Genomic DNA, 235,090 nt, shown 5'->3' with positions numbered 1-235,090 from the left:
ATATTTTATTTCTCTGGTTTGACTAATGTTATGAACTTTCCATTTGGCCTCAGAATAGACACCAATTTAGAAACTTTCTGCCTTCCAGTGGTAGTAACTCAGTCATTAAGGTAACTGATCAAATGTGGGTCACCTCTTCAAGGGATTTTTTTTAACCAGAGTCTGTTTTGCATGTTCCTTTAATCCATATGTTGGCAGTCTTATGTAAGCAGAAATAAGAAGAGACACTGAATGGAATGCTTCACTGAGCCTAAATAACCTTATAGACAGTCTTTACTTCTCAGGGTTCCTAAAAATCTCAGTGGCCAGAATTGTCACATGGTTACCTCTAATAACTAGAAAGTTAGAATTAGATCCTAATTGCCTACTTCCAGAGTCAGAGCTCACATCCCCAATAGCATAGAGCCCATGCCAGGAGTTGGAGAGATGCCTAGATTTGAACAGGGCACCACAGAATGTAGGTTTCCACTGTATACCTACAGTAGATTTTGCTTTTTAGAAGGCAGCCTAAGCAGGGAGAGGAATAGATTGTCTACCTGATTGTAACTTCAAACCTCTAACCCATTTGTAACTAGTATTTTTCATTTTATCTTCAGTCACCCTGTGTGTTTGGAACTGAGTTCTCTCTTTTTATCTGCTGTTGACCACTTCTACCCTTAAATGGAGTAATGAAATAGGCTCTTTTTTTTTTTTTAATTAAGTTTCAGAGATCCAAAACCCATGCTCTTACACGGGTTAGGCAAGCACTGTATCACCAAGCTATTCGCCCAGTCCAAAACAGACATTTTTTAGACCACTTGAATCAGAAGGGTACATTTAAATACAAGTGGCAGTTTATGACATAGTGCACTCTCAAACTTTTCTTTTAAAAATAGTGTATATAAAGAGGCTTTGTACATTTTAAAGTATTTGTATATTCATTCAAATACATATTTCTGCTGATGATATATAGTTATATATAATTTCAGGTTGTAAACTTTTTTAAAAACAAATTATTTTTTAGTTGTAGTTGGACACAATACCTTTATTTCACTTATTTATTTTTATGTGGTGCTGAGGATCAAAACCAGGGTCTTGCACGTGCGAGGAGAGCACTCTTACATCTGAGCCACAACCCCAGCCCAGGTTGTAAGCTTTTTGATGTTGAAAAGCTCTGATTTAAACTTCGGGGAAATGCAGAACCTCTATCTTAGCACTTAACACCTTTCCTGCCTTTTATTAACAGGTACTTAGATTAAATCATTTGAAATCTAAGGTTGCCAAAGGAGATACATTGAAGGTGTTCATCGCGGGTATCCAAATGTATGTAGAAGACATAATATGTTACCTTGAGAGAAAAGCTAAATGAAACACAAACACATCCTAAAAACCTTTCATGCAGTGAAATATTTTTCCACAGTCCATCTGAAAAGTCTGCTGCTACTACACCCAGTATATTAGTAACTCAAAGTAAACTGCTTCTGAGGTGTGTATTTTAAGATGAAGGCAGGGTATTCTCAGATGCTCTAAAATAATAACTTTGAAAGATGACAAAATTGAAGATTGTCTTTAAGTCACAATTTTGTTCCAAAAAAAGAAGTGTTACTTAAATCAAATAGCACAAACTCATTTATTTACCAACATTAATGAAACACTCTAAGGGTCTTACTCCATTGTCTCTGCACATTAACATAATAAGCATGAATTTAATTTTGAAAACTTTCATTCAAAAATAAACATTTGATTGCATCTCAAATTCTACCATTAATTTGTCTATTTTCAACATATGTAGCAGTTTCAGAGACATCTCAGAGTCTTTCTCTTGAACTTGATGATGTTAGAATGGTTGGGTAGTGAATTTGCACCCCACAGTCAAGCAAAGAATTCATGAATTATTTGTCTGCTTTCACACCAGCAGAGGCCAGAAGAGAGCTACTTTTGGAGAAATAATCAGTGGGAAACTAGAGGATGAGCAATCATAAAAGAAAATTTATAGGGTAAATAGAATATGAGTTGGATATCTTCAGTTCAATAAAGAAAGCTCATTGGGCTAAAAAGATTTTCAACATAGCTTTTATTGGAATAAAGCAAATGGCAAAAGCAAGAGTTCATGGTCTTGAGCAGAAAATAAAAATCAATAAACATTGTATATCCACGTTATGCTGGGCATTTAGGAATACAGGGAGACTGGTGAGATCCTATTACCCAGTGGGAGAGCAGATGTCACATATAAAAATGCCTAAGAGGTCAACGAAGCTTAAGCTGAGTGCCAATGAAAAAGATGATTAGAACCCAAACAGCATTTGGATAAGTTAACCTAGAGAAGTGGGGGGTGGGGGGGGCAATATAAATCAGGAAATTAAACCAAGTTCGGAAATGCTACAATGCTGTCAGAAGGAGCCTTAGTGATAATTTAACTTAGCCTCTCAATTTATAATAAATAAATAGGACAAAAATTTGGTGACTGCCGTGGTCTCAAAGGGCTGGAGTTAGAATCTATATTCAATATAGTAAAAATTACCTGGATAGGTAAAGATTCTCAGTCTTTGGGAATTTTGATCCAGGTGTAATCCAAGTTTTTGTATTTTTAACAAGTTCCCAAGTTATTAGTGTGAAGCAAATTAAATATTTCTATAACTACAGGGAAAACTAGCAATCATTAAAAGCTTCAAGCATCCTCTGACAGAAAAATTTTTAAGCTAGGTAATAATGAATTAGTTTAGATAGAATCATCAGAGAGATATATAAAATGTATTTGGCAGGTGGAGCAAGGAGGATGGGTATGCAAGAGAAAAATTTAGTAATCTATTGTATTCCAAGTACAGAAAGCACCAGAGCCAAGATGGTGGCAATGGAATGGAAAAGAAGAAATAAAATTAGGATGCATGAAATGAAACTATAGCCACTTCATGATTATGTGTTTCATACCAGAACTAGCAGCTAATAACACAAAGATGAGTATAACACAATTTCTAAATGAGACTACAATCAACTCAGTGGTTACAAGATACATTACAAAGTAAGAATCAATGGACTATATTCCCCAGTGGAAATGAGGAGAGATCCTTGTTCAGCATGTCACTTATAATTGCATAACTTGAAAAAATAGGAATGAATTCATCTATAACTCTAAAGTGAAGTTAAAGGGGGGGAAAAGCAATAGTAAAGGATTTAATGGCAATTACTTAGTGAATATGTATTTACGCAACATGTTATTCTCTTCATTCAAGTGTTTCTATTATACACTTAAAGATTTGCTTTTTCTTAAAACTGTTTATTTTCCTTCTAACCATTTGTTCACTCATATATCTGGACCTTTTTCACTGTCAACATTTCTCCAAATATTGACAGAACAAATAAAAGATGAAATTTAGGCCATCCATGTATCTTGATAAGATATTTGACAGAAAAAAAGTGGAAAATGGACTTAGAATTTGAGGGAGATGTATTTCCACTGATCCAGGCAAGTGTTTTCACAACCTAAATCAATAATTCTTGAAATAAAAAGGTAGGTAAGCTAGGGAAAGCCTCTGAATTTAAGTCAGAGGATATTTAGGTGTCCCAAAGGATAGATTCGGTTGTTGCGAATGAATATTCCATCAAGAACAACTAGCAAATACAGATAAATTACAAAAATCATCTCTTTAAATGCACTAGAGAGCTGCCAGGCAACAATGGCTTGCAGTCCTAAGTTTAGGGAGAGAGAAGAAACTTCCAAGAGGTGAGCTGAATTTTGTTTTTCCTTGGGGACCAGACGCTGAGAACTGAGGTTGGCCACTAGGAGACTGAGGACCCAAAAGAACTGGTCAATTCATGCTTGAGTGACAAAACTAGAGACCTAGGAAGCTTTATTCACAATTTTCCCCTCAAAATGTTTGTCGGATTTTGAAGTTATACAGGAAAGGAGGCTAAGAAACCTTGATAAAAAAATACTTTTTAAAAAGTAAATGGGGGCTGGGGTTGTAGCTCAGTGCTAGAGGCTTGCCTAGCACTTGTGAGACACTGGATTTGATCCTCAGCACCACATAAAAAATAAGTAAATAAAGGTATTGTGAAAAAAATGAGTAAATGGTAAGTTTTATGTTCATTTTTATCACAATAAAGAAAGTTCTACAAAAATTGCTTTCACTGTGCTGAGGAGACCAATAATAAAGTTCAGGACTTACCATGAGGAGATGCGCTGGGAAACACACCAGACTTGTTGAAAGATATAGAGGGCTATGACTCAGCAACGGGGTAAACAGACTACATATATACCTTACCAACACTGCAACCCAGCCTCTGCCCATAACTGGATTAAAACAATCAGCCCCCTCTGCTTAGCAGAGGAAAGTGAGTCCTCTCTGGAGGAATGTAAACCTGTCTGAGACCTCACGATGTCCAGCGTTTGATTAAAAAAGTGTTAGACGCACCAGAAGATAATCATGTAACCAGCAATTGGGGGGCAGATCAGATAGCAGGTTGTACATGTGATCTAGACATTGGAGTTAGCAGAGAAGAACTTTAACTGATTAATATACTCAAGAAAATAAAAATATGAGGATAGACTTTAAAATGGAGAATTGCACTAGAGAATTGAAATCTTTTTAAAATTAAAAGGAAATGCTATCCTGCAACCTGGACATGTGGAAAAATGAGAATTCATACCCCATTTAAATCAAATGTATGATATGTCAAGATCATTGTATTGTCATGAGCAACTAATAAAAAAATAAATCAATAAAAAGGAAATGCTAAAAGTGAAACAGAATCCAAACTTAGGTTCTCAATTGATAACTTTAACAGTTGATTACATACAATAGAAGATAGGTAAGCTGGGATGCAGGTCAAAAGAAAACATGCAAACTGAAGAGATTGAAAAAGAGAAATGAGCATAGGAAATACATGGAACACCCTGGAAACTTCTAATATGAATAATGGGAGGGAGAGGATGGGCAGAAGCAATAGTGAAAACAATATTGAGACTTGAAACAACAAAAGACATCAACCCACAAATTCAAGAATTTCTTCAAAACCCCAGCAGCAGAAATGCAAACAGAGCATTCCTAGACACATAGGAGTAAGATGCTAAAAATCATAAAGAGCAAATCTTAAAAACAGCCAGAAGAGGGGGAAAAATGCATTACCTTCAAATAATTAACCAGATGGCCGATTTCTTAAACTGAAACCCAGGTGATGATGGAATGACATCTTTAAATTGCTGAAAGAAAATAACTGACATCCTACAATTTTATACTCTAGGTAGCTTTCAAAATTTTAATAAAGACATATTCAAAGAAAAGCTGAGACAATTCATCACCAGCAGTCATGCCCTAAAATACTATCCTAAATTCTTAAGATTAAAGGAAAATGGTTCCAAACAAAAACATGGAATTTTAAGGAAAAAAAAAATGAAGAACAATGGAAATGTATTTTAAATGTACATATTATCAGATATTTTACTAATAAATTTTATAAGAAGTTAGCATTAAGCTCAAGAAAAATCACAGATAACAAGCTTTATAAAAATGTCCAGCCAATCATGCATTTGCTTGACAGATTTATAGTATCAAAGATTCAAAATTTGCCAGGTGCTATGGCACACACCTATAATCCCAGTGGCTGGGGAAGCTAAGGCAGAAAGATACTAAGTTCAAAGCTAGCCTCAGCAACTTAGCTAGGCTCTGAGCAATTTAGATCTTGTCTCAAAAAAACAAAGGGCTGGGGTGTGGCTCAGTGGTTAAGCACCCCTGGGCTCAATCCCCACTACCAAAAAAAAAAAAAAATCAAAATTTTTACCAGAAATAATCTAGTTCTGTTTCTCATTTTTTTTAAGTTTGAGCCTGGAGGTTTAGATTAACAGGTAAATTTAAAATTTGGAATCACAAATGACAGCCACAGTGTTATACCAAATTTAGTAATAAAATTATTTTCAATAATCTGGTAATTCAACATCAAGATTAAGTTGAGTCACAAAAATAAACTGTTGCCAGTGGGAAATATTCTTAACATCTATCTTGCATCTTGCATTGTAAAACAATCTATTAAACTACTCCAAAAGAGAAACAAGTTGAGTCATTTGCAATGTCTGACATCATGTAAGTAGCCAAAATTTTTCAAGAACTATGCATTAATATCCATTGGAATTACACTGAAGGTAGCAAATGCAATGAAACCTTGCTTGCTGTTTCAGTGTATAGTACATAGTGTGTCAGTTGTGTCCTATTCTGTGACTAGAAGTAACTAAACCAAATATTTGAAAATACTGTTCAGAAGCACAGCCTTTCTGATTCCATATCTTTATGAATTTCTAACGTAAGTATACAAAAATAATCAGGAATACTTTAATCTGAGTTGCCATGAAATTTGAGTTAATCTGCCTCAAGTTAACTCCATGCTACTGTGTATTTGCATGATGTACTTTAATCTTACAAAAGGAGTATACCCAATGAAGATACAGCGACCCAATAAAGTGCCTTAAATATAGTAGGACCTAATGCATGTTTGTTGAGTAAATAATAAATGAGTCAGATCCAGGAAAATTGGTATGTGTCTAACACTGCCAACACTTCACCATTTTACCCAGGTCAAGTATTTTTCCTTTTGGGGCTTTAAGTTTCTCAGCTGTAAAATGAGAGATGGGATGATATGATCTTGAGGTCCCATCTAGCTTCATCGGCTTCCTACGCTTAGATAATTAGCACCTTTCAGGAGGGCAGACTCAAAAGCAGTGAGCAGCCTGCTCTTTAGAGCCAGATAAACCAGGCTAGAGTTCCAGTTCTGTCACTTCAGGGTATGATATGAGTAGTACATTCATATTCTCTGAGCTTTTCATACCCACAAGTAACAAGGTTATTATGGAGATTAAATGAGATGATATAGGGGCTTACTACAGTGTCTGGTACACAGAGGCTATTCAGCAACAGGTAGTCCTCGTCAGCATTATCTGTATTGCAGAGATGTTGATGAATCAGAAAGAACACTTCTCAGATAAGTCAGACTCAAGAGCTGGGCCTTGAAAAACAGTAAGATTTAGGTATTCTAGGGGAGCAAGACACAAGAGGGTGATTTCAGACAGGAAAGAGAGTCACATGACCAAAAGTCTGGCGGCAGAAGAACAGGAGGGGTGTTGCAGGTTGTGGGGATGGTACAATAATTGGCCTTTGCAGGACAGTCCAGTAGGACAGACACAACCCATCAGGGCCCACATCCACTGGTAAGTCAGGAGCTCTGAAGTTGTACCACGTGAGCTCCAAAACCCATCATTCTAAGCCCCTGGCTCCTCCCTGCTTTCTAAAGGTTAAAACCCTGGAGGAGGGATACAGAACACGGTCCCTCCTTTTAATGACAGAGTCGTTTAAAATGCTGTCATTTTTGAAGATTGGATTTTATTTCCTAAATGTCAATTGGCCATTCTTATTTGCTCAGAATGAAGTCAGCAAGGACGAGAGGCAGATGTTGAAAAGTCTTCCTGGGACCAGATGACAAGTGAAAGACCAAGTGAGCACATCTAGAAAAACACAGAGGGATTTTCCAAAACGTGCTCAACACTGTTTCATAATTCAGGGCTTGAAAGAAAAGCCAGTTTGGCCTTCTGCAGATGCAGTGCCCAGAGCACTGATACCTCTACTGGAAGGGAGGTATGCATTTCAGGTACAAGATGTCCACTCAGCAGCACTAGCTGTCCCCCAGTGTACCTTCCCCTGCACCTCATTTGTTCCACGTGGTGTGGAGGAGGAGCCAGGTTAACTGACAGAGCTGTTGAATTTAGGTATCCAGAGATGTTCCCTGTTGAACCCCGCTGTCTGACTCTGCATCAAAACCAGGGGAAAGCCTCCTTAATCAGGAAAGCAGGAGAGTGGGGAGGGCACTTGCACCCTAAATATTAAAAAACATGACCTACTTGTCCAAACACCTACAAACAAGGGGGAACAACGGAAATGATCAACACAAAATCATCTATGTAAACTGAGACAGGTCGTTGTTCTGTTTGTCCTTGGACAATGTAAAATTTGTGTATTGTGGCAGTCTCTCTCCAGAAGATAGCCCACATGCTCCCTTGCTTTACCCCAAAGCTGTCTGTCTTGAGAATGCCTCCATTATGCCTTGAATATGTATCTACTTTCCCAAATGAACCTCTGTTCTTTGCCTTTGAAAAAATATTGTATATTTTTCATTCATTAGAAACTAATATAAAAAAAACTACAATCTTCATCTCAAGAGGAGATAAACCTTTTATCAAAGAAAGACATTCAGCATTTGGTTATTTGGGATTGGCTAACTTCACTTGGCATTATCTTCCCTAACTTCATCCATTTACCTGCAAATGCCATGATTTTATTCTCTTTTATTGCAGAGTAATAATATTCCATTGTGTATCTATGACACATTTTTTCTCTCCATTTCTCTACTGAAGGGCATCTAAGTTGGTCCCACAGTTTAGCTATTGTGAATTGTGCTGCTATAAACATTGATGTGGCTGTGTCCCTGTAGTATGCTGTTTTTAAGTCCTTTGGGTATAGACCAAGGAGAGGGATAGCTGGGTCAAATGGTGGTTCCATTCCCAATTTTCCAAGGAATCTCCATACTGCTTTCCATATTTACTGCACCAATTTGCAGTCCCACCAGCAGTGTATGAGTGTACCTTTTTCCCCACATCCTCACCAACACTTATTGTTGTTTGTATGCATAATAGCTGCCATTCTGACTGGAGTGAGATGAAATCTTAGAGTGGTTTTTATTTGCATTTCTCTAATTGTTAGCAATGATGAATATTTTTTCATATATTTGTTGACTGATTGTACATCATCTTCTGAGAAGTGTCTCTTCAGGTCCTTGGCCCATTTATTGATTGGGTTATTTGATTTTTTTGGTGTTTTAACTTTTTGAGTTCTTTATATACCCTAGAGATTAGTGCTCTATGATTCATAGTGGGATAGGGAGAGGGAGCATGGGAGGAATAGATGAACTCTAGATAGGGCAGGGGGTGGGAGGGGAAGGGAGGGAGCATGGGGTTAGAAATGATGGTGGAATGTGATGGACATTATTATCCAAAGTACATGTATGAAGACACGAATTGGTGTGAATATGCTTTGTATACAACCAGAGATATGAAAAATTGTGCTCTATATGTGTAATAAGAATTGTAATGCATTCCACTGTCATATATAAATTTTAAAAAATTTAAAAAGATGAGATAAACCACTTAATGTGTTTTCTCTCTCCTCCAGTCATTTAATTATTCAGTTCCTCTGACTGCCTGGGCCAAGGAGACCCTTGATGTAATTTCAGGGGCTCCAGAATCACCCCTATTTGCTTCTGACCCTCACCTGAATGCTTGTTGGTACAGAATTATTTCCTTCTATTAAAGTATTCTACCTCCAAGAGCTCCTGTTTGAAGCATGAACACTCCCATCTAACTTGCTGAGCATTTTAGCAGTGATCCTTATGTTGGCAGTGATTCATTTCTCAGGTAATCTACTGTAAAAGGTCTCAGAAAAGGGTTTTCTGGAGAGTGAAATACTGCAGAAAAGACAGCAGTATTTGAGGCAAAAATCACTCCTTGTAGAACAGACACCAGGTATTGCCAAGGACAGGCATGGAGAGCACTTACGGAGCACACCAAAGTTTGTTCTTTGGGTTCCTGTAGTTGTACCTGTGAGTGAGCCCGGCCATGATGGTGACAGGATGGCTCTTCTGAGTTTTGTGAAGCTGTTATGTACAACAGGGGACCCTCTTGTGGGGCCCTGGCATCATGAAGTCCTGGCCAGGCATGCGGATAAGAAGGCACTGAAGAGAAGTTTCTTGGAAGGTGCCATGGCTCTTCTTGTCAGCTCCTAGTTTGGTTATTCCATCTGGATGAAAGCTACTCATCTATGGGGAGTTTTTTGATTGTTAGTTTTGTTTGGTTTGGGGGATACCAGAGATTGAACTCAGGGGCACTAGACTACTGAGCCACATCCCAGCCCTATTTTGTATTTTATTTAGAGACAGGGTCTCACTGAGTTGCTTAGTGCCTTGCTCTTGCTGAGGCTGGCTTTGAACTTGCAATCCTGCTGCCTCAGCCTCCCAACCTGCTGGGATTACAAGTGTCCGCCACCACGCCTGGCTCTTTGGGAAGATTCGAATAAAGGTAGTCAGATTCTGGTGTTGCTATAGCAGGTCTGATGCTGAAAAACAAAATCTGAGTAGCTCTACCTCACAAGGAGTTGGTATGATATGCTCCTAGCTCCATGAGTGTCCCTGAGCTCATTCTGAAGTCCCTGAAGTCATTTTATACTAAGACATTATTACTTTTTACATTGTGTTGGCATTTTCACTGGTAGTTACAGCAGTAATGATAGGTAAAATGTGTGCCTTAAAAAGATAGTAGTCAGGCTGGGATTGTGGCTCAGCGGTAGAGTGCTCGCTTAGCACGGGCAGGACCCAGCTTCGATTCTCAGCACCACATAAAAATAAAGGCATTGTGTTGTGTCCATCTACAAAAAAAAAAAAAAAAAGATTTTCTCTCTCTCTCTCTCTCTCAAGGGAAAAAAAAAGATAGTAGTCATTGTATTCTTCATTACCATGTGTTGGTAAGGGGGTAAAGCCATTTTTATTGAAAAACATCCTTGCTGAAATTGTCATGGATTAAAGGGTGCTAAGGAGATGTAGCAGTTCCATGCAACATGGGATCCTAGGTGGATCCTGGATTAGGGAAAAAAAAAACATAAATAGAAATTTGGAGAGAATTTACTATTTATAGTTTTGCCAATAGTGTTTTACAATGCTAAGATCTTGGTTTTGCTAAAGGTCCTACAGTACATAAGATCTTAACATTAGAAGAAACTAGGTGTCAGGCATATGAGGATTCTTTGTATTATATCTGCAACTTTCCTGTAAAATAAAATAATAAATTTAAAAGAAAAAAAAAGTCCTTGCTGAACCTGCAAAAAGTTATTGAAACTTTCAGCATCTTTTTAGTAGTTTAGGAATGGTTATCTTGATCAAAAGCCCTTGAGTTAAATTGTAAGCTAAACTAGTCACTCTGCATAGAATGCCATTTGAAAGGATTTACATATTATTACTTATACCTGGTTATTTGGCAGACATTTTTCTCAAAAATGAATGAGATAAGCCTGTTACTTGAAAGAAAATAACTCATAATATTAGTTGCCAATGATAAAATTCAAGCTTTAAAGTAAAAATTGGAACTTTCACAAACTTGTATCTGATACTATGAACTTGACAGCTCCCCAATACTTTAAGACTTTTCTGATGAGCTTATTGATGGTTTTAATGAAGGTGATGTTTTATTATATAATAAATATGTCAATATTTAAGAGATCTGAATACCTCAGTAAACCAATATTTTCCAGATGACCAAAGCAAGATGTCAAATAATCATGCATGGGTAAAAGATTCAAACTGCAAGAGAGATATATGATTTTTAATAAAATGGGGTACCCAAAAAATCATTGCTGTGGTTTCAGATTCCACATTTTAACTGACCTTTAAAACTTTCCTCGTCTTTGTGTATTGGTTTATATTTAAGTGGAAGTTCATTCACTTTTGCCAATAGGAAGTCCATCTGTATTCTAGCAAATTTTATTTTAAGTGGAAGTCAGCCTTTATCCCACAGCACTTTCAGAGGTACTAAGGGTTGTTTATAGACACCTGGTGAGTGCTGGTTTTTAAAACAGGGTCAGAAAAAAATAAAGTTAATTCCATAAATCCTTAGAATTTCTACCTGTGATATTGTGGTACTAGAAGGTATATCTTCATCTTCAGTTCCTCACACAAAGCTCTTAAAATCCTTGTTATTTCCTTGGTGTTAGGAGGAAAAGAAGGGTTGTTTATTTGGTCATAATATTTGCCCTTAGTCTCTAGTTCCCGACACTAGAGCTTCTAAGACCATAGGATTTCCAGAGTGATAATATTTTTTGTATACTAATGAGATAGCTGGTATTTAGGTAGTTTCAGGATGGGGGCTGCTAACTAGAAAGAACAAAGCATAATTGAAAGTTGGACCTTCAGTCCTATTTCCTACCTCAACCCCAATTCTTAGAAGAGAAGCTAGAGATTGGATTGATCATCAATATCCAGTGATTTCAGCAAAGTAGCAGGATATAAAATAAATACCCATAAACCAAATGCATTTCTATACATAAGTGATGAATCCATACAAAAGAAATTAGGAAAACCACCCCATTCACAATAGCCTCAAAAAAAAATAAAATAAAATAATTGGGAATCAATCTAACAAAAGAGGTGAAAGAACTCTATAATGAAAACTACAGAGCACAAGAAAAAGAAATTGAAGAAGATCTTAGAAGATGGAAAGATCTCTCATGCTCTTGGATAGGCAAAATTAATATCGTCAAAATGGCCATACTACCAAAACTGTTATACAGGTTTAATGCAATTCCTATTAAAACCCTAATGACATTCTTCATAGAACAAGAAAAATCAATCATGAAATTTATTTGGAAAAATAAAAGACTCGTAATAGCCAAAACAATCTTCAGCAAGAAGAGTGAACCTGGAGGCATCCCAATACCAAACCTTGAACTATACTACAGAACAATAGAAACAAAAACAGCATGGTATTGGTTCCAAAAGACACGTAGACCAATGGTACAAAATAGATGACAGAGTGGCTGGGGTTGTGGCTCAGTGGTAGAGCGCTTGCCTCCCATGTGCAAAACCCTGGGTTCGATCCTCAGCATCACATAAGAATAAATAAGTGAAATAAAGGTACTGTTTCCAACTACAACTAAAAAATAAATATTTTTTAAAAAGTAGATGACAGAGACAAACCCACATAAATACAGTTATCTCATACTAGATAAAGGTGCCAAAAACATACATTGGAGAAAAGATAGCCTATTCACCAAAGTAGTGCTAAGAAAACTGGAAATCCATATGTAGCAAAATTAAACTAAACCTCTATCTCTCACCCTGCACAAAAGTCAACTCAAAGTGGATCAAAGACCTAAGTCTAGAACAGAGACCCTGTGCCTAACAGAAGAAAAAAATAGGCCCAAATCTTCATCATGTTGTCTTAGGACCTGACTTCCTGAACAAGACTCCTAAAGCACAAGAAGTAAACTCAAGAATCAATAAGTGGTATAAATTCAAACTACAAAGCTTCTTCTCAGCAAAGGAAACAATCAATAATGTGATGAGAGAGCCTACAAAATAGGAGAAAATCTTTACCAAATACACCTCAGATGGAGCACTAATCTCCAGAATATATAAAGAAGTCAAAAAACTTAACATCAAAAAACCAAATAACCCAATCAATAAATGGGCTAAGGAACTGACCAGACACTTCACAGAAGAAGAAATACAATCAATCAACAAACATATGAAAAATGTTCAACATCTCTAGCAATTAGAGAAATGAAAAATCAAAACTAAGATTTCATCTCACTCCAGTCCAAATGGCAATTATCAAGAACACGAGCAATAATAAGTGTTGGCAAGGATGTAGGGGGAAAGGCACACTCATAAACTGCTGGTGGGACTGCAAATTGAGGCAACCACTTGGAAAGCATTATGGAGATACCTCAGAAAACTTGGAATGGATCCACTATTTGACCCAGCTATCCCACTCTTTGGTTTATACCCAAAGGACTTAAAATCAGCATACTACAGTGACACAGCCACATCAGTGTTTATAGCAGCTCATTCTTCTTTAAGGCTAAGTGATATTCCATTGTGTATATGTACCACATTTTCTTTATCCATTCATCTGTTGAAGGGCATCAAGGTTGGTTCCATAGTTTAGCTATGAATTGAGCTGGGGTCCTGGAGGTGTTAGCCAGGGTGTTAGCAAGGGCGTTGGCTGGGGTAGGAGCTACTCCAGGTGAAGACATAGATTGAAGCAACTAGTTTCAGTCCAGAGCACTATCCCTTTCCACAGTGACAGTCCTGGGACTCACCTGGGCACGACTGAGAGAGTAGTTCTGGGATTACTATTGACTTCCCCTGTAGTAACTGTGCCCAGCATGTACTCAGATTTGGGATCTTCCAGACAAGTCCCATAACCAGGGCAAGATTTAAGGAGAAGTGCAAATACCTCTAACTGGGGGTCTTGGTAGATGGGAATTCAGAGGGCAGAGGGTATAGAGGTGGCTGCTGTGTGAGTACTCAACCCTGGTCAGCAATCCTAACCTTCCAGTCCTCTACCCGCACCTTATCAAGGTTCTTAGCATATCAACAAGGGCCAGCACGCTACAACTTAGGAAGCTTTTCTAAGCCTTACAAAAGATTTTAAAAATATATCTGGAAGTGCTCTTCATCTCAGTGTTTTTGATTCCATTCCAAGCTTTGATGTCACCTAAAACCATTTGTCATAGTGACCTTGCCCTGCCGAACATGGCTCTACCATTTGCTTAGAGGAGTCAAAAATGTCTATTTTTCCTCCCTCAGGAAAAAAAAAAAAAAAAAAAAAGGAAACTTTTTTCCATGTTCCATTTTATTTTCAGCTCTTTTGAGAAGAAGATAAGCTGACAATGAAACATGATGATTGGCATGTTATTTTTAAGTGAATTTTTAGTGGCAAATAATTCATTCCATCTGGGAAAGGCTGATCAACATTTTCGGCAATGAGGAGCACATCAGGATAAATTATTTCCAGCATTTTTTTTAAAAAAGTTTATTTGGATCCAGATCCACATAACTAGTTGCTCAGGGTCAGTGGCATTTCCTGACCCTGAGAGGGGCTAATCCCTTGGCTGTTTCCCTCATCCCTTAAGGTCAACATCTCACAATATCAAAGACCATTTGCTCACCAGACACCTCCCTGGGGCATCTGTCACCCAGTTCCTGGGGACTGTTGTGGTTGCACTGTGGTAGTAGTTCACATTGTACTTCACCCTCGCCATTGGCAAAAGCATCAGCAGTATCATATATCTGCAGCTGAACTTGGCATCTTTGTGTACTGTTCCCATAGCACACATCCTCTCATTTGACAATAGGGAGCTAACACAGACAGGGAACACGAGAGAGAACAAAGGTTAGACTTGTCCCAGGGCTCCATTTTGGTCTATCCAGCTCTCACAGGTCCTATAGGAGATCCACAGTTAAAAGCATTGGTAAGAAGGAAGGAAAGAACAAATATTTGCACTCATTCATTCATAAGAGCATTATTCACCAAAGCCAGAGGCGGAAGCAACCCAAATGTCCATCAATGGATGAATGAATAAATAAAATATGGGTATATTCATTCAATGGAATATTATTCAGTCTTAAAAAGGGTGGGAATTCTTGCATGCAACAACATGGATTAACCTCAAAGGCATCATGCTAAGAGAAATAGGCCAGACACACACACACACACACACACACACACACGATTCCCATGATTCCACTTATATGAGGTACCTAGAATAGGCAAATTCACGAGAAAAAAAAATAGAACAGAGGTTACTAGGGGCAAAGGGAAAGGCAGCAAAATAGGGAATAGGGGATTATCAGTTAATGGATACAGAACCTCAGCTTGGAACGATGAAAAAAAGTTTTGGAGATGGATGGTGATAAGGGCTGCACAAAAATGTGAATATCTAATGTCATTGTGCAATGTACAACATCTGATGTCTACTTAAAATGGCAAATTTTATGTTAAGTGTATTTTACAACAATGTTTTAAAAGGCAGGAAAATACGCTGTGCTTTTCACTGACCCTTAGGCCTTTGCTAAAGAAGACTTGTGGGTGTCCTCAATGGTAAGTATGGACGGTGATCAGGCTGCCCAGGCTATGCGGGTCCCCGTTCAACAACTGACTCCACAACAAGAACAAAACATACATGAATTAAAATATTTGTTTACAAGTCTGTTATAAATTTTGCTAATAAAAAGGAAGTGAGCTACATAGTTGACACGTCATAAAAAATATACAGCATTCTTTATTTTAAATTCCACACAACCAATAGATTTTCAAGGAATGATTTTATGGATTCTTGTGAAATTCTTTTGCATCTGCAGCCAATAATGTTTGCAATTGATATACAGGGGTAGCCCTCACATGAAAATTGGCTTGGTATTTTCACTTAATAAGGAAGACAGAAATGACAAAGACATGCTGGAATGTCACTCTCCGTCAATGATGTAAGCGATTTTTTTGGTGCATTAGATAGTAATTTTTACACACTGGAAGAATATTTCCAAAATTTCTTATGTTTTTCATAATATAAGAGCTATAGGCTCAATCTGCATTTTTTTTCTTTTTCCGTGTGTGTGTGTGTGTGTGTGTGTGTGTGTGTGTGTGTTTGGTACTGGGGATTGAACCCAGGGTTGCTGTACCACTGAGATACATTCCAAACTTTTTTACTTTTGCTTTGAAATAGGGTCTCACTAAGTGGCTGAGGCTGGCCTCCAACTTGGAATCCTCCTGACTCAACCTCCCAAATCACTGGGATGACAGGTATGTGCCACCAAATCTGGCAGCACACAATTTTTCCCTTACCATTTTCCATTGGTTTTCTCCAATGTCCATCAATGGATGAATGAATAAATAAAATATGGGTGTATCCAATTTTTCTTCTCTTCCTTTTTCTGGCTCAGAAGAGCATAATTTTAAAATGGGACCAGAGGACTCAAAGGAAATCTGTTGCAGGCTCAGCCTTTCGGGGGCATTCTTTTGGTTTCTTTGATATTAAGTGCCACCTCTTAAGGATCTCAACAACCAGAGGAGAGGGGAAAGTTTCACAGGATTATTTTTTCCAGGGCTGCGGACCAAACACAGGGCATGCTGCAAGTGCTCTACCCTGAGCCACCCAGGGTGCATCTTAAGTTACATCCTTGTGACGCTCACCCAATACACAGCTTTTCATTAACGAGAAAAGCAGAGCAAGGAAGTCGTGAGGGAAAGCCATCAAGCCCCGTAATAAAACGAGACAATGAAAACAGTGCGAATTTCTAGAGGGCTGATTAAGAAAATGTCTTTTTTACAAACCTCAATAGCTAGTCATCAAACATTAACTAATTCATGTACCTTTTTAAAGAAAATAGATGGCTATTAAACCCTTCTTAAAGAAAAATTCATTTTCATGAACCTCGAGTGTTGCTTTAAATTATTTTTATTAGGTAGTTAAAGAGTCCAAACACAAAGTAGACATAAAGCCTGAATGTTTATAACCCTCACATAAACATAAAAACAAATGCATTGGAATATAAAAACCACAGAAATCAATCATGCTTTAAGGAGGAGCATTAATTTCATATGAGGAATATTGTTCTTGAAAGCAAGTTGTCACTGTTGGGTGAGATAGCTGGCTTGTTGAAAACAATATTTGATTCATCAGTGAGTGGATAAATCTCATCATTGAGACAATAGATGGCAAATTATAGCACCGCTGTGGTCCCCAACCCTCACGGGCTCTTCTCTGCCACACGATTGTCAAGGAGTGAAATTAGGAAGTATTTCTTCTCTGCTCTGTTCTCCCATGTTTGCCACTGTGAATAAATAAACAACAACAACAACAAAAGAAAAACCAACAAAATCACACTCACAGGATAGTTCATAAGTGGCTTTACTATTTAATTTTGCAGTGTTACATTTCCTGGAGTAGAGCTCAGTGGTAGTGCACTTGCATAGCATGTGTGAGGAGCTGGGTTCAATTCCTAATACTGCCCCCGCCACAAAAAAAAAAAAAAAAGTTTCCTGGGGAAAAAAATGTATCTTCCTTTAACTGACCTTCTCTCTTGAGCTGCCCTTTCTACCCAGCAATGGGAAATGTCAATCTTCTCCCAGAAGTTGGCTAAGTTGCAGGGGGCCCAGGTCTTACGAGAATCCTGTTCTACACTCATTGGTTTCCTGTCTGTTGTCTTAATCTGTAATATTCTGGTCCCAGGGGTCTTGACAGGTAGCACTTGCCCTGCATTCCTGACAAGAGGTCAGCAGTCCCACTGGCCTGTGCACTCCGTGTGCCTGAGTCAATCTCGGCCAGTCTTGGTGGTACCCAGGAAGTCTGTAAACTCCTTGGCTTCGTTGGGTGGAGAGAGACAGGCCTTGAGCAAGGGGTGGTGGGGAGCCATCTCTCCCAGGCATCTCTAAGCCCCTACCCGTCCTGCTGTTCTATCTGCTCATTTCACACGGAGCGCTCTGGTAGAGCTAGCTGCATCTTCTCACAGGGCTGCAGGTGGAAAGGGGCACACAAGCCCCTCTGTCCTCATGTCTTCAGCCTAATCTGGGGGTTTTACTGTCCCCGTCCCCCCAGTCCCCATGAGTTCAGCCCAGAAAGCATCTGGTCCAGCAACTCTCCTGTGCTCTTCTAATAGAGGCTATTTCTCTACACAAGGGTAGAAATGGCTCTTACATCATTATTTATTGTTTTGAATCAATTTATAGACAAAAGCTGTGATGTATTAGTGAATGTTTAAAAAGTGCTTCTCCTTGGCCAGTGTTCATGGTGTAAACGATTCCAGTGGTTTTGATGGCAAACCCCCGTGTGATGTCACTGATCAGGGAGTTTGGAAGAAGTTCACCATCTGCCAGCTCAGACACACCCCTGGCTATCGCCAAGGCCAGATTTTTAGAATATAAAATCCTTCTCATCTCTTTGAAAACCCAGGACTTACAGTGGACAGCCTTCCCTTTTGGGACTTTTCTCCTTGCTGTGCATTGAAAGACCCTTTTTTAGAACTCAGAGCCAATAATTTGTCTCTTTTGTCAATCCTCTCCTGAGGACAGTGTATTTGGAGACCTATCTCTATGTCCCTAGTGGTGGGAGATTAATGGGGACAAGAAAGCCTGGGGGGACCTCAATATCTCAAAATATTATCCACCACTCACATACAGCTTATTTTTAATGGCTTGAAATAGCAACCATATCGCCAATAGAGGCTCCACAAAGAAACTCCTATCAAACTGACATGAACTTAAAACAAAGGTTGCCTCATAAGGTTAGTGATGGGGAATTGGGAAAAGGAGAAAGAGAAGCAGGGAAGGAGGAGAATCCCTAAGACAGGGTTATTACCAATACATTTTGTTCACATTTAATAATGTCATGGCTTCAGCACATGCACTCATTAAATGCAACTAGGTGCCTGTGCTAGTCAGTTTTCCATCACTGTAACAAAATACCTGAGATAATCAACTTACAAGGAGAAAAAATTTATTTTGGCTCAGAGCTGCAGAGGCTTCAGTACATGGTTGTTTGGCCCCATGGCCTCTGGGCCCATGGCAGAAACATATGGCCGGGGAAACTGCTCAGAGTCATCAGGAAGCAAAAAGAGAATAAAAGGAGCCAGGGTTACAACATCCCCTTTGAGGGAACGTCCCGCAGTGGCCTAATTTACTCCAACTAGACGCCCATTCTTAAAGGTTCCATCACCTTCCACTAGTGCCAGGCTGGCAACCAAGACTTTAACACATGGACCTTTGCAGAACACCTTTGCAGATCCAACTACAGCACTATCTAACCTCATTTTAAGATGTCGTAAGATTACGTTCCAGGTCTGGAAGAAGGGGAGGCCCTCCTAGCCCTCTACTCAGACTCTGCAACTATGGGCTACAGCAGGGAGAGGAGGAGATGTGTCCGTAATGCACACTCCTTGGGCCCAGCCCCACCTCTTCTTGCTGCCTCTTCTGAGGCTATGGGGACAGATTTCTGTACCGTCCCACATCCTCCAACTTCCAAGCTACTGGGAGACCCCAGCAGTGAGAGAGTGGGCTGCAGATGCACTGGTCCTCTGACTCCTGGACCCGAGGTGCTTAAGAACCCAAACGGAAACTGAAAAATAAGAGAATCTTATATGTAAGTGTTATGGTTTGGATGTGAGGTGTCCCCAGAAGCTCATGTGTGAGACGATGCAAGAAGGTTCAGAGGAGAAATGATTGGCTTATGAGAGTCTTAACACAATCAGTGAATTAATCTCTTGATGGGATTAACTGAGTGGTGACCAAAGGCAGGTAGGGTATGACTGGAGAAAGTGGGTCCCTGGGGGTGTGCCTTTGGGATATATATTTTGTTTCTAGAGAGTGGAGTCTCTCTGCTTTCTAATCATCATGTGAGCTGCTTCCCTCTGCCACACTCTTCCACCACGATGTTCTGTCTCACCTCGAGCCCCAAGGAATGGAGCCTGCTGTCTATGGACTGAGACCTCTGAAACTGTGAGCCCCCAAGTAAACTTTCCCCCCTCTACAACTGTTCTTGTCAGGTCTTCTAGTAACAGATGGGGAAAAAGCTGACTAAAACAATGAACTATCTGTTGATGACTTGCAAATTGTCTCCTGTCCCCATCTCTCTTAGCTGACAGAACAGTCAGTGAACTGTCTGAGGTACCTCAAAGTGTCTTTCACTTTAAATGGTGAAGAATAATTCAAAGTGAAACATGATAGAGACATCAGATTCCAATTAACCTAACCACTGATTATTTTTGCTAACTGGGAAAGGTGTGGGGTCAAGTCTAGGGAATTCTCTATTTACTAGTTAGTTCTGTGATTTTGCAAAAGTTAGTTAGCAGGAATTAGCTGTATTCCTTCATATGTAAGTGGAAATAATATATTATAAGGTTGATGTAAGGATTAAGTGAAATTTTATGTAAAAGAATGATTTGTGAGGCTGGCATGCACGGGACACTGGGTTTGATCCTCAGCACCACATAAAAATAAAGATGTTGTGTTCACCGAAAACCAAAAAATAAATATTAAAAAAATTCTCTCTCTCTCTCTCTCTCTCTCTCTCTCTCTCTCTCTCTCTCTCTCTTTAAATAATAAAAAAAAAGAATGATTTGTGGGGCTGGGGTTGTACTCAGTGGTAGAGCATTTGCCAAGCACATGTGAGGCACTGGATTTGCTCCTCAGCACTACATAAAAATAAATAAATAAAATAAAGCTATTGTGTGTGTGTCTACAACTAAAAATTTTTTTTAAAAAAAGAATGATTTGCAAGCTAGAGTTCTATACAATGTTTGCTAATTATTCCATGTGAATTTCCTCAAAGAGAAAGAACACATGTTGTTTAGGAACCACAGCATCCAGCCCAGAACCTAGACCAGATTTTAATTCTTCAAAGAGCCACTTCTATTAGTTATATTAACAGAAATCATTTATAATTGGATTTTGGAACACTGAAAATGTGAGGGGAAAGCATGAAGTAATTCAAAAAGAACAGTAACTGAGGAGCAGCTACCACCCTGGGGCTGGGGGAGCATGAGGAGGCTGCAGCCACTGGGATTTGGAGCTGGAGGGGCGCCGCGCTGAGACGGGCATCTCTGAGGTCAGCCCTTGTGCAGAAACTGGAAACAGGAACTTCCAGCTACTGAAGTCAACTGTTGTTGCCAAGGTGAAGAATCACTGCTGTGAGGACAATGACAGCCGAGCCAACCATGTGGGAAAGGGCCCGTCCCACTTCCCCTCCAGTCTCCCTGGAGCTCCCACTATAGACACAGCCAGCAGGGAACCCGCTGGTAAAGGGGAAAATACAGTAGGTCCCCTCCAGGGGGTGACGTTACAAGACCCCCTGTGAACACCTGCGTTGGAGACATTCATACCTATATGATAAAGTTTAGTTTATAAATTAGGGGCACAGAAAGAGATTATAATAAACTGAAACAGTTACAATATGCTGTAATAAAAGTTATGTGACTGTGCTTGCACTCCTCTCCCTCAAAATTTCTTATTGCACTAGACTGAATTTTTGAATCCCAGTTGACCTCAGGTAACTAAAGCCATGGAAAGGGAAGAAGCTTTGGATAAGGGGGACTGCAGCACAGAGCAGACTTCCGGTCTCAGCACCCTGGCAGTGTGTGTCAGGTGGGGAGGGTTTGAGCTGAGAAACAACTGCTCAGAAACCACATTACAGTTAATTGATGAAAGGGACTTTGCCTGTGGGTGAAGATCAAGGGCTATACTTCCATGGGCTTCTTTTTGAGTGATCAGAGGACAACACTTGAGTCCCAAGGGTCTTAGGTAACCAGAGCCCCACCCAGGCTGATACCACCTTCATCCAGAGTATAGCCTGACCCTTCCACATCATCCTCGCCCACAGGGTCATCCTTGTAACTGCCTGTTATGGTTTGGATTGAGGTGTCCCCCAAAAGCTCATGTGTGAGATAGTGCAAGAGGAGAAATGATTGGGTTATAGGAGTCTTAACCCAATCAGTGAGTTAATCCCCTGATAGGGATTAACTGAGTGGTAATTGAGTGGTAGGGTGTGGCTGGAGGAGGTGGGCATTGGAGGTGTGGCTTTGGGGTATATATTTTTATATATGAAGACCCCTTTCTCTCCCCCCTCCCCCCCCCCTTTCTCTGTGTGCTTTCTGACCATCATGTGAGCTGCTTCCCTCTCCCACACTCTTCTGCCATGATGTTCTGCCTCACCTGGAGCCCCAAGGAATGGAGCCAGCTGTCTATGGATTGAGACTGGGAATTGAACCCAGGACCCTGCACATTGCTAGGGAAGCCCTTTACCATTGATTTACATCTCCAGCCCCTCCATCACATTCTGACTGGGGATTTGACCTGGCTCCCTGGGACAGACACCCAAATGGCCTCTGTGGGTTTAATGACAGAGAAATAGGGCACCTTTGGCAACACTATATCCCTTTCCACACCCCCTTCTCCAAAGATAACATCAATTCCACCCAGACTATGAAAGGACTTCCCTGGTAACATGGCAAATGGATTTCCTGGCTCAAACTTAAGAAAATTTGTGTCTTTCTTTTCAAGTCAGAATCTAAGTGAAGTTGTTATTTCTTGAGTGTCTCTCGAGACGATGTGGAAGAGTTATAACCCTTCCATCTATCCAGTTACTGCAGACAGCTAGATGAAAAATTGCCATGTGGCTCAGAAGAGAAGGATAAATTCCTCCCACCCACAGAGGCTAACCATTTGCAGACACTCAGCTCTGATTTCCCCAAAAGAAAGCAAGGAGGGGTGGAGTGAAGCCGTGCTAGTCTTGGTTGGCGTTTTCTTCCAAATGCATTGCAGCTGTCTTATTCCAGGACAGGGAGCATGATTAAACCTCTTCCATAGACAGAATCTACCTTGGGGCCCTGGTAAAGAACAGTGTCCACTTCAGCTTCCTCCCTAATTTCTACCTCTTTCCAACGGGCCCATTTCCCTTCAGTCTACTGAGGGGTATGATGTACTTTCCTGCTGGCCCCCAGCTACCCTGGCATCCTGATCCCCACCCCAGCCTTGTAGGCAGGTGTTGTCTTCCCGGACAGAGCTTTGTGCTCCCAACCTGCCCTTTACTGCATATCCCCCTGAAGGATAATCAGTCTCATGTCTCAGTTTATCAGGGCTCAGTTTCCCAAGGGCTTGTTTGGTTATCTCAGCAGACAGGAGGCAAAGGAAGGTGCTGAAGTTCGATGCGCTACAGAAATTGGGAATGGAGAATTTCTCCAGACTCATGAGTACGAGAGCGAATACCACCAAACTCTCTGGTCCCACATGTGAACCCAGCACCATGACGATTTCTAAAATCCAGGTAGTGAGCATTTACTAGTAAGTACTGGGCTTCTGCCACCACAGCTGATTGATGTCACACAAGCGGGAATCTCACCTACTCAGTCAATATCACAGGGGAAAGGTGACAAGAATCAACATAAAATGCCTACGATTGGCCATCTGCTGCAGCCAAGCACTTCAAGCATCCTCATAAACATGGTCCAAACATAGTCAGCAGACAAGAGCACATCTTGAGCTGACAAAGTGACCAGAGTGCCTGCCTCCACAATGTGGGCCAACTGCATCCTTAGGATTGCATCCTTAGATTTCATTCTTCAACAGTTTGTTAAGTGACCTATTTTATCACATGGTGACTGCCTGGTAGACCATGCTCTGTATGGATGCCAGAATGTAGAGGAAGGTGCCATTAAGAGTAAAGAGTTATTGGTATTTATTCTGTGCTGCAAATGCTGTTTGACAACTCACTGTGTCAAATGAAAGTCAGCATTTACAGGGCACTTACCTTATGTGCCAGACAGAAGTAAATAAGCTGTATATCCACTCTCTCGTTGAATCCTCACTAACATTAGGAGGTAGGTTTATACATCAGTCTTTTGTGAGTTTAACTACTAAGAATCAACACCTGATTCTCTGGGGGATCCATTGAAACTGAGTATCTGACCTTGCAAAGCTAAGGGCTTGGACATGGTGATCCTGCCAACATAGAGCCACCCCAAGGGTGCCAGGCTGAAACACATGGTTGGATTCTCCGAAACTGTCTTGATTACAACAGAGCTCATCTGTTCCAGCCCTTGGATGACCCCAGCAGCTTATCAAAGTCGTGATTTCCTTGCAGGATACAAGACTCCAAATAGGCAAAACCCAGATCTGAACAGAGGCATGAGATGGAATTCAAATGGACCCAGTCTCTGAGGAAACTCCAGTGGTCCCCATCATATACACTTTACTTTCAAGGACTTGGAAATGGATACAAGAGTGCATTCCATTAAAGACGGGTGACGTGTCTCAGTCCATAGGGGCCCAGGAGGTGTGGGGTTAGGAATGCATTGGTGAGGATTCTTGCTGCTCTGGACAGGACTGGAACCCCCACTCCTGAACAAGTCCTTCCTGGTGGAAGATTTGAAACTGGAACCACTGAGACAATAATAACATTATCACAAAGTGTAAATATCCAAAAGGAGAGATCAGGATTATTCTGATATTGTGTCGCTTTTAGCCTCCTTTCAGCCTGAGCTGGTGACACCAACAACCGATTGCCCCAGGGCCTGGGGGGCACCCACCCCCTGCCCTCCTATAATCTATAACAGCACCGTGTGCTGTCATTGTCCTAAGATGTAAGCAAGGGCTAAGTGGGAGGTCTCATTTGGTAATTAGACCCTTATTGTAGCTCTCAAAAGTAAAGCCAGCCCAGCAACTTGCAGTGATAGTAAAATATTCCTATCCTCTTCCAGACATGGATACTGACCCCAAATGCCTATGTTCATGGTAACAATATGAAGTGTAGGTTTTGAAAGTCAGAGAAAGTGTGCAAAACGGTACATGCCTATGATCTTAAAGATAGATAATCTTCAAATATTTACCTACAGTTGAGTGAAGAGGGACCCCATGTGGCATCTCTGCATGGTCTCCCATGAGACATGAATTGGAGTAAAGATGGTATTTAAAATATATTTTTAAATACATGTATCTATTTAGTACATTTAAAAACACTCCTCTCCTTTCCTATCCAGGTCTCAGGGAAGTCCCTCTCACAGATGCCATGTCCTGGGGTCCCTATTCATTTGCTCCTTCTCCACTAGCATTGAAACAGGAAGACAAAATCCCTCCTTCTCCTCTTCCTCCACAATCAAATAAAGGAGATAAGATTGTAAACAATGAGCATAGTATTTGTGGTGTTTTACTGTAAGAATGAGGGGAATCATACAAAAGGACTGTCTCCAAACAGGGACAGAACAGTTCCAAGAACAATTCCAACTGTCTCTTTCAATCAAACCAAGCATGGCAACCTGTCCACACCCGAGAGCGATTGGAACATCTAATCCTTGGAGCTCTCCGCAGCTGTGTGGACAGAGAACATTGATCAGTCTGACCAAAACCTGCAGCCAAAGTAATTCTTGGAATTTTTCTTTTGCCATTATTTTAAGAAGCAGTTTCAAAAGAGTGGTGATGACAAATTGAATGGGAATTTGGATGCATCAATGAGAATAATTTATAGGCAGAAAAAAGTGGTGATTTTGCATGTTTTAGATTTTTTAATGATTATTAAAGTAATACAACTTGAAAATATGGCAAAGCGTAATGAAAAAAAAATCACAAATAACTCTCCTCCTGACCTGGGAGTGAACAACTTTTTCAACCTAATAGGTGGAGCTAAATGAATCTTCCATAATCAACAGCTATCCTCAAATGTCCTGACGTCTACCCTCCTTTCAGTTTCTCTTTCACAACTCCAAAGACACCGTTTGTATGCCCTTGTGACGCCAGCCTTTGGGTTCACCCCTCTAAAGTGAATGTTCAAGAAGGAAACTTCTGCCCAGAAATATTCTTTTCTGATCTGTTCCCCAGAAACACAATTGTTATGTTACTGCTAAATTTGGCTAAATCTAAATGTCCATTGATTTCAACTATTTTATAATAAAAGGTAAACATGGGTTGAGTATCCTTTATTCCAAATGCTTGGGACCAGAAATATTTCAGTCTTTGGATTTTTTTGTTTGTTTGTTTTTTGATTTTGGAATATTTGCATAAACATAATAAGATATCTCAGGAGTGAGATGAAATCTTAGAGTGGTTTGGATTTGCATTTCTCTAATTGCTAGTGATGATGAACATTTTTTTACAACAATAAGTGTTGGCGAGGGTGTGGGGGAAAAGGTACACTCATACACTGCTGGTGGGACTGCAAATTGGTGCAGCCAATATGGAAAGCAGTATGGAGATTCCTTGGAAAATTGGGAATGGAACCACCATTTGACCCAGCTCTCCCTCTCCTGGGTCTATACCCAAAGGACTTAAAAACAGCATACTACAGGGACACAGCCACATCAATTCACAATAGCTAAACTGTGGAACCTAGATGCCCGTCAATAGATGAATGGATTAAAAAAAAATGTGGCATATCTACACAATGGAATATTACTCAGCAATAAAAGAGAATAAAATCATGGCATTTGCAGGTAAATGGATGGAGTTATAGAAGATAACGCTAAGTGAAGTTACCCAATCCCAAAAAAACAAATGCTGAATGTTTTCTTTGATATAAGGAGGCTGACTCATAGTGGGGTAGGGGAGGGGGAGCATGGGAGGAATAGGTGAACACTAGATAGGGCAGAGGGGTGGGAGGGGAAGGGAGGGGGCATGGGGTTATTAATGATGGTGGAATGTGATGATCATTACTATCCAAAGTAATGAAGACACAAATTGAATATACTATGTATAAAACTCTATGAAAAATTGTGCTCTATATATGTAATAAGAATTGTTATACATTCTGCTGTCATATATTTTAAAAACATTTTTAAAAAGATATCTCAGGGATTGGACCTAAGTTTAAACACAAAATTCACTTGTTCCATATACACCATATACACAGAACTTGAATGTAATTGAATGCAGTATTTTTAATAATCCTGTGCATGAGAAACAGTTTGTGTAACAAAGTTGGAAGATCTAGGATAGTCTATTTTTTTGATATTTATTTTTTAGTTGTAGTTGGACACAATATTTATTTATTTTTAAGTGGTGTTGAGGATCGAACCCAGGGCCTTGCAATTGCTAGGCAAGTGCTCTACCACTGAGCCACAACCCCAGCCCTCTTTCCCCACCCCCCTTAGGAATACTGAATAAATTGTTTTCTGTGTGCCTGCATTGACTGTAAGTTGTCACAGTAGGTTGGGTGTAGAAATTTCCACTCGGGGCTCACATCAGTGCTCAAAAAGTATGCATTTTGAAACATTTCAGATTTTGGAGCATTTTGGATTGGGATGCTAACTGGCAATGACCGTTGGGTATTTCCCTAGAGAACTGGCTCCTACAAGAAAAAGGGGGCACCCCCACACCCCCATACTCTAGGCCTCTGAGTTAGGAGCAACATGTCACTCAAGACAGTTCTTACTCAGGACTGGGCCCTTCCAATGTTAGGCAGCCCCTCTTGCTAGTGATTCTTTTAAAGCCTAAAGGGGCCTTACTCTAAGTTTAAATATGGCTATTCATTGAACAAAATTTATCTCAGGGTGCTAGCTCTCCAGTGGCAAATCTGTCACCTAAGAAAGCTGGTCTGGGACCCAAAAAACAAATCACAGAGATACCTCCTTCTCCTTTGAAAATAACCACTTTTCCTCATGCTTTCTAGCTGTTGAAATTAATTTAAAATAGCAGTGAGACCAAGCTGTGCAGTTTCACGTGAGAATTTCCCATCTTTCCGTAAGCATCCAGTCTTCTCACAGTGTGTTTACATATCCAACTTAGACACAGCTCTGGGGTCATTAAACCCCCAATTGATTAAATCCCTGGAATTGTCTTTGAGAAAGTCATTCTGTGTGTTTATTAAATGGAATTATCTAGTGTCCTTCAGATTCCTTTACAATGAACTAATTCCCTTGTTCCTTCTGAATTCTTTGATGTCCCAAAAGCTTCTGGAACATTTTACATGAGACTTTTTATAGGTTCTTCTTCTTTAGAAGCAGGAAGTTGATGAAAACACCCAAACATTTATTTTCATTCCCAAAATTGGGATGGAAGATGTCTGGTGGATTCTAAAAATAGCAAAAGCCATTCAACACTGAATTTGGTCTTTACCAGAAGATTCAATGGGTTTAGATTGAGTCTGAAATTTTTCCAAAGCCTGGACAAATCCTAATAGCCCTCCCAATAAGGTTTGGAGGCATCTCCACACTTGTTAATATTTTCTTGGCTCTGTTACACCTGGAAAATTTGCTTTATTCTTTTCCTTGATGGGATAAATGATTATGATAACAATAAACATATCTGACAATAAAAATTTACCTTCATGGCACCGTTCCATTCTCTTTTATAATATGAAGTGGTATGTGATAGTCTATGGGTCATATTCATCTTGTTGCCTTTTTAAGAAAGTAACTGACTGAATATGTATTCACATAGCATAATTGTAAAGTGAACAATTCAGAGGTCTTTAGTACTTCACTATGTTGTACAATCACCATGTTTAATCAATACTAAAATCTACCCTGTAAGCAGTGTCTTGCCATCCCTTCTTCCCCCAACCATGACAACAACCTATTTGTTTTCTGTCTCTTTGGAGTTATCTATCCTGGCCTCTTTCACCTGGCACAATGGTTTGGATGTCCACCAACATTATGTCATGTCAGTACTTAGTTCCTTTTGCTAGCTAAATAATATTCCATGGTGAGTGTGCCTTCAGTATCCTTACCCATTTATTCATTAATGGGCATTTGCCCTGTTTGGGTCGTTTAGCTATTGTGAATAGTGCTGTTGTAAACCCACATGCATGTATACTTGCTTGAATCTGTTTTTCTGTTCTTTTTAGCTTATACCTAGGAGTAGAATGGCTGGATATGTTGTAATATTATACTTAACTTTTTGAGGATGTGCTGAACTGTTTTTCACAATGGCTACACCATTTTACATTCCCACCAGCAATGTGTGAGGGTTCCATTTTCTCTACATTTTTGCAAATTTTCCCTTTCCAAAAAAAAAATCTTATAGCCATTCTAATGTAATCACCTTTTTTGTAAATAAAATTTTTATTGGAACATATCCATGTCCATTTGTCTACATGTCTACAATGGCAGAGACTACATAGCTCCTAGGGGAAAAGAATACTTACTGTCTGACCCTTTAAGAAAAACGTTGCTGGGCTGGGGCAGAGCGCTTACCTAGCACAAGTGAGGCACTGGGGTCAATCCTTAGCACCACATAAAAATAAAATAAAGGTTATTAAAACAAAAGAGAGAGATAAGAAAAAGGCTGCTGAACTGTCTTAGAATATTATCTTTTCTTTTTTGTCACTTTCACAATTCCCCCAAATAAGACCCAACCATATTGTTGACCTTGGGTGAGTCAGCCTATTTTTAGTGTTAAATTTCCATATCCAAAAAAAGATAGTGGAAGGCTAGTTGATTCCTAAGACCTCTTCCAGCTATAAAACAAGGCTCTTTCCCAGACAGGAAATTTGCTCTTTATACTCTTTTTGTGCAGTCTGTCATCTGTCACCGTTTTCCTAGCTTGAATTAATAACCCCTTCCAGAATTCTCTTTGATTCATTGATCATACAAACAGGGGACAGTAGCCAATTCCTAGATCTGTGTTCTTTCTTAGTACTGGTTTGCAGGGATTTGGTGGGATTGTCCTAAGAAGTTATGAATGAACTATCATATGGAAATTTCCGGCTCTTGTAGAGAAGAAAAAAAAGGAATCCTGTTAAAACTGAATGGTGTCATCGATGGTTTTTTAAACACACAGATGTGTTCAACTTAAGACCTGGTCCTCTTTTTCCAGTCCTCCACCTGGGGAGGAAGGACCAGGAAAAAAATGAAAGAGAGAGAGAGATTATATATTAGTATCTCACAAAAGGAATTCCTGAAGTTGGGCAACGTTTATTAATAACTTATTCATTCCATTAAGAAGTTGTAAGAATGAACACAATCATTTCTAAGTGCTGTAGTTGGATGTAGCTTGAATGTTCCTCAGGAGTCCATGTGCTGGAGGCTTGGTCCCTAGCCCATGGCGCTATTGGGAGGAGGCAGAAACTTTAGGAGATGGGGCTTAGTAGAAGAAACATTGATTGGGGTCATGCCTTGAAGAGAATATTGGGACCCTAGCTCCTTTCCCTCTGTTCACTTCCTGGCTTCCTCGAGAGGGGCAGCTTTACTCCACCAGGCACTCCCTCCTTTGATCTTCTGCCTCACCACAGGAGCCAACAAATCCTGGACTGAAACATCTGAATCTGTGAGCCAAAATAAACCTTTCTTCTATATAAGTGGATTCTCTCAGGTATTTTGTCATAGTAGCAGGAAGCCAACACAATAAAGGACCTTGATCTGATATCCCTGCCAAATGTTGGGTGTGGATAAGACCCAAAGGAATGTTATAGCTCTTCATTTTTAAAATGAAGAAACAGACATGACTTGTTCATATTTACAGGGTAAATTAGTTGCAGAACACAGATGAGACCCAGGTGTCCTGACTCCAATTCAATGAAAAAAAAGTACCAGGGCAGTGACAGTTTAGAAGAGCCAAAGCAAGTTTTTAGACCAATGTGAGCAGTGATTAGGGTGAAGTATACAGGCCAGCCAGAAAGTAAGGGCATGTTCTTCTGGACTGACTTTTCTGACACCAGGGAACATGTTTCTGTTATGGTCACAAAGGACTCATCTACTGTGTGCCCAGGGCCTGACAGAAGGAAGCATCCTTATATGCACCGCACAGCTGTGCAGAGGAACATGCTTTCTTTTGGCCTGTAGAGAAACCCTTTTAGGAATGAATTCTATGAGTGCTTCTGATTAGACGTCCACCAGAATTAATGACAAAATATTTTAGAAGAGGATTACAAACGGGGAAGACGGTGGCGAATAGAGTGCATCACCCCCGTGTACCGCGTCACTGCGCAGGTGAATAACGAGTTAGAACGGCCAAAAGCTATCTTATTAGGAATTTCCAGCAAAATTGGGGTGCACCGAAACCTAGAGGAAGGATTTCCATCGCCCGAGGATCGGTTACTGGGGCTCAACCACGAGTGAACCGTATGCCAGGAGATTCAGGCTGTTTGATCGGCAGCCCGCCCCGCTGCTAGAGACTGCGGCGCGCCGGGAAACAGCCTCCCTAGAAACGGCGAGCCAGCAACGCAGAGGAACGGTGCTGCAGATTCTGTGGGCTCCTGCCGGCTGTGCCCTCACTGTGCTCCAGGCTGAGTTCTGGGTTTGAGACGGGAAGGAAGCTGTCCAGTTCTGTCCTCCACACTGGACAGCCCACCGAGGAAGCCAGCGGCCACCATCTTGGAGAGCTGACGTCATCATCGCCAGTTTTCACAGATTGCAGCAGCGATAGAACAGGAGAGATATTGGAACTATAAAAACCAAAACAAATTTAAAGAAGAAAACACAAACAAAGCAGTCAAACAGAGTTGGAAAGTAACGTGAGCACCAAGAAAAAACAAGGGAAAAAAGGATTACAAACAATGGAGTACAACTTAAATTCACAGGAGAACCTAGAGGCATCAGAAAAATGGACAGAGAAAGAACTCAAGGCATACCTAACTCAGATGGAACGGAATCTTAGAGAAGACATTAGACAGCAAGTCCAAACAATGAAAGTATACATTGAAAATGAATTACATAAGCAAATTCAAATGGCAAAGAATGAGTTCTACCAGGAGATAGAGATTTAAAAATAAAATCAAACACTAATCCTAGAAATACAGGAAACCATAAACCAAATTAAAAACTCAAACGAGAATATTACAAATAGACTAGATCAAATAGAAGTCAGAACATCAGATAATGAAGACAAAGTTTATCAACTTGAAAAGAATATAGTCAACACAGAAAGGATCCTAAGAAATCATGAGCAATCCATCCAAGAGATATGGGATGTCATAAAAAAAACAAACTTGAGAGTCATTGGGATAGAAGAAGGTGTAGAGGTTCAAATCAAAGGAATGAACAATCTATTGAATGAAATAATCTTAGAAAACTTCCCAGATATGAAAGATGGAATGGATTGCCAAATCCTGGAAGCCTATAGGACCCCAAACATACAAAACCATAATAGATCAACTCCAAGACACATAATTATGAAGATATCCAACATACAGAACAAGGAGAGAATATTAAAAGCTATGAGAGAAAGGAGGCAGATTACATTCAGCGGTAAACCAATTAGGTTAATGGCTGATTTTTCATCACAGACGTTGAAAGCGAGAAGATCCTGGAACAACATATTTCAAACGCTGAAAAATAATGGATTCCAACCAAGAATACTGAATCCAGCAAAATTAAGCTTCAGATTTGACAATGAAATTAAAATATTTCATGATAAACAAAAGTTAAAAGGATTCACAGCCAGAAAACCAGCACTGCAAGCCATTTTGAGCAAAACACTACAAGAAGAGGAATTGAAAAACAGCACCCAAAACCAACAGTGGGAGATAACTCAGTAAAGGGAAGAAAAAAAATAACCAAAAAGGAAAAACTAGCCATATTAAAATAAATAAATAAATAAGCATGACAGGTAGTACTAACCATATATCAATAGTAACCTTAAACATTAATGGCTTAAATTCACCAATCAAGAGACATAGGCTAGTAACCTGGATTAAGAAAACAAATCCAATAATATGCTGCCTTCAGGAGACTCATATGATAGGAAAAGACATACACAGGCTGAAGGTGAAAGGTTGGGAAAAATCATACCACTCACATGGCCCTCAGAAGCAAGCAGGAGTGGCCATACTCATATCGAATAAAACCAACTTCAAACCTAAGTTAATCAAAAGGGATAAAGAAGGACACTATATACTGTTAAAAGGAACCATCCACCAACAAGACATAACAATTATCAATACGTATGCACCAAACAATGGTGCTGCAAAGTTCACAAAACAAACTCTCCTCAAGTTCAAGAGTCAAATAGACCACAACACAATAATTATGGGTGACTTCCACACCGCTCTCTCCATTGGACAAATCCTCCAGACAAAAGCTGAATAAAGAAACTATAGAACTCAATAACACAATCAATAACCTAGACTTAACCGACATTTATAGAATATATCAACCATCATCAAGTGGATACACGTTCTTCTCAGCAGCACATGGATCCTTCTCAAAGATAGACCATATATTATGTCACAGGGCAACTCTTAGTAAATATAAAGGTGTGGAGATAATATCATGCATCTTATCTGATCATAACAGAATGAAACTGGAAATCAATGATAAAAGAAGGAAGGAAAAATCCGGCATCACCTGGAAAAGGAACAATATGTTACTAAATGATCAATGGGTTACAGAAGACATAAAGGAGGAAATCAAAAAATTCTTAGAGATAAATGAAAATACAGACACAACATATCGGAATCTATGGGACACAATGAAAGCAGTTTTAAGAGGGAAATTCATTGCCTGGAGTTCATTCCTCAAAAAAAGAAAAAAACCAACAAATAAATGAACTCACACTTCATCTCAAAACCCTAGAAGAGGAAGAGCAAAACAACAGCAAATATAGCAGAAGACAAGAAATAATTAAAATCAGAGCAGAAATCAACGAAATCAAAACAAAAAAGACCATTGAAAAAATTGATAAAACTAAAAGTTGGTTCTTTGAAAAAATAAATAAGATCGACAGACCCTTAGCCATGCTAACGAAGAGAAGAAGAGAGAGAACTCAAATTACTAACATACGGGATGAAAAAGGCAATATCACAACGGACACTACAGAAATACAGAAGATAATTAGGAATTATTTTGAAACCCTATATTCCAATAAAATAGAAGATAGTGAAGATATTGATAAATTTCTTATGTCATATGATTTGCCCAGACTGAGTCAGGAAGATACACACAATTTAAACAGACCAATAACAAAGGAGGAAATAGAAGCAGCCATCAAAAGACTACCAACCAAGAAAAGCCCTGGACCGGATGGATATACAGCGGAGTTTTACAAAACCTTCAAAGAAGAATTAATACCAATACTTTTCAAGTTATTTCAAGAAATACAAAAAGAAGGAGCTCTTCCAAATTCATTCTATGAGGCCAACATCACCCTGATCCCGAAACCAGACAAAGACACTTCAAAGAAAGAAAACTACAGACCAATATCTCTAATGAACTTAGATGCAAAAATCCTCAATAAAATCCTGGCGAATCAAATACAAAAGCATATCAAAAAATTGTGCACCATGATCAAGTAGGATTCATCCCTGGGATGCAAGGCTGGTTCAATATACGGAAATCAATAAATGTTATTCACCACATCAATAGACTTAAAGATAAGAACCACATGATCATCTCAATAGATGCAGAAAAAGCATTCAACAAAGTACAGCATCCCTTTATGTTCAAAACACTAGAAAAACTAGGGATAACAGGAACTTACCTCAACATTGTAAAAGCTATATATGCTAAGCCTCAGGCTAGCATCATCCTGAATGGAGAAAAACTGAAGGCATTCCCTCTAAAAACTGGAACAAGATGCCCTCTCTCACCACTTCTATTCAATTTAGTTCTCGAAATACTAGCCAGAGCAATTAGACAGACAAAAGAAATTAAAGGCATAAAAATAGGAAAAGAAGAACTTAAATTATCACTATTTGCGGATGATATGATACTATATCTAACAGACCCAAAAGGGTCTACAAAGAAACTATTAGAGCTAATAAATGAATTCAGCAAAGTGGCAGGATATAAAATCCAGATGCCCAGATGCATAAATCAAAGGCATTCCTGTATATCAGCGACAAATCTTCTGAAATGGAAATGAGGACAACCACTCCATTCACAATATCCTCAAAGAAAATAAAATACTTGGGAATCAACCTAACAAAAGAGGTGAAAGATTTATATAATGAAAACTACAGAACCCTAAAGAGAGAAATAGAAGAAGACCTTAGAAGATGGAAAAATATACCCTGTTCATGGATAGGAAGAACTAACATCATCAAAATGGCGATATTACCCAAAGTTCTCTATAGGTTTAATGCAATGCCAATCAAAATCCCAATGGCATTTCTTGTAGAAATAGAGAAAGCAATCATGAAATTCATATGGAAGAACAAAAGACCCAGAATAGCAAAAACAACTCTAAGCAGGAAGTGTGAATCAGGCGGATAGCGATACCAGACTTCAAACTATACTACAGAGCAATAGTAACAAAAACAGCATGGTACTGGTACCAAAACAGGTGGGTGGACCAATGGTACAGAATAGAGGACACAGAGACCAATCCACAAAACTACAACTTTCTTATATTTGATAAAGGGGCTAAAAGCATGCAATGGAGGAAGGATAGCATCTTCAACAAATGGTGCTGGGAAAACTGGAAATCCATATGCAACAAAATGAAACTGAATCCCTTTCTCTCGCCATGCACAAAAGTTAACTCAAAATGGATCAAAGAGCTTGATTTCAAATCAGAGACTCTGTGCCTGATGGAAGAAAAAGTTGGCTCCGATCTACATATTGTGGGGTCCGGCTCCAAATTCCTTAATAGGACGCCCATAGCACAAGAGTTAATAAGTAGAATCAACAAATGGGACTTACTCAAACTAAAAAGTTTTTTCTCAGAAAGAGAAACAATAAGAGGTAAATAGGGAGCCTACATCCTGGGAACAAATTTTTACTCCTCACACTTCAGATAGAGCCCTAGTATCCAGAGTATACAAAGAACTCAAAAAATTAAACAATGAGATAACAAATAACCCAATCAACAAATGGGCCAAGGACCTGAACAGACACTTCTCAGAGGAGGACATACAATCAATCAACAAGTACATGAAAAAATGCTCACCATCTCTAGCTGTCAGAGAAATGCAAATCAAAACCACCCTAAGATACCATCTCACTCCAGTTAGATTGGCAGCCATTATGAAGTCAAACAACAACAAGTACTGGCGAGGATGTGGGGAAAGGGGTACTCTTGTACATTGCTGGTGGGACTGCAAATTGGTGCGGCCAATTTGGAAAGCAGTATGGAGATTCCTGGGAAAGCTGGGAATGGAACCACCATTTGACCCAGCTATTGCCCTTCTCGAACTATTCCCTGAAGACCTTAAAAGAGCGTACTACAGGGATACTGCCACATCGATGTTCATAGCGGCACAATTCACAATAGCTAGACTGTGGAACCAACCCAGATGGCCTTCAATAGATGAATGGATAAAAAAAAAATGTGGCATTTATACACAATGGAGTATTACGCAGCACTAAAAAATGACAAAATCATGGAATTTGCAGGGAAATGGATGGCATTAGAGCAGATTATGCTAAGTGAAGCTAGCCAATCCCTAATTACCTTAAGGAAAGAAAATAAATTGTATGCTGAGGTTGCTAAGATCTACCGTGAAAACAGGTCTTCCATCCATGAAATTGGGAAGAAGGAAAAAGAAATCTATGCTAGTTTTGCTGTCCACATCTCAAATTGCAAAAGTTATGACCACTGTGCATGCTAAATGCTTAGTTAATATGGAGAAGGCATCAAATTTGTGCATGTACTTAATGGAAAAACATTGTGTGTATGAGGAAGGAAGGGTGGAGACCCAGTACTAACTGCAGTTTCTAGAATCTACAGCAGATCTTGGAATATATCCTCAGCAAATAAAGGGGGGACTAATGTACAAAGTGCAATGGAGTTGAACCTTGACCTCCTATCAGTGACTCTGGAACCCTGTACCCACAAATTACCTATTATTTGATCTGCAGAGCCAATTAACTGAGTATCAGTATAAGGAGAGGAAAAAGGTATTTGAAAGCAATGACAATGAATCCCATTCGATAAATCCTCTCACCTGAGAAGAGAATTCCTTGCCTCCAGGATACAGAAAGGTATGCTTTGAGTGAGTTTGTCATCCACCTTCCCATAATGTATGCAGGGGACAGTGCAGGGGCCATCCACAGGCAGGCTGCACGGCAGCAGAGCTCCTTCCCATCCTGGACCATGTGTAACTTGTGGGGTGGGCAGAGGGCACTGAAGGCCACGGGGGAAATATGGCCCAGCTTCCTGAAGCACTGAGTTTATGAAGCAGAATGCAGACGTTTGCATGAATTTTTTTTTCAGACAAAATATGATACCTCCAAGAACTTTCTGACACACCATATTCCATTTCCAGCTGTGCCTCCAGTTCCACGGGGACTGTGTGCCTTGCTCTGCCAAGGAGGGCTCTTGGGGAAGAGTTGGTGGTGCTCTGGGGTAGGGCAAAGAGCACTGGACCAAGAGGCAGCAGGAGCAACCTGCAGAATCCAAGTTCAACTCCACCTGTCTCCCTCTCCCCAGCCACTGTCACTAAGGACACCATATTACTGCAGCACCCACCATCACTTCTCTGGATTACCTTCTTTCACAGAGGAGTGATCTTTTGAAATCCAGTTAGCTGAGCCCATTTTCTCTCTGGTTTAAAGACCTCGCACACATCACTCTGGCCTACGGGGTGAAGTCTGCATTTCTATAACTGGCACAAGGCCCCTCATAACCGGACCTAAAATGCCTTTGAAGACTTTGATATTCCAATACCTTGCACACACCCTACTTCCCTCCACTCCTCGGCTCCCCGTTCCTTGTTCCCCTTTGGGCTCCACCCAGGGAATCCTTGGTTCACCTCTAGGAGACCTCATCCACAGAGCAAGGGTGACCATGCCAGATGGCTGTTAGCACATACTGACCTCTATTTGTTCTCGTGTGCTTTTGTAGGTGGCAGAGAAAGCTTCTTCTAGAAGTTCTTTGGAAACTCAATCTCAGCAGATTTTCTTATTTCCAAATAGAATTAAAACAGGAAGTGAGAGTCAAAAGTATGCTCCACTGTGACAAAAGTCACATTATGAAACCAAAGTGTCCTCATTTCTTAGGAAGCTCCAGTCTCCTTGGGGGCAGAGGGATACTCCAGGGCTTCCATCTGAGACTGCAGAAACTCTCTTGCTTTGATTTCACTCTGAAATGGGGGCAAAATGTTCTCTGGTTTTGAATGCCAAAGGAAGTCCCCCGAGGAGCCCAAGTCAGATGGGGGAAGAAAGGGGCTGCAGAGAGCCAGGTAGAGGGCAGGCGGGTGCTTGAAGAGACAGAAGTGTTTCCTCTATTGAAAAAAAAAAAAAAAAACTTTTGTAGAAGAAGTCCTGGGTCCCCAAGCAAGTCCAATTTCACTAAAAAATCTGAGCTAAGCTCTGCCAACCAATTCAGGCTCCTTCCAGAAAGAGGGAGGAATAGTGGCTGTCTTCTCTCATCTCAGGACAGAGGGGGTTAATTAATTCTGTTCACCTTACACATCCCAAACCAAACTGGACTCGCTTTTACCCCCAATTTATCACTTGAAACCAAGTCCGTGTTGCTACAATTCTCCAGAACTCCTGCTGCTTCTTGTGCTGTTTTTAATGTTGTGTGTTGTATTGTTTTGTCCGTCTCATAACCGTCAGTGAGCAATCACCAATAAACTAGTAAACACATAAAAGAATCCAACAAACCATCTGCGAGCACAGGAAGCATGTTCTTACATATATGCTGAGTTTTCATCCTGTAACAAACTGTACCAACAGCTCCAATTTGCATTTTTCTCACACATTTATTCATCTAATACATCTAATACTGAGCTATTAGTTGTAAGGTGTCGTATGGAAAGTCCTCCCCTAACATAGGGATTCTCACACTTGAGTGCACCTGAGTCACTTGGATGACTTGCTAAAACACAGATTGCTACACCAGGCCACCAGATTTCCCATTCTGTAGCTGCTCTAGTTTGGATTTTGAATGTCCCCCAAAAGCCCATGTGCTAAAGGATTGGTCCTCAAGGTGGCATTATGAAAGGTGGTTGAATTTCTAAGAGTTAAGCCTAATGGGAGGTATTTAGGTCATTGGGGGAAGGCCCCCAAAGGACATCCTGGGATTCTGGCCCCTTCCTGCCCCGCCCTTGCTTCCTAGCCATGCAGTGAGTTTTTTGTTTTTGTTTTTGTTTCTGCCATGTGCTCCTATCACAATGTGCTGCCTCGCTACAGGGCCCCAAACAATGGGGCCAATGGATCACGAACTAGAACTGGCTGGGCACAATTCACGAGCCACTTATCAAGCAGAAACGAACTTTATTTTTAGAACACACAGGCTGCACCACATGAGCTCTTCAGGAATTCCCTCAGAGCCCAACTGCCACCACCGGCTTCCCAGGAGCCTCTCAACCCCCCCACCCCCCACTCCTCCTGCTCTTGAGACCAATTGGCTGGGTCGTGTGGGCGGAGCCAAAAGAGTCCCCCAATGAGCAGCTCTGTGGTCTGAAAGGGCAGGGAAACAGCCCAATGAGCATCACCACAGAGGAGCCAATCAACTGGCAGCTGGAAGTTTGCTGGGGCCACGGTGAGCCAATCAGCTGGAAGTTTGCTGGGGCCCCTTGGGCTGTGGCTCTCAACATCTCCCCCTCTCTGTTTAAACAACAAGCATGTGGCTTATGGACCGTGCCTGCCTTAGGTTGTCCAATACTACATATGGTCCTTACCCATCATCAGATGAGCTGACCTGAAGGCGTCAGCCTCCTGTCTTAGGTTGGTACCATTGCAATTGGATCTTACCCGTCATTGACTACCGGTCCAGCATACAGCCACACCTGTGGATAGCATCACTGCAGAGGAGCCAATCAGCTGGCAGCTGGAAGTTTGCTGGGGCCCCTTCAGCTGTGGCTCTCAACAAACCTCCAAAACTGAAGCAGATTAAACCTTTTTTCTCTTTATAATTTACTTATCTCAGGTATTTCATTGTAGTAATGAAAAGTCAATTCACCTAATAGTCATAGGGTGGGGCCTTGGAATTTGCATTTCTTAAAAATTCCCAGGTAATATAGATGTTACTAACCCTAAGAGCATATTCTGAGAATCACTGCATTCATATATCCAGGGTCAAATTCCTAGAATGTCCAGAATTGAGAAGATTGCTCAATAAATATTCATCAAACCAAATTAAAACAGACTTGAAAAAAATTCTGGTCTCTGAGATAACAGATCAGCTTGTGCAAATATTTGCAGTTTTCCCTAGCTGAGATAGAAACACAGGCGAGTAAGGACAACTTTATAGAGCAGGAGCTCTCGTTTATACATTAAATATTAGAACAGAGTATTTTGCACCTGACTTTTTTTTGGTGAGCTGACATAGGTGGAGACATCTTGGGGATTAAGGAAAATAAAGGGGTTGGGGAATTATCTTAGTGCTGGGGCATGTGCTAAGCTTGTATGAGGCCATGGGTTCAATCCTAAGCACCAGAAAGGGAGGGACGGGGAGGGAGATGGGGAAGGGGAGGGGGGAATGTTATCATCCTTACCACCTTTTAATTGCTTCCTTCATCTCCTCCATCCCTCTTCCTCCTCTTCCCCTCCTCCTCCTCCTCCTCCTCCTCTACCACAATGCATCAGTTAATATTTGTACAAATACTTTAAATTCTTTGGAAGAGAAAAACTGCTTTGTTGTCAAATTGAAAAAAAAAATCTATCTGTTCTGTAGAAGACAGAAAGGGCATATAATCAGTCCTTTCAAAAACAAAACAAAACACAAAAACCTTTGTCTTCTTTATATCATTTCTGTTGATCAAACATTAGGATAGATAAGAAGCCTCATTTTTTTCATGATCTCAGAGCTCCTATTCTAAGGCTATGCATAAAGAAAGGTCATCAGCTGACTATTTTAAATAATACTTTTAAACTTATGACTTAAGTGGCTTGTTTTCTTCAAATGGTGTTGTATTCAATGTATTTTCTTTAAATAGGAATGTCCTTGTGTGTTCATCGGATTCTCTCACGATTGCCAAGTTGTTGTTTTTTTAATTGCTCTTCCCCAAGTAGCAAACCTGGAGAAACACAAATTATAGGGGTTTATGTTTTATTTTTTTGCCTGGACTTCTTTATCTTGCAAAGAGAGAAGAGTAATTATGTAAATCTAACAACTGCCAAAAATATGCCTAAGCCATTAATTGACCAATGCAATGAATCTCTCCCAGATCTCTGGTTGTCTTCTTTTTAAAAAGTGATTTAGTGACTTTTTTAAATTAAGAAATTTTACATTTTAAAAGAGTTTTAGTTTCTCAGCAAAATGGAGTGGAAAGTGAAGTGTTACCATGTACCCCATCTCCAGGGCACACAACCTCCGCCACCATCAACATCCTTCACCCAAGCAGAGGCTCAATCCATGAGTTTACACTGACACCTTTTTATCAACTTAAGTCTCTAGTTTATACCAAGGTTCACTTTATTTGTTTGTTTGATTGTTTATTGAGACAGGGTCTCACTCCATTGCCTAGGCTTGTCTCAAACTCATGAGCTCCTGATCCGCCTGCCTCAGCTGGGATCCCAAGCATGCACCACCATGTCTATAATGCATTAGGGTCCACTCTCCACGTCGTGTATTCTGTGGGGTTTGAGCAACGTGAAATGTAGCCACATGGTAGTGTCATAGGGAATAGCTTCATCCTAAAAATCTAAGCTCTGCCTATTCATCCCTCTCTGCCTCCTAACCACCTGAAACCACTGATCTTTTTCACTGTCTCATAGTTTTGTCTTCTCCAGAATGTCACATATAGCCAGCCTCCCCTGCCCATCCTTGGGGAATATGTCCCAAGACCCACTGCATCCGGTATATACTGTGTTTTCTCCATCACATTCATACTTACAGTTAATGCCTTTTCCATTTTAACAAAGCACGTTCACACACTCTATTAATAGTAACAACTTTGGTAGTTTGAGGGGTTACAACAAGTCAAATTTCTCTTCACAATTTCATGGATGGAAGATTTGTTCTCACCATGCATCTTAGCATCTCAGCACACATTTTTTTTTCTTTCCTTATTAAATGGAGAACTCTAATCTTTTCCATTAAGGAAGCACTGTAAGATTTTTCTTTGTTATATCTGATTTGCCAACATCACTGTTCTTGCCCTTGGGGGCTGCCATTCGGTACAGTAAGGGTTACTTGAACAGAAGCGCTGTGATACCAGGACAGTCAATCTGATAACAGATGGCTATTAAGTGACTAATGGACAGGAAGCATACACATGGACAAAGAAATCACTTCTGTCCCGGATGAAATAGGGCCAGACAGAGCAAGATTTCATCACACTAGCCAAAATGGTACGTAACCTAAAACTTATGAATTCTTTATCTCTGGAATTTTCCATTTAATATTTTCAGACTGTAGTTGACCACCAGTAACTAAAATAATAAAAAGCAAAACTGCAGAGACTATTATAGCTGGAATCATACACGATAGAGGTTTTTCAGATTGGCTTCTTTTACTTCATAATATACATTTAGGCTTTACATGACTTGATAGCTTATTTCTTTTTAGTGCTAAATAATATCTCATTGTCTGGAGGTACCACACTTTATCCACTGACTGAAAGATGTCTTACTGCTTGAGACTTTTGGCAACTATGAATAAATCTGCTATACACATCTGTGTGCACCCTTACTGGTTTTGCAGTGCTGCAGATAGAGTTCAGATTCAATTTATTTAATGATATCAACCTATTCAGATTGTTTCTTCTTTCTTGTGTGAGCTTTGGCAGATGGTGTCTTTCAAAGAATTGATTCATTTCTTCTAGATTATCAAATGTATGTGGGCATAAAGTTGTCCATAATATTTCTTTATTATCCTCTTAATACCCAAGGGATTGGTAATGAAGTCTCTGCTCTTTCATTTCTCATATAAGTAATTTGTGTCTTCTCTTTTTCTTAGCCTGGTTAGAGGCTTGCCAGTTTTATTGATCTTTCCAAAGAACCAGATTAGGGTTTTGTTAATTTCACTATTGACTTCCTGCTTTCCATTGCATTGATTTCTGCTTTAATTATCTTGTCCTTCTTCCTTTGGATTTGACTTACTCTTCTTTTTCTAGTTTTCTAAGGTCGAAGTTTTAAGGATTTTATGTCCTCCTTCTTTTCTAATATATGCATTTACTACTATGAATTTCCCTCTAAAGACTGCCTTCACTGCCTGCCACAAATTTTAAGTTGTATTTTCCTTTTAATTTAGCTAAAATACTTTTAAATTCCTTTTGAAATGTCTTCTTTGACTCATCTGTTACTTAGAAATGTGCTTAATGTTCAAACATTGGGATTTTCCACATATCTTTCTGGTATCAATTTGTAGTTTAATTCGGTTTGTGTCTGAGAGCAAACATTTTATATGATTTCCATGTGTTAAATCATGTCTTATGGCCCAGAATGGTTTCTCTTGGTGAATATTACATATGAACTTAAGAATAATGTCATTCTGCTATTGTTGGATGAAGTATTCTACAGATGTCAATTTGATTCAATTTGTTGGAGGGGCAGTGTGCCTGTGCAGTCTGTTGATAATACTGCTGAGTTCGACTGTGTCCTGATTTTCTTCCTACTGGATCTCTGATAGAAGGTTGTTAACATCTCTAACCACAGTAGTAGATTCATCTGTTTCTCTTTGCAGTTCTACCAGTTTTGATCTTATGTATTTTGACCTTCTGGTTTTAAATATATACACATTAAGTCTTGGTATGGCTTTGTTGTGTATTGACCCCCATGTAATACCCACTGATAATTTTCCATGCTCTGAAGTCTGCTCCACATGAAATTAATATAGCTACTTTGGAGATATATATATATATATATATATATATATATAGATATAGATAGATATAGATATATATATATATAGATATAGATATAGATAGATATATATATCTATCTATATATATATATCTCCATAGATAGATAGATAGTCTGGATGTCTTTCTCTACTCATTTATTTTTTGGGGGGTGGAGGTATACTGGAGATTGAACTCAGGGGCACTCAACCACTAAGCCACATCAGCAGACCTATTCTGTATTTTATTTAGAGACAAGCTCTCACTGAGTTGCTTAGTGCCTCACTTTTGCTGAGGCTAGCTTTGAATTTCTGATCCTCCTGCCTCAGCCTCCCAAGGTACTGGGATTATAGGCATGCACCCCCATGCCCAGCCTAAAGTAGGTTTCTTATAGTCAGCATATATTTGGGTCTTGATTTGTATTACATCCAGATCATCTATCTTTCAATTACTGTATTTAGACCGTGACATTTAAGCTGATTATTGCTATAGTTGTATTAATAACTACCCTAGTTGTTAACAGTTGAAACTGTTCTTATTTTTGTCTTTCATATTTGCGTGCTATTGTTGTTTTATTTATACATTTTTTATTATTCTATTTTCTATCCTTTATTAGCATATTAATTATACTTAATTTAAAAATTTTAGGGGCTGCTTTGTCATTTAGAATATACCTTTAGGGGTTGGAGATATAGCTCAGTTGGTAGAATGCTTTTCTTGCATCGCAAGGCCCTGGGTTTGAACCCAGCACCACACACACACACACACACGCAAGCACGCACACACACAAAGAATATATATTTACAGCTAATCCAAGTCTATTTTCAAATAACACTATACTGCTTCATGAACAGTGCAAGTATATAATTTTTAGTTATAATTTTCCTCTTGTTATTTGTATTATTTGGGTCAGTTTTTATTTATACATATATGATGAATATTTAAATATAGTATTGCTATTATTATTTTGAACAAACGGTTACCTATTGTCACTTCAAAATAAGAAAGATAGGGCTTGGGATGCAGGTCAGTGGTAGAACACTTGTCTAAAATGCATGAGGTCCTGAGTTCAATCCCTAGCATCTCAAAATAAATAAATAAATAAATAAATAAGAAATATAAACATTTATTTTACCAGTTTACCTTCACTTATTTGCTCTCCAATGCTCTTCCTTTTTTTTTTTATTAGATTTAACTGTCTGACTCTGTCAATGTCCTTCTCTCTAATAACATCTTCTAATATTTCTTGAGAGGTAAGTCTACTGGCAACAAATCCCTTTTCTTATTGTTTGAGAAAGTCTGTATTTGTCCCTCACTTTGAAGAATAATTTTGCAGTGGACAAAATTCTAGGTTGCAAGTTTTATTTTCTTTCAGTACTTTAAACATTTCTCTCTTTTAAATATTTCACTCTACTCTCTTCTTGCTTTCATAGTTTCTGAGGCGAAGTCAGATGTGATCCTTATCTTGGCTTCTCTATGTGTCAGGGGATTTTTGGCTACCGTCTTCTTTCAAGATTTTTTTTCTTGATCTTTGCTTTTCTGAAGTTTAAATATAATATACTTTGGTGTATTTTTTTCATTTATGCTGCTTGAGCTTCCTTCAAAATATTACGTCATTTGTTGACTTTTTATTCTTTTTGTGAATGAGCTCAATGTAATGAACTTTCCTCTTAGCACTACCTTCATAATGTCCCGGAGATTTTGATATGCTGTATTGGTGTTCTCATTTACCTCTAAGAGTTTTTTATTTCTTCCCTGATTTCTCCTGCTATCCATTTGTCATTCAATAGCATATGAGTTAGTCTCCAGGTATTGGAGTAGCTTCTATTTTTTATTTTGCCATTGACTTCTAATTTCATTCCATTATGATCTGACAGAATGCAGGATAGTATCTCTATTTTTTTTTTGTATTTTCTAAGAGTTGCTTTGTGGAATAACATATGATCTATTTTAAAGAAAGATCCGTGTGCTGCTGAGAAGAGTGTATTCACTCGTTGATGGATGAAATATTCTATACATGGCTGTTAAGTCTAAATTATTGATTATATTATTTAGTTCTATAGTTTCTTTGTTCAGTTTTTGTTTGGAAGATCTATCTAATGGCTAGAGAGGTGTGTTAAAGTCACCCAGTATTTTTGTGTTGTGGTCTATGATTCATGAAATTGAGAAGGGTTTGTTTGATGTACGTAGATGATTCATTGCTTGGAGCATAAATATTTCTGATTGCTCTGTCTTGTTGATGTATGACTCCCTTAAGCAGTATAAAATGTCCTTCTTTATTCCTTGTAACTAACTTTGGCTTGAAGTCCACTTCATCTGATATGAGGATGGAAACCCCTTCTTGTTTACACAGTACATATGAGTTTTTTCCCATCCTTTCACCTTCAGTCTGTGGATATCTTTTCCTGTGACATGATTCTCTTGAAGGCAGTATATTGTTGGGTCTTATTTTTTTAATCCAATCTACCAGCCCATGTCTTTCTATTGATGAGTTTAGGGCATTAACATTTAGGGTTATTATTAAGATATGATTTGTATTCCCAGTCATTTTGATTTGTTTGTGTTTTTAACTTGACTTGATTTCTCCTTTGATGGCTTTTTCTTTAGTGTAGTTCCTCCCTTTGCTGATTTTCATTGTTGTTTTTCCTTTCCTCCTCATGGAATATTTTGCTGAGAATGTTCTATAGTGAGATTTTCTAGTTGTAAATTCTTTTAACTTTTGTTTATAATGGAAGGTTTTTATCTTGTCATCAAATCTGAAGCTTAATTTTTCTAGATATAAGATTCTTGATTGGCACCCATTTTCTTTCAGTGCTTGGTATATGTTGTTCCAGGACCTCCTACCTTTGAGGATCTGTGCTGAGAAATCTGCCGAGATCTGAATTGGTTTCCCCCTATATGTAACCTGATACTTTTCTCTTGCAACCTTTAAAATCCAATCATTTTGTATGCTAACATTTTCTTTGTAATGTGCCTTGGTGTGAGTCTACTGTAATTTTGTACATTTGGGGTCCTGTAAGCCTCTTGTGTTTGATTTTTCATTTCATTCTTTAGGTTTGGGAAATTTTCTGATATTATTTCATTGAAAAGGTTGTGCATTCCTTTGGTTTGTATTTATGTACCTTCCTCTATTCCAATAAATCTTAAATTTGGTCTTTTCATGTTATTCCATAATTCTTGGAAGTTCTGTTCATGGTTTCTTACCATTTTCACTGTGTGGTCAACTTTATTTTCAAGATTATATATTTTGTCTTCATTGCCTGAGGTTCTGTCTTCCAAATGATCTAGTCTGTTTGTGATGCTTTCTATTCAATTTTCAATTTGGTTATTATTTCTTTCATTTTAAGAATTTCTGTTCTGTTGTTGTTATTGTTTTCAGAATTTTTGTTTGTTTTTTTAACTGTTTATTGAAGTGATCTTTTATTATCAGTGTTTGTTCTCTTACATCATCTTTTACTTCACAGATCAATTTATTTATGTACATTCTGAACTCCTTCTCTGACATTTCTTCTTCTGTGTTGCCAATGGATTTTATAATTGTAGCATCTTGGTTTGTTTGGGGGCACTTTCTTCCTTTGTTTTTTCATGTTGTTCATGTGTCTTCCCCTCTAGCAGTTCAGATTCAAGGTATTACAGTTTCTACCCTATAGACTTATAGTATCTCTGCAGGTTTCCAATACTTTGCCTTTAAGGGGGAGATCAGTATTAACAGCACCCACTGCAAACAATATGCAGCCTTAAACTAAATAGCTCCTATTAAGACATTCACAGTTTTGTTGCAATAAACAGAAATGATGTGTTCAATTATTGTCTACAATATAAACAATAGGTTTGCCAATTTCTAATGGTAGACAAAGAGAGAACAAGGGTTGTGTAGGATGTGATATTTATGGGTAGTGGGGAAGAAGATAGAAGTATTAGATCATAGGAACAGTGAAAGAGGAATCAATAGAATTTGGTTGTGTGCAGGAGAAAGGAGAGAAATAGAATCCAGGGAAACAGATAAATGAGAGAAAAATATAGAGAAGAGTAAAAACATAAATAAATAAATAAGAAAAAAAATTAAAAAGAAAAAATGGGAAATTTCCATCATTAAATCCTCAAGCTTAGCAGTTCTTTCGTCGGCCATGTTTAAACTACTAATGAGCATATTAAAGGCATTCTTCATATCTGTTAATAGTGTATTTTTTAACCCTAGTGTTTCTTTTTTATTCTTTCTTAATATTTCTGCCTCTCTGCTTACATTATTCATCAGTGTTTGCATGCTATCTGCTTTCTCCAATAAAGCCCTTAGCATATTATTCATAGTCCTTAAAGTTTCTTGTCTGATAATTCCAACATTTATTCCATATCTGACTTGTTCTGATGCTTTTATAGTCTCTTTTCTTGGGGGATTGAACTCTGGGGCACTTGAAAACTGAGTCACATCCCCAGCCCTATTTTGTATTTTATTTAGAGACAGGGTCTCACTGAGTTGCTTAGAACCTCACTTTTGCTGAGGCTGGCTTTGAACTCGTAATTCTCCTGTCTCAGTCTCCCAAGCTGCTGGGATTACAGACATGTGCCACCACCTCCAGCTTTTCTGGTCTCTTAAAGCTATATGTTTTGCATTTAGTATGCCTTGTAACTTTCTGTTCAAAGTCAAACATGATGTATTAAGAGAAACAATGATAAATGGACTGATGGTAATGTAGCAGTAAGGTTGTGGGTGAATCCCAAATAAATTTTTCCTCCTCTAAGATTTTCTTGTCAGGTCTCTTGGTCACAGTGAAGCAAAGCTGACACAATCAGAAATTGGGACCCTGAGAAGTAGGGTCATTACTGTGACTAGCCTGACCAGGTGGTTTGGAAGCATTGGGAAATGGTTTGACAGAGGAATTTGGAAAAGTTGGAGACACTGACTGGAAAAGCTTTGGAATATTGTAAGCAGGACTTAATGGGAAATTCTTGTGAAAGTTCAGAAACCCACAATGCAAGTAGGACTGCAGACAGTAAAGACTAGGCTCATGAGATTTCAGAGCAGAAGAAGGATTCTCTAGGAAATTGGTCTGGAGGCCATTCATGTTTCAAAGAAGTTGTCTGCATTTTTCCCATGTCCTGAGACTTTCTGTGAGGCCAAATTTAAAGATGATGGGCTAGTTAATCTGGCAGAGGAAATTTTAAAGCAGAACAGCATTCAGGTGGCTGTATGGATATCACTTGTGGGTTTTAGACAAGTTTACTATGGTAATCAGGAATAAGATGCAAAGCAGAAAAATTTTAAAAACTTACAGTTTGGCTAGGAAATTGTGAGTAAAACTGGGGCTAAGGAAAAATTGAATAATTGTTCTCTTTACTAATTGAATAATTGTTAAAGAGATTATAGTGACTGAAGAGATGCTAAGTACTTTGAACAGAGCCAAGAGGAAAGATGGCTTGAATACATCTCAGGAATTGACAAAGCCATTTCCATCTCGGGCTCTAAGGCATAAAAGTAAAAATTCCTTTGAGAAGAGACCAGCTTTTATGAGGGGGTGGTTCTAGGAAATTGTTTCACTGGGCACAGCTGCCCAGGCACTCAGGGGCTCTTTCATCCATGGATCAAGGGTGCTTGACTATTGCTCAAGATAACAGCAGATCTTGGCATTAACCACATGGTGCTGGTCTTTAGGAATGCAGGATGCTGCCATCCTGCAGGGGGTCCATGGAGGTCTCCACTGAGATTTGAAAGGAAGGCCTGGGAGGCCAAGCAAAGTTTAGCAGATTTGGAATCTCTGCACGCAGCCTCTGAAGGATAATGACGCATGAAGATGTAAGAAGGAAGCTAATGCTGCATGGAGACCACCAAGATCAATAAATGCCAGTAACATGGAATGTATGCTGAGGAAAGCTGCAGGAATTGAGCCAAGACAAGTCAAGAAAGATACATGCAGGTTTCAACCAGCCAGGCCATAAGGCTGAGCTACACAAGCCCTTTGGAGAGAATAACATGATGTCATGTGCCCCAGATGCTAAATGTGGAGTTATAGAACTTGTTTGCCCAGCTGGGTTTTGGTTTAGCTTTGGTCCCCTCCCTTCTTTCAGTGTCCCTATTTCTCCCTTGTGAAAGGGAAATGTTTACTGTGTGCCATTATATATGGGATATATGTAACTCTTACAGCTAAGAGTTTGCCTTTAGTCTCAGATGAGATTTTGGACTTGGACTTTGGGGCAATGCTGGAACTATTAGGACTATGGGGACCCATGAAAAGGGATTAATTGTATTTTGCATTGTGAAATGGGCATGAGCTTTTGGGGGCCAGGGATGAAATGTTATGGTTTAGGTATGAGCTGTCCCTCAAAAACTCATGTGTGATGGACATCATTACCCTAGGTACATGTATGACTGCACATATGGTGCAATGGTACATTGTGTACAATCAGAGAAATGAAAAGTTGTGCTGCAATTGTGTACAATGAATCAAAATGCATTCTGCTGTCATATATACCTAATTAAAAATAAATAAATAAAAATTAAAAAAAAAACTCATGCCTGAGATAATGCAAGAATTTTCAGAGGTGAAATGATTAGATTTTGAGGTGAGAAACTTAGTCAGTGGATTAAGCCACTGTTGTAAATTCACTGAGTGGTAACTATACACAGGCAGGGTGTGGTTGGAGGAAGTAGGTCATTTGGGGTATGCCTTTGGGGGTTATATTTTGTCTCTGGTAAGCAGAGCTCTTTCTGTTTGTCAGTTGTCAGGTCTTGATCTGCTTCCTCTGTTGCAGGCTTCCATCATGATGTTCTGCCTCACCTTTGGTCCACAGCTACGATGTCAGTGACCAGAGCTGAAACTGTGAAACCATGAGCCAAAATAAACTTGTACCCCTCTAACCTGTTCTCATCAGGTCTTTTGGTCACAGCAAAGAAAAAAACTGACTAAAACACAGCACAAATAATCTAGGGATGTGATACCTTTCCTTCTCATTGCAAGGATCATGGCCAATATTCCTATAACAGAGACAGGTTAACAAGAGAAAAGCAGGACAAATTTATTTTACATGCATGGCAGACTTCAGAAACAAAAATTCAAAGACATAGAACATTTTTTTTTTGATACAAGGGATCAAACTCAGGGTGCTTAACAATTGAGCCACATCCCCAGGCCCTTTTTTAGTATTTGAGAGACGGTCTCACTAAATTGTTTAGGGCCTTGCTAAATGACTGAGGTTAGCTTTAAACTTTCAATCCTCCTGCCTCAGTCTCCTAAACCACTGGGATTACAGACATGTGCCACAATATCCAACTAAAAAATCTACCTATTTTTATACATTTATTTAATGAAACATGGATTACTGTGTAAAAAATGTGATTGGATAGAAAGAATGTGGCCTAAAAAAACAATAGATCCAGTGGGGAAATGTAGCAAGGCCTGTCTGGATTCTTGACTGTTTGTGTGTGGCATTCCTTTCTCCTGGGTATAGGACAGGACCCTCTGGAATAAGAATCTTGTGGCCTACTATCAGATGAAGTAGGTCAGAGAATGTCTTTATGGCCAGCTCCTAAATAGAAAGGTAGGGGAAAGTTAGAGTAATTTTCTAGGCTTTATGGCTGGCTTTGGAGGAGAAGCCCTATTTTTTAAAATTTATGTATGACAGCAGAGTGCATTACAATTCTTATTACAAAAATACAGAGCACAATTTTTAATATCTCTGGTTGTATATATAGTATATTCACACCAATTTGTGTCCTTATACATGTACTTTTGATAATAATGATCATCACATTCAACCCCCTGCCCCCTCCCTTTACCTCCCACCCCTCTTCTCTATCTAGAATTCATCAATTCCTCCCATGCTTCCCCTCCCTACTCCACTATGAATCAATCTCTTTAGAGAAAACATTCGGCATTTGTTTTGGGGGGATTGGCTAACTTCATTTAGCATTATCCTCTCCAACTCCATCCATTTACCTGCAAATGCCATAATTTTATTCTCTTTTATTGCTGAGTAATATTCCATTGTGTATATATGCCACATTTTTTTTTCTCCATTCCTCTACTGAAGAGCATCTAGGTTGGTTCCACAGTTTGTCTATTATGAATTGTGCTGCTATAAACATCGATGTGGCTGTGTCCCTGTAGTATGCTGTTTTTAAGTCCTTTGGGTATAGACCAAGAAGAGAGACAGCTGAGTCAAATGGTGGTTCCATTCCCAATTTTCTAAGAAATCTCCATACTGCTTTTCCATATTGGCTGCACCACTTTGCAGCCCCACCAGCAGTGAATGAATGTACCTTTTTCTCTACATCCTCGCCAATACTTATTGTTGTTTGTTATACATAATAGCTGCCATTCTGACTGGAGTGAGATAAAATCTTAGTGTGGTTTTGATTTGCATTCTTCTAATTGCTAGTGATGATGAACATTTTTCCATGTATTTGTTGATTGATTGTACATCATCTTCTGAAAAGTGTCTCTTCAGGTCCTTAGCGCATTTATTGATTGGTTATTTGTTTTTGATCAAAATTCCAATGACATTCCTCATAGAAATAGAAAAAACAATAATGAAATTCATCTGGAAAAATAAGAGACCCAGAATAGCTAAAGCAATCCTTAGTAAGAAGAGTGAAGCAGCTGGCATTACTATACCAGACCTTAAACTCTACTACAGAGCAACAGTAACAAAAACAGCATGGTATTAGTATCAAAACAGACTGGTAGACCAATGGTACAGAATAGAGGACACAGAGATGAACCCACAAAATTACAATTATTTTATATTAGACAAAGGTGCCAAAAACATGCATTGAAGAAAAGATAGCCTCTTCAACAAATGGTGCTGGGAAAACTGGAAATCCATATGCAGAAAAAAAATTAAATCTCTATCTCTCACCATGCACAAAACTCAACTCAAAATGGATCAAGGACTTAGGAATACAACCAGAGACCCTGTGTTTAATAGAAGAAAAAGTAGGCCCTAATCTCCATCATGTGAGATTAGGCCCCAACTTCCTTAATAAGACTCCTGTGGCACAAGAATTAAAATTAAGAATCAATAAATGGGATGAACTCAAACTAAAAATATCTTCTCAGCAAAAGAAACAATCTGTGAGGTGAACAATCTGAGAGCCTACATCTTGGGAGCAAATCTTTACCCCTCACACATCAGATAGAGCACTAATCACTACGGTGTATAAAGAACTCAAAAAGCTAAACACCAAAAAAACCAAAACCCAAATAATCCAATCAATAAATGTGCCGAGCTATTTTCTATGACCCATCTTGAGAAAGAGAAATTCTAGCATATGTGGCTGGTTTGGGGAAGACAAAAGGAAACAGGACACGGGCGGGGGGGGGAGGGGACAGGAGAAGATCAGAGAGAGATTTTTGCTTTTTGAGGCATGTAGGGCCTTACTTTGGGGCATCATTTTCTGAGACTCAACACAATCAACCCCCAAGAGTTTTCATCAAAAGGAATAGGATTAGGCCTTTAATTCCCAACACACAAAGTCGAATCCAGAATCAGAATGGTGCATATGGAAGACGGAACATTAGCATTAGAATCCCTCCAGATTTTGTTGGTAGGTGGTGGATGGAAAAAGATTGTAAGAAAATTATACAATCTCCAAGTGTTTTCTTTTTTAAGGACAGATGATTGATAGAGCTAGAGAGCATTTTTTAAAAAACAACAACCACTTACAGAACACTTATTACAGCCAGGCGTTGAGCTAATTGCTGAATCTATTCTTTTTTGTTTCTGAGATGTGATTCACATACCAGAAAACTGACCCTTTTAAAGTGGTTTTAGCCCGCTCACAAAGTTGTGCAACCAACCCCACTAATTCTAGAATATTTTTATCACGCCTGAAAGAAATGCCATACCCATTAGCAGTCACCAGATAAAAGTTATCTTAAAAATAATTCCCTGCAAAAACAATATGAAGACAATTTTAAGCTCTTAGCTGTGGTGTAAGAATTCCGTCCAGGAAGACGCTTTCTTCGGGTGGGGAGGTGGTTTGATAAGCCCACTCTGCAGAGGATGGGGAAAGCTGCTGAACAGGAGAGGAGAGCTTCTCTGCAGCCTCGTGGGAGGAGATGTGATCCAGACTGAGAGCAGCAGGTAGATGCAAGGGGCAGGGGAAAGGAGCAATGGAATTTTTGTTCTGTTCACTATGTATCCCAAACATCTGGAACAGTGCCAAGCACATAGCATGTGATCATTAAATATTTGTCAAATGATTTAGTTCTATATTTAGTGCTATATTTTAAAATATTTTTATTAGTTATATATGGGAACAATGGCTTTATTTTATTTGCTTATTTTTTATGTGTTGCTGAGAATCGAACCCAGTGCCTCACACATGCTAGGCAAGAGCTCTACCACTGAGCCACAACCCCCAGCCCCAGAGTTCTATTTATATCTACAACTATTAAGACTTTTTAATCTCCTTGTCCATATCTTTTTTGATATTTTATTATCCAGATCTAGCAGTTTCCAAAAAGTTGAATTTTATTTTTATTTTCTATTTTAAAAATTGTTTTATTTTTAATTGATACATTGTAGTTATACATAAAAGTGGAATCCACTGTGATGGATGTGTTCATACTTGCACATGACATAGTTTGGTTAATTTCTTTCCGCTGTTCCTCTCCCTTCCTGTCTCTCCCTCTCTTTCTCCTCCAGTGCTCTCCCAAAAAGGGGATTTTTCTTTTTTGGGGGGCAGGGGGCAGATATAGGGGATTAAATTCAGGGGCACTTTGGTATCGCCCCAAAGCCACATCCCCAGCTCTTTTTTGTATTTTATTTAGAGATGGAGTCTCACTGAGTTGCTTAGCACCTCACAGTTGCTGAGGCTGGCTTTGAACTCGCAATCCGCCTACCTCGGCCTCCCAAAGTGCTGGGATTCCAGGAGTGCACCACTGCAACCGGTTGGAAAAAAGGGGGGTTTTCAGTCTCCCATTCTAACCATGGCATCTGTCAGTTTCTCTGTGTGATTCTGCCCCTTTTTCCATCTTGATTGCAAGGCTGTGTTGTCAGGCTGTATCACTCAGGATTTCAAACTGCAAGCAACAGAAACTGACTTTGGCTCATTTAAGCAAAAAAAAAAAAAAAAAAAAAAAGAACCTTCCACAATTATTTGGAGGCCTGAAATTGTAGGCTCAGGCTACCCAACAAAGAATTGTACCCAGCACCAACCCACAGACCAGGTCAAGTGGGGAAGCTGTTGTTACTGCAGAGCTGTGGGGGTTGCACCCCCAAAGCCTTAAGCAACACTCAGCAAAGTTTACCAAGATCAGCAGAGCCAGATGCTGCCCTGGGAGCCTGGAGATGCCAACCAGCCTGAAAAGTTTTAGGTCTCTGCTTCTCTGTGTCACTGGCTCCCCAAACCAAGTGAGGCAAAGGTGTGTCACCTGGCAGAATCAAGGTCATGTGATTTGTCTTGGGGACAAGAGTGGCTAAAAATATGACAGTGAAGAATTTTGAGCTTCTACATTGCAAATGGTGAGTCCTTTAAATTAGGAAAGGGTTCAGGATGGTGGACAGGATAAATGTCCCCTACAAGTACCCACAAACTCATAATATTTTCTTGAGATATTTTATCCTAGACTTTGACATTTTTGCCATAAGAATTTAAATTCCTGAGCTGTGTGTGTGTGTGTGTGTGTGTGTGTGTGTGTGTGACTGACCAAGATTTGCATTGGCCAGGGAAAGGGTGTTAGAGTTGGTCTTCCCAGTAGTGGGCAGGAGCCCCCGTTCTGGAATCTCTCCCTGGCTCCATCTTGCTATGCTTGAAGCACAGCAGGGGGGTAGGGGGAGGAAGGGCTTCCCTTCACGTTGAAGTACTTTTTCTCTTTTTTCCTAGACTTCTCACATCTGGTTCCTAGGAGACCAGTGTAGTCCATTTGAAAGAGGACAGATGTTCTGGACAAAGAGTTTTCTCTTGTCCTTCTCTGCAAGGACCCTTAAAAGGGACAAGAATCTAGAGTTTACTTCCTGAGTTCCCTAAGAAGCAAAGTTTGGCCTGGGGGTTAAGGGGAACATTGTTCCTGAGGGAAATTAACAGAACAGGGGAAAAGGAGGCTTTGATTTGTCCTTGGAGCTACAATCTATTTACACCAAATATAATCTAGCTGCAAATACTTAAGAAATTATTCCTGGCATGGTGATGCACACCTGTAATCCCAGTGACTGAGGAGGCTGAGGCAGGAGGATCACAGTTCAAAGCCAGACTCAGCAAATTAGTGAGGCCCTAAGCAACTTAGCAAGACCTGTCTCAAAATAAAAAAAAGGGGGGTGGGGGGGCGGCTAGGGATGTGGCTCAGTGGTTAAGTGCTCCTGAGTTCAATACCCAGTACCAAAAAAAAAGAAATTATTATTTACTTCAAATATACACAAATTTAGAGAACACTACAATAAACATGTATCTCCAGGCTCATAGCTTAACAAATAAAACATCTGTTAAAAACTGCCTGATCCCATACTCCTTCCCTTCCTCCATTCCCAAAAGTTGCCACTATCCTAAAAATATTTCTTATTTCCAGGCATGTTTTAAGACTTGATATAAAGAATAACATTAATTTGTTTTTTCATTTGACATTGTGTTTGGGTGTTGATAAATACAGTTCTGTTTCACTCATTGTTAACTGCTGTGTAGTACTCCTTTGTATGACTGGATCACAATTTATTTGTTCCCCTGTTGATGGATATTTAGGTGGTGTTATGGTTTAGATGTGGTGTCCCCCCAAAACACGTGTGAGACAATGCAAGAAGATTTGGAAAAGAAATGATTATGTTCTAGCCTTAACCTAATTAGTGAATTAATCCCTGATGGAATTAACTGCATGGTAACTAGAGGCAGGTGGGTTGTGGCTGGAGGAAATCTTTTCACTGGGGGCACGGCCATGGGGTATATATTTGTATCTGGAGAGTGAACTCTCTCTCTTTGTCTTGCTCATCATGTGAGCTGTTTCCCTCCGCCACTTCCTTCCACCATGATGTTCTGCCGCACCTTCAGCCCCAAGGAATGGAGCCAGCTGTCTATGGATTGAGACCTCTGAAACTGTGAGCCCTTAAATAACTTGTCCTCCATATACTTGTTCTGCTCAGATCCTTTAGTCACAGCTGTGAAAAAGCTGACTAAAACAGATGGTTTCCAATATTTTTTTCTAATTGTTCTTTTTTTATTGGTTTATTGGTTTTTATACCTGGGTTCCCAATATTGTGCTATTATAGACAACACTGTAAAAATACTCTTGCTGGTTTCTCTGTTTGTAGAAGAATTCCCAGGAAATTAATGACTTGGATCGAGGGCGTGAATGTTTTCAATTTTGCTAGAAATAACCAACTTGCTTCCCAAAATGGGTTGTACCAATTTATAGTAGTTTGTTTGATGTTGTTCTCAATATTTGTAATTGCCAGACTCATTTTTTTATGAAAATGAAATGCTATGTCACTGTAGGTTTAATTTGCATTTCTCTTCTTATGATGGGATCGATCATCTTTGCATATATTTAATGACATTCATAAGCTTCTCTTTTATTGATTGATTGACTGACTGATTACAATACTGTGGGTTGAACTCAGAGCTTTACAGTGCTAGCAAGCACTGAGTTTCTCTTTTCTGAATTGCCTCTGCATATCGCTTGCATATCTACTCTGCATATCTACTGAGTGTTGTATGTCTCTTTATTGACTTTTAGAGATTCATTATCTATTTTAAATACTAGTATTTTATTGTTATAGACTCTGCAAAAAGCTTTCCCTAGTCTATAGTTTATTATTTCACTTTGTTGATAATGTCTTTTGGTGGACAAAGTTTAAAAAAAAAATTGTAGTTGTAGATGGACAACATGCCTTTATTTTATTTGTTTATTTATATGTGGTGCTGAGGATCAAAACCAGTGCCTCATGCATGCTAGGCAAGTGCTCTACCACTGAGCCACAACCCCAGCCCCCGCCCCATAAAGCTTTTAAAATGCAATCAAATATGTAAGAAAAGTTGGAATAAACAAAAGCAGAGTACTGGGGTCTCTAATAGAAAGCCATGAATTGTTTAGCACATACTGTTCAGATTCCTCAAGTTGAGTGTTTATCGTCTTTGAGCTATTTTAAACCTGTTCAGTGGCAGATACTGATAACAAGGCAAAATAATTCTTGTCTCTAGACCTGAAAATAAATTCTGTCTGCTGGTGGCTGAATTGATTCCCTCTGCTCACACCTCTTAATCTGCCCCACCAACATACACACAGAACCTGCCCACAGAAAGAGCCAGTTTTATATCCATTTGTAAATTCTCTTCAACATTCCTTTATTTCATGTTGTTCTCTGCTTTCTCCTTTGAACGATGGTAACATCTGCCTGATTTTCTTCTGCTATGGTGAATGTGTTTCCTCCTCAACTCAGGTGTTGCCAGTGTGACCCTATTAAAATTTGGGGCCTTTAATAGATGATTAGGCCACAAGGGCTCTTCCTTTATGAATGGGGTGAGGTGCCCTTCTAAAAGGGCTTGACAGAGGGAGCTTTTCCCTTTTCCCCTTCAGCCTTCTCTGCCTTGTGTGGATACAGTTAGTGTTCAGGGTGCCATCTTGGAAGCAGGTTTTAGACCCTCAGCAGAGAAGCAAACTGCCCATGCCTTGATTTTTGGACTTCCCTGCTTCCTGAAAAGTAAAAATATGAATTTTTATTCTTTAAAAATTACCCAGTCTGGGTATTTTGTTATAGCAACACAAATGGATAAAACATCCCTTCAAGATGAGGTAAATAAAAATTTTAGCACACGTTAATTTTATGTTATAAGCATCTCTCTTTTTTGAAAATTTTCCTTTAACAAATGTATTGATCTTTTCCATTACTGTTTGTGTTTTTGAGTCTTAAGAAATTATTTCCTGGGGCTGGGATTGTGGCTCAGCAGTAGAGCGCTCACCTAGCACAGGGGGGACCCGGGTTCGATCCTCAGCACCACATAAAAAAAAATAATAAAGGCATTGTGTTGTGTCCATCTATACCTAAAAAATTTTTTAAAAAGAAATTATTTCCTCCCCCAAGCATATAAAGATATTCTCCTATAAACCAGATGTGGGTGGCATATGCCTATAATTCTAGCTACTTGGGAGGCCAAGGCAGGAGGATTAACAAGTTCCAAACCAGTCTCAGCAACTTAGTGAGACTCTGTGTCAAAATAAAATAAAAAGCGGGCTGGGGATGTAGCTCAGTGGGAAAACATTTGCTTAGCATGTATGAGACCCTAGGTTCAATTCCCAGACACACACACACACACAAAATCTCGTGCATATTCTTCAGAGGTCTTTTAAAGTCTTTAATTATTTAAGCTACCTGGAATCCAGTTTTTTTTAAATTTTTTTTTAAAGAGAGAGAGAGAGAGAATATTTTAATATTCATTTTTTAGTTTTTCGGCGGACACAACATCTTTGTTTGTATGTGGTGCTGAGGATCGAACCCGGGCCGCACGCATGCCAGGCGAGCACGCTACCACTTGAGCCACATCCCCAGCGCCTGGAATCCAGTTTTGTTTGTGGTATGACAAGAGGATGAGATTTATCTTTTTTTTCCCATGAAGAGCCAGTTTCTCAGCATTGTTTACTAAACCTTTTCTCTGCTGATGGTAATTCTACCTCTGTTATGAATCAAGATTCCTGTGTGCATATGTCTGTTCTAGTGGTCTACTTTTCCATTCTTGCACCAACATCACATTGCCAAATCCCTGTAGCTTCATAAAAAATCCTAATATCTGGACAGGCCTCCTGCCATGTACTTTGTATTTAAAATTATCATGGCTAGCTGAGCACAATGGTGCGCTCCTGTAATCCCAGTGGCTCAGGAGGCTGAGGGTGGAGGATCACGAGTTCAAAGTCAGTCTCAGCAACTTAGCAAGGCACTGAGCAAGTCAGCGAGACCCTGTCTCTAATAAAATATAAAAAAAGGGCAGAGGATGTGGCCCAATGGTTAACACCCATGGGTTCAATCCCCAGTACCCCTCCCTCCCAAAATTTCCATGGCTATTATTTGTTATTTACTTTTCTTTATAATTTTTAGAATCAGTTTATGACGATCTTCAAAATATCCATTGGGATGTTTTACCTAAATCCTATTGGATTCGAAGATGATTTTAGGGAGAATTATCTTCTTTAAAAATTTTTTGTTGTTGTTGTTGTTTTTGGATCCTGTAGATTGAACCCAGAGCCTTGGGTATGCTAAGCAAGTACTCTACCACAGAGCTGTCCCACCAGCCCAACTTCTTTAAGATTTTGAATCTTCCCTTCCATAAATATGGTAGATGCCTCCATTTCTTTAGATTTCTTAAAATATTTTTTATAGAGAGCTCATTAAACACTATTAGTTTAGTTCCTTCATAGTTCCTGGCTTTGCTATTGTAAATGGTATTTTTCAGATGTGTACTGCTGATATAGAGTAATATGATTGATTTTTGATCTATTGATATTATGTGCACCAGCCCATATATAATAGTCTTAAAATTAGAACTTTGATGTGTGATCCCTCAGCCAACTCTTAGATCTTCTTGGATTCAAGGGACTCACTTCTCTTTTTAAACCTACCTGTAGAAGATTTTCTAATACAATACTTTGTTGAGTATCAGGCATTTTGTTGACAATCAATGAGTATCTGTTAAATAAATAATGGCCAGACAAAGACATCTTGATTTGAAGGATTGTGCATTTCTCTATGATATGCAAATTTCATGTTCAATGATGTGTTCATTCCCCATTTCCAGTTTTATGTGGATAAAATCTAGTTAAAATTAACACTTAGAACAGCCCTAAGAGAAGAGAGGGAGGAACAAAATATCACAAATTGTTATCTAGGGGGAGGAGAGGAAAAGGACATTGTTGCTAGGCAACCAACTTCATTCCTAACAGTTCCTGACCCCAGTTCTAGAAGGATTTCCTTTCCCTCCCTCCCTGCTATCTTTATCTGATAAGTCAAGAAAAATTTCACTCAGGATAGTGGGAGGTAGGTATGTGGAGTGAAGGGTTTACTGACCAAATCTCATGTCAAGAGCAAAGCTGCATTCAGTTTATGAAACACAGATTATCTTTCCCTATAGAGAGGATGTGCTGGTGTTAAGTCCAGGTGGTGGATGATGCTTGTTCTGAAGTCATAGGGTTGGGTTGTTGAGATCTGAAAGGAAACAAAATACAGTAGCCATGTTTTGAAAACAAAGTGTCCCTTCCTGAAGAAGTCCCTACAGGTTTTTGAAGTAGTTGGGTACTTCAGGATAGAAATGGTGGGTTCTACTTTGGTATTTGAAATGATTGAAGGACAGCCAGATACCAACCTGAGAACTATGGGGCTGGAGGCAGCTGGAGACCTAATTGAATGAGTTGTCAGCTTGTGAACAGGGTTGGGGCAGTTGCACCAGGGTCCCATCATTTGCAAAGTGTTTGTAGTGTGAGAACAGTAGGAGCCAGGGCCGTCTAACTACTGTCCCTTAGGATTACCTGGGAAGCTGGGTGTGGTCACTCATGCATATAATCCCAGCCACTGGAGAGGCCAAGCAGGAGGATCTCAGTGCAAAGCCAGCCTCAGCAATTTAGAGAAGCCTAAGCAACTCAGTGAGACCCTGTCTCTAAAAAATACAAAAAAATGGCTGGGGATGTGGCTCAGTGGTTAAGCACCCCTGGGTTCAATCCCAGGTACTAAAAAAAAGAATTGCTTGGAAAGATGATGATGATGATGATGATGATGATGATGATGATTATGATGATGATTTTGCATTTCAATGTTTATGCTGAATCCCAGACCCATCAAAGTTGGACACTGGAGACGGACGAAGCATTTTTCAGTTTAAAAACTGCCCAGGTAATTGCGCTGTTAGCCACATTGAAGAACTCACTCCACAACCCTGATTTCCAAAATTAAATATGTATCCAAATCACGTGGAAGACCGTCTTCAGTAAAGATTTCTGGACTTAAGAGTTTGCATTTCTAACAACTTCTCAGGCTGCCCTGACATTGCCAATAGAGGAACTATATAGAGAACTTCTGGTCTTGGACAGTGTTTCTCAAATGTTTATGTGCCTGCAGATTGTCTGTGAGGTCTGATTAAATGCAGATTCTGATGCAGAAGGTCTTGGTAGCACTTGGGATTCCACACTTGTAATGAACCCTCTGGTGATGCTTAGGCTTCTGGTCCAAAGATTCTACTTTACACATTCTTGCTTACAAATTTGAGCACTATGGAACTGGAGGTAGATAAACTATTTGAAGTGGAAACTTCATGAGTTGTCATCCTGTGAGCAGTGTTTGAGGCCTGGGCAGCAGAGGAGTTGCTGCAGAGGGTTTGTAGGAGGAGAAGAAGAGGCTGAGGGCTGATTCTTGGGAACTGCATCTCAAAGGTCTTAAGAGATTACCAGAGGAAGGTAATCCTGCCCAGGATGCTCACAAGGAGAGGCAGAAGGTGCATGGAGGGATGGGGGGCAGGGGAATGGGGACAGGAAGCTTGCAGTGCTTTGAGGAGGAAATAGGAAATTGCCAAGAGCCAAAGAGAGGTCCAGGAACAGCATGCAGGGCTTGGCACTGGCTGGCCACAGGCCACCATGGTGAGCTGGGAAGTTCTCTTCTGTGCTTATGTCCAGTGTCTCTGGAGTGACGAGGCCTTGGTCAGGCTAGTTTGGTCAAGTCGTTTAGCTTCTGTGAGTCTTTGTTTACACAACTATAAATGGAGGACAACAACGACTTCCTTAAAGACGATTCTGCACTAGAGGAAGAGAAAAAATTTTCCCTCTACCCATTTCAGATTTATGGGCTGGGACCTCTATGAACTAAACTGACAAAAGACGGATTAACAAGAGAAAAAACCCTTATTAACATATACATCCTGCCTACACAGGGGAGCAGCCAAAGAGAAGTAACTAGAAGGATAGCTAGAACTTGAGTTTATATTGCATCTTGGCAACAGAGTAATTCTTTTTTTTTAAAGAGGAGTGACAAGAAAAAGGAAAAGGACTCTGGGCTTTCAGGAGCCCCTAAATTGTGGAGAAATAAATATATGGGGGGAACTAATGGCAATGAGGGCTAGTTTTCACAAAGTTTGTTATCCCATTCCTCTGGTACTATGTCTAGGATGTTGATCATCTAGGTTGTCTCTGGAGGTAAGTGATCCTGCTCTTCCTGGTAGAAAGGGGACCAGAGAGTTTTTCTTGTACCTACTTCTTTTTAGTTGCCTTCAAATGAAGATAATCCATATGCCAAAGTGGCAAATTTGGGGGTGGCATATTCTCCTACCCTTCACAGTGATGACTGAAATGATGCTCAGCCTCTTGATGATGGTTTGTTTTTGTTTTAGGGATATTGGAGATCAAACCCAGAGCCGCCTTCATTGGAGGCAAGCCCTCTAGCCCTGTGCTACACCCTTGCTGATGCCTTTGGATAAGCCCTTAGTTCCTTGCATCTTGGTCCTCGGGATCTTGCCTGATGATTTTCTGCCCCACGTATCATCTGAACCACTCTCTACTAATTCCTTTGTCTAAGCTTTCTGTAATGACCTTCGGATGTAAATGGGCAGGAAGGAGGGTGCTTCACTGTGTCTCCCATCCTGTATTCCCTGACCCTCTCTGCTGGAGCACAAACCTACCCCACCCAAATCCTCGATCATCCCTTCTGAGCCCGGCTCCTGTGTTCTGGAAGTTAAGGGAACAACTTCAATAAATGTGTCTCAGAGTAATTCCATGGAATAATTCTGAAGTGGAGACGTTCAAGTGACCCTTCAGATTTCTCCAGGAAAGAATGCATGGTTGCTAGGAAACCAGTAATAGGTGTTAACCACACCTAGCATGAAAATGTTCCCAACCTAAAGCACTGTAATTATATTCAGAAGATTTTTAGCTGCTCTTCCATTATCTTTTTAAAAAGTCAATTTGACAAATATTTATGGAACTTGCACATTAAAGGAACTTGCAAGCCACAGATCTGACTGTCATTCAACTTAAAAGCCTCCAAACCCCCTCCAACACACATAAACACAAGATACCAACAAAGCTGCCTAAGGTGACCTCCAAAGCCAGCCTTGCTTTATACTTCCTCTGGCCTCACCTGGCCATTGATCTGTCCCTGCACTGTACCCTCTTGGGTCTTCCTGAAATCCCACCCTGGTCCGGTCAGCACAATGTCCTGCCATTCTTCGAAGCCCGGTTTAAAAAGTCCTATTTACTTTAGGCAGAATGCTTTACTCATTTCTGCTCATTGAAGATTTGAGGTGGGCATCCATTCATTTAAGAAACACGTTGTGTCCACCATGGACCAAGCCCATCATGTTTCCCTTCTTTTTTTTAATGGACACAACAGGTACCAGTTCTCTGCCTGCCTCTATCCTTTAGATTTTCCCATTGGTGACAGAACTATAGCAGCTGGTAATTATTTTATTTCACAAATTATGGTCCTGACTTAATAAGTACAGTTGAAAATTTTACCATTGAAAATGCAGCTAGTAATTATTCTAGAGTTGGGGTTTTTCCCATTTTGTATGCCTTGTATAGAGCTGTTATGTGTACATATGCTTAGCACAGGAATGGGAGATGCCCTACTATAATCAGACTTTGTTCAAGTTTTATTAAATTAAGACATTCCCCCAACGGCTTCTTCTCACAGGAACAAGCATTGTTTGAAGCTCTGTGGTATCAAAAAGCTCATTCCTAAGGAAATAAATGGCTTCTCTGATAACATAAACAAACCACCAATTAACTGCCATCAAACCTGGATTATTATGATAACCAGCTTCTGTTTTTCTTTTGACACACGATTACGAACTCACTGTAAATCTCTGGGCATAGACAGGGGCTGGTTTCTGCAGCTTGTACACGTCCCTGCTGCCATGGAGACAGATGTCTATGATGGTGCCTCCGATTGGGGGATGTCTTCCCTTCCTTCACAAACGTTCCCTGAGCTGGAGTGATTTCACAGCCTGATCCTAAGTTATGATCAGTTATATTGACAGGGTCCCATCAGAAAAGCAGAAACCAATTTAGATGTTTTGGAGGGAAATTAATACAGAGGTTCATTGTTAGGGATTTAAAAAGTGAAGATAAATAGGTACACAACAGTGAGAAGCTATAAAGGCTCAAAGATCACAGGGAAAAGAGGGTGTTAACAGAGCCCAGATTCTGCATCTCCAGACAGTCCTGGATCTACTAACTGAGACACAACTCAAAGTACAGAGAAGAGATGGAAAGTACTGTTTTTTCTGCCTCTAGGAGTCATCCTGTAAGCATGGTTGCCCTGACTTGTGGGGTCTTTGCTAGGCTGCTAAATCCTGTATTCAATGCTCCCATATTGATAATTTCTCCATTGCTGGACGTTACGCTCCAACGTCATCCATCCAGCACCCTCAGAGTCCAATCCCTACCGACTTTCCCAGCTCCTCCTGAAACATACTGGCTAAATCCTGCAGTTCTTTCAGCAAAATAGTCCCTTAGCAAGCTTTGCACTTCCTCTTCTGGATTATATGGAGACCTGACCCTAGTTATTGGTGATGAAAAGAGGGGTTATATCTGGGGATGGGGTCCTCCCCTTTACCCCCTCCAATCATGCAAAGAATTTGAGGAGTGCTGTTTCCTAAGATAGCAGATGAGAGCAGGGGAGGGGCCAGGAATTGGTCTGACAGAAAACAGAGCTAGCTCCAAGGAACATGATCTATGCCTTTGAACCCTGGAGGTGAAGCTCTGGCTCCCCAGCACACACCTCCTCATAAACCTGTCTCCAGAAAGCCAGGGCCAGAGGGGTTCTGTGATCAGTGCTCTCTCCTCTCCATGAAGGCTGGCCAACTTTGGGGGAAAGATAAATCCAAGTTTTGTTTTTCTAATTAAGTTTTAAAATAATTTCCAAGATAGAAATGAATAGCCCTGCGTGACGATCAGTTTCCATACTCAGATTTCAAGTGGTTTTCCAGAGTTTATCTCCAATTAATAAGTGTCTTTGTTTTTAACATTTAAAATTAAAATATCTGTTCATAAACATGCATCTCAGTCCTATTTTTTGCCACTTTTATTCCATAAGGGGTTTTCTTGGTTTGGCAGAACTTTCAGCTTAGCAAATATAAATGCTCTTGTTTAAACTGGAAGAAAACTCTTAGTGAACTACAGGATTATTTTGCATGGCTGAGTCTCAGTTGTCTAAAAGTCATTTGCCCAAAACATTTAACAGGTATTCCTGAAAAAAATCTGTTGATGGTGGGAAGATCTGAACAATTTAGTGCAATAAGAATATATAAAGAAACACTGAGAATCAGGCAGAATAACATAGAAAATTCGTATTTCTATTCACAATGAAAAAGGACTATAAAAATCACATTTTTACTTTTGGAAACTATAGTCTTGAGAAAATTTTTTCAGTGCTGGTGATTGAACCCAGAGCCTTGCATGTGCTAAGTAAGTGCTTTATCACTGACCTATACTCCTGACTCCAAAGTGTTATCTACATTGAAGCCACAATATTCAACTTTTGCACTATTTTGCAGCCATTTTTTTATTTAAAAAAAAATACATGCTCATAAATGTTTGGAAAATGAGGAAGAATATATATTTTTAAAACTTGGACTGAGGGTGTAGCTCCATGGAAGAGCACTTGTATGAAGAAGGCCCTGAGTTTGATCCCCAGCACAGCAAACAAACAAACAAACAAACATAAAACCCCCAAATCTTGTAGCAAAACATTTAGTAACAACCTCTGTTTATATTTCTTTCTTTCTTAAAATTTCTTACATACATGGCAATATGGAAGGCATTACATTCATAATTATCCATTCACAGAACAATTTTTTCGTAACTCTCCATATAAAGTATGTTCACGCCAAATTATACCATTATTCATGAGCTCTGTTATTTTTTTGCATACAATTCTTAATACACCTATATACCACCATTTATCGTATCTCTGTTTGTATATAAGGTATGTTGACAACAAATTCACATCTTGATACATGTATTTTGTATAATGATCATGCATATCTTTTCTTTGTGTGTGTGTGTGTGCTTACCTTCCAAGTGATCAGGCTTCTATCCTGATTTTTATCACTTGTCATTTTATTTTGAGGATTTCTCCATACTAAAATTTTATCCAATTAAGAAAAATCCACTTAATTGGCTCAAAATATTGCATTGTATGAAAGTACTTATAATTTGTTAAATTATTTCCCTTTCGTTAGACATTTAGGAGCCACATTTATGCCTTGACAAGACAATCTGAAAAGATTTTTTTTTTTTTTGTCTTTAAAAAGGAAGTCACATTATCCTGTAAGAAGTTGGCATTTCCTCTTCTCAGCCTCTGGTTCTCCTCTTTGCTGTCTTTGGTTTTATATTAACTTCATTTGAAGCTTCTTCTTTTGTTATATTGAAGAATAGGAGTGAGAAAAGAAGCTTCCACCTAAGGAACTTTGACCAAAGAAATGGCAATGAATGATTATTAAAATGATGATTTTAAAGAAGATAAGCTTTGTTCTTATTTACAAATTGTAGGTCACTGCTGTTATGAATTTTTTTTTTTTTTTTTGGTAATGGAGATTATACCCAGAGGTGTTCTCCCACTGAACTACACCCCCAGACCTTTTTATTTTTTATTTTGAGACAGGATCTCATAAGTTGCGGCAGCTGACCTCAAACTTGCAAACCTCCTACTTCAGCCTCCCGAGTCACTGAGATTAGTGCACCACTGTGCTCTACTTATATTATTAAAAAATTACGGGCTAGGGATATAGCTCAGTTGGTAGAGTGCTTGCCTCACATGCACAAGGCCCTGGGTTCAGTCCCCAGCACCATAAATAAATAAATAAATAAATATTAGCCAGGCACTGCGGTTCGAGCCTGTAATCCCAGCAACTCAGGAGACTGAAGCAGGAAGTTTGCAAGTTTGAGGCCAGCTGCAGCAACTTCGTGAGACTCTCAGCAACTTAGCAAGACTCTATCTCAAAATAAAAATGGAAAAAGACTGGGCAGGTAGCTCAGTGGTAGAATACCCCTGGGTTCAATCTCTAGTACCACCCTCAACAGAAAAAGAAAAAAGAAACAATATATAGTTTTAGATACCATGGTGTGAATCAGGATTCTCCAGGGAGATGGTGCCAGTAGGATATACGGAGCGAGATAGATAAGGGGGAAGCTGGTTAGGGGCTTGGCTCGCTCCATTCTGGAGGCTGACAAGTCCCCATACAGGTATCTCATGTGCACACCGGAGACCCTGAGATGCCAAAACTGAAAACCTGCAGAATCAGGAAAGTCAATGGCCAAAGCCCTGAGAACAGGGACCAGTGGTGTATAGGTGCTGGAGTTCAAAGGCCAGAGAGCCTGACGTTCTGATGTTCAGGGTCAGGAAGAGAAGGATGTCCCAGCTCCAGGAGAGAGACCTTGCTCTTCCTTTGCCTTTTTGTTCTCTTCAGGTCCCCACCTCACCTTGAGGGCCCATCTTCCCCATTCAGTCCACCAACTCAGTCTCCTGTGGAAACACCCTCACAGACTCCCCTAAAAATAATGCTTTCCCAGTTCTCTAGGTATGCTTAATCCAGTCAAATTGACACCTAAAATTAACCATCAGATTTATTTTTATTTTTACTGCTTGTTAATGGGGATTGAACCCAGCAGCACTTTACACTGAATACACCCCTAGACCTTTTTATTTTCGTTTTATTTTGAAACAAGATCTTGCTAAGTTGCTTAGGACCTCACTAAATTGCTGAGGCTGGCCTTGAACTTGTGATCCTCCTGCCTCATCCTCCTGAGTTGCTGCGATTACAGGTATATAATCCCAGTGACTATCAGATTTAGAAATCCCTGTTATGTGAGGGATGAATTAGGAATGCCAGAGAATACTGTGGTAGGTGTGTGTGTGTCTTGATTTACAGTGCTCATTCAGTTTTCCTCTTCCTTTTGTATTTTTCTAGAAGACATTAATGATTTGCAGTAGGATTGGCTCAGAGTTGTCTTCATAGCACTAAAAGCTGCCTTATTAAACACATGTAATGTTTTGGCTCTTTTTATACTGTAACATATGTGAAAATAATCAACAAAACCTAAGATCACTCTGAGGATTAACTGAGATGATACATAAAGAATTTAGCTTGAGGGCTGGGGATGTAGCTCAATTGGTAGAGTGCTTGCCTTGCATGCACATAGGCCCTGGGTTCAATTCCCAGCACCACAAAAAAAAAAAAAAAGAATTCCGCATTATCTTCACTTGAATAGGACCCTATAGCTCACAGAGAACTTTCACATACACTAGGATTTGTGGCTGCCACAACAACTCTGAGAGTTTGGCAATGATAAGGATCCTTTTTGTCTCCGTGAGCATGCATACCACAACTGAACTAGTGATCTATACTGGTCACGGATGGCCATTTAAACGGTCATGCTGGTCAGGGAAAACCATGATAGTGGTGAGAGCAGATGGAATGAAAGGACAGGGCCTAACAAATCGAAGTTTCCATCCTGACAGAGACAGAGGTTCCAGACTCCTCTGCTAATGAACTGTTTGCTTTGAGGCAATTTGCTTCAGTCACTGTCCGTGTTTGGCCAGCATCAGTAACACTGGGAATTCTAATGCACCTTACCATCTAGGGTTAATGTGAGAAAGGCAAAGGAAGATAGTCAAAATTGTATCTCTCTTTAGGAGGAAAAACTTCAGGAGAGGAAAGTATTCTGATAAGACTTTTCTAAACAACAGATTAACTTACTGATAAAATAGAAGGATCTAAGCATTCCTTTAGAGGACTTGCTAGGAGCATTTAAATCCCTTCCCTAGAGTGGAGTTAGGCTCCTCCTAACACAGATTAATACTCTTCTAACACACCCATCTAGCCGGGTGTGATAGGGCACACCTGTAATCCTAGCAACTCAGGAGGCTGAGGAAGGAGGATCACAAGTTGAAGGTCAGTCTTGGCAACTTAGTGAGGCCTTTTCTCCAAAAAGAAAACAAAACAACAACAACAACAAAAAAAGTAAGTTTTTTAAAAAAGGACTGGGGAAGTAGCTCACTGGCAAATCGCCCCTGGGTTCAATCCCCAGTACTGCAAAAACAAACAAACAAACAAACAAAAAAGAGCCACAAACACCCATCTAGAAAGGAGTTGGAGGGGAGTTGCATTTGGGAACAAATTTTAAAAAGGAAGGCTATAATTCAGTGCAAGAACTGACTCAAAATTGTATTCTGGGGTCATGATTCCCAGTACAAACTGAAGAGCTCGGAGATCTCAAAGTCAAGTTTAGCGTTTATGTGGCTCATCAATTCATTTTCAGAGAGCTCCCCCAAAGTCAGCAGTGTTAATCAAATCTAACCAGCAGGCAATCAAATAGCCAGCAGAGACATCCCCAAAGGAGGAAGCAGGAGGAAAGTAGGCCCTATCACTTGATTATCCTAATCATTTAAGAATCAGTCATGACAGAACCTATTGTTCTCATCTTCTGTAGCAGGTTAGCACTCCACCATTAACTGACTTAACGTGCGTCCCTCATTTTCAAAATGTTTCTGTGGACAAAACTGAAAAGCAGGCTCCTTGGGTTTGGTTGCATTAGGAACTGGGCTGGGAATGGTCTGTCCCTCAGTACATTAGCAGATTTACCTACCTTTCCACATCAGTAGGACAGGCAAGGAGCTAAACAGGAAGAAGGGTGGTTAAATCATGGACTCAGTTCCCAGCTTGGCAGAGGGCTTTTCAGGGGACACCGGGAGAGATAGATACAAAAATGGTGTTTGGGTGGTGTTGAACTCCAATTCTCTCCACCTGGGAGAAGATGTGGAAGCCAGTCACCTAATGCAGGTCACCAAACCAGCACAGGCAAATGGGAGTAGAAACATTATATGTGCAATCCAAACGCTCTGCCAAAAGTCTCCTTCTGCTGAAAACAGAGCATCTGATAAACTCTCGGCTTATCTTGGCATTTTTGTCCCAGAAGATAGAAGCAAGGAAAGCAGCTGCAAAACTGGATTTAAGTTTGGCAAACCATGGGCTGGGGTCGTGGCTCAGTGGTAGAGCGCTCGCCTAGCATGCATGAAGCACTGGGTTACGATCCTCAGCACCACATAAAAATAAATCAGTCAAATAAAGATATTGTGCCCATCTACTACTAGAAAACAAATATTTTTAAAAAAACAGTTTGGCAAACCAAGAGGAATGTGGGTGGTGTGGATGGGGGTCCCATTGTTTTGCCTTAATACTTGTTGGCTTAAAAAAGACAAGAGGGCTGGGGACAGGCTGGGCTCTGTGGTAGAGGGTCTAGCATGCATGAGACCCTGGGTTTAATCCCCAGGAACACACACACACACACACACATACACACACATACACACACACAGATATCAGAAAGTTTATCCCAAAGATAATGAAATAATGTCTGTGATTTTCTTAAATTATCTAGTGGTATAGGGAGAACAGAATTATGTATGAGTCGATGATTATTGAAATTAGGTGTTAGATCCATGGGGGTTCATTATAGTACTCTATTTGTACAGAGGTGTGACATTTCTCATGATAACAAAACAAAATAAAATAGCTTATGACTTATTCCAAGGCCAAAAAAAAAAAAAACCTCTCTAAAAGGAAGAATAGCTTAAAGATACGACCAACTTTCTAACCCACCAGTCAAAGCTCGAACAGTGTCCTTCAGTGAAAAAGTGTATGTGTTTCGGGATACGGGGTGGGGAAGCAGCATCTAAAACAGGTGACTTGACTGGGTGTGGAAATTCATGGGAACATTTTTTCTCATTCTGTTTACTGATGGTGATACCAGCTTTCAGTGGGAGGGGAGCCAGGGACACCAAAAGTCCTTCAAGGACATAGAATTGCTCCATCAAAGCCAGGAATGTCCCCAAATGAACAGCTCTAATGTGAAGAAACCAAAGTGCCAAAGTAGCCACTGGGGGAGTATTTCTATTGAGCTGTGGTCTGTGCATGGGAAGACAGCACAGTGAAGAGGGAAGGTACAGACCACAGGGAATAGCAATAAGTGGGTCATGAAAGCCCCAAACCAAAGACTAGAGGCTTGTCAAGGCTCAAGAATAAACACAATATGGAAAAGCCATAAGAACAGAATACTTGCAAATTTGAGAAAGAGGAGAGAATTTTCTATAATCCAGAAAAGCTTGTACAAACATGTTTTTTTTTAAAAAAAAAAAATAGAATTGGAGAGAAAAATGGGATGAGGATATATAGTCAGAAAACACTACCAGGAATTTATGTCCATATCCCCAGAAAGGCTGCGCTAGGACCACTTGACGGTAGAAGTCTCAACCCTTGCCTCAGACTCAGTGAACAATCTTGTCTCCACTCAGGAACATTTATGTTTAATCCTTTTAAAATTGGCATTATTTTGGAGCCACTACCAAAAAATGTTTTTATTTTTGTATTTGATTTCAAAATTCTGAAAGGTATTCATACTCGAAACTTGTTTTCCTAGAGATATATATATCATTATGTGTATTTATATATAATATATATTATATGTGTTTTTATATATTATACATATATAATAATAATACATATAAATATATATTATATATAAATACATATAAATATATATTATATATATAAGTACATATAAAATTTTGAAAGGTATTCATACTTAAAATTTGTTTTCTTGGAGATATATACATGTGTATTATATATATAATTATGTGTATTTATATATATAATATATATTTATATGCATAATATATATAATATACATAAATACATATATATTATATATAATATACACATAATAAGCACATGGGAAAATGTAATAAACCAAAGGCCAGACACTCCATCATGGGTAAGCAAGTCTGACATTTGGAAATAAGGCTCCTGTCTGGCCTCTTGCTATTGATCAGGTCCACTAGACCCTCTTCCACTGAGCCCAGCCTGTCCCCAGCCCTCTTGTCTTTTTTAAGCCAATAAGTATTAAGATGAAACAATCAGACCCCCATCCACACCACCATATTCCTCCTGGTTTGCCAATTTTTTTTAATATTTCTTTTTTAGTTGTAGATGGGCACAATACCTCTATTTGATTTATTTATTTGTTTTTATTAAAAACCTCAAGGAACTCATGGTCTGATTTGGAGAAACCAGACACACTAAAATAATCATTCCAAAGATGTCAAAAGACACCATAAGATTAAGTCCTAAATGAGTTGCACAGGTGGTAAATAGCATAAGTCAAAGCCAAGGAGAATAGCTGTGTCCTGGAATTGGCAGGGAAAAATAAAGAGGGTGCAAAAACAACACTCAAAGTGGAGCAGTTTCTGAAGAACTATAGAAAAAGAAAGGGTGCACTTGCAGAAGGTACAGAATTGGGGGAAGGAATGCAAATGAATGCAAGCCTCAGCCTTTGACCATGTCTTGATTTGGCACTTGACCTCTGACCAGCTTTCCTAGCTGATGGGTGCAGGCCCCTTGGCCCTCTGGACTTGCTTGGCCCTTGGGTTTTTCTGGGCTTTCAGCTTCCATAGTTCACCTGCTTCTGACTCATTGCTGCTCAGGTCCCTGGGTGTCAAATACTGTTCCCTGCCAGGCTCTGATCTGCCATCAGTGCATTGGCTTGCAATAATCAAATGTCAGTGGCTACACCTGGGCAAACAAGCCAGTTGTGCTCACAAGAAAGGGAATGAACACAGCCATTTTACATGGAGAGGAAACCAAATGTATGGGCTTTGGGTGTTTCTTGGGATCAGATCCAAGGAAAAATTTTGTTCCCATTTTTTTTCTTTTCTTCCTATGCTTTAATAAATTCCTTCTTAATTATTCATATTTTTTCTTTTTTAAAAATTGGTACCATACATAATAGAAAAATTTACCTAAATGCATTATGATGATAGACTGGAATAATTTTGAATAATACGCAGATGTTTGGTAATTGAAACCATAGCAATATATCTGGATTTTTTTAACTTAAAAAGCTTTAACCCATCAGCTCCACAAAAAGCCAGTAACTATGAATGGTGATACAAACTGTGATCAAAATAAGCTGATGTGTAATTCATGTCTATGTGGGGGTCATAATGAAAATCTAAACTAAATCATTACATGAACTCTAAATGCAATTTTTTAAAAGTGCATTTCATAGATCTTTTATATCTTAGTTAAGTTATTGCCAATTCACAGTCCAATAAATAAAGGCAATTATTTTTTTTGAAAATTAGAAACTGTGTTTCCTGCTAAAATGCCTAAGTAGACACAAATTGGGATGATAGTTGACTATATAATAAAAATGCATTAAAATACAATGCATGAGGTTGGAGGAAGAAAGGGCAAACAAAACATGATGCTGTTTCTTTACTGACCACCTCCGTCAACACCGTATTTGGCTTCTTGTGTTTGTGCTTATCTGAGATCATGTTGACACAGGCAGGAATGTTCTGAATTTTTGAAGGACGTGTGTGTGTGTGTGTGTGTGTGCGCATGCACATGTATCTAAGACTGTTTTTGTTGTGCTTATTGGCCCACATTTCTCTTAATGAAGAGCTTTTGATAAACTGTAAAAATTTCACAATATACAGACCCTTGATGACAACATGTTTTCCTTGGGAAAAGCAACTGGAGATACAAAACAGTTGGGGCTATTTAAGTTCTGCTTGCTCTGTAGAAAACAATGGAAGGGGTGTGTGTGGAAGACTGGAGAAGCTCTATGAAGACAGAGTCTTATAGACAATTTCTAGGAAAGCCACAGTTTGGATATATGGTGTTAGTGTATTATTAGTTTTTTTAATTATTTATTTTTTTAGTTGTAGATGGACAGCATGCCTTCACTTTGCCTTTGTGTATGTGTGTGTGTGTGTATGTGTGTGTGTTGCTGGGAATTGAACCCAGGGCCTTATGCACGTGAGGCAAGTACTCTACCAACTGAGCTATGTCCCCAGCCCTTATTTTGCTTATTTTTATGTGGTGCTAAGAATAGAACCCAGTACCTTAGCCTCACATGGGCTAAGCAAGTGCTCTGCCACTGAGCTACAGCCCCAGGCCTAGTGTTAGGTTTTTATCAAGATTGTATGTAGCTCTTTAGTCTGAGATTTCAATCTTATTCTGGTCCACAGTTTAATGACTCCAAATTACTAATACCAACATAATTGATTAAGAGATTTCCTCCGGACACCAGGCTGGAAGGAATGTTTTCCTCCCTCAGCATTCTGGTAGGACTTGAGATAGTGAATCTTGGTGTCTTCCACATCAATGGTTCTTCAAGTAGTCACTCCCATGTCTGATCTGTCGTTATGCTAAAAGCAGATCAAAGACAAATATTAAAAATGAATGATAGAGTTTAAGGCTTATTCAAACCTCAAGCACATAGAGTTTCACTCACTTAAAGCAAATACATTTCTTTCTTTCTAAAGTCTTATTTTGGTTTCTTAAAATTCTTCAGCTATGTTTAGAAAATATGTTGTCAACTCTTCTTTGCATGGTATTTGGATTCTAAAAAAACAAATTATAAATATACTGTTAATTTATATAGCATAAAATCACCCAAATAGGGCTGGGGTTGTGACTCAGTGGTAGAGAGCTTGCCTAGCATGTGTGAGGCACTGAATTTGATTCTAAGCACCGCATAAAAATAAATAAATAAATACAATTAAGGTCCATTGACAACCAAAAAAAAATATTTTAAAAACTCAAATAACTTTGAATATATATATAATGTATATATGTACATATAACTGATTTGTGACATCAGTCCCTGCTGGATGTGTCTCCTACAGTGACCGTCGCAAACAGGTCAACAAGCCCTGGCCAGGCTGGGAAAATACTCCCCACATGTGTTGTCTGAGTCCCAGCGGTTAGTACCATGGCCCCAACCCAGCCCACGGTGGCTTCTGGATCCCAGCCTACCAGATCTTTCCCATGGACAAGACTCCAAGGATGCCCCACAACACTGTATCAGCACTGGTTTAACTCCAAAACAATAACAACAACAAAAACCCTCAAGTAAACAAATCGTTTGATCAAATAAGCAGTCAAAAACCATTTTCCTTCATCTTCTCAACCACAATAAGAGCAGAAAGAACAGAAGCTCATTCAAGGTCTTCCCTTATCTCCATTCTCATGCCTCACGACTAATGTGTTTTTTTATTTTTTAAATATTTTTCTTAGTTGTAAGTTGGATACAATACCTTTATTTATTTATTTTTATATGGTGCTGAGGATTAAATCTAGTGCCTTGCATGTGCTAGGTGAGCACTCTACTGCTGATCCACAACCCCAGCCTTAATTTTTTTCAGTGCTCTAGAATTCTCAGTCCTCAAAAGACAATTTTTTTTTTTTTTTTTGGTACTGGGGATTGACCTCAGGGACACTCAATCACTGAGCCACATCCCCAGCCCTATTTTGTATTTTATTTAGAGAGAGGGTCTCACTGAGTTGCTTAGCACCTCACTTTTGCTGAGGCTGGCTTTGAATTGTGATCCTTCTGCCTCAGCCTCCCAAGCCGCAGGGATTACAGGCACGTGCCACCACACCAAGCAAAAGACAACCCTTAAAGCAAGGTTTGTTCCTTTCACTAATTCAGAACACTGGGGAACAGACCCCATACTTGCACCTTTTTCTCCAATACTCCTAATCCCATCTGAGAACTTTGCTGACACATAAGAACTTTTGTAGTCACAACATTTTTTTTTTTTCCTGTGTGCTAGGGATGGGACCCAGGGCCTTGCATATGCTAGTGCTGTCCCACTCAGCCCCAGCCCCAGCCTAACAGGTGGCTTTATTTTAATAAACATTATGTACATGAAAAGTAGAGTTCCTACTTCTGGCTGGGATCCAGAAGCAACCTGCAGGCCAGATTAGGGCCCTGGGCCTTAGATAACACACGTGGGAAGTATTTTCCCAGCCTAGCCAGGGACCTATCCCCAGCTTGTTGACCTGTTTTCCACAGTCATTGTAGGAGACACATCCAGCAGGGACTGATGTCACAAATCAATTATATGCACATGTATATTCAATGTTATTTGAGTGCTTTTCTGCTATATAAATTTTTTGAGTGTTTTGCTGCTAAAAAAATTTAACAGCATATTTAATATTTATGTTTTTTAGAATCTAAATATATATATATCATTGCAAAGAACAGTTGACAACCTAGTCTAAAAGTCTCCTTCAGCTTCACCTTCCATTTTAGCGTTGGTGAGACAGTTGTCTGTTGATGGGTCACGATGCTAACAGCAGATCAAAGATGTGTAGGAGCATGAATTAGGAACACAGGGAGTGTCCCTCCTTGGAGAACTCCCTTGACTGACAGGTGCAAGACTGCCTTCCTCTCCCGGTGTTTGGTCTTCACGTTGGCCACAGCTTCCAGTGGGGCAGGCTGGGAATCTTGCAGCCAGGGACAGCAAAGTTCTGACTCTGGAGGCCCTGGAAGAATCAGGGACACCTACCTGTGGGGGAGAATTTCTGCAGAAACCTGGAAGCCTCCTCTATCCCTGCCCTTTTCTCCTTCACTTACCAAAATGCCTCCTAGACTCACCTAAAAGTGGTGGTGGTGTTTTGAATTTTATATAACAGTACCTTCTAGAGAAGATGGTCGTGTATTTACATACATATTTTGGGATACTTCTTTCTCACAGCTTTTGAAATACTTCCAACTACCAGAGTTGTTGATTCTTACAAGTCCTTTAACAGCATAAGTTTTAAGCTTAGGGAATAGGTCCTGGCCTGAACATCCATGAGAATCAGTGGGAAGAATCCCAAGAGAAAGACCCTGGAGCAGATGTAGGCCTTGAACCTCAGCAGTCCTGGGAAAGGTTCCCGAGGAGATGCCATCATTCTCCCCCACCAGGCCTCTCCCAAAGCCCTCTGAGAAATAAAGGAACTACGACGCAGCCAGGACCCAAACCCCTCACACAGCAGGGTAAAGGGGCCTGTGCCATGATGTGTGGGCCTCTAGGAACCAAAGTGCTTTTTCCAGATGTGCTAATGGGAGATTTTTCTGCTGCACATACCACAAGGTACTTCCTGGGAGATGGCCTGTTTCCTGTCCTGGGCAGGGAAGCAGATCCACCCTAAAAATCTGAGAGGATGTGGCAATTGGTTAACATGACTTAATTCTGTTCCTCATCCACCCAGAACCCTCCCCAGGGGCCTGCCCGTGCATTCTGGAAACAGCCCAAGCTTAGGAATCAGGAAGTTTGGGGACTGGTTCTGCTACTTCCAGGCTATGTGGCCTTGGGTAAGTTGTTTACCCTCCAAAGCTTGGGTTTCTCATGTGTCAGATGAGTTAACTACGTGTAACCCTTCGAGTTATCATACCTAATCCTGAGAATTCCCCGTGTTCTGGTAAATTCTGCACCTTTTTGTGTGGAATTGGGGTAAGGTTGGACAATGAGAAGGGCCACAGTTGACTTGGTTTGATGTACAATGGCAAGAACAGAGTTGCTACAGGAAGAAATAAAAATATACTGGAAAAGAATGAGAAACAGGAGAGGAAAAACCAAGGAGATTGGGTTGGAGGGAAATTGAGAGAAAAAAGGAGAAGAGATTCCCCGGGCACAGAGGAACATGGGAGCTATATTTAGAAAGGGAGAGAGCTATGAGTCTTTGTGATTATTAAATTTCCCTTTAGTATTTTTAGAGATAATTTGGTTAAATAAGTGCATCATTTTGTCAAATAGGTAGTTTAAAACCATTTTCTTTTATCAGCTTGTCCAAGAGTGAAATAAAAACAGAAATACCCAAAAGTCTTTTAGATTCCTTTCCCTGGCTCCGTCCTCACTCTCAGTTATAAATGGCACCACAATCCCAGTCCCTCACAGGTGTGGCTGCAGGCCCAGGAAAGACAGCAATCACCTGTGACACTGAATTATTGTTTTCTGTGCTGCCTCCATGCTTCAAGTCTGAAGAAGGCTGTCGGAGAATTACAGCCTCCTTTGACTTTACTGCCATCGATCAAGGGCTCCAAGATGTGCCATATGAAGTAAACACTCCCAGGAACCTCGAGGTGAGCGCACATCAACTTTTCAGAAGCATCTATCTGCACAGAGCCCGTGTATGTCATCTAAAGCTTTCTGAAGCCAAAGGGGACCTTGTAAAAAGTCAGTAAAACACTTGTGCATTTAAAAACATTTCCTGATCTTTCAATGCCACCAAATAACAAAACGTGAAAAAGGTACCTCGGAGTGGTACCTCTGCCATTGTGAGCTGACTTGTAAGATTTGATGCAAGCATATGAACATGTATTTTTAAAACATCTTCCTTTTTTCTATCCTATAATATTCATTTGTTTTCGTGATTCCCCAAAGTGCAGTGAAATTTTATATAGGAATTATATTTGGAAATAGAGGAATTCAGGAAATTCAAATCATCGCTTTATTTTTCAGTTTTAGAGACTATTCCCATCAGGTTTGGTCACATGATTTTTCTATATCCTCATAAAACTGAAAGCTAAGTAAGGGAAAAAATAAGGCAAATTTGTTTCCCTCTCACAATCCAGCTTCTCACACCCATCCCATTTGGACTCCCCTGCAGGATGCTTTCAGTTCACCACCACCCCATGTGCCATGCATTGAACTAATGGTGTCATCCCTTTATTTCTGCTGGAAAAAAAATAAAGCAAACTCATCAAAACACTCACCTATGAACAGAAACACTCGCCGTGGGGTTTGAGTGGCGTTTAGATTAATGAAGTCCTTTCCTCCCCAATCTTCCCACAGGATGTAGACAAAATGTCAAACCTGATGTACATTCTCCAGTGCTAGGGAATGCAAAGCACCTATTCCCACAGTCCTAAAGATTTACTGCAGGGGTGAACTCCAAGTACAAAATCCCTCTTACCGTCACTCTGGTCTCACAGAGAATGGGCTGTTGGAAATGTGCACACAGGGGCCTAGAGCCTCTGTTCAAAGGGGACAGCCATGCTCGTGTCCCCTCTCTATGAAGGGATGATTACCATGCCACTGAGAAGGACTGGTGGTATTCCTTTTTACATTTTTTTCCTGAATAGAAAAGTAATGTAAGTGTGGAACATTTAAAAACACAGAATGGAGATAAGAAAAATAAAATTTAAAGAGTTTAAAAATTTTAGTATAAATCATTCTAGGCTTCTTATATGTACATTTCTTTGTGGAATTTCTATGTGAAGTGATGAAAAATAAAAAGATTTGATACATTTTTCCCAATAAACTTTTTAAAAATTAATTTTGTAATGTGAATATGTTCCTATTTCTTTACCTTTTATTTTATATCAGCATTTGGAATGATTTTATATTATTGCCATAATTTGTTTAACCAAGTCCCAGGGCTACACGTTGTTTCCAGTTTTCTGGTATTAAAAACAGTGTTTCATGAGGAGTCTTTGTGTACAGATCTTGGCAGACGTCAGCCATAAATCCTTTGGCATAAATTTGGAAATGTTGAAATACCAGGTCACAGAGTATGCCCATTTTAAAGGTTTTTGACGTGCAACTTTAAACATCAATTTTCCCTCCCCAGGCTTTCCAGCAGTGCATATTAACTTAAAAATTGCTTCTGCTGGGTGTGGAGGCACAAGCAAGTAATGGCAGCTACTGAGGAGGCTGAGGCAGGAGGATAGAAAATTGGAGGTCAGGCAACTTAGTGAGACCCTGTCTCAAAATGAAAAATAAAAAGGGCTGGGCATGGTAGAACCTTTGCCTAGCATGTGTGAAGCCCTGGGTTCAATCCTCAGTTCTTCTAAACAGAAAACAAACCCAACGACAAACACACTGCCTATCTGATAAAAGAAAAATGTACAGTTCAGAGCCCAGCAACACACACACACACACACACACACACACACACACACACACACACAATTATTTTGGTTCAATTTCAGTATGAATTTCTAAAGATTGCTAATGAAGTAGAGGATTTTTCACCATTTATATTTTTCTTTTCATTTTGGCTGTTCTCCTAATTTCTTAGAGTATTTGTCTTTTTCTTACTGAACTACGTGACCCCTTCAAATTATAACCCTTTGTTAATAATACACTGGCAAGTTTTTCCTGGCTTGCTATTGCCTTAATTTTACTTATGATGTTTTTCTATGCATAGAGATTTTCATTTTCTTGCAGGAGAAACAATCTTCCCCTTTATGTTTTCTGACTTTACCAGCAGACTGTCGTCAGTAAATCATAATCATGGCCTGCCTATAATAGCTCTTCTATTGTTATACAAGATTAAAGAGTAACTAAAGTCAAGGACCAGCCCTTATACTTATGCCTTAAGTGCTTTGTATTTAGCAGATTGTAATCCAATCATTAAAAACACATTTTAATTGAGCACCTACTGTGTTCTAGGATTTTTCATTGTAGATGAGATGGATACTGGTCCATAACTGCTTCATGGTGAATTCCTCCTTAATTAATTACTTAATTAAGTAATTAATACATGTGAACTGTGAGGAAAAGAGGGCAAGACAGAGGGAACAGTGATGAATCAAAAATCTCTGCCTCTTGAGAAATTTATAGCTCAGTATACTCTTTTTTCAAAAAAGAGCTTCATTATCATTGACATATAAAATTACATGTATTTAAGTTATAAAATTTGACACTCTTGAGAGATTAAAGAGAAGTAATATTTCAGATAAGTGAATAACTATAATACAGGAGGGAACTATGAGTACCTTAGTGAGGTCAGGGAGGAGCTGTGGAAAGGAGTGTTTGAAATGAGCCTCACAGGAAGAGATGAGGGAGGCCATCCTCATCTTCCTCAGAGAGAAGAGGAAGCAGGCAGTGTAGACCTGATTTCTCCCTGTGAATTATAAACGATGTCACCAGCCAAATATGCTTGTAATCAACCCACAATACCTAGAGCTCAGTGAGGGGTTAAGGAAGAGGATTTTGCATTTCTTTAACCTGTCTTTTGCATTTACATTTTTTTGTGGTATTTTTGGTGTACAGATAATTATTTTCTTACGAAGCTATGTCATCTTTTCCAAAGATGGCTGCATTAATACGTTTCACAGTGTATGCCCTGTCTCTTTGATTTTTGCAGTACTGAGGATGGAACCTTTGCGTGTCTAGGCAAGTGCTCTACCGTTGAGGTATATCCCGGCCTCCATCTTCTTGTTTTAGAATGTGACCTTAACAGGAGGAGTCTGCGCTCGCCCCCTTAAACCTAGGTGAGCCTTTATAACTACTTTACCCAACTGCATGGGGCAGAAGGGACGCTACAGGATTTCCAAGGCTGAGTCTAGAAGGCAACATGGGTCCTTCAGGACTCTCTTTCTCTCTCTTAGGAAGCTTCCTCTCTGAACCCAGACCTTCCATTGTGAGAAAGTCCAGGCCACATGGAGAGGCCAAAGGTGGATGTTCTGAGGCTAAGAATCAGCCTCAGTTAGATTCTTAGCCAGCAGCAGGCAGGTGGGGTAAGTAGGCTTGGGGCTTGTGATGTAATTTACATCTTGAGATGATAACAGTCGGCCCTCCCTATCCACGGGTTCAGCATGTGTGAATTCAACCAACCAGGTACACAATCTATTCAGAAGAAATCATCTTGTACTGAACTTAAACAGACTTTTTTTTCTTATATGATTCCCTAAATTATACAGCTATTTACATAGCATTTCTATCATGTTAGATATTATAGGTAATCTAAAGATGACTTAGTATATCCTGGAGGATATGTGTAGGTGATAGGCAAATACTACATCACTTTATATAAGGGAACTTGAGCATCTGTGGATTTTGGAAGCCCTGGAGGTTCCTGAAATGAATCCCCCACAGCTGCTAAGGGATGACTGTCTTATGACTTCTGGACACTTGTGGGGAGGAATCTGAGGCAAGACACGGAAGCAGGAGACCAGATAGAGAGGTATTGCAATGATCCAGGCAAAAGATGATGTGGTTTGGGTTAGGGTTCTGTAGGGGAAATATCTGAAGGTAGAAGCCAGGGTTTGCTGATGGTTTAAATGGAGTGGGTGTTGGGCTGGGGATGTGGCTCAAGCGGTAGCGCACTCGTCTGGCATGCGTGCGGCCCGTCAATCCTCAGCACCACATACAAACAAAGATGTTGTGTCCGCCGAAAACTAAAAAATAAATATTAAAAATAATAATAATAAATAAATGGAGTGGGTGCAAAGCAAGGAGTGGCTGAGGAGGTCTAGATTTCTAGGCTGGGCAGCTGGGTGTTGGGTAAGGTATGGTGTCATACATTGAGATTAGGACACCGGAAGAACAAGCATCTTTGCAGGACAAGGAAGATCAGTTTGATCTGTGGGTGTTCCATGAGAAGCCTGTCAGACATCCAAGGGGAAATGCAAAATAAACAGTTGGATTTGTGAGGCTAGAGCTCAGAGAAGAGGCCAACGTAAGAGATATAAATTTGGAAGTCATCAGCAATGTAGATGGTATTCCAGATATTACTTTTCACTGTGTTAAAAAAAAATTATTCTAGGGGCTGTAGTTGTGGCTCAGTAGTAAAGCGCTTGTCCAGCATACATGAGGCACTGGGTTCAATCCTCAGCACCACATAAAAATAAAAGTATTGTGTCCATTCACAACTAAAAAAATATTTTAAAAAATTTATTCTAAAACATAGCTTAAAGCAGCTATTGTATCTGCCCACCAATTCTGTGGGTTGGGCTTTCAGGGAAGAAGAACACAGCAGGAATGGGTGGGGTCCATGTCTGGGGTCTCATCTAGGAAGACTCAAGGACTGGTTGCAACATGACAGCTGGGCCGAATCACCCAGAAGTATCTTCCCTCACACATTGGGTGGTTGAGGCTGGTAATTGACTGAGACCTCAGCAGGGGCCACTGACTGGAATCCCTAATAGTGGCTTCTTGTAGGTTGGGCTTCCTTACAGCATGGCAGCCTTCAGGTAGTTGACTACTTACACAAACAATGTGGAAGCTGCACTGTCTTTCCTCACAAAGCCTTGGAAGCTGTGCAGCCTCGTTTCTACCTCATTCCAGTGGCTACAGAGAATCACAGATCTGCCTAGATTCAAGATGGGGTAGGCTGAGGTGGTGGACATAGATCCTGTGTTAGTTTTCCATTACTGTAATGAATGACAAGAATAATTGGTTTGTAATGAGAAAACATTTATTTTAGGTCACAATTCTGGAGGTTTAGGTCATGACTGGTGTCCCCATTGCCCTTCAAGCCTGTGGCAAGGCAGCAAGCACATCTTGGCAGTAGTGCAGGGCTAAATTGCTCATCTCATGATTGGTACGTAAAAGAATGGAAGAGACCAGAGTCCCACAATCCCCTTTGAAGGTACCTCCCCAGTGACCCAGAACCTCCCACTAACCCCCCTCTTCTTAAAGTTTTTCACCACCTTCCAAAAATGCCAAGCTGAAGACCAAGCCTTTTACATATGGGACCTTGGGAGACATTCCAAATCTACCCTGTAGCTGATGCCTTTTCTTGGTGGAAGTGTGCAGATCATATTGGAGAAGAACATGTAAGATGGGAGATACTGTTTTGGCCATTTCTAGAAAATACAATCTGTCATAGATTATATTTAGAGCCCTATAATTGGATGAGATACTTGGGAAATGGGTATATACAGAGACAAGTACTGGGTTGGCCTTGGTACATTCAACCTTTGGAGAATGGGAGGAGGTAGAGGTGGAGGAGGAGGAGCCACCAAAGGGCAGAAGGAAGCCTGGAACAGATGCCACGTCTGGTGGTGGCTGCCACTTCCTGCTGAAGTTCCTTAGGAAGTGTGATCAGGATAGGTTCCTCTTTCCCCGCCACTTTTTTTTTTAATTGTGGTGAAATACATACAACGTAAAACTTACCATCTTAATAAATTTCAAGTATACACTTAAGTGGAATTCAAGACTACCATCCATCTCCATAATTCCCTTCATCTTATAAAACTGAAATTCTATGCCCATTAAATACTCTGCCCCCATACTCCTCCCTCCAATCATTGGCAACCACCATTCTACTTTTGGTCCTTATGATCTTAATGACAATCAATTTTTTAAAAATCATTCTCTATCTCTCTTTTTGTGACTGGCTTATTTTACTCAGTATAATGTCCTCAAAACAGGGCCAGTCTGGCCAGCTAGGGCATAGGCTATGGCCATATCAAGATGATCAGACATCCTGAGTAGCTCTCCATCCTACAGAGGCTCAGTCTTCCAAAATGCAAGGCTGTCGGGGGGTGGGTTGCCATGGTCCAGCTATTTCTGTCCCTCCTTTAAGAGCTAAAGAAACATCCAATTTACCCAACTCTAAAGAAAACTTAATGTCCAAACAGTAGCATCTGTTTATTGATTTAATTTGACTTCAGAGTTTTCTTTAGGAATAGCTGGCGAATAATTGCCTTACATCTTGGAGAATTTCCTATACTAAGAGAGTCCAAAGATAACGATGTTTTCACCTGCAGGAAACTCGACTGCTAGAAGCTTCCTAAATGGCAGGTCCCATGTAACGAAAGGAAATAATTAAGTCCCTCTCTACAGAGCTCCTGCCAACTTAGTTAAAATAAACAGTCCATGTGTTAGATTTGGAGATTCTTATTTAATATAGAGGACTTGCTGAAATGGGTTCTGACCTCCACCGAGAATTAGAAAGAACTAGATGCATACTGTTCCTTTAATGCTGTTTTTGCTCACACAAATGATGCCCTATTACACCCACTAATGCTTAACTACTAAGTTAAAAACTACATGGCAATTTGGACCACTGTAGAGTCTGCTCACTGTTTTGTGGTTTTATGCAATTCATGTATTGTATACAAGAAGACTTGACCTGGAGCAGGCAGCAAGAACTGTGTAATTACAAACACTTCCCAAGGAAATTACAGCGACAAGTGAAGGCTTGAGGATTTCCGTGGGAGCTTGGAGCTGCAGATATTCATTATAGGTACTTGGGAGGCACAGCTGTCTCTGCTGCAAACCATGTCCAATAGGGGTGCCCCTGGGTATATGTATGGAGGACAGCCCACAGCCACTCAAAGCCAGAAATTGTGTCTATAGCAACGTATGTCTCTGTTTTTAAACTTTTCATTGCTTAAAAAGAATTCACTTAGATTTTTTTTTCCTTTTTTCTTCCTACCAATTTCAGAGTTTATACCAGCAGTGAATACCCTCCAGCTTTAACATTTCCTGGTACTTAATGACTAGCTGGGTTAAATGCCTTTGGCTTTACCTCCAGCCAGTCCTTAATTGCTACACCAGGAAGCACTTTCCAATCAAATTATTGTTTAATCCAAGCAAAAGAAAATGAACTATTATTGCTGTCAACAATGATCAACTCTCCCTACGAGGCTGGGTGGGAAGGGTGGAAGTTTTAAGTTTCTGAAGTGCTTTTCTGGGGGTGATTGAGAAGGGCAAAGCGAAGCTGCCCAAGTACCTGTGAGGAATGATTTGCTTTGTAGGGATAGGGGCATGCTGAGCCACAGGCAGGAAGACCCACGAGGGGTCCTCGGCATCCTAGGTCCTCCAGTCCTTCTCCTTCATCCATCCATGTAATCTGGAACCTTGCTGGTAAGCCAAATGCTCCTCTGGGAGCATCTGATGGAGAAAGGAAGCCTCTCTGAGCCTCTCTGAACCTTCGAGTACAATAGCGAGCCTTCCTGAGCACTGACAATGAGCCACACAGGCACTGTGCCCTGAGGTTATGACAGATCTTCAGTAATGTCAATGAGGAGGGTACAGTCATCATTACTCTTTCACAAATGGGGAAACTGAGACCCAGAGAGGTTAACCTGGCCAAGATCTATCACTCTGGAATAGTTTTAGCAGAGACAAAACTCCATCCCTAGTATTTCTAGCAGAGTCTTCACTCTTAAAAAAAATTATAAAAAATCCACACAACATAAATGTATGATCTTCATCATTGTCAAGTATCCAGTCAGTGGCACTGAGCACTGTTACATCATGGTGCAATCATCCCCACCACCCAGCCACAGAATTCTTCATCTTGCAAAAGCTCTGTGCCCATTACGCACGAGCTCCCTATTCTCCCTCCTCAATCCCTGGCAACCACCATTCTTCTTTCTGTTACTATGAGTTTGATGACCCTAGGTCCTCATATATGTGGAGTCACACACTGTCCTTTTGTGACTGGCTTATTCCTCTTAGCCTAATCAAACCTCATCAAGTTACAGCACATGTCAGACTTCCCTTTCTTTTAAAGGCTCGATTCTAGTACCACATTTTGTTTATCCTTTCAGCCATGAATGGACATTTGGGTTAAGGACAGCATGCAGCCCATGGCTGCCCTTCACACTCCACCTCTGTGGATCAGAAGAGCATCAGGTGGCTGTCAGCCCATTCCACCAGGCTCCACCTCACCACGTTGGTGGCCTGGGGGGAGGTGTCTGGGGCCACAGACCTCATGCAGGGTGGCCAACTTGGGGCTCCATAGCTTCTCACTGGCGAATCTGAAGAGGAATTTCAGTGTTCAATCCCTGAGTCCTAGTTCTGAAGAAAATAAGATCCTTTAGATCCAAGGGGCTCAGTCTGGGGCTGGGGATGTATTTCAGTGGTACAGCGCCAGCTTAGCTTGTGTGAGGTCTTGGGTTTGATCCCTAGCACCACAAACAAAATAAAAACACTGCATAGATTGAACTTGACTTCTGAATTCTACACCTGGACCCGTAGCCCACCCTGAAACTGCACAGTCTCATCTAACAGGCCCTGCAGGTCTCTCCCAACCTGCTGGTCCCCAGCTGGGAGCGGGTAAGTGGATATTCCACACCCTGGGAACAACATTTATAGGGGGCTTTGTGTTGTCATAACACTTGGGAAACACTACTGATATGTAACCTTAAAGCCAGGAGCCTGACATGACCGGCAAATAATTGTTCTGCATCTTAACCCAAACATCTCATCAAAATGGACCTCCTTAATTCATGGGACCTCAGTACCATCAGGCTTCCCAGACCCCCTCTTGCCTTCCCTGATCCCAGGATAAGCTATTTCTTCCACCTGAAATTCCCACCTCATCCCCCTACTCCTACAGGTGTAGAAGTTATGTCCCAGATTAAATGTATCTCTATTCAGGAGACCTCTCCAAACTCCCCCAAAGCACTTATCACTCCTTCAGATGGGATCCAATGAGTTGGTATGCTTGTTAATTCAGGCTTTTTTTTTTTTCTTTTTGAGAAACTACTGTGTGCCAGGCACTGTGCTAAGAATTTAAAAATGAATTAAGGCAGGGTCCTTGTCCTCAAGGAATTTGTAGGGCAGATGGAGCAACAATTGTCATGCAATGTCATATGTGCCCAGCAGAGGTGAGTCGTGGAGTATGGGAACCTGGGAGCCCCAGATTCTGCCCCAGGACTCTTGGAAGACCTCATTGAGAAAAAACAGTTTACACTGAGGTTTAAATAGTCGAGAAGGAGAATCAGGCAAAGAAACGTGCCCAGAAACAGAGCTGGAACTGATTCCATAGGGCTCTCTAGGAAAGGGAATCCAGGGAGGTGGGCAGAGCCCAATCCTGAGGAGCCATTGCATTATGATGGAGAGTATAGACTTGGGTTCATGGGGTGAGGCCCCCCAAGGCCCTACTTGGGGTACAAGGCACTTCTCTCCCTTTGACCTTACCAAGGGTGCCAGGTTCCCTCCAACTCCTCTCCTCAGAACTGTTCCTTTCCCATGGAAGACAGGAACTTGCATAGGTAGAGCAAACACTTCATGTGCCAAACACTTTGGAAAGTTCTGTTCTCTTTAGAAAGGGGATCCTTGTTGGGATGCCCAGGAGACAAAATCCCAGGACAAAGGTGAAGCATTTTTCTACAATGTTATTTTTAGTCAAAGATCAGAAAGGAAAGTTAATTCATGTAAATGGTAAATAGTTTAGAACACTATTATTAACTTTTACAGCAAATCAGCTGTGGATATGTCATGGAGCAGAAGGCTGAGTGAACATACATTTTCCTTATTTGAAGATGTCATATGCACTCATGTTACAAAATTCTAAACATATGTATAAAAGAGTTTAGAATGGAAATTTACACCTCTGTTTTCCAACAGGCTTCGTTCCCAGGAAGCAATTACTGTTCCCAGTTTCTTGGGAATCCTCCAAAGGAAGTTCTACCTATATTCTAAGGAAATACCTATGCATGCAGGTTTGTTTTGTTTTGTTTTTTATTTTTGTACCAGGGATTGAATCCAGGGGTACTCAACCACTGAGCCACATCCCCAGCCCTTTTTATTTTGAGACGGGGGTGGGGGGGGGTCTCATTAAGTTGCTGAGGCTGGGTTTGAATTTGTAATCCTCCTGCCTCGGCTTCTGGAGATTACAGGCGTGCATACTGCTCCTGGCTGCATACAGGGTTTTTTTTAAAAAATATTTTTTATTTGTTATTGATGGACCTTTATTTGTCTATTTTTTTATATGTGGTGCTGAGAATCGAGCCCAGTGCCTCACACATGCTAGGCAAGTGCTCTACCACTGAGCCACAACCCCAGCCCATGCATGCAGGTTTTTAAGTGCAAATACTAGCATATCATACACAGTATTCTGCAGCTTGCTTTTTCCCAGATAATACCACCTTTTGGAGACCTTTCCATGACACACTCATATGAATTATCTTATTCATTTAACATCTACACAATAATTCATTTGTATGAATGTGCCAGAAGTGTTAGCTACTGGTTAAATACCAGTCATTTCCAATATTCTCCTATTACAAACAACACTTCGGCAAGCACCATCCTCACATTTTCTTCATTTGTATGTGCCTGGGATAAGTGTATGATAAATGCCTAGAAGTGGGTCGCAGATGAACCACATTGCCCAATCCAACTGCACCAGTGTTTGCTCACCTACCCCTGCGCCAACACACAATAGACAGTAGTGTGTTTTCAAACTTTCTTACCTTTGCCAATCTGATAGGTAAAAAGTCGTTTCTCGTAAGACTTTTTATTTGCTTGTCTTGTATTATGAAAGAGGTTGAGTTTCTCTTTTTAGGTTGAAGAGCCCTTTGCATTCCTTTTATGGGAACTGCTTATTCATATCATTTGCCCATTTTTCTATTGTGTTCTTGGTCTTTATCAATGTTTCATATTTCTTTAAATAGTAAGGGGGAGACAGAGGTATAGTCCATTGGTAGAGCATTTGCCTAGAATAAAAGAGGCCCCTGGGTTCAATCCTCAGCACTGGGATGTGTGTGGGGGGACTAAGGTATCATTTGTGATATGAATTGCAAATATTTCCCTCCCATGTGTTTGTCATTTGATTCCCCTCCTCCATAGTCATTTGTCATTTTTTTTAATAGCTAAATTTACTTTTGCTCTGAATTTTATGTCTTGTAGAAAGGCTGCTCCCCTATATGAGGTGATTGAAAAATATTCTCTCATTAATTAATTCCATCAAAAGCTTACTGATTCTGACTCTGCCAGGCACTGTTTCAGGTGTTGTGATTGCAGGTTGAACAAAACAAACTAGAAATGCCTTTTTAGAGTTCTTTTGCTCAGGCTTTCCTGTAGCACTTTCCCAAAGTACTTTTACAGTTTCATTTTTGCAATTAAATCTTTTTTTTTTTCCATCAGGAATTTCATTTGGTGTAAAGTATAAGGGATCTTGTTTTTCCCTCCAGCTGGCAACCCAGTTGTCCCAACACCACTGACAAAAGAATCTCTTCTTTACTGATTGAAGATATCAGTTTTATTCTATGCCCAATTTCCATGGTTCATTCTTTTTTTGTTTGTTTGTTTGTTATTATTTTTCCAGGGCTGAGGACCGAACTCAGGGCCTTGTGCATGCTAGGCAAGCACTCTGTCACTGAGCTAAATCCCCAACCCCTGGTTCATTCATTTTTTGGTGGGGGGAGTCCAAAACAAAAACAAAAACAAAAAACCCTGAAAGAAATGTCCTGTGAATGCATTGAGCTTCACAGACAGATCCATAAGATTGTTAGTATATTTTGCTCTTTCCTTGGAGCACTTGGGTGGGAATTCTGAATATCACTGACAATTTTTTTTGTCTTTAATCATCACAATAACTACCTGCAAGGCAGGTAGTGTATCTCTATTTTGCATATGAAAGAATCAGGTCTAGAGAAGTCAAGAGTGACCCACAGTCTTGGTGGTGGACCCCTACTGATCCCTCTACCCATATCTCCCTTTTTCTGGGAATTGCTCCCCATCATGCACCATCTATCTGATCCCCTGTGAGCTGAGATCCAGCCAGGATAACTGGTCCAAGCCTGCTCACACAAGTTTTGCCAATCACACACACTTATATATTTTAAATGGAAACTTAGAGGAGTCAGTCTGTTATAAAGGTGGGCATCTGTTAGGGGCCATACTTCTTGTCCCATGACCAGAGAAGCAGAAGAATCTATTCTATCTGTGGAGAGAGAGAATGGAGCCTGAATTAAGCAAATGGAGAAAGTTGGGGTGTCGGGGGAGAGGCCCTAAGTGTTCATGTCTGTGGTGCTCAGATGTGCTGGGGGCTCAGCTATATTACTAACTCTGTGTTCCTTGAGAACCTTCTATCTCCTTAGAATAAATTCTCCTAAGCTTTCACTTAAGTTTCTGCCAAAGAGATACTGGAAATGCCCCAGATGGGACTCATCCTAGAATGGGTTGTTTTCAAAGACTTCTCCTAGGTATATCTCCAAAGGGAGCCAGGGTGCTGGTTCAGCTGACTTGTGTCTCAAAAAACAAATGCAGAACAGTAATCCCCCCTTAGCATGGGAAATATGCTCCAAACCCCCAGTATTTCAGATGCCTAAAATCACATAGTACCAGACCCCAGATATACTGGTCTTTCCTCTACAGACATACCTGTGATTAACATTTAATTTGTAAATTAGACATAGGAAGAGATCAACAATAACAATAAAATAAAACAATTTTAACAATATATCGTAACAAACGTGAATGTGGTGTCTCTTTTTTAAAAGAGTCAAGGCAAATAATATCTTTGGACTGCTATTGACCACCAGTAATAGAAACAGCAGAAAGCAAAACCTCAGATGAAGGGGGGCTACTGTATGAGATTGTGGCCAGGGTAGGGTCCTCACAGGCTGGTGTCCTCAGCCACCTATGGTTTGAGGTCACGTAAAACCAAACTGGAGGGTAGTGCCAATACAGATTCAGAGCCTGCTCCTCTTTCAGCTGGATACAGACAGGTCAAATTGTGATTTACCTTTCCCAACCTCTTCGTTGGGTCTCCGTGTGAAGGTATAGCTCAGAAACTCATGCCAAAATTTAGCCCAAGTTTCACCCTCAAATCTGTTCTCCCCTCCCCTGGTCCTTTTGGTTCTTTCAGGAATGACAGCGCTCTCCCAGGTTACAAATCTGGAAGCCAGTTTTCCCTCATAATGCCTCTGACCCTTGACCCTTCCTTTCCATTCTCACTGCCAAGTCCAAGGTTTATTGCCTCAGGCCTGAACTCTTGTAATAGAGTCCTAACTCAAATGTCCCTGTTCCTTTGCAAGTTCTGAGCAAGTTCTAACATAGCTCCCTGAGGGGCCTCTCTGACCCAGAGGGGTCACCGTTCATAATCTCTGACCTGAATCTCCATTCTAAGACATTGCAGATGGTGACTGTCAGGTGAACTGTTAGTTGTATGACCTGAGATTTGTCCCCGGGCTTAGCTTTGTGCAGCCTCAGCTTCTTCACCTGAGGATAAACAGCAGGCTGTGGAGAGAAAGTGGAGAAACTCTATGTCTAGGAAGGACTCTGTTAGGACTTGCATGTCAGAGGTAACCTGCCCTTGGCTCCCTTTCCCAATTTCCACAAGGCCCAAGGTAAAGCCTGGGCCCTTGCTTTACCCTATGTGCCCAGCAGAGAGTATGGCACAGACTAGGTGTTCAAAGGAGAAGCGAACAAAACCCTGCTTCACCCTTTCACTTTGTCTTCAGTGCCTTATACAAAATGAACAATTAAAGCTCTTCCAATATGGTTCTCAAAAACACAACACTTCTTGTTTAAAAAATCATATGATCATACACTTATTTCTATTTTTTAATGTTTTAAATATGTATTTAGTTGTAGATGAACACACAGTATCTTTATTTATTTTTATGTGGTGCTGAGGATTGAACCCAGTGCCTTACACATGAGAGGCAAGCACTTCACCACTGAGCTACAACCCCAGCCCCCATTTATTTCTATTTAGATAAACAAAAGGAAGCAAATAAAAATCAACATATTCATACTGGCCAGTCATTTTTTAAAAAAATATTTATTTCTTAGTTTTAGGTGGGCACATCTTTATCTTTATTTTCTTTTATGTGGTTCTGAGGATCGAACCCCGTGCCCCATGCATGCCAGGCGAGCGCGCTACCACTTGAGCCACATGCCGAGCCCAAGTCAGTTAACTATATTAAATGTCTCCTTTACATACATTGGTGTTTAAAATAATTCCATTTTTTTTCTTGCAAAGTTGAGATATTATAATCAGCTTATTCTGTTTAGTTTGGTTAGCATTATTTAAAAGAAAAAAATGGTTTTCACATCATGAAGAAAACTTGGTAAAGATAATTTTTAAAAAATGGAAGCATGATATCCCATTATATGAGTAAATCATAATTTACTTTTTAAATAATTGTTCCACATCTAGGGTCTTTACCTCCCAAGCTTTCTTTATTTTAAATAATATTGGGATGAATTATTTTTGTGCATCAATCTCTGACCCCATTTTTCAATAGCTTCTTAGAAGTTATTTCACTAACCATGATTCTTGAGTGCCTACCATGTTCCAATCATTTTTCTTTTTGAAGCACTAAATCCTCATAACAGTGCTATAAAGAGACAGCATCAAAAAAAAGAACATCATTTGCATTTCACAAATGACAAAACTGAAACACAAATAAACAGAGGAATGTGCTCAACACATGGTAGTGGGCTATCGTAGTCCATTTTCTGTTGCTAATAACAAACCTCAGCCTGGGTAAGTTATAAAGAAGTTTATTTTGGCTCCTGGTTCTGTTCCAAGGTCAAAGGGAAGCCATCTGTGATGGCCTACTTGCCAGTAGTCTCAAGGCAGAGCAGGGCATCTCATGGCAAGAGATGTCCCCTCTGGTATTTCTCTTCTTACAAAGCCACCAGTATTTGATCACAGGGGTCCCTCCCTGATGACCTCACTTAATCCCGATCACTGCCTAAAGGCCACACCTTACACACTATCATCAGAACAAGTTTCCACTCTCTTACTATCTCACAATAGGGATTGAACTCCAGCATAAGCTTCGAGGTGAGAAACCAGATTGAAACCATAGCAAGGGCTGAAATTTAACGTGAGTCTTTCTTACTGTAAAGCTCATGCTCTCAGCTGTGAACAACTTAAGGCTCTTGATACATATTGCCAAATGATTTCTCAGAGAGGTTATTCTAATTTACACCCCACCAACAGAATGAGTGTCCTTCGCTCTCCCTTCTTCCTCCAGTTGGTTTCTAGCTATTTGCATCTCTCCTTCTGTGAGCTGCCTCTTCTTGGATGCCCATCCAACAGCAAAGGCCACTATGGACCACCAGCCAGTCCAGCTGAGCAGCTGGTGATGTTTCCCCCAGTATCTGGCCATATTCATTCCACTCTGATGTGAGAATGATCTAAGAGAATGCAAACACTACAGAACAAAGCTGTTACACTGGGAGACAGAGCCCTGGGAGGGAAGAGTGCCTCCTGCTTCCCTATTGGTACATGCAGACCTGCCAGAGGCCCAGGCACACAGGCCATCTGGAAGTCACAAGTTTATGAGCTGTATATACACAAGAACTGGTTTCTTTATTGTCCATAAGCTGTGCATGCATCCCAGTATTATTTCAAAGAAAATAAAGCCAGGAGTCTGGTATGATTCAAGTATAAAGGTAACACAACAAAGAACATTCATTGGTTTTCTGAATGCCAATATCATTTAAATTCTGCAGCTTCATTATGAATGAAGTTTTCATGGAAGCGTCTGAAGCGTGTTTCCCTAACAGTTTTGATGTCAGGTTTCTCCTATGGTAGTTAATGCCTTAGACAGTGTGACATACTGAGGAATATATATATTTGGTTTCTGTCCCTGGTTCCGGCACAGATAACCTAAACACCTTGTAATTTCCTGACTGATAAGGGTGCTAGGAGTATGTTTTGTTCTAATATTTGGTCTTTGACCCTGGTTCCTGATACAGAGCTCCTAAATTCCTGGGTGATAAGAGATCCTTTGTTCTAATGAAGTGACTCTTGATGGGCTCCCAGATACCTTCAGGGTGGGAGCTGGTCACCAGAAAGACTTAAGCCATGATGAGAAGCTTAGACCTTTCAGCCCCACTCCCATCCTCTGGGGAGAAGGGCCAGAGATTGAGTTGCCCATGTAGCAAAGCCTCCATAAAATTTCCTTAAAGAATTCAGAGAGCTTCCAGGTTGGTGATACACCAATATGGTGGGAGGGTGTTGTATCCTCCGTCCATGAAGACGATAATTCCTGAGCTTGGGACTCCTTGAGACCTTACCCTATGCACCTCTTCATCTGGTTGTTCATCAGTATCCTTTATCACATCCTTTTAAATAAACAAAAGTCAGTGTTTCCCAGAATTCTGTGAGCCATCATAGCAAATTCTGGCACCCAACGAGAAGCTTGTCAGACCCGGCTTCTAGTCAAGGGTCAAAAGTGGGGGGAATCTGAGTATTTGATACTTGTAATTAATGCCTAAAGTGAAGGGCAGCCCTTTGGGTCTTTCCAGATAACATCAGAATTGAACTGAAATGAACTACAGGATACCCAGTTGGTATCCCAAGGGTTGGAAAATTAGTTGGTATAGGAAAATCCTCCCCCCATGTATTGGTTTTCGGAAGTTTTAGTATGAAGAGAAAAAATGGAGTCTTTTCCCCAATTAGGGCATGAAACAAGATATCTACTCCTCATTTGTTCAGTGGAATGTTTCTCCAGGTTTCTTTTTTATAGCCAGCCTCTAAATAATGAGAATAGCCACCACCCACAAACACACACTGTAAGCTACACACCTTGTGTTTTATGCATATCTGGTTTGTTTTTCTTTTTGTGGTGCTGGGAATCTGAACCCAGGATCTTGTGCATTTGAGGCAAGCACTCTACCAACTAAGCTATACCCTCACTCCCTACATACTGTTTCTAATCTGTATGATAATCCTGCAAGAGAGGTAGGATTTGCTCCAGCTTGGAGGTATAGACACGAAGGCCCAGAGGTTCCAGATTTGGTGACGAGTCAGATCTATCTGCAGCTCAGGCCTGCAACCTCATACTTCATAAGAGCCTCTCACAGACACTTGTCAAATGGACCATTTCCTTCTGAATGCTTATTAATACCCTCTTCTCCACAACTGGCTGAGTTGCATCCAAGGGAGAATTTTGATGAATCAGGAAAATTGAAGACTAAATATATCTGCACTGTTGTCTTTGGACATCTCCTCCAACAAGACTGTGGAGGAAGGTTACCTGGAACACTCATACTTCTTCCCATATCGACGAGGTACCAAAACCCATTCTTGGCCTCAGTCATTGCCCTCGATAAATCAATAACACGTTTATTGGACAGTTCATACAGTCATTGGGCACTGCATCATCTACGTTCTTCAGCTTCTCACACAAGTCATAGAATCTGGAAGGCCCTTTGCAGGAACTGCAGTGAAATAACTGCTCTTGGGGCTGGGGATATGGCTCAAGCGGTAGCGCGCTCGCCTGGCATGCGTGCAGCCCGGGTTCGATCCTCAGCACCACATACAAAGATGTTGTGTCCGCTGAAAACTAAAAAATAAATATTAAAATTCTCTCTCTTTTTCTCTTTAAAAAAAAAGAAAAAAGAAATAACTGCTCTTCCTCCTTCCTCCACAGTGTCAGAAGTCCAGACACAAAAATGGTCCTGTTTGGGTCTATGCTTGGACAGTGTCAGGGTTGTGGTGCTAATTGCTAATCACCAAGGGAAGAGCAGGTCCTCAGCCAGGAAGACAGGTGGAAGACAGAACCCTGGCAGGAAGTAGCAAAGTCCTCTTGGCCTTTTCTTATAGGGAGACGGTGTCCTAAATAGGTGGCTCTGGGGTACAAAGGTTGAAATAGCCTCTTACATAGGAAGTGTGATGGGGCTGGTTGATCCCAGTGGATAGAGCTCTTCTTTTCTTCTTCTTTTAAAAATTCTTAATGTATTAGTGAATACATATTAGCCTAACTTTCTGTGCTACTTAGCTTGAGGGATCCAGGATAGGACCACATCCTTTTCTCCTGGTACTCAGAAACCAAACTGGAAACTGGCATGAAGTTGGCATTTAGGAAATATAGAGATTAGGGGTAGGAGAAAGTCATATTTTGTAAGATGCTTTTTGGGGCTGTATATTTATTCCTTGTTGAGTTTATTTCTTCACCTAATATCCCTCAGCTTTTAGTGAAATCTTATTTAAATGTTATATCTAATCCCAGATGTCCTGGGGAAATTATGCAAGAAAAAAATAGATGAAAAGGTTATCTATGCCAAATTGTAAAAGGGGACATAATGGCCCTTCCCCCATCCTCTTCCACCTCCCCATTCTCCCAGGGCAACAGAAGTGATCGTAATTCCCCAAAGGGTAGATAAACTTCTAGAAGAGCAGGGACATTGAGGACCATCTCTTGGACAGTCCCCGTTTCTAGTCTCATCCTCTTTTACTGGACTGAGGAAAGCAGCAGGTTTCTTGGGGCACCAGGCCTATATTTTAGATTTAAGAGTCTGGTGTATGGTTTAGTAGTGGGTAGCAGTCTGCACTTTGGTGGAACACACAGTAAAATAATCCGATCTGAACTGGAGCTGACAGCTAGAGTTTCTCATGGTCTTGTCTGTCTGCTGGCACCAGTGAAAACTACAGAAACCTAGAACCTAAAACATCCTGGCTGTTCTTAAGGTGCACCTTCTGTATTTTACATTTTTCTAATAGCTACCCAGTTAATGCCAGATACTCTGGTGCTAATTACATAATTTATATTATCAGTAATCTTCATAATTCTTCAAGGTAAAATATTGCTAAACCTACATTTACAGATGAAGCTACCAACACATAAAACTTATAATTTGCCCAGGTTGGAGCAAGGTCACATGCTGGTAAGGGTCTATGTTGGCCCTGGAACCAGGGTTTGCCTGAATCTAAAATCTTATTTTTCACCATATCAAAAACATATGAGGGTTGTCCACTACCATCTATAAGGAAATTTTCAGACATTTTGGTTACTGAATTATTTAAGGGTTACTGATTACTTGCAGTTTTTTCTTCCTTTTTCTCCCCCAATGGACCCCTTGCTCTGCATATGCCAATCTAGACAGTTCTTGCATTTTTTGAGTTCATGCATGCAAAGTACGTTTTCAGATTGGGACTGAAAACTTGAAAGGAGCAATATGAAAGTGAAGGGGACTTGGCAGTGAAGAATTATATTTCAAGTTCTAGTTCTCCATACCTATAATACTCAGGGAATTTGTATGCAAAGTTTGTGTTAGCTTTCTGTCACTATAATAAACACCTAAGACATCAATTTATAAAGAGAATAGGTTTATATTGGCTCATAGTTTTATAGATTTCCATCCATGATTGGTTGGCTCCATTGCCTTCGGGCCTGTGGTAAGGAAGCATATCATGGTGGTAGCATGAGGTAGGGCAAAACTGCTCACCTCATGGCTGGAAAGCCAATAAGAGAAAGGACAGGGTTAGGGGTATAGCTTAGAGATTCAGCACTTGCCTAGCATGCATCATGCCCTTGGGTTCATGCCCAGTAAAAAAAAAAAAAAAAAAAAGAAAAAGAAAAAGGAAGGGACCAGGGAGGGACCCATATTCTTCTTCAGGGACATGTCCCCAATGACCTAATTTCCTCCCACTAGGCCGCACCTCATAAAAGGTCTACTACCTCCCAATTGTGCCTCCCTGAAGAGCAATATTTAGACACTCCATGGGCCTTTGTGGAACAATCTAAACTATAGCTAACTGCCTCTTCTTGCCTCTTTTATCTCCCAGGTCAGCTCAAATCCTGGCTTTTGTTTAACAGCCTCCCCTACAGGTATCAGATCAAATTAAAAGCTCCTTTTCCATATTCTGGTAACATACTGCTCACCTGACACTTTAATCAGAGCTGACTTGTACTTTCCTTTAAATGTGTCCTGAGCTTTTGTTTTCCACTATTTCAGCTATCAAAGGTACCAGGGCTTAAGGCCACCCTTCTTTTATTCCTTTGTCACAGATGGTACTGTAATCATAGGAATAGCTCAATAATACTTAATTGACTAATTAATAGTTGAAAAATAAATGAATTTGGGATAATTCAGGGACTAAGTAGATTAGGATAGTAGAAATAACAAGTGACATTTTTAAAGTAAGGTTTACAAAACATTCCTCATGTAGTCTCATTTTTTTTTCTCACAGTAACTCAGAGAGGAAACTCAATGAGATTAAGTGACTCTCAAAACCCAGACCCTCTAACCTCAAAGCTTGTATTATTTCCATTATTGTTGACTCCCAAGGCTGACTATACAATGACGTCTAGAGACTGCCCCTTCCTGCAGAGCATCCTTACCAGCAGAGGGCGCAAGAATGTAAAAGGGTCTTGGAATGGGTCGGGTTTGCATGCTGGCCCAGCCACCCTGGTCTACATGACCAGGGGCAAATTATTCATTTTTTTTTTTTTTTTGAGCCTTCTCTTTAAAAATATTAATGATAATGCTCTCACCACCATCACAGGGTGGTCATAGGACAATAAATCACAACTTTCATGTTTCATAAGGGATCATAGAAGCCTGAGGTAGAACAGACATTGATTCTTATTTAATGCTTTGATAAATATTTGAAATTAGTTTGCATACTTGACACTTAAAAAAGAGTTACAGCAAGTGGGTAAAGTAATGGAGATTAATGAAAAATTTCAACAGTCAGCAAGAATTCGAGGAAGCAGTTTGGAACAACCTTTCTGGATTGAAATGATAAGTGACTGGCCCCAGCAACTATTTAACTTAAGAAAATAATATTGCATGGTAGTAAGACTTTATCATTGCTCATCAGTGCTCTCTTCATAATAGTAAAAGCAGAAATACCAATTTATTAAATGCACAGGTTTATAACTTATAGTTTCTCCATCAGATTGAACACTGTGTAGCCATTAAAGCAATGCTCTAGGAGAATATTCTAAATATAAAGATGATCAGGACAAGGAGGCAAAGCCCATATGATAAAAACAGCCTGATTTTGATTTTGTTTAAAAATATACACAAGACAAATCAAAATATTAAGGTATTTTAATGGATGAGATTGTTGATTTTTGTTCCTCTTTGCTTAACATTTACCACCTTTGTAATATAGAAAGTTCTTTCTTTTATAGGAGCAGAGTTGAAGTCCTTCATTAAATACTGCCTGCTAGCACAATCAGGCCAGTAGTTATGTAAATTAAGTCAACTGTAATAAAGAGACTTGGATGTTTCAAGGTAAATAAAGTAATTAAAATCCTGATGAAATTTCCCCAAGTAATCACCAAGTTTTGATTTAGCTGCTGTAAGAATGCAGTAAATAGACACCAAGCTCCACTTTTTCAAAAGGCCTAAAAAGGCAGAAAATATGAACAATTGTTCATGTTCATGTAAAAAGCCATGTGACCTGTGTGTCCCAGAGCAAATGTAACCTGAAACACACCCTATCTCCTACTCAAGGCTGGCTGCACATCTCTGGACAGTGTGTTTGCTCTCCATTACTTAATTTACTTTCCTGAACTTGAAATGGAGTGGAATTTCAATGTAGAGTTACCCATTAGCTCCAGGGCTAAATTTAAACCTTTAATTAAATTAATCTGTTGATCTTAAGCACATTGCTTCTCCCTCAGAGAAGTGAAGCAAGTTTTTTACGTGTCACAGAGTTTAATTCAGTGTGACAGTAGTTCTTTATTGCATTTGGGAGGTCACTCAAACTGCCTATAGAAATCCCCCCACGATTTTTGATTGCTTCAGGCGATGGCTCCACCCCCATCCTCACTGGTTGGAGTTGGGGTTGGGGCTTCCACACCTAGATTAGGAGCCGCCCCTCTGGAAGGGTCATAGCGTCCTTGGCAAATAACCCACATCTCAAGAAGACAAGATAGGCGTCAAACGGATGTTTATGAAATACGTGCCAGAGTAGCTATCCATATTGGTCCTGGCTTATGGGGGTGGAAAAGATCATAATCCTCAAAAATTTGCAAGGCGACAAGGAGACTGTTTTAGCCCGTCTCAGTCTCTATAGAAAACCAATCACATTTTAGGGCCAAAGTGAAAATTTATGTTGGTCTTTACTCAGGGAGATGAAAAGTTCCATCGGGTCCAACAGTAAGGCAGGGTCCAGTTAACTTGTCCAAATCTCTGTGTCGCTCCAAATAACTCTCCTGCAGAACCATAAGTCTCCCAGGAGCACATCCCCACGCTATGACTCACAGGTTCTGTTTGCACCCCCAATTCTCAGAGCTAGCGTGCTGGGGTAACGTGCTCGCCTCCCGCACCTGGCTTCTGCGCGCCCCGGGAGCCACCAACACTCCCAGCAGGTAGCTGGGACGACCTGCACAGCCCCGCCACGCGCCAGCTCTCCCTTCCTCCTCTTCTTCCTCCTCCTCTGGCCCCTTAGCGGCCGCCGCCTGCGGCTTTGTTTTCTTCCCAGGTTTCATTCCCCACACGTGATACTGTGTTATTGCTTCGGAGCGTGAGCGCGGGGCGCGCGCACCTATAAATACGAACACAGGGCCGGGGAGCCGGACCAGCCAGGCGACCCGCGGACGGGCGGACAGCCAACGAGCCAGCAGCAGCCGCCGCCGCCGCACCAGCAGCGAGTGAGGGAAGCGCGCGTGTGGGTCGGCGGCGCCCCCCGCCCGAGCACCGAGGGGCGAGCATGGCCCGCCTGCGGGGGGGTTGGGCCGCCGCGCACGCCGCCTGCGCCCCGCGCCCTACCCAGCCCGGGTCGCCGCGGCTCGCGCCCGCAGCTTAGCATTCGGCGCCGCTCGCTTCTCTGGGCATCGCGGAACTAACGCCGCAGACGGACACAATGGCGGCGGCGACCGCCACCGCCGGCTCAGCCGCTTGCAGCAGCGGCGGCAGCGCTGGCACCGACGCCGCGGGCACCAGCGGGTTGCAGCCGCCGCTGCCGCAGCCCCAGCCCGCGGCCGCCTCACCGGCCCAGCGGCCGCCCGAACCCCCCCGGAAGCCGCGCGTGGACCCACGGCGCCGCCAGGCTGCCCTCTCCTTCCTCACCAACATCTCGCTGGACGGACGGCCGCCGCTGCAGGAGGAGGAGTGGGGCGGCGGCGAGGAGAGCCGAGCAGCTAAGCCCGGAGCGGGCAGCGCTTACGGCGCTAGGACTCGGCTCAGCCTACTGGCCGCCGGCTGCAGCGCGCTCGCCGCACCGGGCACAGCGGCCGCGGCGTTGGCTACTGGGTCTAGCCCCTTCCCACTGCAGCCTTCGCTGCTGCCGCCCCTGGCTCCGGGCGGCCACGCGACCCTGCCCGGCCCCGGAGCGTCGCGGGCGCTCGCTAGCCCTCTGGGCGCGGGCCGGACGTCGGGGGAGCTTTTGCAAACGTCCCGGTCGGCGCCTCTAGCCTCCTGTTCTCAACTGCAGCTGCTGGATGGGCCCGGGAGTGCCGAGCAGGAGGAGTTGGAGGAGGACGATGCCTTTACCACCGTGCAGGTGCCGGCAGCCGCCTTCTTGAGCTCCGGGACCCCCGGGAGTGGGAGCGGCAGTCGGGGCCGTCTCAACTCGTTCACTCAGGGAATCCTGCCCATCGCCTTCTCCAGGCAGATCTCACAAAACTACTGCTCCCTGGAGCAGTCGGGTCAGAGCGGCAGCACCAGCGCCTTTGAGCAGCTGCAGAGGTCTCGGTGAGTACCCTGGACGCTACACGCGCCCTGCTCTGCGTCGCTGTCCACCCCCCGGCACGCCCAGCCTCCCGGTAGTCTCTAGACTGTACTGCACGCACTGGTAGCTCCCACTTTCCCGCGCCCATTTGGATCCAGGGCTTCTGGCCCGAATTCCAAACCATTTGGGGCACGCGAAAGAGGAAGAGAGTCCAGGGGGTGTGTGGTCATACGTGTGTTTGCGAACCTGGCACTTGCAGAGCAGGAGCACCCTGCTAATGTCATGGCCTGGGAGTTGGGAGTTGCAGGAACCCATTAAAAAGGGGCTCCCGAACCTCACAGCACTAGGAGATCCTGAACTTCCTGAAACCCGGTTCAGACCCGGAGGTGCGATCCTCCAGCTGGGCTGGCAGCCGGCGGTCACAGCGTGGTGCGGTGGGTGGGGCTCGCGGCTGGGCGGCGCGCGGGAGCCTGAACTAGTAGCAGACACGCGAGAATCTTCCAAAGTTCCTTTCTGAGTTCAGTGTTGCTGTGGTAGGGGGAAACTTGGCGTTTTCTTTTTGCTTTCCTAAGAAGTGGGAAGTCTTTACATTCCCTTGAGCCCCCGTACCCCATTCCAGGATGAATTTGCTCGAGTTAGTTAAAAGCTTATTTTACCTGCAGGCATACTAGCAAAACCACGAAATGTTTCATATTTACTTATCCAGGAAATGGCAGGAGCTTGTTAGGGACCGTCTGTTAGATTTGTGTGGGACTTGGAGTTTGGAGAGCAGCGGGAGTGGGGAGCAACTGGCGAGATTTATGCCTATTCCCTGGGAGGCTCTGATCTTAAGTCAATCTACTGTGAAGTAAGTTACAACATAGACTCCACCTGGGTTCGGTTGATTTAGCAGAGTGGAGCCTCAGTTTACCCTTCAGGGATAGACCCTTGCCAGGATTCTGAAGGCATCAAGATGAGCTGGAAGAACATTCTCTATTAGAGTCTGTCTCCTGTAATGCGCCTGTTTTGATCTGGCCCAAGTAAGAAGGTAGCCTGTTGGAAAACTTCTCCTTGTAATCAAGTCAAAGAACAAGCCGGCTCATCCAAAGTTGACTCTTGCCGGTGGATGAAATCAGGCCGGTGCTGATGTGTATATTGCAGTTCAAGTGCCTGTAGGCTCAAGGGCCAGGGGTGTGGAGTCTGGGAAGCAACCTTGTGATTGCATGGATGAATTAGTGACACTGGGCACAGGTGACAGTCCGCTTCTGGCATTTCTTGTTAGAGCATGTATCTCCCCAGTAGCGGGTGAGTGCGTGGGAGGGGGAATCCCTTTCTGGGCAAGTAGTGCACACTCAGCAGTTTCTGGGCAGCCCTGTATTACTGCTTGACATCGCACACCGGCTCATAATTCTGGAGTTTGAGCCCAAGCCCAGCAGTCAGTGGGTCATGACAGGAATTATAATAAACATACGTGTTATTTTAAGCCAGTGTGCAAGGGCTGGCCTGTGTCACCTGGTAGACAGATGTATTCCCTGTGCTGCAAACAGCTGGAGATCGGATTACCTCTAGCTCTTTCTCTAAGCAGCTAATTGCAGGGATATGGATTATCTTGGGTTGTTATTTCTGAGCCAAAGAACATCCACAATTTTCTCTCTAATCCTATCTCTGTGAACCTTTAGGATGTTTTTCTTGATCCCTCGCACTTCAACACATTAAGATGAGTTAGTATTAAGATGCATCCTTACCTGTCAATCATGTTCATCTTACTATATCTGAATAGTCCATATCTGGTAACTTGATAGGCACTTTTAAAATGACAACTGTCAACAGAAACAGTATCAAATTTGATGTGCCAGCAAGGGAGGATGTAGGGAAAATTAATTTGAGAAGAGGCCTTTTAAGAAAGCCCAGCTTGGCTGAGGAATGGGGTCAAATGTGGCATATCCTAGGACATGTACTGTTTTTCAGACCATTGTCTGAAGTATACTGCTTTTATGATTTCTGAAGTGTACTTTCACCTGGTTTAGAGTACAAACTTATTTGAATAAGGCACGGGTGGGGCCTGTTTTGGGGGCTTCCCTTCCCTTCCCTCCCTTCCCAGTGAGCTCCCTTTCAGAAGCCAGCCTGTGTGCTTTCTGTATACTACTTTACCTGGATGTCGTTTGCCAATGAAATTAGATTTGCCTTGGGTTCATTTCTAGCTGAATTCCATAGAACTTTTCTGCTCCAAAGTTGAGCTCCCAGATCTCAGCCTCACCAGGAACTCTTAAAAATGCAAACTCCTCGGCCCCACCCTCACCTGCTTCAACCCAAATCTACATTTTAACCGGAACCCCAGGGGATTCATTTACAAATTAAATTGTGGGAAGCACTGCTTAATCTTTAAACCAGTCCCAAGGAATTAAAACTGATCGGGGTGAATTGCTTGAACTTCCAAACTTTGAAATACAATAGGGAGGAAGATTTCCATGCCCAAGTTTAGGCAAGAGTGTGTGCTCAGTGAAGAGAGGTGCATGCAAAGATCACACCATTTTTGTATGCTGAACCTTGACATCTATCACATTTGACCCTCACAGCCACCTGTGAGTTCTTTCACAGGTGAGGAGACCGTGGGCCTTAGGGAGGCCTATTAACTACCTTGGACTGGCCCAGCTACTAAGAGGCACTTAAGATAATGGGTGAACCCCATTTGGGCCAGGATAGGAACCTGAGTTTTTTTTTTTTTTTTTTAATTAATTAATTTTACAATAGAATGCATTTTGACATAGGGAACCTGAGTTTTTGACATCCAAGCCTGACATCTTTTCCCTCGGGCACTCAATCCTTGACACTCTGCCTTACATACAGTGAGGCCACCTATCATGTTTGAGCTGCTGACTGTAAATGTCCGGGATACAGCTTGCAAGTCACTTTGGTGTGATTTGATATCGCAGGTTACTGGTTACCTTGACGAGTCCTGCTTCCTCAAATGTTGAAGTATAACACCAGGGAAGCACACCAAGCCTGGAGTAGAAAGTAAGAAACTTTATTAAAGGACAGTAAATCAGGGTGGAAGAAGGGGACAGACCCAAAGGTGGAATCCGTCGCTTTTATATGTCTAAAGTTTCCCTTGTTCTCCATTCTTCTCCCTTGTTTATTTCCTCTCATCCTGCAGAGTGACTGGGGGATGTGGATGGCATGGCAGGGGGTGGGGGGTGTGCAGGTACAGGTGGGCTGGAAGGGCCTAGGTGAAGTGCTGGGCAGGAAGGGAGCATCAGCCCAGGGGCATTGGTTAGCAGCTCCCTGTCTGCTCTGGAGTTGCTTCATTTACAACCTTTTTGGGAGGGGGAGTACCTAAGGGCTCTGGAGACTTGAGCATCTTTCCAGTCTCCCAGGGGCTGTTTCCAATCCAGACTCAATTTTCTCCATCAGACCTGATTTAACTAGCTACCCTGACTACCTGTCTTTATATCTGGCTTCAATTTGTACCCCTTTAGTGATTCCTGGCAAGTTTTGCCTCTTTGTTTAGGTCTCCCCGGTTTTGCTGCTGTGTCTTAGGCTCTGTTCTGTTAGACTGTGGCCTGGGGATCCTACTAGCCTTGTGAAGGGTCCCCTGTGGCCTGGAAGCCTGCACTGGGGTGTGCAGAGGCACCCCTGTTGAGTTTCCTCTCTGCTGGAGCAGTGAGACACCCATCAGGAAGGTGTTAATGGGTGAAAGGGAGTGTAAACTTAGAAGGTGTCTTAAGGCTTCTTTTACTTTAAAAACTTCACCCAGGCAGCCGCTGGCAGCAATCCTGATTACTCCATTTCCTGGAGCTTCTGATGGCCACACAGCTGCCCAGCAGCTGTCTCCAGCCCAGGTGGAAGCTCTGTGCCTGCCAGAAGAGTGGCTTGGTGACTGGGGTAGTCCTTAGAAATGGCAAGCGTCTTTTACCTTTTCTGAACACCTGAGTTTGAATCATGCCAAGTGGAGAGTTGGGCCCTCCATGGGAGGAGGGAACAAGGTGCAGAGGAGCCCCTTGGCCTGGGTCCCAGTGCTGTGGCCAGGGCAGCCTTTCCATCCCAGGCAGGTTAATTAGCCCTTCTCCTCCGGAGAGCCTGGGTGATGGCTTGGGCTCTTTAAGCCAGATGCCTGTGGCACTGACATTTGTTGTGGAACATAGACTGAGTGTGGGCAGGGGGTGCTAAAAGCTTCCAGAGGCTAGTCAAATGTTAATGTATTTAGGATGGGGGGGGGAGGCGGGGTCCCTTCAATGGCACATTCTTCTTTTTGATAGCTCTAGGCTCTGTACTGCTTTGTTCCTATTGTAAGGCTGAGGAAACTGGAGCTCAGATGTGTTAAGTCATTTGCTCAAGGTCACTCAGCCCTGCTCGATGAGTTCTGGCTCATTCCTGACTGCTTACCCTGGCCACTTAGGGCTTCTGCCTCTCCTTTGTGCACCGCCCCTCTTGGGGTGGAAACTGGGCTCTGGCTGTAAACTGTAACCTCAGTGTCTTGACTGAAAAAGAAAAATGCAAACCGACCAGTAGTTGAGAATCAGCGAGTGGGAAGGGAGATGGTCATTCTTCCTTAACTTTGTCACCACCTGGCCATGTGACTTTGATCTCCCTAGCTTATTGCTTAAGTTGTCTTTGAGCCATTTTCCCAGCCACAGTTACAGAAGCCCAGGCTGCACGCAGTCTCAGGCCAGGCCCGGCTCTGGTCAGGACACTTTCCAAAGTCTACGCCTGGTTTGTGCCTGGCTGGGAGTTAGGCCGTCCACTAGTGGCCCTAGCTGCTGGCAGAGGCATCCCGGTCCCCGCCCACTCCCGTCCTTGTCCTCCTAGAGCCTGTGATGTGGGTGAGCTCAGGAGGCAGCTGGCAAGTGCCCAGTGAGGGCAGCGAGTTCAAGGGTGACCTTTTGCTCTCTGGAAGGGTGGGGCAGCCTGCAGGGCTCTGTACACTGTCCCACAGCTGGCCTGGGAGCTTCCCTCGAGCCTGGAGATTGTTACATTGTGGATGGGGGCTGCAGACAGGAGGCTTTGAGCAGAATGGGAAGAACTGGTGGGTGAGGTGGTGACCTCATGTGGGACAGAGACTTGGGAACCCTACCTTCTGGGCCAGGTGGGTTCTTAGGAACCCTGGTGGAAATAAAGGATTGGGACAGATGAGTCTGCCTTCTTGTCCTGATCTAGCATTCCTGTGGCCCACTGCAGGGCCTGGGACATGTGGGAAATTGAACTCTAGGCACCAAGCAGCTGTGAGTCTGTTACACAGCACTGGTCTCAGAATGCACATTAATGAATGAATGAATGAATGAATGAGTGGAGTAGGGGGAACTGGAGTAGCAGGGAACCCTCAGCTGTAGGTCTCCTAGCTGGACAAGAACTTAGGGACATCCAAGCTGGAAGCCACCTTGCCTGACAAAGTGGTCAGTTCCCCAGTCAACACCCCATTCCTCCGGGAGGAAGTGATCTCTATAACTTAGTGGCTAAAAGCCTCAAGTTCACAAAGCGCTTTTGTAGACATTGACTTCAGCCCCAGAAGGTAGGAGTCTAAGGTCATGCAGTGGACTAGGGGTGGCATTAGGTGCTTTGTTATCTGTCAGGTATGTAGTAGAGGAAATTCTACTAATGAGACTTAATGCCTTGCATCACTTATTCATTCAACAAACATGGAACATAATGAGTATCAATTATGAGGCATCACTGTGCTAGTCGTAGGAGATAGAGACATAAAACCGGGTCCCTGACTGTGTTGGGTGACGTAAGCAAACAAGCATTTAGCACAGTGATGAGTGTGTGGTTAGAGGTGAACTTGGTGTTTGAGCCCCCACAGAGTGGGACCCTTCTGACCCTCCCCTGTGGGAGGCCTTACAAATGGCCTAGGACACAGTATTTTTTTTTTTTTTTAAGATGTAATTTTTTTTTAGTTTTCGGTGGACACAACATCTTTATTTTATGTGTATGTGGTGCTGAGGATCGAACCCAGTGCCCCGCGCATGCCAGGCGAGCGCGCGCTACCACTTGAGCCACATCCCCAGCCCCACAGTATTTTTATTTAACAAACATGGGACAGGCATTATTCTAAGCACTTTATAGGGACTGAATTCATATATAGCACCCCTGTTTCAAAGCACAGAGAGGTTAAGTAACTTACCCAAGGTCTCTGAGTCTGAATGTGGGAACTGGGTTGGCAGCTAGGCTCCAGGATTTGCAGTCTTGCCCACTTCACTTGGCTCTGTGGACTACGGGCCAGACTCACAAATGCTTGTTAAACTGGCTTCCGCTGAACCTGGCAGAAGTTGACCTAAATAACCTCAAAGGTCACCACCTACTCTGATTTCCTTATTTACATTTCTACCTCTCTGTCATTCAGGGAGGATCTTTGTGCATGAGGACCCAGAGGCAGGGCCAGGGTGGACAGGGATCACTGTGGCCACAGTAGTGAAATCCTGCCCAGTGCCGCCTTGTACTTCCCCTCTTTAGCCGGATCCCGTCTCCTTTGTTGCCTCTTACTTCTGGCCCTGGCTTGTCAGGGCTTGGGGTCACCCTTGGGAGCACCAGCCTGGCCTCCCCCAGGGTGATGTGGGCTCTGCCCCTCATCCTGACCAGGTTCTCATCCACGAAATGGGAATAATAACCCTGTCACCCTCCTGGGCCTCTGTATCTTCTCAGTTTCGCCCTTTTCCCCAGGCCAGGGGTTGGCAAACGGTGGCCCTCTGGCTGTGTATACATAACACTCTCTTGGAAACTGCAGTGTCTACTTGTGTATGTGTCCTCTTTGGCAGTCTTTGTGCTCTGATGACAAAATTGAATAGTTGCAACTGAGACCACATGACGTGCAAAACTCTAAGCTATTTTTCCCCGTCTTGTCCCAGAAAAAGGGTGCCACCTCTGCCCTAGCCCAGTGCCCAGGAGGTGTGCAGGGCCCTGGGCCCCACACTCACTGTCTTGGCCTGGACTTGTACCCTGGGGGATGAGGTCGCCTTCTAAGAGCTTACTGGCCGCTTGACCCCTGTCAACCCTCCCTCCCCAGAAAGAACTTGCTGAGACCCACATCTGATCTTGTCAGTCTTAAAATCCTTGTATTTCATTCAAGGCAGCTTTGGCCCAGTGCCTAGTTTGCCAGTGACACCACTTCTCTTCCCAGATGTACTGTCCCCTGATCCTTTGCACCCTCGCTGTCCTGTGTTGGCTTTCTAGAGAATACCATCCCTGCTTGGTGTGTGGGCTTCTCCCTGAGGAGGGTCCCTCGCACCTTCCCACAGAATGCTCCCCCTTTTGATGACGCTTCACCAAGCCCTGCACGCTGTCCTGGCTGACCTTGTCCAGCCCCTGCACTATACCAATTCCTCCTCCCGGCTCAGGGGCTGGGGGCTGGCTTCACCAAAATGGACCACCTGCCTCCCTCTGCAGAGCGACCATGACACCCAAACAAAACCCAGTTGTGTCAGTAGGGAAATCTGATTGCAAGACACCAGGCAAGACCTCTTATTCCTACAAGCCCCACTCCCCCTGGGGCTTTATTGGGTGAAACAGTCTACCTACCACCCTTTTCCTCAGTTTCACAACTGACCTGAGCCGGCCAACTTGACTGTGTCCCTGTCCCTGGGGTGAGGTGAGTCCCGCCTGCCTCTGGGTTTCAGCTGCAGGCAGTAGCATGCTTCAGCTGGACTTGATAGAGGTAAGGCCTCTGAGCTGCTTGGTATCTTGCGGTCTCAGAGTGGGAGTGTTTACACCATGGGAATTGGCCAGCAGGCTTTTTATCCTGGTTCTAGAGAGCTGGCTTATTAGCATGTGCACCAGGGGCTGTGCCATCCCCGTCTTTTTGTTCCATTCTGCCCTCTGGGGCTGTGCAAATGTCACTATCAAAAGGAAGCATGTGGAACACCAATTTTAAAAGAATCTGCTAGTTAGCAAAAAGATGTGACTTTCCCCCAGGGTCACCGGCCACCCATTTTTCCAACCCCTCAACAAAACGCCCTGCCCTCATCGATCAGGTTTCAACTCTCATCCAATTTAAAACCCAAACTTTGGTGCAGATGCTAGAGCTGAAACAGACTGCCTTAGCATTACATGTTAAGGATCATAAAATCATTTAGGGTGTTTTTTTTGTTGTTGTTGTTTAAACAAACTGTAATGCTGTGTTTTTATTTTTGTTTGGTTTTTAAGAGCCTTCAGGAACATATAATCAATCAATGTTTCCTGTTTTTTTTCCCCCTCCCTCTTTGTTTGTTAGTAGTTTGGATAATTGCACACCAGTTTATATTTAACGAGGTTATCATTAATGTGGTTTGGGGTTTATTGCTGCACATTTAGTCACAAAGACAAAAGCTTGTAAAATAGAACATGCAATTGTTAGTGTTTGAGGACTTGGAATATTGCAATAAATTTGGGAGTATGTGAAAAAACCCAGTCTTGTCCCTGATTTATAGAATACTGTGTACTTAAATCTAAGGTACATTTTGTGATAAATAGATTAAAATACCGTTCAACAAGAGACTAATAAAATGTTTGAGAATGCCAAAGATTTCTGTGTGCTAAGCGCATTGATTTTTATTTTAAAGCACTTTCCTCATTGACCCAATTATTTATGGAGGAAAATGTCTTTTTTTGATAGTTTCAGGAAGGCAGGGATTAAAAGGAATGGAAGACAGGCAAAGTCTAAATAGAGTTTTTTGCTGAAAGACAAAAATTGGCATGTTAATGGGGCTGATGATTGATCCAAAGTTGAAAATTAGTTCTCCAGGAAGCATTATTGAGTTGAATTAAAGTTTGCTTTTGGAGGGTGAATAGTGAAGAGGGTAGATGAGATTGCAAATGTCTAAAGTAATTGTGAGATTCAATTTATCTGTCACAGTGTCATGAGGCCCTTGTGGTGATGCACCCTGTAATCCCAGCAGCTAGGGAGGTGAGGCAGGAGGACCACAAGTTCAAGGCCAGTCTCAGATCTCAGCAACTTAGTGAGGCCAGAAGCAATTTAGTGAGACCCTGTCTCAAAATTAAAAGGGCTGGGGATGTGGCTCAGTGTTTGTCTAGCGTGTATAAGGCTCTGGATTCAATTCCCAGTACTGCAGGAGGGAGGAAGCAAAAACCAAAATCTAAAACAAAATTATCCATCACAAAATTCACAATTGGTAATCCTGGTGCTTTAAAACTTTTACAAAGTGCTCTCATTTATTTTTTCATTAAGGCATTTTAAAAAGGTGGTAGAATATCATCAATTAGAAAGTTGCTATGTGTGGAAGAGCTGGAGGTTTTGTTTTTTTTTGGTACTGGGGATTGAACCCAGGAGGAATTAACCACTGAGCCATATCTCCAGCCCTCTTTATTTTTTGAGACAGTGTCTCATTAAATTGCATTGCTAAAGGCTTCGATAAATTGCTAAGGCTGGCCTTGAACCTGTGATTCTCCTGCTTCAGCCTCCTGAGCAACAGGTCTGGCTGGAGCTGGAGGGTATTTTTGTTTTGTTTGGGTACAGGGGATTGAACTCCCGTGGTGCTTAACCACTGAGCCACATCCCCAGCCCTTTTGTATTTTATTTAGAGACAGGGTCTCACTGAGTTGCTTAGGGTCTCACTAAGTTTCTGAAGCTGTCCCTGAACTAGCTATCTTCCTGTTCTCCTGTTTTAGCCTCCCAAGCTGCTGGGACACCTAACTGGTATCCAGCTGGAGTTTTTAAATCTACATCTTCAGATTTTAAGTTGAGAGTTTAAAAACAAAAACTCTACCATAGTCATATCTTTTAAGAAAACCAAAGGTTCCTGTTGGTGCTTTGAAAATTTCTTCTCCTTCCTGCCCCAAATCTTCATTTATAAATCAGTTAAAAGAACAAAATTCTTAGGCCATTGTTCATGTCAGACCTATTGGCCAGAGTCAGTCAAGGTCAGTATGTTAAAGTACAAAGAAATACTGTGCCTGGGCAGATCAGCACCTTCTCATCAAGCCAGGATGCTGATTTTCACGTGATAACCTCTGGGCTAGGCCAGCAGGACCCTGGGCTGAGGTGAGTGGTGGAAAATTTTCCTAAGGACGGCAGCTGTCTGGATTATAGTTTGGTGTCAGTTCCTTCCCTAGGGGGTGGACTCTTGCTCCTTTTCTGCCCCTCCTGCTGTGGAAGGGGAAAGACTGGCTTTGGAGCACAGAGGCTCTGACCCTGAGTAGCACCTTCTGGACAACTTACTGGACCTCTCTGAACCTTGTTGTCCTTCTCTGTAGAGTGGGGATAAGAATTGCTGCCCTTTGGGGTGTCAAAGTGTTAAAATAAAAAAGCATTCAGCACCTAGTGAGGTCCGCCTCATAGTGACTGAGCAGTAAAGTCGGAGCTGGTATTTCCATTTGCCATGGAAGGTACCAGACCACACCCTGCACCTTCTCTCAGGAAGCAATTGAGAAGTTGGGTGAGGTCTTCCGAGATCATGGGGAGCTGATGTTCTGGAACCCTGAGTGTGTTGTTTTAGTTTCATAAATAGTAAAATCCGAGCCCTGAAGGAGCCTGTGGCTCTGACAGTTTCCATCACCAAAATCAAGCAAGGCTGGATGAATTCTCACGCCCGTCACTGTAGCTTTACAGCAGAGGAAGGATGAGGTGAAGAGTAATAGCTGGTCTTGCCTACACAGGCACATAGAAGAGGCTGTCCTGCCAGGAGTGTCCCTGTCACCCCCAGTGGGGCACCTGTGAGAGCAATGCAAAACTTCCTAGATAATTCCAGGAGGCTCACCTTTGCTCACCCCTTTTTGCAGAAGCCACAACCCTCATTCTGTGGTCTGTGTGAATCTGCCCAGCCCCCACTGCAGGATAACCCCCTTGGGAGTGAGGGCTCCTTGGGGGTCCCATGGGTAATGACCTCGACACAGGGAATCAGTGTTGAATGCTACGCAAACGGCATCTCACCTTTCCCCTCTATCTTCCCTCCCTGTGCTCGGGTTCTTCTGCACGTGGCCCTCACCTTCTGCCTTTGCTCCCCTGGTTAAACAGAGCTAGGTCTTTGTCCAGGGCTCCCAGATATAGCTGCTTTGGCTTTGGGTCAGCAGCGATTTCAGTATCTACTCTGCACACGCATCTGTGTGCCAGCTGGGGTGGCTTGGTCATCCAGACATGATGGAGCCCGGTGCCTGCTCCAAAGAGGAGACTGAAAGGGCAGGGTAGGAGCTGAGAGGGGCATTCCTGAGGTGGGAGCCTGTGGCAGACTTAGAGATGACTTTTGAGGTGGGCCTACAGATTGGCTATGACTTGGCCGTGGGTGCTTGATGTTTAAACGTGCTGGATACTCTGTTAAGAAGAGCGAGTTTCATTTCAGAAAGAGCATGTAGACTTTTGAGCAGGGACAGGTGTGACCAGAGCTGGGTTGTTAGAAGCTGGAGGCAGGTGCCATGGTGGAAGGAAACCATAGTTGGCCCCATTGTTTTTGGGCCAGTGATGGGGCAGCACCTCAGGGTGGGAGCAGGTGAACTGCTACATCATTGTCCGGAAGCAAAAGGAGGAGAGGCTGGGGTCCCACAGTCTCCTCTGAGGGCATCCCTCATGACCACCCTCTTAAAGGTTCCACCACCCCCGAGTAGTGCCAAGCCTTGAACACAGGGGCCTTTGGGGGACACTTGATCCAGACTACAGCAAGTCCCAGTGCCAAGCCTGAATTGGGGGAATGGGGATCTGTAGGTGGCTGAGGCACCATAGAATTTTGCGGGGGAGGGGAACCCCAAAGGTTTATATTGGACACATCTGGTTTTAATTCTTTGATATGGCTATAGACCAGTAGTTCTCAGAACGCGCTCTCTGGTCCAGCAGTATCCGGGAACTTGTTAGCAATGCAATTCCCAGACCCTACCATGGATCTACAGCATCAGAAACCCCTGGAGGTAGTCCTAGCCATCTGTTTCATCCAGCTCTCAGGGTGTGTCTGATGCCCATTCACGGTGATGGACACAGGCAGCTAGACAAAGCACCTGAGTTCCTCAAGCTTCACTGTACCTTCTGAAAAATGGAAACAGTACCTGGTGCTTTTATTAGGAGATATACTTTAATTTTACTTCACGACATTCTAGCATAAATCAGTGGAAGTGACCTCCTAAGCCAGGCCCCGCCGAGAGCCCAGGTGGCAGGATGGAGGCTGTACATAACTGGCTCCTTTTCTGTCTTCCCTGGGCCACGCTGTATATGTGGTGAACTTCTAGACTCGGCTCTGAGTTCTTGCACCTTAGCTGTCCCTGGCAGCCCCCTCCTGTCTGGTGTTTCTCTGTTCCCTCATCTGTGTCTTAGAGCATCTTACATTGACTTCTATTTTAAGGTCTTAGCAGTTTTGTTTTAAACAGTGAAACAGATTTGTTCAGCGCCTTCTACCCAGCCCTGAGGATCCGGGGGTGCATCAGAGAGATGGGGCCCTTGTTATCATGGATCTTCATGTCTAGTCTGGGAGATGGGCTGTAAAAAGGCAATCAGAAAACGACAAGTCAAATACATTCTGGAGAGTGGTGGGGAGGGAATCACTGGGGTCTGAGAACATCTGGTGCATCCAGTGGCCGGGAAAGGCCTTTCTGAGGAAGATGAAGAAGCAGTTAAAGCCATCGAAAGATGAAACACAGGTTTCAGGCACTGGGAACCGTATGTTCCAGGGCCCTCAGATGTGAACATGCTGGATCTGTTTAGGAAGAAAAAGAAGAGTGGGGTTGGGGCGCAGTGAATGTGGGGGAGCTGACACACACTGCGAGAGTTCTCTTTTTATTAGAAGAACCCCCTGCACAGTGCTACCCTGGGTAGCAGTGTGCTCTGGCTAGTGGTTTAAAATCCCACGGATGGCTGTGTGGAGACTGGATTGATGGAGGACAGGCGTGGATTTGGGGAGACATATTTGGGAGCCTTCTGCTTTGGGGGAGAACAGTAGTCTGGGCCAGGGCAGAGATCATGAGGGCTTGATGCGCTCCAGGGGTGTGTTGGTGGTGACATTGGTCGTAGAGGAGTTGACTGGTCCCTGCCATCGTGAAGCTTAGATCCAAATGGAGAGAGACTCTTGAGTAATCATACTGCAGATAGAAGGCTGCAGACATGGTTTATGTTACAGGTGGGGGCAGCCTTGACTCTGTTGGCCTGTGATATGTGCCATGTTGGTGGGTCGAGGAAGGCTTGCTTCGGGAGGTGACTGCTGAGCTGAGGTCTGAGGACAAACAGGCAGAGTTGATGAGGACTGGGTAGGTAGTCAGGAGGAGCAGCAGGTGAAGGAGACCGGGGCTAGGACTGCGGCGGATGGGAGGAGCAGCAAGTATGAGGAGGCCAGAGAGAGGCCATTTTAGTGGTCACTGGGACCACAGTGGTGGTGATGGAAGATCTGAGCAGAGTCAGCAGTCACAGGGCAATGGAATGGGTTTGGAGACGGATTGAGCATCAACAGGGACGGAAGAGGGCATCGGGAGACCCCGGGGTTTCTGGTGTGTAAACTGGATGGTGTGGCAGAGAGAAGAGGATGTGATATGATCCAGGGTTATGAGTTTTTAAAAATGCTACCTAGAGGAAAAAATTGTACAGCCTAGGATGACCCTTTTTCTTTTAATTGCCACAGCCCCCCCCCCCAATCTTATGTCTTGCTCTCCTAACAGAAGGGCTTTATCTACAGATTAGAAGTATCTTTTTCTTCTTTCTGTGCTGGGGATTGAAACTCAGGGCTTTGAGCTTCATTCCCCAGCCCCTATAAATAACTCTTTGATGATGTGCATATGGAGAGTTTCCTATTTCTCCCAAAGTTAAGAATGGTGTTTATGCTTAGAGGTCACCCCACATCCTATACTCATTTCTAACTTATTTGGCTTAAAAGTTCTTAGTAATACCTTTCAAAATAAATGTTGAATGTAACAGTTTTTTTTTTTTTTTTTAAAGAATCGGATTTCATGTATCTAATCATAATGACATACAATTTCTGTGTATTACAGAGAAAAAAAAAAAATCCTTGTGCTGGGTCATTAGATTTCCTGAACAATTCCTAAGTCAGCCTGTACAGATTTTCAACTAATTGCCAGGTGCTGAAGTCTGAACCCTCTCAAATATGAGGGAGGATCTGTTCTCCAAGAGGAAAAAAAAAAAGATATCTTTGGTCAAGCGCACAGTGGTTGCCTGTGGTAACTAAACCAGTTTCCAGCGTGCGGGAGAGGTGTTCTTGATCTGTGGTTCAGAGTCAGGTTGGTGTGGACTCTGCATCACGGGCAGCAATTGCATATTTCTCTTGTTTTATTGGCTTTTTCCTTAATAATGGTGTGTTTATTAAATACTCGCTTTATGAGCTATGGAGCAATATGGAAATTGCTGCACAGCTCAGCTCTGCCCTTTCCTGGTTGGGTGGCTTTAGTAAGTTCCCTGAGCTCCCTGAGCTTCAGCTGTCCTCTATGAAGGGGGAGATGATATTTAATAATTGGACACCTCATAGTGTGACTGCAAAAAGCAAGTCTGATGATCTCAGTAAAGCACTTATTATAGTACCTGAAACTTAATTCTCAGTATCTGATGTGATTATCATATCTCAGATACTCTTCTGGTGTTTTACAGATTTTGCAGGAGCTGATATCACCATGTAAATGAGGGACTTAAACTTGAGAGTGTGTACTTTTCTCCCCAAGTCCTGGGGAGCCAGCAGGATTGGGATCCTGTCTAACTAAAGATCATGCCTCTGGGTTCTGTCACCTTTTGACACTGGTAACATTTTGTCTAAAATTTGGTGGCTTTCCTGAGCAAAATAGGTTCTGCTCTAGAATCTGGGTGGTGTTTCCTGACACCTGTGCTCTTTGTCACTTGCACTGTCTAGGAATATATGCTGATGTTCTTGTCATTTACAACCCAGCCTGTGTTTGACTAAGGCTCTGCGTCGGTGGGAAGCTGCTGTGTGTACATGGGATGGTGAAACCAGATTTTTAAAATGGACCCTGTCTGCTACAGACGCAAGTGAATAATTGAGGCCAGGCAGACTGGGAGCAGTGGGAATGATATATTTCAATCCAGTCTTCCTGCAAACAGTTATTTCACAGAGCTGGAAAGAATTTAGCCTGCAGAGCTTAGTAAAGAGGTGCGACGTTCATTCTGCGTAATTTTAGTTCTTTTGGAGCCAGGAAAATAAAAGTCAAGACTGAAATATAAGGAAATGAATAAGATACGTGAAGGCTGGTGAAATCTGGCATAAAAAGAAATATTTACATGGGAGTTCAGCATTGATTTTTAGATTGTCACAAATTAGTACCAGATGCCTGCATTTCAGACAGTCTCCCGAGCTGATCTGAGAGTGTGAGTTGGACAACAAGTCACGTTGCCATTTGGAGTGCCGATTGGTGTTTTAGAAGTTTTTCTTTCTTTTTCTTTTTTTTTTTTTTCCAAAGGGAAAAGAATGTGTATTACAGACCCAGAAAAGAGAACTTTTATAAATGGCAATTAACAGAAGATGCCCAAGGGAGGAAGTCTCCAGTTTCTTTTTATAGCCCTGGCAAAAGTAATTGAGGTGACATTTTATTAGCATTGGCATCTCCCGCGTGCACTGGGAGTTAGTTCAGCCTTGTGTAGCCATGTCCAGAGCTGGTCACTGCATTTCCGTTTTCCTTCAACCTCAGGGCAGAGGAGAAGTACAAGAGCATTTCTGTCTGGGGCTGCAGGGCCTCATGTGGGCTCCACGTGGCAGGATCCCTGAACCCTGGTGGGGTGGACCGAATTTTCCCCTAGAGTTGAAAACAGGAGCTTTTTTCGTTTTTGAGTCTTAGGTTTGGACTGAACAGAATTTCCTTATTCTGTAGGCCCCTCTCTCTCTGGCCTTCAAATGCCTCGTGCAGTAAGTTGGGAATGGTCTGATGGCCGTGCCTGCTCCTGGGATGCTCTCGCAGAGGTGTGGCCATGTGAGAATAGGCAGATTTCCCCTGGAAGTTGTCAGAGGCCACCTGGATGGCTGGGAAAGTGGAGTCTATTCTGGCTGCAAACTTGGGATGCTGTCAGACTTCAGTGAGAAACTCTTTCTGACACTCAGCCTAAAAAAGAGGAATATTGGTTGTGAGGATGTGGTTGGAGGATGGTGGGGTGGAGTGAGCCACTAGAACAGAGAGGAGCCTACGGAGACCCCTCCAGCCTGCAGACACACCTTGGTATTGCTCACAGGGGCCGACGCATGAGTGAAGAAGGAAGCTCGTGTACATTGGAACAAAAGTTTGAGAGCTGCTGACACTGTGCTCTGGGCAGATACTGGCCAGTGGCTTCCTGAATGTGGACAGGAGACCCAGCGATTAGAGGCCACTAAGACTGTGGGTTTCAGTACTTTTACCTCCTCGTCAGAGCCAGGATTCTGGATGTCAGGTTCTGGACTCTTGTTCTCCTATGTTAGCTGCCTCTCCTAAGGGGATGACTTCTGTAACAGAGTTTAACATCATCAGTTCTCATTACTTAGAGTGGTTCATTTATAAAGTTGTAGACACTGACCTAGGGAACACTGGGCCACCAATCCTAGGGGAAGTGCAGGGTCAGGTTCCTGCAAGCCTGTGGTCACAGCATCTTCATAATCAATCTGTACATAATCTTGTTCTTTATGTGTTTCTGTTTAAAGATACATCATCATTATTATTATTATTTGGTACCAGGGATTGAACTCAGGGGCACTCAACCACTGAGTCACATCCCCAGCCCTATTTTGTATTTTACTTAGAGACAGGGTCTCACTGAGTTGCTTAGCGCCTTGCTTTAGCTGAGGCTGGCTTTGAACTCATGATTCTCCTGACTCAGCCTCCCAGGCCGCTGGGATTACAGGCAAGCACCACCGCACCTGGCTAAAGATACTTTAATAAACACTGTTGGTTCTTAGTTGACTCACAAACAGCAGCACTGTAACTTATGCCTGTAGGAAGCTTTCCTCACACTAATTTTGTCCCTAAAATTCATGGCAGCCTCCTTGTGCTTAGGGACGCTTGGATGGCACTGAAACATTATGCTTTGGACCATTTTATAGTGAAATTACCAACAAAAAAAGAAAGAAAAGGTGTGGTACATAGTGCCATGAAGTGGACGCGTGTTTACAGTAGAAGCTGAAACAATGGTCGAGTGTCTCCTTGATCACTTCAGCCAGGTGACTCCCATCTTTTTACCACTGCACATGTGCATGCCTGCACATGACCATGAAAGTGGGATGGATGTTATTATGGGTTACAAATAAATTTTGCAAGTGGGCAAATTTGCAGATACAGAATCCACAAATGAGGATCCAGTGCACTTTCTTCAGACACTGCTTAAGATGCTTGCTGTATGCTAGGGGCTTCCCTAGATGGGGGCGTCTGGAAGGAATCCATTCTCTCCTCTACAAAGGCCTGCTTTGTCCCATCACATTTATTCCTTGCAGTTCCCTTGAGGTGAGAAGGGCTGGCTTTGTCCTCTTCCCTTTATGGATGAGGATACATGAGGCTCCTGGTCACAGCAGAAAGTGGAATCGAATCTCCCAGCCCTGAGTTCCTTTTCCCTTTCATGATGCTGTGTGGGCAGCTGAGCTTCATGATGGGACAAGTGACTTCAATGATAGAAAGTTAAATTCTGTCATCATCTTTGAATAGCACCTAAAGTGACCTATCTGTGATTGCATTAGACAAGAAGCAGCATTCGAGTTATGATTAAGAGCTTAAATTCTGGAGCCAGACTCCTCTAGGTTGGAATCCTGGCTTTGCTGTTCCTTACCTGTGGGGCTTTGGGCGATTTTAGAAGTAAAGTAAAACCTTTCTGATCCTTGGTTTACTTATTTGTAAAACAAAGATAATGATGAACCCAACCCTAGGGACAATGTGTGACTTAACTGAATTAATTCAGACTTGGTGCTGAGGTCTGGGCCTGGCACCCTGTAGACCCTCTGCACTTTGGCCCAGATGGTCATTTGGTGTGATAGGTACTCGGGAAATGCACATTGAGTCTATTAACAATGGCTCTAAATAAAGGAGGGAAATGGTATAGTATGGCCGTAATGGCACAGCCCAGAGCCAAGAAGGGATTTTGTAATTTTCTAGTCCTTTTGATCTGTTTGGGTTACATAGCTCAGGCCTGGAAAATCTGTCTTCGAGCTTTATTTTCCAGTTTGACCATCAGCAGTCAGCAGATTAACCTTGTGTCATTTTTTTTTTTTTGGTGAGTGGACTGCTAATCAGATGAGCAAATATTAGTGGGTACCTGCTGAGTTTAATAATAGTCCCTATGAAAATTTAAAGTAAAAGAGAATGAGGACAGGAGATGTCACAAGGCAGAGCATAACTAGTCAGGGAAGGAGTGAATTTCCCCAGCACTCCAAACCCCCATCTTTACAGCCACTAAAGTATATTTAAATCTTCCAGTTTTCCTTTCCTTCCTTCTGCCAACCAGCATCTGTTTAGTTAAAAAAAGCAGTTGTGTGCCCCACAGGGATGGGGAGGAGGAAGCCATGTCCCCTGCAGGGTCTTCAGGTTGCAGCCTGCCCTGGACCCAAATAGACATCTCTCGGGCAACCAGTCCAGCCACTTGGTAGAATGCCTTTCGTGTCACCAACAGGAGGTGATTACAAAACACGCAGTTGTTTTCCACATCTGTATAATAATGATGCATTAGTAATTTGGGACATTTATTTATTTCCCTTCTGAGAGCCCCACTTTGGGCCTGTCTCCGTCCCTCTATTGGCCCTGCTCTCAGTTGAATGGGAGATGCCTCCGTTAGAGATAAGCAGGCCTTAGACACTGAGAGCCACTTAGGAAATGTCTTACAATCAGGGTCTCTGAACCTTCAGTCCCAGGGACCCAGGGGGAAGCTTTGTTATTTCTTTCCACAAAATTGTAGACCTAAATTCATATTTGCCCTGTTCCCTAATAGTAAATTTTTCTTTGCCTCACCTGCTTGCAGTAATAGTACAGGCTTGCTGAAGTGCTATCTTTAGAAAACTCCCATTTCCTTGAGAGAAGAGGGGACCTTTCCTATAAGCAGATGTTTTGTGACGTGGTTGAAGTAGACCTTGTACCCTAGATAGTTTTTTCTCCTGTATACCTTTTATCAGTGAGCAGCTGATTCTTTCTTCATCTTTTCATTCTGCCCAGGGCAAGATTTGCTGCTAAATAGACTCCAGTCAGCTGATCCCGACCATGAGAGCTTATGAAAGGCATCTGTTTAAGTTGAAAAATAAATAATTAACACACACGCCTAGACAAAGGTTGTTGCTCCTAGCAGGATTAAAATTAGTCTACCCTTTTGCACAGGCTTTTTCTACTTGTCTTAAAAGAATCTTTTTTTTTTTTTTTTTTCTTTTTGGTACTATGGATTGAGCCCAGGGATGCTTAACCACTGATCCACATCCTGTGTGTTTTTTTTTTTTTTTTTTTTTGTGTGTGTGTGTGTGTGTGTATGTGTATGTGTGTTTTAATCTGGAGACAGGGTCTTGTTGAATTCCTCAGTACCTCGCTAAGTTGCTGAGGCTGACTTTGAATTTGTGATCCTCCTGCCCCAGCCTCCCAAGCCGAGAATCTTTAATTTTTACTAAAGATAAATATTTAAAGGTAAAATGAGTGATAAAGGTTCCCCCTCCCCCTCCCCCTGGGATTGTTTTTTTCTTTTTCTTTCTTTCTTTTTTTTTAAGACATTGGAAGCGACACAGGCTATCAGGACTTTTCTACCTCTCTGTGGAATCTTAAGGTAACTCTTATCTACAGCTTCTTTGAAATTCTTAAATCAGTTAAAACTAGCCCAAGTAAGGACTTTCAAAAGGATATTTTGATTTTTTTCAAATAGCTGTTTTGGTAAGTGATGGTTTACAAGATTCTCAAATTCAGAAATGGAAAAGGCTAAGCTGTCTTTTGTAAGATCCTCCACCACATATCCGGGACCAAGCAGTGTGTGGCTGCCATGTGTGACCATGTGATGGCCCAACACGCCTGTTGATGGCCTGCCAGTGGCTCCAGTAGCCCCTTCCTGGAGGCACCTTGAGCACATTCAATGTCTGAAGTTCTAAGAGTCAGGTGTGGGGTGCTCACAGTCATTGTCTCCAAACCGTTCCCAGATGTGCTTGGTGTAGGGGACCCTGTGTCCAGCCTGGTCTTTATTCTGGGATTCCCTTGTCGGTGAAAGCTTCTAAATAAAATCTGATCTGTGACCAGATGTGCTGGCCTGTGCCTGTAGTCCCAACTACTTGAGAGAAGGCAGGAGGATCCCTTGATGCTAGGAGTTTGGGCAACATAATGAGACCCTGTCTCAGAAAAAACAATAACAGAAGGTTATTGCTGACTTCCAGACTGATAAAAATCTCACTTTGAAAATATAAAACAAAACGAAACAATAATGGTAACTCTCACTTTATCATCATGTCTTGCCTGTTTCACATAAATTTTTTCTGGGGGGGGTACCAGGGATTGAACTCAGGGGTGATTAACCACTGATCCCCATCCCTTTTTTGTATTTTATTTAGAGACAAGGTCTCACTGAGTTACTTAGCGCCTCGCTAAGCTGCTGAGGCAGGCTTTGAACTTGTGATCCTCCTGCCTCAGCCTCCTGAGCCACTGTATCTAAGTTACAGTTATGTTAAAAATGAGGGTCAGTTGGCCAGGTGCCTACAAAAGAAAAAAAAAAAAAAGAGAGTCAGTTAAAAACACAGTAAGTCTATATCTCCCTAATCCCATCACCTTTTGCTAACTTTTGGTGCATTTAACTCCTGGTGTGGGCTCTATCTCATCCAGCCATTCATTTGTCCAGTATTTCTACTGCTGTCATGGAATCTAAAAACTAACGCATTATGCCCCTATGTATATCTACACCTATTTTTTTAAATGTTATCATGCTTTATACACATTTTTGGAATTATATTCTTTTTGACTTAGGGCAACAAAGGACCACTTTTGGGGGGCTGTTTGCTGGGGATTGAATGCCAGGGCCTCATGCACACTTAGCCCATACCACAGTGCTTAAGTATCTAGAAAACATAAGACGGTTTTTGTAATAGATAGCTAATTTTCACTGATTGTTATGGGTGCCTTACAGTCTTTGTAAGCAGGACTCGGACAACTTAGACATCTAGCTGCTTAAGGTCCAAATGTCCTTCTACAAATTTAGACAGTTAAATGGAGACATACCTGGCATTCGCTTTCAGATCTTTCTTTTAGGAGGCCTTTGTTGAGTTTTTATGGGGGGCATGGAGGGTGGAACAAGATATCCTTGATTCTCACCCTGCAGGAACTCACAGTCCTGGGCAGGAAACAAACAAATAAATAAATACATGTATGAATATAAGTTGTGTTAAGCGACCTAGAAGAAAAGGATGTGCACTGTGAAAGACAGAAGTGGGGTGGGTGGGGGGCTGCTGCCATTGGTGGTGGCAGGGAAGACCTCTTGGAGAGGGGTCTTAGGCTGCTGGAGGGGGGGATCGCCAGCCAAGAGGAGTGGGTTGGAAAGAGGTCCAGGCAGAGGTCATAAGGGCATGTTCCAAGGCGACTTGGCAAGAAATAACAAAGTTTGGGCAGAAAGGAAAACTGTGATGGGGCTGGGAAGGGTAGTGGGGAGAGGTAGGCAGGGCAGTCCATACCCTGGGGGAGGGGCATTTGCATGTTCTTGGTGCAGTGGACACACAGCTGCTTGAAGCCAGAGAGGTGATAGTGGTCAGGCTGGGGTGGGCAGGCAGTGGAGGATTCATAGTCTATTTCAGAAATGGGACAGTGTTTGGCGATGCATGGAACCTGGATGTGTTGGGGAGGGGAGTCAAAGGCGACTCGTAAGCTAGGCTTGTAACCGGCTTCTTGGAGATCACCGAGATGGGACAGCTTGAGGGAAGGGCTGAGTTTGGCCCGTGAAGTTAGAGCTGCCTGAGAAGATTTCTCAGGGAAGCCACTTAGATATACAGGAGCTTGGGACTTTGAAGTAAGGAGGTGACAGTGTCGGGCTTAGGTGCCATCAGTGTGTAGGCAATATTGAAAAACAAAGTAAAGATGAACTCACCCAGGAAGAGGTACAGAGAGATGAGAACCGAACCTCAGAGGGTCTCCTGTATTGAGAAGTTGAATAGAGGAGGCAGGGAGAGAGGACATGGGAGAGGGTCTGAGGAGGGAGAAGCAAGCACAGGTAGCGTCTGGGGAGTATGGAGAGGGAGTTTTACAGGCTGGGTGCACCATGGAGTGCCTTTCTAGGCTAGCAAGCATGACTTATAGTGACACAAGCCACTAGACTATGCAGTCATTTAACAAAGGAAGCAAGTTATGGTTACTGAAACCAGGGGTCCCTTCAGTGGAAGTTGCATCGGGGAGCATGATGTATCCCAGCTCCCTTTTACTACATGCACACTTATCTTGTTGGTTCTTGTTTTCTTTAACCAGATTTAAAAACAAGTGCTTGAAAATATTAACATATGTAATCTGTGTCCTTCAGAAGAGGTCTTGTTATCCCATTCTGCAGATGGGAAAACCGAGGCACATACTGTTTCTTGAGCTCATCTAAAATCCCAGGACTAAGTTTATTCCATTGATTCTGGGGTTGAGGTCTTACCCACTGTGCCTTGCTATCTACCTCAGGGGCTCTTTGTCCAGTGTGGCGGACTTTCTCACCCTCCTTTGTTAAGGCGGTAGAATTGTCTTAGGAACTTAAGTAGTCTGAAGCACCACTTTCCCCTGAAGTATCTAAAAAATCTTTTCCCTCAAGTCATCGGTGACTAATTTCACTTTGCAAATTAGGGTTGGGCCAACTCTAGCCCACCCAGCGTGCCATCCTGTGCAAGCGGGTATTTTGGGGTAGTCCCTTCTCAGGTCCATGCATGTCACTGTCCTTCATCATAGGAGCCTGCAGCCAGTACACACCTGACCTTGACCGTTTCCTCCCAGGGGCCCCACTGTCTGGACAGGGCAGTGCAGAGGCACCCATGTGGGTGCTGTAGCCTATTAAAGAATACTTTTTTGACATCTGAGCTGATGTGGCCACTTGCACGAGCGAGATTGAGATTCTTTTTCTGTGTTGTTTAGCTCAAGACCAGGTCTCTTTTGAAAGAAAGGTATGAGACGAGGAAAGGAGATGTTTCTGTGTTCCAGAAATTGTTCCCTGCATCTACCAAACTGAGCAGAGTGCAAAGCAACAACATACTAAAGCCCTTTTTTTTTTTTTGATGGATAATTAAAAAATTTTTATTAAGGTAAACTATATCAATTTTTGCCATCTTTTAACCATTTTTTAAATGTACAATTAAGTAGCATTGAGTATATTCCCATTGTTACACAACCAATCTCCAGAACTCTTTTGCTCTTACAAAACTGAAACTCCATACCCTCTAAATAACTCCCCTTATTTCACTTAGCCTAATGCTTTTAGGGTTCATCCGTGTGCTGGCATGTGCCAGAAGTTCCTTCCGTTTTTCCACTGTTAGGTATGGACTAGCTTTTGCATATCGGTTCACCCATCAATGGATGCTTTTTCTTTTTGTACCTTTTGGCTATCTTGAGTGATTCTGCTATGGACACGTGCACATCATGCTAAATTTAACTTTTGTTCTTTTCTCCATCTATCCAGACGCAGCCTCACGTAGAAGCCTTCCCTTTCTGAGTTGCAAAGGGAAAAGGAAGTCTTTTTAGAAGGCAGTGATTTCTTGATGTTGCCCAATAATTCACATTTCAAGGGAAATGAGTGACTTTCCTGTCTGTTGGAAATCAGCAGTTCTAGGAATTCTGTGTGTGAAAGCAACCAAGAAGTATTTAGTCGCAGCCTTTTATTTTTTTTAGGATCAACTTTTTATTGTTTCTTGCCCTTCCACCTATTATGTTCAAGAATGTTGCCAATTGTTTAATTACTACCCAGAATACCATAATAATATGGATATACATGTTTATAACTATTTAATAAGAATGCATTATTTTTAAAACTGTTTTTTTCTGTAATAATACACAACAAAATTTTAGAAAATACAAATTCAGATTACCTATAAACCTACCACCCCAAGATGACTGACCAATTAATATATTAGTATAGGACATGTACATACACACAGGGATGGAGGGGTCATGTTCTGTCAGTTATAATGTTTTATGGTGTATAAATGGTTGATTTTAAAAAATCAAACCAGGGCTGAGGTTGTAGCTTAGTGGTGGAGCACGTGCCTAGCACATGTGAGACACTGGGTTCGGTGAAACACCACATATAAACAGACAAAAAATAAAAGGTTCATTGACAACTAAAAAATATTTTTTAATTTTAAAAATTTGTTCTAATTAGCTATATATGACAACAGAATTCATTTTCATTCATTGTACACAAATGGAGCACAACTTTTCATTTCTCTGGTTGTACATGATGTAGAGACACACTGTACGTGTAGTCATACATGAACCTAGGGTAATGAGGTCCATCTCATTCCACCATCTTTCCTGGTAATTTAAACTCTGTATCCCCTTCTCTCCTTCTCTGCCCAAAGTGCCTCCATTCTCCCCATGCCCCCCCCACCCCATTATGGATCAGCATCCACATATCAGAGAGAACATTCACCCTTTGGTTTTGGGGATTGGCTTACTTTGTTTAGCATGATATTCAACTCCATCCATTTACCTACAAATGTCATAATTTTGTTCTCAATGCTGAGTAATATTCCATTGTGTATATATACCACAGTGTCTTTATCCATTCATCTTTATCCATTAAAAAAAATCAAATTGAACTAAACTACATGCTTTTTGGGTACGCTCCCCCCCCCTTTTCCCCCCACCAACTAGTACATTGTGAGCATCCTCCCTTGTCATTAAGTCCCATTTTTCATGTGACTTTGAACACTCCATTCCTGAGATTGTGTTGAGTCTGGGCACTGTGTCACCCTCCTGTAATCCCAGTAATCCCAGCAACTCTGGAGGCTGAGGCAGGAGGATTGCAAGTTCCGGGTCAGCTTCAGCAACTTAGCCAGGCCTTGTTTAAAAAAAAATAGAACTGGGGATGTGGCTCAGTGGAGGAGTGTCCCTGGGTTCAATTCCCAGTACCAGATTTTAAAAAATATACATATATCATACTGAGTTCCTAGGGTGGCTCTTCATCAGAAGTTGGGGTGTCCTGCAATGTCTGTGCATGATTTCTCTGCAGGAGGGGTGGCGTATCCTCCATTTTGTAGAGCAGTGAACCAGGAGCAGAAACCAGCCCTGAATGACTTAACCAGGACCAGGAGAGCTGGAAATAGAAACCAGATCACTCACTCAACTGCCTTGTGCTTGATTCACTTGATAAAACTAGTCTTAAGATCATTATCAGCGGAAATTATTTCCCTTAATCTCCTGGGAGTATGCTTCAGTATTTTTATGTTTGCTTAATGGTAATTTAAACTCTGCATCCTTTTTTTTTTTTAATTGTTAATTTAAAAAATGAAAACTTTCCAGGCTCCCTTAGAATACATCTTGGATCTTTCTTCTTATGTGGCTGGAAACTTGGGGAGCCACTTCACAAGAGTCCAGTTGTCCTGAAGGAACTGGCCCCTTGGGCTGTCTTCACTTCTCCCGTGGAGAATCATCAGGCTCCATATGGTCCAGCTGTGGGCCAGTTTTTTTCAAAAGTGTTAGGAAATTCTGTCTTTTTTTATTTCCCAGATGCCTCTTTTGGCCGTTTTATGAGCTCGTTCAAAATATTCTTCAAAAGGACTTACAAGGTGCCATCCATATGGAGATCATATTGGTTAGATTCTGTCCATTAGAATTTGTGGTGTTAATTTGGTGCTAATTATTTCAGGGTCTTGGGGGCACTGAGTATTTTGGTTTCTTCAGTCATTCAACAGTCCTTTGTTGTGGACCTGATGTAAATTACAACCCTGGGCCTAGGGGACCCTGAGTTCTTGGGAAAGCTAGATTAGAAAATGTACCCTGCAGCAGAGGGGATATGCCCAGGGGGCCAGGGGACTGTGGGGGAGGGGGTCCTGTATGTAGGAGAGGAGAATGGAAGGGGCATTCCAAGCCAGGGCTTTCTGGAGTCCATAGGTGTTCCTTTGGGGACTTCAGCAGGTGGCACTGCTTCATTGGAGGAAAGGGGGCTTATTTTCGGAGGCATGATGCATGATTGGCACTGAAGGAGATTGGAACCTGCAGACATTTGAGCCCTTGGACCATTCCCATGCTTAAGAGCAATGGGCAGATTCTTGTGTGAGCCCCATGGAGCTGAGCTCACAGCTCCCGGGTGACACCAGCAGTTGTGTCAGGACTGGACAGTGGAGCTCCTGGGACTCCCTCCGTTCCTTTCACACAGGAGGCTACTTGGGGCAACCCCAACCCTGGAGTTTGGAATTGATGATAATTTTCCCTCTCAGAGTGAAGGAAAAGAGGTATGAAATTTGCACACTCGTGTCCACAACAGAATTAGGTCCCTTAACTAAAAAGGTGGAAACAACCCAAGTGTCCACTGAGGAATGAACAGATAATGAGGTCTACACATGGCCGTGGAATATCTTTCAGCCTTAAAAAGGAAAGAGATCCGGACACAAGCTACAACATGTATGTACCTGGACATTACCTAAGAGAAATGAGCCAGTCACAGGCGGTCAGATATTATGTGATTCCATTCATATGAGATGCCTCCATGGGTCAGAGTCACAGAGATAGGGAGTATAAGGGGGGTTGCCAGGGCCTTAGGGTGGGGCAATAGCAAGTGAGTGTTCTCTGGGTGCAGAGTTTGGGATCATGAAAAATTCCAGAAGATGAAAGATGGTGGTATTGGCTGCATAACAATGTACATGTACTCAGTGCCCCTAAATAGCATTCTTAAACGTGGCAAATTTTATGAAATATATGTTTTACCATAATAAATTTGGACTTGGAGCAAAGATTTCCCCAGGCAGGACTGACGTGGAAGCTAGAAGACAATCCCCTGGGCCTGTTCCTGTCTCGGGAGACACCCTGTCCTGTTCATCTCTCTCCCTGATCTGTGTGTGCCCTTATGTACTAATGTTTCCCTGGCAGAATTCTTTTCCATATCCCTGGTCATTATCTCCACTAGACCCCGGTCACCTAAGACCTGATCTGTTAAATAAAACCCATTAAACATGGGATCTCAGACCTCTTAAGCAGCTGCCTCTCTGCCAGAAAAGCAAAGTTATTTCTAATGTCAGTGGCGCCTTGGAATTCCAAGAGCAAAGCCTCCTCCAGCCCAATTCGAGGTTCCAAGGTTTATTTTTTAAAACCCAGATCATCCCTCCTCTGCTGGATAAAGCTTTTCTTTTTTTCCTCTGGCATAATAACTTTCATTTGAAAATAAACTTTGCAGTTGTTCGAAGCTAAAAGAGCTTTTTTCCAAACATGACAGAAACAGAAAGAGCATCACTTCTATTGAACGTTCCAGAGAATTCATCAGAATTTAGAAAGAACTTGGAGACAGGTGCCCTGTCACAGGGAAAAGTACTGAGAGAGTTTGAAGGGGTGTGTGACCTGTAGAGGCCCCGGGCTCCTTTGAAAACCAAATGTTTGAGGAGATAGAACTGCTAATCATCCTGATTTTGATCATTGCACATTGTAATCATGTGTCAAGTTATTACACTATGCCCCATAAATATGTACAAGGTTTATGCATTAATTTGAAAAAGAAGAAACCTCATGGTTCACTCTCATTGGAGCCAGCTCCTCTCTGAGGTCAGAGGCAGTCACAGGGTAGGTGGCTCATATGTGGACAGCCTGCGGGCTGATAGTTGAGAGCCAGCAATAGAGGGGGCAACCAGTCCCTGTGGGAGGGTGGAATGGCCAAGTAGCCCTCTGCCCCTGCCAGTTCCCTTCACTCTGGAAGACAGCCCCTGTTTCTTCCTCCATGCAGAGACCTACATCTGAAGATTGAGATATGAGAATGTACTCCTCTAAGAGTAGGGTCGCGGACTTAGCCTCATCTGCCATCTCTTGGCTCTGAGGTCCTGGGCAAGTTATATGCCATATTGGAACTTCAGTTTCTCTATCTGGAAAATGGAGAACGGTACCCATGTTGCAGTTGCTGTGAGAATCAAATACGAAGATGTCTGGACAGTTCTTAGCTGAGTACTTGGTAAAAATTGTTCCCCAGAGGGGTTATAACATATAGCTAGAGTCTGCCTTAAGAGCATTCATGAGGTGTGAAGGACATCTGACCACACACAGAATGATGTCCCCCTCTGCACTTGCCCTCTGGCTGATGGAGGGCTGGGTTGCTTTTGAGCTTTACCTGTTCCTGGGTTCTGAGACCACACATCCCAGGTGCCCGGCAGCACATGGATGGGCATTGGGTTCATTTAATGCCCCTTATGCTTTTTATTGCTTAAATAGCAGAAGCCAGATTGGGGTTTTATGGACCCAGGAAAATGGGCTTTTGATGATTACAAGGCATTAAATGTGAGAATCAGTTTCATAGGCACAGATCGGCATAGAAGGAGCTTTGCATGTCCTGACATTGGACAAGTTCAGCTTCAAAGGGCATTGTGAAAGTACAGACCTAGCAGAGAGCCAGGAGCAAGTGGATGGGCTGCCCCACTTTGTAGAGAAAAGGTTAAGAGTGCCTTTTCCCATGCATTGGCTCCTTCCCTTATAGATAAGATGATTGGGTGGGGAGGGTGGGGCTAGTGTACATGCGACCTCTGTAACTGGTCTCCTTGCCCAGGTTAGTGACCTCCAGGGCTTGTCCTGGTGCCAACACCCAGGAAGACTTCTCTGATTTGTTCCTCTATGTCCCTAACTGGAGCTAGGCTGGCTCTTCCCTCCTTGTTACCATCATTGGGTGTACTCTCCATTTTTATAATGAGCTCTGTGTTTGCCCACTAGATTGTCCTTGAAGGCGCCTATGCTGTTGTCATTCTTGATTCCCCAGCACCGTGTAGTGGGTGCTTAATCAGTGAAGGGTGGGTAACTGGATGCATGGATGAACCACAGTTTAAGTTCGGATGGTTTTGATCCCAGGATGGTAGAAGGTAAAGAGGGGCTCATGTGCCCTGAACCATTCCACTGTGCATGCTATATCCATGCCTCAGTTTCTTGGTGAAATTATATAAACTGTTGCCTGCCCCATCCCCCTTTTCTGCTTGCTAGTCAAAGTAGTCTTTGTCCTTGTCATCTTTACAGAGCTACCCATTTTTCACAGGTTGGCCTCATTTCTACTTTGGTGTTGCTTTGGCATCTCTCAGCATAGTTCAGACACTACCTAGAATGGGCACCAAGTCTTAGAGTTCTTGATCCTTCTTTGTATCCCTAGCACATCTGAATGTTAGTGTGTTCGTCACAATGATAGTGATGCCATAGCAACTTGCTTAGGTTACACAGTCAGTGTAACCTTCCTGACCTATTGCCACCCTGTGGTTATCATCCTTTGCCCTACAGAAGTGTTTTCAAATTTTTTCTTGGGATCATTTGGTCTGTTTTACAAGAGAAGGGGAAATGGACAGGTGGGCACACACTTTTAATCTGATTTTACAAGGTTCACATAGAGCCCCTTTGAGGTACAGGGACCCCCGTTCAAACATCTTGCCCTGAAGAATGACATCTTTAAACACCCTTAGGAAAATAAATGGTAGTTGATTGCATTTATTTTAACCTGTTGCTTTCTGAGAACAGAATATCCCACATCCTTCTTAGTTGTTAAGAATATGTTGTTTTCCACAATAACTGTGAGATGCCACACCAAAGCCCTGGCATAAAGGGTGCCAACCTTTCAGACCTTTAAGATTGGCTTTTGAATCCAATAAGCGGAGGAATCCACATTACATCTAAGTGACTATTCATGTGGCTTTAGGCACAGCTCTCTTGCTGCAGCTTCACTTTGGAAACCTGGTAATTAGAACTGTGGTTGCTAATTATATATACAGTAAGGCAGATGCACTAATAATATATCTTCAAAAGGCTCTGAGCGAGCTGTTAAAAAATTAAACTACTCTGCAGACACAGCGGCCTGGTTGGTGTATTGTCTTTCCTCCTGGATGACCAAAGGTGCTTGTGGGTTGCTCTTCTGAAAACCAGAGTGGCCTTTAGAGAGGTGATTGGCAAGGAAGTCTTCCACCAGGGGCCAGGGATATGGGAGGGAGTAGCCCCTGAAGTCTCAAGGACACAGAGGGAAGGAGATGGACTCCCCAGGAGATGCTGGGTGCTATACTTGAGGCAAAATGGACGAATTGTTTATAGGGAAAGGAGCTCAGGGCAGCTGGTGGGAGATGCCACAAAATCTGCAAGTTGAGAGCTTCCTGTGAGGCTTTGTCCATGTCTGTTGCCTTCCCTTCTAACCTGGTGCCCACTGCTGAGGGCTTGGCAAACCCAGAGGAGCTGTTTAACCCACATTCAGAGGGAAGTGAGATTGACTCTGAAATGAGATCACCTGGTCCCTAATCCTTGTTCTCCCATCACCCAGTTCTGACCTGGGTAAGCCATTCACTCTTGCAGAAATTAGTGCATATCTGTGGTTTTCAAGATGTGTCATCTGGAGCCCTGAGGATCTCAGCAAGGACTTTAGGAATTCCATGGTTTCACTATATATTTTTTTTCCAATATATATATTTCTTTTTCTCTCATTTTTTTGGTAACAGGGATTGAACCCAGGAGTGCTTAACCACTAAGCCACATCCCCAGCTCTTTTAATATTTTTGAGACAGGGTTTCACTAAGTTGCTGAGGCTGGCTTAGAACTTGCGATCCTCCTGCCTCAGTATCTCCAGCAGGCATGACCCACCACGCCCAGCTTCCAATATATATTTTGCTATGTACTAGATTTTATGTGTCATATATAAATATTGTAACAGCTTTATTGAGATACAATTCACATGCAATCTGTTTAAAGTGCTTTTTAGTATATTCACAAAGTTGTACAACTGCCATGGCTATCTAATTTTATTTTTTATGGTACTGGGGATTGGACCCAGGGCCTCACACATGCCAGGCAAGCCCTCCCCCTGTATAATTTTAGAACATTTTTATCACCCTAAAAAGAAACCCTGTGGTCATTAGCCATCCTTCCCCACTCCCTGTCTGCCCATCCCCCACCCTCAGCACTCACCTGCTTCCTGTCTGTGGACGTGGCTCTCCTATGACTGGCTGTTTTAGCTCAGCATGGTGTTTTCAAGGTTCATGCTGTAGCATGTATCAATGCTTTACTGCTCTTTATGGCTGAATGATATTGCATTTTCTTCATCCATTCATCTGTTGGTGGACATTTGGGTTTTTGCCTTTTGGCTGTTATGATTAACTGCTGCTGTGTAAATTTTTCACATGACCGTATGCTTGTGTTTCTCTTGGATTATATCTAAGAGTGGAGTTGTTGGTCTTACGAGGTAACTAGCATTTTGGGGATATAATTTATATGTGCATATGTATTATATATAAAATGGGTGTATAGAAAGTTTTTGAAACTGCAATAAAATATACAGTAACACGTATGTAGTTGTCAGTGTTCTGTTGCAAAGTTGAACACACCAGTGACCTATGCAGTAATTACCTAATTAGCTATGTACTGATTAACTCATGTTGCCAGAGTAAGTAGATTTTGTGCAGTTAAGCTTCACTGGCCACATCTATTAAATTGAATTGGGTCCTGAGATGTTTAAAAATGGTTACCATAGATACCTGCTTATCTCCGTCCAGGGGGATTATATCCCTACCGTACAACCAGGGCCAAAAGAAACACGTTAGATGCTGAGATTGACCCCAGACTAGAAATGCTGTCCATACGTTCTGGTTTCATATTCGTTTATACATCAGAATAGTTTCACTGCTCTAACAGTGATGGAGTTAAAAGTAGATGTTTTACACTTAAATTTATACAAGTTGGAATTGTTCTCATTTGTTTTGTATTTGGAGAGTTGGTGAAAGGTTTAGTTTGGGGGGAAAAAAGCATTTGGCTGCATAAAACAAGTTTGGGCATCAGCGTTATAGATAATCTCTAAGTCCTGGCTTTGGTTTCTGCCTCATTCCTGATGTGGCCTGAGCTGCTTTTGGGTTCATGAGGATCCTCAAAAGAGAAATATTAATCTGACTCCCTGGGACTGTTAAGCTCTCTCCTTGCCCATCCTAGACCAATAAGTATCCAGTCTGCAAGTATTTTACATATGAATATTTCCAAATGTGGTAAATATACCAGATACAGGAATTCAGAAGATGTCAGGGCTGGCTTCACAGAGCAGGTGGCCTAGTTCACTGTGTCTTGGGATGAAGGGAGGATTCTACCTATTCTGTGTTGTGTTTATTTTTTTCCTTTCTGGTACTGGGGGCTGAACTTAGAGGCAGTCTACCACTGAGCTACATTCCCAGCCCTTTTTATTTTGGGAGACAAGGGTCTTGCCAATTTGCTGGCCTTGAGGCTGGCCTTGAACTTGTGATCCTCCTGCCTCGGTCTCTTGAGTAACTGGGATTACAGGTGTTTGGCACCATGCCCAGCTCTGTGTTTTCTTTTGAAGTAGGATTTGGTCACCATGGGGCATCTCATATCCCTGAAATCTCTTATTAGCCTCTCATTTAGCCCTCCTCAGTTTTTTATAAAGGGAATGAATAGGGTGGCCAAAGAGAAATAGCCACTTTTAAAAAGGCTTCCAGAAACGAATCAGATAATCCAGTCCCCTTGGTAGGAAATTGGGAAAGACAAGAAAAAGGTCTCCGTCTTTGTTTTCGTAAACTGCTGATCAGCATGGGCCACAGTTAATCTGAAAGACTCCTAGAAAATAAAGATTTATGAAACCCCATCAATCTCGAATTTGCTATAAATAATTGCTTGCTGCTCCTGAGCTGTCAAAATCCATTTCTGTTAAAGGCCCTTCAGAACAGAGAAAGGTCAGGCTGGAAACCAAGGGAGAGACTCAGGGGAACATTTAATGCTAGTGTCCTTACCAGGAGGGCACCACATAAAGGTCCCTAAATACCAGCTTGGCTGTAACCAGCTCAGCCTGACCCCCTGCTGGTTCTAATTAAATTAGCTCCCATGGACCAGGGAGGAAGGGAGAGGTGTTTACCTCCATACAAACTTGGGCTTTCTCGCCTCTCTCTCCAGTCTTTGTGCAGCAAACTCCATAGAGCTGGGTCCAGAGGACCCTCATTTCACTTTCTAATGAAAGATGAATGTGTATCTGACCTAGAAAATCCTCAGCATATAAAGGTATTCTTCTAAAACACCAATAATTCATCCAGTGACTGGGAAAGAAAGAAGGATAATATTCCCAAGACTCAGGCCATTGCCAGACTTGGGGTGTTTAAGAGAAGGCTCCATCCTGAATAGAGAGGAGGGTGCAGGATAAAACCAGCCCCCACCCCCACCTTCTTGCAAATGCTGGAGATGCATGAGGGCTGAGTTCCATCAGACAGTGGACGCTGGTGCTTATGAGGGTGGGTCGCCTCTAGCCCCTGTTTGCTGCGCCTCCCCCACCCCCATGAGCCTTGCCAATGTCCCTGGACCTCCTTTGTTCTGACCTCAGGCAGAATTGGTCGTGTGTGAGCACATGTTTGTACCATCATGATGCAAAACCAGCTCTGCCTGTCTGTGCACGTGTCCAGTGTGTCCACTTGGCCTTCAGGGTCTCTGATTCCTTCTAGAGCTAATGTAGCTATCTGGCTGGCAGCCTGTCTGTCCCTGGCTCCTTCCCTGGGCCTGGACTTGGCTTCCAGGCATTCCTCCTAGGCCTCACACAAACGTTTGTCCCATCCTGTTCCACTCTGGGAAGCCTGTTTTGACTACACCTGTGGAACCTCCCTCCACACTCAGGGGGCCTCCTGCCGGTTAAAATAAATCTTGTCTCTCCTTTGAGCTCACACATGTCCTCCCCTGCCTCCTCTACACTTGGTTTTCCTGGCCTTTAACACCCAGCCCATGGACCAGGTTCCCAGTCACCCTTCCTTCCTGGCTCAAGGAATCCCTTTTATAGAGAACACCTGAAGCGGGGCGTGGTGGCGTGTTCCTGTAATCCCAGCTGCTGGGGAGGCTGAGGCAGGAGGATGGTGAGTTCAAAGCCAGTCTCAGCAACAGCGAGGTGCTAAGCAACTCAGTGAGACCCTGTCTCTAAATAAAATACAAAATAGGGCTGGGGATGTGGCTCAGTGGTTAAATGTCCCTGAGTTCAAGCCCCGGTACAGGGGGAGGGGGGGTGGAATCTGAAGCAGATTTCGTGAATCCTGATGCTCATTCAGAACATCTGTGAATTGGCCCCAAGCTCCTTGGACTTGTATTAGGGTGATGGTGCGGGGGGGCCTTCCCCTTTTATGGTGAAACTACTCTTTTTGAGTGTTTTTCCTTGCTGGTGTGGCTCTCACCTCCCATTTCCACCCTCTAAAGGGGAATCTAGTGTGTTCTGTAGCAGGATCAGTGCCCTTCACTTATCAGCCCCACAAAACCTTTCTGTATTTTAACTTAAAAACCCCTGAAACCCCTGTGCGGCCTTCTCCTGGTTTCTCTTCTGGGTACATTTGATCAGTGTGCACCCCCTGGCTCCAGGATAGGGCCTCTCCCTCCAGGATGAGGTGACTGTGATTTGTCATCCAGCCAGTGGCCCTGGACTGGCATCTGTATTTCCTGATACCCAAAGATGTCCCAGGAGACTGGGCAGTGTCTTTGGAGTGGCCACATGTGTCATATCTATGCTTGTTTCCTGACCTGTCTCCCCAGCCTCCTTATCTGAGGGGTTTGAATTTGTTCCCAGAGGGAAACGATCATTGTGGATCTTCCACTGACCTGATGGAAAGGGGCTATTGGCTCTTATCAGATCAGCAGGGTGGCAGTGGACCAGGTGGACTGTGGCTCTGGGGGATGAACACCTGGCTTGTTAGGAAATCTGGCTGGATGACTGCTCCTGATCTTAACAGCCTGACAGGCCGAGGTGACCTTACACTTGGTTTTCCAGGATTTGGCAGTTCTGAAGAGAACCTTGAAACCCAAGCAAACCAAGCGCCGTTTTGTATTCTCTGTAAACTTGTAGAGAGTCTCTTCTTGACCTTCGGATAACAATGTAGAAACAGATCTTATTTCAACGAGCCAATTGACAGCTCTTGGTGTATTGACTTTAATTGGCTTTTGCCTGACTTATCAACAGGAGACTTTAAAATAGGAGTCAGATTTAAAATCAGTTTTGTAGCTTTTTTGTCTATTTAAAAACAAAATCCTGGCCAGGTACAGTGGCACACACCTGCCGTCTCAGCGACTCTAGAGCCTGAGGCAGTTAAGTTGCCCACCCTGGACAATTTAAGGAGCCTTATCTCAAAATAAAAAGGCCTGGGGATATAGCTCAGGGGTAGAGCACCCCTGGGTTCAATTCCCCAATGCTGTAAAACAAGACAAAATCCTAACCATTCTTCCTTTTCTTAAAGATGATTTTATTATGAGAAAGACTCCGTGAGCCCCTGGGGATGTTGAGTTCTTCCTCTGAATTCGTTCCAGCTGTGTGCCTTTTGCTCCAGCACCCTGACTGGGTTCACCCATCCTGGTGACCTGGCTTAGTCAGTGTGCCAGTATTCTGTCAGATTCCACAGCTCTTCTTTGTGACTTCTTCCTGCAGCATATTGCCAGATAAACAAGTAGAGGGCCACGTTCAAGTTCATCAGCACCTTTGCAGCTGGACAAAAGCGTAGGTCTGTGGAAACAAGACTAAGTTCTTATCTGCCGAACACATCCTCAGACTGAAGTGATGGCCATTTTGCTTTGTGGGGCTGGGGCTCAGTGGTAGCACACTTGCCTGGCATGTATGAGGCACTGGGTTGTATTCTCAGTACCACATATAAATAAATAAAAGTCTGCCAACAACTAACTAAATAAATAAATAAATAAAATAAAAATAAATAACTAAACTAACTAACAACTAACTAAATAAATAAATGAAAATCCATGTCTATCAGGTAGTGACAGCTGACTTTGCCGTGAACCTGAGGCCCTGGGCCGCAGAGGTTTGCTCCTCCAGTGAGCAGTCTGACTTGAATTCTGCTGAAGGATCATCTGGAATCTTGGCTTTAAAGTTTGCCCGTGCACAAACAATGTTACCTGAACTTACCTGTTGCCCACAGAGCGAAGAGTGTGCTGTGGCCCTTGGCGGCTTAAAATTTAGAGAAGTGAAGGAGGTAACTGGGAGAAGTCATCTTGCTTTAAGGAAAGCCTAGTATCTGAAAACCAGCATTTCACAAAAGATACGTAAATGACAGTCTAGGTCTTGGGTTGACACATAGTTCTGCACTTTAGGGCTCCTTTAAGCAGTAGGCTTCTGTAGTAGAATCCATGACAAGTGACAGATTTATGTCATGTGTTAGGACCACCTTTTCTGCATGAACAAAATACTATTTCCAGAGCAGGAGAATGTGTCTGTGCAAGATCCAGGGGGTGGAACCTTACACCCAGAAAGTATGGGACCTTAGAACACTTGACAGAGGGATTATCCAGCTGTCAGAAATGGCCAGTTCTACTTTTGAGGCTGGTGAGCCCCCAAGCCTTGTCTTGCTAGGTCCTGACTGAGCACCTTGAAGCTTTCAGTCATAAAAGGAGACGGAGATGTACCCTCCCTGAGTCTCTAAGGTGGACATGGAACTCCTCACTGCCCGGCCCCACTCTTTCCCCATAACCTCGCTGTGCCAAGGCGTTGGGGACCTTCCTGAGGATGAGCTCTGGGTTCTGCTGGCCACACTGAGAACTCACACATGAAATGGGGTGTCTGCTAATAATCGTGCCCAGAAGAGCCTAGAGTAGAAGACCGGGTACTGTTCTGAGAAAAGTCTTGGAACACCCGCCTGCCTGATGAAGGGTTTCTTTAGTTTATTCAGCTGCCCTTCTGTTTGCAAAGCCTGCTCCCTTCCTAGGGAGACCCAGGAGGGGAAGGCACAGGCCTGCCCCGGGCAGCCGACTGTCTAGCCTGGTTCCCTCTGGTTAAAGGAAGGTTGGTCAGTGGGCAGGTGAGTCCGTTGAAGCTTGTGAGTGTCTCGAGACTCCACTAAAACTTTATTTTTATGATTGGGGTTTTTTCCCTGTCATTACAACGGTCTGAACAGATGTGAAGTCATCGTGACCTCAGCCTGCCTGTCACCTGTGTGATGGAGGTCTCTGTGTTGGCGGCTCTTCCCCACCTGTGAAGAGACACCTTGCCCTCTAGTGGCCCAGCTCGCAGCCAGGCAGGGAGTTCCTATGCTGGGAAGACAAGGACCACGTGGAAATGGCCTTTCCATGAGCGGAGGATGACTGGCCCTGGGATCCCTAAGGTCCCTTCCTGTCTCTCAGCTGATGTTTCACTCCCTGGGAAACAGAGCTAGGTCTTTGCTCATTTGATTCTTGACATATGTAACACATACATTCCATACTCGATCCACCTGCTTGTACCTGAAAACCATCCTGGTCTTTCCATAACCTCAGTCCTTTAGACTCAACAGCCCCCATTCCTTTGCTCACTGACCCTTCCAAGACCTTCATTCAAAGAATAGAGCCATGCCCACCCTTGACTTGGGCAGGATGATGGGGAAGACCTTTCTTCATCCTTATTAAAATCCCCTGGGGCTTTAAAAAAAAATCAAACCTTCACCCAGCCACAGCCAGACAAGTTCGTTAGACTCTGGAAGTGGCCCAGGTGCCAGTGATTTTTAACCTTCCCTGGGCATTTGGTTGTACAGCCAGGCTCCAGAGCATTGGTGGAAACTAACCTCCCTGGTTTAAGGTGAGGAAACAGACCAAAGCCAGGGGTCACCTTCTAGCACATCACAGGCTGGTGCTAATTCTCTGGCCAATGCCCGTTTCCTTTGTCTTCAAGTTGACCAGCTTGCTCCACTGGACCTGAGGAGGACCTTGTAACATCCTCATTGGTCAGCAGGGATAAGAGTGAGCCCCAGCCAGGTGCTGTGGCACATGCCTGTAATCCCAGCGGCTCAGGAGACTAGAGGCTGAGGTAGGAGGATTGTGAGTTCAAAGTCAGCTTCAGCAACTTAGCAAGGCGCTAAGCAACTCAGTGAAACTGTGTCTCTAAATAAAATATAAAAAAGGGCTGGGGATGGGGCTCAGTGGTTAAGCACCCCTGGGTTTAGTCCTTGGTACCAAAAAAAAAAAAGCCCCATTCCTCTTGATGCCCAGCCCTCTCTCTGAGGTACTGTGCTTACCAGGCTAAGGAGAGATGGACCTTCTTCTGAAATGGCTGACAAAGTCACCACACATAACTTTTAATTTGGCCTGCTCCTAAACCCCTCAGAGCTGCTGCTGACCAGGACAATGACAGAGAAATCACTAGGAGGCCTTTCAGGACCCTCAGGTCCTGGGGCCCCTTCCCCTTGGGTGGTTACTTTGTATGTCTGGCCACTATTCCTGCCCTGGAAATGGAGCCAATGACCCTTCTGTGATAAAAAGACACTTTGGAAATGCTGGCCCAGGTTCTGCCTCTCCTACTCCTCTGCACCCCAGTTTCATAGTCTTATCAGATGGGGTTTTTTCCCCATTTTTCTTCCACAGCCACCTCTCCTTAAGCTCTTGGTGTGAGATTATTATAACAGGACCACTTTGCCCAGCACTGGGTCCCTGGAGCATATAGTGACTTCCCCATCCCCAGGATGAACCATTAGTGCTTAATGATGAGTGCTGCATTAATTTGGTCCACGTAGGTGTGTTCAGATGTCCATGTTGTCTTGGATTATGACTCACTCGGGCACAATTGCGCACTGAGTTGTTCTAAAACAATTGTTCTAAAACAATTCTGGGTGTCTTGGGAGGCTGATAAATGTAAGCATTATGTGTGGGAGCCAGATGGGCGTCTTAGCATGGAAGGTCCCAACTTGTAATAGACCACATGAGGAACCCCAAGTGGACGTCAGTCTGGAGACTAGACAGAAGTGCTTCCATTTGATGATGTCAGCGCCTAATGCTTTTGCTTTGAGCCCTGCCAGTCTCTTACTGGATGCCTGTTTGGTTAACAAGGTGGCCTGGTATTTTGGATCATGGCTAGGTATTCTTTATTAGTCATTAAATTATGCAGAGACCTCTGCTTATTAACTATGCCTTATGATAAGGAGATGATATGGTGATGCGTTTAGCCCATGGGGGCAAATTGTAGGGTGAAAAGTGACTGGTTAAGGTTGGCTGCCTGCCCTTAGCCACCCCATCCATTGTGGGCTCCCTAAGGACAGAAAGGGAGGTGGAAGACATTACTGGATATCCTGGAAGGATCTAGCAAGGTGGTAATGAGCACTATTGAGGTACCAGTCCAAAGGCCTGCCCTTGTGGCAATGCACAGGTCATCGTAGGAAGGGCAGGTATCACATGCCACATGACAGTGTCTTTGTAATGACTGTGGTGGTCCTTATTGAGCTCTAGCTCCATCTCAAAGGATATAGCCTGAGTGGCTTATATTAATATAGATTAATTTTCTCATAGTTCAAGAGGCTGGAAGTCTGGGATCCGGGTGCCAGGGTAGTGTGGGGCTAGTGTGAGGGCCTCTTCTAGGTAACAGACAACTGGCTTCTTGTGTTTTCACTCCTCCTTGGGAGCTGAGAGCTCTCTGGGATCCCATTTATAGAGACATTAATTCCACACATCTAATCTAATTACTTCTTTTTAAAAATATTGGACACAATACCTTTATTTTATTATTTTTATGTGGTGCTGGGGATCGAACTCGCGGCATCTCGCATGCTAGGCAAGCACCCTACCACTGAGCCACAACCCCAGCCCCTCTATTACTTCTTACAGACCCCACTTCTAATACTATCACATTGGATGCTAGGATTTCAACATGAGTTTTAGGAAGGGAGGGTATGTTTAGTCTGTAGCAACGCGTGTGTGAATCTATACATGTTCAACTCATGAGGACAATATTAGTACTTTTCTTCGAAAAATGTTCTTACTGGACATAGTGGTGCATGCCTGAAAACCCAGCTACTCGGGAGGCTGAGGCAGGAGGATTGCAAGTCTAAGGCTAGTCTGGGCAACTTAGAGAGACCCTGTCTCAAAATGAGGGACAAAAGGCAGCTCAGTGTTAGAGCACATACCTAGCATGTGCAAAGCCCCAAGTTCAGTTTCCAGTACTACCAAAAAAAAAAGTACTTATTAGTCTTTCTATACAGTTATAAGAATATATCTATTCTAATTTGATTATTTTCCAGATAAACAATTTTCTTTTCCAGTGTGAGAAGAGCTTGCTGGTAGGGTTACTGTGAAAGGACTTGTTTTTCTAGGGTGAATACGTGCTCTGAATGGTGGACAGGGCCCCAGTCTGCGTGTCCCCTGTGTGGGATTGGGCTGGAGGGCTTTCCTGGCTGCCCCTCACAGGAGGCAGCCCCAGAGGGTGGTGGGGTTGAGAGATTCAGATGGAGTTCTCGGTGGTCCTTCAGATTCCCACTTGAATGTGAGCCCCTCAAGGGCAGGAGCCAAGCCAGGGCAGCTCTGGGTCACAGCAGGCGAGGTGCACCAGGTTCTGGTTGAGCAGGTGGGCAGCCGGGTGGTCATGGCTCCATGGGGAAGATGAACTTTGCTGGGGCCTGGGTTGTGTCTCCCACCCAGCAGCTGACTGCAGACCCTCCAGAGGACCTGCTCTGGGTGGATGAAGGAGGGCAGTCCTCAACTTCAGGGTCCCTGTAGCCACCTGGTGGCACATTCGGTTGACTATTTACTGGTAACCTGAAAAAGGTGCTCTACAAAGGAAAGCTCAAAGTTTGTGAATTTGTTGAGATTTCCAGCACATGAAGCTATATTTGTTTCTGCCTACAGAAGTTACGTTATCTCCAAGGTGATTTAGGTGTGCATACTTGGGTCAATGTTTCACTTTTAATTTCAAAATATTCAGTGTTCTCCAGAGGTAGAGTAAATATCATTGAAACCATTAACTCTCTCATTGTTGAGGAGGCACACATAATAGGAGCTTTCCCAGAGCATCCTGTGGTAGACAAGCATGGTTATACATTAAAGTGTGGCAGGAGCACGTGACTCTACTTGCTACTTTCTGGAACTGGAGGGAAGGGTCAAAGCTAGGACAGTCTTCCTGATCCTAGTCAGCTGAACTGGGATGCAGGTCAGGGTGCACCCGATATTCATTTAGAATTTCTGAATGTCAAGGACTTTGCATGTATTTGATTTTTACTCTCATTTTCCCATTTTATAGATGAGGAAACTGAGGCTGGAGCAGCTTTCTAAGGTCCCCAAACTTTAGTACCCAGGAATGACCATTGGTGGAGTTATGTAGACCTGTGGATGGGACTTGTGGGGACGGAGGGTGCCTGCAGCTGAGAGCCACAGTGGCAGGAGCATGATGACCCATTCCCAGCTTGGGACTGCATACCAGCTAAACCCAGCACCTGGTCAGCCCGGGGGCTCCCTTGCCTGCTTTCTCCAGGATTAACTGAGATTTCAGAGAGGCTGTGCTTGAACTGAAAATGCAGGTGCTTCAGAGCCACAGCTCTAGGATGCTATCACAGGGGTCTTGGAGAGCTGAGCCCCCCACAGTTACAGGGCTGCACTGGGAAATCCTGCTTACTGAGGAATGCACTGACCCTTCCCCTGGGTTCCCTCCCTCATTTCCAGGTAAGACCAGTGTCTCCCCTGCAGCTCTGGTTAACTGGGGGAAACTGGGGCAGTATTGTAGAAATGGAAAGTCAGTGTTAGTTAATTATAAAGTGAAACTGGGGACCCTGCAGAAGGTCCAGGGTGTTACAGGGACAATGCCAGTGATGTTGGGAACTGTTTGGTGCTCACATATTGATGGATGAGGATCTGAGGAAATCAGACCCATGTATAGCTAGAGAAAAGGAAGAGGAGTGTGTGTGAGGAGCAGTTCAAAAAGGATTTGAATATCAAAAGATTAAGAAGGACTCTTGGAAAATTGATGTAGCCCTTGAAGAGTTTGCAAAAATGACCTTTCTGATTATCTTACCAAAAGTAAAACATGAAGCAAAAGGTTTTGAGGGTAGTTGTTCAGAAGAAGTTTACACAGAAGCCCCAAAGTGTTTCATTCTTTGTTCTTCAGAACAATCTAGAACATAGTTATGATTGCATGCTCTTAACCTAAAAGTTGTCAAACATAATAGAAAGTTAACTTTTAATTTTAGTCCTATTTTCTTTTTAAAGGCTTGACCTGGTCAAGCCTTGCGATCCACTCCCCTCCACCCCCCAGGCAGATCATTTTCTATAAAATGAGTGGTCCTTGTTCAAATGGATTTATTTAAAGTTACCACCAGCCTGCCCTGCTCCTGTACTAGATATTCTTAGTTAACTAGGACCTGTTCTTATTTCAGCCTGGCAAAAGAAACTAGACTAAGGAGGTTTTAGCAGGTGGTATGTGATTCTTTAGCAGCCCAGAAAAGTTATTGTCACACATAATCATGCTGAATATTCATTCTTACTGGTCTCTGAGAAATTCCTTTAAAAGAATTTCTTCTTTGCTTCTGGTTGTTTTTGAATTCAAGGCCTTGCATAGACAGCAACTTTTTAAATTGTTTTCTAATGATTTTGAGATTTTATTTAGTCTGGTTTGAAAATTGATTTATCCATTCTCCAGTTCAGTTCACTGATACTTCATACTTAACAGTATTATCTAATGTTTTAGAAAACCTTCACACAGTGCTCAAGTTATACTACATGTAACAAGAGATACCTTGTCTTTTAGGGAAAAGCGTAGCCTAAAAAGATACATCACTTTCTTAGTCACCACAAAGAGGGCCCGATCCCGAGGGGGAATGTTCAGGATGCAGCAAGACAAGGTGGAGGTGGAGGTCCCCATGCAGGGTAAGAGCAGGGCAGCCTCTTACAGACAGCTTTTGTCGAATCTTTTTTTTTTTTTTTTTAACGGGCTTTATTTTTAATTTTTTGGTACAGGGGACTAAACTCAGCGGCACTCAGCCACTGAACCACATTCCCAGCCCTATTTTGTATTTTATTTAGAGACAGGTGCCGCAGTCCAGCTGCAGCAAAATAACCGGGGGGTGACGAACAACTTGTGTTCGTTGATACAGCAGGAGTGGGAGCCGTTTATTGTAGGACAAGAGGGGTTATATACATTACACACAGCTTATCTTAATTAGCATAAACTCGATACAGACTCTGACATTTGCCAGGCGCCATCCTGACTTGTTTACAGACTCTGACAAGGTCTCACTGAGTTGCATAGCACCTCACTTTAGCTGAGGCTGGGTTTGAACTCATGATCCTCCTGCCTCAGCCTCCCAAGCCACTGGGATTACAGACATGCACCACCATGCCTGGCAACGGGCTTTCTTTCTTTCTATCTATCTATCTGTCTATTTATTTATTTATTTATATGCTTTATTTTTAAGGACAGTTTTAGGTTTACAGACATGTCTGATCAACTTGACAACCCGATTTTAACTCCTAACTTTTGTTTTTTTTCTCCTCTCTGCAGACGTCGCCTCATCTCCCAGAGATCATCGTTGGAGACCCTGGAAGATATTGAAGAGAATGCCCCTCTCCGGAGGTAATTTTTCTGTTTCATTTATGTATTTATAAATGGCTGGCAGTATAAGATTGATTTATTTTTAAAGTTCTTGATCTACAGAGTTAAAATTTTAAAATGACCATCTGACATGGAGCCCCAACCCTGAGGACACAGCACTAGGAAAACTAGAAAATCCCTATTGTGTATGCAAGTAGCTTAGTTAATCTGTGAATTTGGGTGCTTTTCCTCTTGTGGTCCCCACCCCTGCCCCCTGCCGCCCCCCCCCCTTTGTTTTCTTCTCTGTTCAGTGCTGGGGATTGAACCCAAGGGCTTGTGCATGCTCCATCTCTGAGTGAATCGCCAACCTTTTCGTTTTGAAAGCTGCTACTTTATAGAAGAGCCCGGTATTGTCCTGGGTATAATTACACAATCGTCATAGTCTTGAAACTTCATTCTTAGCAAGAAGGGACAACCAGAACTCCTTAGGAGGGCACTATGACATCACTCCCTGGCTGGTTGCTGGGGAAACCCAATTAGGACAGTTTGAAGAGCTCCCTTGGGTCTGAAAGCATTCCATTTTCCCCTTGAGATTAGGAAAGTGCTGGTGAGGCATCTTTTTTGGGTGACGGCGGTTGCTGAGCTCTGCGGTACCTGTGACTTACCCCTCCTCTACTCTTGCTTTCTCTGTTGACCGACCCCCATACAGAGGCCCAACCAGGCCCTCTCCATGGAGAAAATACTGACCTCTGCAGCCCTCATCTGGATGGGGGCAGTAGCGTGGGGTGAGGAAGGGGGGCTCAACCCTGCAGAAGAGGCTGAGGCAAGATGGAACTCTAGGGCTTCCTTCACAGGGACCACAAGGCAGCCAGTGAGCAGGAACCCCAGCCCCCTTGACCTCCCATGAACTTGCATCCATTCCTCCTTGAACCTGCATCTGTACTCCATGTGCCTTGGCTGCTGGTCAGGACTTGGAAGTCCCCGGACTTCCCCCCTGAGCCTGGGAGGTGCTGCTGTGGAGGGCAGTGTCTTACCCTAGAGACAGCTCCTTGTCCCACTCCCAGGCTGGAGGTGGTATCCACAGGTCCCAACCACGAGAGAAGTAGAGGGCAGGGTAAGCCCAGACTGGCCAAGGCTCTAATTGAAAGTGGCATGTGACTGTGAATCTGGTCACTGACATCATCCCAAAGAGGAAAAAAAGCCAAAGCCACAAAAGTCTCATCACCACTTTTGAAGTCTTTGAAAATAAAGTGCAGCCTAAAGCACGGGAGATTGAACAGCGTGGAGCCGCTGTGATGGAGAGTACGCAACTTGGTCACGAGCCTCCTGCAAGCCACCGTTGAATCATGGGAGGGGGCTGTTTCCCGAAGGAACTTTTCAGTGACCTGCATTAAAAGTCAAGGTGGGAAACTAGCTTTGGTCCAGATAATTGCTAAGCATGGAGGAGCAATGTCTTCAGGTGGCTGCAAGTGGCTTTGGCCTTAGAGCAGTGTGGTCACCTCTGACCAAGGCTCCTTCTCCCCCTGCTACAAATGGGGAAATCAGTGAAGAAAGCTAAAAAAGGGCCCTGGTGCTTTAAGAGGCTGCTAGAAGCTTCAGTTTTCAGAACTGTGTGGCAGCTGTGAGCAGGACACTCGGTGTACAGGCGCCTGAAAGTTCTTTCTCCCCAGGGTTCCATGACAGGGCCACTGTGCCTCTGAACACAGGTGACACTGAGTCTCCAGGAGCCTAGGAGGGGAACCTGGGTGCTGTGTTCATGGTCTATATCCTGGAACCCTCCTCTCAGAATCTGTCTAGACTGGCAAAGGAGCTGAGTAAAAAAGTGGCTTATCTACCTTAACTATGACTTCATTGAACTTTCACTTACAGAATGTAGTGATGAAAAATTCAAACCAGTTTTGTATAAGTGTAAACCATTTAAAACAATCAGAAATCAGCAGTTTTACAAGTCTTTATTTTCCCAAATGGACTTTTTTAATTAAAAAAATATTTCTCATACTTAACTTAGAAATGTACTTGCTCCTAGGAAATAAAAATTAACACAGTGTAGAAGAAGGGTCCTTTATTTCGGGATCTGGGGTGCTGAGAGATTGGCCTGACTATTGTAACTGGTTATGTGGCCTTGCAACCTCATTAGTGTCTCTGGGGCCTTGGTTTTCCCATCTGTAAAATGGGAGAGCTGAGTGGGCTGATCTCTGAGGGTCTTTCCAGTCTGTGATAGGAAAGGACCAGTAATGACATCAAAATGTTTTGGGAACTGTGGGGGTGGAAGGCTTTTTAGCCCCACTTGCTTTTAAGCTTAGCACATAAAACAAATGGCTCCAAGGCATCTATTAAAACTTTTGCATCATTAAGTGTATCCTATAATCAGTGCTAACAAGAAAGAGCTAATCTTTCATTAAATTAGTTTTTAATTTAATTCTATCCTACTTTAATTTTGCATCACTTAAAATGTATGGTTTTAAATGGATATTTACAGATTAATGCAGGCGGCTTTGAAATTAATTTGTTCTTTGCTTAACCTGCTGCAACCGGCGCACTCGGTATCCCTGTTTCCTTGGCAGTTGTTGCTAATGCCACAATTCTCTTAAAGCATCGCTTAGGTTCCCTGGTGGTTTAGTTGAGTGCTTTAAAAAGGCAAGACAACAAACAGCTTGCTGAATGAAGAGCTAGATTAGGAGGGTATATAGTTAGAAAGGGGAGCTGATATGGAAAAACAGGACTTTTATTGAGTTATCCTGTTGATAGGTGCTGGTGGCTTCTGCTGTTGAAGTTCTTACTGCCACTGCCGCCTTGCTGAGCTGGCATGGACAGCTACCTCTGGTGGCCTTATTGCTGACTTCCTGGAATTTGGTGCTCCTCTTCCTGGAGATGGGGAGCAGCTAGGATTTCCTCCTATGGGCTGGCACCAGTTCCTGCTTCCCGGAGGTGGGAGGAGGAAGGTGCTAGAGTTTGTTAAGGTGGCAGGATCAGTGAGCGGACTGCACTATTGATCTCTTGACCCCACCACCCTCAGACTAGCTGGCCCAGAACTCTGCTTTTGCGGGTAGAGTGAGGTAAAAGTAAGACACTTATGAGCCCTTGGCCCTATCTAGAAACCCCTGGAGCCATACCTTCCTTTAGGTTTTCAGAGATTTTCTTCTGTTCAGCAATCCCATATTTCTAGAACCTTCTGTGTCTGACACAGTGGAAACTTTAAGTGACTTGCACACTCAAATGGTCATGGGTCAGAACTCACGGTGGTGAGTTCATGGTGGAGGTTGGGAGGATGTGGTCTTTGCCAAAGCTTCTGGCTCCAAGGGAGTAGATGATGATCAGACGTGGGGCTGTCCTCCTCTGGATCCACAGCCCATGGAAGGCCCTTGGCCAAGAAATATCTGATAGTGTATATCCCTTTGCTTTGGTCACACTGACTTATTCAAAGGTATTTTTGCAAGTTAAATTACATTTTAAGGTGCTGTTTCTTAAGGAGGGAAAATAGCATTCTGCACTATGAGAAAGGTCTCCCAGAAGTACTAGCCCTTGTTAGAAGTGTAGGTCAGGGTGGGTGGAAGATGCGCCAGGCGTGACCTCCCTGGAGATATTCCTGGGAGACAGTAAAGATGGGGATTGCCCTACAGGCCTGTAATCCTACCAGTTCCCCAGCCTACTTCCTATACCTGCCCCTCACACGGTCACTTCCTGTTGGGTCTTGATCTTACTCCTTTGCCTGAAGCCTATTAGTAAGAACTGATTGAATTCAGATGAGGTCCCAGCCCAGATCTCTGCTTGGCCTTTGTGAAGCTGGGCACTGCTTTCCCAAACTTGCTTTCTGAAACAAGGTCACGGGCACCTGTGCCCCACAGCAGAAGCCAGCTCTTGGAGCCGATGGTCAAAAAGGATTTTTGGTGTGTGGTGTTGCGGGGGTGGGGGGGGGGTACCCAGAAAAGTCGTAGCTCCCTTTGTCAAGAAAAGACCAAATTCTCACTTATTGGGCTTTTTGCTTTGGTGGTGGTGATGATGATGTTAGTTTTGTAACTTAGAATTTCCCAGGTAACTTTGAACATATTGTATAGAAAAATAAGATCTATATGGCCTTTAGACTTGCAGTACAGTGAATGTCATATATTTCGGGGTGGGGGAGAAAATTTGAATCCAGGTCACTTTGATTCAGTAGATATTTATTTAAAATTTACCTTAAAGCAAAAAATAAATAAATAAAAGATAAAACACACTAGCTGGGTTGATTCTTCTTCACATTAAAAGCATGGTCAAGTTGGAGTTGAGGCAACCGTCCAGGCAAGTCAGGCCAAAATTGTGCTTTGGAAGCAAAATGATTCAGGATTGTTTTGAAACTGAATTTCCCATGTTATTGCTCTAGCCCCAGAGCCTTTAAATTTGTAACTTTCTCTTTCCTTTACCTGTGTTGATGCAGGAGGATTTTTTTTTAATGACAATAAAGAATAATGTCTTTGGAATCTGTGTAGACTATGGTATGATAACTGTAGACTGTAGTTTTCATTAGCCAGCTTTTGGAGACGCATATAAAATATTATCGGTATTATCAAGGAAGTTGTCTGTCATTGGGTTTTTTTTTTTTTTAAACTTCCTTGCTTCTAGCCGTATTGTCTTCATTATCCCAGCGACTCCTGCCTGCCTGGGGGTGACTCAAACCATTTGTCTGGTCTTTCCTTCCTGTCTTTGTGTGGAGATGTCTCAGCTGTCCAGCGGCAACTGACTCTGTTTTTGAAACCACTTTATTTTTCAGATGTAGAACTCTCTCAGGTTCGCCCAGACCAAAGAATTTTAAGAAGATTCATTTTATCAAGAACATGCGGCAACACGATACCAGGAATGGCAGGTACCACCTGAACCCAAAGCCGCCTTGCCTGGCGGGGGTGGGGTTGGAGGGGGAACCATTTTCATGGCCAGAGCTGAACAAGGCTAAGCCTACACTTTTAGGATGAAAGGGATCTCAGGGGACCCTGCCCCCTCCAGATGATCTCTACCCACTCCTTCCAGAATCACCAAAAGGAATCTTGGCGGGAGGCTTAGACCAGCAAAAATTCGATTTTTTTAGAGCAATACATAATATTTTTATAAAACACTTTGAACAGAAAAACAGGTTTTCTCTCCCTGCTTTGTTGGTTTTATTTTCATTTTTTTTTTTTTTTTTACCACCACTGTATGCGGTGGTCAATGCCAGATCTGCTCCTGTACTTGGCTCTAGCTCTTGGCTTTGGTTCTGGCTGACTCTGGCTTCAGCTCTCTTTAGGAAGACAGAACCAAGGCTCTGCCAACAGATTCTTCTTCAGGGCTGGTTCAGATTCCTGGGCCAGTTGACCTCTGACATAGGTGTTTCTCCAGCTCTTGGGTACTTCCTTTGAAAAGCATTATTAAATAAAAATTATTGTAATTGAAACTTATATGGCCTTGAGATTCAAAACTCTCCTGATGACAAATAGAATCGTCATTGCCAGCATGCTTATGATCGCATGGCTAAGTGCATTCATCCCAGCCCAGTGGTGGGAATCAGGCTCCTGGTTTCTGGATCCTCTGATGCTCTGTAACCCTCAGGGACAGCTCCTCCCTGCTGGCTAGAGTGGGTGAGTTAGAGATTCTGACCCAGACCAGAAGTGTCCTGCTGCAGATCATCATTTATTTTGAGGGGTAGTGGTGGTATAAGGGGGATTGAACCCAGGGGCACTCAACCACTGAGCCACATCCCCAGCCCTTTTTTTTTTTTTTCCACTTTATTTAGAGACAGGGTCTCACTGAGTTGCTTAGGGCCTTACTAAGTTGGTGAGGCTGGCCTTGAATTGTCGATCCTCCTGCGTCAGCCTCCTGAGTTGCTGGGTTTAGAGGTGTGTGCCACCACACCTGGCCCATTTTATTTGATCTGCTAATTTCTAGAAGACCATATGTGCCCTACTAATGTCCTCCAGTACTTACAAAAAATGAAAATTGCTAAACTGGCTTTCAGTGAGGCTCCTTCAATTCCAGAATTCCTATAATTTGGTTGTTGAAAAATACAGTTTACAACCTACTTAATAACACTAACGACTGTGGTTTTTACAGTTTATTTTCTTGGAGTTATTTATATCTAATTTTTAAGCCTCATCAAGATAGGGAACCTAATTTTAAAATAGTTGAAATGGTTTTTGAAATGGTTTTAGAACAACAAAATGAAGTTGCTATATGTTCATATGTTGAGTACAGAGCTTTTAGTTAAAATTTACTCAACTGTTATTTTTTCATTGGAATACTTAAACAAATTTCCTCTCACCCTTACACATACTGTCACTTACAATTATTGTACTCTATTCATTTAACCACGATCTCTTTTTCTTCGAGTATGTTTAGCATAACTGTCACTTATTTACATTTGTGTTTTTTCTCCCATCATCTCTTTCACCTTAGCATAAGCTTGGAAAGGATTTAATTCCTAAATAAAATCAATGACAAAGCCAACAAAATGGGCCAAATGAACAGTATTCTGCCTCTTGAGGCTGGCACAAAGTGCATTCATCTGGCTAAGTGCATTCATCTCAGATAATTCCCTGGCATGGTTAGATAGTGAGAGGATGTAGTTCATAAAAGATTTGGATTCACGGGATTTCCAAAGGACATTATTGGAGCCACCTCCCCATGTACCCTTGACCTACAAGCGGCATCTACAGGAGAGACCCCAGTGGCTGGAAGTTTAGCCGGGGGGATTGGAGGGGTTGTCAAGGGTCTCTTGGCCTACCCAGGACGCACGGACTGGAAGCGAGGGCAGGAACAAGAGCTGTGAGGACCACAGGCCTCTGTAGGCCGTACCTGCCCAGGTGAGAGCTGCCCTTCCAGTGCCAACAGAACGTGAAAGGGCCTCATGTTTTGGAGGGCCTTGCCTTCCTCCCTCAGATTTATTAGCAAGGATGGATTGTCCTCAGAACCTGGGAGGAAGCCAGGAAGAAAATAGGATTTCTGAGGTGACAGGAGGAAATTGTGGTTAGGAGCCGATGAATGAGAGGCTGTGACCCAGCTTTGGAGAAAGCGAAGCAGAGCACTGTGGGAGCAGAGGGGGGCTCCTGGTGGGGGGGGGGTGTGCTACTTGGAGGAGCTGCAGCCCCAGTGGTGGTGGGAGGAGGGGTCCTGGTGGTGCTCATGGTAGGGGTCTCTGGCCCCACCTCAGGAGTGGCAGGTGCACAGCTGCCCAGGTTCCTCCAACCCCAACATTCTCAGTCACTGCTCCAGTCCTCTCCTCTCCAGCGGTGAGCCACTTCCTGGTGACTTACATCTAGCACAACCCAGCCTAGCCTCCTAGCAGGGCAGACCCCGGGCCCAGTCACTCTTCCTCACTGAAGACCCTGGTGTTGAGGCTCCCTCCCTTGTCCCCAGATCCACTGACCGTGTGGTAGAGGCCCAGTCTTGAGGAAGACTTGGGTCCCTCCTCATAGCGAGGACCAGAGAGCAGCTCACAAAGTGAGCGACAGCTTTGTGGTGAGACTCTGACCTAAGCAAGAATTTGAAAAGCAGTTTTGAGATAGGAGAAGAGGATAGATAGATATCCTCAAACGGAGAACCAGATAGGATGAAAGACAATACTAGTAGCATGGAAAAAGCAAAAAAAAAAAAAAAAAAAAAAAAAAAAATTCCCAAGTAGACTGCATGGCCAATAATGTCCAAGCAGCTGTTGAGGAATAAACCTTGGGGCCTGGAGAGTGCCGAGGAAGCAAGCTGAGAGCGACTGGGAGTTGTGCTGCAGGCCACTGGCTAAGAAGGACCATTCCCTGACCCAGGTCTCAGGCCAGACACAGCCTCCACCATTACAGCCCAAGGGAGTGATGAGCCCATGACTGGCCCTGTAGGTGTTTTTTGTCATTAGCAGGTAGGGGAAGTCATGAGGCGGGGGCTGCTGCTCTTCTGGCTTAACACAGAAGACAGGATGGTGCTCTGGGACCCTGGGGGAGTCATGGTAGACTTATAGTTGGAAAGGAAAGCAGCATTCCCCTGGATTTTAGAGGCACAGATCTCCAAAAATGCAGACTAAGGAGTGAATTCTTGAGGCTAGGACCATGTTGCCAAAAGAGCCTATAATAGATATATGATAATGGGTGACATTGATTGATTGCTTACGGGGTGTCAGACTCAAAAGTATTTCATATACTTTTCATTAACTCAAGACTTGATATGTGTTTGCTGAATGCCTGAGTGGAGGTACCTTTTAAATAAATTTCAGTCTTCAGGAGTAGATCTTAAATATGTTTGGTTACATGGCAAGAGGGCTTTTAGGTTGCTAGTGAGCTGACCTGTAAGTAGGAGATTACGGGCCCAATGTAAACTGTCCTTAAAAGTAGAAGAGGGAGCTGGGTGCGTGGTGCACGCCTATAATCCCAGCTGAGACAGGAGGATCATGAGTTCAAAGCCAGCCTCAGCAACAACAAGGCGCTAAGCAACTCAGTGAGACCCTGTCTCTAAATAAAATACAAAAGAGAGCTGGGGATGTGGCTCAGTGGTTGAGTGCCTGAGTTCAATCCATGGTACCCCTCCCCCAAAAAATATAGAAGAGGGAAGCAAGATTATCAGTGTTGGGTAATGTGAAGTAAGACTTATCCAGCCTTGGCAGGCTTTGAAGATAGAGATGGGGCTGCAAGTCAAGGCAGTCTCTAGGTGGAAAAGGCAAGAAACCACTTCTCCCCAAAGCCTCCAGTGGATTCCAGCCATGAGACCCATGTCAGTTCTGATTTCCACAGTTATCATAAATTTCTGTGGTTTTAAGTCACTAAATTTGTGGTAATTTGTTACCACAAACATAGTAAACTAAAGCACTGATTTTCTCAGCCGAAAGAGCACACAGCTGGGAGGAGGAAGGTGGAATTCCAATGTAGGTATCTGATTGCTCGTGGAAGGGAAAGGTGAAATCCATACACTGTCACACAGCACGTCATGGTTGAGTGTGAGAGAAGTCTGGAATTCTGATTTTTAAAAATCATTACGACTTAGAAAAGAATGGTTTAAGCAAGCTTATAAGAATGAAATAAAGTGAGACTAAAGCCCCAAAGGAACTAAATACCATTGGAAAGAGAAGAAAACTGGAGCCCATGTACCTTGCTGGTCGCACCGTTCAGTGGTGTGGCTGCTACGGAAATCAGTTTGGTACTTCATTAAAAAAAACTCTAGAATTACCACATGAGCTAGCAATTCACTGCTAGGTATACACCCCAAAGAATTGAAACGAAGTATTCAAACAGGTATTTGTAGACCAGGGCAGCATTATTCATGGTAACCAGAAGGTAGAGACAAGAAGTGTCCATCAAAGGATAGATGGGAAAACAAAACAAAAACGTGGTGTGGGAGGTCATTGGGCCATGAAGAGGAATCAAATGCACGTGAACCTCAAAAATGCTGCTGAGCGAACAAGTGAAGCCAAACGCACAAGGTCAGATATTGTGCGACTCCATTTATATGAAATATCTAAAATAGGTAACCCCTTAGAGACAAAAAATAGACGGGAGCTTACTCGGGGCTGAGAGGCGGGGGAGTTATTGTTGAGTGGGCACAGTTTCTGTTTGAGGGTCACAGAGAAGTTTTGGAAGTAGACGGGATGTTTGCACACATGGTACATGTCCTTAGTGACACTGAATTATACTCTTACAAATTGTCCTATGGCATATTTTTTTGTTATGTATAAAATAAAACATAACTGATACCATGGTGCTTTTTTTTTAAGTTGTAGATGGACACAATACCTTTGTTTTATTTATTTATGTGGTGCTGAGGATCGAACCCAGTGCCTCACACATGCTAGGCAGGTGCTGTGCCACTCAGCTCCAGCTCCAGCGCTAGCCCCAGCACCATGGTGCTTTTAAAACCATATTCAGCAGAGGAAGGGACAGGATCTGAGCATTTTGGGGTTGATGGCAGCTGCTGGCCTACATTTAGCCTCTTCAGAGAGGAACTATAAAGAACTATAGTTCTTCAAGCAGAACTATAAAATGTAGACCCTAAACAAAGCAGTGTGCCAACACACAGTAGGCACTCACTAAATGAATGGAGAGGTCTGATTAGTAGGTTTCAGTCTTCAGATCCCAGGAATTGGAGAGAATTTAGAAATATTCCTTAAAATGCCATGAAGACTAAAAGCAATTCTGAGTCTAATGCCCAGGCAAATGCCGCCTTGTGTAGGAAAGAGGCTGCGGTAGTAGCGGAGGGTGAATTCTGATAATCGCCCTGGAGAAGCCTGGGGCCGACTGCAGGCAGATATTGGGAACAGATGGTTTCTGTGCTTTTTAGCAAAGAATGTGGAGGGTGCTTGCCGTCCGCATGAGTTCACCAAGGAAAAGTCATGTTAAATTAACTTCATCTTCATGGATGGAATAACTAGGTTAGTAAATGAGGGGGCTGCTGTAGACATTACAGTTTTTATTTCAGCAAAACATTAGGCTGCTCCTGGAGGCGAGCATAGCCCAGTGGATTGGACGGTGCAAGGAGCTTGGCGATTCTGAAGCAGCAGAAGCTGCTGCAGCTGGAGTTTGTTAGTGACCTTTGACCGTCATCTGCAGGGGGTGGGGGGCAGTGGGGGATTGGAGCAGAACAGCACGGTGTTCCCAGCAGCAGCATCTCCTCCCCACATAGACTGTGATTGGAGAGGAAGCTGGGAAGCCTCGCCCGCCCGCAGGCAGCACATGGAAGACCAGAAGCAGGGACAGGCAGAGAGAATGCACGCTACCGACGGGAACCAGGATGCAGTTGCTTCATCAGCTAGAAATGCGGAGCCCGGTTCGCCAAGATTAAGATGAGCACAAATGTCATTTAGTTAAACTATCAGTTACAGTACAGTACTTTTTCAGAAGTTCATATGAAAAAAAATCTTGGCATTTAGATACGCAGCGTGTTCCCACAAGGCAAACAATTTGATGTAAGGTACAGTGTAAGCTCATTTAGCATGTCATAGTACGCTAGTATCAGACACATGTATGGCTTTTGCATACTGTTTTTGTTGTTGTTGTTGTTGTTGTTTGGCATACAGTTAGGGTTGGTCCCATCTGTTGTGTTGGGATCAGCATGAGTGTCATGACTGAGGACATTGGGTTTATGTTCTGATGGTCCCCTTGCAGTAGACTTCTCGGAAGGAATCGTGCTTCTAGACGGAAGGTGAAATTTGGGGGTCCAGTCTTCTTTTTAATAGTCTTTAGTTCCTTCTGGACTTCAGTGTCTCTCACACTGAGTTATGAGTTTGCTTAAGCCATTCTTTTTTTAGTCCTTGGCCTTTAGCGAAAGGTTTTTAAAAAATCAGAATTTAACAGAGACTTTTTTTCACGTTCCACCATGCCATTCGTGCTGTTACAGCACATGGGTGTTTACCTCCCACCATCCCCTTTGCCTCGGGCTGCCTGGACTGGACTCCCCCCTCCCTTTTCTAGCTAGTGGTTTAACTACATGGGCTGCGGTGATGCCCGAGTATGGTCTGTTCAGAACGTGTTCCCGACACCCACTCTGATGGGGCTCTTGGGATAGGGTAGTGAATAAAGTGGACAGGGAAGGTCCTGCCTTGAGGACTTGGAGACTAGTTGGGAGACAGTTGATAAACAATTAAACATGTAGCAGGAGAGAGAGACTGCGCTATGGAGAAGGACTGGAGCCACTGAGGGCCAGGGGTGGGGGAGGCGTGCTGGGCAGGGAGAGCACCGAGGGGAGGAAGCCATCCCTGTGCTATCCCAACAGGAGGAGCCACAGGGTAGATGCAACAGTAGTTGAAGAGGCACTGAGGCCAGAACACAGAGGGGTGTTTGAGGAACTGTAAGAAAGCCAGTATGGTGGGGCAGAGTGAGAAAGGAAGAGAGAAGAGCCTCAAGAAGTTGGGGAACTTATGCTTATAGACAAGGTAGGAGCCATGGAGGGTGCCAAGCAGAAGAGAGGCATGACCTGGCCTGCCTTTGAATGTGACCACTCTGACCAATCAGGAGTTAAGGACAAGCATTACAGATCATGTGAGGTAACCTCTTTCTTATAGAAAAATCAAAGGGTGAGGGACTGGGGATGAAGTTCAGTGGTAGTAAAACTCCTGCCCAGCGTGTGTGAGGCCCTGAGGCAATACCCAGCACCAGCCAGGCGCGGCTTGAGAGGCTAAAACAGGAGAATTGCAAGTTCAAAGCCAGCCTCAGCAACTTAGCAAGGCCCTAAGCAACTCAGTGAGACCCTGTCTCTAAATAAAATACAAAAGAGGGCTGGGGATGTGGCTCAGTGGTTGAGTGCCCCTGAGTTCAATCTCTGGTACCAAAAAAAAAAAAAAAACAGCACCACCAAAAATAAATTGATTATTAAAGGGTGGTATGAATTCATTTTGATGTGAAGTTCAAAATAACTTGAGGCCTTTAAAAAACTGTTTACAAATGTACATCTGCTCCTTTGGTGAAGAAGAGAGGCAGCCAATGGCCCACACCACAGCATCCCTTCAACATCCTGGGTTGAGGGTGGTTGGCAGGGGGAGCTGCCAATCACCATAACTCCCATCTGCATCTTCACTGACTTAAAGCAAAAGTAAAGACAGAGCTCAGTCCTTGGGCCTAAGTTACACCCTGGAAAATGACAGGCATTTACAGAGCCTCGGTGAGCAAGGCCAGCTGTTGCTATGTGAAAGCCCACTGCTGGGCAGGTAGGACTGAATCCCCAGAGCGGCAAGCAGAGATTCTGAGCGTGAAGACTGAAGACAGCCAGTACTTTCATGACAGTGATGTCTAGTCACCCTCATCATCCTTTTAGGAAAGGAAGGACATTTCTTCTTCGTGCTTGCAAGTCTTGAGACTCATAAACATGTGTCTTTGAGAACAACAGATGAGAGTCTTCCAGGTCATCGGACTTTGGAACGTCTACATCGCACACAGTGACAGCTGCCACATGCCCCGGAAGTGCCCACGTCCTGGGGCTTCTTCCAGAAGCATTTCATTGTGAACAAGGAGAGAAATGCTCTCAACAGTAAGTGGACTGAGCTACTGAGCTGTGATATCCCTTGGGAGGAATTTTCAAAATGATTTAAAATTACAGTCACTAGTATGGCAATATGTAAAAACGTGGATGTGTAACCGATGTGATTCTGCAGTCTGTACACGGGGTAAAAATGGGAGTTCATAACCCACTTGAATCAAATGTATGAAATATGATATGTCAAGAGCTTTGTAATGTTTTGAACAACCAATAAAAAAAAATAAAAAATAAAAGGACATGGCATGGGAGTGGATTTAAAAAAAAATGAGCAAGCGTGTTTTCTCTTTTTAAGTGTGAACTCGATAGGAAAAAAAAAACTTTAAAAAAAAAAGACATGGAAGATTTCAGCACCTTTTTATCTTTTTGAAATAAGATGAAAAAAGAGCCGGAACTAGAATCGCATGGTAGCCTTTCTTTTTGGTAATGAAAACTTTGGGAGGAAAAAGGGGTTCATGAAGCCCTGAGTGCACTAAGACCTTGTTTGTGATCTCATCAATTCCGTCAGCCTGATTTAGTTTGAAAAATGAGTTGGAGAAAGTGGCATGTTTCAAAAAATAAATGTGGACAGACTGCCTTGGAGGAAGATGTGTATCATTGCTGCTTCTCCCTGGAACGAATCTAGTGTGTGACAGACAGTGTGTGTCCTCTGGGAGGACAGTCCCTGCTGAGCATGCATCTCAGTTCCCATCACAGCAACAGCAGCAGTCCAGCAGGGAAACTTCATCCCTATCATCTTTGCATTTGCCACCAATTTGCAGCAAAGGCTTGGATCTAAGGGAAAGTGAGTGGCCAGCCTGAAGGAGCCCTCCAGAACTTCTAGGCCATCACCAAGGATCCTGTCACCAAGGCTCCCAGCCCATGGGGTTTCGCTGCCCATCATGTCTCAGTCCGTCATGTTTCCTTCGCTTTACCTGCCTGTGCTGATGAGTAGTGGGAGGAAGGTTGGAGCTGCCACTTGGCACTAGAACGCAGGTGCCCAGGGAGACCCAGCCATGCCTGGGTGCTGGCTCAGCATCACACAGCCCAGGTTTCATTATTCATACCTCTTCAAAAAGTGTGGAGGTGCCAGGTGCGGTGGTGCACGCCTGGAATCCCAGTGGCTCTGGAGGCAGAGACAGGAGGATCGTGAATTCAGAATCAGCCTCAGCAAAAGTGAGGTGCTAAGCAACTTGGTGAGATCCTGTCTGGTAAGTAAAATACAAAATAGGGCTGGGGATGTGGCTCAGTGGTGGAGTGCTCCTGAGTTCAATCCCCAGTAAACCCCCTGCACACCTCCCCCCCACCAAAAAAAAAAAAAGCATGGAGATGGTGCTGTGATGTCAGCGTTTTCTGTGTCCTTAAGAGAAATGATCTTCAATCTCAAGTGCGCTAGGTGCCTCTGTGGGTGTGTGCACACGTGCGACCTTTGCTGTTGGAAAGTTCATGGACTTAAGCCCTTGCTGTTTACAGCCAGTGTGATTTACAGACAATAGGAAGAGTGACAGAAGGAAGTGTAGAGTTGGAAACCACTTCCACCTGGACAGAACCTTCTTGGCAGATCTGTTTTACTTCTCCCCTTAATGAAAAAGCCTGGAGCCGCGGCCAGCAGGGGCAGGCAGTGCTTGGAAGGAAAATGTAATTATTCTTAACAGACCAACCAGGGCCACATTGAGGACACGGTTACCAGTGCTGTCCTGTTAGAGCAGAGAGTTAGGGGGCTGTCTGGAGGATTTCCTAACTTCCGTGACACCAGGCTCAACCTGTTTTCTTCTTACCTCCCTATTGTGTCCCCCAAAATTCATACCTTAAATCCTAACCCCCAGTACTACAGAATGTGGGCTTCTTTGGAAATGGAGTCATTGCAGATGAATTGGTTAAGGTAAGGTCATGCTGGAGTAGAGTGGACTCCCCCACACCCCATCATTGTGACTGGTGTCTTTTAAAACACCGCACAGAGCCTTCTGCCTTATGAAGGTGAGGGTGATGCCGCCCAAGTCAAAGAACTATCCGCAGCCACAAAGGACCTATCCATCCAAGCAGGGCCCCGGTGACACTTCAGAGGCTTTTGACCCCCAGAACTGTGAGACAATACATTTTTGTTGTTTAAGCCACACTGGTGCTTTGTCATGGAGGCCCTAACAGATGGCACACTCCCTTGCCTCACTGTCTCTGTGATCCTGACCTGCTGCTTTCCTCACAGCTCTATCCCAGCCCTCTACCCTCTGCTCATGGCACTGCCATCCCTGTGAGAGCTCCTCTGTGCCGTGGCTTCCATCACCCACTGAAGCCGGGGACCCCCAGCCTGCTCCCAGATCTGCTGAGCTCCAGGATGACTCCAGGTCCGCTAACCGGTGCCTTACCAGTTCCTGCCACTCTTCCCCCCATGCCAGCCTTCAGCTGTGCTGAATTGCTACAGTAGTGCCTGGTTAAGGGCCACTGTTGGTAAACGCTAGAAGAAATGCCCACAAAGTCACGTACACATTTGTACATATTTAGCATTGTGCTTTAAGGCATATTTAGTGATTATTGGTTCAACAGTCTTTTCTTTGCCTGTGGGTCTAGGGAGAGTTTGTGGCATCAACTGTCCGCATGTCATCACCCCCACCCATTGCTGGGATGTCCAGACTGGATCCAAGAATCTTAAGTGCAAATCCTTTCGGATTTTGACCATTTTTTCCCCTAAAGTTTTGTAGTTACCTTACCTATACTTACTTCAACTGCATTTTTTTTCCCCCAGTGGCTGGCCTCGCTTGAATTTGTTGTTGTTGTTTCTGTTTTGCTGGGGATAGAACCCAGGGCCTTACATGTGCTAGGTAAATAAGTGCTCTGCCACTGAGCTAAATCCCCACCCTTATTTGGATTTTTAAAAGCATTCAGCAGTGTTTTAATATAAACACCTCTTTTTTTTCCTGTTTTTTTTTTTTTTTCACATTAGTTAGTGCAGCTTTTATTGAATAAAAGCAAATAGAAGTAATAAGTATGACTAATGGAAACAGGTTTGGGACACAAAAAACATACACATGCAAGTCAGTGGATGTGGCCTATACAATAGCCCTTCACCTTAGCTTTGTGGGAGGCAGCATCGTGGGTCAGTGCTTTGCAGAGGGAAGTGGGACCCCCGGCGAGTGGCGCAGTGAAGGGAACTGTACTATCCTCAGTGGGAATGCCGGCGAGTGGCGCAGTGAAGGGAATTGTACTGTACTCAGTTAGGCTCTGTGCTCCTCCTCACCAGTCCTTGCAGCCAACATCTCTCTTTACTGTACCCTGATTGCCACTTACTCATCTGGTCATTTCCTCCAGGCAGCCCACCTTTCCTCCAGGCTGGGTTAGCTGCTCTTCTGTGTGCTCACTAGCGCCCTCTACATCCCCATCTCAGAATTTACACTCCTGTGTAAACCTATCTCCGACCCCACACCAAGCTGTGCTGGGATAGAGCTCTTGGCTGCATCGTTGATCTAGGAGTTGAATCTCAACTCCTAGTGCAATATCTGGCATAGAGGGAGTGCTCACAGAATATCTGTGGTAGGCAGGAGGAGGGGCAGACGATCACATAACTTGTTTCTCTGAAATCTTCTGCCACTCCCTAGATTGCAGGATAAAGTACACTTCCTTAGCAGGCAGTGAAGGCCTGTGCTGTAGTCATAATAATAGCAGTAATGGAGGTGATTGTGGTGGTGGTAATAATGATAGTCATGATAAGAAGACTGATACCACCGATATCAGTGACCCCATCTCTCCACTTGATGTGTGCTAGCTGTCTGCCTGCCTCTCGAGTCCCCTGCAGCTTGTCTAAGTCTCCCTTCTCCCTGCATTTCCTGTTCTCACCTGCTGGAATCCTCCTCCAGGGCCTGACCCAGATACCAAGTCCTGAACCAGGTGAGCCCCACTGCCTCCTCAGGCTCCTTGTTCTAGCACCCTCTTCTCCAGGGGCTCCTTCCCTCCTCCCAGCTCCCTGCACCAGGATATCGTCTCCATACCACTCCAGGAAGGGAACAGATCGCTTTGTGAAGAATGTTCTTGGATGCCCCACAAACTCTGCTTTGCCCTTGTACCCAGAATGAGCCACCTCCAACAGCGAGCGGAGCGTTTCCCAAGGAGGAAGCGCATCCCCCAATGGCTAATGAGTATTTGAATGGGGCGCACAGGAACATTTTCTTGTTGTTGCTGCTGTTTTCGCTCAACTCTCATTATGTCATTGCCAACCCTTCAGAAGAGGGAGAAAGGGGTCAAGTCCCCCTTCTTCCACATTTTAATAAAGCATTGTGAGGAGAGGACGCAGCAGTTGTGGGAAAGGGGGTCAGAGTGGAGCTGGGCAGCGGATGGCTTTCCAGATTTCACTCCGCTCATTTGTTTCCTGATGTTTGTCTCTATCATTTCATCTTCCCGGGGCTCGGCAAATGTAGTATAGACGTCCAGAGGATCTACCCAGCAGGTGACGTGTGGCACAGAGCCCTGCCAGGAAGAGAGTGACGGTGCCAGCTAGATTTTCTTTTCCAGGACTGCCCTGTAAAGCACCACAAAGTGGGTGGTTAAAGCAACAAAAAGGGGTTCTCTCAACTCTGGAGGCTGGGCGTGCAGGACCGTGTTCCTCCTGAAGGCTGTGGGGGAGAATCGTCCCTGGCATCTTCTCGGGTTGCTGGCAGTCCCTGGTTTCCATGGCTTGTGCCTCACAGTCTTCGTCCCTCTGTGTCTGTCTAGTTATCTCCAGATCCCTCTCTCCTTATAAGATCACTGTTCATTGGATTTAATCTAATATGACCTCATCCTAATTGTATTGCATCTGCAAAGACCCTATTTCCAAACAAGGCACATCCATGGATACTGGGCCTCAGTAAGGAATGAATCTGGGAAATGTGTTTTTGCAGGTGTGTCCAGTACCAGACGTGACCCCCCCACACTGGGCTATGGACACCCCTGGGCTACGATCAGGCCTCACTGTCCGTACCTCCATTGTGGGAGACATGATTTCCTTCACCCCTTAAAGCTGGTTTCTCATTTTTAATGTCCTTACAAGAATATTTCCGCTGTCAGGGAATATTCCACCTGGATGAATTTGAACTTTGTGGTGGCCAGCAGACTCCCCAGGAGTCTGGAAATGGAACAAGAAGCCAGCTTGTGGCAAATGATGGAACTCTTGAGGATCCTGGGTGGTGTCAGACGCTCCCTGGTTAAGTATCCTCCAGCTCTGGGCTGAGGGGCTGAAAGCAGATTCAAGAGGGATGGCTATGTGTGGAGCGTCTCCTGGCAGCTCTTAAGCTCCAGTATCTCCCGAGCAAAGTGAGGCTAGGGAGGCTTTGTGGGCTGAAGCCACGAGATCCCTCCTACCGGCCACACTTCCCAGGAGCATGGAAATCAAGTTATGTGGAGAAGTTTGATGACTTCCAGCTGCAGGGCATACTCAGTGCTTCCTGGAAGTTTTGGAGAACATGGCGTTTCCAGAGGCATCTTGGCCCACATGGGCGGGCAGCAGCTCTGTGGAGCTTTTTCCTTTGCTATGTTTTCCCGCCTCTGACAGATGTTTGTGTGGAAATGTGACCTTTCATTCTTTAAAGACCCATCTCCCTGGAGTTAATTCCTCTTTTGAAGTCATCATTTTTGGAGCAAGGCTTTCTGGCCTTCTTGACTTCAAGTGAAGTCTTGTATGTCACAGATGGTGAAGATTATGTGACTTTTTGTGTACCATTGGGCATAAAAGAAGTTAGCTACAGTAGTTGGAGGCAAAAACAAGGAAGCAGTCAATTTCTGAAGCCCATTGGGTGTGGATTTGGTTGTCCTATGACATTCTTTTGTGTTTTTTGGGGGGGTAAGTACCAGAGATTGAACTTGGGGCCACTCAACCACTGAGCCACATCCCCAGCCTTATTTTGTATTCTATTTTGTATTAGAGACAGGATCTCACTGAATTGCTTAGCACCTCGGTTTTGCTGAGGCTGGCCTTGAACTCACGATTCTCCTGCCTCCCAAGCTACTGGATTACAGGCATGTGCCACTGCACCCAGCTTGCCCTTGGACATTCATGACTACCAGCATCTGATTTAATTCTTTCATCAATAACAGGCACTTGAGGAGATTTAACAAATCACCAAGACTTTCTTCTTGGGCATCTGCATTTTGATGGATGTCCCCCATGTGAGAAAAGTTGCAAATTCCCATGAACTCCTAGGTTCTAAACACAGCGGAGGGTCGTGTAGGACCTGTTGTTAGGATCATGCTGCCCTAAGTAGTTAGCGTGAGAAGCTGAGCAGGCTGGTTCACCTGCTCTGCATGTATTCTGCTGTTTCTCCCGGATGCCAGAACTCCTTCAGAAAACATGGAAGATGTGTCTGGGAGCCCTGTTGGCAGTGCTGTTGTAGGGCTGCTGTCTGGGTCCCTGCCATGGATTCTGTCTCCAATCCCTGGGGAGAGCAGGAGTCTATGAGATGATCAGATCCTGGGAGGAAAGGGAAAGGCCCAAGGATGCAGTGTTCTTCCTTCATCCTTCCATTTCAGTTGCTGAAGAAGGGCCAACCGGTGAAGAGCCAACCCTCCTGGAATTATTGGGAGGCCGTCCATGTTCACAGTTGCCAAACTTGGCCTGTGCCTTAGAGTAACACTTTTTTCTGAATGAGAGCCACGTCGCCAGCATCTCCTAGACGAATGGCGAGGACCACCCAGAGCGAGCACTCATTTTCCTAGGACAACACAGCCACGGATGGATAGGCACCCTGCGTTGCAGTACTGGGAAGAAGGCTTGGGATGTGCTTGCATCAGTATTCTCTCATTTTCTTGTTCTCTTAAAAATGTCCAAACAAGCTCTTGGGTGGGAAGGAAAAAGACAGCACTGGGTGATGAAGACAGCGTGGTCATACGGAGCCAGTTAGTTCAGACACTCTCCGCAGGATGTCGAGTGACAGAGCCAGCGGCTCCAGGCTTTCCCTTGGATGGATGGTGGGAATGGCAGTGGGAGGGTGGAGAGCCTCTGTCCATCGTCCAGAAGGGGCTCAGACTGAGCAGAGGGGAGAATGCAGCCCGTGTGGCTCCAGCTCTGATAGTAGTACTGTCCTGGTCTATCACTCTTGGGGTGACATGCAGGCCAGGCTCCAAAGCCACTGTGGAACATAAGTGAAGACAGACTTATGGATGTCCAAGGGTGCCCAGCTAAGCACCAGAGCAGGCCTTTCTAGCACATTACAGAAGAGCACTCATGGTGGTGAAGAGTTCAAGTTCAAATCCCTGGTCTGCCTTACCTGCTGGAGCTTCACTGAACTTTGGCACATCTCTTGCTGGCTCATGTCCCGTCAGTTCAAGCGTTCAGAATCTGGCGTGTAATTGATGTGTAACGAGTGTTAACCCTTGTCATGCCTGCTTAAATAAATTTGCAGGGTCACTGTCACGTAGGAAGCTCTGTGGCCAGGCTTCATGTCAGAGCCCAAGGAACCTGGCAGGTATTGAGCAGGAGTTTTATTTGGCTCTTGGCCCCACAGGCCTTGGAGGACCACTCAGGACATGATGCTTCTGTCCTCACTGCAGTTGGCAGAGTTGGGGTCTCAAGTATCTGAGGAGAAACTTCTTTCAGTCACGTACTGCCGTGTTACATCGTTGCAGATGGGTCAGGCCTGTGGTCCTTCAGCTGTCCACAGCACAGTCCCTCACACTTAGCAGCCTGGGTACTTAGCATGGAGGTGTGGAGAGGTACCAATCTAAGTACTGTGCTGCTGAAACAACTTCACCCCAAAAAGCTGATCTGCAGGGAAGACCATTCCTGTCTATTGAGTGTGTATACTCTTTGCCAGGTGCTACTTCAAGAATTCTCCCAGTGTGGACACATTTACTCTTAAAGCATTCCAATGAAATACTTCCTAATTTTACCCCATTTTTTAGAGGAGGAAACCGAGGCTCAGAAGAGTTAGTAAACTGCCTGAGGTATACAACGGTGACAGCTGATATTAGCTGGGAGCATTGCTTCCATCCTGTGATTAACAGACAGCTACAGCCCCACGCGCCCCTTGGTGCATCCTCTGGTGCTGCTCTGCAGTCAGACTGCATTTCAGTGACATCAAATGGACATTTATGGGGGAGATGCCGTGTGCTTAAAAACCCTTGGACTTGCTCTCTAGGAAGCAGCAAATGGTGAGCAGTACTGGTCACACCAGGGCACTCCGGGAAACGTGAAAAGGAGTGGAGACAGCAGTGAGAAGAGAAGGAATGATCAGCAGGGGGACATTCTCTGAAGGGGTAACTTCTCAGCTGGGTTTTGAAGAATCAATAGGAGTTTACCAAGTGTCCCAAAATGTAGCATTACATAAAGAAGGAATAGCATGTGATGGGCACAGGTATAAAACAGCAAGTTTTTGTTGTTGTTGTTGTTCTTTAGGTTGGGGTACTGCAAACACTTTAGTATAAATGCGTGATAAAGCTCAGACAAGAAAGCAAAGCCAGGAGCAGAGGCCTGATTTGCCATGCCAGGGAACCAGACTTTCTCCCAGGGCTGTAGGCAATCTAATTGCCTAACTTTAAAACAAGGTTAGAATTCCCAAACTTTGATCCTTGCCTAAGTACTATTTTCTCTGGTCTCACTATGATTATTGAAGGAAAATATTAGAAAAGTAAGTAAGCTCTGTCTGTGATGTATGTTGACCTGACACTAAAGAGAATGCTGTTTTTAAATCTCTTTCACTCATTTATCCATTTTTCTCATCAGCGATTCCCTTTGGCAAAAGTTATTCTCAGATGCCAGGATAAGTACTTTTGAGGGTCTTTGTTTTTGTTTTGAATGTTTTTCTAAGTGGCTTTGGATTGCATAAGAGCATCGTGCAGAACTGTTTCCAGTAGTTTCTTTATGGCAGGAATGGAAGCTAAGACTGATTATGTAATTGTTCCCTCGATCTATTCTCAGAACCTAACACATTGCCAGCATATTAAAAAAAAACCTAATGATCATAATGGCATCGGAGTGTCTTTCCTGCTCAGGGTTTCTGGCGCTATTGCTCTTGCATTGTTTACTGCAGAAGACAAATGAGTGGTTTAAATGTGGCATGACTGTTCACCAGCACTGCCCACCCCAAACTTGGCACTGTCTGCTCCCGTCTTGCATGTGCAGCCCATAGCCAGCACCTCTTTAAGGGAGAAAGGACTCACGGATCGCTGGTGTTGCACGTGTTAATATTTGGGTGATAGAGGCAGCATACTTCTGTGCTGAGGCTGCATTTTGCAAGGAGAGCAGAATACCATCTGTTGGAGGAGGGGGCGGGAGTATGCAAATACTGCTGTGAATCCTGTGAATGCTTAATTGCTATAGAGTTGTTTTGTTTTTTTTTTTTAAATTTCAGTCTTTGCATTTAGTTTGTTTTTTTTGTTTGTTTGTTTGTTTTTTTGTTTCACTTTTTAGAATAGTCCTTATCAGTGGCAGAAGATCCTTCTGTAGTATATTTTCCGTGCTGCCGTATCGCGACAGTACCCAAGCCGGGTATGTATATGCATGCATGCTTTGTAGTTCTCTGGGTGAAAAGTTCAGATGCCGGTGTGCGTAATGTGGCTTCCCTTTCCATGTTCGTGAACTTGCCTTGCTTTGATGCTGCAAATTCAGTATTTGTGAATCTGAAAGGAAAAAAAAAAGATGTTATGCTTTCTTTCCAGCCAGCAGGCTTCCTTCTTGGAGTGTGTGTGTGTGTGTGTGTGTGTGTGGTATTGCCTGTTTTTTCTAAGTTGCATTTTGTCACCTTTCCCAATACTACAAAGCAAGAGCAATATATGGGGCCCACCATATCCCACACAGGGTCACACCAACTTTTGGAAAAAGGTACATCAGGAAAGGAATTGGATCAAACTGTGTGACTCTCTGTGCAAGACACACAAGGTGTGTCTTGGGCTTGGGTTTAGAAACTGACCAACAAGCTGGAGCTGCCACCAAAGGGAAGATATCATAAGTGGCACCCAAAACAAACATATAATTAGCTACAGGTTAGAGAAACGTCCCCTTCTTTAAATCAAAAAGGCCCTCCATTGACTCTGGGGAAAAAAGTAAGTAACTGTGGATCTGTCCTTGCAGAGTGTCCCCTCCTAATCTCTACCCCTGCTGCCAATGTTCATTCCCTCCATTGTCCTAGATCTCAGACCCCATTCCCATGTCACCAGGGTCATCAGGGTGCTGCTGGGATTTAGGGCAGGGCAATTCACTGCAGAGACTGTCAGAAGCATCATAGGATATTGGCTCTGGCCTTCAGTCATTAAAAGCGAGAACTGCTCTCTGGTCATTTTAACAGCCAAACACATTGCAGACCCCTAAAGAGGGCAGTGTGGCCTCTGGTGCTGATTCACCATTTATTCATCTTGCACCGTCTCTGTAAGCTCTGCCCAGAATTCCCATTGACCACGACCTTCCCTGGCTCTTCTAGACTTGTCAGATTACAGTCTGTTTCAGAAGCTCCATGGGGCAGAAAAACGGCAATCATTATTCACAGAAGCCTGGCACAGTCATTGGTTTGGTGCGTGCCTTCAGACACCAATGATCCCACTATGTGTCCACGCATGCATTTTTGAGCTGGTCCTTCTTATTACCTGCATCCTTACAACCACCTTGCAAAAGAAGTGTTCTGGGGAAATCATCAGCAGATCTTGCAGCTCAGAGTTGTACGGGCCATCTGGGGTGGTGGCCAGTGGGCTGGCATAGAGGATGTCACAGAAAAGCTTTCTTTACCTGATTAACCTGCCATGGCCCCCGTAGGCTCATTTCCTGGGGAATTCAGCTTGTAGCAGCTCTCACACCTGGGATGTGACCCTAAAGGGCCAGCTCTTTCATCCAGTTGAACAGATGTCCCCAGGACCCTGAATATCCTAAGTGTGAACAGCCTGTACACACACCTCCAGAGGAATGTGCATCATCAGGTGACAGCCATTTGCCAGCACATCCTCTTCCAGCTGGGGCTTGGGTGGGCATTACAGAGTCAGCCTCATTTCTCTGGGGGTTCCTGCAGGACCTCTCCAGTTGACTCAGTTTTTCCTTAACTCTGTCTCATTCACCGATTGCCTTACCTTGTGATCAGATACTGAGGATCCAGGGGGTGAAGGATGGGCCTGCTTCCTGTCCACCCTGAACTTGAGACACAGAATTAGGCACAAGTAATTATAACTTTTAATAGATGCTAAAGATAGCCCAGCAGGTAACTACTGTGTCTTCCTGGCAGAGGACTCGTTCCATTTCTTTATGACAATTTGGTTTCTCTGTGCTTTTACCTTTGAAGTGTTCACATTGGGTTCATCCTCAAAGGGTGAATTAATTTCCATAATCCGAGTTCCTTTAATGTGTATCCTCATTTTATAGATAATGATCTTCAAGAGTTGTAGTCTCAAATACCAACTTTGGGCCAGAATGGGAATTTGAACCTCTGTCTGTCTGTCCGGCCAAAGGTTTTTCCATGTCCTGGAAGCCAGGTCTATATCTGGAAGCCAGACCAGACAAGTTCCTATTTGTAGAAACTTTTCCAAACACAAAAAAATCCCAGACGTTACATTATCAACCTTCCAGAGGGTAACAGGTTCATAGGTGCTTGTGGACACAGTTTCCCACATGGCACTTGACTTGCAGAGAGGTAGGTGGGTCCAGCTGATCAAGGACCCCTAGTTCTGATAGTAGAAGAGGGAATCAGTGTGGAGAGCTTTGAAGACTTAAAAGTTTTTTCTTGGGCAAATTAAATTACCTTCTTTGAGCCTGTTTGCCCCTCCATAGAATGGTCAGGCAAGTTACTTCCATGCATGGCTAATTTGAAGATTAATTGAAGATAAATTTGAAAGTTGGTTGGAAAGCCAATAAGAATTATGTTTTAACCAAGATTACCCAGGAAGAGGTTATCCAAGCCCTCAAGGCATCCTTGTGGATCCGTGTGGCTCTCCATTTTTTTAAAAAAAAACCTCAGGAAATGCTTAGCTGGCAGCCATTTGGTGCTAGAAAACAGTATCTGTCCATTCCTAGGTCTCTTCCCACTTCCAGAAGGCCTCACCTGTTGTAGAAAAGCCCACCTGACAAAACTGTCAGGGAATTTGGCCATTCTGCCTTTTGGCCCTGGATGGAGAAGCAAACTGAATGTGGAGGAGCATGGAACGTCACTGTTTGCATCTTGGAAAAGAGCACATTCAAATCCGCCACTCCTTAAGGAAAATAAGGTGCATAAACATGAATCCTATAACAGAACACGTTGGATTCTTTGCCATCCCTAATGCCGTTACCTGCTCAGCAGCAAGTTCTACCTGAGCACCTGAGAATCCACGAGTACAATTCATAATCCTGCATTTTTTTTAGCAGCAGGATTAAGAACTTTCTGCTCTTTCAACTTTTTAATGAGCAGGCGTCCTGTTTATAAATAACCTGTTTTCCATAATTAAGTTTGCTTTTTACTGATTATTGAGAAACAGCTATGCTCAAATATTAATAAAAATATCCTGATAAGTATATACTAGTCAAAACACCAGTCAATTTACTAATAATATACAGATTTCAAGCTGCTTTAGTTCATGGATGTGTTAACTAGTCAACTAAATTCCTTTTAAACTGAAACCCTCTCTGTGATTAGATATACGTCTAAGGGTCAGTGGTGGCAGGGCCTTCAGGTCATGTAGTTTGTCCTTTGTGCTTTGTGGCTGAGGCACAGGCAGCAGCTCTGCAACTTAGCTCTGGCTTCTGGCACCCATGTTTCCGTTGTACTCAGGCACGGAGACCAGGCCATGTGTGCCTGATGGTTCCAGACAAACACGCGTCCCCAACGAAGGGGATAATACACAGTTCTAGCTTTGTCAGAAGAAAGTTATAAAATCAGGAAACTCCAAAAATTCCTCCACTGGGGACCTGAACCACCTCCACCTGGGAAGCATCTCCCAGGAAGCCTCATCTCTGTGCACCTGGCTTCTGGCTTCTCATGCTACAGAGCAGTTCCCAGCTCCACCTCCTGCTCCCTGGCTTCCCTGCCTCGCCTCCCACAGTGGTCCTAAAGCTTTGTTCTTGGTTTTAGCTGGAAATGAACTGATTTTGGCTCCTGGCATCAGTTGGTCAATGCGGACAGATCTTAGGAGAGGTTTTACTGTCTGTTCATTCATTTGTGCGTTAGGCCACTCGTTCTTACCCCAGTAAGTGTGAGGTCCTGATGGATTACAGTGAGTGGAGGGGACAGTAATATAGGGATGAGTTTCCAGTTCATGAAAATTAGGGTCCCCAAGAAGGAGCTGGAGAACACTTTAACTGTCCCCAAATCATTACCTAAAAGTCCTTTGCTATGTAACGCCCCTTTCCCTCCACCCACCTCCACAAGTAAATTGCCATTCTTACACACTGCCTGTGTGGACCTTCATGTGCTATCACTGCATGCCAGAATTTTTTTATGCACTCAAGTCTGTTGAGCACCTACTATATGTTAGGCACCACCCCAGGGGGTAGGGATACAATGACAGGAAAATGACAATTGCCTCTCGGAGCCTAAACCGAAATCAGGTATAAACAAACTCACCATCAAACAAAATAGTGAATAATTGTGTGAGTTCTAAGCAGCGTGTGGTTGGAACACAGAAGGAAGAGTTTCGTGAACTCAGGCAGAGGGATTGCAAAGGACACCCCCAGAGAAAGTGGCTCTTTAGTTAGAGAAAATTCAGTATGGCTGTCTTCAAGTTGGAATCTCATTTCTGGCCAACACTGCATCCTTGGGCTCTGTGTAATGAGAGGAGGGAAGAGAGCTGGGGACCAGGTCCTGGGATGTCCCTAGTGCTCACTGGGCCTTCCATCTCAGCTCCTCATCCTTAAGGTGGGGACATTTGGCTCTCCTCTCCAGAGATCCTGCCAGCTCAGATGGCTGTCTTCATGTTTGCTGGCACAGCCCAGGTGGAAGCGGTAAGTCTCATACAACAAGGAACTCATGAATGAGACGTGCTCTTCACACTTCCCACCTGTCGACGATCAGCAGTTTCTACGAGCTCATGCCCGAGTAGTTATTCTTCATCCAGCTTTTAAAAATTGGCGGTTTTTAAAAACGTGCAGATCTAGTGACTTCTATGCAGTTTTATTTGGTATATTATTTTCTGGAGTGGACCACAGGAGAGGGCCCGGAACAACCTGGGCTCCAGAACAGTGTGAGATGTTTGTGGTCATTTTGCATGCCACCTGGTTCCACCAAGCTGATGTTAGGATGGTTCCCAAGGTGATCTCTAGGGTTTCAACTGGAAGTAGATGGCTCCGGTTATTTAAACAATGAATTCAAACTTGTGCTTCCTTGCCTCAATTTGTAGAGAAATCTGTTTGAGAGAAGAGTGTATTTCCTTAGGAATAACTGAAGAATGCAGTCATACATTTGTGTGAACCTGCTAAATAAAGTTAATAAAGCTAAAACCTGCTCTGGGGGGCGTAGCTCAGTGATAGAGCATTTGCCTAGCATGGGTGAGTCCCTGGGTTCAATCCCTAGCACTGCAAAATAAATAAATAAATAAATAAATAAATAAATAAATAAATAAATAAATAAATAAATAAATAAAAAGAAAAACCTCTAAATGTTATTTTCAAGTTGCTAGGCACTGTTCTCTGTGCCTTGTAGAGATCCCTGATTTCTTCTTCCCATGAATTTCATATAAGGTAGGTGCTCATAGTACCATCTTGAGAAGGCTGGAGTACAGAAGGTGTTAGCAACTTCCCCCACTAGTAGGAGGTTTGCTAAATATCCTGACCTGTTGTGTTCACTGTGGTGGGGCCAGCTCAGCCCACAGAGGCAGTCCCCAGGCTTAACACACACTGAAGCAGCAAGTCTGTTTCCCTTTATGACCACCCCTTGGGGGCTGGGCTTTGTGGCTCAGGACCAGTGACACCCAGGCAATGTCAGCTACTATGCATCTGGGTGATGGTAAAGCTCCAAGGTCAGGACCAGCTTGGCTCTTGTACTTTGTGCCACATGAGGGCCACCTCCTGGATCCTGTTGGCTGAGCTGTTAGGTGGTGGCTTTCAAAGGTCTTAGAGGTTGCTTGTGTACCCTGTGGTATTGAATCCTCCAAGGGCATACCCCAGGTTTCTCTTGGTAGAATCTTGAGTGAAGAATGATCTGTGAATCCCCATGTGGGTATTTGTCATCTGAAGACCAGGAAATGTGAACAGGGGGAGGCATCTATGTGGCACTGATGCTGTGGCTGTCTGCAGAGGCACATTCCTGTTGTGACATTGAAATGCTGCCTGTTTGTCTTGGGAGCATCTTCCCTACTGCACCCAGGTCACCCTCCGAACACCACCACAATGTGATTTATGGTTTCCTAAGGGCCTTTCCCCAAAGACTTGATCCAGTGCATGAAAAAAAATATATGCTTTTGAGAAAGAGGGCCAGTTAGTGGGAGGGTAACTGTGTACAATGCCAGAAATGCCTCTGCACAAAGGATGGTTGGCAGGACAGTTCAAATACAGAGCTTTCTGCTTGCCTATGACACTTCAGGAAATCATCTGTAGGTTAAATGAGATCAGGGTGGTGACTTTCAATGGCTTTAGAGGTTGCTGATTTACCCCTGGCATTGGATCCTCCCAGGGCACACCCCATGTGTCTCTGGGTGAATCCTGAATGAGAACTGTCCTTTATTCTCATATTTAGGAGTTCAAAGTCGTGCCTGCAACATGAACCTCCTACAGTGGCCCTGAGCGATACGGGTGTGGAGTACAGAGTAGTTAGTATACGCTGTCCCTAGTTGCAGACAACAGAATCCTCTGATGGCCAGTTTGGAGCAATAGCGCACAAACTCTGGTGGAGAGAAACAAGGATGGCCACGTGGGGATAGCACAGTGGGAGCCAGTGTGGCCAGGGCCAGTGACACCCACGCCCTGGGACTTCTCCCACAGAAACACTATTGCCACTGCCACTGGTCCCCATGCCAGGGCTTGTTAGAAGTCCTCCCCGACGTGTGATTCACTTCCTCTGCCAGGTTTCACCTGAGCACTTCCACTTGGCAGTTTTTGAAAAATGTGCAGATGTAGTGACTTCTTACAGTTTTTATTTGGTATATTATTTTCTGGAGGGGACCACAGGAGAGGAGGCCACCTTGGACATGTAGTGCAGTCTCCCTGGGTGGGCTGAGCCAGTCTGTGGTCTCTGCCACAGTGGGTCACTGGAGAATCCACCTGTGCCCAAACTGAACCTGGGGTGGCCCCTGAAGACTCCAACCCAAGGAAAATTCTAACCTGTGGAACCCTCAGGGCAGCCAGGGTCCCTAAGAAATCCCACCCAGTGCTCATGTCTCCTTCAAAGCAAGACAATTTCCTGTCAGATTCCATAGATGTCCAAATAAGCGCCCAAACCCCAGGGGTCTAAGTTCTGCCAGGCCCAGCAATAAGCAGCACCATCCCAGCCCTGGGCTTGATGGCAGGGAGCGCCAGCCGTCCTGCTCTGCCCACTCAGGCCTCCCCTTTGGTACTGAAGCCAGCTCCTCATCCCAACTCACATCTGTGATTTCTTTCCTGTTCAGTTTAAGAAAACAGGTCTGAAGTCAGATGAGAGCTGGAAGTTCCGGCCTTGTGTCTTTGGAAGGCTTAGCTCCTGATCAACCTCTCTCGTCGTCCTGGGCTTCTTAGCAGAGAGACAGGGCCCTTCTTAGTATGGCTTAGGTTCTCCTCCCTAGCACCATCTCGCCCCAGCAGGGTGTTCCCAGTTCCTTAATTGGTAAGGTTCTCCTCACTTGTGGGGCTCTTAGGATTGGTGCAAAGTTTGGAAGATTGTTCTGTTCTCAGGGAGCTGCCCCAGCCTTCCAACCCCCACCCCCAAGACCATGCCAAGGATTTGTTCATGTTTGTGGCATCTCTGCCTCAGCCCATGGTAGCACTTACAACAACTTAAAGTGTTAACAAGTTTTGTGAACTTCTTTTTAACTTGAGGGTATGGGCTGTGTCTTAGTCTGAGGCAGCCCCAGCACCGTGCATGGTGCGTAGAAGACACTTGGGTTCCATCTGTTGAATGAAGGAATGAAATGTTCTGAGGGCTGTCTCCAGGCTTCTGAGAATTGCTAATATTGTGGAAGATTTACATATAAATTTATGTATGTGTGTACACGTATACATATATACACGTGTGTATACATGTGTATATGGGAAAACATACGTGTATATATGTGTTTATATTTTTCCCCAACAAATGAGGCTAGTCTACCTTAGCAGGAGCAAGTCCTATCTATCAGAAGCCCTGAACCTGCACTGTGTTCTTGTGGACCTCTCCAGGGAAATGGCAGAGCTGCTCTGATGGCAGGGAGGAGGGGCCTGGGAGAGGATTAACAGATGATCTGGCCTGGACCTCAGGGTCCTGCCTCTCAGAGTGCTTCTGTCACAACAACAGTGAAAGTTGCTACACCTACAGTGACAAAAGAGGGTCTCAAGCCACTCCAAATGTAGGTACCCTGGCCGGTGCTCCCTCCCTGGTGGCACCCCCTGCCCATCAACCCCCCAGCCTATGCAGATCTGCCTTGGCCTGAGCAGCCTGCTGAGCATCTTCAGTGCAGCTCACAAATACTTGAATCCTTAACATGAAACCCAAGAAAGCCCAGGGCCTTTTGCTAAGGTCACACCTGCTGACTTTCCCCAAGCCCCATTGGCCTGCCCTGGCTCTCGGCTGAGTGGCTCACCTATCCCTCTGTCACGTCGAGTTGTCTGAACTTCGAATCAGCACCATGTGAGCAAAATGCAAATAATACCCAGCCTTATTTTGAACAGATCAATACATGATTTTCCCTTTGTGTATAATGCTTCTGTTTAAAGCAAGGGACGTGTTTGGGTGGCGTCTAGCATAGTTAAGAAGGAAGGAGTTTTCCCAGGCTTAGTACTTCACCCTGTCCCTGGAGCCCCTCTTCACGTCCAGGATAAAGTGAAGCCCCTGCCTTGGTTCTCCTCACCCCACCCACAGGCACATCGTCCACATCGCCCAACCCTTTTGGAGCCCAGCCTGGCCGTCTCTAATCAGTATGTGCGTTAGGAAGATGTCAGGACTTACTGGCTTGCTTAGATTGACAACTGGCTACAGGCTGTGCCCACTTCATTCAAATTACATGGCTATGAGCCTGTGGTCCCACCAGTCGTTACAAGGGATGGATTACCTCCCATAGCAGCAGGCCTACGAGCCGAGCTTGGTAAGCCAAACATACTTCTGTGGACATGGAAGCCCTTCCTGCACATAAGGGCACTGCTACTTCTTGTCAGAGTGTCCCTGAGCTAACTTATTAAAAGATGCTTGAAACAGGAGCTAGTTTGTGTGATGCCAATTCCATGGAATTCAGTTATAAGGAGCACTCCTCAGCCCAAATGAGAAAGAATGTGCAGCCTCTCTGGCTCCCATCACCCCTTCCTCTTTTTTTTAAAGCTTCAGAAGCCAATCTTTCAACCCAAGTTTATATAGAACACCAATAAATAAAACAGCTAACCTCAGAATTGTTCTGGAGAATCGGGAATGGGAACAAGAAGCCCACTCCTCCTCTCCACCCTCCACCCCCTTAGGAAAACTACTGCCCATGTCCATCCTTGCCCTTGGTGCTGGTGGGCATCTGATGGTGGTGGGGTGGTGCACTCGGTGGTGCTGGTGAACTAACTAGCCTTGTTGATCCTGGGTTTACTCATTTATAAAACTGACAGTAATGTCAACCTCCGGGAGCTCGGAGAATGTTAGGTGAACTATTCCCTCTGTGTGCCTGCCAGGCTGTGTGTCCATTTCAGGTTCTTTTTTTTTTGTCTAGTCCCAGAGTTGTCTCCTTGCTCTTTCTAGAACTGCTCCAGCCTGGTTCCCCGAGTGGTTCTGTATACACAATGGATTCATCTTCAGATTTGCTTTTATTTGGACTTTAATTTTTTTTCCTGTGGTATGTGCTTAGAAAGCAAATTTGGAAAATCCATACAAACAAAAGGAAGATACAATTGAGGGGCTCACCTCCTTAAACAAGCCAGCATTAACATTTTGGTGTATATCCTTCCAGTTTTCCCCCAGTAAGTAGTATGTTTGTGTGGAATGTGAAGATGATTGTTTTGGTCTTTCTTGCCAGATCCCACCTTTCACAGCATGCTAGTAGAAACCTGTTGTGAAGGAGGGGAACAGATGTTGCCCGTCTTTTCCACCATAACTGTAACACCAAATCTCCCTGTTGCTGTAAACACTCTTCTCAGACGAGGCTTGTAAACTGTACCCTTTTCTGGAAGAATCCCAGTCTTAAACCAGCACTTCTTCCCTCAGCTAACAGTTGCCAAGGCCAAGCCTGAATCTCTCTGCCTTTTATCCACATTAGTCATCATCGCGCTCTCTATTCTAGCGTGGATCTGTGGTTTGGCTTGGCAAAGTTTGGTACATAAAAGGACTTGAAGGAACTTTCTCGACTCTTCCCCTGCTTAGTAAACAACTCTCCCCACGCTTCCTATCCAAGACCACTCTCTTCTCATCCTCCAGTCCCCACCCGCATCCTGCTTTGCTGCTGTGCCACGACCGTGGAACCAGGGGTGGAAAATCAGGAAACTGCAAGGGAATTTATGGGTTTAGATGTAGATAGGGAAGAAATTGTGGGAGGAAAAAAAAAAGCAGCTTAGGAAAAAGGATGCTGGAGCCCAGAGAAGGAAAAGGAGGTTCAGAGAAGAAGCTGGAATAATGCAAACTAGAGCATTCAGAAGGCTGCTGAGGGTCGGTCGCAAACCAGGAAGCCAAGAGAAAGGCTCCACTTCCTCCTTTCCTTGGCCCTCTTTTACCCTGTGACGTTTTGCTTCTATGGCCAGAGCTCTTGCTTGTACTGTGGGGCTGGCTCAGTGACATTAGAGGCGAAAAGGGTACCCTGTGGGCTGATCTCCATGTATCACACAGCAGCGATAAGAAAATGCATTCTGAGAGTCGGGTGCCAGCTCAGAAACTTGGAGTGTAACTCACTGGTGAGTGAGAGGAGACCACAGGCATGGTGTGGTCCCAGGAGGGCTGGTCCTGGGACTGTCCCTATGCAAAAGGGAACTGAAGCCAGGGCCCCCAAAAGTTCTTAATTTCCAGAAGCATTTGGACATCGGTAGGTATATGGATCTGACCAGAGGAAAGTAGAAATGAACCCAGTAAACTTGGGTTTGGAGGTCATGTGAAAAAAAAACTAGAGGATTCCAGCAAAAACCATTTCCGTGGTGCCCGTGGAAGGTGCAGACCCATTTGGATACCCATCCATGATTGAGCAAAGGTTTCTGGGTTTGCTTACCCCAGATGCATCAGCGACTGTGTGATGGAAGTGGCCTCCCAGTGGACTAGTAGGTATCTCTGGGGGTGTGACTTTAAATTGTCAACAGCTTCCACATGGTGTTTATGTCCTTAGCTTTTGGCTTTCAGGGCATTCAGATGAGGTCATCCACTTGGGTCCATTTCCTGAGTGTTGATCATTTTGTGACACAGAGAACAGCTTCTTCTATTCTTAGAGAGAGCCTTCAAGCCTAAATGCTCTCTGCCTGGCTCCAGGCCCATCCCCCCCCTTCCTGCCCAACCACTTTCCCCCAGAAACTTCTCTTTTTTCGTTGTGGAAAATTACACATTCACAAACTGTGTTTCTTTCCTCACACAAGCATATTCCCACACACAGACCAATTCTGGAATGATCTCATGGGTGAATCATGCCATTTATCCGGCCGTTTATAGGAGCTGCCTTTACACAAAGATTTTGGTGTAAGCTACATTAAGACCCCCTTCATTGTCTGCCAGTTGCCCTTGTGGGGTGGCTTATCCATGAAGTGCTGAGTGTGAGGGGGCAGGACTTCTAGACCAAAAGCTGCTTTTGATCTCACTTTTTTTTTTTCCCATTTGCTCTGGGCCTTGTCCATTGGCTCTGAACGTTGTTGGTGTGATTCTCTGCTTTGACCCAAGTAAGCAGACCCGATCCAAGATGGCAACTGCACAGCGTCTGAAGGAGCAGGGTGTTAGCCTTCTGTTACTTTGACAAATACTAGATATAATCCATTATCAAGAGGAAACGTTGTGTTGATTTGTGGTTTTAGAAGTTTCAATCCATAGTCTATTAGCCCGCTTGCTTGGGGGGGGGGGGGCTGTGGTGAGGTAGTATATCACAGTGGGAGGGTGTGTTGGTGGAAATTCATGCACCTCATGGCTGGGATGTGAAATAAAGGAAAAGGAAGGGTTGGGGGTCCCACTCTCCCCTCTAAGAACATGCCCCTTGACCTCAGAACTGCCACTAGGCACCACCTCTAAAGCCTCCACCACCTCTCCTTAGCAGTGCCACTGGCTGGGGACCAAGCCTTTAACACATGGGCCTTTGCAGAACATTCCAGATCTGAACTCCAGCAGGCAATAAGTGGGGCTTCTGCAGCTAAGATGAACACTGGTGGAGTTCCAGTGGATGCATAATCTCTTAATTAAAATTAGTGCCCAGTGGTATTTCCTTTCCTAATCCAGCTTTCAAGCTTTGCTTTCTGTGCAGCCAATCTCTGTCTTTATTCTTTTTGAAGGGGCTAGAAATCCTGTTAATATTTAATTGGCTCCTAAATTATTTACACATCAAAGTGTTTGAGCTATTGTTGTCCTTTAAAGAGCAAGTGCCCAGTGGAGCGCCTCGCTGGCATTCCAGGGTCTTAAGCGAGGCCACCATTAGAGAAAATGATCATGGTCAGAAGGCAGGACAACCTCATCTTAGAAGAAGAAAGCCCTGGAAGCCAGTTAATTGGATCACAAACACTTTTTTCCATCTACTTCCCAGATGTAAAGGATTTAGATCATATTTTCTTTAAAGGAATAATTCTAGTTCATTAATCATGTTCCCCAAGGAAAGAGCCATAGTTTGAACTTGGTGTTATCTAATAGGGAATCTTGTTTTCCCATCAAGATCAATTCCATGCATTATGGTTCAGTGAGCAGCCAGCTGGGCCTTTGCCAGCATGCCACGAAGAGGAAATGAAAAATCATTTTGCCTTTTATAAAAGATGAAATCAGGAGTTGGCTATTTTATGGTTAATAGTAACCTAGATAATCCCTTTGGGGCACCGAGATATCTAGATTGGCCCTTTGCTTTGATCAGGTGACCCCACAGTGGCAAAATCACATGCATTTTGGGGCTTTATGCTGTGGAGGCAAAGACTTAAGACGGGTCTGGGGATTCCTACCAAGAAGTTACAGGCTTTCAAGGAGAAATGTGTTAAATGAATCATGGGGCCATCCTGTAAAGGATGTTACATCCCCAAAATGAGCCAGCCTGTTTTTCTGTTTCTTGCTTAAGGGTGTAAGTGCTGCTTGGCTCTCTCGCCAAATATACTTTCACCTCTGGTTTTAAGGGCCTCACACCTTCCTTTAGCTCTTCCCTTGTTCCCCATGCAACTACTCCTCTGGGCCAGTTTCAAACATCAGTCTTTGAAAAAAAGAAGAAAATCTTTATGCTGGGTTTCTTTATTGCCTACCACCTCTGCAGAAGTTGCCAAGCCTGCATAGAATGAAAAATGAGCTTGTGTAGGGAAGTAAGTCCAAGCTGAAGCATCAATAGGATATGGGAGACAAGAACTAGGACCTTCAGTTGTCCATGGCTGCTTACCAGTGGTTCCGTTAGGGCATCTGCAGAAACGAGATTTCCTTCTATAACCCGACTAATCATAAGCTGTAGACTCTGAACTTTAATAGAAACAATTTTGGATGATATCCGTGTATGGCATTTCCTCCTCCATTTTTAAAAGGAAGTGGAATATAAATGTGTTAATTAGCTTTGCATTAGGGTAACAAAATACCTGAGGGAGGGGGGAAACAACTTAAGAGAAGGAAAGATTTATTTTCACTCGAGGGTTCAGTCCACAATCAGTTGGCTCCATTGCTCTGGGTCCGAAGTGAGGAGGAACATCATGGGGAATGAACGCTGCTCAGCTCATGGCAGCTGGGAAACAGGGCTGGGAGTGGAGGAAGTGGCCAGGACAAGCTACACTCTCCCAAGGCGTACCCCCAGTAACCTGTTTTCTCCAGTAGACCCTAGTTTCCACCACCTTCCAATAATGCCATCAAATTATTAATCCATCCGTGGACTAATGGACTCATAAGGTCAGAGCCCTCGTGATCCAGTCACCTCCCAAGAGCTCTACCTCCGGACACTGCTGCATTGGGGACCAAGCCTTTAATACACAAGGTTCTGGGGAACACTTCCTATCTAAATAATAACAATAAATTAATATTTGAGCTCTAGATATATCTGGGGGAACGAATAATCTAGACTCTTTAAAGAAGTTGAAAAGTGCAACTTTAATTCGCTTCTATGTCCTTCAGCTCTGTCTCCTGGTACTGGAGGGTTAGTGCTGGCAATGTGAATCAAACAGATATTTTCATTTTCATAACGTTTATTAGAATTCAGAACAGTGATGTTGGGAAACATTGAGATTTTTATCGCTACTCCACTGGGATTTCTGCTGAATTCTTTTTCACTAGAGTGTCTTAAATATTCTTTTTCAATGACTCTCCAGTGTTCACAGTTACTGTCTATAGGCAACACTAACCCTTTAGGCTTCTGAAACCATGGGAAAGCAAAGGCCACTCAAAGCCTGAGCGCAGTCATCAGTACTATTAGCGGGTACATTGTAAAATTGCTGTCATTATATGGGTCAAATACAACCAAAGAAGAGCAATTTCCTATGATTTACGTTAATTTCAGGTTACAGTGACATTATTCAGAGCATTTAGCTAAGAGAAAAATTAACCCAGAGTAGTTTATCAGCCTTTTTATGAAAAATGTTTTTCAGATCCTGACAATCTCCCTCTACACAAATTCGACAGTTGAAAAAAGGGAACCCATGTTCATTAGAAATGGCTTCAATGACCTATTTTGTTTTCTGTGGTGGGACCGAGCACCTATGTGTTCTCTTAGTTTACGCCCACCAAGATGGGAACCCCAAAGCTAGTGACAACTTCTCCCTGAATCCAAGAGAGAAAATGTACAGAAATGTGTCTGTCCCCCGGCCACCATGAAGCAATCAGTGGTCTAGAGTGGTATGGTGGTTGTTATTATGCCAGTGGAGTGTTTAAAGTGTGAATGTAGCAGATTCCAGGGTAGTAGATTCAGTGTGCAATAAATTATCATTTTTAATCTATTTAATATGAACTATTAGTCCCCCTTTGTCAGGACTGAAAGGACTTTCAAATTTATTTATCCTGGGGTATCCTTCCCTCCTCCTCTCCAGGATCATGTGAAGGACCCAGAGGCTCCTGTAATCCCTAGGACTTGGGGAGCACAACCAGTCATTGCTTGCTGGTATTTTCCAGCACTGTCAACACCCCACCGCTCCTACCCCCATTGCTTTGGGCAGGAAAGTCCACTACAGTGTGCCATGTTTGGACTGGGAGCTTCTGTTAAGGCTGGGAGCTCTATTCAAGGATAGTGATGGAGTGCTGAGCATGAGAACCCCACGGTCATTATTTCCCACCCCACTGGGGGAATCCTGCTGGGTCTTGTCTCTAGGACATCTGATAGTCTCTTCAGTGAGCTGGGGCCTATTAGGTAAACATGTCCTGAGGACAACAGACAAAAAAATGGCCAAGCCATTTTGGGGAAGAAAAATTAAGAGACCAGATCAGAATCAGAAATGTGTCATTTGTGACATATTGTCTTGCCATGGGAAGGTACCAACCAGTTCATGGCAGCCTAAGTCCTGACAAGCACTAAGATAATCCAGTATGGTACTTATCATCCACCTGTGGCTGTTTTACATTTCAATTAATTTGCATTACCTGCTTTACCACTGCTGGAACCAAAAGACCTGACAAGAAAAGTTTTAGAGGAAGAAAAGTTTATTTGGGGGCTCACAGTTTCAGAGGTCTCAATTCATAGATGACCAACTTCATTGCTCTGGACCCATGGTAAGGCAGGACATCATGGTGGAACAGTATGGCGGAGGAAAGGAGCACAGAGCTTGGTACCAGGAGGCAGAAAGAGAGAGCTCCACTTAATAAGGACAAAAAGCACATCCCCATGGACCCACCTCCTCCAGCCACACCCTACCTGCCTACAATTAGTACCCAATTCATTAGGTTAAGGCTCTCATAACCCAATCATTTATACCTCTAATCCTTCTTGCATAGTGGTGAGCTTTTGGAGGACACCTAATATCCAAACCATAACACAAAAATTGGGTTCCTCAAAGGCTGGGGCTGTAGCTCAGTGGTAGAGCACTTGCCTTGCATGTGTGAGGCACTGGGTTTGATTGATCCTCAGCACCACATAAAAATAAATAAAGGTATTGTGAAAAAAAAAAAATTGGTTCCTCAGTTAGCTGATCTCTTTCCAAGTTCTCACTTGCCACATGCCCCGTGACTGTCACATGGGACAGCACAGATGGAGTTCTGGTGGACAGTGCTGGTCTGTCTTAGTCTATATGTAATTTCGGGTGCAGTTGAAAGTGGACTCACTGGTCTTCCTTATTACCTTACGCTTGGCCCCAGCTGCTTAGAAAGTAGAATGACGTTAAGTGAAAAGCCAGTGGGATGTAGTGACTTCAGCAAGTCACACTAATTGTCCAGATTGGTTCCTCTGGGTAGGTGTGGTGGAGCCTCGCCCGATCCTCTTTCATGTCCCCGAGGCCCTTGGACAATCCACTGGGTCTGCAAATCTTTTAAAAAGGGTTTGGGGTTCAGCTCCTGGAGAGAGGACTCTTAGGTTTAAGATGAGCACATAGAGTATATTTTCTATTACAGCTTCATTTCCCTTGAGGGAAGCGCCGAGAAGCAGGGTGTGGGGTGAGCCATGGCTGGTTTGCTTCTATTCACTGGGATCTGCACCTTTAGCCGCAAGCAGACAACTGGCCTCTGGGATGAGGCTGTTCCAGGGAAGGCTGTGAGCAAATTGAAGACAAATGAAGAGGGGTTCAATGAAAAAGCACCCATGTTTCATCCCATCTTTATAAACCAGGACGGTGAGACAGACTACTCCTGCTCAGTAAATAAGTCCTTCAGTGTCCTTACCTGTGAGATGCTGTGTAGACAGCCTAGTGCTCCCCTGGGAGTGCTCCTAATTCAGGCTGGCTTTAACATTCTCCTTTCCCTTGGCCTTCTCACCCTGAGAAGATCTTCCCTTCTTTTCTATTAATTTCAGCCCTAAATGACATTCTCTGTGTGGCAAAATGAAAACAAGGAGAAAATTGGAAAGTGGGAAGTTAAGACACACGTTGCTGGGTTCAGCTTTAGCAAAGTCAGAGTGTGTGGAACTATGCCAAGGCCTTTACGGAAACCAAAGCCTGCTTTTCTGTACCAGCACTGCTGCTGTTGGTCCCCTCGGTCCCTCCCCACCGTGCGACTTCTGCCTCCTTGCTTTGCTCAAGGTTTTCTTTGTAGGCATTTCTCCCTGTGTGGGTGCTCTGATGTGTTCATGTCTCCATCCTTAATTGCTTTCCAAAGGCTTCTAGAAATTGCCCTGGGTAGCTTAGTAGCAGGCAGAGCAGCAGGTCTTGTAGGTGCGGACAGTACCTGGTGGCCTCACTGAGCCCCGCTGTCCTCTGGCCTGCTGGGTCTTGGCAGCAGCGAGTTGAAGGTGGGCACAGCATGTTTGGGTTTAAATAATCCTCGGCCTTGTAGCCCTCAGGGAGTGTGGTCCCTGCCAGAGGGGACACGTGTGGAAGATTTCAGACACATGGAAAAGGGCTTCCTTCTCAGAACGTGTTTAGAGCCCTCATTTGGGTGACTTGCACCTTATTGAAAACACTGACAATTGTAAGACTTACTGTCCTTTTCTGTCCTTTAAGGGGCAGGTTGGCTGTTTAGAATGACCTGAAGTCTTTTACACGCATGGGGTATGGGAGGAGGAATGGGAGAAGCGCTGATTAAAGTAAAATAAATAGAAAGAGTGAAGACTTGTGGGATGGGTGGGTTGGTTGCTCTTGTTCTGTGGCTTTGGTGGTGTTTTGAGCGCGCCGGTGCCATCGCCCCTTGAGTACAGGATTGCTGCACTTGCTGGGTGCCGAGGGTCGGGGGTGTTTACTTTGAAAACTGTCTCAGACCAGACTCTGCATTCTACATAAGATCAGAGACCCAGTCCATCCTTGGAAGGGCACAGATGAGGACAACCTGTTTGTCCTCCAGCTTTGAGAGGGGCGTGCTCTGTTCTCCCCACTCCCACTCTGTCCCTCTCTCTTTCTCCCTGGATACCTTTGGCCAGGAGAGTCTTCCCTTTATGTATGGCTTGTTCTTACTTAGCTTCTCAGTCCCTGAATATGGTCCCTCTGCCCAGGTCACACAGTGAGGAGGCTTTCAGTCTGAGGTGGCTTTCCCTTACCAGCACCCTGTATCATAGAGACAGAGGCTGGGAGACGGTCCCCAAACGAGGCTGCAATTTAGAGTCACCTGGGTCACTTGAAGTGTGGATGCCCAGGTCCTCCCCATATTCTCAGAGGCCCCCGAGTGACTTTGATATGCAGCAAGGTTTGAAAAACTCATAAGGAAGGAGGATCATCCTTTGACAAAGCGAGCAGTTGCACATGAGGGTAGTCATGGGGAGCCCATCTCGCATCGCCAAAGCAAAGCAAAGGTACTAGAAAGAGCATTGGGCACAAGACTTTTCCCTTCAATGTATTATCCTGGTGGCTTTGGCAAGCCATTTACTTAAACCTCTTTCTTTCCCCCTCTGTAAAATGGGTTGACGATAGTAATGCCTGTCTTGTCCCTACAAGTTTCCTTACGTGTGTGTGTGTGTGTTGTGTGTGTGTGCAAGTCTTTGAATTGTGTGGTGTTGTGTAAATGCTTGTCGTTTTACTGGGAATTACTCTCTTATAAAGAAGATACTACCTTGTCAGGCTACCTAGAAAACGAGTGAGGGTGACTGTTGTGCCACTCATTCTTTCATTGCCAGCAGTGAAACGGATGCCTGTTTAGGAGATTTACTTCTCTGTCTGGTAAAGGAGAGGTGGCCTCACTAGCTTTAAAAAGAACCCAGCAGCAGGAGCCCCAGAGGCCCAATTGTCCCAGGTGCTCAGAGAGCATTCCCTTGGCTCCTCGGTAACTGACCTTCTCTGAGAATGCAGGGCCCCATGCTGAGGAAGAGGTGACTTTGGTCTCCTCCAGCTTCTGAGCCCAACTCCCATCTGCAGACCTTGTGATCAATTGGATTTCGTTTGTCCATGTAAATGAAATAAAATGGAGTTGCCCCCAGAAAGAACCTTGCTGTGAGGCCCCCAAGGAAGGACACAAGGTCATCCCATCCCATCCCCCAGGACCCACTTGGTCATTTTGTCAGTGTGACTGTGGTGTCTCAGGTAGTAAACATCATCGTAGTTCTTTGGGGTGCACACAAAAGCATTTTTTTCCTTTGGCTTGTACTCCCCAGGGATCTGAAGTTGGATGGAGGGAGGCAGTCAGCAGGCGCCATGAGCTTGAAAGAGATCATTGGTCTTGAAGGTGTGGAGCTGGGTGCTGACGGGAAGGTAAGTCCACCTGGCCCTCAATCACCAGGGGCAGGGAGCAGAGGCAGTAAGACTGAACCTCACTTGTGATGGCGGGAAGCAAGCTCTGGGGGCAGATTCCTGGGCATGTGATACCAGCCCACCCCAGCTCTGCCACTGTGCACATGGAAACCCACCAAGCTGTTTCAATAACCATGTGGTGGAGTCCACTGGGCATGTGTATTTTTCTGTCAGTACTGTTGACAACTGAGTGTATAACACAAGTACCTCACGCACTCTGCCCGCCCCCCCCCCACAATGCATGCATATTCCAGGATGAAGTGGCATTTTGAACATATTAACTGGTGATGTAAGCAAGCAACATTCCAGCTATTAGAAAGAAGTTTTGGCTTCTCATGGTCCCAAGGGGCCAAGAATCCCTCAACCTTAAATGGTTTCAAGCTGGGTTGAAATCTGAGGAGTAAAAGTTGAAAATGAACTTGACCTGTATACACTAGGTTCAACCCTCCCAAAGCCTATGTTTCTTTGGGGAAACCATCCCAGAATAGTTCCAACAGGGGAAGCTTCTGGGGCAGTGAATGACCTTTGCCCTCCTTACCCCCAGGTTAACGGGTCACTCCTCTACCTGAATGACAGGAACCCTGAGCTCCAGGTATAGGTAGGGTGCACTTCCCCGGGCAGGAGAAAAGAACTGCATTTGCTCCACCTTTATACCTCAGGAGCCGACGCTCACAGAGGAAGGAGGGAGGGGAGGAATAGAGCTGGACATCACAAACAGCATCTGCTGAGGAACATAATGGGAGATTCTGTGGCCTTATGTGTTCTGGAATCCTGCCGGATAGGTTATAAAAAGCCATACAATGTGTCCGACATGTTAACGTTTCTGCCACAAAATGAGAATAGTCACACTACGTGAGCTCAGTTAAAACTATGTTTCACCTCATGTCCGTTAGGGTGGAATTTGGGCACAAATTTGGCATGTGTGAGTGCCAATTTTTTTTTTCAGAATTGCAGGTTTTTAAAAAGTAGATTTTAAAATTTTAGAATTGCAGGTTTTTAAAAAGTAGGTCTGAACTTGGAGGAGCCACATATCTTGGTCAGAATGCAAACCTAGCATTGCCTGGGAATAATCACTAGTTTGTCTGTTTGTTTACCTTTTAGACAGTTTCTTATACCCAATTTCTGTTACCCACAAATGCCTTCGGAGCCCGGAGGAATACTATAGACTCCACCTCCTCCTTCTCCCAGTTCCGCAACCTGAGCCACCGCAGCCTCTCCATAGGCCGGGCCAGCAGCACCCAGGGGAGCCTCGACACAGGTAACTTTGGCCCATCTGCTCTGGGTAGTTTGTGACAGGAGGTGCCTCAGTTTACAGTGTGGTTTGTGCCTCCCTCTGCACGCTGGAGGACAGGTGCCCCCAGAAGACTCTACTTTAGGGAAAACTTGATCTCAGGCCATGTAGGCCCATAACCAGGTGACAGGGGATCTTACCTCTAGATGCCACACTTGCCAATCCTGTAGGGTCTTACCTACATGGAGAAATGCTAAAGTTGCATCATTTAGAGCTGATTGGGTTTCCCGGCTTCTGTGTGGACCACTTGGCTCCTCATTCACCTTTCGCCTGGTTACGTCCTGCATTGTCACAGTGTGGAACCCTGGGGTTCTTTCGTTTGCTTGTTTTGTTCTTTTCTCCTGTTTATTTTCCCCTAAAATAATTGGACCCTGAGGTACAGAATCAGGGTGATCATTTCCTTTGTGGATATACTGGCGAGCAAAGTTGGCAACTGAAGGAAGATGTGCATATCCCAACTCTGTCCACACAAACCTTGGTAAGGATTGGCATGAGGGTGCCAGTTCTTTAAGAAATAGCATTATTTCTACTTTCAGAGAAATTCCAGGTGAATGTGCGGTTCCGTAGGTCAGCCCAGCCTCTGCCCTCATGTCCCAGACACCTGTGGTCTTTTACAGCTGTGTGCGCCGGTGGATGCTCTAGTTTGAGTTGCTCTGCACACAATAGCCTGCCCAGAAGCTTTCACGCTAAGTCATGCCTCTTAGATGGCGTGACATGAGTCTAGTAATTTGGCCTGCAAATTTAGAAAATGAATCTTTTCAAGGCCACATTCTATAACCTGCAAGGGCTCTCTGCATCTTAGGTCCTATGTAAAGATTTCTACACTTCTGGGTCAGGAAGATTAATATATAATTTTCTAAGATGGAAGGAAAAAAGAGAGAATGGTAAGAATTTGCTGAACCCTTTGGCAAGGGGCTACATCTCATTGGCATGCAGAGCCGTCTGCTAAAAGCCAGAGCCAGGGATATGACACTGAACCAAATTCCCTGAAAACTGTCTTCAGTGACCGTACTTGGCATTCTCCTACCTGCCTCTGCCTCAGAGAGTCCAGGGCCCCTAATTATCATTTTGCATGTGATCTTCAGGTAGTGACCTGGGAGACTTTATGGACTATGACCCAAATCTCTTGGATGACCCCCAGTGGCCTTGTGGCAAGCACAAGCGAGTTCTGATCTTTCCTTCATACATGGTGAGTAGCGTGGGATAGATGGATGGTTCGCTCATCCCCACAGCCACCTGGACTGGCTTGGAGGTGGCTTGCTTGCATTCACAGACTGGGACTGGGAACTTTATCAGAGACTGCTCTGCCTGGAGCATCTCCTGGAAAAGCAATAGTGGGGGTTCTTACAGAAGGACCAGCACCTTCCTGGTATCCAGGAATCTGATCACCTGGCCTGTAAACACCACTTTAGGGGTTTGAGAAGGCTGGGTTGCCAATGTCTGTGAAAGCCACCAGCTCAAGTTGGGGGTCCTTCACCTCTGAGATAGCATGGCCCAGCTTACACTTCCATAGGGGAGGACCTAACCCATCCCTGGAAGTGCCAAGTTCAAGTCCAGCTCTGTTTGGATTGCCTCAGTGACTGCAGGTTTCCACGTGCACTCAGAGCAAACAATTGGCACCAGGTTGGGGATGACAGAATTATCTCTTGGGAAAGTGGAAGTAGGACACTGTGGGTGTTAGCTGGCAAACGCTTTCCTTGCTGTTTTTATTTCACAGACTCTTCCTGTTTTTCCCTTTGTTATAGTTCTGGTTTCTGCTTTGGGCTAACCACCTTTCCCACCACCAAGGGCTACTATTTCTCCTGACACCAGGGGGAACTTCCAGGGTCCCACATACTTTCTTTGGGCAAACCTGCCCTGATTCCAAGGCAAGCAGAGCCCGACTGCTGTGGGAGGAAGGGAGAATTAGGTTTGGGGAAAACGGACTGACCAGGCCTGCCCCACACAGCATCAGCGGCCTGGGCACCAACCCAGAATGCCCCATCTCCCCCTGCCTTCTGGCAGGGCAGGCATAGCTCAGCACTTCCTCCTCTGGTTCTCTCCCTCCTGTGCTGTTCTTAGGAGCCCTCACCTCAGCATCAAACATCCCAAAGGTCCTTGCTTCTGGGCTTTCTTGTCTGCAGACACCAAAGCACAAACCAACCCCATGTACTCAACAGACATCCACATCTGCACTGGGAGCTTAGAGTTTTCAGCCATTGTCAGGAAACCCCTGGCAGTACCCGGCCAGCCCTTGCCAGGTACCTTCAGCATATCTCTCTTTATATTTGGCATCTCTGCAGAGGACATTCTGATGTGCCACGCTGAGTCAGAATGGATTTCCAAAGGCATTTAGTTTAAAATTACCCTTAATCCTAGGCCTCTGCTCTAGGACACATTTATTGAACACTCTAATAAAGTGTTCAATAAATGACCAGAGCCATGGCCCTGACATCGAGGAGGGAGCAACTGGAAATCTGCCATTCCTGTAAGAATCCGGTTTCTTTCTGTGGTGCACTGCTTTATTTATTAAAGTTCACTTTGTTGATTGAGTAACTTAGGCAAGAAACTGTGGCTCAGAGTCCAAGTGAGGGTCACAGTTGATGGTCATGGCTGGACAGGCAGGAAATGGGTGCTGAGGCTACAACTCCTGGCCCGGGGCTCTGTTCGCTTTTCTGGGTCATGTCCGAATACCTATTGCTGGGCTTTGTGCAGTAGATGGCTGACCCAAGGGCAGGACATAAAGATGGTTCTTTGGGCCAGCAGTTTAATAGATGTCTAAGTGACCAAGAGTATGAAGTGCACTATGGCCAACAGTGGAGTCTGGCGGGGACCTTTCCGGTGGACATGTCACAATAATGTTGACCTCCCCTTTGACAAGCCTGCTGTGGGGCTGGTGCCAGATCCAATCTTATTTTTTCCTCCTTTAAATTTCATTGTGCACTTTGATGTCCTGGGCTTAGTATATGTGTGTGTGCATGCACGTGCACACAGGTAATTCTTCCTCCTCAGACAGTGTGTTAGATGACCTGTCAAGTCAGCATACAGGTCCTTCCTCCTCATTTTATGTTCCCAAATGGATCATTTTTCATTTCCTCATGTTGGCTCCACAGTTTATGCTTCCCGTAAGAGTCCATGTTTTAGAGAATGCAGTTGCTCATGAGCTGCATTTAATGGTCAGATCTGTAAGACCTCTTTGCGTCCTAACTATAGATACTAGAACTTTGATATTGTGGGAAATCTACTTTTAAATGTTATCATCCAAGTTTTGTTTTCTGTTTTTTGTTTTGTTTTTTCAATGCTGCAGACTGAATCCAGGGCCTTGCACATGCTAGGCAAGTGCTGTACCACTAAGCTATAGCCCCAGCCCTTTTTATTTTATTTTGAGTTGTCCAGACTTGGCCTGGAACTTGAGGTCCTCCTGCCTCAGCCTCTTGAGTAGCTGGGATTACAGGCATGCACCACCATGCCCGCTGTTGTCTAAGTCGATGACGGTATGTATTACAAAAAGCCTCAACCCAGCTTCCCAGAGACACCCTTCCTAGAAGCAGGCATGGATGACAGGACTATTTTCTCAGCATTTGCACTGAACTTGTAGGAACAAGAGTACAGGGGTGATTCTTTGTGTGTTTGCTTGATTTTTACATGTTGAGTAACAGGTACAGAATTTACCCATTCAGCAAATTTGTTGGGGCCCTCATATGTGCCAGACTGGGTGTTTTAATATTCAGTGGAAAACTAACTAGCCACAATCCCCATTCTCATTAACTTTAGAGCAAATGGGGAAGTCAGACTATAAAAGGGGAGACAAATCACTGTAGCCGGGAGGAGTGTGTGGAAGGAACCCACTTGGACAGGCAGTAGGAGATTGGGTGGAGGTGAATTTCCCCGTGGGAAAATCCTGAAGTGTCAAAGAAGTTGACTTTGTGTACATACACACACATGCGTGCAGGGAGGTCAAGGCCACAGAATGATGATCCCTACAAACCTTTCTCCCCCATTGTGGCTCCAGGCTCAGGGATGTACCTGTATCAGGCTAGTGACTCTCAAGGTGGGCAAAAGCTAGAGGGTATTTGAACCAGGTTGCTGAAAGCCCTCTTTGAGTGCCTGAGGCACATTTGGCTCCTAGGTGGGTGTGGGAAGCTCTAAACCAACAGACCCTACTTGGGTCTGTACTTTCCCTCACTAGGTGTCCCCAGCTTGTGAAGCAGGCTCTGGCCCACTCTCCCCAGGGCTTCCTGCTGCCACTTCTGCTTGCTGATGGGAGCAGGCCCTATCCATCTCCTCAATAGGACAACTGCTGGTCTGACTTGGCATCATATTTAGTTCATCTACCTATTCTGGAACTTCATGTAAAAGAGATCATAGGCTATGTACTTTTTTTTTTTAATCCATCTGCTTTCTCATTTGATACCTGTGAGACTCACCCAGGCATGTATATCAGTAGTTTTTTTGATTGCTGAGTGGTGTTGGATGCACAATTGTCTGTTCCCCTGTTGATGGACATTTGGGAGATTTCCAATATAGAGACATTATGAGTGCTGTTGCTATGAGCATTCTCGCACACGTCTTTTGTGGGCAAATATTTTCATTTTTCCTGGGTAAATACCTAGTAGAGAGATTCGAGTCACATGACATCACCCAGCCAGGATATAGTCAGATGCATATTTTCATTGTTTGAAAGGCCACTCATCACCACAGTTAGGGCGTGCCTTAGAGTTGGAGAGTTCCAGAGGTGAAGCGCATCTACAGAGTAGAAGTGATATCTTTTTAAAAGTAGCCTTGAACTTGTAGTTACACTTGTGTTTTCAAACTTGAATCCATGCAATCACTACTGCTAAGATCCATTGAGAAAGGGCATAAGTGAGATTTCTAAGCTTTAAAAAAAAAAAAAAAATCCTCAAGCCAGGCATGGAGACCGAATTACAGCTATTCCTGTGGTTTGGACTTTGGGTTTCTAGAAGGTGACCACAGGACATGAAAGTACGTTGCACCGCTCAGCTGCATGCAGGTTCTTGTAGAGCATTAGTTAATGTGCTGCCCAGGAGGGCAGGAGGCCTTGAGTCAGAACTGGATGCTTCCGGCCGCTGCCCGGCCTGGCATGTAATTAGGGTTTCACTAGAGAGTTATTATTTATCATTAGAACCTGGCAGCTCATGCGGGTAGTGGTTTTTCATTGTTTTTTTTTTTTCTCCCTTTATGGGTGTGGAAAGCAATTAAGAGAAGAAAGTGACAGCGTTGAGGTAATGCCAACAAAATTAACTTTACTTGAATGGAATTTTGGATCCTTTTCCCTTCTCAGAAAGAAATCCCTCTCACCCTGCTTTGACACCAAAAAAGGGGAGGAAGGAAAAAAAACTATCCTTTATGATACCTCTGCATCTCAAGAGAGCATCTGTAGAGTTGGTCTCCATGATAAAGTGCCAGTTCCTTTATTATAGCAGGATCTCAGCACTCAGAGCAACCCCTCCCTGCATCCCACAGTGTCAACAGACAACGTCTGAGACTCGGGTTTTCAATACAGTGTGAGAGGCTGGCAGTGGGAACTGAGCAACTCGACGAAAGGGCGACTAATTCAACCTGCCATGTGCCCCTCATATGCACTTAATTTTTTGGTGTCATTGTGGCTTTATGTTTCATTAAAAGTTGTGTCGATGACTTAGGCAATTATGTACCTACCTGCAGGGTGGATTTGCTGGGGAATTATAGCAGCTGGCAACTGGGGTCCTCCCTCCCTTGCAAGGTCCCTGCCAGGATGCTCAGATTTCATGGTGCCTATGGCTCACTCTTTGGGGGACGGGCCACTGTGAGAGAAGCGGTGCCAGTGACAAAAGTCAGATTTCTAGTGCTCTCTAGAGGCTCCATCGGGTGCCTGGGCAGCAACCGAGGAGCAGGGTCTTGGAGGCCTGCCAGCTTTAAGCGTGGGAAATTAGAATGCCTTGTTGGGTTGTGGTGGGGGGTGGCTGTTGTTTTTCGTGTGGCTTTGAGCAACAGCATTATTAGATATAATTCATGTAGCATACAATTCATGTCTTTGGTGTACAGTTTAGTGGGGGTTTTTAGTATATTCAGTTATGTGGCCATTACCACAATCAATTCCAGAACATTTTCATTATCTCCCAAAGAAGCCCCCATATGCTTTAGTAATCCTCCTTAGTCCTGTACTCCCAAATCCCTCAGCGGCCCGTGTTCTGTCTCTCTGGATTTGTCTATTCTGATGTTTCACATCATTAGACTCATACAATAGACACGCCTGGCTTCTTAGCAAAATATGTTCAAGGTTCGTCCATGTTGTATCATGTATCAGTAATACAGTATTCTTTGAAATCATTTTTTTTCCTTGTAAAAACAGTCCCAAGATGTGCAGCATCTGCTCCTTTCCTATGTATTTTTCGTCATCATTTCGTAATTTTGAACATGACATTTTATGCAAATTTGGCTCACGTCTGAAGCCACTGTTTAAGAAGCATGTGTAGGGGCGGGGGCTGTAGCTCAGGGGTAGAGTGCTTGCCCAACGCAACGATTCTCAGCACCATATAAAAATAAATAAAGGTATTGTGTACATCTACAACTAAAAATATTTTTTAAAAAAAGAAGAAGCATGCATGTTGAAGTACATCCAAATAACATCTGGGTATGTGTGAACTCGGGGTATAGCCACCCGGTGTCATCACAAGTGGGTAGAGACACTACCCCAGAAGTTCTGGAGCACCAGATGAATATCCAGCAGATACCTGCCACAGAATGAGCTCTAAACTGCCCCATGTGACAGCATAAACCTCAAACCATTTCATGTCGGTGAGGAAATATTAAAGGGCTACTCCCCTAAGAGATGGGAAGGAGAGTCCATTCAGGATCACATTCTTAATTAGAATCCAAGGAGCAGAAATAGCAAATACAGCCCCAGGCTGTGTCAACTGCCTGCTCATTCCTATAGTTTCCTTGTGATTTACTGTCCTCCTAGGGAAAGGGATTAAATGCACAGGACAGCTGAAATGCCCATCTGTTGGTGGTTACATAGATTTAGTCCAGGGCCGCCCCCTGCTTAATTAACCTGAACAAGCATCAAACATCTGCTTTCGGAGGAGGGAAGATGGCGGCGAGGGGAGTGCATTACCCCCGTGTGCTGCTTCACTGTGTGGGAGTATGACAAGTCAGGACGGCTAAAGGATATCTTGTTAGGAATTTCCAGCAATAGTGGGGTGCGCCGGAACCTGGAGGAAGGATTTCCATCGCATGAGGATCGGCTACGGGGACTCAAACGCGAGAGGTTTGTCGCACGGAGGGTAAAACTGCTTATTCAGCAAATCGCCCCGCGGCTAGAGTCTGCAAGGCGCGCTGGGATAGAGACGCAGGGTTACAGCGCTGCAGTTTCTGCCAGCCGCGCAAGCACCGCACTCAGGGCTGAATTCTGGGTTCGAGACGGGGAAGGAAGCGGTCCATCTCGGTTCTCCACACCGGTCAGACCACAGAGGAGGCCAGCAGCCACCATGTTGGTAAACTGACGTCACCACACCTGTTTTTGACTGACCGCAGCTCATTCAGCCATAGAACAGGTAATTTCAGGCTGCAATTCGCCTGCGGCTTGCAGACAGATTGCTAGGGTTCAGCGCCTGGGGGCTTCTTAAAATCTGATCTTATCGGAGTGAACACGGAGCGCGGGGCGGCCAAGTCCCGGCTCCCGGAACCGTCCCGGAACCGCCCTGGCTCCGGGCTGCGGAGCCTGCGGAGGCTGCTTCTTGGACCCTGCTAATATCAGAGCAAACACGAAACACCAAGAAGCCGAATTCCAGCTCCCGGAACTGAGCCCGCGGGGACTGCTTCTTGGAGCTTACACTTATAGGAGCTTACACCGAGCACAGAGCGGCCGAGTTCCGGCTCCCGGAACCGTCCCGGAACCGCCCTGGCTCAGGGCTGCGGAGCCCGCGGAGGCTGCTTCTTGGACCCTGCTACTATCAGAGCATACACCAAACACTAAGCGGCCGAATTCCGGCTCCCGGAACTGAGCCCGCGGGGGCTGCTTCTTGGAGCCTACACTTATAGGAGCTTACACCGAGCACGGAGCGGCCGAGTTCCGGCTCCCGGAACTTCCCTGGACCGGGGCTAGGAGCCCGCGGAAACTGGGTCTCGGTCCGGGTCCTGCTGAGGGCAGGTCAGGACTCACCCATTGCTTGGGTTGCCTGGCAAGGGGAACGAAATGCTGCCATTCGCATAGGATACCAACATGGCAGAGATCTGATGTCAGCAGAAAGCGGTGGAGGAGAGATCTTCATCAATACCAGCGGTGACATAAGCAGTTGGTCTTCTGGTAAGGGGGGTGAGGCTCAGTCACCCGAGTCTCCTCAATTTGTCCTCGAGCCGGAGGGAAGGAGCCGGGCCGCCGCCAGCCCCCGGAGCAGGCCCAGCGGCTCGCCAGCGTGGTGACCGCGTGACCCCAATTGGAGAGGGGGCGGAGCGGAGCCGCCACCCACACCCGCCAGGTGGGCAGACCCACGACCCAGTAGTACATGGGCGTGGTAGGAGGGGCAGGGCAGAGCCGCCCTTCGCGCTTGCAAGGTAAACAGACCTGTGACAGCCTGGCGGGTCAGGCCCAGTGGCCTGCCAGTGTGGTACACACGTCACCCCAACTCGAGTAGGGGCAGAGCAGATCCTTATCCCACGCCCGGATCAGGCCCTGCCGGTGTGGTGGTCACGTGACCCCAATTGGAGTGGGGGTGGAGCGGAACCGCCACCCGTGCCCGCAGGGTGAGCAGACCAGTGATCAACCTGCAGATCAGGCCCAGGGGTCCGCAGGCGTGGTAGGAGGGGCAGGGCAGATCCGCCGCCCGCGCCTTCAAGGTAGGCAGACCTACAACAGACCGGCGGATCAGGCCCAGGAGCCTGCCGGCGGGGTACAAACACCACCCTAATTGGAGTAGGGACAGAGCAGAGTCGCCTCCCTTGCCAGGAACAGACCCAGCATCCTGCAGGCGGGGTAGTCACGACACCCCAATTGGAGTAGGGGCAAAGCAGAGCCTCCACTCGTGCCCGAAAGGTGGGCAGATCTGCGACCGACCAGCAGGACAGGCCCAGTGGCCTGCTGGTACGACAGACACGACACCCCAATTGGAGTAGGGGCAGAACAGAGCCGCCACCAGCTCCCAGAACAGGCCCAGTGACCTGCCGGCGTGGTAGCCACGACACCCCAATTGGAATAAGGCGAGAGCAGAGCCGCCGCCCGCACCTGCAGGAAAGATACGCAAGCAGTATGAAAAGACAAGGAAAGAAAGGACCACAAGCAATGCAGGTCAACGCAACTTTAGAAGAGGTAACAGCTGCAGCAGATGGAATGTCAGATAAAGAATTCAGGATATACATGCTTCAGATGATCTGGAGTATCAAGGAAGACATTAAACAGCAAAATCAGACAATGAAAGATCACTTCGACAACGAATTACGCAAACAAATCCAGGAAGCAAAGGATCAACTATACAGGGAGATAGAGGTTATAAAAAACAAGCAATCAGAAATCCTAGAAATGCAGGAAGCAATAAACCAACTTAAAAACTCAATGGAGAATACTACCAACAGAGTAGAACACTTAGAAGATAGAACATCAGACAATGAAGACAAAGTATTTCAACTGGAAAAGAACATAGACAGCTCAGCAAGACTGTTAAGAAACCATGAGCAGAACATCCAAGAAATATGGGATAACATTAAGAGACCAAACTTAAGAGTCATTGGGATACAGGAAGGTACAGAGCTCCAAACCAAAGGAATGAGCAGTCTATTCCATGAAATAATACAAGAAAACTTCCCAGACTTGAAGAATGAGACAGAATCCCAAATCCTAGAAGCCTACAGGACGCCGAATGTGCAAAATCATAAGAGATCCACACCTAGACACATTATAATGAAGATGCCCAACATACAGAATAAGGAGAGAATTTTAAAAGCTACAAGAGAAAGGAAGCAGATTACATTTAGGGGCAAGCCAATCAGGATAACAGCTGATCTTTCAACACAGACTCTGAAAGCTAGAAGATCCTGGAATAACATATTTCAAACACTGAAAGATAATGGGTTCCAACCAAGAATTGTGTATCCAGCGAAATTAAGCTTCAGGATGGAGAATGAAATTAAAACCTTCCACGATAAACAAAAGTTTAAAGAAATCGCAGCTAGAAAACCATCTCTTCAAAACATCCTAGCCAAAGTATTACAGGAAGAGGAAATGGAAAATAACAATGAAAACCAACAGTGGGAGGTAGGACAGTAAAGGGGGGGGGGAACAATCAAAGAGGAAAACAAACAATGTTTAGTAACAGAAATAAACAAATATGGCTGGAAGAACAACCCATATCTCAATAATAACCCTAAATGTTAATGGCTTAAACTCACCAATTAAGAGACACAGGCTAGTAGAATGGATCACAAAACAAGACCCAACAATATGCTGCCTACAGGAGACGCATTTGATAGGAAAAGACATACATAGGCTGAAGGTGAAAGGTTGGGAAAAATCATATCACTCATATGGACTTCGGAAACAAGCAGGCGTGTCCATACTCATATCAAATAAAATAGATTTCAAGCCAAAGTTAATCAAAAGAGATAAAGAGGGACACTACATACTGCTTAAGGGAACCATACACCAACAAGACATAACAATCATAAATATTTATGCCCCAAACAATGGTGCAGCTATGTTCGTCAAACAAACTCTTCTCAAGTTCAAGAGTCTAATAGACCACCACACCATAATCATGGGAGACTTCAACACACCTCTCTCGCCACTGGACAGATCTTCCAAACAAAAGTTGAATAAGGAAACTATAGAACTCAATAACACTATTAATAACCTAGACCTAATTGACATATATAGAGTATACCACCCAACATCAAGCAGTTACACTTTTTTCTCAGCAGCACATGGATCCTTCTCAAAAATAGATCATATATTATGTCACAGGGCAACTCTTAGACAATATAAAGGAGTAGAGATATTACCATGCATCTTATCTGATCATAATGGAATGAAACTGAAAATCAACGATAAAAGAAGGAAGGAAAAAGCATACATCAATTGGAGAATGAACAATAGGTTACTGAATGATCAATGGGTTATAGAAGACATCAAGGAGGAAATTAAAAAATTCTTAGAGATAAATGAAAACACAGACACAACATATCGGAATCTATGGGACACATTGAAAGCAGTTCTAAGAGGAAAATTCATTGCTTGGAGTTCATTCCTTAAAAAAAGAAAAAACCAACAAATAAATGATCTCATACTTCATCTCAAAATCCTTGAAAAAGAAGAGCAAAACAACAGCAAAAGAAGTAGAAGGCAAGAAATAATTAAAATCAGAGCTGAAATTAATGAAATCGAAACAAAAGAAACAATTGAAAAAATTGACAAAACTAAAAGTTGGTTCTTTGAAAAAATAAACAAAATCGACAGACCCTTAGCGATGCTAGTGAAGAGAAGAAGAGAGAGAACTCAAATTACTAGCATACGGGATGAAAAAGGCAATATCACAACAGACACTTCAGAAATACAGAAGATAATCAAAAACTATTTTGAATCCTTATACTCCAATAAATTAGAAGATAGTGAAGGCATAGATAAATTTCTTAAGTCATATGATCTGCCCAGATTGAGTCAGGAGGATATAGAAAACCTAAACAGACCAATATCAATTGAGGAGATAGAAGAAACCATCAAAAGACTACCAACTAAGAAAAGCCCAGGTCCCGATGGGTATACAGCAGAATTTTACAAAACCTTTAAAGAAGAACTAATACCAATACTTTTCAAGCTACTTCAGGAAATAGAAAAGGAGGGAGAACTTCCAAATTCATTCTATGAGGCCAACATCACCCTGATACCTAAACCAGACAAAGACACTTCAAAGAAAGAAAACTACAGACCAATATCTCTAATGAACCTAGATGCAAAAATCCTCAATAAAATTCTGGCGAATCGGATACAAAAACATATAAAAAAAATTGTACACCATGATCAAGTAGGATTCATCCCTGGGATGCAAGGCTGGTTCAATATACGGAAATCAATAAATGTTATTCACCACATCAATAGACTTAAAAATAAGAACCATATGATCATCTCGATAGATGCGGAAAAAGCATTTGACAAAGTACAGCATCCCTTTATGTTCAAAACTCTAGAAAAACTAGGGATAACAGGAACATACCTCAATATTGTAAAAGCAATCTATGCTAAGCCTCAGGCTAGCATTATTCTGAATGGAGAAAAACTGAAGGCATTCCCTCTAAAATCTGGAACAAGACAGGGATGCCCTCTCTCTCCACTTCTCTTCAACATAGTTCTCGAAACACTGGCCAGAGCAATTAGACAGACGAAAGAAATTAAAGGCATAAAAATAGGAAAAGAAGAAATTAAATTATCACTATTTGCAGATGATATGATTCTATATCTAGCAGACCCAAAAGGCTCTACAAAGAAACTATTAGAGCTAATAAATGAATTCAGCAAAGTGGCAGGATTTAAAATCAACACGCATAAATCAAAGGCATTCCTGTATATCAGCGACAAATCCTCTGAAATGGAAATGAGGACAACCACTCCATTCAAAATATCTTCAAAAAAAATAAAATACTTGGGAATCAACCTAACAAAAGAGGTGAAAGACTTATACAATGAAAACTACAGAACCCTAAAGAGAGAAATAGAAGAAGATCTTAGAAGATGGAAAAATATACCCTGTTCATGGATAGGCAGAACTAACATCATCAAAATGGCGATATTACCAAAAGTTCTCTATAGGTTTAATGCAATGCCAATCAAAATCCCAATGGCATTTCTTGTAGAAATAGAGAAAGCAATCATGAAATTCATATGGAAAAATAAAAGACCCAGAATAGCAAAAACAATGCTAAGCAAGAAGTGTGAATCAGGCGGTATAGCGATACCAGACTTCAAACTATACTACAGAGCAATAGTAACAAAAACAGCATGGTACTGGTACCAAAACAGGCGTGTGGACCAATGGTACAGAATAGAGGACACAGAAACCAATCCACAAAACTACAACTATCTTATATTTGATAAAGGGGCTAAAAGCATGCAATGGAGGAAGGATAGCATCTTCAACAAATGGTGCTGGGAAAACTGGAAATCCATATGCAACAAAATGAAACTGAATCCCTTTCTCTCGCCATGCACAAAAGTGAATTCAAAATGGATCAAGGAACTTGATATCAAATCAGAGACGCGCCGTCTGATAGAAGAAAAAGTTGGCTACGATCTACAGTCGGTGGGGTCGGGCTCCAAATTCCTCAATAGGACACCCATAGCACAAAAGTTAATAACTAGAATCAACAAATGGGACTTACTCAAACTAAGAAGTTTTTTCTCAGCAAAAGAAACAATAAGAGAGGTAAATAGGGAGCCTACATCCTGGGAACAAATCTTTACTCCTCACACTTCAGATAGAGCCCTAATATCCAGAGTATACAAAGAACTCAAAAAATTAGACAATAAGAGAACAAACAACCCAATCAACAAATGGGCCAAGGACCTGAACAGACACTTCACAGAGGAGGACATACAGTCAATCAACAAGTACATGAAAAAATGCTCAACATCTCTAGCTGTCAGAGAAATGCAAATCAAAACCACCCTAAGATACCATCTCACTCCAGTAAGATTGGCAGCCATTAGGAAGTCAAACAACAACAAGTGCTGGCGAGGATGTGGGGAAAAGGGTACACTTGTACATTGCTGGTGGGACTGCAGATTGGTGCAGCCAATTTGGAAAGCAGTATGGAGATTTCTTGGAAAGCTGGGAATGGAGCCACCATTTGACCCAGCTATTCCCCTTCTTGGTCTATTCCCTAAAGACCTAAAAAGAGCATGCTACAGGGACACTGCTACATCGATGTTCATAGCAGCACAGTTCACAATAGCAAGACTGTGGAACCAACCTAGATGCCCTTCAATAGACGAATGGATAAAAAAAATGTGGCATTTATACACAATGGAGTATTACTCTGCATTAAAAAATGACAAAATCATAGAATTTACAGGGAAATGGATGGCATTAGAGCAGATTATGCTAAGTGAAGCTAGCCAATCCCTAAAAAACAAATGCCAAATGTCTTCTTTGATATAAGGAAAGTAACTAAGAACAGAGTAGGGACGAAGAACAGGAGAAGAAGATTAACATTTAACAGGGATGAGAGGTGGGAGGGAAAGGGAGAGAGAAGGTAAATTGCACGGTAATGGAAGGAGACCCTCAGGGTTATACAGTGGAGGGGGTAGAGAGAGAGGAGGGGAGGGGGGGGAGAGGTGGGGAGGGGGGAGGGTGGATGATGGGAAAGGCAGCGGAGCACAACAGACACTAGTATGGCAATTTGTAAATCAATGGATGTGTAACTGATGTGAATCTGCAATCTGTGTATGGGGTGAAGGTGGGAGTTCATAACCCACTAGAATCAAAGTGTGGAATATGATATGTCAAGAAATTTGTAATGTTTTGAACAACCCACAATAAAAAATTAAAAAAAAAAAAAAAAAAAAAAACATCTGCTTTCCCAGTGCCCAGCTGAGCTGGAAATGCTGATGGCTGGCGGACAATTGTAGGCAAAGCAGAAGAGCCCTGATTTTGCAGGGCTGGAAGGAGCTGCCCAGATGGTTGCCTTGGATGCCTCCTTCCTTTCACAAGTGTGGCAGGGAAACTGAGGCATGGAGAGGTGTCTGCCTGCCCCAGATCACCAGCCAGTTCCTAGGGTATAAATAGCCCTGGGGCTGGAACCCAGATCCCTTGGAATGTTCCTTTCCAGGGATTAGGAGTCTCTGGTCCCCAGAGCAGAATCCGCAGCAAACACATCTGTTCAGAGGTGCTCATAAATTCCTATGGAGAGTAGGGGACAAAGGTCAGAGCTCTTCCAGGCCCTGAAGCGGAGGCATCTTGGCTGCTTTTATCAGAATCAGACCAGCAACCTGTCTGCTTTGAACCCCTGACCTCTCTAGAATTAGTATTGTGGTATATGTGCCCATACCCGCTCACATTGCACCCCAACCCTACCCTGGGAGGCCCCCTGTTCCCCACATTGCAGCTGGGGCTTAATTCAGTTCCTCGGCAGCCCTTACTCCTTTTGTGATTAGTCAAGACTGTTTTTCTGAAAAACAAAGGGTGTCCCAGCATCTCCAGGATAGAAGTGGTGGACTCTTGCAGCTAGATAACTAAGTCGTGGACTTTTCATTTTGGTATCTTGAAGGGATTCGTGGGTGTTCATCCCACCCCAGCCCTTCCTAATTCTGCTTCCCATCTCCAGTGGAGCAGGCTGGGCAGGGCTTCTTTGTGGACAGTTTTGGATAGTCTCCTCCTCCCAGCTGACCTCCCCGCCTTCCCCTTTTTGCAGCTGTGCACAGGCAGCTGCTAGAAAGTGCATTCAAGTGACCTCTCCAAGAGCACAGTGACCTCTTCTACAAAAAAATGCAAGCACCACAGGGCCAGAGCTGCCCATCCGTCTCCTAGCCAGCTCTGCTTTGGCTACAGCTGCAGGCCAAGAGGAGCCCTTCATCTGGCAAGTTTTGTGGTCTGGAATTAGGTGTCAATGACACAGACTGTCCCAGACCAGGAAGGAGCCACAGTCTGCTTAATTAGCACTTTGATTTATAATAACACACTCTGGCAAAACTCAGGCATTGCTAATTTTTATAACTCCTACAATTCCACTGGTAGGTGAGCCTAAACAAGGCAACAGCCTCACGTTTAATTGATTCTCTCCCAAGCCAGAAAGAAAGGCTGGGGGCTGGGAATCCCCGCCTGTAGCTTAGTTTCCCAGTACTGCCTCTTTGCTCATGACCATGGCTGGAAAGAGAGTGGTCTCCCACATGGTTGAGATGTCCAGCCTCTGAGTGTTATCATATGGCTTCCTCAAGATGTCCAGGACTGTGCTGAGAAATCACAGCCTGTTGAGCTCCAGAGACTGGGACCTGGAGTAAGAGGCCAGTGGGGACATCATCTCTCAGGTACCTGAAGACATGAGAGATGGACCTGGTCACAAGGTGATTTGTTTAGTACCAAGAATCTGGCCTGTATATAACCTCAGCTCTGCATGCAAGGCCTTGTCTGAGCAAGGGTCTGGGGGCAGATTGTCACTTCGAAGGCTGCTGACTGTTGTCCCAAATGAGTATCCTGTGTGCTGAATGTGAGCGGGACATGGGGCCACCTCCTGAGCAGATGTCCCACAGCCATCAGCATCTAACAGATGATGGAGAAACCAGAGAGGAAGCCTAGGCCCAAATGCTTAAGCAGTTTGCCCGAGGCCACCCAGATACTGCGCAGCAGAGCTTGGTTTAAACCCAGGGGTCTGGCTCCTGAGTCGGTTCTTTCCCATTGAGCCAGAACTCGGAGAATCGGGGACACAGAGAAGGGCGGTCATGGCCAGCAGAGGAGGCAGGGAAGGAGGCTACCTATGAAGTCCTCTCTCAGACCAAGGCTCAGGCCTTCTGTGAGGGGCAGAGCAAGGCTCAGTGTGGAAGCCAGGGGTCAGGGTCCAGCGAGCTGCACAGAGTGCACCATTAGGAGTCAGTGGGCAGAGTCGTGTCCCCCAAAAGATTTCCTAACCCTCCACTACCTTAGAATGTGTCCTTATTCAAAAGTAAATTAAGATGCAATCAGACTGGAGTAGGCCTCATAATCTCACATGATTTTGTCCACATAAGGAGACACAGAGTCATAGAAGACAGACAACAGGGAAAGCACCATGCGAAGGCAGAGGTTAGAGCACTGGCATCTACAAACCAGGGACAAGCAGGGCCCACCAGAAACTCTGAGCAAGGAAGGTCTCTACCCAGAGCCAGAGTTTCTATTTCAAGATTCTGTTTCAGAAGGAGCGCGCCCTGCTCATACCTGGATTTCAGGTTTTCCGCCCGGGGACTGAGAGACCATGCATTGCTGTCATTGCCTAGTTTGTGGTCATTTGTCACAGCAGCCCCAGGAGACTAATAGTCACTTCATATTCTCCACCAGCCTTCAGTGCTCTGATTGATAAGCATGGTTTACTAGGGCCATGGGTTGGGCTGAGTTGGTATTCAGGAGTTATTCTGAGGCTTGGACTCACCAGGAAATGTGTGTCAGGGATAGGGGGCAAGACCCCCAGTGGTCTTCAGTAACCTGACCACATTTAGACCTCCAGGGGATCAGACACTCTTATCCTGTTGTCCTCAGTGGTAGTTGTGAAGACTATCAATGGAAGTATAGAGTGTGTTGTTTACAGTTTAGTTGCAGAACTCCGTATCCACTCTTGCTAGTTTAAGAAAGGGGTGTGTTACAGCTGGGTAGATACCGAAGAGTTCAGAGAATCATTAAGGGGGCTGACAGAACAGCCCAAGTCAAAATTCAGAAATGATCCCCAAGCCACCCTGCAGAAACTCGCATTCTCTGGGATCAGGACTCTGACTCCTGGCTTGGAGGGTGGCACCAACCACCAGCCCCAGACCCACGGTGCCCCTGTTGTGGTCTGTACCCACAAAATGGACACCAGGCTACAAACTGGACTCCAGGATTTCTCCCTCAGTGCATCTTGGCAACAGAAATGACAGGTGTGTGACTTCTCCAGTCCTGCCTTCTCATATCAGAGCATTCTAAAGGGAAAACTGGAATCATTTTGGGGGCTCCTAACTACAAAGTCATAGGGAAATAGAACTATTGGCTGTCTTGCCCTTCACTATGGACGTCCAGAGCTTACTGTTTCATAAAGGCGAGTCACAGGAAGAGCAATGTGCGCAGGGCGGTGGCTTAGCAGGATGAGCCTGCAGAAGTAGCATCACAAGCTGAACCTGGAACAGGTGCTAGTCAGGCGGGGAGAGTCGGATGTGCAGCTCCCTGGACCTCAGCACGTAGAAATCACCTAGGAAATGTGTCTTGGTGCAGATAGGGACCACATGTTAAGTGACCTTCTCTGTGTTGCCTGACGCTGGAGTGGAAGCTACCTGGCTACTACTTCAGCCCTCTCTATGGTCAGCCAACTTCTCGAGACCTCCCAAGAGCCCCTTAAGGTGGGAGCTTCTCTCACTGCCCATTCAGTCTGGTCAAGGAAAGAAAAGCCAGGAGGACTGTTGGTGGGGGGAGTGGGTTGTGGGAGGATGAGTTGGAAGCAACCAGTCTGGAAGACCAAGTTCCCAGCTCTGGCCCTGTCTGCAGCTGGCTGAGGTCGGGGTGAGCCTCTTCACTCTGAACCTCAGTTTCCTTGTCTATCAGGTGGGGTGGGTGGGATGCATTCACAGACTTCTCTTTTGGTAGTGGGGCCTTCTTTCAAGAGAAGTGTTGCAAGGATCTTCAGAGAAGCACCATCCAGTTAGCTGCTGTAGTTGCTGCAGGGTGGGATCCAGGCCTCCCATTGCCTCAGACATTTCCATGGAAACCAGTTTTAAAACTCAAATGATCATTACAGAATGGGGTATTCTTGCTCAGGACTCGTAGGGCTTCTGGCCCCCGACAAAGGCAAGTGACACTTTGCTTAAACCTGCTCACATCATTCCAGCCTCATGGTTTTTGTCCATAACGGAAGAGAAGAAGGGGCCTGTCTGGTGTGTCAGGGTACCTAGATGGGGGCATTGTGCTGGGTATTCAGGATACAAGGACTGGCTGGTGGGCCCACCTGGAGGCAAGCATGGTAGATGATAACCCTCCATCCTGCTTCCAGGAATGGAAAAAAAATTATCTATCTATCTATCTTACATCCTATTCAATCCAGAGATGTTTTTTGAGATGAAATTAAGTGGTTCTTGAAGCAGGAAGGGAGGCAAATCCATCTTGGAGAGCTGCCCCAGGGCGGTGCCCACTCTGCCTGACCTTGGCAGCCAGAGAGGCCTCCATAAAAATTCCAAGTGCACCTCCCCTCCCTGCCACACAGTGCAAGCACACATGCACGTGTCCAAATACTTTGGTCAGAGTTGGATTGCCACTTCTCAAAAAGCACATCACTGGCGCGTAAGAGAATGGGCATGTCACGGACCAGCCCCAGGGAGACCCTTCCTGATCAAGAAGATGCACCAAGTCTTTGTCCACCCATGTGTTACAAAACTCTAAGCCAGGTTGGGAGTTCATATTGGGACCATTTGCTTTAATTCTCCAGAGAAGCAAAGAAGGTACCATTAAGATCCGTTTGAATTGGGATCTGTTAGCTGTTTGCCTGCTCTTGGCTGTAAACTACCACCAGAGACATTCCATGAGCTTGTTCTAAAAATCAAACCAAGTATCTCATACATGGAAATGATCGGAGAAAGCCACCAACTTTTGTTAGAGCCATTAAGGAAACCTTGGATGTGCTTTGCTGGCGGTGGGCCATCCTTGGGAATGGGCCTTCACATCCGAATTTGCAGCTGCTGCTTCCTCTGGCTTTGCTTGGTGAAGATTCTTGCCATACAGTCAGCCAGAAGAGAGCCAGCCCTTGGCAGGCGTACAGTGAAGGAAGGATGAGACTAACCAGGAAACCCAGCAAAAGACTGTTTAATTGACAGTTAACTGTGCAGGGCACGGAGGAACAAGGAAGACTAGAATATTCAGAAAGCGCTCAAAGGAGCCAGTCTTCAGGGATGAATAGAATTTAGAGAGCAGGGAGGAACTCAAGTTTCAAGGGACTGTTAATAATAGCTACCATTATATACATACAATGGAATGTCATTCAGCCTCTTTAAAAGAAAGGAAATTCGGACACATGCTGCAGTGCAGATGAACCTTGAAGACGTGAAGGGAAATACATAATTCCACTTACGTGAGGCAGATGCACAGAGAAAAATGGTGGGGTGATGGTTGCCAGGGCTGGAGGGAGTAGATGGAGAATTAGAGTTTGATGGGTACAGAGCTGCCCTTTAGATGAAAAGGTTCTGGAGGTGGAGGGTGTCGATGGGTGCTTAACAATGTGAAATGTACTTAAAGCCACTAGACTTTACACCTAAAAATGGTTAAAATGGTAAGTTTTGTACATTTTCTAATTTTTAAAATACAGTTTATGCATTTATGAATGTCAAAAATGAACCCCACTATTTTTATAACTGTAATGCCCTAGTCAATTTAATACATTTAAAAAACAGTAACTAGCATTTATTGTGCTTGCTGTATGCCAAGAGCTCTTGACTTCTCACACAGTTCTCCAATGGCCATATAAAGTAGGTACAGTTATTGTTTTCATTTTGCAGACGTGCCACTTGAGATAGGATGATTAAATACATCTTCCAAAACCTGCAACTGATGAATGGTCTGCTGTGGATTGAACCCAGATCTGTGCAAGTTCAAACCTGGTGCCTTTAAGCACCGCACTGTGTGAACCATAGGTTGAAATGCAGTAAAGAAAGACTCCCATTCCTCTCTCCTGATGGTCTACAGGCTAGCTTTTTTTTTTTTTTTTTTTTAAAGATCACTATAAGTAGGATGAGGTGCTTGATTTCCTTTCCATATGCTTCCAGAAAGCCACTGTCCCTCCTGGATTCAGCAGAGACCCTAATTGTGGCTCTAATCTGAGTTTCCTCATTGCATCACATTTTTGGAGTTGTAAGTTGGCTGTGACTTGCACGTCATTAGTTCATAGGACCCTTACTTAATGAGTGACCTGTGTTTCTTTATCTGTTACAGACCACAGTAATTGACTATGTGAAGCCCTCAGATCTCAAGAAGGACATGAACGAGACCTTCAAGGAGAAGTTTCCTCATATTAAGCTGACACTCAGCAAAATAAGGAGGTACGGGAAACTTATGTCACCTTAACTCACCTTGAACTTGCCCTTCTAGCCTCTCTTCCAGCCCGCATTAAGCTCATGCTTTGTATGATGTTTTTTCTGTTCTTTGAGGAATGAAGCATGGTCACATTCAGTTAAGGGGGAAAAAACAAACAAACAAAAAAAAAAAAACGGTCTTACAGCTGGCTGACTCGTGCCTGGATGTGGTAGGAGAGCCCAGAGAGCCAGGACAGAAGGCCAAACTCCAGACCTATGATTGACACAGATCTGGAAGGGCATTCATTCAGTGAAAGAAACATTTTAGGCTATGTGCATGCAGTGTGCCAGCTCAGTAAGATGTATATTTTGAAAAACAGAATGGGTGACATTCAGTTCTGTGGTTTCTCAAGTATAGGCAAAGCCAAAGAGAAAAGGGTTAGTATCTTAGGGAATGGGATAACTTTACCTAAAATCACTTTCCCAAAGATGATAACTGGGACCTGTATTTTAGTAGTCACCAAAGCAGAAAAAAAAAAAAAAGACAAGCTGTACTTCCCATGTAGTTGATTAGATCAACCCTGCGGTGACCCTGGCTGTCAGCCAAATAGTTAAGGTGACTGACCCTGCTGGGCCAGAGAGGAGCTAACTAGTGTCTGTGTGCCCCATGACATCATGATTGCAGGTGTTTGGGCATACATGTGTATGGTAACAGAAGCTAGGCTACACAGCCATGTCATGTTGGAATATGTGCCGGTAAGTATTTATGCTAGTGTACGTCCTGATAAGATTTGATTCTGGCATGTTCCAAGCCAAAGAACCCCCCCAAAAAAAACTTTGAGAAAAATCAAGTATTCACACTTTGTCCATTTGCTGGGCGGCTTTCCCAAGGACACTGGTTGATGTGTTCTTAGGCTGACTCCTTTTCTGTCCTAGTTAATGAACATAACTGATATTTGGCAGAGTTTAGACCAAGCGCCTGATTTATTTCTATTATCATCTCTGGAATGAGCACAGTTTCCCAGATGGTGTCCCTCTTTGACTCTGGATAGCTCCGCCCTTAGGTTCCAAGGGGGCCCTCAGATATCCACATGTGTTCAGTGGGGTCCTTCTGTGTTCGTCATGTTCGTTGGCGCCCTTGCTGGCCCCTCTGTCTGCCTGGCCTGCGGCCTGTCTGTCATCCTCCTGGAAGTGGCGATTTTTGGCACTGAATCTGGGGCAAAAGTGAACATGGTCTGGGCAGCCAGACCAACCAGGGAGGGTCTAGACCCCCAACTGTGTGGCCTTCTTCCACACATAATGTAACCTTCACACTTCTGGGGATTTAATCCCATCCCATATCACCCTCTGGGGATGAAAAAGATGCTTTCCCAATGGAGTCATCCTCCTCTTTGGGGGTCCCCTGAAACTCTTAGGTTCTAGTGAGATTCTTCCCTGCTTTCTTTGTCTAGTCTGAAACGAGAGATGCGGAAACTTGCCCAGGAGGACTGTGGCTTTGAGGAGCCTACGGTGGCCATGGCCTTCGTCTACTTTGAGAAGCTCGCCCTCAAGGGAAAGCTCAACAAGCAGAACCGGAAGCTTTGTGCTGGAGCATGTGTGCTGTTAGCAGCCAAGATCGGAAGTGACCTCAAAAAGCATGAAGTCAAGCATTTAATTGACGTAAGTAGCCTACATCCTGGTGTCTGGGGGACACACTCTCAGTCCAGGGGTCTTCTCAAAAGGACCCTGGCTGGTGACAAAGCTAAGGGCCATGAAGTTGTCCTTCCCATAAGAATGTCAGATGCCTTTTCATAGGCTCTCTTAGAGCTGGGGGGGCGGGCGGGGGTGGGAAGGTTGTCTACTTGGACAAGACCAAAGAGCTCCAACATTGGATCTGGCCATAAAAATCTATTCTCGGACACCATGAGGAGTGGAAACTACTGTAACCACAAGGGGTCTGCTCACAAGAGGTCTTGTGAGCAGTGAGACCTCAAAACCTCCTGCCTTGGTTACTTCCTGGGGGAGAGTCTCATCAAAGCAAGAAAACACTGATCTCCTCGGGTGAATGCATGAATACCTGTTTAAAATTCAGTATATTAATAGGAAATTTGGGGAACGGTAAAGCCAACAGATCAGGAGACAAATGCCATTGAAACCATAGGTTTATTACTCACAGTTCCCAAGAGGAGGGGTGTCTTAGGTTGGGCTACCATAGCAAAATACTGTAGGTTAGGTCTCCTAAACCACAAAAACTTATGTCTTGTAGTTCTGGAGACTGGCAAGCCCAAGATCAAAGTACCAGCTGCTTTGATTCCTGATGAGGTCCCTCTTCCTTACTTGCAGATGCCTTCTTACTGTATCCTCAGTTGCATAGGGAGAGACAGAGCAAGCTTTCTGGTCTCTCTCGTAAGGATACTGATCTCATCATGAGGACTGTACCCTGAAGATATCCTCTGAGCCCAATTACTCCTAGAGGCTTTACCTCCTAGTACCTTCACATTGGGGTATGGGGCACCCATGGATTTGTGAGAAACACAAACATACAGTCCAGACAGTAGGCAACTGCCACAGCCATGGGAGGCCATGCTAGAGCACCATTTTTAGTTGAGAAGCAAAGGGAGAGGAAAAGAGCTGATGTAGGTGCTTGCCATATTTTTTTTTAAGTATTCCTTAGGTCAGTACTTTAAGAAGTGGCACACGATCATCTAGCTTGTTCTGTAAATACATGAACATGGAAGTGATCCTTGGATGCCAAATATGAGCTGAGAATCAATAGCCCTATACGGTTGTCCCCATCTATCATGGCTTTGCATTGCCCGATTTCAGCTATCTACAGTCAACCAGTCCAGAAATACTACATGGAAAATTTCAGAAATGTGCAATCTGTTTTAAATTCTGCACCTTTCTGAGTGGCGTGATGAAATCTCACTCTGTCCCACCTGGGACATGGGTCATCTCTTTGTCCAGGATACCCACGTAGCATATGCTACTGCCCATCAGTCACTTTGCCATCTGGTTTGTCAGGTTGACTGTCCCAGTATCACAGTACTTGTGTTCACGTAACCCCTAGTAGCCTAACGCGTCCCAATTCCTTCGTCACTGGTCTGCATCTCATCAGAGGCATTATATCAGTTCACACCACAAGAAGGGTGAGTAAAGGACCCTAAATTATTGAGATCACATTCACATAACTTTCACTATAGTGTGATTATTTTATTTTACCACTAGTTATTATTGTTAATCTCTTAATACACCTAATTTATAAATTAAACTTTTCCATAGGTATGTATATATAGTAAATAATCTATAGGGTTAGGTAATATGTGTGGTTTCAGACATCTTTAGGGACGCTTAGAACATATCCCCCATGGATATATTTTTGTTGAACTAATGAATCTTGAGAAATAATAATAAAAATTATGATACTGTTCATATCATAGTTAAATAATATGCCACACAGCAAATGCTGATAGTATTAGTGCAGAATATATCAGTAATGGTTTAAAAAGCTATTTGCATTAGCAATAAACCTTAAGAGCAGAGAGATCAATAAAGAGGAGGAAAAGTAAGGTACGGGGGACTGAATTAGAGCAAAGTATATTCCATGCTTTTATAATTATGTCAAAATGGATTCTACTGCCATGTATAACTAAATTTTAAAAAAGCCCATCTCAGTTATAATCTGAGTGCAGGCAACAACAGCTCTACTGGTGAGATTTCTTCTCCATTTCTAATGCCATCCCGCTGCAGTCGGATGGACAGGCAGGGAGCCACAGCTCACATACGTGACATTGAAAGTAGGGCAGCCTCACCAGGACTTGAGGCCCTGTGGGTAAGAATGAAAAGAATGAATTGCAAATAATCATCTCCCCGCATTCAGAACTTAGGTGTGGTTATTATTGTTGTAGGTGATGGGCTCCGTTTTAGTTTTACTTCTAGACCTGAATAACTTAGATGTAACAGGGTGGTGCTGGAGTCTCGTGTAGATTTGCTTCTCAGCACTGCAGTCTGCCACCCTTGGACAAGTGATTGACCTCTTGGAGCCCATAAAATGGAGATCAGTGCAATACCAACCTTGTGAGAGTCTTAAGATTAAATGAAGTGATGGGACCTATGTGAGCCTCCTGGCAGACCATAGGCCACCAGAACTACAGCAGGAAGTGCCGTCCATACCTCCCCTTCTTCCTCCAGAGCCTTGCTTGTAATGGGTGTGTGGTTTGAATATGGTTCGCCGCGTCTGAACCTCATGTTGAAAATTTTTTCCCATTGCAACAGTGTTGAGAGGTGGGGCCTTGGAGAGGCGACAGTGTTAAGAATTCATGCCTGGGCTGGGGCTGGGGCTCAGCAGTAGCGCACTTGCCTGGCATTTGTGAGGCAGTGGGTTTGATTCTCAGCACCACATATAAATAAAATAAAGGTCTATTAACAACTTAATAATAATAATAATAATAATAATAATTCATGCCTTTCTCTTGGGAATTGTTCTTCTCAGAACTAGATTACTTACCCCAAGAGTAGCTCATGCTGAAGCAAGGCTGTCCCTCATTTTCATGGACCTGCTTACCCTTCCACTTTCCATCAGGAATTGAAGCAGTACAAGGCCCTCAACAGGTGTGACGACTTGACTTTGCACTTCCCAGCCTCCAGAACTGGTATTTATAGTGACCCAGTCTCAGGTATTCTGAAAGCAACAAAAAACAGACTCGTAAGTTTCTCTGTGAGCACTTACTGGCTGATGGATAGGGAAATTGCACTTGGAAGAAAACCCCTTAGATTTTAATTTTAAAACTAAAATGTCTTAATTTTATTGCAGAAACTGGAAGAGAAGTTCCGGCTGAATAGGCGAGAACTGATTGCCTTTGAATTCCCAGTGTTAGTGGCCCTAGAATTTGCACTCCATTTACCAGAGCACGAAGTCATGCCACACTACAGACGCCTGATCCAGAACTCCTAGCACAGGGCCCAGCAGGGTGAAGGACCATTCCTCTGAGTGCTGTGGAGCGGAGTTCACTACTGGAAATGCAAAAAATAAAACTCAAAAGTACCAAGCTTCTTATCCTCATCATAGTTTTCGCAGAGAAGCAGTACTGGAAACTTCACGGAGTCTTCAGTCTGGCTGGCCGAGAAGAGTGTGAGCCATTCATTACACAAGCAAGTGAAAAGAAGATTCATGCTGAGGACAGCAAAGTCCCCTACCTAGCAAGAACTCAGCTGCCTCCAAGGGGCTTCCTGCCAGGCATGCACACCTTGCCAGCGTGACCCTGGGCCTTCTCTCCAGACCCATTCCAACTCTGAGCACAGAGTGCCAGAGCAGACGAGGGAAGCAGATTTGCAGAACTGAAGGAAAACTTTTCTACCATCCCTGTGTCAAAAGAGCGTGCCAATCTATTTTTGTATCAGCCATTGGAAGTGCACTTTTCCCCGGGGGCATGTGGATGTGAGTGTGCAAGTGTCAGAGATCCTGCATCAGCCCTCAACCCCCAAAGTCAGTGCCACCCTCTGCAGAGCTGACTTGGGGCAACGATTTCTGAGTGATTTCTGGTTAAGAATCCCTCGGTTCCAGGTTGGTATCTTCTGCCCTTAGGAAATGACATTGTTTTTGTGACTGCTCCTGCCACAATCGGACAAAGACTAAGTTCTCAGTGTTGGAGGAGTCACAGAAAGGCGTGGAGTGTGGCGCTACCTTCCTGCCATCCCACTGCGGGCATCTGTCTGGTCTGCACACTTTGGAGATGGCGGGGGTTGTGCTCCATCGATCTCGTTCCTGTGCTCTATGTTAGAGTGCATAATAAGCACATTGATTGTGCTAAATATGTGTTTTATAAAAATCCAGTATAGGGGTAAGACGTATGACATGTTTTGTGGCTTTTGCACTGGGACAAACTGCATTTTGAGCGGTGGTTGAGTTGATTCAGGTGGCTCTTGTTGCCGTGAATCCATAGCTCTCAGTGCAGAATTTTAATCACGACTTGTCCTGATGCTCGGGCATGACCTGTGCTGACTCATGTCACCTTATAGCCACAGGACAGGTGTCAACTGGCTGAAGAACGCTTGTAGCCATGTAAAAAGAATTAAAATATTTTGTTTTATATATAGAAGTATGTGTATGTATAGAGACGAAGGTCTCACCAGTCAACTTGGCCCCCTCCGTGGAAAATTCCTCGGCCTCCGTCACACACAGGCTGTAGTGGGGTCGCAGACCTGGATCAACCGATATCACCCAGAGAAAGGGGGATGTGGGCAGTGAGGGTATATGGCTTTTGTTAGCAGAGCTCAGAAGAATCCTACAGCCCTACAAGATGGACTTTTTCTTTTTTTCTTCTGTTTCCCAGGCTGGTCTCAAACTCCTGGGCTCAAGGGATCCTCCTGCCTCAGCCTCCTGAGTAGCTGGGACTATAGGTGGGCACCACCATGCCTGGTTCCTACAGGATGGGGCAAGGGCAATCAAGCAGCAGCTGGTGAGAACAGGGGATAATACTTGGCTTCTAAATCAGTCTTAGGTTTGACTGAGTTCAATCCTAATCTTTTGCTAACAAGTTTCGTTGGCCAGAATCAGTTGTAAATCGGTGATTTTTGAAGTAGGGATATAATGAACGTGGTCTACTAGTTGAAAGCTAAATCAACTAGTATTTAAGGTGCACATATTATCAATAAAGCAAATTGAGAAGCTCAGAGTGTTCAAAGCATCTCCATCTCCTGAACTACAAAATGCCTTTCAACTTACTGGTATCTGTCATCTTGTTCTCTCTGATGAGACGACTGGCTCAGGTGTGTGGACAGTGGCTACAGGTGGAGAGCCGTTCTGAGAAGAATCTCTAGCATGTAGAAATGACCCAGGGAGACACTAATGACTGACATGGGAGGGCAGCCTGAGACCTTCCTTGTGTCATGAAGTAGTCCAGACTAATATTCTTGGCTTTGGGGTGATTTGTTTTTTTAGTGTTTATGAGGTGGACTTGGAAAGTTATTGGTTCATTTCTCTTTTAAAGATTAATTTTGAATTTTAAGTTCTATTCTGTGGATTTGTGGAGGGGAGAGTTTTGTTTTGAATTGGAAGGGAGGGCGTCTTCATGAGAATGAAGGCATTTTCTCATGTCCCCACCAGCTTTCTAGAGGCAAAGGAAGAGGGGGAAGGACTTGGGTAACACGCAGAGCTGCCCCTGTGACAGGTGCAAAGCCTTGAGCTTCGGCAAAGAGTCGAGGAGGAAACCTGAACCTGTGAGGCGAGAAAGTCACTCAGACCAGTTCTAGAAGAGTCTAAGGTTTTGCCTTTGACCTCTATCACAGTGCAGTCCTGGACATTTCCAAGCCCTGCTCCCTCTCAAGACCTCCCTGAAGCCTCTCCGGTTTTCTCCATTCACAAGTATCCATGGGGAAGCTCACTCCAGCCAAACACTCCTCAGTTAAACACTAGTGGGTTCTGCCTGAGTGGGTTCCTCCAGAGCTGGCCTGGGGGCCTGGGCTCCTCTAGTCAGCCCTGGCTGTTGGGGAGCAGATGGGAATCAAATAAGCAGAAAGGTGGTACCCACCTGGGCTGGGTCAAGTCCCTGTCCTCTTCCATACCTGCCTGAAGGCCTGAGCCTCAGCCAACCCTGGGACACAGAAATCCCCACTCTCCCTCCTTTCTCCTCTTAAATAAAACCCATGTTAAAAAAAAAAAAAACAGGAAATCCATACTAAAGGCAAACAGTTTGTTTTCCTGGGCTTTTTCTTTCTGATCAGAAATTTCCCTTCCAGGATTTTTCTGTTGTCATCAGCCAGCAGGTTTTGCTGGGGGAGGTCACTTACTCCACACAGATCACTCTGTACCATGTGCCCTACCTTAGTGATTGGGGGCAGGGGGAGGGGGCCGAGGTTCCTTCCCCTTCTTGTTATTCTTTCCTGACCCTTCATCCCCACAACAGCAAATAAAACTGTTTCAGGCTCTTGCTACCGAATTCTTTATCTCTCCCTCAGACATTTCCTGTTCAGTGCTGAACAGCAGGCCCTCTGCCCTCACCAGCCCTGACTGCCTCAGATTAAGTGGAGAACTGAAACCTTCCTGCCTCTTGCAAGTTGCAAACAAAGTAAAATTGAACCAGTTACTCAAATTTACTAGAAAGTTCTGGTGCCATCCACCCAGGCAAAGGAACTGAGTTCTTCAAAGCAAGGAGTCGATAGGGGGAGCATCCCAAGAGCAGCTTGAAGTCGCCTCCCTGGGACAGTTTGGTTAAGGAAAGCACTAGCCAGGTCACAGCAGGTCCAGGTAGGGGAGTGCTGAGGGCCAGAGGTACAGATCTGAAGTCACTTTTTAAAAATACCACCTTAAAAAGCAGTTTTCCAAAATGCACCTGCAAGGAATAAGTGACATTAAAAAAAAAAAAAAAGCCAAAAGTAACCACACATGGCCACGACACAGGGCCCATCCAGAATGAGAGCGTACCCCAGCAAGGCCCCATCCCATATAGGACCGTTCAAATTACTAACTAGTTCCTTCAGAAAATCTGCAAGTGTAGAGCTGGTTACACCACAAACATGCCTGTGAGTACCCTGCTTCCCTGTACCCCACCTCCCTCCACCCCCCTCTCTGCTCAGGGTGGGCGGAGAGCCAGCAGCATGTGCATCACCTAGGGGCGTGTTAAGATTGCTGGATCTGCATCTTTACATCCCTGGGTGATTTGTATGCATTGAAGTCTGAAAAGCATTGGTCCTCCATATAAGCACAAGACATAATTATCTTCTTAAAAGGTACAGCTTGCCCTGTATAGCATTGGCCTTAGATAAAGGTACAGAAAAAATGCCCATGGTTTTTAAACCCCCCAAAAATTGTCACCCTGTCACTGGGAGGTAGTTCTAACTCAGTTGACCTAGCTGCCTCATCAAATAATCTCTGGATGCGAAAGACCAGAAAGAGACAAACTAGACTCAGCCACAGTGAATACACAGGTCCCAAGCAAGCAACTGGGTTCCAGTAGCCTTATCGCCTCAGCCAGTGTTGGGTCAGCCTGTGTGCCTGGCTCTCCTTAGCCCAGGGATGGGAAGTTTCAATGGCAAGTTGGGGCAACTGAAGGCACCATGACCCCTACACTATGGCTAAGAGCTGTAGAGCTGTGACCTTAGGGACACCCTGGGTGAGCAGGTCTCCAGTTTACTATATTCATTGAAGTTCACTTAATGTTTATTAAATGTATCTTATATTGGGTTCTATGGGCTTCTAGTTCGACCAGAGGGAGCCAAATAATGCAGAAACTCAAAAGTGCTAGGGGAGGGTCAAAGCAGCAGGGTTGGGATTCAGCCTGGCATCCAGGTAATTAGCTGGGGTAAGTTAGAGAAAATGTTTGGTCCCACAAGAGAAAACCAAGAAACCAGAGCTGACAACTTAAGTTCATGTTCAGAGGACTAGAGGAAATGAATTTGGAGACTACTTACCAAGGCACCAGGAGATTGGTAAGACGCCAGAGAAGGATACTGTGGTGGACAGATAAACCTTTGGACACTGGGCACTGGTGTTGGGGAGGATTCACCAAGAAGACACCACTCCCAGGCCTGTGCTGGGCACTTAAAGAATGTCTTATATAACCCTGAACAAGCTCTAAATCTAGGTATCCTGCTCCCTGTTTCATACATGAGGAAATGGAGGCGAGACATCACCTGACATGCCCAGCATCATACAGCAAGTGACAAAGGCAAGATCCAAACCCAGGTCCCATTGCAATGGGCCACCCTGCCTCAGCTTGGGTCCAAAAAGAAATGCAAAGAAGGTGGAAGGCCAGAGGCAGGCTGGAGTCAGTTGTGCCCCTGGGCCTGCTGCACTGCTAGCCTCTCGGGTGAGAAGGGCCTCATCCTGACCCCACCCAGCAATCACCAGCCCTTTGACACACTGAGAGGAGAAGGGATCTGAAGCCACTAACTCCATAGCATCATGCTGTTAGGTGTGAGTGGCCTCCATGTCTGCTGTGGGGCACACATCTGGGCCTCTAGTCAAACATGGGGTGTTTGGGAATGTACTTCTCTAACAAGTGAACTAAAGGCTTAGGGGGAATAAATAGATCACAGTGAAGTGGCCAATGTTCTTGTCCACCAACATCCCACCCACTGTTTTATTGTACATGCATGATCTTGCACTGTGTGTTATAATTAACACAAATTCTCTTTGCTCGACTGCTCTGCATATTCCTTGTCTCTTGTCCCCTCAGTCACTGTATTGGGTATAAATGTGTTTTTCTCTAATGCTAAGCCAACCATACCTGGGGCAAGCAGGCAGTCATCGAAGGACACATCTCACAATGCAGCCCCAAGAATGATATAGAGATTTTGAACTGTTCAATACTACTTATGCTAAGCCTCCAGATGTCACAGGTAGACTCGTTCACCTCCACCGTCACTTAACTGCTACTCAAGACCACAGGACTCAGCAGGGCAGGACTGGTGTTCACTGCCATCTCCCCAGACACCAACCACAGTGCCTGGCACACAGAATTCTCCAAAATGGCTGGTTATGTCAAATAAACCATCACAAAACAATGACCCCATTGGACAAAATGTTCTCCTTGCAACTCTGAATCTGTTCTTTACTGCAGACCACAGTAACTAGCTTCCCTCACACCTTCAGGTTCTGGTTAGATTCTGGAGGGAGAGACACTGATCAGAAATTGGAAAGCAGGAGAATGGGTCCAGGTGTATGTCCACAGCCCAGGTCCCACCCCAACCAAGAAACCCTGATAGTCTTGGTCTCACCATCCCTTCCTTCTCTGCAATCACTCCAGTTACCCCGTCACACATGCCAGCAGTTCCTGCTTGCCTTCTTGATTCCCCCAGTTGACAGCAAACACAGGCAATGGGGGGGGGGCAGTGTCTATATTCCAAGCATTTCTCAGGAGAGTCCTGAGAAAGCATCAAGAATGGATGGGAGAGGTCAAGAGGATCACATGAGAAAGGGAAGGAAAGGGAAAGGAAAGGACCCAAGGTAGCTTGGCTTCAGCAAAACCGACCTCAGAGCAGCCCACCTGGGCCCCAGCCCACCAGCTAAAGTTGCCCCTGCCAGACTTTGGAGTTCTTGTGAGTCCCCATGAGGGGCCTCGGAACAGGAGCTGATCACAAAAGACAACCAAAAAGAAAACCCAGTGGTCCAAAGCAGAGGATGGATGGCATGTTCTGCCAGAACCTCTCACTATCAATTATTTTTAAAAAAAACTTATTTCTAGAAAAAGGACCCCTTTGAGACACATCGAGAAGTCCCTTATGAACACTACATACTGTTGTACAAGAATCGAAGCCAGATAACCATTTTTTCCTAAGGCAGCTGCTATCTCCCATGAAACCAAATTTCATTTTTATTGACAAAATTAAAAAAAAAAAAGATGAAAATAGAATAGCCTATGTTCCCCCTCTCTTTCCATGTGTGTATTAGGGAGAGTGACAGCCATTTTCAAGGGAAGCCTAGAGTATGGATAATTTGGGGGGAAAGAGTGCAGTTAAAAGCAGAAAGGCCTGGAAAAGAAAAAATGGTTTTCAGCAGGAGCCTCCGAAAAGGTCAGAAGCTGCTGACCTAGGTGAGGCAGGTGTAGGAGTGAGATTGGAAAAGTTCCTAAGACTGGCAGGCTACCGTGTGTCTAAACAAGCCACTGAGCAGTCCGTGCCTGTGGGAGGGCTCCTAAGACCGCCCATCAGGAGGGTTCTGGAAAAAATCAAATGAGGGCCCAGCACAGAGTTGGCTCTCAGTAAATGGAAACAATTATTACTCCCTCCCCTGAACTGAGTTAGTCCACGTATGTGTGCACATACATGCACACTCACGCATGTGCATGGACACACACACATTTTTATGGGATAACACAATGGTGGACAATAAGACCTCTAGAACCAAATGGGGACTCATTTGGATTCTGTTCCTTTCTTGTCCCCATTGCTTGGGCACAACTGCTTGGGCAAACAGAGGCCATGGTTGCAGTCCCGGGAACACAGGTGATGTCCCTGAAGAGTCACAGTGATCCTTTTAACTAGGTGGTTCCCACACTTGAGGGCCAATGTATTATGGACACTGGGTGCCTTGATGTTGCCTTTAACACAAATGACCGCTAGGTGCTAACTTGAGGAACTAAGAACTCAATGGGGGTGATTATGAGGCCCCCGTGGCATTGAGGATTTCTCCTCCATGATGAACAGGTCAGTTACAACCTTGGCTGAGTCAAGCTCCCATGGACACCTGCCCTGCCAAGTGACCTTTCCCCTCAGTGACAGCTGGCTTCTCTCCCTCTATTCTCCTCCCCATGTGGAGGGTCAGCGGGTGACTCTGGGCTCATTGATGCAGGGTTGGCAGATGGCCTGGCTTTATCTGTGTCTCCCACTGAGCTTAGATCCCCTCACTCTGGGGTAGAGCATCCCAGAGAGGGAGGCCTGCTGGCCAACACTGCCCTACAACTGTATCTGAGCAGGGCCTGACACCAAACGGCCACCCTCGTTAGGTCTACATCAGAGCCCAGGCTAAAAATGCTGCCAGTCCCTCACTGCTCACCCTGAGGAACCTGGGGCGGTCTGTGAAGAGCCATGGCCCCACCTTGTCACTGGTAAGACCCCGCTACATTGTTCACTGTTGTCCACCGCAGATGAGAAATGCCCTTGTCCAGCCTCAGGACACAATCACAGACAACAGGGTCAAGGTGCCTCACAAGTCCAAGAACAGAACCCCAAATCCAAACAAATTCTTCTGGATGAGATGCTACCTGTCCCTTTTACTGGGCCCATGCCATCCCTGTGGTGGCTCTCTGTAGGCCTAGGTTGTTCTGTATTCTCTCCTCCCCAGCCCACCTCCAGCCCCACCCTTCTGCACTCAGAAGGGTCTTGCTTCACCCACCCCTTACCCCCCACCCCAGGACACTCCATACTCCTGGTCTCTGCAGTGAGGTCACTTTTCTCACTATCCTGCCTTTTAAAAAAATTTTTTAATATTTATTTTTTTAGGTGTAACTGGACACAGTATCTTTATTTTATTTATTTATTTTTATGTGGTGCTGAGGATTGAACCCAGGGCCTCACACATGCTAGGCAAGCACTCTACCGCTGAGCCACAACCCCAGCCCCACTATCCTGCCTTTGTCACAAGCTTTCCAGGCCACCCTTCTCTGTCAACCCAGAGCCTAGCTTACCCCCAAGCTCTCCCTTTCCTGCCTCTTTGCACCTCTGCTTCACATCTGGGATCTCCCATCCCCATGTCCTTCCTCAAAGCTCCCTCTGGACCTTGGCTGCCACCTGTCCTGCTGGCTGGCCCCACTGAGGGCAATCTGTTCCCCAACAGCCACACAGTCCCTTTTCCTTTCCAGGACACCTCAGGATCCTACATTCCCACACACACCCACTGGACATAAGCTGCCACTCTAAGCGCATCCAACATCCCGTGGTTTCAGTTGAACACAAAGTCCTTTGGCCACCGGGTTTGGGAAGTCCCTATAATTCCCCATCAATTTGGGGGATGGGTGTTTTCCACAGCCATCTGGTCAGTTAGACATTTGGGGCCACAGTTTTGGGGAGACATTACTTTGCCCTGAAGGGTTTGCAGAGTCCCATTCCAGAGCGGTCTGGCCTCACCAAGCCATCCAAAAAGGTATGTCAACTAAGCCACCCTGGAAGAGACAACATATCTTTTGTCCCCCATAGTAAACAATGTGATTCTTAAAAAGTCCCTACGACAGCTTTAAATCAAAGAACTGAAAACAAGACAGAGGAAGAGAAAGAGGAGAAATACCCATTTATTCCATAAATTTTTCCTAATTAAAATAGTTCATCTCTAAATTCCCATTAGCACAAGACCTAGACCTGGAGAGAGAACTCTTATTGTTGTCAAGAGAAGTCTTCAGAGACCAGTTACTATCAGAATCAAACAATCTGCTGGAAAACTAAAGAGGTTATTATTTTTGTTGTTGTACAGTGCTGGAGGCTGAACCCAGGGCCTTGCTCATGCTGGTCAATGCTCTATCACTGAACAACATCTCTAGTCCCTAATGAGGTGTTTGATGAGCATCTGTCAAGTGTGGTCCTAGTTACATCAGAATCACCCAAGGTCCTTTTAGAAAAGAGAATTCTAGAATTTTTGAGGATGTTATCTAGGGATTTTTATGTGCAACAAATCCCCCAGGTGACTTTTCTACATTTCAAAGTTTGAGAGTCACATCCATAGAGGTGTCAAGCTATCATAACCAAATATACTGAAGGCAATCAAAGGTTTTGATCCCAGCAGGGCTTCTCAAACTGCAACACACATAGGAACTTGTTAAAAATGCAGGTGCCCGGGCCTAGGAATGTAGTTCAAGTGGTAGAGCACTTGCCCAGCATGCACGAGGCCCTGGGTTCCATCCCCAGCACCACAAAATAAAAATAAAATACAGATGCCCAGTCAGAAGGCCTTGGATGATGGGACTCAAGATTCTAGATAGCCAGAATTGCCAGTCCAGAAATCACATTTTAATATATTTAGTAGCAAGGGGCTAAGAGGGCATGATTCTTCTGCATTATCTGCTATGACAATGTGTGTGAGTGCATGCATGTGCGTGCACATAACATCTACACTGTCTTTTCCCTACCAACTGGAGGACACAGAAAATGGAAGAGCCACAAGATGGAAGAAACCTTGGCCTTTGATTTACCATGTGGAAAGAAACGGTCTAAAGAGGGACAGCCAATCAGGAACTCTCTCTTTGAATCGTTATGCCAGTGAGAAATAAATTGTGTTAGGTCCTTGTAATTTGGGGGGTTGTTACAATATGAACTATAGAATCCCTACTAGAAAAGCCTTGAAGACATTCAGAGGAGGCATGGGGCTGTTGCAAATGTAGGTCCAAAACTTCAAAGAGGCTGCACTGGCAACAAGGATGTGTGAAATATCTGTGCAGAGGTGGTGGCTAAAGTGATGGGTATGCATGACACTGCCCCAGGAGGAGAAGATGCCGGACCAAGCCTTGAGGGATGATAACTTCTTATAATGAGAAGAAGAGAATAAGTCTGCAAAGAGGAGAAAGGGTGGTGAGGAAGGTAGGGGGCAGATGGGAGAGCTGACACAGGACTGCTTCTTTGGAACAAGAATTGAATGAATGCCCCTGAGAGGCCTGAAAGTCTCAATTGCATTTAAAGATAGGAACATCACTGAGGACCTTCATGAGCACAATTTTAGAAAGTGTCTGGAGTCAGACTGAAGAGCTCAGGACAACTTTGCCACTTTGTTGTCTTTATTAATTTTTGTTATTTTTTGTTTTGCTTTCGGGGGACCATTCTCCTAAGCACATGGTGTGATTATTTACAGCAGAAATTTCCCCAGAGGCCCATAACTCTTCACTGGAAAGCACCAATAGTTTGTACTCGAAGATGTCAACTTTGAATCCCTCTGCAGTTTCCACCAACCCTGGAATATTTGCATCCTGATCACTGCTTACTCCTGAATCTCCATAATAAAAGACTCACCTCAATCCAAATTCCTAATTCCCCAAAGATGAGCTTGTCTTCCTCACTCCAAAGCTTGCCAAGCCCTGTTGTTCTCCTCTACTGCCACAGTAAATTCAGTTTTGTCTCCTCAATGTGTTGGCACTATTTGGAGAGCTGACTTAGGACAAAGTGGATGAAGAAACAAGTTTTGTTTTTGCTTTAAGCTGGTACAGAGGAGAATATTTAAATAACCAAAAGAGAGACATCCTCAAGTTCTTGAGAAGAAAAGTCAGAATAAAAATGAGACCAAGGAGCCAGGCGTGGTGTTGCACACCTGTAATCCCAGTGATTCAGGGGGCTGAAGCAGGAGGATTCCAAATTTGAGGCCAACCTCAGCAACTTAGCAAGGCCCTAAGCAACTTAATGAGACCATATCTCAAAAATTTTTAAAAGAGGACTGGGGATGTGGCTCAGGGGTTAGGCACCCCTGGGTTCAATCCCCAGTTACTGCCCCCTGCCAAATGTGCCCAGGCAGAGGGGTTAATGTCAAGTTGAAGGGAGGTACTCCTCAATTGCTGAAAGGAGGAATGAGAAGTATAGATGTGGGCAGGCATGCATGATAAACAGTGGGAAGGAGAGAGCGTTCTCCCTGACTGCTTCTGCTCTCCCTTTAAACATGAGGTGAGGCCCCTTTAAATGGGAACAGAGGGCAAAAGGGCCAGGGGGCTTGGAGAGAGTGAACAGTACTTGGAATCATGCTGGAAATGGGGAAAGTGAACCAACCTGAATAGCTATCGTTTCCCTAAGCACCAGAACTACAGGAGACTGATGATCATGACTGTCTAGAAACACAATGCACCCTGTGACTTCTCAAATGAATGAATGTGTGTGAGTCCGTTTTTTTACCCCTGAGACCAAAATATCGGACAAGAAAAACTTAGAAGAGGAAAAGTCTATTTTGGCTCATGGTTTCAGAGGTTTAATCCATGACTGGCTGGGTCCATTGCCCTCAAGGTGAGGCAGAACGTCATGGTGGAAGAGTACTGTCACCTCAGGGTAGCTGAGGCAGGAGGATCCCAAATTCAAAGCCAGTCTCAGCAACTTAGTGAGACCCTGTCTCAAAATAAAATATAAAAATATTTTTAAGGGGGAACTGTGTATGGGCTCAGTGGTTAAGCACCTCTGGGCTCATTCGCTGGTATCAAGAAAAAAATTTTTTTTCTCTACTAATTATCTCAACAAAACTAAGAGGAGATTAAAGTACTTTTCCCACTTTAAAGATGAGAGAATTGGGTCTGAGGTTGTGGCTCAGTGGTAGAGCACTTGCCTAGCATGTGTGAAGCACTAGGTTTGATCTTCAGCACCACATAAAAATAATTAAACAAAATAAAGGTATTGTGTCCATCTACAACTAAAAAAATATTTTTTAAAAAAAGATGACAGAACTGGGTGGGTTGTTCACCTCCAGCCCATAACTGGGGCTCAGACTGCTTCAGACCTCAACAGAGGCAGCCATGGACTCTAAGCAACTGGAAAAGACCACGCAGGATAAGGAGAGAGAAAATTCTTGAGAAAGAAGAATCAGCTTTGCCACAAAATAGAATGAATACCATGCCTTAGCACAGGTGGAATTCATCACTTGGGGCCCCACACAGGGATGGGGGAGTTGGTTAAGGGTAGCCCAAGTTTCCCAAGAGAAGCCTGATCAATGACAGTCCTTCCCTGGCTGCCACTTCCCCTTCTTGGAAGCCAAGAGTCTCTGAGTCTATTGAAATCGCCTCCCCGTGGCATGACTATCTTTGTCCACTGGGCCCCAACAGATGACCCCCATTAGTCAAAGGGCCAGAGCAGTGATATATTCTCAAAGAATTTAAAGGGGAAAAATCTTCTTCCTTCTGTTTTATATCTGATCCCACTGTTCATGCCCACCCCACCCCGCCCCCAGGCTCCCCTGGAAAACACTCAGGTTAAATGTGGAACAACACTGTCATCCCAGGCCTTAAAAAACAAGTCCCTGAAGCAGTGTGTGTGTCTTTATGTGTAAGATACATGGAGGGGATGCAGAGGGTAGAAACAGTGATAATTCTGCATGTGCCTCATCTTCTCGTTGGCCTCACCAATTCAAGCAAACAGGATATTTACAGACCTCAGGCTTCTCCAGGTGTTTCTGGTACCATGGGACTGGTTGGATTCCCAGTTACCTCAAGCCAGAGCCTCTGCTATTGAAGAAATAATTTCATTTTCAGCTTTGGACATTAAACTGGATCAGGTACCTCAAGGCTACTTCAGGAACATGGGCTATGTGCCCTAGGGGCTGGTAAGACAAATATGAGGTAACCATCTGTTATAGTTTAGATATGAGATATTCCTCAAAAGCTCATGTGCAAGACAATGCAAGGAAGTTTAGAGGTGAAATGGTTGGGTTATGAGAGTTTTAACCTGATCAATGCATTAATACGCTAACAGGGATTAACTGGGTAGTAACTATAGGTAGGTAGGGTGTATCTGGAGGAGGTGAGTCATGGGGGGGCATGCATTTGGGGTTTATGTTTTGTTCTTGGTGAAGGTTTCTTTCTGCTTCGTGGTGGCCATGTCCTGAGCCACTTTTCTGTACCTCTCTCTTCCACCATGATGTTCTGCCACACCCTGGGCCCAGAGCAATGGAGTCAGCCATCTATGGACTAATACCTCTGAAACCAGGAGCCCTCAAGTAAACTTTTCCTCCTCTAAAATTGTTCTTGTCAGATATTTTGGTCACAGTGTGAAAAAGACCGACTAAAACACCACCTAACCCACCATGCTTCTCCATCATCTGACTGGAGGGTAAAGGTACTTTGTGAGAAGAAGTCAAACTAAAAAGGTAGATAAGGAAAATGGAAAGTGGGTGTCTCACCCTCTTCAGGAGCTTGGTTAGGAAGAACGATTTCTTTTGTTTGAGATTTGATGTGGAAGAGGGATATACTTGTATCCCAAGGCCAACAGCATACATCCCAACTCTTATAGAGCATCAAAGAAAATAGGATGCGATATTAAAGAAAGTACAACACCCATATCCTCTGTGGGCTTCTTTTCAGATGTCTAAAAACAAAATGTTTGGTAAGAATTGAGGGCTAAGAGACACATAGGGATACAAATGTATGGCTCCACTGATATGGGGTATCCAGAACAGGCGACTTCATAGACACAGAAAGTGGAATGGTGGTTACTATTATTTAGTGAGTATGGAGCTCTTCTTGCGATGATGAAAATGTTCCTGAAATTAATGGTGGTGACAGTTGTACAACATTATGAATATATTTATAATGCCACCAAATTATACATTTTAAAATGGACAATAAGGTAAATTATGTGTTTTGTAATTTTACACAATTAAAAAGAAAAAAGGGCTGAGGGAAACCAGAGAAGCCATGAAGGAGAATAATCAGCCCCGTGCAGGGTGGAGCTCCAGAAGAACATTCCAGGCTGGCACTCCAGCGTCCAGTGCTGTGGTGCTGATATGTTCCACTTCTCCAGGGCTCCTTAATAGCTTGGTTCCACATGTGTTGAAACTTGAAGTTATTTGGAATATAGGCCTTAACTTAGGTGGCACATCCCTCTAAGTCAACCCCAGCACATCCTCTCTGGCCTCTTGGTTACCACCTGGTGGCTTAGGGAGGAACCTACATAAGCAGCTACAAATCCATTCTCCTGTCTTCTCTTCTCTGGATTGGCAGCCAAAGACAGGGCTGACTTGAGATGTAGCTCAGTAGTAGAGCATACGCTTAGCAAGTGTGAGGCCCTGGATTCAATCCCCAGTACCCCCCCACACACACACACACACACAAAAGGTGGGGGTGGGAAGGGGGCTGTCCCTCACTAATGCTCTGGGAACCATACAATATACACTGAAGGACCCATGAGCTCAGGGAAGAGGATCTTTCAGAAAGTTCTTCCACTCTGCTTCTCTTACCTTTTCTTCTGTATCTGTCATCTATTGCCACAATAATGCTGCAAACCAAACCACACCAAATCTTAGTGGTTTAAACTAGCAGTCATTTAGTATTTCTCATGAGCCTTGGGGGAAGCTGGCTGTTTTGCTGACCTTGACCAAGTTATGTTAGCTGAGAGCTGGTCTAGAACAGCCTCATCTGGGAGGACTCAGCTGTGCTCCACAGGGTCTCTCATCCTCCAGCAGGCAAAGGGATCACCACTGTTGCAGTGGGAGAGGGAGACTGAACCCAACTCTGGAAACCACAGAGGCCACTGGGGATTTATAGCCAATGAGCAGGCTGAAGGAATCAGTGGATGGAATATGACCAAGAGGAACTTCGTTAGGCAAGAGTGGAAGGCATTCTTCCTAAATGGGCTTGGCATAATTCTTGCTGAGCTGAGCTCCAAAGGCCATGGTCTGCCTAAGACAAGGGCTCAGAGGAGTCTTTCTAAAACTGAATCAAAAAGAGAATCCTTGTCAAATTGAGCAAGTGGGAATGTACAGACTTCTTAAGGTCTAGGCTGAGTACTGGCAGTGTTACTTACATTGGCCAAAGTAAGCCACAAGGCTAGCCCAAGTCCAAAGAGTAGGGAAATGGCTCCTTCGCACTTCAAATATCATGGACACAGGGAAGGGTGGAAAATTACTCCCATCTTTTCAATGGATTTCCTACTCTCTCCATGGGAAGACCCATCTTCCCTGACCAGGACCCTCAGGCAGAATAACCCCCCAGTCACTCCCACTAGCCTGATTTTTGTACCCTGGCTGAGCATGGAAGACTTTACTACCTGGGAAGGTGTAGCCTGGGAGGGTCCAGTGTTGGAACCCAGGCAGCCTGGGGACTGCACGTCGTGATGAAGTTCTCCACACCAAGAAATGGAAAGAGAACAAGACTCCCATGATTACAACACACCTTCAGAGAGACCTGGTCTTAGGAAAAAGCAGAAGTTTGGCTGTCAGAGGTAGGTGGAGAGTAACACCAGGGGTAAATGGGGACTTATTAGAAATGGTAATGATGACATTAATAGTGGCCACCATTTCCTGGGCATCTGACATATCTTAGGCATCATGCTAGGCGTTTAATCATGTTTAACATGATTAAAACATCCCTGTTGTTATAACCCTCATTTTTACCATTAAGGAAATTAAGACTCAGCCAAAAATCGTGGAGCTAGCAAATGAAGATACTACTATCATTTGAATCTACAGTTAGTGAGCACCTTCTGTGTCGGGCTCTGTGCGAACAAAAATAATCAGTCAAGGAACCTGGCTTTCTACAACAGACCACACGTGGGAAAGGGCAGACAAGCTAAGAAGGTGCTTCACTATGTGCTCGGGCACAAAGAGAACAGAGGAAGGATGCTCGTGGGGCCTGTCTCGCACTCGGGTTAGTACAGGCCTTTCCTATTGCATCACGTTGGCTGCTCAGAGGTAGTTTTGAGTTAGCAGCCTTTGGCTGCTAGTAACAGAGACCAGAAATAACAATGTCTTGAACAAAGAACCGCTTAATTATTTTCTCTTGCATAAAAGAAAGTTGGAGGTGGGCAGCCTGGCTAGTACAAGAGCTCCACTGTCCTTAGACCACAGTGTCAAGGGGCAGGACACAGGTGGGATCCGAGCTGGGCCCAGGGAAACTGCTTTCCCAGGTCCCCCATCCATTGCATCCATTCCCTGACCCCAGGGTAGTTTCCTAAATGAGAGACCAAGATTCTGAGTCGGGGACTTTGAGATGGGAAGTTCTTAGGGGGACACACCCTGGGTCCCCTCCTGGGACCCCTAACTCTGTGCTGACTGCACATGAATCTGTTGTCAGCATGCCAACTGCTCCTAGGCAGTTCTCCTTCCCTTGGGGAGCAAGTACTTTCCTTGGAGTAGATGTTTGAGAAATGGCTGAGGGGCTGGGGATGTAGCTCAGTTGGATGCACAAGGCCCTGGGTTCAATCGCCAGCACCACAAAAAGAGAGAGAAAGAAGTGGCCGATAGACAAACGCAGTGCACAATTTGACTCAGTTGTATCCTCAAGACCCCGAGTGAAAGGACAACTGCTGGCATCTCAAATCTTCAAATGGCACCATCTGAGAGTAGAGGTTACCTCTATTTTCACCATAAAATGGGAACCCACACCCTTAATTCCCTGCCAAAGCTCAGCCAACACAAGGCATGTCGTGCATAACAAACTTTACTGGAGACCTGAGGATAACATGGGACACTGAGTGAAAAATTTTAAAAATCTCACCCACCAGGGTGCTAATAAACATGCCCCTGCTATGCAGACTCTCTCTGGAGATCCTCTCCTTGCCTTGGGTTCTCTGATCCCTCAGGCCACCCCAATATTTCACATCCCAGATGCAAGACTCACACCCACTTCTCTCCCCACTTCCAGAGAAGAGAAGGCAAAAGATGTGGCTCCTAAGGAAAGCAGACTTTGATAGAAGTACTTGAACCACTTAAAAACCTGCCTAGGACATGATCGCATTCACAAGAAATCTCCAGAATAGGCAAATCTACAGAGATCAAAAGTGGATTTGAGGTTGCCTAAGCCAGTAGGAGTTGGGTGGGAAGGGGTGACAAAGGGTATAGGTTTTGGGGTGAAGAAATGTTCTATAATTAGATAGTGGTGATGGTTGCAGAGTTCTGTGAATATACTAAAAACCACTGAATTGCGTGCTTTAAACGTGTGCATTCCGGGCAGTCTGCTACAGCTCAATGAAGTGGGTAGTAGGCTCAAGGCTTCCCTCAGTAGCCCCAGCCCTTACATAGAAAGTCACCAGAGCGACATCCGTCAGAATAAGGGAGATGCTGCTTCTAGCACAACTCCACTTGATATACCAGACACCTGCAGCACCTGCCTATTTGAAGGACCATAAGCTCACCTGAGCAGCAGGAGTAGCTGATTGGCCCCCCTAGGGAAAACGAAGCCGCCATCTATAACAGGGACTAGAACCCCGTGCCTGTTTGTATCTGATAAATGAAAGAGTCAGGAAATCAATGAAGGAACGATTGCTATCACCTGCCAGGTTAGTGAGTACACCTGGGAGAGAACCGGGGGTCCATCTCCCCCTTACAGCCCTTTACACACACAGCTCCACTTCACTTTGATTTGTCATGCAAACCAACTGGCCCAGGTGAAGGTGCCTGGATTAAGTCTCCCAGTTTCCAAGGGCTTCTATGGCTCTCCCAGAGGCTCAGAGTCATGATGTGAACGCCAACGGGCACAATGGCCTCGCCTTTGCCAGTCCTGCTGGCCTTTCACAACGAGAGCAGGAAATAAATGACTCAAATGTTCCTTTTGGCTCAGGCAATTGTTTAAATGAGATTTTTGCCTTCAGCTGCCAAGCAAGGAGGGCAGTTCCTTCAGGCCCCTCTTGGCTGATCCCAGGGTGAACTGGACACAGGTTTATGTGCCAATTTGTTTTACTAAGTGCAAACTGCTGCTGATCAGGCCACCGAAAATCAGCACAAAGGCCCCAGGAACCCCTCAGTTCACCAGGGAGCAGGGAATGTCTGCCCTCTCTGAAATGTTTCCAGAACAAATCCTGAGGTTTATTGCCCAATTCAGAGGCCCTGCAGCTGCCCTGCTGGGTCCTGAAGTCTAGGGGAGCAGATTGCTCCCCTGTTTTTTTTTTGAGCCCAGTGACTTGAGGAGCCCAGAAATGAACCAGCACATGAGAAGGGCGCCAGGGCAAACTGGGTTTGAAAATGATTTTGGAATCTTGGCTTAGTACTGGGTGGCCTTGGAAAGGTTTCCTGTCCTGTCTGGGGCTTGGAGTCCTGGTATGGCCTGAAAGGGCAGGGACGTATCACAGAGGAGGTTCCTGCCAGGGTCTGGCACATGACAAGTGCTCACAAAGGTCCTTTCTCCATCCCTGCAGTCAATTCACAGTGTCACCTGCCCCGCCTCTCTTGCAGCCTCATTCCCTGAAGATGCCCCCACTGCCAGCTCCTCTCAAAGGGAGGACAGAATGCTATGGGGGTTAAGAGGCAGGGGGCCTGCATGGTCAGTCGGGACCCTCCAAATCCTCAAAACTTGCCAAGGACCCTGGGGAAAGTTACTTACCTCCTGTGTGCCATCTCTTCTGAAAAATGAGGCTAAGGACGATTCTTGCATCAGAGGCTTCTTGTGAGGAGTGGGAGGCAGCAGGGGGAAGCCTTGTGAGCAATGCAATGTTGGCCAGTGATGGACCACACAGCAGGCTACGTGATTAAGTCAGTCCACTTCGAGTCTGCTCAGTAACTCTCCTTTGCCAGAATGAGAGCAACCCACAGGCAGGGCCCAAGCCTCCTGTGGCCAGTCAGTGGTCTGCATCTGGCCAAAATTTGTTACCCATTGGCTCCTCCCAGAACCAGTGGGGAAGGGGCTGGCAATTCCACCTGTGGGGATCCTTGGCTTCCTGGGTCCACTAAAGCAGTTCTCTTTCATTCTGAACCTGGAACCCATTAGACCCCCACCCCCTGAACTACATGCTATATTGTGTATGTGGCTGGATATTTTGAAAGAGGAATTCCTCACCTTTGGCAGATCCTTGGGAGAGTTTGTCTCAGCTTCCTTTCTCCATTTTATTTCCTAATAGCATTTCACTGGCTCTGAAATGCTATTAGGAAATAAAATTGTTTCCTTTTCATTGTCTGTCTCCACCACTAGAATGGAAGCTCCAAGAGACTCAATGGTTGTGTCCCCAGATCCTAAAACAGAGACTAGGTCTCAGTATCTTGTGAATGAATGAGCAGATGAGGTATTTTGATCCAAAGGTAGAACTGCAGACCTGCTCTGCAGTGGGAGTCTGGGCCAGCCCTGCAGTCTGTGGGGGTTCTCTTCTAGGTGCTGCATCTGGGCTGGAGATCACTAGAGCAGAGACCAGTGAATGGGAGTATGTTCAAGACCCACCTGAGCAGAGAAGAACCTAGAGGGCCTTGGAGCACACTTATTTATCCTGCCATCTTCCAGAGAGGAGAAAGGGCTGTTTTTGCTTTTTTCTTTTTCTCTCTTATTTTCTCTTTCCTCTGTTGTGAGACAGGGTCTCACTATGTTGCCCAGGCTGGTTTTGAACTCATGGGTTCAAGTGATCCTCCCACCTCAACCTCCCCAGTAGCTGGGACTGTAAGCAGGTGCTGTCATAAGCAGGCTCACTATTTTTGACTGCTGTATAATACCCTGTCCCAAATCTTTGGGGCTTAAGGACAATTTTACCATATCTCACAATTTTATGCTCAGGGATTCCTTCAGTTACTGCTTAGCTGGGTGATCCCTCTGCCCCACATGGCAGTGACTGGGATCACTTGGTGGTGTTCAACTGATAGACAGGCTGGTCTAGAGGATGCAAGATGGCTCAGAGTCTGTTCCCTGGAGCATCTGTGTCTGGCTGCTCTACTCAGGTGGCTCTCAGCTCCCAGAGGCCAAGGCAGACACTTCAAGGCTGCTTTTGACCTGGCCCTGGATGTCACATACCACCATTTCCACCATATCCAACTGGCTACAGACAAGTCACAGAGTCACCGGATTCAAAAGAAAGGAACGTGAATGACACAGGACCACTGGGTGGTGGTGTCTCCCCCTGGCTGGGTTTAGAGGACAGAGGCTAAAGCAGGGATGCTAAATAGGGCTGGGAAAAGGTCAAGAGCCTCACCCCTTTGACTTGCAAAACAAGAACCCAAGGACCATGAAGCCACCCCCCCAAAAAAAAAACCCCACCAAACTTTAGCTGACCCCATATTCTTTGATACTTGGCTCAAACATTACTGACCACTCACCTACTTTCATTTTCAGGCAGATCTGGGACATACCTCCTTCGTCAGACCTGCAGACCCAGTGAAGAGAAGGGTGTCCTCTGCTGACACCAAGTTCCAGGATCTGGAGGCCACTGCTCCTTCAACCTTCAAACCCCTCAGCCCCATCTGACCATGCCAACCTCTGAGAAATGTGCCTGAGAATTCAATAATCAGCAGCTGGTTGCTCTGGCAACACTTCAGATGGTTCAGGAGAGAGGAGGGCAATTCCCAAAGTGCTCCTGGTTGCTCCAGCACCATCCAAGGGAGATCTCAGACAAGCCAACACAGGAGGCTGGGGAAGATCAGAACACTCTAAAAACGCAGTGGGGATGGGAACACAGGCCACAAACCCTAACCTTGGGCAAAGGGAGATAACCTGGCTTTCAGGAAGAAAGTCTCCATGGTTTCAGAGATGTTAGGAATCCATATCTCAGCACTTCCTGAAGAACTGACAACCCTCTATAAAACATGGGTGGAGGGGCTGCATTTCTCCTTTTTTGGTACCAGGGATTGAACCTAGCAGTGCTTAACCACTGTGCCACATCCCCAGCCCTTTTATATTTTATTTAGGGATAGGGTCTCACTGAGTTGCTTAGGGCCTCACTAAATTGCTGGGGCTGGCTTTGAACTCCAGATCCTCCTGCCTCTGCCTCCTGAGTTGCTGGGATTACAGGTTTGTGCCACCATAACTGGCTTCATTTCTTTATTTTAAGAAGTTTCTAATGTGAATACTGCAGGAAGAGGCTTCAAAAAGCCAGGCTTTGAGTCCCAGTTGGGTGGCCCTGGAAATGTTACTGAATTTCTCTGATCTTCTTGAAGAATACAGAGGATGCTTCCTGCACTGCCACAGGAAACAAAGACACGAGTATCTAGCACAGTGCTGGGTATATAATAAGCATCAAGAGCCAGTAGTCTTAGGCATTATTATCAGGCTGGTACCCCAGCAGCTGCTGCCAGCACCCTTCTCTTTTGCTGCTGCCTGGGCCCAGAGAGACAGATGAACTACTCTGAAATAGCACCGACTGACAGATCTAGGGACCCCACAAGGAATCTCCAGGTAACCCCACACATCCTTATGTCTGCAAATACTTTCTAGCAGCCACATTTTTAAAATGTGAAAAGAAGAAAATTTGAGATTATATATCTCATGTGTTTTTAATTTATATTGGATAGATCAAAGATATTTTTTCAATATGAGTGTTTTCCCACACCTAATGGCAGACCTGAATTTGGCCCAGCCATGATTTGATTCAGAGCTCAATGACCTCAAGGGGCTACCAGGACTACAGTTGACAGCCCAGATCTAAAAGGGGCTG

At 43.9% G+C, this 235,090-nt stretch overlaps 1 protein-coding gene and 2 long non-coding RNA genes across 4 annotated transcripts; 1 reads left to right on the top strand and 2 right to left on the bottom strand.

Moving 5' to 3' along the window:
* Nucleotides 1-17,005: 17,005 nt before the first annotated feature.
* LOC124085982 (uncharacterized) lies at nucleotides 17,006-37,076 on the bottom strand. Its single transcript, XR_006849664.1, has 2 exons — nucleotides 36,864-37,076; nucleotides 17,006-17,397 (listed from the first exon to the last, which is right to left on the bottom strand). It is a non-coding gene; the product is annotated as an uncharacterized LOC124085982 (long non-coding RNA).
* A 28,617-nt stretch (nucleotides 37,077-65,693) lies between these two features.
* Nucleotides 65,694-104,109, bottom strand: LOC124085802 (uncharacterized). The gene is made up of 3 exons (XR_006849579.2): nucleotides 103,953-104,109; nucleotides 74,666-74,816; nucleotides 65,694-67,012 (listed from the first exon to the last, which is right to left on the bottom strand). It is a non-coding gene; the product is annotated as an uncharacterized LOC124085802 (long non-coding RNA).
* Nucleotides 100,932-215,320, top strand: Cables1 (Cdk5 and Abl enzyme substrate 1). Of its 2 annotated transcripts, XM_046433761.2 has the most exons (10): nucleotides 100,934-102,251; nucleotides 145,364-145,435; nucleotides 150,141-150,233; nucleotides 167,685-167,762; nucleotides 186,572-186,668; nucleotides 187,809-187,965; nucleotides 189,084-189,187; nucleotides 208,590-208,696; nucleotides 210,121-210,328; nucleotides 213,462-215,320. In XM_046433761.2, exons 1-10 carry the CDS (start codon nucleotides 101,422-101,424, stop codon nucleotides 213,600-213,602), a joined length of 1,887 nt encoding a protein of 628 aa, XP_046289717.1. In that variant the 5' UTR covers nucleotides 100,934-101,421; the 3' UTR covers nucleotides 213,603-215,320. The 2 variants fall into 2 exon arrangements, with proteins under 2 accessions (XP_046289725.1, XP_046289717.1); XM_046433769.2 differs by lacking the exon at nucleotides 167,685-167,762 and having other exon boundaries at nucleotides 100,932-102,251.
* The last annotated feature ends 19,770 nt before the right edge of the window (nucleotides 215,321-235,090 follow it).

This window comes from Marmota monax, unplaced genomic scaffold (genome assembly GCF_021218885.2).
Source record: "Marmota monax isolate L192 unplaced genomic scaffold, Marmota_monax_Labrador192_F-V1.1 WCK01_AAM20220418_F8-fsc00126, whole genome shotgun sequence".
NCBI lineage: Eukaryota > Metazoa > Chordata > Mammalia > Rodentia > Sciuridae > Marmota > Marmota monax.
Note: the sequence above shows the minus strand (reverse complement) of the source record. Positions and strands in the feature narration are given on the sequence as shown.

Bases quoted from the DNA above. Each gene is read 5' to 3' on its own strand.
- Cables1 (XM_046433761.2), top strand. From the start codon at position 101,422: ATGGCGGCGGCGACCGCCACCGCCGGCTCAGCCGCTTGCAGCAGCGGC. The intron at 187,966-189,083 runs GTAACTTTGGCC...TGTGATCTTCAG, and splicing joins CCAGGGGAGCCTCGACACAG to GTAGTGACCTGGGAGACTTT. The intron at 208,697-210,120 runs GTACGGGAAACT...TTCTTTGTCTAG, and splicing joins ACACTCAGCAAAATAAGGAG to TCTGAAACGAGAGATGCGGA.